Consider the following 277102-nt stretch of genomic DNA (forward strand, 5'->3'; position numbering starts at 1 on the left):
GTTGTATTGGACATGCCAACAGGGGTTAATACTCTGCGTCTATTTCTAAAATCAGCATGCCTCTCAACGTTCTAGCTTTTATAGTTCCTGAGATGTTGACAATCCTATAAAGGGGCTACTGAAATGGCAAGACTCGGTTATTGATCCTTCTACCTCTTACAAATTTTCAACGAACCTAATATACCCTTTTATTCTAAGAGTAATGGGTATAATAAATTATATTTAACTGTTGCTAAATCAAGGAAACTTCAGTTGTTTTTCTATTCTTTTAATTCTTTTAAAATAGCTTACCTTCCCTTCAATCAATATGATATATTATTATATTTTTATGAAAAAACTGATTCTACATGAATGAAATATTTTTTTTACTTTTAGTTTTCCTCAAGTAAAATTTTATTTACAATAAATAATTTCATGTATTAGACTTTTTACCTTATATTTTATTTTTGAACCGATTTTATTCGTACAGATAATCGTTTCTAACCCATTAAAGGGGAATTAGATTTATGTAATTGTGTATTGTTTGCATTAATCGTCATTGCCGTGACGTAGGTAGCACAATTTAAAGCAAAGAATCAAGCCTTAAAATTTTTATTTACATATGTATGTTATGTGTTGCCATGATTTTTAAACAGTAATGTACACAGCAATGCATTCGTTTCTATTTCTTATAATTCAAAATCCTAATAACAGAACAGCAGTCAAACTTAATTTTTTTTAAAAAGCCTGTGGTCGAAATTGCGGTATAAGGGTATATGAGGACAAGTGGTTGAAGATTTTAACGAAAAGTGGTGGATATAGTGCAAACCTAAGAGCATGTGGCCACCTTAATGGTAACAAAATGTATGGCTAAATAGGGTTGTTGCTGAGAACTTTTTGGATGTCGGAGAATTTGTGGCCGCATTTGTATCGAAAAAGTCGGCTGGGGCATGAAATCGACTAACTATATACTAAAACGAGACCGACTACATGAGTCCTTGACCACCCGAGCGACAACCACTTCGACCCTATAAGCCCGAGAGTGATTTCCTAACCTCAAACAATTATTTTTGTTGTAAAAATGAGGGTTGCTCCTAGACTACAGATACAGGTGCAACGGTAGAGAGTAGCCGTGCAGTACAATTCAAGCGGTTCATACGATACAGTTTAATTAAAAAGGCTAAGAGTAATATAAAAATAAAAACTAGTACAGCCAAATAAACAAGAAGTAATAAGTATACCTAAGAGAAAATAAAACGGAAACTTATTAATATAAACTAATTTTTCATCAAAATAGAAATATGCTATATACTATTCATATACATTTTTGATTTAGACTATTTTAGGAACATTGAAAATTAAATAAAAAAATAAAAACACTAATGTATTTACGTAACATATTTAAGTTTATCACAACCCGCATTAATGCGTAATTGTGTATACCGAATATTCAAAGAATTAAGAAAGGCATTTTTATTTTTTATTTTCTTACTTTTGTTATTTAAAGTACGTTTTTCTAAAGCATTCAATTGGCTTACATTACACAAATTTTGTTACTTTTATTGATTTAACACACATATTATTTTAATCACCCTGTCGCACGGATGAACATTCGAAAGAATATTTGTGAGTTTAGCACTAAGTAGGTGGTTTTTTTATTTCGATCGATTTAAAGTCGATTTAAAATGTTACTTAATACTTACTTACTTACTTAATATTGCCATCTACATAAACTTATAATGAAAGTTTTCGTGATTAATATATTTAACTGTATTTTTAAAAAATATTTATTTTCCGATTGTGTATAAAAAATAAATATAATGCATTTTGTGCAAGAGTGTGAAATTTGAATACCTTACCTAACAAGCGTTGCCATATTGAATTTTCAACTAGATTTGTTAAAAAAATTGATTGATAACCAGCCGCACCGATTTCGTCATGTCCGCCCGTCCGCACGATGGATCTTTTCAACTACTGATATATGTATACAAATATGAACAAAATTTTTAATAATTGAATCACTCTAAGATCCTTTTTGGGCTCTTGACTAATATATTCTTATAATAACTGACTGAACTACATTATTTTTGCATAGAAACGGGATATGTCATACCACATTACTTCTTCGGCAAAACGGAATGTTACATTACAATCATGTATGGAAGAGAATTCATTCTCACAAGAAGCAGAGGACTCCGACGAGGAACGCGAGCTAACCAACCTTAATTGGCTTTTGAGGAATCAAAATTTAACTTGGCCGAAAACCATTGATTACAACCCAACCGATATTTTAAATTCGAAAAGGAACGCAGAACCAACTCACAAGTCAAGAGACCATGATAAACATATCAAAATGTTTTATTCTACGCGTGAACGCACAGATAAAATATCCCATATAATTTTAGGGGCTAATGCGCAAAAATCTATAACAAAGAGACCAACTGCGTCAGAACGCTTTGAAACATTCGTCAATAAAGTTAAAAGGTTTGTAAAATAGAATTTTATCTTATAAAACATTCATATGAATTTATTTGTATTATTTTAGAGACTTAACAGAATATGAAAAGTTGGCTAGCAAGTATGAAACCGACGTGACCGAGAAACCGCCTTTTAATTATTCACATATAATAGGAATGGCTATGTTACAAAATGGGCGAATAACTTTACAACAATTATGTTCTTGGATAGAGGCCAAGTTTGCATTTTTTAGAGTTCGAAAGAAATGGAATGTGAGTGCTATTAATTGTGTTGACTGGAAATGAGCTAATTACTTTACAATTTCAAAATAGAATTCCATTAGGCATAATTTATCATTGCACCATTGCTTTCGTAACCGAAAAAGAGAAGAAAGGGGAAAAGGTGGTTACTGGGAGCTGGGGGTCGACCCAAAAAAATGTGACCGGAAACGAATTCGAAATAGAAAAATTTTTCATCCAACGGAAAATCAAACTGCTAAGTTCCAGTATGAACACTTAACAGAAATACAACAAGCAAACTCTGCTCGGCAAAATCATGCAAGATTCGTTCAAAAATCGAAGACAAGAAGTCTTCCAGAAAAATCTGAAGCAAATATCTTTAATATCGTGCCCCATGAAGAACCTAATATAGCTGATAAAAATGATGAGCAACGTCAGTTACGAAGAATAAATAAAGAGGACATTTTAAAAAAGAAGTCTGAGCTTGACACTATTATATCGAGTACTGAATCATTTTTAACAGAACCTCAAAACTTAAACTGTTTTTTTTCCAACAAGACGGATACTACCAACACGGTAAGAATAATATATATATATACTTATTTTTGGATTATTCTTTAAAAAAATATACATTGCAGCCCATTCCTGCAGAAAAGAATTTCTGCACATTCAATAATTTCTATTCCGAAATGACACCTGTGCTTGCTTCAAATTCAAATATCGTAGAAGACCAAAATGTATCAAATGATGTATCCTGTCCTAGCCATGCATGCAACATAACAATCAATTATGATTACACTAACTTTCAACCAATAGTAGATAGCATTGCCGAGCAGTTCCAATGCCTGCATGATAGCGCTGAGTATGATCGAAACGACGATATCTTAGAAAACCTTCTTGATGTTTGTGTTACGCACTATTAAAACAGAACTTATTGCAATACAAAAACCAAAAATGTTTGTTTACAAAGCTATTATACAATGATTCAATAAAGTGGCTTGTATTATCGACGATTTTATTTGTCCGGCTCCATTCCAAAAATATAAGGTTCGTTCGCTTTACTACTTCATTGGCCTACAAACATTTAATACATTTAACATATTATTAAAATTGAAACAAGAACAAATTCTTATTAATAAAATTTTGAAATATCGATTTTCAAATAATTTTTTTTTAAATTTATGTTTATATAATACATATGTACATAAATTAAAAAATACAGTTCGTTCAATTTGCTAAAATTGGTTCAAGAACTCCAACCTTTGCGTGTGTAACTATTTTCTGCCTGTGCGGCATAAATTATAAAATGACGACTATAACACAGAACCGCGTTTGTTTCTTCGTGTTCTAAATGTGGACTCGGAATTTAGAAAATCAAGAAAGTTAAGATTAAGAATGCTGTTTCAATGACGATTATGCATAAAAAGTTTGAAAATTTACTATATTAAATTTTGATTTCACCATATGCTTTGCCTGTTTTTACTGAAAACAGGGAAGGGTTTTAATTATTAAGTTCGGGAACGATCGGGAATGACAAACTTCTCCACGGTCCTTTAAGTGTGGTTGAATTTTTGTTTTCGAATCGCAAATTAAACTAATTTTTGGAAAAACAAACCAAATACTTTAAATAAAAAACAACGAATAAAATTTTTAAAATTAATGGCATTAATTACTTAAATCAAAATTTGACTGGACATATGTATTATATGTCCTTAATAAGAATTGTCACACAACCCGGACAGTATTACACAATTAGAAAAACCAGACAGAAAAGAGATTCAATGAGGATCGCACAATAAAAGAAGGATTCATAGATTTCATAAAGCAAGATGAGACTAATGAATTAATTACCTCTCAATAATTTAATCTTCATAATTGCGTTCTTTAGTCCAATAGTCAAACAAAAAAAATTTTGAATTGTTTTTGACGCGTCTGCAGTTTTGAAAAAATAACTAACAGGTCAACATTACTTGCCAATTAAAACTTGCCAGTCAAAATATTTGATTTTATGACTCATCCTTCAACTAGCTACTATCTTTTGGTGCTGCAAAATAGTAATAGTAACGAGAAAACTGCAGGAAGTTGGATTGACATCGGCAAAAAATAAAATAGATGCCATTTACCATGCGATTAAAAAATCGTCAGTTGCCGGTCGGATCTGATCATTATCCATAATGATTACAAGGTGGCTGGACTCTATGCTCAGTAGCATGCATCTCTCAGAGTAGCCATGGTCCTCCCACTTTGGGAGTTTATGTATCTAGGCTTCGTCGTGAAATGTAAGCTCCCCATGGAGAAGGAACTCCGAGGAAAGGATGCAGAAAGCACGCCTGTAAAACAAAACGCTTTTACCGCTTTTACTTTTTAGTCTGCCTATTTTTTGGAGTTATTGCCGTTTCCGCGGAGCTTAAGAATCATCAAAGATTTAGGCCAACCCCTCTGCGTGTCACGGCGCCCACAAACCAAAAACCAGTATCGCAATTAAATTTTAATCAATATGCCAAAAAAATGTGAAATTTCTGCCTTGCACTCAAACTTTCCCTTTTTTGAATATGTTATTACTCAGAACTTCACCAAATTTTTCGATGTATAAATCGGTGTTTAAATCGTTTTAATCACACAGGCACAGAAAATGTACATTTATTCTTTTGGTGCTCTTCGTTACAAACCATATCAGTTGTTTTGTACTACAGTACCGATTACATTTTGGCAGCATTTATATTTAACTTTTATAAAATAGAAGTAAATGTTCTTTCTGACTAAAGCAACAAATGTTTTTATTGTATTGACACACGTTTACATAATATATTGGTTTTCAATCACTCAACATTCTTTTTGTCATTATCCCTTCCGATCTCGGGGTATTCCAATTTAACACCGGGGTCACATGTAAAGATGGGGCAGCAAAAAGGAAACGATGCGGTTTTATTAGTCTTTTCTGTGTCCAATTTACATTTGTCATTCGCCAGTGGCAATGGCCCGCAGTCTTCAACGAGTTCCAATAGCCTATAAATAATGTATATTAGGCATTTGTTTATTTAAATATAAATTGTTCCGTTAAATACTTTGCATCATTTTCCTCATTTTGAACACAAGTAGATCGACCACAGAATGGAGTAAGGTCCCACGACTTTCCGGGCTCAACAGTGGCACATCGAGTTGAAGCAAAGCACATTGCCGGAAAATCTGAAGAATTATTAAAATATTTTGAAGGAAGAGCGAGGAAATATTCAAGGCAAAACCAGATAAAACGCGAGCTTTGAAACACTATTAAATCTACGTTAAAAATTTTAATACACTCAGACTAAACTATTTTTGGTACATTTACAATATATATAAATATGTTGCAATTAAAAACCCAAAAGGGAAGCCGAAGTTTATATACCCTTGCAGTAATTTTACATGTACAAGAACTGATGTATACCCAATAATAACAATATGTTCAAAAACAACCAAACTAAAAGAATGTCTTAACAATTTTAATTAATTTTCGGGCTGTTCCTGTGGTAACTATATGATACATCCATCATGTATACATTAAAAGCAAAAACACTTGATAAATGTTCACTATAGGCTGAATGATTGAGAAAGGAGAGGGATATTTAGTTTGTGTTTTTTCTTTTGGGTTACACTAGCACATAGCTTCTATGATACTTAAAATTATGGGCGTGTCACCGATCCTTTTATTTTTTATAGTTCATAACTCTATATTTAACAATAAACCGTTCTATCTATGCTTATATTGTACTTGAACCTTGTAATAAAGAAAAATTTATTAATCTGTTGATTGCCTTACTTACCTCGTAGAACATCGGCAGGAATAAGACGTTTGAAAATTCGTATTTCACCTCCGTCACCCTTTGAAATTTTTTGTTCAGCACACAAAGAGACTGTGAAGGCTGTTAAGATAAGGGTCAGTACGGCAAATTGAAAACTCATTTTTAAGATTCCAAAGATGATAGTTGTTTGTAAATTTTTAATAATCATAAACGATTAAAAAATTATCCCTTCGCGAAAATAATACAAAAAAACGAAGACAAATGGAATTAACCAACCACCTAACCAGTCTAAATGAAGCGAAAGTTCACAATAAATTAAACCAACTGGTCAGGCACACCTATACTTATGGGGATCTCATACATATATGCAGCGGCTACCTAAGATAAAGCTTTTGTGCTGGATTGAATACCGCTTTGAAAGTTGTTACTTAAAAAGACAGTACAAAGCTTTGTGCTTTGGCCCGGTTTTCACTAGCATTGTCGTATGACAACTTGAAATCCGAGAATTGTGCAGAGGTATGTACATACATACATATGTATGTATTTGAATGTTAATGCCACACATAAAATAATACATTTTGTTGTTTTTCAGAATTTACATATGTATATTCTGACCGTTTTCCGGCAAATAATAATTATTTTTATAAGACGAAAACATGGACGCGCTCCAATGTATAAATACTATTATTATTATAAGGTCATCCAAATATACCGATAGATATAACTTGGAGGAAAATAAAATTAAATGCAAATTGGAAAGACAAACAATAAAATTAGAAAAATTAATAACAAAATTTTTAAAAGACGGCAAGCATCAGGAATGTGTTCCCCCCAAAAAGGATATATATATATTTTATAGGGACTGAAACACTTTCTTCTACCGCTTTTATATTTTCAACGAGTCTAATATAATGTTTTACCAATCACAAGTCAATAAACCATCACACACAATTCAACACAGGTATGAAATGACACAGTATTAAGAAAGCCATGTGTACAATGCCCCAGTGTGAAGTTTGGAAACATGCAGAGGAAAAGAAGTATTACAGAGTGCTTCTAGAGGCATTGAATATGTAGAAAACATACTCTACGAAGCCTACTATAATTCATTTAAATGAATTCTTTGGCAAATAAATAAATTGCTCAAATTGCTTTATTTTTCAATCGTGCACATTCGGGTACAAGAAATACTATTGCTGTGTCCTCTTTTTAAAAATGTGAAAAACAATATAAATGTTCTAAAATTTATATGTACATACATATATGTAAAAAAGTCAAAACCATATATCATTAACATTTATTATATATAAGAAATGATTCCCCTAAAAGTGCGTTTATTATATTGCCGGACACTATATGTATGTATTTTTTATAACCAAGCACATTTTAAACAAGCTGTACTTACGAAAAGCAAATGACAAAGTATCACATAGTTAGTAATATTTATAAATATCTAATTTTAATTTAATAATGAGATTTTCTTTTCGTTTCGTTTCTTTCCCATTATACTTTCTTTTATTACATTATTTAAGTTTGACATAATTAAACAGGTATTTAAATATTTGTATTTTATATTTTCTAATACCAGTTGATTATTATTATTATTTAAACCGCTTCTCCTTATTATGATATAATTAAACAAAATAAATCAACACTTACTGAAGCTAAATAAGGTAAAACAATAAATAATTATTAAACATATACTCTGCTATATTCTACATCTTTCTGATAATTGATTCTGGAAATTATCCAGATGCAATCCTGAGTAATGTTTACGAATAATTGTTTTGGAAACCATCCAGAAGCCATTCAGGAAATGCATTCAGAAGCCTATCACGGAGTGCTTACAGATGCGTCCCACAGGAAGTTTAGGAGGGTCTCACGTCCGTAAAAATATTAGTCACGCTTTTGAACAGTTTTTTTTTTTTTTTCTTATTTTATTAAACAAGTTCCAACGATATGCGAGAATAATTATGAAATTTTTCATTCGGGGAACTCGACTCTAACATTCTTGTTTATTTGCTGTACTACATATACATATACATATATGTATACATATTCCTTCCACCTGTTACATACTTTTCAACGAATCTACGAGTGACGGATTCTCTTAAAACGTTACAATTGGTTATATTCGATAATTCGGAAGAGGTCCGAGCTGGTCCGTGAACTGGTGTTGCTGTCGATTCGGCGTTGGTTGTTATTTCGGTTAGACGCTGTTGTGATTTATGGATTAGCGGCTACACCGAACTTCTGCTGGCACAAAGTAGATGGCGTGAGTGAAGTAGTGGGAAGGGGGTGTTTGGTCGGTGTTAACTTATATATACATATATATATATACCACTCAAGAAAACCAAAAGAGAGAACGGATATTAAATAGTCGGGGTTACTCGACTATAGAGTTCCCTTTTCCTCTGTTTATGTATATTTTATTGGTGAACGCAAATATATAGTAATGCATAATGTGAAAAAATACATAAATTTTAAAAGTCTCCTTTTATATTGATCACGATGAAAGCGAAGTATGTGAAAGCGCCTTGTTTGTTAGGCACACCAGCGAGTCACAATTTGTAAAAATATCTTATTTACTAATCTGTTTATTATGTTATTATCTATTAAATTATTATATTAATTACAGACTATAAGTTATGAAGAACTCAACCGAGAAACGTCGTATGAAATCTGAAATAAGTTCAATTAATTTAAGTTTCTTAAATACTATCGGTTAGAACAGCATACCTTGTCGGTCTTATAAAGATGTGTATGTGGTAGCAAGAATGTAGAACCCAAATCTCTTTCATTCATTGTATTAGAGTCCTTTTATGAGAGGTTGACATCGTTATTCAAGAAAGTTTCACTCTATATACATATATTAAATAAATTACCTCATTTAATGCGCTCGAGGTATTGGAATAAGCCTTATTAATGAACACATTTTCATCTAATCTGAATAATATTGGAATAAAGCATTTATATAAAAAATAGGGTTTTATTAATTAACAATTAATGTACTTATCAAAAATTTTTTGGTTATGGTTTTTTATGAAATATTTTTAAAGAACCAGTAATTTTTTCATATTGCATGTGCCAAATTGTTTGATTTGTGGTATTAAGAAAAAATGCTTTTGGAAAGCAAAGATAACATTAGGAAATTAATTGCAAGGTGTACCACAGCGTTGAATTTTAAAAGAAATCGTTTCAGAACTCAGCAAGTACAGAGAGTATTCTTAAATGGCTATCAATTTATACAGTAATTTTAGGCACACTGATCAATAAAAATGTCTCTGCTTTATTACAAAAAATGGAAATTATAAAGGAAATCAACATATAATTTACATTAAAAACCACTGCACTTCTTGGTTGGAAACTTCCATAAAATAAAACTCTTTTGATTGAACTAAACCCAAAATAATAAGATAAGATGTCACTTACGTTGGAGATTCAATTTTATCAGTTATTAGGGAAGATACCTCATACACAGCAGGTACTAGATCAGCTTTTGCTAAGGTATTACCTCTGTAGAAAAGATTATCTGATAAAGTTAAATATTTTAAATGTTTCTCACAACTTGGACCAGAAGAACGATTGACAGTCATATAATCGTCATCTCTTTGCACTAATATTTTCTGTGTATTATTTAAATTTGATCTTTTACCATTGTGACATAAACAAGAGTTCTGAGAAATATCGGGAAATCGGAATTTCGCTCGTGGAATTCTGAGAGTAGAAGATCGATTAATTTGGTCTTCGTGTTGTGAGCCACGGTCAGTACTACCATATAAAAAGTCATTCTGTGTAAATGCTCCTTTTATATTTAAGTCTTCTACTTTTGTGGAAGCTATTGCGTTCGTGTAATTTTGAACCACAATTGTTTTTTTGTGTGTTTCTGGTGTTATGAAATGATTATTCACTTCATTATATTCCTGTAAGGTAAAACTGGAATTATTATTCAAATCCTATGAGAGTTTAACAATTACCTTCTTAGATATTAATGTCATGACTTTGCATAATTCACCGACATTTTCCATTTCGTGGACTGATGACCGACCACTTTTGGTTGAGGTTCTTAAACTTGGACTTAATGATGAAGCTGAAATGATTAATTGGCTTGTTTTCCAATCGACTTGTTTTTTCCGCTGGGTGATTATTAGTAAAAACAAAAATAGAACCAAAGAAGACAAAATTGCGCCACTTGTTAGAATAAATAATATTATAACTTTCAAGTTAACTTGGCACTTTGTTCCGATATACCAAGCATTGCACTTGCATATCACTATATCTTTATGGCTCTTTTCAGCCGAATCATTGACGCATTTGCCGTTATAATTACATTTATCGCAACCGATTATGTTATTTAGGCAATGGCGTCCGGGGTATAAGCTGTTGTCTGATTTATCTATGTAACCCTCCTTACAACTGCAAGTGTAACTTCCAATTAGGTTAAAACATTGCGCATTAGGGGAACAATCATAAAAATGTTCGTTGCGGCATTCATCAAAATCTAAAAGTTTAAAATGTATTACTTGTAAAAAGTAATTGACAAGGCGAAATAGTTACCCCTAATTGTTAGGAATTGGAGCCCTTCTCTTGAGGTGTACAATCCGGTGCCTCCAATACTAAAGTTGCTTCGCCGTAAATATTTTTGAAAAACAGTTGTAAGCTGATCTTCATTGCTATTCTCTGATAACTATATTTATTGAAAATATTATTACTTATATTAATATTAATATTAAATAAACGCTGACCTGTAGGAGGTAGGTGACCATTAAAGTGTCATTCGTCTTAGCAAACACACTTTGTAGTTTCACACCGTGAAATATATCCCTATAATCAGATTGCATAACCATGCGATCGGCGGCTTCCAATAATATTTTACTAGTATGTCGATATAAGGATAAGGAATTACTTTTTGTATTATTGCTGAATTTTAATAAATGGTTTTCCGCCCAGTTGGTTTGAATTCTCATTTCGTACGTATAAGTAGCTAAAATATTAGAAATAATTTTATACATATTCAAAACAGTCATATATAATTCATACGTTTGCAAGGGCGATCCGGAAACATACGTCCAAAACTGGGTCGACATTCACAAATACCTATAGATTCGGTACTATTACCATAGGTAACGCATATTTCATTTTTATTTAATCTGCATGTGGGATCGCAAGCAGTATTAGATTTTCGTTTTATTAAATCAATTCTCTGTGACATCGAATCTATTAGATCTGCTCTGAAGGGCATATTACTTAAGTCGCTGAAGGCATTCATAATCTGATCTGGGTTCGAGTTAGAGATTAATGAAGAGCTCGATTTATTTCTAAAATCGGGGTGACTAAAGATGGTTTGCATATTTTCCATTTCAAAATTATCTGCACTGCCAGAGGGCATGAGATAGTCTTTCACGTTATATGAATTCACTACATAGTCCGAGCTATTTAAAATACTAACATAAGGACTGTCTTGAGATATTAGTACTTTCTGTACACTAATGAAACCGGGCTTCATTACATTTATTTTCGAAGTATTCACAATTATATTTTTCAGGGGTATATATTTTTGTGCATCAATAATATCTGTTTTGGTGATTTGCAACGTATTTAAATTGTTGGTTGTCTTTTCTGCCAGTGAAACGAAAGCTGTTTCCATTGATTTTTGGGAAAGAGAATTTGTATCATCCTGCATAATTTCAGAGGGTTCAAGCATTTTAACATCGTTCTTTAGTTTATGTATCGAACTATTTTTGCAGTTTTTAACACTGCGTATTATACACAAGGTCACACTAAGTAAATCTTTGCCGGGTTTAAAATGTAGCTCTTGTATTGTGTTCAATGAACCTAAATTGTACAGAAGACTGTTTGAAAGTTCCATTTTGGATGCTTGCACTTTGATATCATTAATCGACGTTAACCCGCGAGAAATTGACTTTATTGATACTCTTGACCTTAACTGAGGGACCTCCCAAAGATTTTTGTTCTTAGTGGTATTAAACGCTGCTGTTTGATATGGTTCTGTAAAAGCTTTCACATTTTTATTAGGAGCCTCATTAATATGTTTTGTTAGTTCACCATTATGCGTGCTGTCTAGCCTAACAATTGGTTGGGAGGAAAAGTCATTTTGATAGACAGCGTTTATTTTATTTGGCGCCCTTATATTTCCAAAGGAATCACCGGTAAATTTAACTTTATTATAATATTTGTCGTGGTCTAACTTATCGTACTCCAGAGAAAATAGACTTTTGCGATTGGGTGTTATGTGCACATAAATTTTTTCGTCGCTTATAGGTATTTTTACATGTGATATAAAAAGAGTATCGGTATATCCTTTTACACTTGTCGCATACGGAATGCTCTCAGATTCCGTTTTAAAAGTCAGAGGACCAGCATGCATATTAATTGTATGGCTAATTACATTACCTTTTAAATTTATTTGTTGAACAGTTGATAGTTTAGATAAGATAACGGGCGTTACATTGGATAACGACGTTTCTACGGGTCTGTCCTGACTAAAAGAATACTCAGGAGAATTTGACATGGCAACATAACTTTTAGAAACTGACAGACTTGTAACAATTTTTTGTGGTGTCCGAAATATGTCTAAGATGTGATGGCTATAAAATGCAGCATCGAGGTGAACTATGGGATCAAAAGAAAAATAATATTTAAGACTGGGGTTTTTCTGTAAGAGTTTTATGGATGAAAACCCAGCTTCGCCTGGTCTGTGGCTTAATTGGGAATATTTGGTTGCACTCTTCAGTTGTTTTTGATGATTTATAGGTATTGGAGGTTTTAATATGCTGGCATAGTCTATACTAGCTCTTTTATTTTGCGAATTATCCAACATATTTGAATAAATTGGATTATTTAAGTGAAATGATTTTAGAGATATTTTATGACGATTGTTTACTGTGATTTTATGCTCGTTAAACAATGTGTGGAATACTCCAACATTTATATTTGGTCTTCCAAAAATAACATTAGCGCTGGCTGTTACGACCTCTCCGGGTCTAATAGGAATTCCCGTATTCATTAACTCGGTTTCATATATCCTTGACGTTTTCATATATCCTGCATACTCATGTTGAGGTAAAATTTTTTTTCTTGTGTTTCTTAAGGCGTCCATTCTCGGTGGATATATATGTAATATATTAATATTTGGTTTGCCTAGATGATCACTTTTCAAACGATTTTCTCTTAATTCTTCTGATATGTTTTGAGCCAAAGGTATATATGCTTGTTTTTCAATTACTGTTGATATAGTTTGGCTTTGAACTCTATTGGACTTTGGGCATCCTTCGTTAGATGCTTGGGTGTACGGATGATCTATTTGTAAATTAACGAACTGTTTTTTTAATAAGTGTGCCAAAACATTTAACACAGGACGAAAACTCTCCAAGTACTCCCTCTTTATAGTACTAGTCTTGGAAGTTGCAGAACTAAGCCTCGAATGTATTAATTTATTTTTAGTTCGTATGGATATGTCGCTATTTTCAGACGCCAATAATATTAAATCTGTATTATTGTAGGTGAAAGGGCTAGTGTAAAGGCTAGCATTATTCAATACCTTGCTAAAATTCCCATCAAAGTCAGCTTTCTTAGTAATTAAAGTTGGATTTGGTTCCCTACTTATTGATGTAGCGCTGAGTAAACTTATTGCCGTCTGTTTCTTCGACGCGGTGAAATTGTTTAAATTGGGTGTTTGGATTATATAGACACCCGTTACTCGTATTATTTCACCTGGCAGTAATGTGATCATTGTAACAATACTTTCCCGTTGGTGTTTATTTTTTTTAAGCAAAAGTTTAGATTTTAACGAAAGTAAAACACTTGAGTTTAACAGCGAACTACCCACGGTATCGGTTATTATGTGTTTTATTACTTGAGTTTGACGCTTTAATTGATGGTGGGGAACTCTTAAATCCCCTTCACATGCTTCCTTTGATATGGTCAAACTAGAATTATACATACTTGTGCAAAAAGTTTGTGTTTCTAAAATGGCTTTCGTTGAATATATTATAAGGTAGTCTTCATAATTCATTGCAGAAGAAGATGAATTATTAAAGTGCTCCTCACTCGAAACGATATCAGTTACTTCTGTATTTACATAAGTTGAAACAAGAAAGGGCTCTGTAAGAACTACTTCAGTGAGATTCTTTTTACTTGTGGCATGTATTGGTTTCCCTAGTTCATCATATACGGTCCTAGTAAATAATATATAACTGAAGTATGTTTTTGTGCTGGGCGAAACATCTTTCATTGAATGTGGAAGAGCCAAGGAGTACTCTGGTCTCCTAATTGTGCTTGTAACAGTAGCTGTTGATGTGAATATTATCGGAGTCGACTGTCCTCGATCAATTGTGTTAAAATAGTGATAAGTTGTTGGATACATAGCGACTAGTAGGTCTGGAGTCTGAGTATATTTTTAAATGTACTGCTATTATTTGACGGAATATATATAAAATAAGCTTTCTGGCTTACCTTTGAGAAAGTGACGTCTGGTATCATCGAGTTACTTGCATGAAGGTAATTTCGATCTTCTGTAAAACTCTTGGTAATAACCACTTTTTTGCTTACCAAATGAAAGCTTCCATTTTTAACATTGGTTGTGTTATATGTGTAAGTAGTTAGACAAATTTTTCTTACAAATACGTTTTTGGGAATACTGGGTGGGTCCTATGGAATGAGAATGAGACAAGACTTATTACATTTACAAAAACGTGTAAAAAACTCGTACCTGTCTAATTGGAGGCAATGTTAATATCATCTGTTTTTTTAATGTACTTGGGGCCAATGTCAAGGGCTTGTTGGATCGTATGGTTATTAAAATTGGATGACTATAATAGTCAGTACCGGTTACTTTTTGGGTTGTCATCGCAAAGTTTTCAATATATTTCTCTTTTTCGTTGGTAATTATTAGTTCCACTCCATTTGACATAACGTGAGTGGCAAGATTGTACCTGGCTTCGTCTAATACTTTTTCCGAGACAGAGCCATATAAAAAATTATTTTCATTATTCAGCTCGTAACTTGTATTAAGATTCTCGCTCTCCCTATGTTCTTTGAAACTATAACGTTCTAATTGATTGCGCTCTATATTAATTTCAAAAGAATATAATATTAAATTTGTGAGTTTGCCTGATTGCGGTCTTGTTGATATGAGAAGAAAGCATATTATATTATATTCTAAGCATATTAACCAGAATAATTATGAGCGAGAGTAAATATTAAAATGTGTTATTACATTTTATTCTTTGCATTTACATTTTACATTACATTCTATTTTTATAATTTTTTGAAAAAATATACGTAATAAAATGTTACACGGTTTAGTTGTTATTGATTTTTTAGGGTTTTAGGGCGTTAGAGTGGGCGTGGCAATATGGGTCAACAAAAATGCACTGCGTCTCTAGAATCTGTATGCTGAATCTTAACCCTTTAGCTTTTATAGTTCCTGAGATCTCCAGATCTACTCGGCTATTGATCTTGATCTAGAATATACAATAACTTGGTCGGAAATGCCTCCTTCTGCCCGTTACATACTTTTCAACGAATCTAGTATACCCTTTTACATCTCTATTATATGTTTTGCTTATCGATTACAATAATTTCAAATTTGGAAAACGAAGAACACTCATCATAAAGGATGAGCAATCGAAATTATTTATTAGGTTTAAGAGGTGGGAAAACGAAAATTTGTATTTTTAAGAGGTGGGTAAACAACATTTTCTATTCTTAAGGAAAAAAAACTAATTTTAAAGGGTTAGAAAACGAAATCGATATAATTTATTTTAAAGGGTGGGCAAACGTTTTTTATTGAACATTTTTATTTTAAAGGGGTGGGCTAACGGAATTGGTTATTTTTTAGGTGTGGGCAATCGAAAAAAAATATTTGTTAAAGGTTTTTCAAGGGTGGACAAAATAAAAACTAATAATAATGGTTGGGTTTTAGTTTTTTTAGTTTTAAGAGATGGTCAATCATTTTATTCTCTGAGTAGACCGAGATAAACTTGAATGTCTTATATTTTCGAAAGTAGACATTTTTTCAAAATTCTAAAAGGTGGGCAAACGATGTCATTGCGATTAAAACAAAAAAAAAAATGTTGAAAAAGTCAACTTTTTGATTTTTGAAAATTCATATTTCAAAACTGGACGTGGCCAAAAAAACTAATTGGTGGGCAAACATGATCAAAAAATGGGCAAACGATTTCATTTTTAAAATTTAAAAAATTCGATTTTTCCGAACCCAGCTTCTTTGAGCTCATTGATACATATACCATTTTATATATACAGTATATATATGTACATCGGGCGTGACGATTGCCAATTACACCTTATTTTCCTTGTTCCTTACAAAGCGGAAAGCATAATACTTACAGCATACCATATACTTAAAGTATTTTGGACTTTCGCAAGCATCGCACTTTCATTCTTTAGAAAACAAACAACAATACTCCCCAGTACATGTTCAAGAAGGCTGCGAGATTTTATACCAAATACCTTACTTACCATTGAGGGTGAAAAGCCGTAAATTGTTACAGATTATTCAAAATATCATCTATTCACGGTTACCTCATATTGCGATCAGCTTAATAATCGTATGGACAAGCCGAAATATAATGCACTGAGCACACCGACTTTCAAAGAAATTCGGTCGCGGTCCAGGCGACAAATCTTTACTGAGTGGGAGCGAGAACACTCGTCAGCAACATGTTGGACTCACAACCGCGAGGAACAGCTATCTTGACCTGATCTAAAGTTTATATATAATTGTATAATTTATGATTTACGTTATGAACATAAATATATATATATATCTAACAATATATATATGCAAGCAGAACAGCTACAGAACAGTTGACGGGGACGTAAATGGGCCTAACACTTTAATAATAGTTAAATATTTTTTAAACATCTTGATTTCACGATTACGCATTATGTTAAAATTTTCTCGTTTGCACTCCCAAGGGATGAGTGACGGGCACTTAACAGTCGAGGAATTCGACTTATGCGATCTGTCTTGTTAAATACTAGGATTTTTAAACTTTAAAAAATAGTACTCCAAGCAGTCAAATAATATTCTTATTAAAATTTTACCTTCAGGAAAGGGGTGAAGAAATTTATCTTTCAGCCCATAGCTTTCTTTGTAAATTTGGTACAGACTTTTTTAATTAAATCAAATGTCGCAAAATAACATAATTTCTTTTTATTTGCAGAATTTATATACATTTTTGGTTATAAAATATTAGTAGCCTTATTAAATAATCTCAATTTTTCATACATATATACATTTAGTTTGGTTTAAAGGTCAGTATATTTATTTTTGATTTACTTATATAAGCAACATAACCATAACTAAAGAAATAAGTCGTAAGTATCTACAATAAGCTACAAAGTTATTATATGTGTTTTTTTAAACAAATTTTATTTAAGCTACAAATTCTCGAAAAATATTTTTTAAAAAATTATCCTTGAAGAGCGTCCAGGGAACTCCAAAAATTTATAATTTTTCAGTAATAATATTGTAAACCTATTATTAGAATGTTATACTCAATCAATCGACTTATAAAATTTCAACTTGCTAATCTGATATTCAAAAATATCGTTTGTCTAATGCAATTAAACGATCTAGGTATTTATTTTCTACATTAATTAATTACTTTATTGCATCTCAATATATGCAATGCAAAATTTATATTTTTTGGAGATTGATGCGATTGTCAGAAAGAGCCGGTCGTATCCATTTATAGATTAAATATTATTAAGAACGACTTAAAATATTTAAAAAATCCCGTAAATTTGGATTGTAGCTGGTGGACTTTTCTATTATGAAAGAGTTGTTTAGGTTTTTGCGCATAGTTGGGTAAGAAGTTCCTATGATACTATATTTATCATTGACTAGTATTTGGACATCTTTCAAAGATTGGCAGGACTTATTTCGCTTACATTCTGGTTTGATTAATTTTTTTTGTAAAATAAAGGGGAAAAAGCATTTAACAACTTTAAAAAGTAACAAAGAAATTTAAAAGTTAAATAACTACAGATTTTATAAATGTTGCCACCGTTGAAGATTGTCTACTAGAATTCGCAAACCAAAGATGCACATCACCCACAATGCTTTCTAATGATGCAGTTTGATCGGTTAATTCGTTAAATCCAAGTTCAATCGTCAAAGAACTTCTTATATCTTTTAAAATGCCATTTTTTTCCATTGTATTATCGCTCTTTTCGATGCTAGAAATATACATCATCGAATTGGTTGGCTGGATTTCTATAATTGCGTGTCTTTTCTGCAATGAAACCGAGTGATCATGTTCGTTTTTCACAGTTGACAATACAGTACTGAATTCGCCGGGTCTGCGGCCCGATACATAAAGTGTTATTATACTCGGTTCCTGTTTACTTCTCTTGTTGCCACTGCTCGATTTTCTTGATTTTTTTCGATGACCTTTGGTATGTTGGGACTCATTACTGACCGACACCAAATCCGAATCATATTCTATGTCGATGGCATCCGACTTTATTGATGCCCGTGTCCCGTCGTCCAAAACTTGCAGGTTTTCACTTAACAATATTTGTGGCGGGGTTGGGTTGGATATAGCTTGGACGAGTGACTCATGCTGTTGCTGAATAAGTAACTGTTGTAATAATAAATTATTTACATGAGCAGCCGGTCCAACAGTATGTACACTTTGAACTGACGGTAGAGTGTTAATTATTGTATCCACACTATATTCTGTTGCTGTTATAGTCTGAGCGGTAGTGTCATAAACAGTAGTCAAAATCTTTTTCCCTTGAAATGTCACTGGAAGAATGGTAGACTTTCCATCGAATATTGTAGTAACATATGTAGAAGTGTGCGTGCGATACTCAGTGATAGGCTCAACAGATGTGGGAATTATAGTGGATGGGACGTTTTGCTGTCCGACAGCCCCAATCAAGGGGTGGGCAGGTAAGTTTAAGTTTCCTAAAAGCAACTGGGAAAGTAAAATGTTGGCAAGCGGTGCGTTTTCTGAAATTTGAGGCTGCATTGTAGTTACAATATACTCTACAGAATACGCTGTAGATGGAATTATATGTGAAAAGGATGTCTTTCTTCCGCGAATGGTGGTAGGTGTAAAAGTTACAGAGCTTGTAATAGATTCATGCAATAAATATTTTGTGTGTTCGGTGGCACCAGCAATATTTATAATAGATGTTTCTCGATTTAAGTATGTGGAACTCATCCCGTTTGCGCCCAATACTACTGCAAAGTCATTTGGACCTACGATCTCGGTGCTTGACTTAGCAGTAACAATGTTTTTGTACTCAGTTACATGTCCGCTTACTACAGGAACAGTGACCTCGGATGGCATATAATGTGTAACTGTGATAGTTTGAAAGTCATTTTCTACGGATTGTACATCAGAGGCGTATTCGACTCGATTTCGACCACGACTTCTTGCTCTATTTGATGTATTAGAGTTTGAATTTCGGGAACGGGGAGAACTGGATGGTCGACCCTTGTCTAAATTATTTTTGTTGTAGCTTACATAGCTTTTTAGTCTACGACTATTTGAATTTCCAGAATTTGCAACTGGACGCCTTGAAGAATTTCCGCTTGCTGGTTGGCGTCGAAAGTTTTTTGATGCAGTGCTTTTTAAATTAGCATCTTTCTCCCTTAACGTAAATTGTGGTCTCTTTGTTGTCGGTCTGCTTGGTCGAATCGATCTATGATTGGTTGCTGTTGGTGATTCTACGATTAATGCCTGCGTGTATAGCTGATGTACCTGGGGAGAATGAAATCTTGACCCAAATCTAGAACTTGACTTATCGCGAGGGGTTAAGATAGGCTCAGTATTATTGTCGGAATCCATAAGCTTTGACTCAACTTTGGCAGTTGCTGTTTGGTTTTGTCGACGAAATCTAAATCTGTTTCTCCGGATTGTATCCGCTTGCCGACGCACTCGCTTTCCAGTTGTAAAATGATCAGAATATTTGATAGAGCGCTTTCTACGATGAATATTTTCATCCAGATCTTGATCTTCGACACCTTCATATTCAAAATCATTGTTAGAAATACTATCGTTTGTCCTAGCTGCCTTTAGGTTTTCATTTTTATGCTGACTTTGAAAAAGGCCTCTGGGCGGAAAAAGTGTGTTTTGTGGTCTTGATCTTGGATGAGGACCTATTGGCCTCTGAAAACTCCGCGCCCTTGGTTTGGCAGTCGTTGTCGTTGTACTGCTTGTCGTAGTCGAAATTTTGGTTCTGGGTGATAGTGGGTTTCGTCTGAGCGAAACTACTGGCGAATTGCCAGCTTGTCGACTTGGAGGAGTAAATCCACTGGGTGCATTTATGGGTCGTCGAAAGCGCAGTAACGGGCTGTTATTGTTCTTGATTCCTTCTTCCACATCAGATACTTCATCGGTTGAGGTATCCTCTTCAACGCTATCTTCCGAGCTTGACTCCGTGGCAAACGTTGTGGACTGTGTTGGTCTATAGCTTGATTGTAGCCCTAAGCTAGTTGGTTTTATGCGTAACCTTGTGTTGGGTATAACTCCAGATCCACGAAACACAGGAAAACTTGATGATCGATATGAAATATTTGTATTTGGTCGCCTGGAACTAACGCCTGGGCGTAAAGCTGAAGTAAACCGGGTTTTCGAAGGTGAAAATGGGTTGCTCGACTGCAGAGTGCTATTCGCTTCGATTAAGTCATTCAATGAATTACTTGGTCTTCCAAACGAGCGCCTGGATGGCTGACTCTGTGATATGTTAGGCTCATTAAGATTAATTGGAACATTAGAAATAATACCACGACGAGATGCGGTATATCTACCTGCTGCTTTTAAAGCAGGTGTTGCCGTTATAGTCGGTGTGATGTCCGATCTTGTAATAATAGTAGCGCTACTGGGGACTAGTGTTTTTTGTTTTGGTGCGAATGTAGGCCTGTTTCTTGAGGCGAACGGCCGAATAACTGGTGCAAATGGTCTCTTTGCATTTTGTGGTGAATGATTAGACAACACGTCAGTGTTATCCGATTCTGGTTTCGTGTTTTTCTGGTCGATATAAGGAGCTCCTGTTGTATCGTTTTCACTTTTAGTAGATTCTGTTACGTCAATTAAATCAACATTTTTGGTAATCATACCCGAAATTTCGACGCTTGTCGGAAGCAGAATATGGTCAGACTTTGTTTTCTCAAAGAAAAAACTTGATGTACTTTCAATTATCTGCGCGTATCGATTGTCTATTAAAGTTCCTATAACTCTAGATTGGTATAAGGTAGTTGTACTGTTTTGTATGCGTTTTCCTTCAATGAGCCTTACCAAACCCGTTTTATACAAATTTATGCTGGATAAGCTGTCATCAGGAATCAGGATCGTAGACATTCTAGATTTTTTCGACTGGTCAACTTGTAACCTACTGGTACTACTGGTTAATTTGATAGCATGTCCCTCACTATTCATTGAAGATACAATTTCGGTTGTAAAGTACAAAGTACTTATATTTTCCGCATCAATTATTTGCTTATAATCGTACAAAACAACATTCGGCTTAATGGTTTCGATGGGATTTTCAAAATAAGCAATGGGCTGACTAGGTTTAATTAATAAAATTGTTGCATCTGTTACTGCTGTTGAATTTGACATCTCTCTGGATGTTATTATATTGGTAACTGTTTCGAGACGCGAATCAATAATTGTCGTATTAAAGTCATAAGAAGTAGTATAATATGTATAGGTGGTATAGAACGTGGTAATGTCAGATTGAAAAATTGGATTTTTCAAAGTGGAAATTAAGGAACTTTCGGACTTCGAATTCCGATCAATCTGGGTATCGCTATCAGTCGCGATCGACTGACTTGATACCTTATCAGCCGTTTTTAAATCGTTTACTACTGAAGTTGTACCGTTATTGTGTTGTATAACATTGGATAAAGTTTCCTCTCTGCTTAATGTTGTAATCTCACCATCTTTAGCCAACTTTGTCCAATAAGTAAATGTTGTAAAGTAAGTAATAGGCAAAGAATAATCTTCTACACTTACTAATTTAGTAGGGTGCACTGTTTCGGTAGCTACATTAGTGATAGTCTCATGTCGACTTATAATGCTTGTGTCATTTCCTACATACATAGTTGTATAGAAGGTAAATGTTGTAAAACTAGTTTGAAGCAGGAATGTTGCTGTCGGTATAATTTCCTCTGTGTTACTTTCCGAACTTACTTGGTCATCAAGGAGATTTTGGTTAATAAAACTAGCTGGACTTGAATCCCTTAATATGCTCGAGTTTACTCTCATTCCAAATGCTATATTTTCGACCTTGTCAATTTTTTTCTCGACTAAAGAATGCTGGGACTTTGAAAAATTTAAATTTTCAGTTTGGAAATTGCGTATAAAATTAGTTTCATTGTTCGACACATTGTCAGTAATATAATTGGTGACAATCTCTGTTCGAGATTGTACTTCAGTTTCGTTATTTGTAAAAATCGATGTATAATATGTATATGTTGTCAACAATGTCTTAGTATATATTGTATCGCCGCGTAAGGTGGTCATCATCTGTAAAGAACTCTCAGCAGTGTTTACTTCACTTTCTTGAATTAATAGACTAGCAATTTCGTCAGGTATAGAATATTTCTGCGAAAATTCAGCTGTTTTATGGTCAATCTGTCGAATTGTATTGTCAGAAATATCGTTCTCTCCAACATAATTCAAGGTGTTGGAATTTAATTTACCTTTAGGCAAAAGTGTTGAGGAAGCGATGTTTGTCAAAACCTCAGTGTGGCTAGATATGGTTGTTCTAGACCCTTCAAAGAATGTGGTCAAATATGTATAAGTTGTATAAAGAGTTTTGTATATTAGGTCAACTTCATCACTAACACTTTCATATTCTTCTTCTTCGCTTTCATATTCGTTTTCTGTGGTCCCTTCATATTCCTCTAAATCTTGAACCGTTGTTTCGTCTATATCATCATCTATTGAATTAGTGGACATGAATTCTCCACGTGATGTAGTAAACGTTTCGTGGGGCACAATTATATCTAATTCTGGGTTTTCTTTTGATTGTGAAGCTTGTATGCAATAATATTTGGTAGTTTCTACAATCTCATAAGCATGAAGTGGATTAGCATCAATATCCATGGTATCCACACCATTATTTTCTTTTTTAATGTTTGCCTTAGCCATTTGAGTAAGAAAAACTTGTGAAGTTGTATGGTTGCATAATTCTTTGAAGTTGTGATTGTCATTACTCGTTTCAAAAAGTGGGTTAATGTCCAAGCTGTTTTTCGTAACGTTGATATTTGTTTGATATGTCACGATCTCAATGATTTCATCACTCTTAGATGTTTCAAAAGGCTTAATAGATTTTATTTCGTCGGCGGTATTAAATTTTGGGCTAATTGAACCACTAAGCTCATGAAAACTAGTGAAGGGGTCATCATCAATAAATACAGTTGTAGCACCTTCCTGTTTTATAATGCTCGGTTCAATGTGCTGCGTTCCTTCTTTCAATCCAGTAAAATTAGAGGGTGATATAATGTCATCAAAAACATTGGAGATCAATGGAACTGTTTCTTTAGATAACACCGAACTGGCTTCCTGCTCTTCGTTAAATGAATTGTTGGCAAATGTAGGTGACGGGTTGATTGGTTTCAATACAATTTTCACTTCATTTTTATCAAACATTTTACTAGCACTAATATTTGACACCAATTCTTCATATTTTCCGGAACTCGTACCCATCTTTAAAGTACTCGGTGATATTTCATAAGTCTGAGCGATTTCTTCGGGAATTAAATCATGTTGTAAAGTGGGCTTGCCTTTTATTGATGTAACGTATCCGTAATGCAGACTGCTTTGTGTAGTACTGGGAGAAAAAACAATTACGCTATCACCGACAATGGTGGTAAAATCAGCGAAGCCGTAATACGTAACGGACGCTAAGACTTGCTTGTGGTCGGATCTACTTTTTTGTTTATGATCTTCGTTTTTTTTTTCAGTATGCAGTTGCATCAGGTGTTCATATTTTCTTTCTTTCCTTGGGTCGAAGGGGGATTGGTTAAGCGGTGAAGTGGTATAATTACCAAAAGGCATTTTAACTGTATATGTTTCCAAATGTTTAATTGAGGAAACCTCAATCAATCTATTCATTTCATCTTTCTTTTTTAAGTCAGTCTTAAACGTGACATTGCTGTCACTATCCATATATGATATTGTTTTTTTATCTTGCAAAGCGGGAACTCCTAAGACTTTGTTTTTTGTGTTTTGCTCGTTCACAAAATCTGTATTTCCCACGAACTCTCGCTGATGAGCACCTATACTGTCATCGATATCCTGCCAGTTAGAGTCATCAATGTTAAAAAGATCGTTGTGGCTTTGTAAGACGAGTGGTGTTTTGAGAGAATCTTCTTCACCTACCCAACTAGTCACCACAGACGGGGATATATTTTCGTTTTTATAAAGGACTCTGGAACTCTTTTTTAGGTATTGTGCGTAGAGGCGACCATTATTTAAAGTAGTCCCTACGATCTTGGTGGCAAATTCTGTTGTTATTCCGTCCTGAATAAATGTTCTGGCTGTTGATGTTAAAACACCTATTTCTGGTCGTACTGTTAAGAACCTTCCATGAAAATCGCCCATATGCCCTGATTCGTTATTTACCAAGAGTACAGTAGTAATATCTAGTCATATGAAGAGATTGACCAAAATCAAAGTAATTAGGTAGTAAATATAGTAAAAACAGAAGAAGAGTGAAAGTCACATAAAAGAAACGGGACAATATCATTTTGTGCAAGCGTAAGATAAAGGATAAAGTAAGTTAATGTTTCCAGAATGTACATTCCAAAAGTTGGTGAAATCATAGAAAGAGATAAAGAAAATGAATAAGAACATATTTTAATTTATAGAATACTATGTATTTCTAAAAAAAATTATTGTGAACCAATCCTTAATCCGATTACCGGTTAAAAATGCGTAAAATAAGAAAACAATTATAATATTTTAATAAAATATTAATCTGTAACTAATTCAAGAACAGCGCTTTGTTTTATTTTTCTTACCATCCCCGGATATTGCTGGCAACGTGGGTGTCGGACTCACATGATAAGACTGATCTGTAAGTATATTAAATTTTTTAAATTATTGAATTATTTATTCAACAAACTGCCGTTCTAGTCCATATCTTTGTCAGTTTTTTGCAAATAGTATAAAACGAACGGGCGGACAGACAGAAGGACGGGAAATATCGACTCGGCGGTTGATTCTGACTAAGAATCTATATTCATGGCTTAAAAAGTCTGTTCCACTGCGTTGCAGTCTGAAGTCTGCTGTTTCTATGTTTAAATTTATAATTGGAGATTTGAATTCGTGTTTTTATTGTTATGTATGTGTAATCAAAAAGTCCAAATACATATATTTGTACAGCAACGATGAGGCTTGGCTCAGCGCAATCTGAAATGTTTGCTTATTTCTTTTATGAGATTCCCTCTTATACCAAATTTGGCCACGGCTTCAGTTTAAAACAGGTTTTGCCTGTCAATATCTTAGGTGGAAAATTAAACGCAAATACACCCAACTTGCATACATATACGGTTTAGAAATTTCACAATAACTACAAGCAAATGTTTCCGTAAAGCTTTAAGTTTATATAATAATTTGTTAAATATATCGTTTACATAGCGACCAATAGTGCCATTGTCGCCATACTTACTAATTGCTTGGGGAGTTCCAATGTGCATCATGGTCAATAGGAGTGTGCAAAACAGAACACGGCTCAAGTTTAAATTGTAATAAGTAGAATACATCTTCCTTCTTGTGAAGGTTGAAGTGTCGTATTTTTTTTGGTAAATATCCGATATTTTGTTGTCTTCACGTGGCTGAAGCATTTTTGGTTTCTTTAAAATGTGAAAAAGAAAATCACAAATGTAAGAAATATTAACAATAATCTGCCTTATATATGTTAATTATAGCAATTCTCATTAATGGTAAGACGCCTATTCAATTTTTGAAATTGATTGAAAGTGTGAGAAACACGCACGTCTATCTGAAGAAACGAAAGCCAGAGAACTGATTTCACTGGCACAATAACAGACTCATCCGGTTGTTACTCTGCGGTTAAGCTACACAAAGGTGGTTAGGCTGGTTTCGACAACTTCAATAGTTCCCATTTAACAAATATTAGTTAATATTTCTCCTTATAAATTATTAAAATATTTTCAAAAATAAATTAGTGTGCGATTTTGGGATTGTAAGAATATTGGGGAATATTACCTGAAAATTCGGACTTATAGTCAAAACTTTTCTTCCCAGAGTGTGCCAAAAACTTATGGGAGAAATCGTATACATAGCTAGGGTGTTTGTTTTTACAACTAAACATATAAGCAAAAAACCTGTTAATATAAAAGGTATGGTGCAATTGGAAGACAGCCATTAATCGAATGGTTTCGACCGCTACCGCTGGTGTTCCATACAACCAATTGGTATACAGATGTCGAATCTACCAAATAGTGGACGGAATTGGAAGAGCAGGGGTATTCAGGGTTTTCCGATGACAAAGCTAAGGAAACTGAGGTCGGTAAGCCTCCTTATGAACCAATAAAGATTGTTAAAATTCGTCAATTCCGTTAAAGGCATTTTAATTTACTTTTTAGTAGACCAATAATTCCCTCAACAATTTTCCGCTCTTATATATACTTAGCTAAAATATAAAGAATGGTCCCTGACATCATTTCCACACAAAACGTTGAGTGTTCAAATCACAAATTGTACTGAGCAAGTTTTCATATTTTTTCGATTCGACCTTATTAATTCCTATTTCGGTGTATTTTCCTTCCAATACTTTTCATAAGTATTTCTGGATTTGAGTCAATATGGGGGTCGTGGATTGAAGGGGTTGCAACTGATAGTAATTACACTCACTACTGTTGGAAAATATGGTATCTATGATAGTTTTGGCCTATTGGCTTGTTTCACAGCAGAAATAGTATGATGTATGGTGCTTATGGGCGGTCTCCTTTATGAAAATAATAGAGCAATGTTGTCAATTCTTTACTTGTTTACTTATTTTTTAGCTGTTTTGACTAATTACTACTAATTACTTTTTGACGAGGTTACTATGCAACTATGCATAGTTTGCAATTGGTGCATACAATAAAGCCAATTTCAATATCGCACACATACATATGTATGTATACCTTTGGTTCTGCGTTTGGGTCTTTTAGTCCATCTGTCACTTTACTTTTGGACGTATATCAAACACAGGGGATCTCTTGTTGATGGTACCAAAATGCTTTTTAGAATAGTCCACAAAAAACTGTTGGCCAAATCGCGCGGTCGCAAAATAAGTGTTTTTAGTTATTTGGGCCATAATTCGAAAGCAACCGAGTGAAGAAAGTTGCTCTCGCTCAGCGAACATTTGACTTCCACGTTATGTAGATCTTTTTATAATGTTAAAAATTACTTTATCATATTTCAAATTTATTTTTTAATTGAAAAATATAGTTATCCCAATCACATTTTACCAATTCATCGCAAAATTTACGACGGATTTACGAACTACAACATTAATAGCTGCCAAAGGATCCAATAGGGGTTCCCGTATGCATTAATAAAATTAAAAAAAATCTTTGAGTAAGACTGTGCAAGCGTCACTCGCATAAAATAGCATCTAACGAACTGTTTAACTTAAAGCGCAGTAACCCAAAGCGAAAAAATACGAAACCTTATGACCGACCAGTAAATTGAAAAAGTTTAGTTATATTCTAATAAAACGTCAATTATTTGTTTTTTTTTTTATTTATTTAATTGTGCTAAAATGAGTAATTTGAAAACACTGACATAGACTTCCAAACTGTGTTCGATTATTTATGCTACAGATTTTTTTTATGTGACTTATTAATTTTCCGGCGTTTTAAAATCATATCATACAGGGCGTCCAAACCTTCTTGGAGACCCTCCCCAGTTATAGCACAGGTTGGCTGTATATACCACCCCCTAAATTGCACAGAATTTGATGAAGACCTGTTCATTTTTTTGTTATGAAAACCATTTTTAACATCTTGTGGACTTTTTCGATCCAATACAGCAGAATTGTTGTGAGATTGCGGATATATGAAAGCTGTCAAGGCTCCTCCGCTTAACGTGGAATTGTGGCTTTTACTTTCAAGCGCAGGTTTTATGTGAATCATAGAAGAATGCAGATGACTCTCTTTTTTCTCTTCTAAAGATGTATCTGTAATACTTTGGTTTGAAACAATTAAATTAATTGTGGGAGAAGAGTCGGAGGGCATTGATATATTCGGCACCGGGTTGTAAAGTTCGTTCAGTCCTAACAGTTTTTCCAATTCCATTGCGCCACAAGCGTTGGGCAGATCTTGTTTATTTGCTAGTATCAGCACGGGAACACCCTTAAAAATAAACGAAAATTATCGGTTTAAATTTCACATTTAATCTTAATTAGATATTAATAACATAGTATACGTACATAGTCAATACTTAAAAAAAGAAATCGCTGAAATTACGATGTAACCCACTGCATGTACCAACGAAGCACGTTAGGAAAGTGCGAAAACGACTGCCATGGATGTACATATTTACGAACTTAAGGTATTTAGGGTTGGCTCTTTGTTTTTTTGTTCATGTGAGTCAATGACAACGAAGTTATTACTAACTGGTGAGAACAGATGTTTTCTAATTTATTCCGATCTATGTATGTATGCATACATACATGCAGCAGACCTGCATATATCTTCAATTTTACAATTTAGACATTTTATTTATATTTATAGTACAATTTATTTATTTGCTGCTTAAAATGCTTAAAACTTTAAACTTTCATGAGGGGACCTACCGTTTAACATCGAATATACACTGCGCGTCACCAGTTTAGCGGCCCCTGAGAAAAAAATTTTTGATGTGGGATATTTAGAAAACTGTTTGAGCGAGAGGTTTGAAAATTTTGTTCCCTTAAATGTTGAAGAATTCTATAAATAAAAAGTATATATAGGATGCAGTTTGTTGTTTATAGATTTTTATTTTAATAAAAAAGAAAAACAAAAATGGGTAAGTCAAAATTGCGTCATCAGAATAGCGCCCACCAATGCAGTTTTACATATCTTCCATAATTTAAAAGGTAGGACAACAAAATTTTTTATGATGTTAAATTGAAAAGTTTGCTTTAATTTTGCAAAAAAAAAATGAGAAGAGGAACGCTGTTATCCTTGCAGTAAAATTCCGAAATCATAGCTTTCTATTAATGCGGTCTATCTCTTCAAAAAATTGCAGAAAAAACAGCAGACATCGCAAAACTATAGCCAATTTTATTAAAAACTTATGAAAAAACCTATAGGGGTGGCCATAACAGTGTCTTTAAAGCGGCAGATCGCAGGTCCTTACGTCGAATACCTTGCAATTCCCACGACTTCTCCGCCAAAATTCGAGAAAAAAGTGGTGAAAACCCGAGCAAATCGTTAATTTAAAGGTTGATTAAGAAAGGTAAACATTTAAAACACGAAAAACTGAAAAAAAAACACCTCTTAATAAGTTGCGAAAAAAGCAACACTGAGCTTTGTTCGAGCTCATATGACCTGCTCTAAGGAGTAGCATTATGTTGTATTTTCGGACGAGAAGAAATTTATCTGGAGGAACCAGACGACTATAGTCACTACTATCATGATTTGCGTAAAGAGGAGCACATTTTAGTTCGCTTCCACAGTCGGGTTGGAGGTGTCATGGTATGGGGAGCAGTATCCGATTATGGTCCCTGTGAATTGCAGTTATTAACAACAAAAATATTAAAAACGGCACTTCCCTACTTTAAAAACGTTTTTGGAAATCTAGAATGTCATTTTAAGCACGACAATGCCCCAATCTAAACTGCACGTTCGGTAAAAACATTGATTCAAAGCGAAAATGTAAAAGTTCTGGAATGGCCACCATACTCCCAGGACCTTAATACAATAGAAAACGTGTGAGGATGGTTGGATGGGAAGGTATATGAGGGTGGTAAACAATATGCCACTCAAGAGGGATCACCGGAATAAAAGTCGGTTGGTCTACGATTACTTTGGATTACCTACAAAAAATATATGATTCACTTCCCAGACGAATGTGTGAAGTCCTTGAACACAAAGAAGGATCAACTCATTATTATTTCCCCTTGAAAATATTCTAATTTAAATATTTAAGTGTTAATCATTTAATTTTTTTTTGAAATGAATCGAAAAAACTTAAATTTTCGTAGGGGGCGCTAATCTGATGACGCAATTTTGACTAACCCATTTATGAATTGTTTTTCTTTTTTATTGAAATAAAAATCCATGAACAACAAAATGCATCCTATATAAACTTTTTATTTATAGAATTGTTCAACTTTTAAGGAAAAAAAAAATTCCAAAGCTCTCGCTCAAACCGTTTTCCAAATATCTCACATCAAAAATGTTTGCTTATGGAGCGCTAACCTGGTGTATTTTATTACAGACAACAAATTACAAGTTTGATCGTTATTTTTATAAAATTCTTGCCTTTACAATTGTAGAAAATTTTTAAAGCATTTAACATACAAAAACTTCACGTGTTTATCTTAAAAACTACAACAAACATATATAACACGAATTATTGGCACCACCAAAGTCATGATACAGTTAACTTATCCGGCTTTAATCGCATCCCTTTGACTATTTTAACGGAACTTTTTCCCGTTTGCTTTAGGTAACATTTCATTGCATTGCTATGTACATATTTTTACAAATTTTTACAAATGATTACAAACTTTAACAAAAAGACGTTTACAAAAAAAGTGTTTAAATTTACATGTTAAAGAGAGGAAATCAACTGCCCTCCCTGCCCCACCCTGGCGACGGCCTTGATAATTAATAAAAATGCGTTCCAGAGCGCTGTTAAAATAAGTGGAGTCACTCTGGAGTGGAGTGCCACTCTTAACAAGGATGTCCACCCGAAAACTATCCGTAGAACGATAAAAGAATTCGCATTTGGTGCACATGTATAAAAAAAATCGACTTCTGTGCCTTGAGTTTGCAAAAAGGTACCAAAATCATACTGTTGAGTTCTGGCTCAATGTAATTTTGAGTTGAAATATAACATACAGATGCGTTTATTAAAATATCAGTGCATGAGAAACTAAGAAATATAGAGGTATTTCTCCATTTGTCTGTTATTTAAAATATTATTGTAAAAGGGACTGTATAGATTGGAAAAAGAGAAAGTCCGTCTGTTTTTTAAGTTACCCTTACTATCTTTACATTATTGAAAAAATTCGCAACTTTTTTGCAAGTCTGGACATCGCCAAAACCCTCCTAAGCTGGCCAGCCTTCAAGTGGCGTAATATTCTATAGACAGATGTGTTGAAAAGAATGCTTGCTAAAAATAAGCATGGTGGACCTAAAATCTTGGTATGTACATATAAACACTTGAGAAAGGCGTTGCCTATAAGCCAAAAAACACCATTAGGAGTTGTGGTTTAAGGCGTTTCGCTTCTGGGGGCGTCGGAAACCTGGAATTCATTTACGGCACTAGACCACAAAATGTACATTGACACCCTAAAGATAAATCTGAATCAGAGCGCAGATCGTTTTGGAATTGTTTCGTCATTTTACTCTTATCATGACAATGACCCAAAGAACACGGCTTTAATGATCACTTGTGGAATAAATTGGAGCATAACTTAAGGGGAAATGAAATAGGCAACATTTCAGATTTAAAAGCGGCCCTATGTAAGGAGTGGGTGGTATCCTATTTGGAAACTTTAGTTGCTTCCATGTCAAGACGACTTAATGAAGTCAACAAAATGAGGGGATGTCCCAGAAATATTAATTTTTTGTTATAACTAATTTAATACAGTTTAAATTAATGAACTATGAGGTGTATCATTACTTTTGTGGTGCCTAATTCGTGTTTAGTACGTATTCCTATGAAAACCATATGGAATTTTTTTTTTTTTTTTTTGTTTTTGTAATATTATTAAGCTCAAAATGTCCAACACACCTCTAATTTTTTTTACGTTTATTGATTTGATTTGATGTTTAAATCGTGTGGTGTTCCTAATAATGGCACACTAACATTTTGAGAATCTGATAAACTAACCTTACGCTATTTTTCTGATGTAATATACAATTGGAATCAGCGGTTTGTTCTTTAACGCACAGATAAATTACAAATTGTTCCAGTTATTTCTTACCTGGTTATCAGGACATTTAGCGGTGCGCATTAGTTCCATCTTAGCTTCTTCCATTCGTTCTGTGTCAACAGAATCAATAACAAACAAAATGCCATCAGTGCAACTAAAAGTGATTTAATAAACCTTTAACATCAATTTAAATAATTTGAAATATAATACCGTGTATAACTTCTCCAAAGTGGTCTCAATTTTTCCTGTCCTCCGACATCCCAAACCAAAAAATGAACTCCTTTTGCTTTGCCAAGTGTACATTGTACCTAATAATATGAATTTCGCTTAAAAACCCGAAGAAACTGAATCTTTAAAACTCATACCTTTTCACAATTAAATCCAATAGTTGGCACTGTGTTTAAGTATTGATCAAACTTAAGTCTGTATAAAGCCGTTGTTTTTCCCGCAGAATCCAAACCTAACATAACTACATGTAGAGTTGCCTTAAAAAAAATAATTTGTTTGTATATCCTTGAAATTTTTTATTATATTACCTGTGATGGCAGTGCATCCAAAATATTTCCATTTTTTACCAAAGGTTTTACCATTGTAGCCCCCATTCTTCAAAGAAATATTGTCGATTTCACATTACTTCTGCTGCATTTTATCTTCGTTTAATTCGATAACTCGATGTTACCGATAAAATAATGTGATGAAGCTTAAATTACACTTCGCTCACACTATGCTCCAATTATGGAGAGTAATTGTAAAGTATCTTGTATCGTTTACGTGCCTATATCAAAAACCCTCTTGCACTAGATGAGCATACATTTCCAAAGAAGTTGTGTCGTTGAATATTTGTTATTTTTAGATACATTTAAAGTGCTCCGCTGTTAATAAATAAAGCAAACATTTGGTTAAGAATATACATATTTTCTTTATCCAACATCTTAATTATCCTAAAAAATCTAATGAAGTCCCATAATCCAGATGTTATAGTAATCTGTACTATATTTGGTTAATTTCGAATACATCTGTTAATTAGGTGTATCTTCGATGTCTTATCGAAGGTGATTTGAAATTCGATTGTAATTGAATAGGCTGCTAGGGGAAAATAGGCATTACAAGATTTCTATCGTCAACGAACAAGCAAGGATCAATTGAAAATAGAGAGACCAATTTTAACATATGAACAACAGGACAACATGTTCTTAGTTTTTTAAGTTTTTGAATTGAATATGAAATGATTTAAAATTTCATAAATTTGTGTCAAAAAATGTATTATATACATGTACCAAACATTAATAATATAAAAACCATTGACGCATTTAGAATATGTGAAAATATGTGGTGTCTTAAAAGTTCTGCCACGGCTTTCAAATATTAGTTTGTATATATATAAATTTTTGATAAATTCTTATACCCCACATACCACATTAAAAAAGAAGCAACATGTATGCTTGTTCTTGAATGTAATTACTTTAAATAAGCTAGCCAAGAAAAAAATAAATATTAAATACAGCATTTACATATCTTTTCTTATTATTTAGTAAAAAGGCTTGGAATATAAGTATCTTAAGGTAACTTATATTGGATATTTTGACCAATTTTATATATTGTAGGTATTTTGTCAGTTGGATGAACCTGGTCGGAAAATCATGTAATTTTATTATACAAATCACACTAACATAACGTATACATATATAACAAGAGATAATGCTATAGTCGAGTTCCCCGACTATCAGATACCCGTTACCAAGCCAGTGCGAATGCGAACACGAAATTTAATCATTTTTCTATGGTATCTATATTAGGGATATTAAGGAATAAAATGAGAAAATTGTTAAATAAATTATCAAGATTACATACATACTTTTCAAAGAATCTAGTATACCTTTTTACTCTACGGAGTAACAATTAGAAACACTGTTACTTGGAATATAATTTTTTTGTAAATTAAATTTTTACCGTTAGTCATAGATTAAATGTGTATACTTGATTCGATTAAAAATATAAAGTGGATGTATTCTTATTTAAAAACACTAGCCGAGTAGATTTGGTCATGTCGGTCTGTCGCTTGGTACACTCTAACTTCCATTCGTTATGTTCGTAAATGTCCAATCATAAATGTAACCCCGCTAGGTAGAGCGTGTAGAATTAGTCCATTTATATCACGCTTTTTTACCTGAGTACCGAATATATGAGAGAAAAACTCGGCTTTAGTGTTCTCTCTTGTTTTTACCTCGTTGTTTTTAAAGTATGCTTACCATGGCCAGAATTCGTACATAATTAATATTACTTATTTATATTTTTATTTTTGGATATCGATTTTTTTGTTTTCTAACGAGCTAGCGAATTAATTAGAGCTATGGCAGCAGAGGCCTTCAGCTAATGTTTTATACCATATTTTACATCTAGATGGATGGAATAATCTTGTTAATGTTTCATTATATTTGGTAGTACAGATATACGATTTTAATGTATTTAAGGATATTTAATTTGTTTGACGGTGTGGAAGTTAAAAGGAGCCCTATTGGGTTGATATTGTTAAAAATGTTGCTTCTATGGTTTCTAAGATGGATACAGGTGGACAACAGGTGTTCCAGGTTGTCTGTTGGGTTTGGTCGTGGAAGTGCATGTTCGAGTCTCTTAAGAAGATTTTGGTTGGATGTTTGAAACCAAGTTGATGTTTTTGTGATTTTTGTTAGGTATTTCTTGTAGTATTCGTTTTTTAAATATTTACGAATGTACATATGTCCTGTGTGTTAAGGTTTTCAATAGTTGTAAGTGGTTGGTTTGTTGCTTGGCAATCACCGAGTTGATTTCCTGGTATTCCAACAAGTCCTAGTATCCAAAGGAGTTTAAATTTGGTATTGAATTTTTGTAGTATGTGGCGAGCCTAAGATGTGTAGTGATCGCTGTTGTTTAGATTTTTAATTGCTTCAAATGCGGAAAGTGAGTCTGAACATATGCAGAATTTTCCTCTTTTATTTTCGTGAGTTTCTACGGCCTCTATAATGGCTATAAGCTCTGCTCTGCTTTGCATTTTTCTATTATTCGGTCTTCTGCTTGTGCCTTTTAGAGGATGTTTTCGGTTGGAGTTGTTCTGAAAGCACCAAGAGAGATCCTGAAGGATGTGTTGATCATCATTTAGTTTTCTTAGTGTTGATTTTGCGAAAAACCATAGACAGTCGATAGATATAGATTTAATATTGCCACACTTTATCTTTGTGTGTTCAAATTAATATATATAAAAGTACACAGCTGTAAAAAACACGATTTTTCATAAACTATCGATCATTGTCATGGCCTAGTTCCATTATCAAATGGTTTTGCAACAGATGTGATACTGAAAGTTTTTAATCGTTTGTACATCTGTTCTTGGCAGCACTTATTGTTATAATAAAAACAATAATAGTATTCGAATAATATTCGGAATATCATTTCGTGCTCCTTCTTCCTTTTTCAATTATTTTTTTTATTTTGCAGAAACGAAAAATTATATGAAAAATTTTTGTTGTTAGGTTTGCCAATATTTGTGTCACCACTAGATGCTCAAAACTCAAATTTCAAAGAATGCAAATATATATATATATATATATATTGTAAAAATTGCATCAAAATTTATTAAATGTGTGAGGCAGATGCCAAACAAAATAGTTGTTATTTAGGATCTTTAGGTATTACTGATATCGACATGTTCTTCCAAATGTATAATATATACTGTTCCGAGAATCGATTTCTGTTCTGATGCTGATAAAATATATAATAACTAGATAAACTGAATCCTGGAATAAACGAAATCTTTCCTTCTCATCATTCTTAACGATCTAGGTTGCTTTATTGACACTTTTCGCTGTTCCATATTGGTATAACATAAGTGAAGGAAGCCATCCCTAAATGTGTACTGACACGACATTTCGTAGGATAATTTTAAGAAGAACTTGTGTCGCTCCCTCTTTTTGCTTTTAAAAATAATTAAAGGGGGCCCACGTATTAAAATTTCCACCGTTCCACAATTGTTACTAAGCATGCGACGCTATCTTCACGCACTTAGCCACACATAACAAAATGTTGGTTGGAAAAGTTCGTGACATTACTAAGTTACTTTTCTATATGTAAATATAATCCGAAGCTACGAAACCTGCCTTTCTCAACTAATGAGTAGTGCATCTATTACTTTATCTATATATATATTTTTCTAAAACATCGAAAACCGTCGTAAAATGTTATTGATTATATGGACGATTAATGCCAAAACGTACATGTTTGTATGTACCGATAAAAAACTACCGCTATTTTATTTTATAACAACGCTCAAAGCAGTCCATACTTCACACATACTACCTGTGCACGTAGATATGGCTATGTACATACTTTTACTGAAAACAATAAGCTTTAAGCTCTTGTGCAGTTCGGTCATAACATTAGATTTTTACTTGCCTGGCACTATCCTTCGGGGAAAACAGGTTATTCTAACAGTACAAATCGTCCATAAACATTGCCGTCAAGCAGTCATGCATAGTTTATTTTCCTGAAGCACAACGAAATCTTTCCAAAAAAATATGGTGCAAGTAGTAGTACGTTCCAAACCTGGACATCTAATATACATATGTATGTACATAAAAAATGTCGTATGCTTATACTTTCAACGAATATGTTTTGTAAAATTTAAGGATCGCTGCAGTATTATTCAAAGTAACATTGAAATGTCAACAAAGGGATTGAAATGTTATAAATTATATCCTCCATACGCTCGTAAGAGCGATAGCTGTCTTCAATCGTATGTCCTATAACATTTACATTTATGTACATATGTATATATGTATATCTCGACCGTTATATAGGTCGCTAACCATAGCAACTGCAATTTCATCAATTGTCGGCGAAATATATTACCCCGCATGCCTTCCAAATGGTAATATGATTGTGTAAAAACGGTACTCATACCCGAAATTTTTCGGTACTTCATCTGCTCGATGTGGTTATACTGCCAGTAAAACATACGTTTTTTTGCTGTTTTTATTATTATACATGTTGCTCGTAGAGTAAGAGGGTATACTGGATTCGTTGAAAAGAATGTAACAGCAGAAGAAAGCGTTTCCGACTGTATAAAGTATATATATCCCTGATCAGGATCAAAGCCGAATCGATCTAGCCATGTCTGCCTGTCCGTATGAACGTCGAGATCTAAGGAACTATAAAAGCAAGATGGTGGAGATTAAGCATACAGATTCCAGAGGCAAAGACGCAGCGCACGCCCTCTCTAACGCCCACAAACCGCACAAAATTGCCTCGCCCACAAGGGCGTCGCCTGGTCAGCAGCCAGGGGGGCAATTAGTAGACTTCATCTTCCAACACTGGAAACTCTTAGTAAATGTACCTATCAAACAGCTTATGTATGGGAAGCAGATTGATAGAATTTGAGGCAGATTGACTAAGAGAATAAGAACAGTACATAGTGTAGATAAACAACGGGAAGTTACGTGATAGGCAGCAAATTATGAAATTTCTTGAACATTCCTTTTAGGTCCAGGGGGTGGCAGCTGAGGCCAAGCAGGCCAAGCTGAGGCAAGCAGAATTTCAAGAAACGGTACTTACGAAACTCAAATGATGAAAAGGATAGAAACAGGTAGAGTAGGACGATGCGTTGTTGTTGGTTTTGTACGTTTCTATTCAGTTGCATTTTCAATTTTAAATCGTCAAGTTCGTCAGTGTGTTCTTAGAAATTTAGCGACGGCTTTGCGGTTTGTATCTTGCAAGTAAGTAGCACATAAATAATAATATTGAATTCGAATTTAATTATGCTTTTTTATGTTATGTTTCGTTTCTTTTCTATTTTTGTTTCTTTTTCTCCCTTATTTCATTTTAACAATATTAAACAGGTATGTATTTATTTATATATATATTTATATTTCCATCTTTGCATCTAATTATTATTTTTTTATGTTACTATTATTTAGTATTCCCAATACAGTTGTACAGCTTGTTGTCTTGCAGATGATGGTCTTTCGTCTATCAGGGTATACATAGATAAGCATAATAAATCAACACAGCTACTGATACTGAAATTTATGGACTTAAATTTAAGTAAAATAAAAAATGCAATATTTCTTAAACTGGGACTTTGGTTTATACTTTGGGAACACTTTAGGTACATATGACAACCAAAACCCTTTCAGGGAATTCTTACAAAGGCATTTCAGGGAATGCACCCAAACGGATTTTAGGGAATTACGAAGCATTAAGTAAAGTTACCATATCCTTAATGTTGCAGTACTTCCACTCGAGAAAGAATTATTTTGAAAGGACTTCCGGAGTACTTCCACTTCCGTCTGCGGCAGCTCTCTTATATGTATACATTGACAACTGCATGTGTGTACACACGTATGCTCATGCATTGTAAATTTGATATAAAATTCTTTTCACTTTGCAAGTTCTTATTTGAAACTTTTGATCAATTGGCACCATGTAAAATATTGCCTTAACATGATAATAAAAGAATATTGCATAGAAATAGAAATAGCGGAATCTACCCTGCAGTACCATCCACCGATGAGTCACCGCTCAAAAGCGATAAAGATCGCTTAATGACCGCACAATTTGTATGAAATCAGCGATGATTTTAACCTAGGCACTCACAGCTATGAAAAAATTCGCACAAACACAGCTGAAAGAGCGCAAAATTATCGTTTTTAATCCCCGTTTTTTAGGCGCTTTTTAAACGCATTCATCGGTGTATTCTTCGCTTTTTTACCGCTGTTTATTCAGTTAATCCCAACTCCTTCTAAAGTGATAAATTTGTTTTAATTTGGCTTATTATTTAAATAATTATACAAATAAATATAAAATACCACAGTCTGGGGCGTCTTGTTGTTCTTTGGAGTTAGGCCCACATTCTTTTTGGAAAAATGGGTCCACATGTCCGATTAACTTTAAAGTAAAATATGTTATTTATAGCATGTACAAAAATGTATTACGAAAAATTATATATTCTACGAGTAGTACGTGTTGTTGCTTGTAAAATGTATCCATTAATGGAATTGCCTGGATTAATGAATTAAATTCGAAAATACTTATCATTTTCTTAAACACTAGCACTCAATTAATATCGCGGTTGTTTCCCACAAAAATCTAGCATTTATTGTTATTTCCCTATTGCTCGTCCTCGTCCTTGTCCCTTTTACATACAACATACACATATACGCTCGGCGACGGAGAGCAGTTGACAAGAAATAAAATAGAAATTAATTTATTTGAACTATCATCGCTTATTCATCGCATTGAATTTTTATGAGAGATCGCGCACGAGAGTCGGAAGAGCGTTGGCTCTGCAGCCGAAACAGTTGTGGAACTGCAGGGTATGTACATAATATCAAATAAAACATTTCATATTATGGATTAATTTTCATTGCAGTATTTAGCCTTCGACGTTTGAAAAACCGTGCCTGAAGAAATCAATTTTTCAATAAACATTTCACATATTTGTATTTATTTTATAAATTTTAACTTTGTACTATGTGTTTTTATTATTTTAATGAAATATATTTTTTAGAATGGATTTTCTTTTTTTTTTAGAAATCTTATGTTTTAAATTACAAAAGTTATAATTTGAACTTTATTTAAATAATGATTAACTTAATTTTAATTCTGTAAATTGATTACACATTATTAATTATAAACATAAATATAAATATGTAAATTGTAGTTAATTAATTTAAATACTTCTTTCAAATTAAATAAAAAAATAAATACTTCTTTAGTCAAGGCATAAGTTTTTAAATGTTTTAGTAGATCAAAATTAATTTCGGCCGGAAAATCGTCTTCTAGCACAAATACGCACGCATACACAGTCGATTATTGACTTAACACTTACAAGCAAGTGCATTATATTTTTAGATTTTTACTCTCCCAATTTTATGGCCGTTATTATTACATTATTCTTATGTCTTTGGTTAGGTCAACTTCCATTTTGATTCTATCATGGATTTATATTATATAGTCGAAAACGCAGGGTATGTTTTCAGGTCCTCACTATGCGGAACACTCTTGGCAGTGGTAGTCGTAACCAACGATAAGTTAATACATATGGGACCTGCCATGTATACCCGAATCATTATCATACTACTTTAACTCGTCTGACTTTAGCTAAAATTAAAACGCATCGACACTAGCAATTTTATTTAAGTGTACCTTTTATTTCAATTTACTGCAATTAAAAATAAAGTTGGAATATCTGGTCAAATATAAATTAAAAGGGCAATGTTGAACAAAACAAAACTCGTTCAAATTAAAATTTTAAGTCTTTTTGATATTGCTCACACCTATGCATAAAAAATATTTTTAGTAATGTTTAAATAAATTTTGAACATAAAATATAAGCAGTTTAAATTATATATATATGATTTTAAAAGCCTGACGATTTGTGGAATTTGTATTTTTATGAACGCTAATAAATCGGAAGACTGTATTCTATTACTGTTGTGTACACGATCTTGATAAGTACTTTTATGTCAAAACTGCACGGGTATTAAAACTTCAGTTTCCCAAAACAAGTTTGTACTACGAAAGAAATTGTCCTTTTTGTTCTTCATCAGCATTCATTTTTCTAAACTGCCAGCTTCCTAGACCGTCAAACTCCAATATATGTGTGTGATATTTCCTAAAATGGTACGAATTTTAATAAGTTTAGTGAACCTTTTCTCCTATAGTGTAATCTTACCACAAAGTAGGCCTGTGTGTTATGGTTAACAAAGTAATTCCCATTCCTTTAGCAATTTCATAAATCGAGCTTTCAACATCTATAGATACAGCACTGGTGCATTCATCAAGAAGGGCATAGCGCGGTCTAACCGGAAGAATTAAGAGATATATAGAGGTCATTATATCTTATAACCATTAATATTAACTTAATAATATTTTATTATATTTTAATATATTATTATATTTTAAGAGATATTATTGGGCTTAATGGTATTCAAAATAAAAGAGAAAGACTTGTAAGATATTGGTAGAAACGGGCTACTACAACGTTGTTATAAAATTCATACCTATGATAAAACAATCGGGCTATCGCCATACGTTGTTTTTCACCTCCGGATAATATATCTTTCCAATCACGAACAACGTCAAAGCTATCCCTGAAAATAAGAATGGAATTTTACATTACTTATTCCTTAATATTAGCTAAAAATTATTTACCTTTGAGCGATGTGCTCAAGGCTGACCATTTTCAAAATGGATCTTAGCTCGTTTTCAGTTATATGCTTGCGTTTCATATCTTCCCTCGTGTCAGGGTATATAATTTGATCACACAGGCTCCCGATTGACATATATGGACGTTGGGGAATGTAAAACATACATGGGACGTCTTTCACAGGCCTTGGTATTTGCAACTCCCCTGCGTATATAGGCCAAAGTCCACTTAGTATTCTAAACAAGCTCGATTTTCCGCATCCATTTGGCCCAGTTATTAACAAGTGCACACCAGGCTCTATGCACAATGTAAGTTTTGGTACAACTATATCACAATTGGGTGTCACCACTGGCACTGAACGAAGGTTTATTGACATATTTTTCGGATCATCTGAATAGATTATGCGACCCTTTGCTATTGGTTTTCCATTACGAAACTTAATAATACCGTTCGACTGATTGGATTCCATTACACTTGTCTTGCAATAAACTCCCAGAGCAGTTTCCTCAAAGACATCCATCATACCAGCCACCCTAAATGTGTAGCCAGCAAGCGACACGATTTCCTTGTAAGAAGACATTAATCGCTCAATCGCGTCTGCTGCGGAAATTAGTAAATTTCTAGCAGTGGTTAGATATTGCGTGCGTTCGCTAACTCGGGATTCCGATATGGCCGTGTTGGCAACGGTTCCAAGTCCTACGTCACTGCCCGTCAAAATTGGAAGTGATACCATAATCATTCCAGTACCCGACCAAACGTATTTCATAAAAAATTGTTCAAGCATTATAAACCAAAGTTTTTGGTTAAAAATTGTAGTCATTTGGTTTACCAGGCGGTTGTATGCATGCCTTAGCTGCTGCATTTCCACCTAAAAGATTAAAAAAATTAATAACATATGTATGCTTGTGCATGTATATATACGCCACACAGAAAGTCCAACTGAAGTCTTTTGTTTCAAGGCAAAACTATAACAGCTAAAATAGCTAAATAGTTCACATCGAAACTTTTTAAAATATATTTATATATATTACTAGTAAAGAAGGTGTCACTTGTATATGGTTCACGTGCCAATCGATCCGACCATCCGTCTGTCTGTATGATCGCGGACATATCAGAGGTAGATGTTTCAGATTTAGTGACGCCATTTGTTTCAGAACCATATCACGACAATAAACCGCCAGGAACTGCCAATGCCATTACCGTTAAAAATAGTTTTTATACCCGTTACTCGTAGAGTAAATGGCTATACTAGAATCGTTGAAAAGTATGTAACACGCAGAAGGAAGCGTTTCCGACTGTATATATAAGTGAGTAAGTATATATATTCCTGATCAGGATCAATAGCCGAATCGATCTAGCTATCTGTCCGTCTGTCCGTATGAACGTCGAGATCTCAGGAACTATAAAAGCAAGAAGGTTGAGATTCAGCATCCAGATTCTAGAGACATAGACGCAGCGCAAGTTTGTTGACCCATGGTGTCGCTCTAACGCCCACAAGCCGCACAATACTGCCATGCCAACACTTTTAAAAAATGTGTTGATATTTTTTTTAAATTTTTATTAGTTTTGTAAATTTCTATCGATTTGCTAAAAAAAACTTTTTCGTCCCCAATATATATCGATATCCCAGAAAAATGATGTTATTTCGCGTTCACACTAGCTGAGTAACGGGATTCTGATAGTCAGGGAACTCGAATATAGCATTCTCTCTTGTTTTTATTGTAATAATTGTATTGCTAATTTTGTACAAAATAATTTTTGTGCTAAAATGTACAAAATGAAAGTACCCACTTTTGATTATATTCCTCTGAGTTTAAATGTTTCGTTTTAACATTATTTATAATATAATATTTTTAATATTTCGTACAATACCTCTTCCATTTCCGGTACATAAGTTTAAAAATGCTAAAGTTAAATTACGCGCGCATACCTAACTTCATTTACTATGGTAATCCAAAATATTTATTAAGCGCCTCTAGTGACGTAATTAAAAATTTATTAACTTTATACGGTCGTTAACGCTTCCATCTGTTGCTGTTCTGCCTTCCTGATACACCCTTTTAAAGGAATTAACATATTCCGTTATCAAGTATAGTTTATATGCAACTATATCAAAATCTGGCATAGGAAGGATATACGTTTTATTTAATGTAGGGGAAGTCCATTACTTTTAGGTTAAAATTAATGTATGCACACGAATAGTTGGCAAATAAATATGTTGAATTATTGAAAAGATGAACATTTTAAACTTTGTTTCAGGGTCTAGAGAAATTTAAACTCACCTTATGGCCTCCGTAAAAAGCAATTTCTTCCGCGTTTGTTATTATGCGGGAGTGTATATGTCTTAAATACCCATATCTATTTGCCTCTTCCGATACCAGCTGTCCAAACTTCGGGGAAACAATTCTCAATATATGGGCTGTAAGAGCAATAACACCGATTGATAAGGCTGGTCCTAAATATCGGAATAAAGTAGTTAGAAATGCATTTCAAATAAAAGAATAATTTAATTAACCAGTTATAATGTTAGCTTTCATTTTTCTAGAAGATCTCATTAGTGCCAAGCCGATAAGCATCAGATCGAAGCATGGTTTAGTCAGGCTACTATACAAATGAGCTACAGAATTTGCGAACACAGAAATATCTTCCGTAAGTCTATAAGAAAGATGACCTTATTAAATATTTTTTAACTTTTGAATCAATAACTTACCTATGATCCGCGTTTTCAATGCGTCCGTCCAAATTTGATACCCTGTAGTAATTTTGGTTTTTAAAATAGAGCCGATATGAGTGACGCACAAGCCGAGTTCTAAATCAAAAATGTAATCTTTATATTGTCTTAGTAGTGAAATTTTTTATTTACCGAAACGCCAGAGACAGTTTACTTTCGAGAAACCGTATCATAGAATTAACGAAAGTAGCAGGGATAGCAATTCCGAACCATTTGAGCAACACTAGGGCAAATTGCTTAATATCCTTTCGAACTATAAATTTAACAAGAGCTCCCTCCAATGCGGCAACATAAATACTAAGAAATGTTCGAGAAATCAAGCAAAAAGTATGAACGCTTAGTAATCCTGTTTCATAGCAGAACGCCTGAGGAATCATTATTTTGGCCAACATTTGCAAATGTTTTAAAAACTCCTTATTTAGACCAGGCTCAACTAAATTATTTGTAGTTTTTTTTTTAAGTTGCTGTGCAACCAATAACTTTTCGGCCTCTGCAAGCTTGAAATCCTCTTCTGAGCTATCTCTTTTCGATGGTGATAGTTGGTCATTGGTTTTTCCTTTTTGGGTCCGTACACTACACGTAGTATTTACGTTTCTTACGTAAGGGATAGTAACTTTAATGGTAAGTGCTAGTATAGCACTAGTTACTAGAGCATAGCTAAAAGCGTGTTTCGTAAACCCATTATGTTCACATTTTTCTGCAATCCGGTCAACATATTTTGATAAAACACTCATTGTTGACAGTATAATGGTACTTTGACGTTTGGATTTATCGTTGAGCAAAACAGTTTATGGAAAATCGAACTGAAAATTATAAATAATATATTAAATTAAATATTTTTCAAGCTTGTGGCGCAGTCTGCCATTTTGTTTTTTGCATATGCACAGAAATTGAGAAGTAATGAGCGTATTTAGTAGAAGAATATGAGCTACAAATTAAACAAAGCAAAATAGGTTGCCATGATCTGGTTAAAAAAATTATGAATACGTATAAAATATAATTAAGAGAAAGGTTTCAAACAAGTGGTTAAAAATGGCACAGCCTAGATAGTAAAAAAAACCTAAGCCGTAATACCTCCCTCTAAATTTAAAACGAAAAAATAACTTCAATTATTTTACAGGCCGCAGAACTAAAGTCCGTATTCGACGCGCTCTTATATTAAACTAGTTAATCGCACCTTAAAAATAATTTTCTCATTGGAAACAAGTAGAAATTGATAAGTTCCCAAAACCATTGATAAGAACCACTCTTTTTTGTCCCTATGGGTATCTAAAATAGTTTTGATAGCAAGACTTTAAGTTTATAATTCTTTTAAATATTTTAATTTAAAAAAAAAATTACAACAAAAAAACATAAATTCTTATCCCCGTACATATTTAAAAACAGCAAGGCAAACTTTTAAATAAAAACTCAATGACACGTAATAGACTTTTTAATCTAAATCGGTTTAAGCGGATTAGATTAGTAATACAGTTAAGCACAAGGCACCTTGTGACGACCCAAACGAATTGAGAATATAAATTAATTATTGACAGCAATAATTGACAAAAAAATGTAAATGTATATTTACCGCCTGTAGAGTACAGTAGCTAAACTGAATAACAGTTACTTGTGAAAGAAATAACAAGACTCAATTCTTTAGTAAAAAATTTTAAACATTACAAAATATATAATTGTCCAGGGAAGAAAAGAATATCATTACATATAACTTTACTGTAACTATCTACGAAATTCATCCATTAATTATATATTGCGAATATATCGATAAGTCCATTGAGAACGTTAAAAAAAATTAACATTAAAAAAAACTTACCCTCATAGAAGGGTACTGCCTAAAAACGCTCACTGTTGACTAAAGTTTGAGGTCATTTGATCTTGCCTAAAGGTTGCAGGATATACATACATGAATACCCTACCCTACCTATACATACATGAAAAAAATACCCTATGAACTAAAATTATGGCTAGACCCAATACGCTGTTGACTCAAGAAGGTAAGTCCCTTTGATGTTAGATATATTTTAGCGAGTTTGGTTCACGCAACTAAGAATATAATAAAAATTGGAGTTTATTAACACCTCCCATTTAAGATTTGCAAATGCAGGACGATGTTTCATCCACCCGTGCGTGTCAAAAAAAACAAACACACTTACAATAGTTCTTGTGTAAATATAAATAAGAGTCTAAGTCCTATTTAAATAAGTCTAAGCAGAAAATGTAATTTCGAGCCGTACCCATTACCGACACAGATTCAGTTATATCATGTGATATGTGCAAGCAATTAAATGGAAACTAAGAATTCGAAAAAAATTAAAAAAATTGGTACAATTATATTTAAATAAACGGGATTTTGCAGATTTTCTTTTCAAAGTTATAAAAAGATTATTTAAATAAATTCTTATCGAAGGATAAAAGCAAATGAAAATACCTAAAAACGGAAATAACTCTTCAAAAAGAAAGATAGCGAATAAATTTGATAAAATGTCTTTGAATAAGTGAAACATGAAAATAAAGCACCTTTGATAACTCTTACTGATTAACTCATACCAACACTGCCAAAATAAAACACCTAAAGTACATAGAATAATGATAAGTTAGCGGAAGAGGACTTTGAAACTACGTTATCGTTTTATTGACTGTAAATAAGGGATCGTTCCATAACAATTCATACTCTCAAGACAATACCACTGCGAACGGCAGTCCACGTAGTGATAAGTATGCAACAGGCAGATGGAACCGTTTCCACACGTTTGAAATTGTTGGATATTTTTTCATAATTTTATTAGTCTTATAAAATTTTTATCTATTTATCTATTTATTTGCCAAAAACGTCCAAGTCCACAATAATGCTATAAAACCTCCGAAAACTGCTACGCCCACACTTTTGAGAAATGATTTAATATTTTTTGGATTAACATTAATTTTTTCCCCAATTTCTACCGATATCCCTTAAAAATGTTGAAAATTGTCGGTCTCACTTGGACTAGATGATAGTCGGGGGGATAGTCGGAGTCGATAATAGCGATCTCTCTTGTTTTGATTTAAAAAAAAATATATCAGTACAAAACCACATACACAAATACCTTTTTAGATATATATGCCATGGAAACCAGCAGTGAAATAGGGGGATATCAAAAACAATTCGCTAGTGAGTTATATGTATTTTCAGCATTACCTTTTCGGACTGTTTCGGACTGCGTTTTCGACTGTATAGGGTATATATATTCCTCATGATCAGGATCTATAGCCGAATCGATCTAGGCATGTCCGTCTGTCCGTCTCGATCTCAGGAACTATAAAAGCAAGAAGGTTGAGATTCAGCATACAGATTCTAGAGATAAACACGCAGCGCAAGTTTATTGAATCATGTTGCCACGCCCACTCTAACTTCCCAAAAACCGCCCAAAATTGCGACGCCCAAATTTTTGAAAATTTTGTCATATTAGTCTTGTAAATTTTTATCGATTTTGAAAAAAACTTTTTGCCACGCCCACTCTAACGCCCTAAAGCCCCAACGTCCCCAATATCTATCGATACCCCATCGAATCTATTTATACAGCCTATAAGTAGCGTACACGGGACAAAAACGAGGGTTTTAGATTGGTAACCATACATCTCAATCTAAATTTTATTCGCCAAGTGTAACAATTCAACAAGAGGGAATGCTATAGTCGAGTATTCCGACTATGAGATACCCGTTACTCAGCTAATGTGAATGCGAAGGCTAAATATCATAATTTTTCTGGGACATTGATAAAATCAGAAAAAATTTGAAAATTGCTCAAAAGTGGGCGTGACCGGTTTGGCGGTTTAGAGCGTTAGTGTGGGCGTAGCAAAATGTTTTTTTGCCAAATCGATAGAAATTTACAAGACTAATATGACAAAATTTTCAAAAATGTGGGCGTCGCACCTTTGGGCCGTTTTTGGGAAGTTAGAGTGGGTGTGCAACATGATTCAATAAACTAGCGCTGCGTGTTTATCTCTAGAATCTGTACGCTGAATCTCAACCTTCTTGCTTTTATAGTTCCTGAGATCGAGACGGACAGACGGACATGGCTAGATCGATTCGGCTTTGATCCTGATCAAGGATATATATACTTTATACAGTCGGAAACGTTTTCTTCTGCTGTTACATTCTTTTCAACGAATACAGTATACCCTCTTACTCTACGAGCAACATGTATAATAATAAAAACAGCAAAAAACGTATGTTTTACTGGCAGTATAACCACATCGAGCAGATGAAGTACCGAAAAATTTCGGGTATGAGTACCGTTTTTACACAATCATATTACCATTTGGAAGGCATGCGGGGTAATATATTTCGCCGACAATTGATGAAATTGCAGTTGCTATGGTTAGCGATCTATATAACGGTCGAGATATACATATATACATATGTACATAAATGTAAATGTTATAGGACATACGATTGAAGACAGCTATCGCTCTTACGAGCGTATGGAGGATATAATTGATAACATTTCAATCCCTTTGTTGACATTTCAATGTTACTTTGAATAATACTGCAGCGATCCTTAAATTTTACAAAACATATTCGTTGAAAGTATAAGCATACGACATTTTTTATATACATACATATGTATATTAGATGTCCAGGTTTGTATGTGTACAGAAGAACAATACACAGTTGGATTTCGTGAATCATTGGTTTCCTAAAGATTGATAAAAATACATATGAACGTACTACTACTTGCACCATATTTTTTTGGAAAGATTCCGTTGTGCTTCAGGAAAATAAACTATGCATGACTGCTTGACGGCAATGTTTATGGACGATTTGTACTGTTAGAATAACCTGTTTTCCCCGAAGGATAGTGCCAGGCAAGTAAAAATCTAATGTTATGACCGAACTGCACAAGAGCTTAAAGCTTATTGTTTTCAGTAAAAGTATGTACATAGCCATATCTACGTGCACAGGTAGTATGTGTGAAGTATGGACTGCTTTGAGCGTTGTTATAAAATAAAATAGCGGTAGTTTTTTATCGGTACATACAAACATGTACGTTTTGGCATTAATCGTCCATATAATCAATAACATTTTACGACGGTTTTCGATGTTTTAGAAAAATATATATATAGATAAAGTAATAGATGCACTACTCATTAGTTGAGAAAGGCAGGTTTCGTAGCTTCGGATTATATTTACATATAGAAAAGTAACTTAGTAATGTCACGAACTTTTCCAACCAACATTTTGTTATGTGTGGCTAAGTGCGTGAAGATAGCGTCGCATGCTTAGTAACAATTGTGGAACGGTGGAAATTTTAATACGTGGGCCCCCTTTAATTATTTTTAAAAGCAAAAAGAGGGAGCGACACAAGTTCTTCTTAAAATTATCCTACGAAATGTCGTGTCAGTACACATTTAGGGATGGCTTCCTTCACTTATGTTATACCAATATGGAACAGCGAAAAGTGTCAATAAAGCAACCTAGATCGTTAAGAATGATGAGAAGGAAAGATTTCGTTTATTCCAGGATTCAGTTTATCTAGTTATTATATATTTTATCAGCATCAGAACAGAAATCGATTCTCGGAACAGTATATATTATACATTTGGAAGAACATGTCGATATCAGTAATACCTAAAGATCCTAAATAACAACTATTTTGTTTGGCATCTGCCTCACACATTTAATAAATTTTGATGCAATTTTTACAATATATATATATATATATATATTTGCATTCTTTGAAATTTGAGTTTTGAGCATCTAGTGGTGACACAAATATTGGCAAACCTAACAACGAAAATTTTTCATATAATTTTTCGTTTCTGCAAAATAAAAAAAATAATTGAAAAAGGAAGAAGGAGCACGAAATGATATTCCGAATATTATTCGAATACTATTATTGTTTTTATTATAACAATAAGTGCTGCCAAGAACAAATGTACAAACGATTAAAAACTTTCAGTATCACATCTGTTGCAAAACCATTTGATAATGGAACTAGGCCATGACAATGATCGATAGTTTATGAAAAATCGTGTTTTTTACAGCTGTGTACTTTTATATATATTAATTTGAACACACAAAGATAAAGTGTGGCAATATTAAATCTATATCTATCGACTGTCTATGGTTTTTCGCAAAATCAACACTAAGAAAACTAAATGATGATCAACACATCCTTCTCTCTTGGTGCTTTCAGAACAACTCCAATCGAAAACATCCTCTAAAAGGCACAAGCAGAAGACCGAATAATAGAAAAATGCAAAGCAGAGCAGAGCTTATAGCCATTATAGAGGCCGTAGAAACTCACGAAAATAAAAGAGGAAAATTCTGCATATGTTCAGACTCACTTTCCGCATTTGAAGCAATTAAAAATCTAAACAACAGCGATCACTACACATCTTAGGCTCGCCACATACTACAAAAATTCAATACCAAATTTAAACTCCTTTGGATACTAGGACTTGTTGGAATACCAGGAAATCAACTCGGTGATTGCCAAGCAACAAACCAACCACTTACAACTATTGAAAACCTTAACACACAGGACATATGTACATTCGTAAATATTTAAAAAACGAATACTACAAGAAATACCTAACAAAAATCACAAAAACATCAACTTGGTTTCAAACATCCAACCAAAATCTTCTTAAGAGACTCGAACATGCACTTCCACGACCAAACCCAACAGACAACCTGGAACACCTGTTGTCCACCTGTATCCATCTTAGAAACCATAGAAGCAACATTTTTAACAATATCAACCCAATAGGGCTCCTTTTAACTTCCACACCGTCAAACAAATTAAATATCCTTAAATACATTAAAATCGTATATCTGTACTACCAAATATAATGAAACATTAACAAGATTATTCCATCCATCTAGATGTAAAATATGGTATAAAACATTAGCTGAAGGCCTCTGCTGCCATAGCTCTAATTAATTCGCTAGCTCGTTAGAAAACAAAAAAATCGATATCCAAAAATAAAAATATAAATAAGTAATATTAATTATGTACGAATTCTGGCCATGGTAAGCATACTTTAAAAACAACGAGGTAAAAACAAGAGAGAACACTAAAGCCGAGTTTTTCTCTCATATATTCGGTACTCAGGTAAAAAAGCGTGATATAAATGGACTAATTCTACACGCTCTACCTAGCGGGGTTACATTTATGATTGGACATTTACGAACATAACGAATGGAAGTTAGAGTGTACCAAGCGACAGACCGACATGACCAAATCTACTCGGCTAGTGTTTTTAAATAAGAATACATCCACTTTATATTTTTAATCGAATCAAGTATACACATTTAATCTATGACTAACGGTAAAAATTTAATTTACAAAAAAATTATATTCCAAGTAACAGTGTTTCTAATTGTTACTCCGTAGAGTAAAAAGGTATACTAGATTCTTTGAAAAGTATGTATGTAATCTTGATAATTTATTTAACAATTTTCTCATTTTATTCCTTAATATCCCTAATATAGATACCATAGAAAAATGATTAAATTTCGTGTTCGCATTCGCACTGGCTTGGTAACGGGTATCTGATAGTCGGGGAACTCGACTATAGCATTATCTCTTGTTATATATGTATACGTTATATTAGTGTGATTTGTATAATAAAATTACATGATTTTCCGACCAGGTTCATCCAACTGACAAAATACCTACAATATATAAAATTGGTCAAAATATCCAATATAAGTTACCTTAAGATACTTATATTCAAAGCCTTTTTACTAAATAATGAGTAAAGATATGTAAATGCTGTATTTAATATTTATTTTTTCTTGGCTAGCTTATTTAAGGTAATTACATTCAAGAACATGCATACATGTTGCTTCTTTTTTAATGTGTACAAAGTTTATGAATAATTATAATTCAGAAATATTCTTTGTAAATACTTATCATTTTATTATTCAGAGAAATTAATATTCCATATAGATGTAAAAGTATGTACAGTGCATCTTTAATATTAATAATTTATGTATGGCTTCCTAATACGACAGTTTGACGATGCTGCCTAGAAAAAGTAAAATTATATTCTTACAAATGAATACCTTATTATAATTATTTATAAGGATCCGTATATTTTTGAAGATTTTAACAATAGAAAATGCAATAGCCTTAACTAATCAGTACTATGTAATTAACGTTTAATTGTAACAGGCTTTTTACTTATATTAAACGAATTTAGATTTTTGTATTCTTAAGAAAATCTTTTAGTTTTTATAAGCCGATAAATAAATAAGAAATACTTATTTTACATGAAAGCAATTATTTCTTTTATGAACTTTTCACTGACAAAATTATATGTTTTGTCTTTTTTTCCATACATATGCGAACAAAATAAATTATTTTTTACAAACAACTTTGCAAAATTCTTTTGAAATGATTGTACAAAATATTTTAAGATCATAATTAAAAATTAATTCAATTTCGTATCCTGCATTAATATTAACGGATACTTTTATATAATAAATTTAATCAGTATGCTACATTATAAATATGTTTTCATTGAGAAATACTGTGATCATATTTATTCATTATTTAATTAATATATACATATTTACTAGGTAAATAATAAATGGCTGGAGACGTAATGAACTAATATACACTTGTGAATGCATTAATTGTTTTATGAAATGGATTTCAACCAAAATGCAATGCGAAAATCAAATATGGAGTTACGCATTAAAACTTTTTTAAAATAAAATTTTAAATAAATATATATTTTTTAGAGTAAGCATTAGATAATTATATATTGAATGATAGGTATACTGAAAATACGCATATATAGATTTAATTTTGCTTTTCGCTAGTTTTGTTATATATTTATATATCACAAGTTTGAAGATAGTTGAAAGTGTCTATTTTACTACTTATTGACATAAAAGGACAATCAAAATCGCGTTTGATTGATAGTGAGTTATAAAACAAGATAGTTATCGTTATGACATGCAAAGCTATGAGTCTCGGAATTAAAAATCTTAGCAATCGATGCCATTTACAGTCGCACTGCAACTTTTAAGACGAAGGGATGAAACGGCAGTCCTTTCGGAATCTAAATTACTTCCGTTTTGAACAGAATTGGGATCGTCTATGGACCGAAATCGTAGAAAGCCTTGGTCTGCCACAAGCATACTATCAGAAGCACTGGATGTCGTGCATGAATTTGAAGATGCAGACGCCACGGAAGCCGATGAAGTCGTGCATAACTCCGACCTATGCTTTCCATTATTTGGCATATGTAATTGTGCGCGATAGTTTGAATTTTTAGTTGCCGCTGCTCCGACAAGTGATGATGTTTTTGCATTCATAGATATAGAATTTGGTGCAGTATCTTCAACAGGAATTACAGAACCATGATCGTTATTTATCAAGTTTGTACACTCTACATTATTTCCCGATATAGTGTCATCTTCTTCATCTTCTTCATCCTCGGAATTATGACCATAAGGTAACTGCTGTAGATGGTTCTCCCTTATGGGCATACTTTTAAACAGTTCAGTTTCACTCTCCAATGACCTTAAGTTCGAATGACGTCCATTTGCTCTCTGGTAATACCGAGGTCTGTCTTTATCTGGTATTCCTAACGTCTGCGCTCCATTGGCGACTATTCGTTGAGTTTCAGCAGACGCAACTGGTGACTCAAGGGTTCGCCCTAAAGCACCAGCATTGCCTACGCTGCTAATAGTACCACTTTTGCAAACGCCGTTGAAATATGCGCGTTCAAATGAATTGAAACTTGCAAATCGCCCACCACCTCCCCCATTTGACGAAGAGCACGAATTAGCTGAGTTGGAACTGCGGCGCTCATGAGTCTTGCTTTCAAAGACATGCCGTTCAAGTGCACCGTTAAACTTTTTTTCGCGCCCATTTGTTATTTTTTGTCGGTCTTGAATACACTCACTGTTTGGCTGAACATTGTGAACTGATTTTTCTTTGAACACAGGTCGCTCAAAGATGTTAAATTCATATCTCTTGTTTTCCTGCTCTAGTGGTTCAGAATAACAATTGTTTTCCAACAATTCTACTTGCTGCTGCAAAGCCCCAGAATTTGAGTTAAATGAAACTCCATTTTGATCGTAAATATCTCTTCGCTTTTGTTCAGTTGTTGCAATTGCAGTACTGTGCAAACTGAAATTTGGATTTTCGTAATGATCTGGTCCTGAATCTGTCATGTAGTCCGTACTCATATATGTCGGATGCTCTTGAAAACGCATTTGATTTAATTGATGTTGTTGATTTAAAGTACTTCCAATCGACCCCGTATCATATGGCCTTTGGTACATAGGCTCCTGTAGTTGATATTCACAAGGACGACCGCTTGAAGTTGTAGCGGTTGTTGGTCCCATCGAATTCAGGGCGTAACTGTCATCATAAATAAGTTTTCCTGTCCGCATTGTGTATGTATGAAGATTCGTATTTGCATTGCAAACAGCTGGGTAGTCAGTTTCAAAATGCTCCTGACTAGAGCTTGATGTGCATGGAAGAAAAAAATTTGTCACATTTGAGTTATGGGTGCCTGTGCCGTTTCCAACATGTTTTTCTCTGATTGCATTGTTAGGTGTACCACCATCTTGGCCATATGCACCCATACCAGAACCAATCATGCGAACATCGCCTGCAACGGCACTCAAAGAATCGTGCCCGACACTTGTCTTTAGTCCAGCTACCCAGGACATTAAAGTAATTATAGCTATCTCTATCAGACGCAGAGAGAACTGATATCCCCATTGCAGCCAGTCGACATCGACAATACTTGTATGACGACATGAAATATATATAGCACCGAATATCTGAAGGGCTGCCAATAGTACAAACAATAGAGCTGTGGCAATCGTAATGTGAATGGCGTAAGACAAATTTTGATAGCCATGTATGTAGTTTTGAGATTTGCTGCGAAGAATGCGTTTTAAAATGCGGTATATGTAAAGATATAGCAGCCCTAGGCTCAGGCATATAAAAATATAAATTATCTGACATATTAAAGTCAATACCCGGGGCGGTGGTGGCAAAATTGCCGATGGAGACATTGTAGCAGTAGGCTGGCCTTGGTTATAAAGTTGCTGCCGACGAAAGTACTGCTGTTGCTGCTGTTGTTGAAAATATAAGTGATGATTTTTCAAGGTATAAGATTCAACATAATGCAATGTAATGCAAAGTACAACGTGGACACCGCAACCCACAACAACAGTCAGCGGTCTTATCAGAGCAGAGTATCTATTATTTTTGTGGTTTAGAGACTTAAGGAAGAGAAACAATATAAGAACAGAGAAAGCAACTGTTAAAAATGTGGACGGTAGATTAAGAAAGAGCTCTGAAGTAAATAAATTAAAGCTACCATGAACATTGTATGCATCAAAGCAAAGGAAAAATATTCTCAATATGCAGATCACAATCAGTATCAGATTAATACACACAAAATAAGCCTGTGCGAACAAATGTGTAAGCTTGTTATAGGTGAGCAGTTTGTAAAGCGAATATACAGATAAAATAGTGAAAAGTACAACTGACAGATAGATGTGAATATTCCATGCCCATGCCCAAGTTGTGTGTACTGTCGCAGCTGCAGCTGCCCCAATAGCATTCTGGTCGGCTACGCCTGTACCAAGCTCCCTAATAGTGTTCGTTGTCTTTCCTGTATGTCCTGGCTGACCCGCATTTGTGGTGGCGTAGGAAAATGAAGTAGCTGATACATCTCCTATTGCAGCAGCTGCTGATGGCGTCGTTCCTGCAGTCGCATTCTCATAATATTCCAACTGCCCGGGGAGGTATTTGCTATGATTAATGTTAGGACTAACCACGGGTGGTGCATCAGCATCTATAATTTCCTCGTTTGATGTTGATTTTTCGATCAGTACAATTGGTGAAGAGGGAGGTTGCCGCAATGTAATTATGGGTCGCTGAGTAACCTGCTTCAATAAAACCGGTGGTATGTCACCATTTTTTGATCCCAGAATACGTCTAATATTAGGTAAAACTTCCTGTTTCTTGTTTGGACCAATGGTATCCAGTTCATAGGACCCCTGTCCTTTTGCGCTACTTGCCTTTTCGTTTAAATATTCCTCCCCGCTGGTACGTGCTGGTGTGTTCAAAGCTTTTTTTCGTTCTACTACGGATGTATCTGATACTGTTCCATGGGAAAACTTTTCTTCGGGACGATTCTTTGCATCCATGCCAGCCGGGGCGTAATTTAAGTCCGTCATTGAATTGAGAACGGCGTCGTTATTATTGCTTCCCAGGTCTGGTGGTCGAATTGGTATTCGGTCTTGGCTGGGCATCAAACTAGGCGGTGGGATAGGACGCCTATTCACTGCAATTAAACCCTCGTTATTGGTACCACGTAGAGTGGGCTTGTCTGCAAATGGGTTTTGGTATTCTGGTGGAAGTGGAGGTGTGAAAAAGGCCCGAGACGGTGGAGAATATGATGGAATGTCACCAGGATACATTGGTATTGTTGGCGGTTGGGCTCCATTCATTTTTTTTAAAAGGTTGGGAACTACAAAGATATCACATTAAAGAACATAATCTTTCGAAATATTTCCATCGTACTTACTTGATGGTATTGGCGTCGAACTATGCTGTCCGACGTTCCTGTGACGATCTCTATCATGTGAATGGTGGCGATTTGGATTCGGGTATGTCGGATTGTTATTACTTTTTAGTATGTCTGCGTTGGGCGCAGATGTTGGCAATGCATGGTCCCTCTCCAAGTCTAGTTCATAATTTTTCGGACGTCCACCGACACCATGTTGTTGATGTGACGAGTGATATCTGAAAATATATACAGAATACGCATTTAGGATACGATTATAAGTATTAAAATATTGTTTACTTATTAAGGACGTTAACAAAAACCGATTTTTTTTCTTTGCCACATCGTCTTAATAAGGCGCAATAAGTTTTGTTTCTATTCGGGAGAAGATTTCGCTATAAAGTCAATCAGTACAATAATAGGAAAATATATACATGCAAAACAAGAGATTTCCCCGACTACCATACCTGTTAGTCAGCGAGTGAATATGCAAACGGGAAATTACATAATTTTTCTGGGATATTGATAGATTTTGGGGAATAAAATGAGAATAAAATTTAAAAATGGTTCAAAAGTATGGGCTTAACCGTTCTTATGTGTAAGGAGGGGCGTGGCCACAGTGTTTTTTGTTATACCGATAAAAAAAAAAATTAAAACATTATTGAAAAGTGTGGGCAGTTTTGGGTGGTTTGTGGGGGTGCCTAAAATATTTTTGGCAAGTCAATAGAATTTTACAGATCCCCCTTACTCAGCTAGTGTGAATGCGAACGTGAAATTGAGGAATAAAATAAGAAAAATATTTAATAAATTGTTTAAAAGTGTGGCTGTGACCGTATTGGGCGTTTTGCCGGTGAAAGGATGGGCGAGACCACACTGTTCTTGGTATACAGATAAAAATTATCAAGACAAACATATAACAAAGAAAAATTTAAACATTTTTCAAAAGTGTGGGCGTGGCAGTTTTCGACGGCTTAAGAGCTTTAGTTGTTTGGCAAATCAATAGAAATTAATAAGACTAATAAAATTATGAAACATTTCCAGACAATTTTCGAAAATGTGGGCTTAACATTTTTGGGCGGTTTTAGGACGTTAGAGAGCGCGTGGCAAAGTTTTTGTTGCAAATCGTTCAAAATTTACAAGACTAAATGAAATGAATATGAAAAAATATCAACATACTTTTTCAAAAGTGTGGGCGTGGCAGTTTTGTGCGGTTTGTTGGCGTGGCAACATGGGTCAACAAACTTACGCTGCGTCTATGTCTCTAGAATCTGGATGCTAAATCTCAACCTTCTTGCTTTTATAGTTCCTGAGATCGAGACGTTCATACGGACAGACGGACATGGCTAGATCGATTCGGCTATTGATCCTGATCAGGAATATAAATACTTTACACAGTCGGAAACGCTTCCTTATGTCTGTTGCATAATCTTAAGCGAATCTAGAATACCCTCTTACTCTACGAGTAACGGGTATACAAATCACGCGCCTCTCCGATAGAAAAACTTGCCTGAAATTCTCCAACATTTGATTTGCTTATCAATCAATCAATTAAGTATTAAAGTAAACAAGAAATCCTGCAGTTTTGGGTTGTTACCAATTTTATTTAATTAAAAGGATTCTCGACTTGGCTTAATAAATAAAAAAATTAAATAAACTCATTCGATACGCTACAATATAATATAATCGGGAGGACAAGGAAATAATCGTTAAGGACGTTTTTATTTGTTTTTTACTTCAGTTTCGAGAACAACATTAACAATAAACAGATTATAAATGGAGACTTTTTACGCCTTTAAATACAACACATTTTTCGTTGTTTATGAATCAGAGCGAGACATTAATGTGATAGGGTTTAAGCAAAGACACTAGAATAACAAAATGCGTAACGGCCATACATTTGTTTTGCACTATGCAGCCACTTTTTTGGGGAAGGCCAAATTTGCTCTCTTTCCGCTCGCTTACGCTGAGAGCATAAGAAATCTAAAAATAGAACTTGCTTGCTTGTGTGAGTAAAAACAAGAGACGAGAACGCGTATATGTGTGCGTGTTGTGCTAGAAGACGATTTTCGGGCCGAAATCAATTCTGATCGAAAAAACGAATTTACATATTTGGAGTTGTGGCCAATTTCGTAGCAATATGATGAAACAAAATAAAAATTCACGGCCTGACTATTATAATTATAAATTTTTTTAAATTCGTTTGTTAAGATCGCCGCTCGAATTAGCTACCTTTTACATATTTATATTTATGTTGATAATTAATTATGTGTAATATATATACACTACTTTAATTTGTGCACTAATGCTCAACAATAAATTTTTGTATACACATTTGTTTTTTATTATTTTTAAAAATATTTCAAAAACTTTAATGTATATTTTACAAATATTAATAAAAAGATCAGATGGTGCCTTTAGTTTCCCGAAGTATTAAAAATTTAAGTAATAAAAATTAATAAAATAAATAAAAATATTAAAACTGTTTATTGCAAAAGTCATATCTGGAGGCACGAAGTGCGGACACAAGCACTCAACAATCATTGCCTTATTATTTTTTCTCACGTCGCAAGATGAATACTCTAATGACAAATATAATAATATAAAGCCATTTTCGAAATTTATTTTGTGATGTACATAGATTCGGCTATTACTATTTCTAAGCTTTATTTAAATAATAATAACGTTGAGGCAATGCAAAACAAGAATTTTTCGCATGGTGCCAATTGATAAAAAATAATATAGATTTAAAGTCAACGAACTTCTAAGGTGAAGGGCATATTTTGTCAAATTTACAATGCATGAGCATACGTGTGCACACATACAGTTGTCTGCTATCACTGTATGCGTAGAAAAGAGCTGTTTGCTGTAGCGCTCTCCGCTCTTTCTCTCTCGAACAAAAACTCGAGAGAGCCTGGAGCCACCTCTAGAGCCACGGCCAAAAAATCGCATGCCAAAAATTTGTATGGCGTTACGCATCTTGTTATTCTAGTGTCTTTGGTTTAAGAGATTTTTCAACGACTTACCTCTGCGTGGTTAAAAATGGTGTTGCAACAGTAGTTAGACCTAATGAATAACTTGTGTCTGGTATGCTTCGTTTGGTTGTTGAGGTTGTACCATATGCTACTTTTATGAGAACAGCTGCAACACTACGCTCAAAATTATTTAATTTTTCCAAATAATCCTTTTGCACTATAGATGATGTCCCGGAAATCATATTGATTCCAGTGCTGTTGCTGAAGTTATGATTTCCATTAAACTTTTCTTGTGAAATGGTTCTGTTGTTGCCCGTTGAATTTCCTTCCTCCAATAATAATGATTTCGACAAGGAAATATGGTGAATTGCAATTAATAGTATAAATAAAAAATTGACATAACGTTGACGTGAATTCATTTTACGGGACAAGATAGAGATAAAAATGGAGCCCAAATATCTAGGCTTTAACCTGCTGATTTTGCAATTACATTCAGTGAACGTTTTATGAGCACAAATTAGTATAGCAGCTGGTGCGCTCACATCGTTTTTTAATACTGATATAGCGCATGTATTGGGCTTTGTTATTTCAATACTATTGTTCTTTAAATTTTTACTAATTTCCTTGTTATAATCATTTTTGCTGCCTAAAAAAGGTAAAATTCTTTAAATGTTGTGGGCACAGTTAAATATTAGTATATCCTTACCTGTTGTGGAAAAACTCTTTTTTTTCACATTGATTCGTAAGCAACGGTACGTTTCAGGCATGATATCGTATTTTATAATGTGAGTGGGTGACTGTATCGATTGCTAAGTCCACTAGGCCTTTTGCTGTATCGTGGAAGCCGTTTCTCACACCCAATAAAACCGTTGCATTTTGTGACAACCTAATTAAATTTAAATATGTTATAGGTTGTCAGGTTTTATATTTATATATATATGTTATTTATTACAATTGTAGTTTTTAACAATCATAATTTTGCAGTGACTTTTTAAATCACAAAAATCAACATGCTTAGTTTTCAGCTTTTACATCTCCGGTTTATAAACACGCAATGGAATGACACACCGACATAGCCAGATCGCCTCGGCTTGTAATACTGAACAAAGAAACATACAAGAAACACAGAATAAAAAATATAATATACAGAAATAGTTTATATGAAAGAGGTTCCTTCTATATTTGTAAATTTTTAATCAATAAATAAAGTTGTTCTAAAACTAGGCAATTTCACTTCCAGGGGTCGCATAAAACAAGCACTCAACTCTACCTTTCCCCTTTCCGAAAGTTGTCTATGCAAAAAAAAAAAAAGAAAAAAAAAAAAAAAAAAAAAAAAGATTACAAACAAATTTTAAAACTGGGGCTGTTTTTTATACCGCTGCAAATTGGCCAAACTAATAATAATATTAAAATATTTTCCGATATTGTGGACGCGGCCGTTTTGGATAGGATGTGGTTGTGTCAAAAAATATTTGGCCTAACAAGACATATAATAAAGTTAAAAATAAGCAAAGCATTTTTCAAAGTTAAAGGCGTAACAACTTTGGGCGTGGCAACATCAGGAAACAAACTCGCTTTGCGTCTATTTCTCTTAAATTTGCATGCTTTATCTCAACATTCTAGATTTTATAGTTCCTAAGATCTCGATAAGATCTCAAAAGTTCAGGCAAAAGGGACCGAGGCGAAGGAATTGAACAGTGAGGGTTTTTCTTACTTAGTGTCAGTATTTAAAAAAGCGGTAAGTGCTTTTAACAAATCTAGAAAGAGCTTTAAAAAGGCAGCGCCAAACTCCACAGGACTAAAATTTCATAATAATGATAGTGGTAATTGATGATACAGCCCTGAAGGGTTAATGGAAATGCTATATGATAACCAGTGCAAAGGCTGTAAGAAGCGTATAAAAATTAAACTTTTTTTTGATAAAACCAAGTGAGAATTATCACTTGTGATGAATACTAGTTAGTGATATATCGCTGATAAGGCGGAAATGCACCTTCAGGGCTATTAATATATAAATAACTAGAGATATGTCTAATAAAGAGATCTGATCACGAAGGCGTTCGGTTTGTGAAAATACCCGTCTTCCATTTAATTAAATATTCATTTATAAATAGATCAAAAGGTGGCACATGCCTATTGTCTTCATTCCAAGATATCGCAATTAATTAATAGAAAGATGAAAAATAATAAAAAAAGGTTATTTAGTTTAAAATTAATCAATATATCTGTACAAATACAATTGGTTTTATTTCCGCTTAAAACAATTTTGGGTATCCAAACATTTAAAAATATGCCCTCGCAAATCTCATATAGTTTGAATAGGAAATACTCGAGAAAGCCTCAGAAATCTATGCTTTAAAACGAAACTATAATCAATCAATATCTCCAAAATAAATGGAAAACAGGGCATATCAAATTTACACTAGTAAAAATTCCACAAATATAGTTTGAATCCATTCTAGCTAAATTTATATATTCGACCGATTATGTGTAGCCATATACACACACGATGTAGTATAAAATATAACCACTTTAAACATTACTTTTTCAATACCAATATTTAAGATAATAAGCATTAGTGTACTAGTGCAAAGCAAGATATTCGCTTTTCCACTACAGATGAAATAGAATACGTACATGTATTCAGATGTCTACACATAAGCAAAATATGTTTATATATTAGGTTATACAATTGCATTTAATATCAGTTTATATTTGCCATTGGTATTAACACAAAAGTTTCCCCTATTAACACATTTATTTTACTATTATTATTGACAAAAACAATCCAGTTTATTGTGACGTCTCGACTTTTCACTAAATGAAACACACAACTACAAAATGGTGGATATTAATTCGATCAATAATCGGCAACAACGATATACATGCTTATATCTTGTCCCGTACTCCATATAATGTGATGTTTTCCCTTACAGGGTATACGCACTAATACGCATTAGTCATATATTTTAATATTAACACGCATATATCTACATTCTGAGAGTTAGATCAATGCCATGAGATAAAATAACATTATTTTTAATGAAGGTGTTACAGCTAAAAAAACAAAATGCGTGGCTAAATAAAATTTTATGCTTCGACTTAAAATTTTGTGATTTATGTTACTAGGTTTATTTTAAAATAGTATTTTTTTTTAAAACATACTACATAATTACTTTATTGACGCACCGGTCCTTGATGTATATTTTTGAATAGTTTAAAATACATATCAATAAACAATTGTGGTATATTCTGTATGGTTCTTAACATATCTTAATTTTTATTTTTTGCCATTCTTGAATCAATAGAATGTTGTGTGCCAACATATAATCCTAAAAGTTTAAACTGAAATGCAATTCCATAGTAAAACATTTTTTAGTATTATTCTTCCCATTATTGTTTTGATTTTTGTCGGTCGACCAGCTGCACAACGACTATATTAATGAAAATACAATCACGACGCAACTGACGGAAGGACATGGTAAACACCCAAAATCCCACCCTTTCAAGAAAATTTTTAAAGAAAATGTTTTGTGCAGTTGCTCGAAGGATTTCAATTCAATCGGATGTGGTCTGTGCAACTGCCGCATTACAGTTCAACGGTAAAATATTGACATAAAACATCTAACTGGAAATTGTCGATCTAACATTATCGATAGTGTTTCCAAAGTTTGGCCCAGCTAGATACACATATAAAAGGCAAATGTTTTAAGGGCAAAAATTCGAAAATGAAATTACTAAAGAATTCTGGTATATAATCGGCTGTATGCGATATTGGCAATTATATCACATAATTTCTATTTATTTAATCTGCACGGAATTTGTTGTACTTTGTGTAAGATAAACCTTAAACGGAAATGGATACATTTGACGTTTCTGATAGGAACAGGTAATTTAAGATCAATATTGAACCAAAGACTATCAATTTTTTAACATCCAAATGTGTTCTTAATAGCTGGTACTTTGGTCCCATGTCTAGACAGGATGCTACCGAAGTTTTGATGAACGAACGGGAGCGGGGAGTATTTTTGGTCCGTGATAGTAACTCGATAGCAGGGGATTATGTACTTTGTGTAAGGTAAGTAAACAAAATTAATACATTAAGACTTTTATTGCGTACTCATCGTTTGATTTCTGTTAGCTTATTCTTATTTTAAAAATTAAACTTAAAATTGTTAAACTGTAAAATTGAGAAATAATTAATGTCTGCCTTTCCTAATCGCAGTTTACCATGAAGGTTTATATAGAAATTCCTGTGTTTCCATTGCAAGCATGTATACGTGTTATATATATACATAAAATATTTATTTGTAATTTTCAAATATAAACAAATTTCTTACAATAAAAAAGGATATATTTTTTTTAATAGACCCGAGAGATAAAAGTAACATGAAAGAGAAATGTAAAATTTTTTATCAATTTTGGGTGTTAAGTTAAAATATGTGCTTAAAAAACAGGCGCTTCATAAAGTGACGGAAAGCTTAACTTTTTTTTTTGTCAAAAACAAGGTATACTGATTTATTAAAAAGTATGTAACAGGTAAAAGAAAGCATTTCCGATAAAGTATATGTATATACCGTCCGTATGGACGCCGAAATCTCAGAAACTATAAAAGATAGAAAAGTTAAGATCTAACGCCCTAAACCGACAAAAACTGTCACACTTTCTTACCCAGAAAATTTTTGAAATTTCTCTTTCGCACTTCCACTAGCTGACGGGTAACTCGACTATAGGGTTCTCTCTTTTTTTTTTGTTTGACATTCTGTCTTTAATTTTGTATTTCTTTAATTTAGTGTGGAATGTACCTTTAAGGCCGATGATAAAATGTCAATGATGATATCTCATAGCCATTGTAATTTCGTATGTATGTAATATGTGCGCCATGTATTGACGGGGTAAATAAATTGAAGAATTTAACGATGTAAACGAAAACAATTGCGAATTAAATGAACCTAATTTCTACTGTATGTCTCGCCATGTGGCATTTATTGAAGAACTAGATGAATTAACGTCTCAGAATATTCTTTTTGATTTTAAAAGTTCTTTATTTATATAAAATGTTTATACATTAGAAAAAAAAATAGATTTTCATATCTTTACTTGAAACGAATTTTTGATTAGTTTTTAAGGATTTTGCGCCTGTTATAAAATAATTGTTTACTTATAAAGATTTTTATTATTTAGAGAAGATACAAAAGTTAGCAACTACATCATTAACAAAGTTCAACAACAGGATCAAATCGTTTACCGCATTGGGGATCAGTCTTTTGACAATCTACCAAAACTCTTAACTTTTTACACTCTTCATTATTTGGATACAACCCCTTTAAAACGGCCTGCGTGTAGAAGGGTGGAAAAAGTAATAGGAAAGTTCGATTTCGTTGGCAGCGTGAGCATTTACACATTTATTAATTTTTGTAAGTAATTTAATTTTCTTATTTATCAAAGGATCAAGATGATTTACCTTTTCAAAGAGGTGAAGTTTTAACAATAGTTCGAAAAGACGAGGATCAATGGTGGACTGCGCGTAACTCCTCGGGGAAAATTGGGCAAATACCGGTTCCTTATATACAACAGGTGCGTAAAAGCAAATCCTCGGATTTTATATCCCTTTTTGTAACGGGTTTCCCGTTTTTAATTTGTTTGTTTTCTTATAAAGCTATTATGTTAAAACACTACAATTGAAAGCTATTTTCACGGGGCTATTATTTGTGAACTCGGTAAAACCATTGTTGCGGTGTCGGATATTAGATTCTTTAAAGTCTGATTACAATCTCAATACATTATTAAGCATACAAAAACCATTTGCAATGATAAAACTGACAATGGTCTAGCTCCATTGCCTTCAGCCTTCAATATATTCGTCCGCTCAAGTAGAGAAGGCAAAATTGCGATCGACCTTTGATAAATAAGTTAGTTAAAGGCATTGATTTTTGAAAAGTGACGAATCATTTTTAAATTTGTTCTTTTTAGTATGACGATTATATGGATGAAGATGCTATCGACAAAAACGAACCTTCCATTTCGGGATCTAGCAATGTATTTGAAAGTACTCTTAAAAGAACAGATTTAAATGTAAGTGTAGCAAAAAAGTATTTTTAAAAAAATAATGTCTTACATTTTAATTTATCGAAGCGAAAACTACCTGCATACGCCCGCGTAAAACAGTCAAGGGTCCCGAACGCATACGATAAGACTGCATTAAAATTGGAAATAGGTGATATTATTAAAGTCACTAAAACAAACATTAATGGACAATGGGAGGGAGAATTAAATGGAAAAAATGGTCATTTTCCGTTCACACACGTTGAATTTGTCGATGATTGTGATTTAAGCAAAAACTCTACAGAAATACGCTAAATAGGAAGGAATGGAATAAATATTCCTTTCGATAATTTTAATTTTAAAGCTAATTGTATGAATAATAAGTTGTGCATACCAATTGTTACCATAATCAGAAAATTAAAATCCTTATAAGTGAAATAAAAATAAACGGGTACGAAGAACAAAATGGAATTGTTACCGTTTTTTCTATAATTCCTATACAAATATTATGAATTTGAAAACCGATTTGATTTTTTTATGAAGTATGTAACTACACGGTAGGTGCTACACAAATCCCTTTATGCCTTTTATTTTTTATACCCGTTGCTCGTAGAGTAAAAGGGAATACTAGATTCATTGAAAAGTATGTAACATCTAAAAGAAAGAAAGTACTTCCGACCATATAAAACTATATATGAACTATCAGGAACTATAAAAGCAGATTGAGATTAGGCATACAGATTCTAGACACAAAGACGCAGCCGCTGAGCTTACAAGCTACGAGCCGCCGAAACGCTGACCAGTCAGTCGAATTTCGTCAGCGGAACGGAGCTAATATTCGAATCAAAAACTTTTATTTAATAGATCTAACTGAGAAGCAAGTCAAAGCTTTAATTTTTGATAAGATCGGAAGATAAAGAGTGCAGGGAGTTATTCCAAGGTTATTGTCAACTGCCATAACTTATATAATTTATATGGTCGGCAAAGCTTCCTTCTTCCTGTTACATACTTTTCAACAAATCTAGTTTACCCTTTTCCTTTATGAGTAACGGGTAGAAAAAGTGCGGAATCTGTGGCGGTGACCACAACGCATATAATAGAGGCTGCTTAACGCCCACATAACGCACACAGAATACACATATTTTCTAAAAATTACAGAAGTTCTTTTATCACCGGCAAAGAGGGCCTTATTGGGCCCTTCGACCACCTTCCTAATTCGAGGCTAACAGAACCTATCTCTAAGGCACCAACTCTACAAGCTGCCCAAACTAATTTGACGCCGAATCCTTCATCATCGACGCAACATCAACGCAGTGTTAAAACTATGATACATACCCTGCAGCATATGTTTTAATTCAGGCCAATCGTGTGGATTATCATGCAAGACCTATCATCCTGGAACGCTAAAATAATGTGTACCTTTTAGATCAATATTTAGTTAGTACTTCTTCTGCTAGCACAAACAAATTGGATGGTTTTATTTCCGAATTATGGCACATAGAGCAAAATTAAATGCATTTGAAAACTAAATTGGATAATGTAAAGTTTCGTCGGTATCACAAACAATATGGATAAAATTTATATGACAGCATAGTCTCAGTCGGTAACAATTGTACCCTTAATATTAATTAATGCATATTTTTACCTGCCAGAAACATTTAATTCAGCAAACAAACTGTCCCGTTAAATGTCTTCTTCTAAGAAGCCTATTGGAAGGCATGCAGTTTTATGTTCAATGGTCGAAACGTCTGCCTGCAGAATACGATTGACAAGGTCTTCGATAAGGAGATCGCGGCGAGGCTTGACGAACCAATAGGCTGCAGGGGAGACTTTCTCCAGTATGGTTTCCGGAAAGGATTGTCGACGATGAACGCGATCTCCACGGCCACTAACAGCCATTGCAGGCTCCAGGTGGAAGGGTGGTAGGAAGAAGTACTTCCTGGTGGTAGCTGACTGGACAAGGATGCTGGAGTCACTGAGGGCCTTTAAGGTCCCAAATTACTTGCTGCAGGCCGTAGGCAGCTACTTCAGCAATCGGGTGCTCGTCCTCGAATCGCCATTCGGCTCCAGAGTTCGAGGTCACGGCCAGAGTCCCACAAGGCTTTGTCCTGGGACCGCTGCACGCATCCAAGAGTGGGGTACCACAGTGAAATCGCAGCACTCGATAAAGTACCTTGGAATACGCTCGACACGCGCGAGAGTTCCGAGAGCACCAAGAGTACGCCCACAAAAAGGTTAGTGCTACTGCTGGTTATATGTCGAGAGAGGTCCTAAGCCACTCGGAAGTTGCTGACGGGCGACAAAAAAGTTTTGGGCGGCTTTAGAATAAAAAAAAATATAAAAAAATATCAACATACTTTTTCAAAAGTGTGGGTATGGCAGTTTTGTGCGGTTTGTGGGCGTGGCAACATGGGTCAACAAACTTGCGCTGCGTCTTCTTCTCTAGAATATGAATTCTGAACTCAAACTTCTAGTTTTTATTTTCATACGGGCAGACGGACATGGCTAGATCGACCGGCTATTGATCCTGATCACTTTATACTTTGTGAGGTCGGAAGCGTTTTTGCCTGTTACATACTTTTTAACTAATCTAGTATACCCTTTAATGGGTATAAAAATGGTCGAAACGTTGCCACGTTCACTCAATCCGCCAAAAACTGTCACGCCCACATGTTTAAAAAATGTTTAGATTTTTTGATTTATTTTCAATTAGCCTTGTAGTAGTCTTAAATACCGGGTATATGATAGGCGAAGAACTCGCAAAAAAGCGTTCTCTCTTGTTTTTAGTATTAAAATGTTTATATGATTTACCTTATTTTTATTTTACGAACACGTCCGCCAAAGTAGTAGTAGTGGTAGGTTTTTTTAACTGCATGAATGTATGAATATCACATGCATTTATATTCTCCAGGCACATAGCATTAAGAACAAAAAAGCACTGAAAGCACTGTTCTGCGGACATGTCCTCACAAGCAGTACAGATTCCGTGAGTTTTTTGGACATAAACATACTTTTACTTAAATGTATATTAATATATAAATTGATCACAAACTTGTTATATTCTAGTTCAAACATCGTGGTTCCTCGTCAGGACGGACAGATTCAACAATTTTGAACTTGAGCTATTATTTACGATGACTTTATTTATTTAAAATGATTTAAAAATGTAAATTTTATAAGCCGAACAGGTATGTATATATGTATTTCTTCTGCATAATTTTTATTTGTGCCTACTATATAGATTTGTAGGGAATCTAGAGGTATACAAGTTCGCCGCAAATGAAATATTATTGTTTTTAAAATGTATGTTGGGAAACAAACAGAAATAATTTTGCCACACTTTTTCCACGAGGCATTCCGTTTGTGTACACTGTCATACTTAACTCCAACTCGATGTCCTGGGGACCCTCCAATGATTTCTTTAATATCACATTAACTTGGTTGTTGTTTTGTAAAGTGCTGTTAACAATTTAATCACTTTATTGTAAAATCTAAGCTAAATATTTTTTTTTAAATACGTACTCAAAACTCCCATCGGTTGCCCTTTGAATATTGGTGTTTGATTGTATGCGAACAATTTTAAGATCAAATTCGATATTATCATACCAAAGTGGACCTCTCAATGTGAATATGGTACGACCCTCTGGAGGTATCATTAGCTTTGAAACGAATGTTATAAAATTATATGTGAAAGCTGACGGTTGGGTATAACATTCTTCTCCTTCGCAAAAGTTAAGATTCTGGCGGCAACGGCTGCAAGAAAAAACGATATAAAATCTTATATAACACTCTTCAGGCCTAAATAACAACAAAGTATTTCACAGAAATGATATTATGACCAAAGTCATATTCAAAGAATATAATGGGGAGACTTAAAAGAAACTAATCGAAAATAACAAATGTACAACCAAAGACACTAGAATAATAAGACGCGTAACGCCATACGATTTCTTGGCACACGATTTTTTCGGCGTGGCTCTAGAGGTGGGTCCTGGCTCTCTCGAATTTTCTTTTAGGAGCGAGAGAGCGGATAGCGCTACCGAGAACAGCTCTTTTTTACGCATACAGTCATAGCAGACAACTGTATGTGTGCACACGTTTTTATTATTTAAATATAGCTTTAAAATAGTTATAGTTATCTATGTAAATAATATGACAAAATAAATTTCAAAAATGACTTTATATTACAAACTTTGTCAGAGTATTCAGCTTGCGACGGGTGAAAAATTAATAAGGCAATGATTGCTGAGTCCGCACTTCGAGCCTAAGATTATTTTTATGAAATATTTTTTTTCTCAAAGTAATGACTTCTTTTTGGAAAATTTAAATTATTAAACACTGTTAAACGACAATTCGCTATAAAAGTCAAACAGTAAGGCCTACAAGGGCATTAAGGGTCCTTTGAGCATTGCATTCAAGCATATCCAAACCTCACTTTGTGTGCAATTTAAGTGCTCACATATGTCATATGAATTAAAAGCTGTGAATTAAATAACACAATTGAATTGTGTTATTCCGAAACTTTATACTCGTCGAAAACTGAGGCTGGTTTAATAGATACACAAAAGCCCGGTTTTGGAAATACCAGTAATATTTTGTCAGAAAATTAATGGGGTTATAAAAGAGCCGTTAAGTGTTAGTGGGCGTTGCTTTGTCGTCAACGTAGAATCATTTCACGAGTACGTTCATGAAACTGATACATAAAGTGTAAAGCTATGTCAGTGTTATTACATGCTTGTTACCAGCGATACACAGATTCTTAATTCACGGTAGTGAACATATTTGCAACGCTTTGTTTCCAATTTGCCAACTCTTAAAGGAATCTTTAAGCACGGATTTAAGAAAGCATAGAGATTGTTATTGAGAAAAATGTATAGGATAAAAAGTGAACACGATAACTATCCCTATATTTTCCGCCCCTGTTTCGCCGCGACAGTTCCGCCAGCGAAATCACGACGTTCTCTTACACGATTATTAGACATCGAAGACCGGCATGCTAACAGCCAGCTTAAGTCGTTCTCAGCCAGAGTGCCATATCGAACATTTAAAAATATTGTGGTGATAAATACTAAATTAACAAGTGAAAACCTCAACATTCCTCATCAAGTATGGACTTAAACTTTTTTAAGTTTAAAAAGTTTTTTATAAACATACGTAAAATTGTTCTTTTGTGACACATAAAAGGTGAAAGTACTTACTTTTTTTGTTCTGGGTCAATGCTGTATCCAAGTGGACAATTTACTGTAGTACACTTGTAGCTTCCTCTGATATTGGTGCAAATGTCATTCTACATAAAAATAAAAATACAAATAGTGTAAATATATACTGTTTCATTAAATAATACAAGCTCTCTTCGAAAAGCCAAAAACACTTTTTTTCTTGTAAAAATTGTGTATAAACATATCAGTAAGCAAACTAGCGCTGCGACTACGAGTATCTCTCTGAAATTATTCATAATTTGCGTTCTAGCTTATTTCGTTCTCGAGATCTCGACTTTCATACAGACGGACATGGCCAGATCGCATTGGCTGTGACCCTACTCTTTACCGGGTCGCCAACCGTTCCTTCATCTGTTACATATTTTTGAGCGAACCTTTTACTCTACGAGTAACGGGTATAATCGAGTAACGTGTATATGGCGCGTTACCCGATCCTGGAATAAATAAAAGACTCCTTGAAAAATTTTATGCAGACAGCGTTAGGTTGTGTATAAATGGGCAGACTGGCTATACCGACGATGTAGATATTGACCAAGAATATATATCACTGAGTTACATACTTTTAATTGAAAATAAAGTACCCTCTGCAAAGGGAGTTACAATAGTTAATACCGATTAAGACACATTTTTTATCAAAAGCATTGGAAACTATGCTATTTTTTTTTCCAGAGAAATAATAGTGTATGTATCATAAAGTGATCTTATTAGAAATATATTCGCTCAGTTTTTAAATATTTAATTACTGCAAAAAAATTAGCTTGCCGAATCTAACTTCCTTGTTTTAACTGAATTTTCTAGTAAGAAATTTGTTTATGTATTTGGCTTTCTCTCTATACATGAAATAACAATAAATACTTACCCGGCCAGTACAAACTTGATTAATGGAATCTGTTGCGCATTCGTCGACATCACGACACGTATTCATATCTGCAGCCAACATATATCCACGTGGACAGGAACATTGATACGATCCAGGAGTGTTAATGCATAATCTTAAATAATGTAAAATATTATGTTTTTAAAATAGTAATACCAAAAATGTATTATAAAAATGTTGGTAAATACAGACCCCATACATAGTTTGTAATCCTTATGTACTTCGCATTCATTTATATCATTGCATGTCCGGTTGTCCGGTCCTAGTTGGTATCCAGAGTTACAAGTGCATCGATATCCTCCCCAAAAGTTGAGACATTTTTGTTGACAAAGTCCCGGAATCACTTGACACTCATCGATATCAAAACATTGTGTGCTATTATTACCATCAGATTTCTTTTGAAAGCCAGCTTTGCACTCACAGTAGTAAGCCCCAATGGTGTTAAAGCATTGGGCGTTCAATGGACATACACGTTGTTCTAGCGCGCATTCGTTCGTGTCAACACATGTACTAGCACCACTAATGTGTCGTTTGAGCTCATGACCTATCGGGCAGGAGCACACAAAGCCACCGTTTCGATTACGGCAAATCTGTCCTTCGCCACAATTGTGTTCACCAGTATCGCACTCATCAATGTCTATTAAAAAATAGTTTACATACAATACAATAACAATAATATTAATATTGAATACCTTAAGAATTACGGAAATACTTAATTGAAAAATTATAATGTTAGAATTAGTAAATAAATTCGAACTTATATGCAGAAAAAATGTATTGCAGCTATTGCTGATATCCTGTAGCTTAATTTTACAAATTATTAATTACAGCGTACAATAATAATAATAGTAATTACATTACACGACGCAAATAACGCGTGAGATCGATACCCGGTATCTAGCTCTTGCTTTCGTCGAAAGTGGGCGTAACCATGATGTTTTTGCCATCTTCAATGCTGTGGTATTTTTCTTTGAGTTTCGAGATAACATTTATGACTGGTGGACTGTTCAAGACTCTTTGGGTGTTTTCATTTCGAACCTATTAAATTGCTGATTCTCAAAATCTTTCATTGTCCTGGCTGTACGATCTCAGTGTTGCCAGCATTCCCCCATAGCTCTGAGGTCCAGATTGGTTTCAGTAGCATATACTTATATATCATATATGATGCATATCATGATAGTGGTCCGCATAAACATCACAATGCTCTGTTGCAAAGCTTGCATCATGGCTTCAGTTTTTGTTCCTTGCTGTACTGATAGCCAATAATTTTGACCAGTTTTACGCTTAGCGCACTTGCTAATGTTACTTTGGTATTGCTGGGTATAGGACAGGATTTTTTTTCGATGGTGTCATGTAGGTATACATTGATATGGCCTCACACTGTTTATTCTTTGGTGAAGACGGATTTTCTAGAGTTTATAAATTGGCTGTTCGTTTTATAAGAGGCTTTTTATTGGTTCAAGTTCAAACTTAAAGAGTGGCTTCCGCTGGTTTGGTTTTTAGCGATGAAAACGCTGTTGGCGGAGAATGTGTTTTCCTGTAGCGTCTCAGTTATATAAGTTCATAAGTTCGCTCACACTTTTGAAAAATATTTTGATATATTTATTATTATTATTATTTATTTTTTATTTTCTTATTCGTTTTGTAAATTTCTATTTGTCAACTGCCACGCCCACACATTTAGATCCTTTAAACGATTACAATTTTCATGACATAACACATTTTTGAATGTTATGAATTTTTTATAAATAACGCGACGATAATTCAAAATGGCCACCTACCTATGCAAGATTTACCGTCCACTGTTGATTTGTAGCCGGGCGAGCACTGGAGCAGGCTTTCGCAGCGGAAATGTCCATTTGTGTTAATGCATCGTTCATGGTTTCCGCAGGGATTTTGTTCCATGCATTCATTTGTATCTTCCAAAAAAATGGTAATTAAAATCGATAATAACATTTATAATCGTTTTTTTTTCGAAAAGCATAGGTTACATTTGACATAAACTTATTTAACTTATTCAATATATTCCTGGAAAAGTATAAGCTACATATTTCTAAGAGAACATTTTCATATGCTAGGAAACATTTTCCTTGTAACCACAATAAAAAGCAGCGTCTCACAGACGTTCCAGTATGCTAATGTAAAGATCATTTAGCTTTATTTTTATGTATGCTAGTCGATGTTTTTTGAACCAACCAACTGTGTAATTGTTAAGATCTACGGCCCTAACGGTAACGACATTCATTTTTACCACTTACCTATGCATGCACCAAGAGTATTCCTATAAAATCCAGGGGAGCAGTCTGCACGCCGATTTGTAGAAAAAGAATCGTTGTTTTGCGAATATTCCGGATGTACAGCTAATGGGTATGGGTATCGGATAGTAAAACCTCTTCGTGCGTTCCCCAAAGATAAGGGCGGAACTGTAGTTAATGTCGTTCTTGTTGTTAACGTTGTTGTGATTTTTCTATAACATCGGAATGATCCCCTCGTGTTGTGACAATTATAGTTTGAAGGACAGTTATGTGTTCTAAGCGTGCATTCATCATCATCTTTAAAGAAAATTGGTGTCAGGAACAACAGGAATTCTAACTTCATCGCATTATCAATTAAAATATAGTGTAAAGAAAAACAGTATACGTAAGAACCAAACCAAAAACCGCTTGACGAGGCAAGGAACAAAACTTCCTGATATCAACAAAATTTAATTTGTACTTGACTGTTTACAATTACACTATAAATTACTTTTAAATTTACTCATTTGCCACACTATTATTCAAGTTTTTTAATCGCGGTAAAACAAAAATCGCTTGAAAAATACAAAGATAGCATTTGAAAATGTCTTTGTAACGACATATAGCATAAGTCTCTAGCCCCATGTAGATACTTAAAACATTTTTACAGCTAAAGTTTTTAAAAAAAAGGAGAGCTAGTAATACTAAGAAATACTAAGTTAGTGAATACAGAAGGAATTGGAGAAGAAGATAATATATTCCTGCCACATTTCTGTATTCAAAGTGAATTTATTTAAAACGTTGCAGAAACTAAAAAGCATACAAGTTCATTAAGATACATCAACAATATTCAATTTTTTGCGCATCATTTGCAGGTTGTAATTTCGATACTGAACCGTAAAAATAATATTAGTCAAAGAAAAGATTTTGGGATTATGAGGACTATACCCTCGTTATGTTGGATGGGTGAAAGGCTCCTAAATTGTTGCCTGTAGAACAGAAATCTTTCCAAGTAATTTTAAAGACCGGGAGCTTTAATATGCCTAAATTTTATTCAGCCAATGATAGGAATTATTAAAAATATTATGTTCTTAACACAAAATTGTTGTTTTAGCGGCTTTTGACCTTTTTTTTATATAGAAATGATATTTTTTATATATTTTGTCTCACCGTCACAATTCCCCGTTTCTGCATTTAAGGTATAGCCTGTTCCGCAGCTTTGTAGGCGCTATATAAAATACAGGATGTAACAAAAGCAACATGTTGTAAACAGATTAATATACCGTGCATATGTATGATCCGATCGTGTTATCACATCTCTGAGTTGGAAGGCAGTTGTGATTATTTATTGAACATTCATTTATATCTATGGAAGTCAAAATAAATAACAATACTTATTTTACTGAAAAAACGTACTTACCAACACACTTATTTAATGTACCATCCAAATTAAATCCAGGCAGGCAATTGCAGGAATAACTTCCCACTGTGTTAATACATTCCTGATTACTTATGCCATGACAGTTGTTTAATGATTTATGTGAGCACTCGTCAATATCGGAACAGGTACCGTTATGCAAGCTGAACCCTTTATCGCAAGTTTGAACTTTAACGCATTTACGATCTTTGCATTTGTAATCATCTAAGTGAATAGAACGCACTTCAAATTAAAAAAGCTAAAATAATAAAATTAAAGGAATGCTATATAGATAGGAATTTTAATTTTTAGATATCCGATTGTTAGCTTTATAATTACTATGACTCATCAAAAACTAAAATAATACAATGCTACATATAGGTTTTGTAAGCTTTCAGATACCCGACCCGATACATAGCTTATACCCGTACTCGCAGAGATAAAGGGTATACACGACATATTGAAAAATATGTAAAAGGTGTGTGCAACTTTATTTCACGCCCACAAACCGCCAAAACTGGCACTCCCGACACTTTTAGGAAAGGTTGTAATTTTTGTTGTTTAATTGTTAGTGTTTTAAATAAATATGATACAAAATTTTAGCCACGGACGCGTCCGAAAGCCGCCCACATGTGTGGGTGGAATGTGTTTATTTTATAAATTTTAATATTTCTCTACTACGGATATGTCGACAAAATTTTGAAATATCCCATTAGTCATCCTAGCATAGTAAAACTGATAGTCGAGTGACTATCTAGTTTAATCTGCATTTGAAACAGACTTTAAAATTACCTTTACATGCGTCGTAATCATGCTCATAATAAAATCCTGGTGGACAGTCTTTTGCTTTCACATTTAAGCAGTGGTATCCGCCATTCGTATTATGGCAATATTGGGATGATTTGCAGTCATGAAGATCTTCCCGGCATTCATCAATGTCAATGCATTTGTTATCCAGTTTATCTAAATTGTACCCGCTGGGACATATTTGGGTTTTCATCGGAGAGCATGTTACGTTGTTATTATCTAACATAAACCCGGGGTGGCACTTACATTGGTATGCGTCGAAAGTGTTTTCGCATATGTGAGCGCAAAGGTTTTCAATTTTTCCACATATGTCATCTGCCAATAAGTACAATTAATTATGACTTTAAATGATACACAAAGAATATTTACTTACCATCTCCGGTAAGAACAATAGTTACATTCATATCCTCTTCAGAAACAAACGGCAATTCACCTTCATCATTAATAGAATTAGCCTTATCGATTTTTTCGATAACGGGCTTGTCGTTAAAATCAGCAGATCCATAACAGCACGCTCGGTATGATTCAATTGAGAAAAGAAATGAAAATAATGGATCTTTGCAGTTGGCTTTACTCGCTTTAACTGCTAATCCGATTTGACAAGAACGACAACATGTTGCGTAGGAGCTAGATGTTACATTTCCTTCTCTGTCACAGCGAGTACCGTCTAAAGCAGCCAGTCGACCTAGCTCGCAATCTTGATGGTCCAGTTCTCGAGAACAGCACACTTCAAGTGTAGAGTGACAAAGTCCAAGCCAAAGCTGCGGGATTATTGTTGGGGCTATGTCGATATTTTTGCAAGAGGCGGTCGTACGAGCATGCCGAAGTCCATTTATACAGCATTTTCGGATATAACCCGATATGCTGTCTTAAAATAAAATAAAACTTTTACTTTGGCTTGATCATCGGATATTTTAAGCCATTTAAAGTATATATTGGTAAAAGTCAAAATGTATGTATTCTTATTCAGTATCAACACATGAGTCCATATGGTCATGTCCTTTTGACGGTCTTTCCGAAGCTCTATCATTCTTTTTCGTCACTTTTTGAATATCATTTATCAAGTTGATATTAGAAATCCAAATACCTCAATATGGTTATAACCTAAAAGCCTAACATTAATAACTTAATAACTTAATACATTAATAACTTATAAAATCACTAACTTAACTTAATATCTTAATAACTTAATAACTTAATAACTTAATAACTTAATAACTTAATAACTTAATAACTTAATAAAAAACTTAATAACTTAATAACTTAATAACTTAATAACTAATAACTTAATAACTTAATAACTTAATAACTTAATAACTTAATAACTTAATAACTTAATAACTTAATAACTTAATAATTAATAACTTAATAACTTAATAACTTAATAACTTAATAACTTAATAACTTAATAACTTAATAACTTAATAACTTAATAACTTAATAACTTAATAACTTAATAACTTAATAACTTAATAACTTAATAACTTAATAACTTAATAACTTAATAACTTAATAACTTAATAACTTAATAACTTAATAATTAATAACTTAATAACTTAATAACTTAATAACTTAATAACTTAATAACTTAATAACTTAATAACTTAATAACTTAATAACTTAATAACTTAATAACTTAATAACTTAATAACTTAATAACTTAATAACTTAATAACTTAATAACTTAATAACTTAATAACTTAATAACTTAATAACTTAATAACTAATAACTAATAACTTAATAACTAAAACTAATAACTTAATAATAAACTTAATAACTTAATAACTTAATAAACTTAATAACTTTAAATAACTTAATAAACTATAATAACTTAATAATTAATAACTAATAACTTAATAACTTAATAACTTAATAACTTAAATAAAACTTAATAACTTAATAACTTAATAACTTAATAACTTAATAACTTAATAACTTAATAACTTAATAACTTAATAACTTAATAACTTAATAACTTAATAACTTAATAAACTTAATAACTTAATAACTTAAATAACTTAATAACTTAATAACTTAATAACTTAATAACTTAATAACTTAATAACTTAATAACTTAATAACTTAATAACTTAATAACTTAATAACTTAATAACTTAATAACTTAATAACTTAAATAACTTAATAACTTAATAACTTAATAACTTAATAACTTAATAACTTAATAACTTAATAACTTAATAACTTAATAACTTAATAACTTAAATAACTTAATAACTTAATAACTTAATAACTTAATAACTTAATAACTTAATAACTTAATAACTTAATAACTTAATAACTTAATAACTTAATAACTTAATAACTTAATAACTTAATAAAATAACTTTAATAACTTAATAACTTAATAACTTAATAACTTAATAACTTAATAACTTAATAACTTAATAACTTAATAACTTAATAACTTAATAACTTAATAACTTAATAACTTAATAACTTAATAACTTAATAACTTAATAACTTAATAACTTAATAACTTAATAACTTAATAACTTAATAACTTAATAACTTAATAACTTAATAACTTAATAACTTAATAACTTAATAACTTAATAACTTAATAACTTAATAACTTAATAACTTAATAACTTAATAACTTAATAACTTAATAACTTAATAACTTAATAACTTAATAACTTAATAACTTAATAACTTAATAACTTAATAACTTAATAACTTAATAACTTAATAACTTAATAACTTAATAACTTAATAACTTAATAACTTAATAACTTAATAACTTAATAACTTAATAACTTAATAACTTAATAACTTAATAACTTAATAACTTAATAACTTAATAACTTAATAACTTAATAACTTAATAACTTAATAACTTAATAACTTAATAACTTAATAACTTAATAACTTAATAACTTAATAACTTAATAACTTAATAACTTAATAACTTAATAACTTAATAACTTAATAATAAAACTTAATAACTTAATAACTTAATAACTTAATAACTTAATAACTTAAAATTAATAACTTAATAACTTAATAACTTAATAACTTAATAACTTAATAACTTAATAACTTAATAACTTAATAACTTAATAACTTAATAACTTAATAACTTAATAACTTAATAACTTAATAACTTAATAACTTAATAACTTAATAACTTAATAACTTAATAACTTAATAACTTAATAACTTAATAACTTAATAACTTAATAACTTAATAACTTAATAACTTAATAACTTAATAACTTAATAACTTAATAACTTAATAACTTAATAACTTAATAACTTAATAACTTAATAACTTAATAACTTAATAACTTAATAACTTAATAACTTAATAACTTAATAACTTAATAACTTAATAACTTAATAACTTAATAACTTAATAACTTAATAACTTAATAACTTAATAACTTAATAACTTAATAACTTAATAACTTAATAACTTAATAACTTAATAACTTAATAACTTAATAACTTAATAACTTAATAACTTAATAACTTAATAACTTAATAACTTAATAACTTAATAACTTAATAAAAAAAAAAAAAAAAAAAAAAAAAAAAAAAAAAAATTAATAACTTAATAACTTAATAACTTAATAAAATAAAAAAAAAAAAAATAACTTAATAACTTAATAAACTTAATAACTTAATAACTTAATAACTTAATAACTTAATAACTTAATAACTTAATAACTTAATAACTTAATAACTTAATAACTTAATAACTTAATAACTTAATAATAACTTAATAACTTAATAACTTAATAACTTAATAACTTAATAACTTAATAACTTAATAACTTAATAACTTAATAACTTAATAACTTAATAACTTAATAACTTAATAACTTAATAACTTAATAACTTAATAACTTAATAACTTAATAACTTAATAACTTAATAACTTAATAACTTAATAACTTAATAACTTAATAACTTATAACTTAATAACTTAATAACTTAATAACTTAATAACTTAATAACTTAATAACTTAATAACTTAATAACTTAATAACTTAATAACTTAATAACTTAATAACTTAATAACTTAATAATTAATAATTAATATATATATAAATATATATATAATAACTTAATAACTTTATAACTAATTTAATACAATTTTAATGATTTGCCCAAAATATACAATGTGCGGGTTCTGTACTGAGGTATATAAATAATCTATTGACATAAACGCAAGTATACACATTACTTACCAGTGGCTATTGTGGTGGTGACATGACCTCCAACTATCAAAACACACATAAATGCACATACTTTATAAAACATATCGGGTTCAGATATCTAATCCGAGCAAAAAATAAAATTAATAAAAAGAAGGGAGCTTTAAATGAACAGGTCAGGCAATGAACGAGAAAATAAAGAACGCTCGTGTGCATACGCTATCTGGAATTATCTCAGTCTCCTAGCAGCGCACACATGCATGTTTGTATATGTTTGGTATGTACATATGTATACTTAAGAACAAATATACAATTTTAGAACGAAGAGGATTTAAGACTGAAACGCGTGTGGGGGTGCCATGGCAAGATGTTTCTCATATGTATGTACATATGTATGTATATAAGCCTACGCTATATGTTACATGTATGTACGTACATAAAAATAAATCTTTGTACGACGACCTGCTGTTATATTTTGTCATTAAACACACTTTTAATTGCTAATCCTAGGTTTTGTGAATTGGAGCAATGTGATTTATTGGAACTAGCTTAAGGTAGCAGAAAACGTTTAAGATATAATCAATTTACATAAGTATATATCTCGAACTTCCTTACCTACTTAACTATGGCCGTCGTTTTAAAATTGAAATTTTTTATTATATATTTATATTTCATATTTTTTAATACATAATTTAAAGTCAATTGTCGAATCGCTTGACTATAAGAATACCTGTTACACAGATAGAGGGAAAGAGGAAACAAAGAGCTTAGAATTGGCTTGCAATCTAGATCAACAACATACCTAATATTTACCCTGATTATCCATCAAACAAAACAAACTCTTGACGAGGTGAAAAAAGAGACGATCAACATGCAAGGATCTGATGCCAACCTTTAAATTCATTCAGCACGCTTTATAAAAATATCTATTTATTTATTTAAAGCTTATTAGAATATCTCGGAGTGAAGGAGATTAATTTAATTGTGGAATTCAATTTGGTAAAACGTTAATACAATCCAATATTTAGTGGACTCAATATAAATGCCGTCATGTAACAAGAGGTCCATCAAAATACCAAACGCCAATTATAAAAAGTAACATCAAAAATTTGTTTCCATATATAAATATTTTAACTTACATTAAAATTAAACAAATCTACTGAGCTCTTTATTTTGTAATTAATTATTTATTATCAATAATTTAATTTTGATTTATCTTGAAAAAACTTTTACTGTAATTGAAATGATAGCTGTTTTTCTAAATTTCCTTAGGCCAATGAAAACCATTTAGAAAAATTGATGAATGTTTAAATTTTTGTTAATACTGAGAGCTTATTGTTACAAATTCAAACGATTTCGGCTGGTGAAGATCAAGACAGCACATATATACATACCTACATAGTTTAATAAGCTTTTGCCAAAAACAAAGCTTAAGCATTGACTCCATACCTTAAAAAAAAAAGCTCTGACCTGCATAAACCTGTAAAAGAGATTTTATACATACATAAAATCAGTCTTTAAACGTTGCTCGATCTGGTCGATTGATTCCATAGAGTAAATTTTTGAGAATTATTTTACTTTTATGCAGTTATGATGCAGTTAAGGACTATCTTTAATATAATTACACAGTTAATTTTTTTATTGAAGACTTTAAATGGAAACTTAAGTGTTCAACCAGTTTTCCAAACACTTGATGGCTATGAATATACTCCACACTCGTTTTCGCAAAACTTACAGAGTGAAAGTAAACTGGAGATTGTTTATGAATGGAAATATTTGGATTTCCTATACTCAACTTTTGTGCAACGCCAACAATCTATTTTAAATGGGTAACAAAACACTTTGCTTATAACAGTTTCTTAAAAATCAAACGATAATTTGAAAAATGTATTAACATTAATATCAAATTGTAGTAGTATTAAAATCCATAGAAAATTACAACACTGATAAAAACATGAAAAAATATCAAAACTTTTTTCAAAATTGTGGTCGTGGCAGTTTTGGGCGGCTTGTGAGCGTTAGATTGGGCGTGGCAAAAAGTTTTTTTTATCAAATGCATACAAACTTACAAGACTAATAAAAACCACCACCATTAAAAATGCCAAAATTGCTATGTCTATCCGTCCTTTTTTGTGCAAACTAATATCATAGAGCTATCTGCATAAAAATTATGAGTACTGGCATAGGGCGAAGCTTTGTTAAAACATACCATTTCCGGTTTTAATTGATTAGAATGGGAGACAAGTAAGTACTTTTTTCCAGAAATTTTTTGTTCCATATTAATTTTGGCTTGTTATTTAGATTAACTTTTCTTTAAAAACAAGAGAGAATGCTATAGTCAGATCAGATACCCGTTACTTAGCTAGTGTGAATGCAAAGGCGAAATTTTATCATTTTTGCTGGATATCGATAGATATTGGGTAAAGTTTCTTTCTGCCGGTTACATACTTTTCAACAAATTTTTACTCTCCGAGTAAAGGGTATAGCAAGAGAGAATACTTTAGTCGAGTAGTCCGTTTCTTAGCTAGTGGAAGACCGAACGAGAGTCTTCATAATTTTTTGATATCAATAGGAATCAAAAATATAATTATATGGACTGGGAGGCTTCCTTCAACCTGTTACACACTTTTCAACGAATCCAGCATACCGATTTACTCCACGAGTAGCAGGCAAAATGATATGTTTGGCAGTGTACTGTCTAGGTACGATAAACCTTTCGAGAAGTTCCGTGACCTCTATGTTTATGTCGTTCGGTAGCATGACTATATCGGCACTAATACAGTCCAATCCCTCATATCAAATTTTTTATCAGAACGACCACAAATTGGCTAAAATGTCAGTCACTGTGACTTAAAACCACTTATGTTGGAAAAGATTAAACACACTATGTTTTAATGACGCATTATACACTGCTCTCATATGATGGATTTTTATGACAACAAGAGTGCGTGCTATGGTCGCATTCCTTGATACTAACCTAGTAGAACTGCGGAATCTATAGGAGACAAGTTCTTATAAATATTTTCTTATTATTCGAAACATACAGTGGGTCTCATCCATATCGTTAATATTAATGAATATATCCTAATGGAGACAATGCTAGTCGAGATCCCCGACTATCAGAATCCCGTTACTCAGCTAAGGAAAATGCTAACGCGAAAATCCAATATTTTTAGCTCAAAGAAGCTGGGCTCGGAAAAAACGAATTTTTGAAATTTAAAAGCTGGAATCGTTTGCTCATTTTCACATATGTATCTTAGGATCGGCGGACAGAAGCACTAATATATGATTATGATGAACACATTTATGTATGTACATAAATATATATATATACAAAAAACTATATATATATGTGTTCATAAAAACTTGCATGAAATTGATCAATGATTAAGAAAAATTGATAAATTGTAAGCGATTGACATTATATAAATATTAATGAAAAAAACCATGTAACGGGTCGCGATCTCCGTATGTATGTTCATCATAATCATATAAGTGCTTCTGTCCGCCGATACTAAGATACATATGTAAATTGGCGCAACTTGCAGTTATTACATACATATGTACAAATTTGGTTTTATAGGTATAAAATCGAAAAAACCATTTTTAAGGGGTGGGCAAACGTTTTTAACTGAAAATATTTATTTTAAAGAGGTGGGCTAACGAAAAAACTAAGTTTAAACGATGGGCAAACGTTAAAAACGAATTTTAAAGGATGGGCAAACGAAAAAAAGTAATTTTGAAGGATGGGCAATCGCAATTTTTTGAAGGATGGGCAACCGTTTTATAGTAAACATTTTTATTTTAAAGAGGTGGAAGCAAGCGGAATTGGATATTTTTTAAGTGTGGGCAATCGAAAAATCGTTTTAATAGATGGTCAAACCAAAGACACTAGAATTCTAGTGTCTTTGGTCAAACGCTTTATTCTCTCAGTAGACCGAGGTAAAATTGAATGTCTTCTATTTTCTGAAGTATACATTTTTTGAAAATTTTAAAGGGTGGGCAAACGTGGGCAAATGATGTTATTGCAATTTAAAAAAAAAAAAATTGAAAAAATTAAATTTTTGATTTTCGAAAATTTTTGAACTTTTTCGAAAATTCATATCTCAAAAACTGGACGTGGGCAAAACAAAAACTAGTTGGTGGGCAAACATTTTCAAAAAACGGGCAACTATTCCAGCTTTTAAATTTAATAAATTCGATTTTTCCGAAACAAGCTTCTTTGAGTTATTATTTTTCTGTGATAGCGATAGATATTGGGGAATAAAATAAGAAAAATGAATTCAAAATTGTTCATAATTGCAGTCATGACCGGCGGTGAGTTGGTGTTGGGAGGGGCGTAGCCAAAATTTTTTTTAGTACACCTATAGAAATTGGCGAGACAAACAATAGAACGAAGAAGAGTCAAAAAAAATTTCTAAAGTGTAGGCGTGGACTGGGTAGTTCTTGTGCGTTAGAATGGGCGTGGCAACAAGAGACATCAAACTTGCGATATATGCTTAATCTCAGCCTTCTAGATTTTTTTTAGTTCCTGAGATCTTGACGTTTATACAGACGGAAAGACCGGCGGACAGTTCGACTCGGCTATTGATCCTGATCAAGAATATAGTATATATGGCTATATAGAATATGTTCGGAAACGAATTTAGTATACCCTCTTATTCTACTATAAGGACTATCGGACTAAAGGATTATTATGGCTTAATGTGCTAGTGTACTGCGCTGAAGTTACTGACTAATTATTACAATATATTAATATTTACAGAGACTTTGTACCAAAAAATAATTTACCTTTAGGCATTGATGTCCATAATAACCGCCTGTTTGTGACAACTCCCCGTTGGAAGAATGGTGTGCCTGCCAGCTTAGGTACACTGCCGTTTCCTCCAAAAGAGTCAAGCCCGGCAATAAAGCCGTATCCGAACTGGGAGGCTCATGGAAATCCAAACAATCCTGACTGCTCAAAACTAATGTCAGTTTATCGAACAGCTGTAGATAGGTGTAATCGAATTTGGCTAATTGATTCTGGAATTGTCAATGCTACAATAAACTTAAATCAGATCTGCCCACCAAAAATTGTTGTGTATGATCTTAATAGTGACGAACTGATTGTTCGATACAATTTGGAAGCCTCTCATGTGAAACAAGATTCGTTGCACTCCAATATTGTTGTGGATATTGGAGAAGATTGCGATGATGCGCATGCTATCGTATCGGATGTATGGAGATTTGGTCTTGTTGTTTACAGCCTATCAAAAAACCGAAGCTGGCGCGTGACCAACTATAACTTTTATCCGGATCCCGTTGCTTCGGATTTTAATGTTTACGGATTAAATTTTCAATGGCTGGATGGTGTTTTTGGAATGAGTATATATTACAATAGGAAAATAATGGAACGCGTTCTTTATTTTCATCCAATGGCAAGTTTCAAGGTGAGTCTAAAGATAAGACAAGAAACTAAGGATCTCAATGCGTGCATTATAATCTTGCAGAAATTATAATTATTTCAGTCAGAAGCTTACATCACGGTTCGTTTCTACACAAATTAATTATTCAGTTTTAAAGATTTTAGCCGGTATTTATAAGTCGGAGTCGAACAAGATGTATTATAAATAAACCTTTATTAAAACACTTCTTACTGTCTTTATTGTCTAAATAAAAATCCCTCCTACAGCTCAACACTTGATCAGTCTTACTAAATTTTTACTAAATTGGTACTTAATAATTTAAATTGTTCTTAAGTAGGCTAATTATCTGCAGTTTGTAGGGTCCGAAAAGGCCTCCTTCTGTTTCATTTGTATTTACCAAACTAGCAATCCCTTATACTCTACGAGTAACTGATATAATAATAATAATTATGATTATAATACTTTCTCATTTAGGAGTTCATGGTGCCTATTAATCTCTTGCTCAACGAATCTGTGTGGCAAACGAATACTCAAGAGTACGCCAAGTACTTCATACCAATTGGAGACCGCGGATATAATTCTCAATCATCTACAACAGGAGTTACAAGGAATGGCATTATGTTTTTTACACAAGTTCATCAAGATGATATTGGATGCTGGGATACATCGAAACCATACACTCGAGCACATTTGGGAAAATTTCATAATTTGGAAAACTCAAATCTTATTCAATTTCCAAATGATTTAAAAGTAGACAAAGAAAAAGATCAAAATGTATGGCTTATAAGTAACCGACTACCAATTTTTCTATACAGCAATCTCGATTATGGAGAAGTAAATTTTCGAATTTTAAAGGCGAATGTAAATAAGATTATTCGCAATAGTGTTTGCAATCCGGATAATAATTATAATAATACATCAAAATCAGCTTTTGTGTTAATAGAAGAAGGACAATGTTATTGAGAACTATGGTAAATAAACAATTACACAACGAAATTTTGGAAATTATTGAATTTTACCAAAATTTTTGGTATTTGCATGCGCAGCAAATGATACTCTAGTCGGAGTGCGAATAAGATGGAGTTATGCAAAAAATAAATTACAAAAAGTTTCATTTGTAATATAAAGTCAAAACCAATCAAAACTTTTTTGAAGGTTTGGGCCTAACATCTTTTTGCGGCTTTTTGTGTCTGTGTGTAACTAAAAGAATAATAGTTTTCAAACGTGCGCGCGTTTAAGAACATGCGTGTCTAATATTAGCTTTTTTTCAGATCAACTTGGATTGCGATCCTGCTCGAAAATTCATATTCTTTTATGGGTCAGCAGTTCCTCCCTCCACCTTTCTAGTTTTCAACGAATCTTGTATATTTGAGCAATAAATATTGGGGTTCAAACTTAAACATGTATAATATTGTAATATATTTATATTTTTAGTCTTACAGTGAAAGGTTATATCCAATTGTAATAATAACATGTGGAAGGAAGCGTTTCCTTTCTTCTTTTGTATCTTCAAGTTCGTGTTATCGTCACTAGTTTCCTCGGAAAAAGGTGTTTTTTTGGTATACTTAATATAACATCTCTAAACAAGAATATTACTACCTATAAAGAAAGATCAAACATCAATGGACATATTTATATACCCATGTTACAGTATTACGAATTAACTTTTAATATAATCAAATTTGGACGATATTAATTTGAAGATGTTTCGCACTTTACTTATTTGTAAATTTCAGTTTAAAAAAAAGAAGTATGTATGTAAATGCATATAAGACACTGCGACTTATAATTATAAGAATAGTAAATAAAGTACTCCGTTACGATAAAAGGGGCTCTCATCGATGCGCTTGCTTGCTGAACAAATATGCATATATACATACATATAAATTAACGAGAAAATATTTTTGTATTTGTGAAAATATATGTACTTGTGTGTGACTTTTAAATATACATTTCCTAAATCGCTCTATGCGAACGAGCCGATAATCAAGTAAATAAGCATGTGGACAGTGTGGAAGCTATCTTTGATGTGCAATCATATTCTTAAAGGCGGGCGCATGAATTCATGTTCGTTCTATTGGCCTATACGGATTTTAGTTGTATTATTATCATTCAATAATTCGATACTACAGTATTGTTTGCAGTAAATATATTTTTAACAAATAAAATTGGGAAATAGGCAAGTAAAAGGATATATCTGATATATGTACGTGTAAATTATTATTGTGGATATTAAAAAAAGAAAAGTTAGTGTGGTTAAAGCGAAATTTACATTCATGTTGGATATGGTTCTCATTATGTATTACATAATAACAGCACCAACGAACTTTATTTGAGTGTCTGTATATGTATTTACATTCAGCATAAAATGCTATGTTTTATAACTGTGTGTGTGTTGCATATGCTTTATTAGAAATTACATACGTAAAACATTTATATTAATGTAGGACCGGCCTACCTGTTGATACGATACAAATATAAATTCCTTTCCCTACATTTCATTATTATTTTATAGATTTGTACAGATTTTAGAAATGGATTCTACTTTAAATATTGAGGTAAGTCAAAAAAGCAATATTTATTTAATTAATATAAGTTCAGTATTTACCTATAATCAAACAATTAAAACTTCTTAGATTTTTTACAAGACTTCATTTTTTTCTGAACTTGTTTCCCACATCTTAATACACTTACATTTGACAATTTTCTTAATGAGAAAATGGTAAAACATTTAGTTTAGCTTATTGTAATTTTTAATTATTAAAATATACAATTTATGTTTTTTTGTCATGATTTTTATTTTTATTTATTTTATTTTTTATCTATATTTATTTATTTTATTTTTATATTTATTTTTATTTATAAATAACCGTTTATCAAATAAATAGAAATAAACTTGACAAACACATATTTTCTACAATCTAAAGGAGAAAGAAATTGCTACAAAAATCGGAACCCAAATAGATTACGCTGATGAGACTAAAACTATTCCCCAAAATAATGATAACCTCAATGAAAATCAATTGGAATCTTATATTGACAGTGGTTTTGATAAACCCGTCACTTCAAGAGATAATGAAGATGATGACGATCTAAAAAATGAAGAAAGCGAATCTGAAGATTCAGAAATTTCAGAAGAAAAAAATACAACAAATTTGGAAGAAAACCCAGCTACACTAATTAATAAGCCGTCTATAGATATTACCTCATCGGATGTGGAGAGAACTGTTGACATAAAAGACTCCGAATCCAATAACCCTATTATTATAGATGCATCTATTAAAACGGACCCATCATTATCTGTGGAAAATTTGCCCACCGTTTCTGAGAATAATTTAGAGTTGGATTTGATAGATGGGAGTACTGTTGGTGAAAATTTATCGAATGCAGAAAACGAATCAGCCGCTCTAGACACGTCGAACATTCTAATTAAAGGAGAAGAAGACAAAGCTATCGAAGTTTGCAAATCACAGTACACTAAATCTTCGGAGGAAAAAGTATTTGTATTTTTAAGAATAACAGATTTAAATTATCGCCTTCAAGCTTTTAAAATGTTTCTTATTTAACATAATATTTATAAAGATAAAAGTAAAGCAAATGTTGCCCTAACTTACCAAATACCCTACATCGGCTAGATTTATTTATGACTTGTATATGTATACTTGTGACATAAAAAGGTAGTTTCGATCTAAGTCATTAATATTTAAAACATGATTTAGGTAAAGTAGATATTGTTGAAACATTTTCATATGTTTGAAGAAATTCAAAGAAGTTGTAGGACTTCATTTCCGGATTTCTCGATTATTTAAAATCAGATAAAAGGCGGAAGAGAACGTAGCCGAGATCAGGATCTCTTTTAGAATTGTTGTCGCCATTTTCGTCTGTCTGTCCATATAAACTTCAAGATCTTGTGGGCTATTGTACCAGTGACATTTCTGCAAGATGATTTTAAAAGATTAGCACTCATACTCCAACGTAAATCAACCGCGGAAACTGCCATCCCCACACTTTTGCATAATTTTAAATCGGTTACTCGTAGAGTTAAAGGGTATACTAGATTCTTTGAAAAATATGTCACAGTCAGAAGGAAGCGTTTCCTACTATAACGTAGCGTATATACATATATTCTTGATATGGATCGATAGCCGAGTCCATCTAGAAATGTCCGCCTGTCCGTATGAAAGTCGAGATCTCAGGAGCTATAAAAGCTAGAAGGTTGAGATTTAGCATACATAATCATGAAACTCTAACGCCCACAAGCCGTACATAAATGCCATGCTCACACTTTGGATAAATGTGTTGATATCTTTTCAAATTTTCAAATTATTACTCTTGTAAATTTCTATCGAATCACCAAAAACACTGTGGCCACGCCCATCTTCTTACCTACAAAACGCACAAAACGGCCCGCCCACACTTTTAAACAATTTTTAATTTTTTTTCTCATTTTATTTCCCAATATCTATCGATATCCCGGAAAAATTGTGAAATTTCGCCTTCGCATTCGCACTAGCTGAGTAACGGGTATCTCATAGTCGGGGAACTCGACTATAGCATTCTTTCTTGTTTTAAAGTGCGTTTTAAAAAATTATGTTGGAAATAGGAATATGTCAAGCTTTATAACTATGTGCTTTACAGAGCCGAATACGGATAGGGGAAATACGCAGATCTATGCGAAAAATCATTTTTTCTTAATAACGGTACTCAAACCTTATGTGATAAAATACGCAAGGCTGACTCTGCATGGATATCAATCTAGGTATAACGCGTATATTTGCGTACAAGCTAATAATATTTATTGATATTTGGCTTCTACAGAGTAAATTTCGTCAGACATAAGGCAAATGACTACAACTCCTTGTTTAACTGCATATGTTGAATATTATAATTGATTTATAAATTATTATAAAAATTGGTTTATTAGCTGCAATTCGTTATTTTAATACGCAGCTTTACTTACAGCTTCGTGCAAATCATACATTATCAATTTCGATTGGATCTTAAAAATTGACTTTATTTTTAGAATGTCAATGACCCAACATCCATTGCAAATGATTTGTCGACCGGAAACACTAAAGCAGACCTTGTTTTGCTAAATGAACCGGTAAGTAATATCTCATTTCAATAAAAATTGATTATATTATTAAAAAATATAAACACGTCTTTAAATTAACTTTTGTGACGTCAAAATAATTTTTGTGCATTTGGGAGGGCATAACCACAATTGTTTTGGCATACCTATAGAAATTGAAAAGGCATATTAGACCAAATTAAAAAATATTTGGGGGTGGCAACACCAGAAAATAATCTTGTGCTGGGTGCATTCTTGCTTTCTGACATTCAAGAAACAATTGAATGTTAATAAAGAATTATTTAAATAATTAGATCGGTTTTTGATAGAGTAAAACACTTGAATCACTGCTCTCAAGTTTTTATAACCGTTGCTCAGCGTTCGCATTCACACTAGCTGAGTAACGGGTATCTGATAGTCGGGGAACTGAACTATAGCATTCTCGTTTGTTTATATGAAAATGTATTATGACAGATTATTTCTGAATCAGTGATTTTGTAAAAACTACACTACAAGCTAATAAATAGGCTTATAAGCATAAAATTTTGTTGTACATTAAAAGACGGGTGTTGATCATTGAAATCGTCCTGTTATCAACCGGAATAATAATATATAATTTGATTTTTTTTTTTAAATTGAATAATATCAATTTGAAAATAAATGTTTCGCAGATGTTTACAAAGTTTATGTTTCTAAAGACCAAGCTCCTTTCACAGTGCTGTTTACTCGCGTGTGTTACATATTCTAATCAATTACTGGAATTCATTGAAAATATTGACCCTTTATTATTAGAATATGGAGCTTCCAAAAATTACTTAAAGCATCGTGCAAATCATCAATCAATTAATAATGATTAATTTTGATTGGACGTTCAAAAATTCCTTTTTTTAGAATGTCAATGACCAAACATCCAGTGCATCTGATTTGACGGCAGAAAACAATAAAGCAGACCTTATTTCGCCAAATAAACCTGTAAGTATCTTTGTACTTCAATGCACTACATCTCATTTTATTTTAAACGCAGATAAAATATATCAAAACATTTTCATATGTATTTCTGCCTATGCACCACTTCTTAATATTGTAGCTTTGAAAAGCAATTTTTCTTGTCAAATTGGCCATAGCTTAAAATAGAGAGACTAATCACGGATGAACTAAGCTAACTCGGCTGGCTGTTGATATTGATGAAGAAATGTGTAATTCTATATAAGGTCGGAAAACTTTTGGCTCTAATTAAGATACAAACATTCTCAACTTTCCAATTTCTCCAATTTTTTTGTTATCCGAATGAGCTAACAAGTGGTCGAGAATCATTCGCGCAGATTACCGTCCCTAACAAAAAACTTCAAAACACATTACAATAATAAATGTATTTATTCTTTTTCCATTGAGCTATTGTGTGTCTTCCGAATTTGTACATTGCAGGAAGATTTTAATAGCCAAATTCTGAACATTATATCGGATATAGATATAAATATAAAAGCGCAGGAAAAAATAACACAGCTAAAAGAACAAGAACTGAAGCTCATTCAGAAACAGAACGATCTGGCAAATGAAATCCATAAGCAGCAGATCCTAGCTAAGCAGCTTAGTGCACAAAATCAGCTTGAACATAATGATTGCCAAAGTGGAGAGCTCGACTCACACAGTCAATATCAAAATGAGCGCGGCGGACCCACATCGACACTGTATCAGAAGAATGTCGCCAGTAAAGTAAGTACAGTTCAAAACAATATTTTTACCGGCCTAGAACATTGACTTCTTTAAACATAATTTATTATTTAATCTAACTATGTGTTTGCCTTGTTGAAGAAACACCAAAATGTATTTTTTAGTCGAGTAACGGATATAACTCAATAACACAAGAACAATTCGATCGACCCCCCACAAGCCGGAAAAGATGTCACGCCAACAATTTAAATAATTTTTGGATTGATATCAACTTTAGGGACGAAAAGTGATTTTGCTTTTCTCTTTTTGATAGACTATATATTATTCACTAAATCTACCCTGTTCCAAACGTCTACAAGTGTCAGTGCTGATTAGATGGCATTTAGTTCAAAAATTCTTGTCCCTTGATGACCTTCATGCACCCGTTGGGCTCGACATCTTTGAGCGAAGGTATTGCGAAAGTTCCTACGGCTTCAAAACATTTTAAAGGTGGTGTTTCAGCTGTAATTGACTTGGGTTAATTGGGCCTTTCTTACTTCTTGCCTTATTGTTCGAGTTATAAATTGGTGAGATGCGAGTATTGGTTTCACGTTTTGTTTGGTGTCATACGTCCTGATTGTTATTGATAATTAATATGAGAGCTGAGAGTGAGTTGTCCAAGAGTTTGATGTCTTTAACGCGTTTTCGTTAACCGGTGTTGTTCGTTTGTTTCTTCTTCAACTGATTAGTCCGCCATAATATCCGGCCAAAAATCTCTTAAACATCTGGTATGGCTCGTTACATTTTAAGAAAAGCTAAATATTTCCATTTCCATGTTATCAGATTTTGTGTGGCCTTGCATATCAGAGGAATAAATCAGCTAATAATCAGGGCTTCCCTGCCTAGAAACATAAACTTGTTTCTTTACAGGAACCACCACAGGGATTTCGGCATTAATCGGTAGAGGTGGACTGGTTGCGCAGTGCAAGCTTCAACAAGCTTCAAAACAGATATAAAGACTCTTCAAAAGTGATTTGTAGGCGTTCACGTGGGCGTGACAATCTTTTCAAATACACTATCATAGCTTCTCAGCTTTAATATTTTACGAAATCCATACTTTTACGTGGATAGACAGGCCGGCGGGCATGTTCAAATCGATTCCTTACTGATCGTCGTCAAGAATAGATATACGTGTATATATATATATAGTATAGTATATAGTATATAGTATATATATAGTGACGGAATTATCCATTCCTGTTAACCTGTTAATATTTTTAACGAGTCTAGTATATAATTTTACTTAATGAGTAGCGAATGTAAAAGTGTGTGTTTAGAGGCGTTTTTGTTTGTTAAAAAAGTTTTTCTATATCGAAGACTTATACTGATCGACAAGCCGACAGACAAAATAAAGGCAGGGGCGAACGCTTTAATTTCGAGGAGCCCAGTAAACTCGAATTCGTATAGATAGATCTTTGAGCCCCCACTCTTGGTGTTCATATACGTTTGCGACTGCCGTCCACAGATGTGCATCGCATCAACCAGCTAGCCAATTCTAAATATGTATTCTACATACGCTGGTGCGACTGTCATGACTTGAATCCTCGTAATGCTTTTGTTGATAAACGATAAGTAATTAATATATTTCCGCGACATTCGAAAAGAGAACACCAAAGAAGTCCTTAGACACCCGAAGTCTATTAATTACACAGTAGCGAGCGTACTTAATTTTTATTAATATGGATAATAAAAACTAATCATATTATAGACTTATCAGGTTGGTTTTCTATTAAAATTTGTAAGCCAATCAAATCCTATTTAAATTATTTCTAAAAATGCTGATAATTACAGCATTTGTGGATTAGAGCACCAAGGAAATATATTTAAATTATTCGTTCTTACGACTCCGGTGTTATATTTAGGCAGTGTATATACAATATATGTATATATACGCTCTTTGACGCACATGCCCAAAGAGATTCTATATTTAGCATTTTATGAACTTTTCGAACGTTCACATTGCGCGCTATACAGAAAAGTATACACTCTGTTTGTATGCATATATAAATTTGAATTGGAGGAAGTGTTAATTTTTTGTAATTCTCTTTTTGCTTAAGAACACAGTCGTCAATACATTTCGTTACTATTAAATTCAAATAAATATTGATAGTTGTACACAATAATATGAATTGTACAGTAGAGAAAAAAAGGGGTTATCGTCCAAGTGATCTTATTGATCCTAGTAAACGTCAATATTTATTAAACCTCAGTAAGCAGCTTTGGCAGGAAAGGAAAGTACTGTAATTCCTTCCAAATATTACATTTTTATCTTTTGCTTCCATTTCCAAACTTATTGGTCAATAATTCCAAAAGAAATAGATTACATATGTACTATGTATCTGCATAATTAAGTAAAAGAAAGAAAAGAAATTATAAATACCCTTTGGAGAAATGGTCGCAAAATATGAGCATATTTCATGTTTAATTCTGTTTTATAATTTAGGAATACGCTAATGTGTCGAAAACTGTTGATTTGCGAAAAATATTTACACCTGCGACCGATGCTGCTGAAATATTACCGAAAAATCGTAAGTTCTATGATATGATTCTTATTATTAAGATAAGGTGATACGTAAGAGTCTTACTATAGTACCTTTACTTATGCTATCTAACAACATGAATAATTTGCGTTTACCTAAATTTTTAATTCTATTAGATTAAATGAGCGACATCGCATGCTACAAAAACGCTTAGGCAATTTATTTACGTATCGCCTTTAAAATAAAACTATAGTAGAAATATTTTAACAACAATAATAAACTTATTTAAAATAGGAAAGCTATATGCCTCGTCTGCATTTTATTCTCCAACACTACACCCTACAGTGGAAGACCAAGTCGAGCTAGCACGAAGAATTTCACATTCGTTAAGCGATATAAGTAATCAAACATCTAAGGGTCAGTCTATGTATGTCAATCGCAAAAAACGCTCAGACAAATGGGTTCATGAAGGTAGATCTCAAGGTAATGGTTGTGTTTTCAAACTTTTTTGTTGTCAGTCAGTTATTAATCACTTCCAGTTCCTACAATTGTATTATTATAACACTGATTCCAACTTTTAGTATAGTGGTCAAGAAAAATCTAATTACTCTAACTCTGCACCATAACAGGGATTCTCCATTTTATTTTTAGTTGGCGTTGTATGTAGATTTTTTGTCTAAAAAATCAAGTTTTTTAAATAAATGTGTATAATAAAACGATTATTTTTTAACTTGGTTTAACATAAACTTAAATTCATTTGTTTATACGGTAAATAAAATTAATGTATTAGTATGTTCCCTAGTAATAAATCACGTTCCGTGCAGTCTTGATAGTTGTAATGTTATGTAAACGCTCGCCTTGAAAAATATAACATAAAAGCAAATATTTTAAAAATATTAAAAAAAATACAAGTGACGATTGCTCCTCCAACATAGGTGCAAAAGTTTTAATACTAATAACTTTTCTGACTAAGAATGACTTACTTACACATTTGCTCTCTCGGCCATATATTTTTAATTCGTGGTATTTACACAAAATTTGTTAAGTAAGCATGCATAGCATTTAACAACGACATATATTGCGAGTCTTTTGAACGAATTTGAGTTATTTATAGTTTTTTTCAGCCAAACTGCGTTTTCAAAGTGGATAAGGTCAAATTTCTTATATGGAGCTAATAAATACAAAATAAGTTTAGGATTTTCCAAATAATGGTGGGAAAAAATAACTTTTACTGACCAGTAAAAATCGGCTAACTTTTGTTTGCTCTTTAAAAACTAGGCATTATTCGTCCTGCAGTAAATATATGTATTTATAATATATTTATTTATTATAAAAAAAAAGTTGTATACCGGGTTAAAACACTTATTGATAAAACAACGAACGTAATTTTTTTTAATATTTTCTGTTTTCTATGTTAAGAATGATATGATATAGCGGTCTAACTCGTCCCCTTTTGACTCATATACGATTTGTAATAGAAAGAAGACGTTTTGGACATTGTTGGAATATTTCATCTTCATTCAGATAAACTAAACTTAGAAACTAGTTTTCCTTGTAACGAACAGACGGATAGGAATTTTACTAAGAGATTCCAATCAGCAGAAAAAAATTTTACTTTCGTATTGATTTTTTTACCATTTAAAAAAGCGACTGGATGCATTTTCCATACACAATTTAGTTCATTATAAATATTATATTGAAAAGCTCATTGGAAAGTCTACAAATTAAATATGTTAACGGTTTCAAAGTAACGGTTTAAAATGTACACAATCACATATATATACATTTTGGATATACATTTTCTACCGTATTTCAATTTAACTTTCGCATTTTATTTTTTGCGAATTGTTAGAATATTTCCACCCTAATTACAATATTTATCAAAGTTTATTTTTTCTTTTTCGTGTAAGTTAAAAATACACGTTCCGTAGCTACTATCAAATTTTTATAGTTACAGCTTAGAAACGAATGTACTTCTACGGAAAGGATGAGTAGATACATATGAAAACCGGTTTAAAATGATAACATATATGTAGTTAACTTATTAAAACATACTTATAAAATACTATTTTTTCCAAATGTTTTTTCAAAATGTTTATATAATCATTTAAAATTTACATACAAGAATCTACAACGTCATAATTTTTAAGTATACAATAATTTACATATTCAGGGAATGATGCTATAAATCCATTTAAAGAAAATTCTGAAACAAAATCTACAATGGAGGTTGCGAAATTGGAAAAAATACCGCTAAAGCTTATAATGAACCCAAACGGAAAAGTTCGTGATTATAATTCGCTAAAAGATTTAATTAACGTTGAAGCTGGCCTTCTATCGCCTGACAATTGCGCTGAACTAATAACTGCACTTCAACTTCATCAAGGACGAGGTAATTTTCAAATTTAGATGTGATGAGATAAACTATTTATAGCCACAAAAGAAAACTATTTGACTTACAACTTTATTAAATTTTTAATTTTAAATTAAGTCGAATTAAATTTCTGACTTTCAATGTTACAATAAAACATGTAATTTATTAATCCAGTTTCTGGAATTTTGTATTAGACCATTTGACTTTAGTGTAAGCCGCTCGTACATAAGCTGTCGTTTATATCTTACGCTTTTTCAAAATTCCTTCTAATTCAAGTTCTAAAACTAATTATATCCAAGAAAATTATAACTTGTTTTACAAATATTATTTTGATATACAATTTTGTAAAACGGTACAGCTAAGTAAATAATATAAAATTCGTTTGCCATGCTTTATCACTTATGCTTCCCCTACCGCTGCCGCCGCTCCTGCTGCTCCTGCCGCCCTTCCGACGACTCCGCTGCCAACGCCTTCAACTTGAGTACAACCAAATTCATCAAATATGAAGGTGCAGAACTTTTTGCAAAGCGCCGCAGAAAGGCTGATAATTGGGTAGTCGATGAATCCCATTCAGGGACTCAATATCATCCATCTGGTATTCCAGATTTCCAGCAGTATCAACAAAGGCCTGTTCTAAGTCCAAACATTTTGCCGGCGTATTCTGATGCTGGGAAGCACCGCGTCCAATTGAATATTCATCAAAATCAGCTAATTGAGAAGTATTCAAAACCAGGACTTCAAGTCGTTCAGTCTCCTTGGAAAGCAGCATTGCAAACTGGATCAGCGAGCTCAGCGTTTCTAGAGGATACCAAGAGCTTTTCACCGCCTGCCTTAACAGCAATTCCGTCTTCCCAAACTGATAGTAAGGACTGGACGGACGCTAATGAGCCCATGCCTCATGGTTCTTCAAGACGCCATACAAATGTATGAATCTCCCAATTCATCTACTTTAATAAAAGAATGTTTTCGCAGGCTATTGCTTCCTCGCCACGATCAGTCATTGTACCATCGAATCCACAAAGGGATCTTGCATATACACCATGCGTTGCTCAGGGCTGGGGCGGTCGGAGTGTGGAACTTCCAAAAGGTAAGTAAAATCCTCTGATATTCTAATTATATTTCATAATTTTATAAATCCATGAATAGCTTCTTAGTTTCTGAAGGCATGCGTACTGAGGTGTATGTATGCATATTTGTGTTTCATAAGGCAAAAGGGAACATTGAAGTGGTCAAAAGAACGCGACTGATAAGTTTTCTTAAAAATAATTCGATTCTGCCGGACATCAAATAAAAAATTATGAGGTGCTTGAAATCAGAAAATGTAAAAACGTAATTGGCTATTGTTTTTATTAGCATAGCTCTATAACATAAATAAGAGCCGTTTTCGGAATATATCATAGCTGTTAAAGGACGCGTAGATTATGTTGAATGAATGGGTGTTATGTGCGTTGAATTTGACGTTACCAAATGTTATTTGCACATCGGTCGTGCCAATTCGCGAATGTTCAGCAGCATTTAAAATATTAACCTATTAAAAATTTCCGAGATCTCGTTTCTACAGGCAGATAGATGAGTAGTAATCGTGGTCAAGAATATATGTACTTTATAGAGTCGGTTCCTTCCACCCTTTCGATGCTTTGAAGGAAATCTAGCATCACCCTTTACCATACCTCGAAGACATTGATGTTTGGCGTCTAGAGAAACGTCAATCATTAAGAACCATGTGGACCTATTTTAGGAGTTCCTCGGTAAACAATGTGACGATTTACCCTACTTGAGGACAATTCATTCAAGAAATGTAAAAACGCAATGCTAGGGGCTAGTACCGGAGAAGTCCACAGGTCTGTTAGGTATTTGGTTGGTGTTGAGCCCTGGAACCATAGTCAAACCATAGAAACCACAGGATTCAAATACCTCCATATCAGAATATCAGAATTGTGTTTTGGTCTTTAGTACATATAAATGATTAATATTTAACAACGAGGCGGTTTCACGGTTTACAGTCAATGAAAAAACATGTTGTGAAGTCTAATGGCATTGCAGAGAGGGATCAAATACCGTGTAAAGAGTTTTTAACTAGCAAGATATATATGTACATGAATAAGGAAACTAAAAACTATTATATTGTATTAAGTTTTCTGAAATAATACATATGTCATCATGCCCACCCATTAATTATTAGATGTCAAGTCTTGAAAAGCTGAATATCGTCTGTGATTCCACTTGGTATTTTTTGGTATTTTCTGTAGTAATACTAATATTTCAGACTCTTTTCAATCTAACGAAAGTCAATCATCATGGCAGACTCAACCTCATATTGGGAGACCAGATGACAGCAATCCTAGCTTTACTAATTACATATTTGGAGAGAGGCTGACATCTAACTTTGCTTTCGATGTGCAGAATCGATTACATTCCCTCGAAAATTTTCAAAAATACTTCTTGGAGTACCAACGCCTTGAAATAGAAATTTTACGAAACAGGGAAAGTGCTCGTGGCTTACAACCCGATGCTTATGAAAGCCATGTCGATTTTACACCACAAAACGAATTTAAAGTAGTAGGTGGCGAAGACCTGAATGTCAATTGCGACTTAGATGAGAAGGTAAATGTGCGTGAATTAATTCAATCTTTTGAGAAACAAAATACAACGGATCTAAGAGATGTCGCAGCAACAATAGAAGGCAAGGCTAACGTGTTTGTGGTGTCATGTTATTGTGTACATGTATATGTAGAAGCATATGAAAAATGTTCAATAACAAATTGTTTACTCTTTAAGGAACTGCACGTTACTGATAGATAAATTGCTTGCTCAAAGGTATACACCTGTTTAAACGTACATATATTTAAATGTATTATTTGTAAAGGAACATTACGTTCTTACTATTCTATTTACGCACTACATCTATGAACTTACAAATATGAATTTAATTTTTTTTAAATAAATAAAGCTAATGTATGTGAACTTATCCATATGTATATATGTACATGTGTGTCAGTCGTGTTTTACATTTATTACACACAGCATCATAACCTTTAAATTCATTTAACAGTTCTTGATTCCCCTTTCTTCCGCAGGCTTATACGTTCCGAAAGAAATATCTCTCTCAAGCTACGCAGCACCTTCACAGCAGCGTGAAATTCACGGGAAACATTTTGAAAGGCCATACGAAGACACTTTATCGCGCTCGTTTCCAAGGAACAACTTGTCAGCTAATAATAATGTTCTTGGAAATGGTGGTATGGGTGAATTTCCTTCATCAATGCCAATGGCAACTGCATTGAACACTGGAACACTAAATCAACAGCCCTACTCACCGACTAGCTATAAAAAAACAGTACCTGGGCTCGAAAAAGTTGAGAGTTTTGCTAGATATGAACAGCCTGATAGGAAAAGATTGACGAGTGGAAGTCCACAGTACCTAAAAGCGCTACAAAACTCTCAAGTGCGCAACGCATCGCCAATACCTTTTGGAACTTCATTAAATGAACAGACTTCCTGGCCTCCAGGATCTGTGCTGCTACAGGGAGGCTCTCCCTCTCCGCTCCCAAACCACGTGCAAACCTTTAACAAATGTGCCAAGGGTTGGGGATCAATACCAGTCAAGCAACAGTCCTATTCAAGCCAATTCAACTTACCTGGAAATCTGCCGTACTCTGATTTTTAGGTGTTGCTTTAGCAAATAAGCGATTTACGACATATGCCAATTACTTACACGATTATAAAATGTATTTAATGTGTTTGTTTATTTGTCTTTGAACATTATAATAGTACTACATCGAAAAATATATGCAGTTGTTTCAGCTTTTTCAATTGCCCAGCTTTTTTTAAGATCGGAAAATTTTAATACTTTTCATGTAATAGTTATTTAATGATGCAAATACCTCTGGTGCTTTATTGGTAAATGAGGATTTTTGGATGACTTTTATTTTACGTTATATGAATTGCTTTCACGAAACGGAGCTGGAGGTTTTTTCCTCTACTCTCTTGTTGTTATTTGCGTTTCTTCATAGTATGTTACGGGTAAGCGACTAGTTTTAAATAAATGATTTATGTTTAAATGTTATAGGAAACATACCTTTATTAAAACCGTTTACAATATTTTTAAAGTTTTGGACGTAGTGATTAATATTGGCAAGTTAATAGAAAATGTTTATACAGTTTCAGAGAGTTTGTGGGTTGTTCAAGCTATATTTTATAAGTATAATCCGAATGCTTTCGAATATTTATAGATATTTTTTTTGAACCGATCCCAACCCTTTCTTTTACCTGCAACATACATGTTATACACGATAAGACCAAGCAGAAGGAACTGACACACAGTTGAAAAGGTTGACCACAGACAGCGACCAAATTATTTTTAACGCTCGGAACGCCTACCGCCAAACAGCATAAGTTCTGAAAGCAGACACCTCCGCTAAACAATATACAGTATGTCAAGAAACTGTTAACACACTGTGTAATAAGTTTTATATTTCACAGTGTGTAAACAGTTTCTTGACATACTGTATGTACATATGTACATACAAAAAATAAAAAGGCTTTTGCGGTGCTCGTCACAAATAGTTGATTTCTTTCAGACTTTCTTTCATTTAGCTGGCAACAACGTTATGCCAACACTTTAAACACTATTCAGCCATAAAAGTCTCAAAATAACAATTCATTGAAAAAATTTGTTTGATAAAATTATTTAAAAGTCCAAAAACCTAAAGCCGTAAACGTAATTAAAATAAAGTATTCTCCAATATCGTAAAACTGTATAAAACTCTAAATTGTTCAATGTTGTACAGCACCTAGGACTTGCGTTTTTTAGTTGAACACCAACGAACTTTATTCCGCAACATACGTTTTAATTCCGTTAAAATCGCCAAAGTTATTACATCAACCCCCTCTTAAACTAGTCGTTCAAAAGCAAATGTATAAATGAGAAACGATTATGCCGGCGTTAAATATAGTGATTTGAAATAGAAGGTTTCGAGTAAGACTTGTTGGACCTAGAATGCGTTATACTGCCAAAGGAATATGTATATATATATGTACATATATTTGGACATACGCGAGTGAAAAGGAATGGTCGTATCATAAGCGACACACGAAATGGAATTGGAAATAAAAATATATTTTAAATTCGTTGGTGCCAGGAATCTACGTCATTAAACAAAAAAATTGATTTATAATAATATATTAAAAAGATCACGATAAAGGAATTATCATTTTTGATTGTTATGTATTCACATATATGTATATTTATTTGTAAAATTTCAAATTAAACGAATTATTTGACTTTTAAGAAGTAGAAAGCATGTTGCTTTAATTCTTTTGATTTGGCTTTCGCAATAAATTCGCAGATAACAAGACGAGGTCTGAAAAGGAATATTAGTCGAGATAAGTAAGCAATACGATGCCTACAAGACAAGGTGCGCGTTCATGTATATGTGTGTAGATTTATGTGTACTTACTCTTCCAGGTCTATAACATTACTGAAGGATTTGATATTTATTATAGGTTTTTATTTCATAGTACTATAGGAATTACATGTAGTGTTCGTATTTGCATTAAACAGAGCGCGATTTTACAATGGTTCCTCCCCGAGCACGCTGCCATCTGAAAAAATATACTGTATTTAATTTATTATAATTTTAATAAATTAGCATTGCGACATGAACCACACTTTTTTTTCTTTAAAACATAGTTTAGTAAACTAAGAAATAGAGAGTGTATGAGTGTATGTATGCATAGGGGCGGGTAATTGACACGACTCGCGATATATCGGAAGGAATCAATGCATATTCTCAAGATCAGTGATCTGTAGCACGTTGAAAATTTGAATTTCTATTTCTAACTATATTATTAAAGCGTTTGATTTTCAAAAGCTTTTATTCAAATTCATTAGGAAACTTGTATCTGGTATTAGGTTTTTTTTTAATTTTTGTTATAAAAATAAATATAAAGAAAATATTAATCAAACTGGCATAATCAAAACCAGACGTGACTTTTCGTAGGTCAATTTCTTGTCTATTTTTGCGGACTAGTTATAGTTATATAGTTTCCTTCTTGCTATTCCTTGTATTGTATAGATTGTATAGAAGAAGTAGATGACGAAACGTAATACCTCGAGCTAACGATAAAGATAAAAGTATTTGGCGTTTTTTCTTTTTCTAGCAATGATTTCTTAAGGCTTAATTATTAACATTGCATTAATGCAGGGATGTGAGAACATCACTTTGGTCTTGATTAGGTTCAGGTCTTGATTTTTAATAAATTAAAATTATTACGATGAACGCAGTTTTAAATAGCTAAATCTAAATTATATTGCATGTCTTCTAAACCTAAAATGGGAAATAGTGGACCTTGAACCCCGGCACAGCGGAAACCGTGAACTAACAGTACCGCGCTGGACCTTGGACTCGAGCTAGAAAAATTTTTAATTGTTCAAAAGGGTGGGCGAAGAAGTTTTGGGCGGCTTATAGGCGTAAGAGGGGGCGTGGCCATGTCAAAAAATTTTTTTTGCAAATCAACAAAAATTTACAAGACTAATAAAAATATGAAAAAATATCAAAACATTTTGCAAAAGTGTGGGTGTGGCATTTTTGGGCGTTTAGAGTAGGCGTGGTCTGTTTATATTTAATCCTAAACCTTTCTTGTAAGCAAAGAACAGCTGACAAAACGCGAAACTAGAGTTTATTGGATTTATCTAGGGTTTATGAAAATCTATTAGCTTACCTTAATTTTTTATATATATTTTAATGGAAATTCTATTGGTTAGTTAGTCATCTTTCTCTTAGATACACATGCTCCATAAGACTTGAAATATATAACAACACTTTTGCTGATATGATAGTTATCATTGCAGTGAAAGCCCCACTCCGAATGGCAGAACTTGTTTGCATTGCTGCAGGCTGCTCACCTGTCCAAATTAAATTTTAAAAAAAATATATGAAATTGAAATATGTGTTTGTGTTTACCAGTTAAAACGTGAACCCTAACAGAAGCTGGAATGGCTCCATTTGGAACGCATGTATAGTTTCCAGAATCCCTTAATGAGGCTCGCGTTAGCATCAATCGACTCGTTGTTCCTATATCAGTTTTTTCCGTTTCTAAACTTATTCCTCCGCGAAGTGAATCAAAGTCAACAACTGATGAGCCATGATACCTTGGAGATAGTAAACTAATTCGTCAAAATCTCTTACAAAGATCATGGTTTCTTACCAAATCACAGATGGTGCATGTATATTAACAGAGCAAGCCAGGGCAATAGTGCTATCCCGTTTTACATGAATTTCCGTCGATCCCAGAATTTTTGCTCTAGCCGCTTTAAAAAATCACAGATAATTTTAATTTTAAGCAAGCCATAAAAAGCCTTACACTTTGTGTCGTAAAACCGCTTTTTAGTTTTAAGGTCTTGAAAGTCGTTGTCAGCTAAAATTTTATAGAAAAGTAAATTTAGTACGAGTTATTAAATTAATACATTTTCTGCGGGTAAGAAAATTTATAAATTCTTCTACGTGAAGACTCAAGTCGGACATAAATTAAAATTCGATATAAATTGGCAAACCAATTGATTTGTGGGAGTTAGAGTGGGCATGTCAGTATGTGTATGTGCTGCGCTGTGTCTGTAGAATCTGTATGCTTAATCTCAAACTTCTAGCTTTTAAAGTTCCTGAGATCTCGACGTTCATACGGACGGAAAGACATACGGACATGACCAGGTCGACTCTGCTATTGAAAATATATACTATATATGGTTGGAAACGAGACCTGTTACTCTAAAAGTAATGAGTATAAAAACTCCTCGACTTTCATTTACCAGTGCTCAACTGTTTTTCACACGATGATTACAGGTTTTAAAGTAATTATATGCTCACAATGGAGCTGATACAACTTTTGTGACAAAATCTTATTGTATATTCAACAAGGTAAATACCGCGCTTTATTAAAAAAATTTCTATTTAAGCATTGCAAACAAGTAAATTTAAGATATTGAAATATATTATTGAGTAAAAAAGTTTCCTTTTGCTGTGGTCCTTAACCTGTTGAATTTGAATGAAATAAGCTTAAACAGTATAGATAGCATTTGAATATGTATTTCGACCGATTCATTGCTCAATACTCTAGACTCAGGGCTTTACCAATTTGTGTTTATATTTAAACCATTTAATCGCCAAGACTAGTTTATGCGCTGCCTTTTGATTTCTATATTATTCGTTATGGTCGGTCAACGACCAAATTTTTTTTCTATATATAGTACTCGAGCGTCACAGTTATTATTATCTTTTTTTTTGGTTCATAAATGATCATATATACCTATTATTTGCAAACAAATTGCTAAATTTATTTTAGGCTCGGTATTCACTTGACACTCATATACGCCACTGTCTCTAGGCTGTGCATAATCAATTTTTAAGTCCCAATCTTCACTGCCTGGTGGATGTATTACAGAAAATCGTTGATCGCCGGTGTACGTATAAATGTTCGTTGTAAGAATGTGAAGGTCCCGTTTACGCATCCATGATACCTGAAATAATTTATAGTATTTATTAGGAATATTACATAGATAAGCAAATTTATGACAAGCAATAGATAAGTAATTATTAGCTATCTGATAACCCTTATTTGAATCAATACAAAATGAGTCTGAAGTTGACTATTTCAATATGTTGTTATCATGTATTCCTTATCCTATTTGTTTAGATATAGGCAAGCTTGCTAGAAAAACTTAAGACTTGAATGATTTTTTCACATTTTCATATGAGACCTGTGATCGTCTCAAAACAATCTTGATCGATGAAAATGGGAGGAGAGTTGAAATGGACTAGCGAAAAAAGAAGAAAGAAAGCTGCCTTTAAAAAATAAAACTTTCTTCTGGTGTGAACCCAAATATAGTTTGAAATTTAAGGTTACGTAAAGTCGGCTTTTTACCATGTAACCGAATGTGCTCTTCAAACGAATAAAAATGTTTCGATATAATCTTATGTGTAAGAATAAAAATAAATAGCCCATAATGACTTACCGTGCGATTTCCTTTGTTTTTAACCCGACATCTTAATATTGCGATTTCGTCGACTACGGCCGACACATTTCTCGGGCTGATATCATCAAAGAAAGGTCGCTCCGAATTGGTTAGGTCTAAAATGAATTTGTATTTTATGTTAAACGAAATCGGATGCTAAATTATTCAAGCCAAGGCGTATATACCCTTGCAGTTAAAAAATAAAAATAATTTTATATGTCTCTTATTTTGAAGCTAAATATTTTAATTTAAGCTTTCGATCTTTTCATGGACGGAAGTGTCGGTCAAGACAAAGAGCTTGCGACATCTATATATACATGCGCGATATCTTTTGCGATAGTTCGATCATAAAGAGTTTTACCATTGGTACATTTGTTGGTGAAAGGCGCAAACAAATTAAAAGCTGGAGCGAGCCATTGCAATGGCATTCAATGCATTGAAACTGTTGTCATCTTTTGGTAGCCGAAGCTCACCTCGAAGGATGTTTTACAAAGCAAGCTTTCAGGTGGTAAAAATACTATGGGTAAAAGCAATATTAAAATCTTTTTTTAAATTTAAATTTAGCATAAATTAAATACAATTGCTTTTTAAACATACTTTCACATTTGTATATTGTTAAGTACAATTCGTACATTAGATTCATGTATTATTTTTGTCATGGTATTCAAGTATTCATTACATTTTTTTATTGTACGCGTTACAGTAGGGAAAGGGTCCAACCAAAATTAAAAAAATTCCCGCAAGGCCAAAAACATATATATCATTCTAGTGGGAAACTTTTAATTAAAAATGTATCTTACCGTTCAGGCTTAAATATGAAGTTGCACTAATATATTGACACCATATATTTAAATTCAAGACTAATATAATGAATGGTTTGATTTTAATTGGCGAATTATTTAAGAATGTGGCATGTTTGCCACGCGACATGTTGCTTTAATTCATTTGTCTTTCAAAGATATGCATTACTTAGAGTGAAATTCCATATACCTATGTAGTTATAATAAATGTTAAGTATATATATAAGTTAGATATTAAGCACACACGAGAACACGTATTGGCGTAAGATTTTTATTAAGAACAACTTTGTATCGGCATCGATTTTTTAATCTTTTAATGGATTTTCAAATAACATTCTGTTTTTCGGTATTGTGATCTGTGTTTTTAATGCACATGCAATTATACGTGCTGGCTTCAATTTTTATAAACTCTTTCAGTCTTTACACTTATTTCGTTGGCATCGACAATTATTATTTCAACGGTAAGCTCAACAACCCATAAGCAGCACGTTTTAATGTTTCTGTGAGGACGACTTGTATATACAGATTTTTAATATTCTGCAACCCTGAAAATATTCGCGCATGCCCATTGTCACATATGTATGTGTTATCATACAATTTAGGATAGATTTTTTATATTTATAGATTGCGTAGGTTACAATTATTTTTATATATATTTTTTTTAATTTTAACAATTTGAAGTCATATACTAAGTACTCTAGTTTCCTTTTATTGGTAATACGGTAATACGGTTTATAGATATTAGCAATGGGCGGAATACAAATGGCATACATCAATTTGAGACTGAGATCAGATAAGCGTGACCATAGCACCTTTACCTCTTAAATTTCTAAAAAAAAATTACTACTGAAAGTTACATTCACAAAAACGGTAATAGTAGTGGTAAGCATTCATCCTAAAAAATACCAGTTACTCTTAAATTAAAGGGATATACTAGATTCACTGAGAAGTGTTTGATATCGAGAAGGAAACGTTTTCGACCATATATTCGTGATGTCTGTCCGACTATGTATGTGTAGTAGCCTTGGAACTGACCAATTCTATATCTATGCGAACAAAAAAAAAAAAAAACATTCCTATTAGTCTTGTAAATTTCTATCGATTTAGCGACGCCCACTCTAACGCCCTAAAGCCGGTCACTCCCACACATTTGAACTATTGTTAAATTTGTTCTTATTTTATTCCCCAATATCTATCGATATCTCAAAAAAATTATGAAATTCCGCGTTCGCATTCACACTAGGTGAGTAACGGGTATCTGATAGTCGGGGATCTCGACTATAGCATGTTTTCTGGTTTTTATTTGAAGTTGCCTTCTTTAAAGATTAGTGTAAGTTAGTTTAGGGCACATAAAATTCAGTTTCGCTCTCTTGCAAACTTTTCCCGTCCTTGTCAACATCTATGTGTTTCCATTTGAAAATCAATTTTTAATTTCCAAATGTAGCTTTACACAGGTAAAACGATAACTTATCAACTAGCAGCTTGCACAGAACTTGACACATATGTACATATGGCCAATTATACGCTTTCATTTCAGGTCGAGGTATTTACATTGACCTAACGAAATTTTTCATTAGCTCTTCCGCAATAGTAGTATTATTTTTAAATAACAGTACATTAATTGCAAATGAAAATAGCAATTCAAATTAAATTTAGATATTCACCAAAAATTAGGAAAACAAGGTATTAAATGAAATTGTATTCATATATTTTTGTACAAATCTTGTTTGTAAATATAAATTTAAAAAGTGTCCATGTTCTTGAGTTTGTTTTCAGAACGTGTATATGTACATAGTCGATCACAAGCGGGATGCTCGTGCACCATAAATACATTCAAAAATAATATCTCGTGAACTTCGAAATATTTTTATGTTTTTTTCTGAAAATAATGTTGCTTCTCTTATTATGTACACGCCATCTCACCAGGCATTTTGTGTTATTTTGCGAGGCTTAAGAGTGAAAATAATGGAAATTAATAATATTAATAATATGAAATATAAAATGAAATCAACAAATAAATAATCGTAAACCTCAAGGTGTCGAAGTTACTATCTGTTGAAAAATTTATACAGAAGTACTGATTATTCCAGAATTCCAATATAAATATTGTGTGCCTTGAAATATAAATAAAGTCACTCACATATGTAGATACAAATTCTATTGTATATATACGCAATCTCTCCTGAGAAAAGCAAATATGTGTACGCATTTATAAATAAATTTGTGTGTTTACCTAGTATATTACTTTGCAACTCTCCGTATAATTGTTAACCTGCCTTTTGAAAATATCGTTGTGAAAATATGACAATTGATATGTATCCAAATGAGTGTGAAACTTAAACATGTGTACTCCGAACACCTCTATTATAATTAAATCGCAATAAAAAAGTATAAAGACCTGTTGGAAGAAATCTATGCGCCACCAACTTTAATCTCTGTTTCAGCGTAAAAAATGGAATGTCCAAAACAAAACGAAGAATCTGTGAACTGCTTGAGAAGCCCCATCGCGGCCGTTAAAAAAAGGTCGGGGCCGTTAGATATGGCACTTGACGAGGTTAACGACGTATCGAAAATATGGTCGTTGCCATTAGAAGACCCACATTGTTTAGATGCCTCCAGCATGCGTAAGCCAATGATTTTTGCGAGTAAGCACTCCGAAGGAGTTGCTTCTCCAAATAAAGTGCATCGTCGCAGCACAAAAGACAAGGAAAAAAAGCGAGAGCGCTGGCTTCTAACTCGAAAAACCTGGAGATATATGACAGATGCAGGCCGTAAGCTAATTCCTGATGGATACCAAACAGGGTCAGGTAATCATGACCTAATTGAAGATCAATTTCAACGGGTGTGTTTATCTGAACCAAGTTTTATTTTATGGAGTCGAAGAACATCATACCCAGGAGCATTCAGCTGTTCTAAGCGGAGATTAAAGCCATTGTTGAGGCATGCAAGTGCTAGCCGCAGAAAACAAATAGTTGATGCAACCAAAGATTATCATATTGCCGATCGAGTCATTGAATTATTGCAGACTTATCTTAAACTTCGTGATGCATACAAAACCACAACTTTACTTGGAACTAAAACAGTTCGGCCAGACCAAACATCATCACCCAGTGCACAAAGGCCAAACTTCAAAAACAAGGGTGACAACCATCAAGTGATATCATCCGGTACATCGATTCAAACAGAACTCTTGTCCCTTCTTAAATTGTTATCTAATTGCCCTTTATTTACACATGAAGGAATTCAGTTTAAGTTTGGCGATGCTCCACTAAACATTCTGGAAGACAAAGTTCTTTTGAAAAAAATCTATAGCGCGCTTAAGAAACAACAGCTCCATAGGACGCTACATTCCAAAGATCCTTATAAAGCTAATATTTCGACTTCATTGTCTTGCTTAATAAAAAATGGAAAGGAAATATCTGGAGGTAACACTGATAGTAAAAGAAGCGATAAGTTACTACATGAAAATTTCTTTTCTCTAATGAAATGTGATACCAAACCAATTTTACCAAGCCCAAAAACAGAACTTTATTTAGACCTCAATAAGGCACCGCAAAACATTGAGCTTAAAAACAAACTTAATTCAAATGGACACAGCGTTGAAAGAATCCAGAAAACCTGTGGAACTCAAACTAATTTTATTCAACTAAGCGAGTTAAAAACTTTGGCGCAGCAGTACAACTTAATGGTTAAAAATTGCGATAATACCATAAAATTATTTGAAGAGCCCACTAAACAAGACTGTTCAAAATCTTCTCATTTAATATGTAGAAAAAGTTCACTTGACGAAGATATTTCACAGTCAGTTAGCGATACGATTAAACGGTATTTGAACATGGCAAGAAAAAAAAGTATGCAAGATTCTGATTCAAGCCGATTTAAATCAATTAACTATGATAAGAACCTGAGAAATATCAAAGCAAAGGGCGTAATAAATCCACCGGGAATAAGTGCCGGATTACACAAGGCTGTACAAACGTTAAGTGCTTGGCCTCTCATAGCTTTGGATTTTATACGGGGAAACGAATCTTTGAATCTTAAAAACGCTCACTTAGAATGGTTAAGATTAGAGGATGAGCGAAGTCAGATACAGTTAGAGAGGGAAAAAAATCCAACAGAAATAAGCAGTAAAGTGCATCCTTTACAAATCGCAAGTCCTGCAAACACCTCTTCATATTCCAAGTGCACTTCTGCACCTACTTCGCCGACTAGTCATTCAAAGTTAGAAAAGGCTATACGAACTTCCAGTGGACTACTCTCTTCAAGTTCTCAATTTATTTCAAATATTTTGCACGGACATATCAATGCTGGAAACCATTTTAACACATTACCAGATTCCAGTAAGTATAAGTGCATATTGTTTAATTCATTTATATACCGTTGCAGTCTTAATGCCTGAACTAAGCATTAGTGAAGACCTTAGTCTGCTGCTGTTGTTCCGGCTTGTACCCGAGCATACGCGATTGGAAGACTTTGGGCGAGCAATCGACTTGCTCGAATTTATCGTTTTCGTTAACTTCTCCAAAAGAATACAACTCAATGCACTAAAAGATGCTTTCTATTATTCAAAGCTTTTATCTAATTTATTTGTTGTTTAATTATAGTTTATTATTTTCCTTGTTATTTTCCTTGGAAAGAAGAACTTTAGATTAAGTCTTTTTTTAACACGTTCCCAAATTTCCGATGACATACAGGCAGCGCAGCGAGTGCAAGCAATACTTAAGAGACGGTTTCTAATTGACATTTAGTTATCTTTCAAAAGGTTTAAGATTTGTTTGATATTTTAACCATTTTTGTCACGTAGTTGGGTATGGTTGAGGTCAACAACATACTATACTTTACCACTTGTATCACTAGCGCCACTTATCTGCAAAAAATAATATATATATTAAAAAAATAAAAATAATAATAATATAATATAATATATTATGCAAGAAAATGCCTTTTAGATATTTTATGAGCAACGAGTGCAAAAATTATGATATAAAGATGTGGTATTAACGAACCATTTTTCCTTAAAAGTTGCTGTTCATATATATTTTTTCTTTTGATCTATACAACAATAAATTATTAAATTGTGTAGATAACCTTTTCCCTAAAATACTTAAAATATGTGTGTCCTTTTCGCTATTCAATGGCTGTTGGAAAAAGTCCCGTAATACTTTGGATTGATAATCTGAAAAAATGTTTTGTCACACACATCAAACTTATGATGCAAAATATGGTAGTTCTTGTAAAAAACGTGTGTTGTCGTTTTTCGAAATGCCAAATTCAATGGTTACAATGTAATAATCAATTCAAATTAGAAATTATATTAAGATTGCCAAAAAATATATCTGGTAGAGAATAACATTATCGCATCCTGCTAAATTAGCTTGACTTGCTACTATTTTCAGATCAGAGTCATGCAACGGCAAGTATGCAGAAGTCAAAGTCGTTATCAAATGTGGGTCAATTTGTAGCAAAACGAATGTGGCGGAGTCGATCCAAAAGCCACAATAAACGGAGTTACTCAAAGAGCTCTATACCAACTCTAAAATGGTATCCGTCGGTGAGAAAATTTAACTTGTATTTTAAATTAAATACTAAAACTTTTTAAATCAATTTCAGGAACATTTTTTATGGATATCAGAGTCTGGTGAATCTTTTCAAATAGTGGAGACAAGTTTGACAAGGCTGTCAAAAATAGAATCCGATATGGTAAAAAATTTTGCCTTAGAAAAAATTCAGGAACTAAATATTGGAAATAATGAAGGTTAGTTAAATTTAACTGATTAAAAGGATTTGGTTTTGTTTGTCATACAAACGTAGGGCAAAAGGTTTTAAATGATTTCTTAAAAAGTATGTAACAGCTGAAGAAACATACATAAGTATAAGATAATTTCTTTATCTAATCAATTATAACATATTCTAAAAATAAAGCCAATAACTATTACCATATTTTTTCCCATTTAAATAATAGATATGAAGATATCGCCACAAAAACGACGATCTGCGCCTAAAAAAAAATCCTTGACTACAAGCTTCTTTGATAATGGAAAGAAAGATGATCACAGTAAGTGAATTTATGGCATCAGCCTATTATTCTCAATAATCATTTTGAACATAATTAAAACGCATTACATTTCAAGATGCTCGCTCAGTATTGTTCGGAACCTCATTGGAATGTTGCTTAGCAAGAGACAGCAAACGGAACGTTATTATAGAAGACAGATCAAAGTATTCACTTATGTCAATGTTTCGTGGAAGTGGTAGTAGCCCAGGAAGTGTTTTGAAGCTTAATGATAATGTAAGTGCTATACTCTGACAATTTTTATAATCTTTACTAGTAGAGTAAAAAGCTATACTAGATTCGGTGAAAATTATGTAAGAGGTAGAAGGAATCTATATAGTCGTGATCAGGATCAATAGCCGAGCCAATATGGCCATCTCCGTCAGATCTGGTCATCTCCATCCGTCCGTATTAACGTAAAGATCTCTTTTTAATTTTTTTCAGATTTCTTGGGAATTTCAATAGATTTACCAAAAAATTCAGGCCCCCCTCTAAAGCCCACAAACCGCCCAAAAACTGCCACGCCCACATTTTCGAAAAAGGGTTTTGATATTTTTTCATGTTAAATTTTTTTTTGTATTTTATTATTTATTTTTTTTTTACAAACCTTTTCCGATATTTCAGAAAATGTTAAAATTTCTCCTTCCTTCCTTCTCCTTCCTTACTTCCATTAGCTAAGTTAGTCTGGGACTTGAATATAGCATTTTATCTTGATATTCCGGCATGATGGCATTTTGCCATGCACATACATATTTGCAAAAACATCACATCTTTTCTGATTCAATTAGCGCGAAAAGACATAGAGTTTTTGAGCCATCGCATTCGTCGACGTACAAGAAAATATAACGGAAAAGAAACAAATCGAAATGAAAAACGCATAAATTTATTTAAATTTAATATTTACAAATATTATTAGCTAATTGCTACTTACTTGTAAAATACAAACCTGAAAGTCGGTGTTAAATTTCTAAGAACACACTGACGATCCTGACGATTCAAAATTGAAAATGCAACTGAATAGAAACGGAAAAAGCCAACAACAACGCTTCGCCCTTCTCTACCTGTTTCTATCCTTTTCGTCATTTGCTTTTCGTAAGTACCGTTTCTTGAAATTCTGCTTGCTCTTCTTACTATGGCGATCAAAAATATTGCGTCTGGCATTGTAAGAAAATGTACATTAAGCATTGAGTATAGAAGAGGGGAGCGAAAGGTACATCTAGACAAGGGCGTCGCCAGGAACGCCCTAAAAGGAATGTTCAAGAAATTTCATAATTTGCTGCCTATCATGTAACTTCCCGTTGTTTATTTACTCTATGTAATGTTCTTATTCACTTCTATCGATCTTCTTCCCATACATAAGCTGTTTACTAGGTGCTTTCACTAAGAGTTTCCAGTGTTGGAAGATGAATTCTACTATCTTTATTTAATAGCTCCTTTGAAATTATTGAGGACCTAGGCGGTGACCGATATATGTAAGTTCAGGTGGTTAACAAGTAAGCCTCCATATCTGCACATGAAGATTTTCTATTGTTACCGACCACATGCTGAGATTGATGAACAATTGGATAAAAACAACAACACCCAAGGTGGACAACATGATATGAATGATAATTGCACAATGATCCTGTGCGGATGCTTTGCGGGAGTATATGTCTGACTGCATCATAGCTGTATAACTGTATGGGAGTCTAGAGGACGAGTAATTGTTGGAGATAAAAAAGATAATTTTATTATAAAATAGGAGTGTTTAATAATTTTATAAAGATTTCTGAAGTACTGCGAGCAATTTAAGTTGGAAATACATGTTCATAAAGAAGAAGAAAGTATTCATATAAATGCATTTTCAAATATCATTTAATATTTTTTAACAAAATGTTTAAATTTCTCTAAAGATTCCAAGATGAGTAATCAGTATCTTATAATCGACTTAACCGTTCTATCTTGCTTTGTATTGTACATAAAAAAAATATACACGTATATATACACGTATATATATATTTATATAAACAATAAAATAGTTTGTTGAATGTGCGTTGAAATGGATCTAAGGCTCCAAATCTAAAATACTTTTGTGATGCATGTTGCGAAATCGTTCATGCGCCAAACTAAAGGTGCCTTTTAAAGGGACTGATCTGCAGTTTTGGCGAGCTGATCAACAGTAATTTACCATTCATCGGCTGTCGATCGACTGAGCCCTCAAATGTTGCTAAGATCGGCCGATAAAAAGGATTCGATGCACTCCGATTAATCCGTGACGCATGTTGTGCAGCTGCAAGCCAGTAATTCCACCTGTACCGATTAGTTTACAACCACAAGGAGATATTAAAGTATAACTCCAAGTTGAACCTTAAGAAATACAATATAAGTGACCCTCTCTTGGTGGTCGCAGTAAAGAAACAACGTTTTGTTTCTAGTAAAAGATAAATTTCAACATTTTTCTGACAAATCAATAAATAATTAAATTTTTTTTTTTAAGTAACATTTTTATAACATTAGGGTAGTTTGTAAGCGTTAAATGGAAAGTGGTTATTATTTTTTTGGTAGTCCCATACAGTTTGGCAGGACCATTTTTAAAACGAAAACAAATCAAAATATTTTTTAAAGGTATGGGCGTGGCAGTTTTGGGAGGTTTGTGGGCGTTAGTGCAAAAATGCCATTGGCATATCGATAGAATATCGAAAAAATATCAAAATGTTTGAGTGTTATGTTATACTGGGCGTGGCAAACTAGAATCCAAAGCAAACATTCTTGACTATATGGAGATGTACATGGACTTGGCTATTGATACTACTAACTGAATAACGGGTATCTGATAGTTGTAATACTGGACTATAAAAATCCGACTTGCGATCCAGCTGGTCGATCTCTAAAACTAATTTTTGGTGCGAACCTGGGCTTATTTTTATTAATATACAACAATTCCATTTTCATTCTAAGCTGCAAAGGTAGTTATATTTATACGCGTTGCTCATAAGGTAAATGGGTATACTAGATTCGTTGAAAAGTATCCGACCGTATAAAATATATATTCTTGAGTAGGATCAATAGCCGAGTCCGTCCATATGAAGGCCGAAAACTATCATGTTCGGGACTTATAAAAGGTAGAAGGTTGAGATTAAGCAAACAGATTCTATAGACATATAGACACGCAGCGCCCAATGTCTATCGATATGCCTGAACAATGATAAAATTTTGTGTTCTAACTTCCACTAGCTGAGTAACTGGTATCTGATAGTCGAGGGACTCGACTAACCATTAGCTCTTATTTTTTATTAAGCCGATCCTGGTTCATTCTCGAAATAAATCAGCACTCCGGTTTATAATCCGCTGAACGGTTCAGCTCCCTTTAACGCCAGTTCAATATAGTTTTAGTTCATATAAAAATTGTAGGATGTTGGCATATTTTCTTGTTTTCAGGTAAGGTCATGTGAAAGCTTACCATCAAAATCCCTTGAATACGGAAACACGGAACTTTCTGCATATGTTAGAGGCTCCTTTTCAAATATATCAAAGCCTTTAGCATCGCTATCTCAGTCTGAAAATGAAGATACTGAACTTAATTTCGTTAAGCCCTATCAAGAGCATTCACAATTAATGGTACCAATATTCGTAAACAACTGTATTGATTATTTAGAAGAGAACGGATTGCAACAGGTTGGACTCTTCCGGGTGAGCACATCCAAAAAAAGAGTAAAGCAAGTAAGTGGTGGAAATTCACTTAAACCATTTTGTTATATTTCTATATCCGATTTATTTATTAGTTGCGGGAGGATTTCGATAAAGATATTTATTTTGGGATTTCTGTTGATACATGCCCACATGATGTTGCCACACTGCTTAAAGAATTTCTACGTGATCTTCCGGAACCACTACTTTGCAACACACTCTATTTAACGTTTTTAAAAACACAACGCATGTATTGTAAGCTTGCGTAAGCATTCAGAATTAACCAAACGAATTTCAGGTATTCGGAATCGACGCTTGCAACTAGAGGCTATATCACATTTGATAAGACTACTTCCCATCCCACACAGAGACACGTTGTACGTCTTACTAGTATTTCTAGCTAAAGTGGCAGCACACAGCGATGATATATGGTCTACAGAGGGATGTTGTTTAACGATTGGAAATAAAATGGATAGCAATAATCTAGCTACAGTATTTGCTCCAAATATTTTGCGAAGCACTCATTTGACATTTTCAAGGGACAAAGAGCAAGAAAATATGAGCGATGCCATTAATGTAGTAAGGTTTGTCAAGCAAAATACTTGTTTGCTTTTTTTGCCTCAATTTCTAATTACCTAATTTTCAAGACCTAATCTACTGTCTCGTTAATTGCTGTTTGTCAACATACGAATAGTTTCGTGTGCCTTAATGTTTTAAAAATGCAAACAAAGTATGGTCTTGTGACGCTTTTACCGCATGCGTCATCTTAAGAAATAGTCATATATTGCCATTGCGGCTCCGCCAGGAACTCAAATTGGAAGGAAAATAAGTTAGAGCGAAGGACATATATCTGCTGGAGGAATAATCGAAAAGGTTATACATATAAATAACAAAGAAAGCAAGAGAATGGTCTAGGATCTCAACCAGCAGATACCCGTCACTTGTCTAATCATTTTGTAATTAGGAAGTTTGCCTATAGATATCTACGACCTACTGATGTATGTAACTAAGTATTAATTTTTAGGTGCAATGACTGTATGAACACGCTGTGACTCTAATTTTTAACTCTTAAATTACAAATCTAAGCAAATAATGCAACATAAGTCTATATTTTTTTTAGTTTTTAACGCATGAATAACTGATTTACACTTTCAAAGAAAAGCTTAAAACTAGTTCAACTTCGTAACGATTTGATAATAATGTAAAATTTTGTAACTCTAACTACGTTCGTACCGCATTTGATAATAAAGATAGTTGTCTTTAACGAATTCTATTCAAATAATAAATACGTCGGGCCAAAAATACTAATATATATGTCATTAGGACAAGAATAAGAACATTGCTTTCAAGAACTCGACGTAATAAACAATAATAAATGTATGACAATTGCTTATGTGTTACTGTAAAAAATTTGTATGCTATGTAAATATTTTTCTCAGCTTCAAGAGGCTAAGAGTAGTTTAAGACAAAATAATTATATATGTTAATTTATTTCAATATATTTTATTCTTGTTAGAACCATGATAAATCACTATGAAGAAATTTTCAACATATCAGCAGAGTTACTGAATGTCATTTATACACAAGCACTGGAAGCTTGTCCGGAAAAGTTATATGAGCTGATTTCAACGAAAGTCTATGGAACTGAATGGTAAGGTCTGATTAGAATCCATTTGTGTTTCAAGAGGTTTTACTATTATTTCAATGAATTTGAATCTATGGAGCCGTTAACTGTTAAGTTCGTGATCTGTATACTGTGGATTCAAATAGGGACAGCATTAGCTTTTATTATTATTTCCATGGTGTAACTGCTCTAAAGTAATGCCACTTTACCACAATCTGCCACTACCCAGAGTAGGTCAATATTTAAATTAAAACCAATTTGAAACATCATTGTTACAGTTAATGCAAAGACACTAGAATAGTTATTCCACCGTTTTTTCCATCAGAGCTTTTTATTTGTAATGTGTTGTTATCTACACTTAAACAAAAAACTACAAAAATTAAAATATTGACAATCTTCTGGTCAAACTTAATATCTAACATATACTCGTTGAAAACGCGTTATTCAAATTTTTCTTTGCTCTCTCATTATACCCATTACTCGGGGTTACTAGTCTCGTTGAGAATTAAATATTTCTGACCCTATATCCGTCTGATATATCCGTCCGTGTGATCGCCTTGATCTCAGCTTGATCAAGATCAAGCATGCAGATTCCAGAGACAGTGACGCGGCGCAAGTTTGCTCGCAAATGTTGGCACTCTCACTCTGACGCCTACAAACTGCCCAAAAGTCTCACAATTTTGAAACTTTCAAACTGCGCTGAGTCCGTGAATCTCGAAAATGCATGCTCAATGTCAACCTTCTAGCTTTTTTGTTCCTTGAGATCTTGACGTTCACAAGGACATATCATATCATATGAATGTTGGTCTTAGCATATAAATGGCAAAAGCGTTAAGAGTAAAGGATTTAGAAATATTTCTATTTATGTATGTATGTTTCTAATGCACCTAACGCGTATATTTAGGGCCCAACAGCAAATAGAAGACCCTCAACCAGGCATTTTATCTGATGTTTCGCTCGAACCTCCGATCCAAGGAAAGCGGTTTGTATATTTTAATCTTTTTATAATAATATTTTGATACATTATAAATTTTAAGGTATGAAAATATCAATGATTTTAATACCATTAATTTAAAAAATTGGCAAGATAAACCAACAGATTATAGCGATTCTGACAAAAAGAAAAACCATAATGAAAATTTAGAGATCCTTACCGCTAGTCTCAAAATATCTGTTGCTGAACAAAGTCACATAAGTCTCAAGGAGCCTATAAAAAAACAAGGTAAATTTATAGTTATAGATCAAAATGCATCAAAATGCTTCACTGAATCTCTTTTTCTTATTTTTTTAACGCAGAGCCTATAACGGCATACCAACAGTTTTCCAGATCAAGCCTCCCAACCAGTACATCAGATGTTGGTCTCAAGACATTGAGAACAGATGCCGCCGAGCTTGAGAATAAAATGAAAATACTTACATCTAACATCCATAAACAGGATATACCCATAAAAACAACTTACAAACGACAGAACCTAATTTCGAGCTCAAGACGAATAAACCAAGAACCCTAAATAATATAATAAACCCTAAATAATTAAAAAATTTATAAAAATGTTTATCCATTATTCGTCTTTTAAAAAATACAATTTATCTCCTGCTGTCCTATTGGCCTTCGCTCAGTTTTAAATCCTTTTACTGGTAGGGGTTAAATAAGTTTTAAGGAGCTTTGTGTTGCAAACGTGTACAGTTTTTGAAGGGCCGCAACAGTCGAACAATTACCGCGTAATGAATGAAAAAACATAATAGCTTTGTTTGTTTTGATCATAAAGTGATAAAGTTTCTACTGTTTTAATATCAAAATGTATTATCAAAATCGTACGATTATATCATACAGCTGCCATAGGTACAGCTAAATTAAAAATAAAAAAAGAGAATGCTTTAGTCGACCTTCCCGACTATTACATACCCGTTACGAAGCTAGTGTAAATGAGAACGCAAAATTTCATAATTTTTCTGGTATAGCGATAGACATTGTTGAATAAAATGCGAAAAAATATTAAAAATTTTGCTAAATCTAGCTTTTATAGTTCCTGAGATCTCGACGTTCATACGGACGGACGGCCAGGGTCAAATCTACTCGGCTATTTACCCTGATCAAGAATATATAGTTTATATTGTCGGAAACACTTCCTTCTGCCTTGTACATAGTTTTCAACGAATCTAGTAAATCTCTAAGAGTAACTGGTATAATAATAAAAGAGAGCATAGGTATATATGTATGCTGAAGCTGCCTTATTTTCTAGTTGGCAATCATTTTAAATATTCTTTTCACCGTCAAGGTTGTATACAATCAAAGTTATAATTGGAAAACCACATATTTATATACATATAGCAGTCAAACTCTGGTTCGATTCGTCACTACATGGCACTGTGGTCCAGAATTCGATTTTTTTGGCATAAAGTCTAAAAATTGAGCTACAGACTTGAAACTTTGTACATTTTGTTGTTCAATCACAAATAGTTTGCACACCAAATTTGGAGTCTGTGCGACCACGCCCTCTCTTGCCTCCCATATTAACTACTGGTATGACTCAGGAGTCAACGAAATTTCATTTTTTTTTTTTTTTTTTTTTTTTAAAGTGTATATTGATTGATAGTGTATATCTTCTAGTTCTACATTATAAATTTCCGAATCTGAGCTCGAATCAGAATCAGAATGTGAATCCAATATTTTGTCTCATGGATCAGGTTTAAAATTAGACTGTATATCCAAAAGACTTATTACTGCCTTCGGAAGTGGTTTTTCCTATTTTTTATCTCTCTTTCTTTTAAACTAATTGTTGATAATAGTGGGTCCGAGTAAGCAATCGCTCTGTGGAAAATATCACTCATCCTATTGATCCGACTATTTTTCCTTGCATGTGATAGTCGGTCCCTTTTGTAAAGTTTATTCCAGGCTTCACTCGCATTTTCAGTTTCCTTTTTAATCTTTCTCCTGCATTTTGGTAGGATAAGTTTCGGCGTCCCATTTGCTGGGGTGTTTTGGTGTTTTCAAAATCACTAACAAGAATTCTTATCTTAGACGCCATCCACTTGGTATGTTTGGAAATAAATCGGTCTAGTTGTCTGTTACACTCGGGCAGTTTTCTTTTAATAAATAATTCAAAATTTACTATTTTTTTGTCAATCTCTTCTGTCTCGATTCCTGATTATTGTTGTTGATTGCGGAATAAACGTAATCTGAAACATAACTTATTTGCCTATTGTTACGCCTCCAAATGTCCAGGAGGTCGCTATGTCTGAACTCGAACTTGCCTATTTAAAGTCAAATTTTTAAGAAAACGAGCAAAAATGGGCAAAAGATATTACTTTACCGTCAAAGACAATAGTTAAAGGTACAAACTGACGTTTTTAACTTTTGTCAGAAATTGTCAGAAAATTAGTTATACTCCACGAAACACAGGGGACACGTTAGAATTTTCTGTTAAGATACACATAAATTGGATGTCACACAACATAAAAACAGTACAACTATACATATATTACCTACATACGTTAAAAACATCATACCTTGGCATTTATTTTCCATATTTTACTATAATTTTTGGATGCGTATTAACGATCGTACTACGTGCAAAAGTAAGCAAATAATTTGGCTGGAATTGCATTTTCTCAATCAGCTGTTTAACACTGCACCTTTCAAAGCTCATAAAAAGATTTAGTGAAGCTTTCGGTCAATTTTGTTTTTGGTTTTTATTTATATGATCAATTTTCTATTAGAAAATAATTGCTAAAGGACGATACATTGCCATAAAAATTTAGACTTTATGCAAAAAAAAACGAATTCTGGACCATAGTGCATGGGCAGCGATAATTATGATGTAATTAAAAGTCTGCGTTCAATCGTGATATGCCAATAAATGCGGCCTATTTTATATGTAAAAATTACTTTTAAATTTACGTTATGCATTTTTTTGTTACGTCAGGAAATTGGTGCCCTTGTCCTCCAAGAGGACTTGTGCCGAGGAAAATGTTCATACAACAGGTTGCCAACAAGAGCTCGCCTTATATCTAACCTCTCCACCATAACGAGATTAAATATCAGAAGTGCCTGAAAAATAATTAGATTCGTACCTTTCGTCAGCCATCACTCAACACAAGCTTAGCGTCGCTTGATCGAAAAACGATCGGGACACGTCAAATGGATCGTCACAGGGCGCGCAATACGACAATATGTCCGTCAAAAGTTAGTCATAATTTTTTACCTAGCTACCATAGCTGGGCATTACTGGATTTAAAGTTTGGATAAAGCATACATATATATATATACGTTCTCCAACAGATTATACACAAGAACGCTATGCATATAGAAATAGAGAGAAAGCTATAATCGACTTCCCCGGCTATCGGATACCCTTTACTCAGCAAGTGGAAATGCAAACTCAAAATTTCATAATTTTTCTGGGATATTCTGGGATTTGGGGAACAAAATGAAAAAATACCCAATGTGGGCGTGGCAGTTTTGGCCGGTTTTAGGGCGTTAGAGTGTTTTTTTGCAAATCTATAGAAATTTACTAGTAAAACTAATAAACTAATGACTAATAAAAATGTGATAAAATATCAACACATTTTTCAAAAGTTTGGGAGTGGCAATTTTGTGCGGCTTGTTAACGCCCACGAACCGCAGTGGGCGTGGCAACGTGGATCAACAAGCTTGAGCTTCGTCGATGTCTCTAGAATCTGTATCAGCATACAGATCAACCTTCTATATTTTTTAGTTCCTGATATCTCGACTAGTTACCACTAGTTACGCTTATAACAATAACACCAAAATCAAATGCAGTTATTATGTAATTTAGAATCAGATAGCGGCTGGAGCGTGCCGCAGTGAAAAATATTTACTTCTTACACTACACAAAAATAAGTTAAGGCAGTCAATTCTAATACCTTGGAATAACTTCCTGCATAAAAACATAAGGATAGCCCTGCCCTGAATATTAATTAAAATTTAACACGAATCATCACAAAATAATTATTATTTTTCTTCCTTTTCTTTTTATCTTATCTATTATATTTTGATAAGCCAACGCTCTGCCTAAATAATTCTCTCTTCTTAAACATGCTGAAATAAGTATTAAGTATAAGTAACGCTTGTAGGGAGAACAAATCTCAATATGCTGTTAGACTTAATTTATACTAAAAAATGTATGATTACGAAAACAGGTAATTCTTTCGCTTAAACTCGTAAGACGATTATGCGATTGTAAAGGTGTCACAAGGGATCAACCAATTTGGTTACGTCTCTCCACCCTGTTTCCGATATCTTTAATCACGTTTCCTTACTAGTTATTTAGTTGATTTATTAGGTGCCCCTGCTGATCTCCTGAATTGGATATTAAGTTATCTGAATGGCAGGACGCAACATGGGGAGCCACATTGGTCCGCTACTTTTTACATTATTTATCAACAACCTTCCCTTAGCAATAAATCGCAGACGAAGTTAAATTATGCCTCCAGTATAAGTACAGTTCTTGCCATTTGGCGTACAGTCCGATCTAGATAGCTTTTAAATATGGTGCCGAACTAAACTTAAACGGCTCCAAGTGTATAGTTATGACCTCTCTTCTGGACCCTAATTTTTAGACCATACTTTTGTTGGTGGTGATTATTCTTGGTGGTGGTGGTAAAATGGTGGTCAAAGTAATTTGATGATAATTGAACATGACCAAAATCATATTCATTTCGCTAGTCCGACCGAATTTTGAGTATGGACCACCTTTTTGGAGACCACAATACGTAGTTCACTCGGACTAAATCAGATTAAATCAGTTAAAAAAACTATTTACTGTTTGCCTAGCTGCGCCTAAACTGGGATGCAAACCTTATATTACCTCCATTTTGTAGTAGACTACTTTTAATTAATTTACCTTCCCTAGCTAACCGTGGTGAAGCTTATTCGTGGTGAAGTTGATAGCCCCGACTTGGTAGGTCGCCTGAACTTCTCTGTCCCAAGCATATTCACTAGAAACTACATACCCCTAACCCTAAATCATTGTAGATCTAACTATGAGTTGCATGACCCCTACAGAGTATTATGTTCTGACTATAATAGACTTCCTAATATCTGTAATCTTGACTCCCTATCGCTCTTAAAGCAATAAATTCTTACTTTTTTAAGTTATCAAACGGATCAATTATATTTTTATTTATTATAGTTTACCATTTTACTCTACGAGTAACGGGGATTCCAAGATACCGAATCGCTTGGAAACAAACCATCATTTTATAGCTGAACTAAGTGGCCTCTATGTGAAGCTCTGTGTTGTTCCAGATAAGTTTTCATCGTAATCGTTTAGTATGGTTCCGTCATTACTTCATCTATTTTGGAACATGGTCGGCATTGTCAGGAGTTGCAATGCTCTTCTTATATGAACCTAACCAATTGAAGGGCATAGTTTTTCGTGTTTTGGGAAAAGTTGCAATTATTTGGAATGATGTTGTGGTTATCACATGGTAAATGTTATCGCATAATGGACTGCGTCAATTTATAGTACGCTCATGTAAAATATCTAAAACAGTTTGGATTTGGTCGAGGCCAATAAAGTGAACTGTGAGGGCTTTCTTTATTAGTATATTATGTTCGAAAGATTGTTTAGTTTCCGGCGAGCTAGTAAGATGGTCTTTTGTTTTTTCTGTTGGTTAAAAAGTTTTGGGTATTTATATCTTTTTTAATAACCAGGAGCTAGTTTTTTCTTTAGTCTATAGAAATCGTAAAGTTCGAATAAATTATAGCAATTAATAAATTATATGTTAAATGTTTCTCAACCAACAGTTACAAGAATTTTAGAATTGAAACCTGCATGTGACTATCGAACTAAAAAGCTCTAGTGTTATGAATTATAAAAAACGATAGTTCAGCTGGAAAACAGCTTATTTGAATGACGAAATAGACTCGTCCAGTGAAACCGGTCAAGGATACATCGATCGGATCGCACAATCTTGACGCAATCCTAAAAAAAATTTAAAATTATTATCGTAAATTGTTATTTTAATCAATATTATATTTACTTATCCTTCTACTTCCTATGCTTTCATGCTCGACAACAATTTGTTAAGATTGGCTCAAAAAAGGAAAAACTAAAAATTTCCTTCTGTGCCCACCAATCAAAAATGTAATCCCAATACTTTTTGAAATTTATTCCCGTTGTTCAATAAAATATTTATTTATTATTGCCAAGTCTCCGTTTGGTTACAGTCTATTTAAGTTGGGTGTATATATTGATATTTTATTACAATATTATCTTTTTTCATAATAAGCACTTTCGTTTAACCCTAACTTACAAATAGCGGTAGCGTAATAATTATATTCACAGCCAAATCTTATAAATAATTGTATATATTTTATGTGTTTGCACATGCTCTTTGCCATCTACCTAATATTATTATTGTACTAACATTTTATATTTGTATTTGCTTTGTTCTGGAACTCACAATTACAATGCAGCGCACATTCGTAAATTTACATTTTTCTTATGGAGCTAAAATCGTTTGAGGGAAAACAAGTTAGCCGTGCTGAAACTTTTAGTTAAGAGGCTTAACTTTTTTGAAATAGATGTCCACTTATTTTGACCAATTGAGTGGAACCTTGCCAAAATCTATTTCAAAATAAAAATTATGTTGCCTTATAATTATTACTACGGCTTTTAATTTGAATATTTCAATAACATTTTAGGCACTTATTAGAACTGCTTTCTTACGTTCTCAATAATTTTAACTTCATAACAAAATCAAATTAAATAAATTTTGATGATTTGCGACCAGACCCAAAATGTTATTATCTAAAATTTGTCTTCTTCACTTAATATAGATTAATAAGCAGCGACTGGTATCCAGTTTAATTATGGTCATAATATTAGATTTCTTATATATTCTACTTTTTTCAAAAGTTAATTTAATTTAACCTCATCTAAAGCATTAGGTTACAATTAATTTTTTTTATAATAAAATTCCACAGTAACATATTGCTTAATGATACGATTTAATATTCCATTCATATTTGAAAATTTATAAGTATTCTTTGATAAATATGTAGCTTACATGCCTTAAAAATGATTACAACTTTGGTTGCTTTACGTTTAATTTATTTTTATTTGTATGGCAACACTGGTACTATTCTCATAAAGTGGTTGACAGGATTTTATCTTTATAAATCACAAAAGGATCCCTAAAAAAAATTCTAGACAAATCGAAAAAGCCACAGAGCATTAATATATTTAATACTGTTTCATAGTCTGACTGTGGTAGCCTGGGAATTTCAATACGTGTCTATTATTTTTTGTACTTGAATTGAATCATTATCTATTGTTCTAAAAGTACAAATAGGGAGGTAAGTAAAAGAATCTTTGATACAAATTGTGAAATGAGTGAAAAATTAAAAGCGATTTCGCGCCTGGTTTCATAAGTACAAAATTATTAGTAGCTTTCAGTAGCACTGTATGTTTCAAATAGCTCCATTTCGGCCTCTGGCTTCTAAAAGATTCCTTGTAAACTAACAACCCACTATCTGGAGATATTTCGCTCAGATCTTGATATTTTATTATATGTTATAACGTCTTAAAAATTAAATTAAGATCCAAGTCAAATATGACTTCTTGCCTTTAACTTATTTGTTGGTAAAAGGATATGAAATCCTAAATCATTTTGACGTAAGTATTTATGTTTGGATCTGTATTAAAGATTAGAAAAAAAATGGTGTAATCTTATCAAATCTAAAAAAAGTCTTTAGTATGCTGAGATATCAAAATACGTGGTAGGACACCACATTAGTAATGTTTACCCATATTCTCGATTAAGAAATAGTTTAATACTAATTTAAAGAAATCAATAAAGGACGCTATATTCGAGTTTATCAAGTTCCATGCACAAACAAAATATTTAAAATTTTTGGCAAGTCAATAGAAATTGGGGGAAAAAAAAAATTAAAGATATCCCAAGTGAGTGGACGTTGAACTGGGATAGACCAATAATAGTTTTGGGCGGTATTTCTGGGTTAAAATTTCTAGCCCCTATAGTTTTTCAGATCTCGATGTTCGGACGGACGGACATGGCCTATACGACTCGGCTATTGGTTCTATTGGTTAAGAATATATATACGTTATAGGGTATATAAAGCAACCGTCTCCTTGTTAAATTTTTTCAAACGAATCTAGTATACCCTTTTAATAAAGGATAAACTAGTATAAAAAAGAGATCCCGAAAATTTTTTTGACTTCTTATTTCGACATCTCCGACGCCTTAATAGTTCTTTATGGGCTTTAACATATTCTTTTTACCGAGCTTATTATACAGACATACCTAGAGTCCCTTCAAATACGATTAAATACATCGATTATTGTCAAACTTAAATTTATGTGCAAAAGGATTTTATATATTTGTTTAAGGTACTCTTATTAGTTACTGAGTCTCTAATCCATATTTTGGCATGCCCAAGCCGAAGAGTTTAATGACTTTTATCTTATTTAGTTTACATCATGACACATAGTCACGATTAGAATACTCATCTATATAACGACCAGTCGCTGAAATAAGTTCTTAAATAAATTAAACAGTAAACACTCCAAACGTAATAAAAAACTTACAGTCTTCCATTAATATAACTTGGGTATTATCCATGTTTGTACTAGATGCAGAATGTGGAATTATATTATGCTCCTCTTCGTTCCATCTAGTCCTGGTACTTGAACGCGATACAGCCATTGGAGCTGAATAAAGTGTTAGGTCTGTTGGACTTATAACTCCAGACATTGTAGAAATAGAGCCGGCATATCCCAAAAGCTTAAAATTCATGAAACATATTTGTCAATAGCATTCAATTATTGCCTACAATTGAACTAGTAGCTAGCCGTACTCAGTTGGTGGAACTGCGAAAGCAATATGAATGTATATTAATTGCTCAAAACTGTCTGTACAGGCCTTCAAATATTGATTCCTTAAAAACTTTCAAACAGGTAGTGTGGTTTAAAAAATATTAACGTTTTACAAAAGTGTGGGACTGTGTTTTAGCAAATCTAAAATTCCCTATCGCTTGCGTGGACATATGAAAAGACATCTTGTCTACCAATAGTACTTACCGATGTGGGCTGCGAATGAAAGTGATTAAAATATTCTCTATTATTTGATGAGGGATACATTTGTGTTGTAATTCTGCCAATGCTTGAGCCAGCTGATAAAAGCTTACATCGCCCAGGGTCCAGATAAGATTGGGGACTCGCTAAGGTCGGCGTGTGAGATTGCGGCTGAGGAGATGCAGTTCCTCTCATTTCGTGTTGTGAAACGACATCTGTGTTATTGGGGCTATTACTGTTGTCTAGGTTACTTGCAAGTCTATTATCCGTTTGCAAGCTCTGTTTCGCTATACAACTATTGTCGTTCAAACTTGTAGATTGGGCTGTCAGTGCCAAAGAAGGAGGTGGGGATTGAACTAAGGTTAGATCACTGCTACTGCGAATTATAGCTACAGGCCGAGCCATTGGTGGCAGCATCGGCGGAAGCATTGTACTGTGATAATGAGTTGATGGTGATGTCGTCAATTTTGCAGATCGCAGCTGTTGATGAATTTGAAAATGCGGTGAATGACCTTGTGGGAGTGTATGGGAGTGTTGAAATGAATGGTTTTCAGCTGATCCTGTTATAGTTGTCGTATGGCTGGTGTCTTGACAAACATAAGTGACAAAGTCCGAAATATCTTGAGGCTCCGTTGAATATTTATCGGAGCCAGCACGACTTTGTTCCTCAACGGAAGTTGTTTGAGATGGTCTTGTACCATTATGCTGGGGGTAGTATAAGGTATTAGTCGGACTAGTGGAAGACGAATGTAGCAAGGAGCAACTATGTTGTGGTAGAGCTATAATTAAATTAAATATTTTAAAATCTTATTTTACTTTCTTTACTTTTAAAATGCTTTTACGATACCTTGGGTCAGCATCCGACTATTTAAAGATGTATAGCGATGCAAAGAAATGGATGAGTCCGTGGAAGTTTTTGGATCTTCAATAGAGTTATCCGTAGCTCTCACGATCAAAGAAAAACTATTTGTGCCATTGTCTGACGCAGTGCTCGTAATTGGCGGTGGACTGCTTTGATCGATTTTGTTGGCATCATGGGAATCGCCGTTTGGGCCTTCTGTACGTGGCAATGGACTTTGCGATAATTGTGTAATCCTCTGATCTATAAAATCAACTATACGGAAATCTCGTGAAAATTTTACAAAAAACCAATCTGATAAGCATATCTACGTACTGCTATATCCAAGTGGAATCGGATTAGAGGCCATTGACCCAGATTGAACAAGACTCTGGGCAGCAGGAATTGAAGATTCAGAGTTTATTTGATATGTATTACACTCATAGGTAGCTCCAACGTTCTCCCTCTTTATAAGGCTAGAGTTTAGGTTTAAATCAATTGATTCATCTAAAATTAAATCTAATAATATTGAGAAAAAATAATTTCTGCCTTCCACTTTTTGTGCAGACTAAAATAATTAATTATAATAATGTAGAATGTAAAATAATTATTCCAACTACTTTCATTTTATTCCCAAATCAAGTTTTCATATGACATTTAAAACCAAGACGCACTTAACGCCAAAACTGTGTATTCCCATTAAAAAACTTGATAATTTTATTTTACCCGAGTTTTCCAGACCAGAATATGGCCAACGGTTTCAAAAATACCCAAAATAACAATCGACATATTTCCAAATTGTTTCACAAATTGTTCACGTTTTCCCTTTCTATCGATGTTCGCTTTTAAGGAAACTTTCATTTATCCGATGAAAACGACTTAAAAAATATTTAAAATATACATATGATATGACATGCTTCTGCAAAAAAACAAACCATTTGGAACTTACATTTAATTAAAAATTATTATTATCATGCTTCTATATAGACTGACAGACGGTCGGAAACCCTTCCTTCTACCTGTGACATACTTTTCACCGAACCTAGTATACTCTTGGGCTCTACGAGTTAAAGGGTTTTTGTAATACACGTACATACACACAAAAAATAATCAATACTACCATACCAAGTCATGCAAATTAGGAAAATAGTACCTTTAGATAATGTCCACAGTTCCTGAGAAGAAAACACGCCAGTTGCTAAAATAATATCATTACAAACAACACCATTATATGGGTTTTGTCTAACGACATCATTTTTCATGTCAGCGACCTCATCTTTCCTGCTTGGATCATTACTTCGATTATACATTGTTAAATGTGGCGATCTTGCGCCCGGAGTAGTTGAGAAAGTCGTATTTGTATTATTTACTGAATTATGAGTATTTATAAAGTTGGCCAAGTACAAGTCCAATTCCCGCACAGAAACGTTAATGTGGTACGGATTTACACATAATCCTGGATGTAAGCACTCTGGATTTTTTTCTAACCGCTCACCATCTGTGCTTTCTAATGGAATCGCCTTGAAGAGTATAACCATGACCAAATCAAGCCGCCATACTTTGTCAGCCTGTCTTAAGCAGTCAATTCGTCTCATTTTTCCCTTTTGATCGGGGTTTGAGAGAACACAAATTGATTTTCTTTTCCCGATTATAGATTGCACAAAATCCTCTCGACTTTCTTGTGTAATGTCTTTTCTGAGTTTTCCAAGAAGACGGGAAGCCCACTTTTGCTTCACCTCAGTCTTTTCATTCTAAAAAAATATAATTTTATACTTTGTAAAAATTGCTTGTATTAATACCTGGAGTTCATCTTTACAATGTCTTTCTTCTTCCAGCGACATACGTTTTTCATGTTTCTTATAATATTTTCGTTTGGCGGCTTGCAAATTAAACCAAGAGTAGGAAAATGATTTGACGTACGGTAAGAGTGCCTCAATAAAAGGGTGAAATTCATCCTATATGTAAAGAAGGCATTAAATTAGTTACTGATCTTAATTAATTTTACATGTCTAAGTGCATATAACTTAATGTACTTTGTGTTTTAACAATAAGCCTAATCCGGATTTATGAACCATAGAACAGAGACTTAAAAATCCCTAATTGCCTCTAACTGTAATAAGTTTTAAATACTTGACAAGACCAGAGAAATGTGAGGTATGTTATGTATGTAGTTGTAGTTAGAGTTCTAAAGTGCAAAACAAGGAATTGTTGAAAAAATCGACAAAAATTTACTATATAAAAAATAACTATAAAACAGCAAATAAAAGTAATTTACACCATCTTATGTACATATACATACATAAAAACAACGTATTCCATCATTCCTGATGGTACTAAAAATTTGTTTTAATATTCTCAACGAAAATTTATAAAAGTATATTTTTGTTAATAAATATATTTCGATTAAAAGAGGGAAATGTGAGCGAAAATAAGACCTAAGACCTAGTCAAGAATTTACAAATCTAATAAGCTCCAAAACCATTCTTTTTAACTATTATAGACTCTAGTATAACCTTTTACTCTAATCTGAATTAGTTTACTCTTTAAATAAATCATTTATAGGGAATAAAAACTTAATTCTAACATTTCCACAAAACATTAGTGTGCATGTTTCGTAAAATGAGTTCGTAATTATAGAATAATATTCGTGTTTTACACAAATTAACGTATCTAAATACACCTACATATACTCTACAAGTAACGGGTATAAATATGGGCAGTGATCTTAGTGTGATACTTGTTGCTTGAAGTTGTTTGCTTAAGTTGTTTAAATTTACACCCATAAAAATTGTGAGAGCAAATCGAAGTCTTCCGTTCTATCCGCTTTCAAGCGACATAGCCCACAAGAAACGTTGCTGACAAACATTTATTAAAATTTTGGAGGTACAAGTGATAGAAAGCTCAGTTGTCACAGGAATGGATCTGTGCATTTTAGCTTTAATTCCATTAAAGCGATATTTACATTGTTATCAAGAAAAACTCAGAATGACTTAATGAGAGGTATGGAGTCTTGTCAGCTGTTTTTTGCAACGTAGATACTGATGACACACAATTCATATATTATACATAAGATTATAGAAAAAAAAAATATATATATATATACTGCGTATTCAATAAGGTACATTTTGAATCGTCAAGACAGTGTTTTCTGGTGCCTTAGAAATTAAGCGACGGTTTGCTTAATTAAGTTTGTATTTTGAAAGTGCGTATGACCTTAGTAGAATATTCAAATATTTATAATTTTAATTTAATTGCATTTTTCTTTTCCATTATATTTTATTTTTTAATTTAATTTTAGTTTAACATGAGGGAATTGCAACTTCGTATTTTATTAATTATGTGCGACTTACTTGTCAAATGCAACACTTTAATCCGTCCTTATATTTCTAAAAAAAACGTTTCAAAATTGAAAGAGCAACTGAATAGAATAGCAATAAAACAACACAAATGCTGTGACCTTCTTTGTAAACTTCTATCCCTTTTTGTCATTTGCTTTGTCGAAATTAAAGTTTCTTTAAAATGTGCGATGATATGGCGATAGAAAATATAGCGTCAGGAAATGTATGCTAACACAAGCGTACACATTCTTTTGAGAAAAAAGTTCATATATACAATAAATGTATATATATGGTTTTGATCATTTTAAAAAATTTCTTGGATGTACGTGCGTACACATACATATGTACATATGTATGTTGGAAAATTTATATTATTATTCATCGTTTTAAAAAGTGTACATTCTAATATTAAAATATAACTGAAAGGGTGAAAAGGTTCTACAGAGTTTGTGTATAAAAAAAGCCCTCCATTCAATGCTTCAAGCAAGATTCATATCTGTGGGAAAAAATGTTTCGTTGTGTTTGGAAAATAAGGCACTCTAAACCACAATACTGCCTTTCCTGGACATGTTAACGAACTTCCGACTGCGTGTGATGTCACACGAATTAGAAAACAAGTATACTGTATAGATATATATATACGTACGTATATGTACAAATAAATGTAAATACTATTCTGTGAATAATTTCCTTATATTTTCACATTTGTATATTTCGTTCTTATGTTGACAAAATCAATGTTTCGAATTTAACCAAAATATGATGGGATTAATTTTTAATGTACATACACTGCACTCTGTCCGGCTTCAACCCTTTTAGGCCCCGTTTTTGTTATTTATATGTGAGATATCCATTACTATTTAAAAGACAAACTAAGTATTATATTTTAACTCCAGAAGAAGGTCTAAAGAAGGTCTGATATTGAATAAATATTTCCGATTAATCTATATTGATACCCATCGTGATGAATTTGGTCTTGTAAAATTTAAAATATACGTACATATTTGAAAGCATAAGTTAGTTCTCTTAAAATTATCTCACTGTTAATCGCATCTATCTTACTAAATAACTTACAGACTTTTTGGTTTAAGCATCACTATTTTTCGTAAAAACTTAAAAAAGGTAATGACTGCGCTTTACCTGTCCCGATGATGATGTTTGCAAATAAGAAGAAACGTCCGTCTCGATCATACAGCCTCTTAAAGTTTCTGGTATAAACATACCTCAGGTATTGTTATTTTCATTGAATCGTTTTTCTACATTGAACGCAGTCTAAAGTGAATCAAAAAATGTATTAAGTTTCGGTTGTAATACTGTGTATGTAGTTATATAAATATAATTAATATTCCTAGCAACATTTTTAACGCCCGTCTAACGCCCACAAATTCAAAAAAACTTGAAAAGATCCGGCGAGTAACGACCAAGCAATTAATTGAATCGCTGGTGCGGATCCCACCCAACTTACATGTCTTGATCTCCGTTAGAGGCCCTTCAGCTGAGTAACGGATATCTGATGGTCGAGGTACTCGATTATTACTGTCGGGCAATCACCAAAAAGTTACCGAGAATCACATAAAAGAACACTTTCTCATGTTTACGCACAATAATGTATATACAAGAAAGTCGTTCGCTCGTCTTTAAAGTTATTTAACTACAACCTGTAATACTTTCTAAAAATGCAACGTTATTTTTCTCTTTAAGTAAACTTGTAATGAATGGTATTCTACCATAATATTTTAATAAAGTCTTTGAGTTCACTAGTATAGCTAAAGCAGTTGTAAGTTCATATTTTTTTGTTAACACTTACATGTATATAAAGGCAATTTCTAGCACACGGAACAATAACTGAGTAGCTGTGTTATGCAAAACTTGTGCTTATAGACTAAATTTAAAATGGGCAAATCACAGATGACTTCTTGGATTTTTGTTCTCGTCAACTGTTATTCTCTTTGAGAGACATACATATGTGCATGAATCCAAATTAATCAACAAATACATAAGCGACCCAAAGGGCCCGAGCGAACCAAACGTTCTAAAAATGGATACTAGTGCTCTGAGAAACTGAACTAAATGAGAGAGCTCATTGAAATTCGAAATGCGCATGTGACACGCAACTACAGTAAAAATCCAGCGTGTCAGAATTATCTACCAAGCCCAATAACTTGATGACAATATTAATTCGCCTAACTTAACACACATTTTATGACAAAAACTATAGATAGATCCAGGTGTGAATGCACCAAATACTAGATTAGTTTAAAATTAAGTAACAGGTAGAATGAACAGGTCCTGACCTAATATTCTTGATCAGGATAAAAAGCTGAATAACTGGCCGTATCCGTATATGATCTAGAAGTTTGATTTTAAGTACGTAGTATTTTAGAATGCCGAATTTGTTCAAGTTCGTTTCGGAAGATTTCACTCCTACTCTTAAGAACACAAAACCCCAAAAAGGTTTTTAGTTTGTTGAATTTTGTCAATAAGCCAAAAAGAATTTGGTCACCGAGGAATATCAATAGAAATTGGGGAATAAAATGAAACAAACTTTTAAAAGTGTGGGCGTGACAGTGTTGGGCGGTTTGTGGGTCTTAGAGTGCCCGTTGAAATCGATGGACGATGTTGCATAGCAACATTTCGAATCTTCCTTTCTAAGCCCACGGACTGCGGACAGACAGACTTCGCCAGATCAACTCGACTATTGATCCTGAACAGAAATATATGTATATAGTATTATGGTAAAAACGCGTTCTTCAACATGTTACATACATTTCAAAGAACTTATTATAACTCGTGACCATAAAGGGCTTGGTTATTGGATGAAATGAATGTCAACTTCTTGTAAAAAGACCGATTTAACCCTATAAAATACACCCAGTTGTGTAGCCATTTCACTCAGATCGCGATCAAAGCGTTCTTGGTTTGCGAATGACAACAGATAGGCTTTTATTGATTTGGAAAAAAGTTTTTCTCGATTTTGAGATGAAGATATTTTGCTTCGAAATAATTGGATTTCGGAAACCCCAAATACATTTGGGATAGGATAGTTGACTTCCGCGTCTATCAGATACCGCTTACTGAGGAAAGATAGATAGAGGGTTACAGATGGCGAGAGCCGTACAGCGAGACGGCACGATTGAGGACAGGGCAGCAGGAAAACGAAGAACGTGTTTGTGCCCAATTCAAGAAAGCAATGGTACAAAGATAGACATTGACCTGCACAAACGGTAAAACCGGTAAATCTGGAGATTGGAGACGCCGAGGATTAACTGTTAAAGGGATATAGTATGTAAGCATTTCGAGGCAGCTATCATTCCGCTCACTTGAAATGCAGAACGCGGATGTGTACAATCGAGACCAAACCGTGGCATTGACCCAGCGAGTCCAATCCTAATATAAACCAGTGCGCGTGCCAGGATTGTGCAGAATGGACAGATTTTGTACTTACACCATTTCAAGAAAGAGAATTTCGAATTTGTCGTACAGAGACAGCGCATATCGCAGCCGGCTAAATTAGAAACCATGCAAATGACATTATCTGAATACTATACTGTGGCGGTAAATAATAAAAAGCTCGCAGATATCTGGGCAGATATCGGAAAACCGATTACGCAGAAATATTACCCTAAGAATCCAAAAATTAAAGGGAAACTTGTCTGATTCAATTTTCTGTTCAGGACGGAGCTACCATATAAAGTGCATACCATAGTTGCATCTGACCTTTTCAGTCCGAGTTCATAATCAACCTTCCCATTTTAGATGATTCAGCAACAGCTGTCCCGAATTGGGTATTTTCTTGAAACAAACAAATTCAAGAGACATGATGCAGCGCAAGTTTGTTGACCCATGTTGCCACGCCCACTCTAACGTCCACAAACCACACAAAGCTGCCACGCCCACACTTTAAAAACATTTGTTGATATTTTCTCATATTTTTATTAGTCTTGTTAATTTCTATTGATTTGGGTATCTTTTCATAACGGGTATCTGATAGTCGGGGAACTCGACTATAGCATTTTCTCTTGTTTTCTTTACCCAGCTCACTAGTTCAAGTGCCAACGCGAAATGTCATAATTTTTGTAGCTAATCGATAAATATTGGGAAAAAAAATGAAAAAAAAATTAAAAAGAAAATTTTTAACGTGGGCGTGGGAGTTTTGAGTGGCTTGTGGGCGTGGACAAAATTTTAAAAATATTTAAAAAACCTTCAAAAGTTGGGGTGCAGGAGTTTTTGACGGGTTGTGGGCGTAGCAAACATTTTAAAATGCTTCATGATTATAGATAGAATTTGACAAGATGAATAATAAAGTGAAACAATATCAAAAGTGTAGGTATAACAGCTTGGGGCGGCTTGTCGGAGTTAGAGTGGGGGTGACCAAAATATTTTTGACAGAAATTCCAAGAAAACCAATAAAATGAACAAAAAGTCTTAGCAATTTTCATAAATGCGGGTATGATATTTTTGTCAGTAAATGGGTGCCGCTTACAGAAGCCGCTTTACAAAAATCTGCATGCTTACTCACAAATTATTTTTTTGTTGTCAAATTCACAGAGTTCATACAGACAGACAGAACCTCTGAAAGGAGTTTTTAAATGGTATTCTTCCACGACTTACCTTATTTAATAAAGAACCATTTAGAATTCTTATTAACGCATCTCAACTGTTCGATTATTTATAATAGCACCGCTTTGGATATAGAAGGCTAAGTGATTTTAGACTCAGTAAATAGTAGTATATAATAATTATAATTTGTATAATAGTTTTGAGAAAATTGGAGAAACTACGTCCACTTCAAATGCATTTTAAAGTAAATATGCTATTGACTGTTTTTAATGCTTTATTTGCTGCTATGATTAAATTATTTTAATAATATTTTAACAGGTATATAACAAATATGTAATTTCAAGGTGGGTTGTATTTTCGATTTTTCGTTTTTTAAACTCAGTTTAAGTTATCAATTATGTGTATACTTTTTTAATTCTTTCTTCTCTCTTACTTTCTCATTATTTGTGTTCTCGCAGTTGACGCTTATTCCGGCAATGGTTGGCTAATTTTTTATAGTTACTTTTAAAAATGGTTTATTTTCTGGTTTATTGTGCTAATGCAATCTTTCTCTATTCAAATAACCTACATGTCTATTATACGGCACCGTATGCGAGTAAAGAATATTAATTTAATAATATTAATTATTATATTGAACTTTTTTCTGCATTTTTTTAAATTTAAAAACAGCGTAACAATCATTTTTCTTGATTTTTGTTTAACTATTTAATGTTACCATTTAACAATTCGATCGTATTATATACATTTTCATAAATTAAATGATTTTCTTTATATTTCTTTATATATTCTTGCGAATATATTTCGATAGCCATATCCAACTTTCTTATCGCATAACATGTATAACTCAACACCGGTACCGTTTCCGATTTCCTTTTAGGATACCAAGATCTCATTCAAAAACAAAACTTTTTACGATTTATTAAATACTTTTTTATTAAAAAATAAAATTTTTGCCGAAATCGAATATCAAAATCAATAATTTCAATAAGGCATTACAACTTATAATAGTTAATTAAACATTTGATAAAAATAATCTACCACGTAACTCTTTTTAAACTCATTTATAAAATTTTAACTGTATTAGGACTAAAATATGAGAGATTGTTTTCTCAAGATTTTAAGCAAATGATACTCCGGAAAATACATGTAAAATCATTCCAAAGAAAGTACTTGAAAATTACACTTGGTCATGTTTTTTAATGGTTTGTTCTTATCACCCTTTATGCTTCAATAAAATAAAGTGATGGAAAAGAAAAAATGTACTTTTTAACTTTAAGGACTTTTCCATCAAAAAGAGGTACTCCTTTGTGCAACAATGTTTTTAACAGGATTTTTTGAACAAATGTACAATCGTTTATAATATTTTGTATAATAATAATGTCTTTACAAAAAATATATATATTATATATATGCTATAAGTATTATATATATATAATATATATGTATTAAGCACGTACAAAACTATTGCTCTTATCAGAACAAATACTTCATTATAGTTTTATGGCTGTTTCGAAAGTTAAAATTTTTGTAAACAATATAACATTAATTTGTGCAGATTTAAATTATTTTCGTTTTTACATTATTCTGGCATGACATTGCTATAAAAGCAACTATAAATAAACTAATGTATGTATGTATCTACATCCATCAATGTACGGTGTTCTCCGGTATATCTACTGGTGTTAATTAAACGTTATTAAGGAATTCGTATTGAATTTACTCAGGTTTTAAGCGATGCCATTGTACTACAGTTTGTCTGGGCTTTGAGATCATATCCTGCCAATGTTTTGTTTCTGATGCTCCAGAACCGTTTTTTCCTTTGATTGCATTAAAACAAAAAAATCATTTTATTAAAGGTAAGCTTATATTGAACTGTAGAGATGTTATTTTTATTTTTACCAGCTAATAATATTCGTCCTATTAACTCGTTCCTTCCAATGTTATCAAAATCCATCACCATAACATCCAAAGAACATTCTCTTATTTTTTCCCATGGTACGTTAAAACTAAACGATTCATTAAATACTGGATTTAATGTACACGTAAATATAGGCGTTTTTCTTTTTTCTACCCTTTTATCGCCAAACTGTAGCCAAACCTTTACGTAGGGATCTACAAGAAAAAAGATATTAAATTTTAATTTACTGGTGGAAAGTCTTTTATGTCAAAAACACATTGAAATTGTTTTTAAAACCCTAAGTCTTGTATTGTCGGAACAATTGCGACTATAATATAATCAAAACAAAGGGAATGAAAAATATAATGTGATTTTCCTATCATAACAAATCAAACTGTAATACAAAAAAAAATTTAAGTTGTAAAAATGAACATTTAAGAGAACCACAAAGTGGTGACGCTTTTCCGTCCTTTTGAATTAAATGACACCTTATCTTATGATCTAAAGTCTTTGAATTCGGTATATAAGATTCGGCAATCGCCCAATACTTATGTATGTAAATCTTGACAAATATGTATAAAAATAAAATAAAAATATAATGCGACGGAAATAAGTTTGTGAAAAACCACCAAAAAGTATATATTTTTATTAAAACTGAGCCCAGTCAAGTATTGTGAATAAGTGCTGGACTACAGCTTCCCAATCCTTATATCATTCAGAATGTTTATTATAGTCAGCATTTTGTGTTCTTATCAACGTTTTTATGATTCTGTGTAAACGGCCTTGACAAAACTGATTTCCATCTATATACCCTTGCAGGACATTCAGACGATAATTTTAAGTAAGAAGGAAAAATTTTAAAACATAGGGCCGATGATGTCAAGATTTTTGAAAATTTTTCAAAATGAAAAATTTTGTTTTTTGCAACAAAAAGTTACTATAAAATCATAAATGTTTTTGTTAAGTTTGCATTAACTTTTATGATAATAAATGATATTGAACCATATAAATATAAAATATAAAAGGTTTTGATAGAAAATAGCCCGGCTATTATATGAATAGGAAATATTTTTTAAGCCGTGTCGAATGATTTTATAGAACAGGTGGAGCCACTTTGTGTTTATTATATGTGTGTCTTGCTGTAGCTTGCTGATTTATATCGATTAACATGCTGATTTTTAGCTTCGTTTTTGATTCAGATAAATAGCCGAGATTGGAAGATTTTTTTAAGATGGGAGTAAAAATAACTCAATGAATGAATGAAATGAAAAAATTCAAAACATTTTTTAACCGCTAGGCAGTTTTAGACGCTTTGTTGCGTCTCCGGAATAATATGGTTAAGCTCAACTTTCTAGTTCCAGAGTTCTTGACGTCCATGAGCAATGAGAGGCAGACTGACATAGCCAAATCGACTCAATTGCGATCCTGATCCTCCAACCTGCTACATACATTTCAACGAATCTAGTTACTATTTCTATAGGAGCTACAGGGTTAAATTAAATCCTGATTGAAATATTAAAAAATTATTTTCTGTTATACACTTGTGTTCCTGCTTACCAGATTTTCCGTTGATATCTTTGGCTTTTAAATTTCTCGCTTTAATTAGTGTTAAAGTCAAAATTGAGTTCGACGGGTGATAGCAAAGGGAAGAGAGAAGTTCTCCGCATTTATCCTTTGCAGGGGGCTTTAAAGCCTTCCAAAAAGATTGTTTTCCAGCAAAGTCAACCTTATTAAATAAACAATTAAATAAACAATATAAATTTTAAGAAATACGTCTTAAATTAATTATTTACCTGACATAAAGGAAGAAATACTTCCCCTATGGAGTCATCTCTTGAAAACCGATCGTAATCAAAAACATGTAAGTGTAAAACCTTCAATTGTCCATATAAAAATACAATAAAATTTAAATTGTAATTTAAATTTAATTTAAAACCTTATAAATATAACTGTATCTTTGTTTATAACTGTCAAGTACACAAAAAGAATCGGAATGACGCTACCGAACGAAACTATATAATCATCGTCGGTCGCTAGACGAAACAAAATAGGTCCGTGCTTAAAATCACCAAGTACTCGATTGAAAAAAGTTATCGATAATTCATAAAGAATGAAGAATTCTTATACCCCTTAACAACTACATATAGCTTTTCGACCCAAATTGTCCCCTTTCAAACACTGCTTACAATAGAAAGATTTTTAAGCTAAAATACTATTTTATTTCGGATCGGAGCGACAGACACTAATACATACGTATATAGGAAAAGATTCTGACTCTTATTAACACTCTTTAATTATTTCAATTTAATTAAATTGTGTATTATAATATTATAAATAATTATTTTGCAGTATTCTTAACATTATTATAGTTGTTATGATTATTCGTAAAAAATCACTATATTTTTCAGAGTTTTAAAAACACGCACTTGCAAATATAAGAATTGGTGAAAGAAAATTTGTAATTTAGCTTTAATAAACTTTTGCAGTCTAAGACTCCACGAAATTTTTTTACCACACTTTTACTCCAAGATGTGTTTGTAAAAGTAACTCATTACTTACACGTGATTGAAGTTTTTGAATTGGAAAACCTTCAAAATAAAATGTTTCATTCCATCGTGGATTTAGGGTTCGCCGTTTTATTTTGGTTTCCAATCTATGCTTTTTATCTGGTAACAGCGTTACACGAACATATGGATCGGAAGTACCACTCAAATCTTTTGCTGGAAGCTCTTTTCCTTGCAGAACTTTTAAAATTAATGTTGTGTTTTGGAAATCATACTCCAAGGAGAAATGTATTTGCCCAACATTTTCACTTGGATCGGTGCTATCCAAATACATGTCTGTCATTGAGATACTTTTGTTCTAGAAAATTAAAAGAAATTAGGAAACAATTAATACATGGAAATAAACTAAATTATTATAAAAGTTAACCACTACCACTCCAAAATGCTTGCGGATTTACTACATTACAATACTCTCGAAGACATATATATATTGATTGAGTCAGAAGTTTGATCAGTGTTAACAGACGAGTAATTTAGCCATGTCCGTCCGTCCGCCCATCTCTCTATGTGTCCTTCCGTATGAACGAGATCTCAGGAACTATAAAAGCTTAAAGATTCCAGAGACGCAGCTCAAGCGTGTTGCTACGCCTCCTTTAACACCTACAAGCCGCACACACTTTTAAAATTTTGTTTGATTTTTCTTCATCGTCTTGTAAATTTCTATCGGTATGCCAAAAACACTTTGTCCACCGTTTGTGAACGTTAGAGTGGGCAACATCAGGAAACAAATTTTAGCAGCGTTTTTGCACATTAAAATTAATTAATTTTAATGTTCATTGTGCACTTTGCTCGGCAAAACTTGGAATGTTTAGTTTCTTAGTTTAGACAGACCTCGTCAAAAACTATCATGCCGATCGCAAACACTGCAAATCGACAGGAATAAAGTACTAGAATAGTTAACGGGAGTGAACAAGGAAAGTCCAGCCGAGGATAAAAGTCAATAATGCAAGTTACGAGGAAATCTACAAGACTATGATAAGAACAGCTGGGCACCTAACGAGTGTTCAGCGAATATGTGGTTTTTTGGGAAATTTCATGCCGACCCCGAACGCAAACCTCTGCATAATAAAGTTTTCATAGAAAAGCTCTAAGGCCAGACTCTGTGCTCTGCTAATAAATAAGGTACTGAAATTAAAAAGTACAGAGGAAACCATATAACAAAGCCAGCAACTGGGACTGCTACTGCAGCGAAAACTAACAAACCCATTTACCATTTACAAAACCAAACACCGGAAGTTTATTTTGCAAAACCATCCAGATCATCATTCGGGCTTTAATTTTACACAAGAAAAACTATAATCGTATGACAGATTAGTTCTGCAGTCAATTTGACATCCACAGAGTCATGTTAAAACTATGATAATCACTTTGCAAAAACAAATTTAGGGTAAACTCAAGCTCAAGCTATTACAAATCAAATTTTATGGTCGAAATCTTGGTGGCAGAAACGCACGTCAACACCAAATATAGCTTTAAAATACGGCCATCCAGATTGTTGAGCCCATAATACCCAATCCGCTTGACAATCTCAGTAGACCAATCCGTGGACTTCTACATTTAACAGTGCAGCGGGCGACATGTAAAATCCTTTTGGACCAATCACTCACTTCTGCTGGTACTGTTCTTCAAACATTGAGGAGACCATCAATTGTTATGCCAACTGCACTGAAGAATTTCGTTCCAAGAGAAGACCGAAGTTGACGTCAAGGCCAGTGACGACCGTTACTGGATGTTTTTCTGTTACCGGCTTGCTGGGAGTAGAGGTCCGTAAAGGATTACTTTTATAAAAGAATAAATTAACAACCTTCAAGTTAGAGCTGTTTATGGATGAATAGACGCTTGCTGAGTACATCAAATTGGTCACAAGAAGGCGACAACCCAATAATATGCCTTTTGTGATTGGTATCCCGCCGACGTGTCACGGATGATTATCAAACGTGTGGTTTGTTGATGCAACTGGGTTAGAGTTTTTTGTTCACTTTTTCTATTCGTTAACTGAAGCTGTAGACGGCTCAGGGAAGGCTATTTTAAACAATTGTAAAAAAAAATAATAATTGGCAGTTGCTCTACAAATTATTATACCACACTCACACACTAATAACCAGGATATTACCGCAAATTTAAAACGAGTATGCGATGGTGGTAATTTTTAACGCCAAAGAGCCTACGGAATATTGTCTAACCTTCTCACCCCAGTATGAGAAGCTAATGTCTGTTTTAGTATAATAATTATCATTTAAAAACCGAAGCTTCATTTTTGAAAATATCAGAGCAATTGTAGTGTGTTCATATGCTTTAACTTAATTTAACATAAAATTTTAGTTTATTTTAAAACATATATGCTAATGCATTGAAGCTGATAAAACAAAATTGTATATTACTACGCACAAATTGCGAATCTGGTAACAACAAAATACCTAGAAATATGACATCGAATTTGCATAAATACTGCTTGTTAGTCGTTCTTGAATAAATAAATTCTTGGTAAAATTTAACGGGTAAAATTGTTCATGGAAATACAACATCGAAACTCGCTGGGATCTCCTAGAGGAGAACTCCCATCCAAAAGTGAACGCCATGGTGCGTGCTCAATCAATGGGCGGAATGTTGTAGATAAATAAAATATCTCAGTTTAACACCCAACACAAGATCACCCACCTGTCGATTTTAATTATGATCAATACAGTTTGAAATTTAAGTAAAATGGAAATTTTATTGTTTTCTCTTTATAGGTTAAAGAAAAAACGCTAATATACTTACTGCAGAATCTTTCGTAGTCCCATCTCCAGGATTTCCAAGCGAAGAAATGATTTGCGGTTTCGTTTGAGAGGCCCCCGACCCGCTTTTAACGTTATAAAAGTATATACATATTAATTTGCCTCACTTTCTTAAATACTTACCCAATCAAAGGAGTTCTAAGGCTTAAAAATCCATTTAATTTCCTGTTAATATTATTTTGAAGAGGAGTCGTGATAGCATGTGTCACTGGCACTTGCGGTTTTGTAGGTGGATTACCGGAGTCCACAATATCCTGAGCAGCCCTAAAAAATTTATAATAATTAATTAATAATAATTAATAATAAAAAATTCGATTATAACAAAAAACAGCTGTGTATATGTATGTATTAGTTCCTTTTGCACATTCTCCTACTAAATGAATGCAATAACGTACAATCATTTTTGATACCAACTTTTGTGACAAAAAAAAATTCGGTAGCTTGCGTTTCGATTGGTCGATAACTCTTTAAAAATCGATATTTTACTTTCGTCGTTATCACGTGGTAGTCTTGTGGGCTTTAGAGTGGACGTGTCATAAAGTTTTTTGGCAAATCGATAGAAATTTATAAAACTCATAAAAGTTTTAAAATACGACACATTTTTCAAAAGTGTCGGCAGTTTCGGACAGCTTCTGGGCGGTAGAGTGGGCGTGGAAACATTCCGAAACCTTGGCTGCGTCTATGTCTCTTAATCTTATCTTAACATTCTAGCTTTTATAGTTCCTGAGATTGAGGTCGGACAGATGGAATATATATACTTTATATGGTCGGAAACGCTTCCTTCTACCTGTTACTTAATTCTTAACGAATCTAGTATACCCTTTTAATCTACAAATAACGGGTATAATTACCAATTTCTATGGATTGGCCAATCAAATACTAGTGTAAGTTCATCCGGTAATAAGCTATAAATTATGAAGTTTCATGAAACTGCATAAAACTCAAAAATGTTCATTGTTGTAAAGCACGTTGGATTTTTTTAGCTGAATTATAATTTTGTTTTATTATATATTACAGAGCACCCATGATATATAAATATTCTAAATATACTGAAGGTAATACTAATGTATTTATTAAAATGTTTAATAAATAGGACAATTTAAAAATACTGCATACTCAAAATCGTTGAAAATATACAATCAATCGCTTGTTAATAGTCGGATCTTCATATGTATGTCCCCATGAACATATATAAAGTCACATATTAAACAGGAAATGCAAATACTTACCGAAGACTATAACTACTAGATTCCTCATCTTCATTGGGTTCAATAAACTGTAACTGTGATCTTTTATGCCTCCACCACAAGTATCCTCCAGCCAGAAAAAGAGCGATTGCAATAATTAATCCCAATATAGCCAGGCAAGCTATAAGTACTATGCTTGCCATGTCTGTCAGAGTAAGAAGTAAGGGTAATTTTTTACGACAATTCGAATGTTAATTCAAGTAAAAAACAAAGAAATCGATTATGTAAGATATAATATATTCAGGCATACATATTTATTCCATGCATATAACAAGGTAATTTTCTGTAACTAAGGCGTATAATAAGAGATAATAACAACACCCAACTTTTATATTTAATATTTTTTTTTTACCACAGTCTAAGTCGTACTCTAAAATGTAAAGCATATAATATTGTTATTTAATGGTTTTCTATTTAAAGGAGTAGTACACATTGTTTTATGTTTAACATATGTAAATCTCATAAAACTTGGTCCATAACGTTATTTTTTGTTAAGTTTGATGTCACAAAGGTTGCAGGTGCCGGAGATCCCAATTAAGGAATAAGCAGACCAAACTAATACAACATTCAGTATAATAGTTAAAGTACTCTCTGTTTATACACTGTCTTGTTAGGTTGCGTGTTGTTATTACAAATTAGAGTCTTTGAATTTAATAACTTTATTTTACTTCAAAACTATTTTATTCTTAAAACAATATGTCGCTTAAGTTAATATCGAGCTACTTATGCCAATGAAAACACGTCGAATACATTTTTTTATAAGAGCTCGTCTGCATGAAAAGCTCGACTCTGTGCGCATGTCATTGAAAATACTAGTATATGTATGCATATACATAGGTACGAGGTATAATGCGGAGTACTTTGAAACATTAATCGTTTACCAAAATATAATTGTGGCTAAGTGCAGTTAATGGAGTTGTGCCAGTCATTAGGAATTTCCAAAAACGGCACATAGGGGGATAATAACTGACGAAATGTTCTAAATGCAGCCATATTATCTCTACCTTGACAAGTGCATCGTTTTCTTGGCAATTCACGATATGTCACGCGAAAAAGAAAGCTATGACCAGGATAGGCCAGGAAGACACGAAAATCTGATGCTAACACAAGAATAGAAAATTAATTCACACTAACAGACTTATTATACTAAGTGGATTGCTTAGTGGAAAAGGAATGAGTTCGTGTATTCTTTTATTATTCGTTACAAAATTATTTAGAATTAACATATTTGTCATGTTTGACAAAAAATTCTCGATACTTACTTCTTTTAAAAACCCCGTTGATGATGAAGCAATAGTTATCTTAATTTCGAATTATTTGTGAATCTCATATTAACTCAAACGGAAAGGATTATAATAATCTCATTGCTGTATATCTTTTGAATTACGATGTTAGTCATTCAACGCCTATGTTGGACTAAAATATTTATAAGGAAATACCGAAAATATTAAAAATTACTACAATAGGATAGAAGTTTATTTGTAACGTTCATTATGACTCTTATTACAAATCTTTACATCTTTATCTTATTGTGTGAACGTGTTATAAGGCTTATGCTGCGATTTGGTGTCTTTTAAACGAGAAGGTATTATTTGCCAGTCGATGTGCGGTCACCCTGATGACAAATCGTTTTTATCAAGCGATTTTGGGAACTAACTTTGAGTTTGCATATGCGTATGCATAGTATATTTAATTAAGTTTGGTTTTGTCTAATACACAAGATGATTATTACAATTAAAAATCTTCAACAGCAAACTTTTACTATAGAGTTTGCCCCGGAAAAAACGGTATGTGTATAAATTGGCATATACAAGTATAATCACATATATGTGTATACAATTATTGCAAATGCATATGTGTGCTTATACAGGTATTTCTTACAATTAATTTCTGATACCATAATAAGCAGTGCTTCTTTATTACAAAAGGTTTTGGAACTGAAGAAGAAAATATTTGACGAACGCGGTCCAGAGTACGTCGCCGAAAAACAAAAACTGATTTACGCTGGAGTCATATTGACGGATGACCGCACTGTTGGTTCATACAACGTTGATGAAAAAAAGTTCATTGTGGTAATGTTGACACGCGATTCGTCTAGTTCAAATCGTAATCAACTAAGTGTAAAAGAAAGTGATAAATTGACTAGCACCGACGATTCTAGGCATTCTATGCCTTGCGAAGAAGCCAACCATAGCAATTCGCCTAGTTGCAGAAATACAGATGATTCAGTTTTATCACGTGAAACCAGACCTTTACCTAGTGACGAATTGATCGGAGAGTTGGCCCAGGCCTCCTTACAATCGCGCGCTGAATCTAATTTGCTTATGGGTGACGAATACAACCAAACAGTCCTATCAATGGTGGAAATGGGTTACCCAAGAGAGCAGGTTGAACGTGCGATGGCTGCTAGCTATAACAACCCGGAAAGAGCCGTTGAATATCTCATTAATGGCATACCTGCAGAGGAAGGTACTTTTTACAATGGGCTGAATGAATCAACGAATCCTAGTCTAATCCCCTCCGTACCGCAAACTGCATCCGCAACCTCTACCGAGCGTCCAGCAGATTCAAATTCAGGTAACTTGAGGGGTTTTCAATTAGCAGTCAATTTATGTATTGTTGTAAGAAACGAAAAATACCTTTCCCAGGCAAAAGTACTAAATTTGCACGCTTCAAAACACAGTGAAATAAATGACACTATTTTGATCTCGCTCTTTATTAAAATATTCGGCCTTAACATGATTGTGTTAGTTTTCCTGGTTAAGAAATATTCTTGATCAAAACTTATGTTGCACCTTCGTTAGAAAGTTAATAAATAATAAGAGTTTTCTTAGTACTGGAAATATATGCAGCTGTTAAGGATTCACTAAAATGTTGGAGATCTCGCTGCCCCGCAATATCATTTGCATATATATAGATATATATATCAACAGCCACTAAAGGAGCGATAATCCACGAATTTTTGTCCACGAATGTTGTCTTCAAGGACAGGGCTTTATGTTTTTAGTTAATTAATTATATATATAATACTTTAAATTATTTATATTTACGTTTCAGACCCCTTTGAATTTTTACGTAGCCAGCCACAGTTTCTTCAAATGCGTTCTTTAATATATCAAAACCCTCACCTTTTACATGCGGTATTGCAGCAGGTTAAGTACACTAATAATAATAATTACATGACACGTATAGAATAACTTTTTTTTTACGTATAGATTGGTCAAACAAATCCAGCCCTTTTACAACTTATTTCGGAGAACCAAGATGCGTTTCTGAATATGCTTAATCAACCGATTGAACGCGAATCGGAGTCAGGCGCCACTGTTCCTCACGTTTCGAATGCGCGGACTCCTTCAACTCTGGACAATGTTAGCCTCTTTTCTCCAGATTTGGAAGGAGCTACTTCAGCCCAAAGATCAACCGCTGGTACAAGTGCAGCACAGCAAATCGGTAGCGCAGCGGATAACGAAGATTTGGAACAACCTTTAGGAATATCAACCATTCGTTTAAATCGCCAAGATAAGGACGCAATAGAACGGGTATATAATACTGAATAATTATATATTAAATGTCGAGTTACTTAATATATTGTTCTATAGCTAAAAGCTCTTGGATTCCCAGAAGCCCTTGTACTGCAAGCGTACTTCGCTTGTGAAAAGAACGAGGAACAAGCAGCTAATTTTTTGCTATCTTCTAGCTTCGATGATTAGAATGACCAAATGTAAGAAGTTATGCATACAACACCGGAAGCGTTACAACTAAAGTTAGATGTTCTTAAATTAAATGTAAAATGTCGATCATAAAAATGGTTTTATATTCTTTAAATATCGTTGGCGTATATGTATACTTCTTATTTGTTAAAGATTGCAGCCATGGGTAAAATAGAGGCACGATAGCGTTTCTTCTAAATATTACACCACGACATTGTCTTCAGCATAAGACTGCAAATGTCTACAAATTCATCTGTGCCAATCCAAGGTTGGGAGGGCTAGGTGTGCTCTAAATTACATGTTGGGGAACTTCACCTAATGGATAGCAAACTATATTTCTAAGACATAGGCGTCTCGGATATGCGATACAGACAATTATTTTTCGGAAGGTCGTATTAAACGAAGGAACTCTTATGATTTATCCTTTCCTTATCTTGTGGAATGATTTTTAACATATATTTTTGATTAGTGGGAGTCCACAATTAAGCCACTTAATACTTAAAGTACTTTTTGTCGTCCCGGATGTTGGCTTTATGACTATCAGATACCCGTTACTCACGAAAAAATGAATTAAAATTTTTATAAATCTTTTTTAATGTTAATTTTGACTGACTGTTTTGCAGTTTTACAGTACTTAGATAATATTGTCATTAATTTACAAATATACAAAACTGGAGAACATTTTTGATACAAAATAGGTAAATTGCGTTCGCTTCTGCTTGCCAATTAATGCGAAAAATAAAACTCGATACTTTATAAATACAAAGAATTCTATACTTAAATATTAATAAATCCTTATAGTTTCATGTATGGCTATGGTCCCCTTTATAGTGTTGCTAAATTTGTAAATCTTTCCTGACTCAAAGTAGAATGCAGGTAATTTTCCATAAGTTTTAATTTAGAAAAGAACTTTTCCGCGCTGTCTACTGTAACCGGCATATGTAATTATCATAATTCGCAATGCTTTAATAATATTAGGGCATACATATAGCTGTCAAATTGTTTAAAAATATAAATCCATGAATTTTCACAATAATTAATTTTTTGAAAAATGCCTGACATTACATATCTACTTCTCGATTCCCGAAAAAAATAACTCAAAATTTATGAGCAATCGGCAAGCTTCGGGATTGTATTTTTCTTAACATATTCAAGAGAGTACATCTTAATGCATTGTAGTTGAGAACTTCTTCCATTGAATGCTTCTTAATTGTGGAAATTGTTACGTTGCTCTGTGGAAAGAGAAACACTCTGTAATACTTCTTTCCTCGACACGGCCCCGAACTTCAGACTGGGTACGGTCGAATTACCTTTACAAACACTGTTGTATACCCACAGGACCACAATGACGTTTGACCAAAGACACTAGAATAACAAGATGCGTAACGCCATACAATTTTTTGGCACACGATTTTTTCGGCGTGGCTCTAGAGGTGGCTGCAGGCTCTCTCGAATTTTTGTTCGAGAGCGAAGGGCGCTACAGCGAACAGCTCTTTTCTACGCATATAGTGATAGCAGACAACTGCAGGTGTGCACATGTATGCTCATGCATTGTAAATTTGACAAAATATGCCCTGCACCGTAGAAGTTCTTAGACTTTAAATCTATGTTACTTTTGATCAATTGGCACCATGCGAAAAAAGTCTTGTTTTGCATTGCCTTAACGTTATTATTATCTAAATAAAGCTTAGAAATAGTAATAGCCGAATCATAATATCACGAAAAAAATTTCAAAAATGACTTTATATTGGAATATTGGTCATTAAGAGTATTCAGCTTGCGATGTGAGAAAAATTAATAAGGCAATGATTGTTGAGTGCTTGTGTCCGCAGTTCGTGCCTCAAGATATGACTTTTGAAATAAACAGTTTTCATATTTTTATTTATTTTATAAATTTTTATTTTCCACTATTCTAGTGTCTTTGGTTTGACTGTGTTTATGACAAATCTTTAAGCTCAAATGGTAGCATAAACACTCGTTGGTCTCTATTGAAACGAATAGGACTGCCGACCACTGACATTTATGTGGAAACGGACAAATCCAAATGGTAGAACGCGAAAAGCAGAGTTATCTGTCGACCATTAATCAATACTCTAGTCAAAATATTAAGCTATAAGCACTGAAAAAACACGATATTACAAGGCTGGACTTTAAATAACGTTATCAAAATTCAGTCTTTTATAAAAAAAACTAAAGAGAAACTGGCGAAAAAAACATTTAAAATTCTTATTAAATACTTGTAAATGCAGAGCCTATTACCAAGATAACAATTTCAGCCGGATAGAGTGGTATTTACACACAAGCTCGCGATTCATGTACACTTTCGAATATTGATACGATGCAGCCTAGTGACTTTTTAAGTATTAGTAAGATGCTACGGGGTGAAAAGATACAAAACATCTGAACAAGACCATGCTATAAGTAATTGAACATTTTACCATATTCTGTCGATTGTGACCAAGGAGAAAATGATACTATTTAATCTCTTTCTATACTCTATGGTTGAAAGCGAAGCGAATCGAGATCATGGTTTCGGAATGGTCGTCAAAAAATAGTCAAAAAAAAATGGTGTAACTTAACGCCTTGGTTTTAAAAAACTGCTTAACCGTACCGCTGATATATCGGTATATGATATTATCGAAAAACTGCAGGCAGCAAAGCTATTTGTCGTGGATTTCACGTTCTGGTAGAAGAGAAGTGCCGATAATACACAGCATTTATAGCGAAGGAAGTCGTTTTGGAATTCATAAACTCGCCAGCTACGTTTATATGATTTACAAACGCCGTTTTCCAAGATCTTGTTGGCTGAGATATGATACATATTTATATCGATGACATTATCATATACGACATGTCGGTAGATATTAATATAATCTAATCTTGGAAAAGCTTTAAATAGTCCTGGAGGTAGCCGCTTGTCTTTGATTGATTATAAATTGAAAAAAATCCGGATTCTGGGAAAAAAAAATTTCCTCGGTAATGCAGTTTAAAACGGTAGGATTTGACCTGCATCTAAATAAACTCGAGCGGTAAAACATTTTCCTATCCCGAAGAATATTAAAGCATTAAAGTCGTTTTAGGGTTGACTGGCTTTTATCGCAGGTTTATAAGAGGATACGCACGCATAGCTCGGCCATTACAAACTTGCTAAACTTTGTATTAGTAACTGATTGAGCAGCGTCTGCACACACTGTAAGGAAGAAGGATGTTTCACGCAAGGTTGCTCCATGGATTTTGTTCCTGCAGGATTATTTGTTTGCAGGCATAATAACTCTAAGCAATCAACTCACATGTTCATTCGACCACACAAAAAGAACCATTCGAGTTTGGTACCAAGGTGTTGACTAGAAAAGCTAACTACGAACAAGAATTGAGATGGATTTTGAGACAGAGAGACAAGCAGTTTGAAGTCGGTCGAGAGACAGCGGAAAAAAAGAGCGCGAGAAAAAGATTCCGCAAAGAAGTTGAGCAGAATTAAAGTATAAAAGCCGCCGAAATGTATCGAGAAATGTAGAAAGTCATGTCATAAATAGTTATAGAAATCCGTAATCTAAGCCCGTAAAAGAAGTCGTTATCCAGTGAACCAAATGTGACGTTGCCTAGTTGCCTATAAGCCGTCTTTTACTTTTTATAACTATTCTGAGAACGTAAGCTAATGGAAATAAATACACATTTTTCTAAATTTGATTGGTTTACTTACATTCTCGTATAAGGCCTCTTAAGTAACTAAACTTTACAGAAAACTGACAAAGGTTGACGTCGGTGCCAAATTTGACTTTTATGCGACAATTCATTAAAAAATCATTTTGCAAAGCACTTAATGTGAATATATATCCGAGAAATAAAACCCAACATATGTATGTATATTGCATAATATCCCTTAACTTTTAATTCATCTTATTTAAGAAAAATGTGTGTGTGCATTACTGGTGATTATGTCCAAATGTTATAATTAGGGGAAGCAGTGCGCCGCAAATCAGAATTACCAATTCACTATATTTTAATGCTTGAATACTATTACTTCCATTCAAATCATTCGTAGCAACACCTCGAGATTCCTCTAGCAAACAATAATCATGCTGATCGCTCTTCGTTAATCCCCCTTGGGTAAGCTCTGGTAAAACATGAACAGTTGCTACGTACAAAAATGTTCCAGCGGAGAATAGCATAGCTATACCAGTGGCATTTACGGAATTTAACGTGTCCTTCTGCTCCTGTCCGATTCCAAAATACGTTAAAATAGTCATAAGGGGAGCCGACAGGGAAAATAAGACTAGGTGTCTGCGAATTTGATGTCTGTCTACTTTTTCGTGCAGTAGGAATGTCACTAATCCGAATGCTGCTGGTGCCTTATGAAGCATTATAGCTAAAAATACAATTATCTCAACATCTTGATGGCTAGTGGTGGCAGCTGCTCCCAATGCAACTCCATCAGCTGCAAAAGTACGCCAATTTTAAGATATGGTGGGTACACCAATATAAGCTTATTTACCTGCAGCATGCACAACCAATCCAAGAGTTAGTGTGGCATTGTTTTTTTTATTACTTCCAACATTAGTCTTCCGCTGAGAAATATCCACCAACATCATGAAGACAAATCCAAGCACAAGAGAAAGTCCAATGGTCTGTGAGTAATCTGGTTGCTCCGGAACCGATGTCCGTTTTTGGGATTGGCCAAACCCAACATACAATGATCGAATGCCCTCCGGAATAATAACAACGAGAGCAGTTCCCACTAACAATCCAGCTCCCAGCACAGTGACACATTTTAGCTTTTCCTTTAATGACATTTATTAAGTAGATCAAATTAATGCACTAGTGGTGCTCCAAATACCTCACATTTAATTTTTTTTGTATTTTAAAATGCCATTGTTTAGTACCGACCTCGCTTAATTTCATCAACATCGGTATGCTCCCTGCCAAATAAGACCCCACAAGCATAACCAACACTAATAAAATGAGAATTATTGTCTCTTCAGCCATGATTGCCCAACTTAATTTTAATGAGCATAATATCATCAAAGTTACATGTTTTTGCCAACTCAATCGCTAGAGATGAGCGTTATTAAGATTTTAAAAACGCATATTGCAGCAACCAACTGTGGAACTTATACCATATTCTACAAAAACACTTCAACCAAATAAACATCTCAACCTATACAATTTTTACAGACGTACGAAATGTTCCAAGACTATGAACAGTGCCTTTAAGTTATTATATTTCATGTTTTACCCCCTAAATTTTTATTCAAACTCATTGCAAACAGTTTAGATGGTCCGATATAAATTGATACCTTTAATAATTTTTATATATATTCTATGTACTTTAGAAATGGTACAAAGCATTTTCAACCGACTTCGTACAGACGAAAGTAATGCACTCTCCGATGTTGAGTAATAGTTTTTAAACATTTTTTCTTTCCTTGTCTGTGGATAGAACTTTTGTAACCTATTTTTTATTTGCTATCATGTGAAATTTAAAAACTAGAAAAATACCCTAAAATGTTTTTAAGAATAATTGTTCGAATGGAGAGCAAGGGACGCGAATTTTCTTTAAGCTACTGTTCTTCTGAAAATTTAATATGATCGGACACCGGTTAATTTTAATATGGTAAAGTCTGTAAATATATTCTGGCGTTCTGCATATAGTATTTTCCTGGTGTCACCGTGTGTTATCCTACTATAATTCCTCTTTTGGCATATATATAGATATCGCTAGAAATTATATGACATAAGCAATTCAAGTTCGTTATATAATATTTATTATATAACTACTTTTAAAAAGTTATTTAGGAATACATCACTGGCGCGTACTGCAAATTCAATGGAGGGCTGTATTACGTATTATGATTGTATGGCGCACCGTGAGAATGTAATTTATCTCAGTGCACAACGTGTATTAGACCATTCACATAAACAGTTTGGTAACCTAAGGTCATACTATTAATAGCACTGTTGATTTTGGTTTATTTATTGTCAAATAGGTAAATAATCTACGAATATGCAATGAATCAGGCTTTATTAAGTCGAACGCAGTCTAATTTACAGAAAGTCACATCTTATAAGTTTTGTAAATCAACTAACTAAGTTGCTTGTTCGAATATTAAGTCTGTTTATTATGAATGTTGTGTATACATCTGAGCATTTTATACACATACATACGTACCGACTTATTCATTTCCGAATTTTTAGGGAATGAATAGTTTTCTTCCATTTTTCTTCTTTAAGAAACAACAATTTTTTTAAGTAAAGGTGTTTAAATATTAAACCATAACAGTTCTTAGATTTTTTATCATTATACGTGGTACTCGTAAAGTAAAAGAGCTTACTACATATTACGAAAAGTAACAGGTAAGTTTAAGCCATTAAAGTTTCTGATTCCGTAAACTTTATATTACGAAGATTTACAACTTATGTACAGTAACCGCGGAAAACAGTCGTGCCCACAATAAAGAGTATTTTCTATTGTATATTTTTATGTCTTGGCCATTTCTATCGATAAACCGCACATCGCGATTTTGCATATGTGTGTTACCCATCAAACTACAGTGCAAAATATTTACTACTCTATTTACTATACCATTGAAATAGTGGTTTTTCTCGTTCGCTAAAAGTTTCTATCGGCTCTGATTAGAGCGCGACTGGTATTCTAGATACCCGTTTCCTTGACTTCATTTTGCTCCTTCCGTTCACCGTCTTCTGCCTCTGGATAGTAATTAGCCAGAGCAATTCCCATAAGCAAACTTATTTATATATCTTTGGTGAAGGGACGACAACCCGGCTGCGTTGTTTATCGGGGGTAATTCCTTATCTGTCCTTTGCCATCTCGCTTCCTACCCATATCAGCACATTCTTTCTATTTACCCCGTTTTTTTAAAAATTCTCTTTTTCAACGCACTGCCGTCTACGATCTATTTCATCGCGTAAGTGGCAAAGGGGAATACATTCTTCCTAAGTTGATTTCTGCATTTCAGCCAATCTATTAATTTTATCTTTCTTTTTACTTTGTGTTTGTTATGTACAACTTTTAAGACAAGATTACATTGCATTAAAATCTAAAGTTTTACAACTGAACTAAAATACAAGATAAAACCAGTCTTTATAAATTTTCTTAACGTGTGCATATATTTCAGATAAATCTTCGTAAAACGCATGAAATGGGTAATTGCTTAAAAATTAGCACTTCAGATGACATTTCACTTTTACGCGGCAATGACAGTCAACTCAGCGGGACACAGCCAATGTATCATGTAAGTACCAATCTACTGGTGCGAGTTTTAACGATAATAGTCGACTTAAGCTCTTAAAAGAATATTTACTAATTATTATTTTACTAAATTAAAAATGAATTACTCAATCTTCAACACTTACATTAAAAATGGGTTTAATTAGTTGGCGAAAGATTCTCAGTCAGTAATTATTTTTAAAACAAAGGGTTTGTATAAAACAGCCTTCAAAATCAATATTTTAGATTATTTTTTTTTGTATTATTCTTAACGAAGATATTTGCAAAATTATGTAGATTTTATACTCAAAAAACATACACCCAGGAGTTTCACGCGTGAAAATTTCCAAAAACGAAAACGTTTCCAGCAAATAAGAGTGTTTAGAAGAGAATATTTTTAAACTTGTAAGATACTATTGATAAATTGATGGATTACGGATTACTTGGCAATCAAAAACAATTGCTAGGAAATTATTGGACATTTTAAAGATTTCTTAAGGATTGGTACTGATCGGTATTGTATTGTTTTAAAGGTTTCATTATTTTGCTTAATTCCGATAAATTTATAAAAAAAAACTGTTTTTAAAAAAAGATTGACCACGAATACTTATACCTTCTACTGACGTTCAGAATTGACAAAAACAAGATTCTTCCAACGTTGAGTTCCGAATCGTAATCAACCAAATACATCCATATAATTTAATAAATGTCTCGTTTAGTAACAATACGTTATTTTTTAGTTACTACAATTTGTTAAGTAAAGGTAATAAATAAATGACCAAACGTTGTGTGCTGTATCAGTGTTTATCGCAAAGTTTGAAACGAGCCAAATCGCGTAAGAAATAGTATAATACATCTTTTAGCGATAATATACTTGCAGTATGACGCTTAGCTATGTATTGGTACAAGCGTGTATATAAATATCCTTAGAAGTAAAGTCCAATGTCAATGTACTGCAAAACATACACGGGAAGGATATTCAACAGACTGCAAGTATCTGGACGTCCATCTATAGAAATTTAAAAGACTAATAAAAATATAACATAAGATCACACATTGTTTTTAAAAGAGTGCGCGTGTCAGTTTTGGTAGGTATGTTGTGATCGAAGCAAAATGTTTTTGCCAAATCAAAAAAAAATTGTAGACGTTTTGCTTGCTTTGAGGCAAGCCAACATTTGAAAACAATCTGGCTATAATCTTCATGCTTTATCTCAACTTTCTAGTTACTGAGATCAGGACGTTCAAATGCACAGATCGGTATGGCCAGATCCACACGGCTATTAATTCTGATAAAGAATTAATATACATTATTGGGTCGAAAACGCTTTCTTCTGCCTGTTACAACTATTAGCTTTCTGTTAAAAAGAAAACTGGCATCCACCTCCTTAACTGCAATAGAAATGAAAAAGGCGAATTCAATAATTTATATAATGGCTTACGAAACCACTTAGAAATGTTCTTTAACTATGCGCAGATGTCTATTTCATAAACGTTAATGAAAGCACAGAATACAACATAAAAATCGTACGCTCTGAGCGAGTTGAAGCAATAAAGCAGGTTGCAAACTGCTCTTTCGCTTTGCTCTCGCTATATCGCTTGAGCTCGCAACTCGCTTCGCTCACTCTGACATTTTTCGAGCGATTGCACTTAAAAATACATAGAGTTCTTTATCGCTCGTTCTTGGTCAATATTATCATTTTGCTTCTCGCGCGCACTCTGCCGTCAGCCTAAATGCGTACTTTGTGATTGCCTGAATTGGGTTCCCCCAAATATTCGCTGTTTTCTTCTAGTTTGGTATTCAATGGCCGACTACTGATCTTTACTAATTACTGGAGGAATCACAGACAAGCCAGCAGAAGGTGTGTTCCTCGTCGTTCCTCATTACATCAACAAAGAACGCCACAAAATCCATTTTGTGAACACAATTTCACTTAAAAATAGAATTTATAATTTGGTATTAACTTAAATATCTAAAAGTTATTTTTTGTGTCTCAACGTTATATTCACAATAATTATAATATAAAAATAATCTAAATTCTGCTATTCACGAATTAGACATAAAGTACATATCCCTCGGATTTAATAAAACTTTAATTTCAGCAGGGAGAGCATTATCAACGAGAATTGTACTCTTCCACGTCGGCTTCGACAACGCGAACACCATCTTCTAATAATCGTCAACTTTCCGATGAAAATCAAGTGAAAATTGCAAAGCGTATTGGATTAATGCAGTACTTGCCAATAGGAACATACGACGGGAGCTCAAAGAAAGCACGAGAATGTGTTATCTGCATGGCTGAATTTTGTGTTAATGAAGCCGTACGTTATCTACCTTGCATGCATATTTATCATGTTAATTGTATAGATGATTGGTTGTTGAGAAGTCTAACTTGTCCCAGTTGTTTAGAGCCTGTTGATGCTGCTTTACTGACGAGTTATGATTCGACATAGCGTTATAAAAACATTAGCTTATAGTTTTTCTGCTGTAATGTGTTTTGGGTTAAAAAAAAACTTTTGCTTACCAAGTATAACTTATTATTTTATATATTTCAATTAATTCTTTATTATACAAATTTGTTATTGTTTTATTATCGAAACATGTTATAATATTTAATTCATTTTAGCGATAACCAAAATCATAATTGCAATACTAAGGAGCTCAAGAATTTGAAATCCAAATTAGTTTGTGTATATATATAAATTGTTTTACCAACATTAATAAAATGTGAGATCTATTTAATTCCGGCATTCATTTCATTTCTGTTTAAGTATGGGTCTTGTATGAATCTGGGTAGCCCTTTTGGCTCTCTTCTATGTGAATGTGATCATTCCATATATGGTGAATTTTCAGAATAATTCTAATAATTTTAAGGTTTACGAAGACAAATACTTTAGTTTTTGACTATATCATGTATTTAAATTAAAAAAAAAATGAAATAAAATAAGTTAAGTAAAACAGGATAAAGTGTTTTTATCTATTTCTTATGATCGATTTTTACTAACATACGTAATGTTTGCAGCTTGGCTCATAACTCAATTCGTTCGGGCTTAAAATTAACTTCAACGGAGTCGGATTGTTTCTTTATAATCTCAATTACGAAACAATACTCATACACGATGTCAACGACTATATAAATAGCTATTAACTCTAAGCTCGCGTAGATTTTGAGGAATGAACTCGGGCTTTCGATTCACGACAGAGTACCTAAGCATTTTTGCCGAAGTAGCACGAACATTTAAATTAAAAAAATCTTTTGGTCCTCGGTATAGAACCGTGCTTTTGCTGTATCTTTTGCACTGTTTGGTCGATTTATTTTGCTAATGCTAACCTCTTCCACGTGTAAGTAAATAAAAACATGTTTATTCATTTAATCATTTATTACATTAAATACGATAAAATATTAATTAATGGCTTCAGTGTGCGAGACAAAACCGATCCGCTTACATTTCGAGTTAAAGGTGGTTATAATCAATGTATGTATGCCCTTGCATTACAGTTATATTTATATTAAGTACTTTTTGTATTTTGTTAGCACACATACTAACAAAAGATATCGGAAATTTACGTTTTCGTTACGGATTTTTTTTGCTGAATTACAAAATGCTCTTTAACCAATTCACAGCTACATTTGCTGTTATCTTGAACAAAACCTTTTTATAAAAATTCTAAAGCACTTAAGCTGTACTAGGGATTTCTTAGAATTGTTATTTCTTAGAATGTGTGCGGTTTGTTTTCATATGGATATGGATTCCACTGAACTTTAAACTGCAGTTTCAGTATGACTGTGGGATGATAGACGTTCGACATCAATTTCGGGTATGGTCAGCTCATCAGGTATATTATCGGCATACTCAATGGAAGACGTTTCCGAAAGGCGTTTGCTCAACGAAGTCTGCTTACGCAATACCTCTGCCAGGGATGTGTTGGTGTGATCACCGTAACGGGCGTCCAGACCCTGGCGGAATGCGTTTACCACTCGTATCTAAGCGTATATTTAGCAAAAAGAAAAGAACAAAACCGAGAACAGTGACAAAAGGGACATAAACAATAGTATAAGAAGAACATCTTTAATCAGTCAAGCTAAAGATCCAATTATGCACATTTGAACATACTTTCATTTATGTATATGTGTAGTTCAAACTAAATACAAATATTATTTTGACAATTCTTACTACGAGCAGATGCGACACATGAATGATAAGTTAGATATTAAGCTAATAATGGGATATCCAAATACCAATTAATTCAGACGGACAATTTTTTTCTTTTTAATATTTCGCTTATGTTGTTGATAATTCGGACGGCAGTATCTCGGCAATTTACCAACTATTCATGCATTATGCGACAACCTTTTTTTGATTTTATTTAAGTGGTGACGAACAAACACATTAAACAACTAAGTAGATCGTTGTTCTACATGATAGAAGTTTAAAGCAAAAACCAGTGGGCAAGAAAAACCAACTAAATCATAATTAAAAACAAAATACAACCATATATATGTTGGATATATATTGGGATTCTGAACTTTTACTTTTATTATCATTAATATGGTATCAGTTCCATTAGGTGGGTTAAAAATTCGGCATATTTAATTAAGCCTGTGCCTTGCCTTTCATTATCTTATTATTACGGACAAACAGACGATTTAAAAAAATTAAAATTGTGTTCGTAGTGAATAGACAAACGTACTACAAGTATATTATGGTTAATTCTTATAGTTACGCTTTAGTCGAGATTGAACTTAATAAAGCGTCTTATTTTAAAACTGTAAAAATAACATAAAACAAAATTGTTAAGGCTTACAGCTTGATCAGTGTTGCTCTTGCTATATGGGACCGGTATCAAGCGTTCTTGCAATTCGCCGCCTATTACCTTTAAGAATGAAGAGAAAGAGAGGGAGATAGAAAGTAATACACAAAAAATAAGTGGGAAAGAGTAAAATAGTCATAAAAAGGTTGAAATTTATATTAATCTTGTCGCTATAAAATGGATCACTACAAACACTTTGGCTTTACTGTACTATTTTTCAATTCTTTACAAGCAAATAAATATATGTTAAACTAATTAGGATCTTGGTGTTTAAAAGAAAACAAAAATATGTAATTATCATAACAATGTACGTTTTCGTAAAATTTTCAAAATACAATTATTTATGTAATAGTGGTAGTAAAAGTGAAGGATGTGATTCAGATTTTTACCTAATAATAATTCTGGAAAGGACACACCAGGTCGGTTACGGGAAATTATGACAATTGTTTTATATATGCTGAAGAAAGTAATTATTATATAAAACATTTTCTGATGCACTAACATCCCGTTACCCATTTATTACGTATGCTCACGTACGTAAACGAGCGATTAGAATATCAATAGAAATACAGCATTTTTTATTAATTTGTATGTTCTCATTTGTGAAAACAAGATTTTCCCTAGTAGATGGACCAACATATTTGAATATTTAATTATATAAATTTGATTGCATCGTACGATAAATCGCGTTTACAGACATTTTCAGTATAAATGTACAAATGTGTAAATATATTAGATATAGAAAAAAACGGCATTGGAATTTTGTGATGTTAATTTGAAAGCGTAGGTTAATGTACTGAACAACGAAGTTCATATGATTAAAACTTCGGTAATACAGAGAAAATACACATAAGATCTGAAATTGTGTTAGTAATAATACAAATGAGGTAATACATTTTTTTTGCAAAACAAGTTAGTTTTGTAAAATGCATGCTTGCTCACGTTTTTTATATTGAATAGTTAGGCATTATAGTTAGAGAACTATTGGTTAACTTTCTATAGGGTGTTCTTATAAGGTTTTGGAAAAAAACTAATTTATATAAATAATGTTACATTTTCGAAATCGCTTACTACTATACATGCACATTTGAATTTATGAGCTTAATAAATTTAAGTTTGCCTCTTTAGAGTTAAAAGTTTAATCAAAAAAATATGGCGCATTCACCTTTGTTTTAACATACTGTTTCGATAAAAGCAAATATTTTAATAGCCATGTTGAGCTGGGCCATTCATTTGGGATTGCGCTTTAAGAAGCATAACCAGTCTAATTTGGAATTGTTATAGGCTTAACCATATTTGGTGCAAAAACCCACTAAAACCATTTAAATTCGAGTCTCATTCTGTCCATTGGAATGTTTAGTTTCGTTGTTATCACGTATTTTTTGTTGTAAGGTTTGTGCGATTTTAGAGAAGCTTTGACTGGAGGAAGGGGCGTTTGAGTTTGAGGGCATTGATGAGCGCTGGGAAGTTAGTCCGTTGTGTAAAGTACGCTGTTGCTGTTGCGGGTCTTCGTCAATATAAGATATGTCCGGCGACAGCATGCCACTTGACACGTTGTGTTGAGTCTGCGGGGGTAGTTTTGGTTCCTGTTGTTGCTGGTGCTTGATGTAATTGGGGTTCAGTAGATTAAAATTGTACAACGGGTGACCACCGCTCACTGCAACTGGGATACCCGTACGGGGACTGCGTAAGCTATGTAAGCTGTGCATCGATCGGCGCTCACTTAGGTCTTCCAATGTCGAGCGGAAAGCACGAATCACACGCAACTGAAACAAACAAAATTAGACAAAAAACGAACAAAAACGGAAACATAAGCATAAAGAAAACAACGAACGAAACAACATTACAGTTACAACATATACATATGTATTTTTGCATATATTGTATGTAAATTCCTATAAAAAAAAGCAATTTTAAATGATAAATAAAAAATAAAGCACAAAACAAATTATTTTTGTCGGGTGTCAGTAAAGCGCTTTGTATACAACTATATAGTCTTAAACTAAGCAATATAAATTCTTTGCATTGCCGGTTAGGTAGTTGTTTTATACATACGTGTACTGTAGATATTAAAATACCAAATTCTTAGCATGCGTATATAATATTTTATTACATGAGACAGATTCGAATTTAAACAAGGGAGGATGCTATAGTCGAGTTCCCCGACTATCAGATACCCGTTACTCAGCTAGTGTGAATGCGAACGCGAAATTTCATCATTTTTCTCGGATATCGTAGATATTGGGGAATAAAATGATAAAAAATTTAAAAATTGTTCCAAAGTGTGGGCGTCACCGGTTCGGCGGCTTTAGGACGTTAGAGTGAACGTGGCAAAAAGTATTTGGAAAATTGAAAATAATTAACAAGACTAATAAAATTATGAAAAATGGTGGTTTGTGGGCGTGGCAACATGGGTCAACAAACTTGCGCTGCGTCTTTGTCTCTAGAATCTGTTTGCGAATCTCAACTTTCAAGTTTTTATAGTTCCTGAGATCTCGACGTTCATACGGACAGACGGACATGGCTATATCGACTCTGTTGTTATTGATCCTGATCAATATATAGTCGGAAACGCTTCCTCTTACTTACTTCTCGACGAATCTAGTACACCCTTTTACTCTACAAGAAACGGGTATAAAACCTATCCAACTAACCGAAGAATAATTTTTCTAGAATTTTTTTTTGTTTGTATTTATAACTTTTTAGGCACATATCCTATTGCATGCTGTTGTAATTAAGTCGTTAGACGTAAAATTTCTACATCTTAGTACATGGAAATTTTTTTTCATTTTGGGAACAGGTATCTGAGAAATTAAAAAAGGACGGACGGACGGAAATGGTGTGATGGAGAAGAGGTATGCCAGCTGGAAAGCAACGGATTTTCAGATTTCTCACGATCGCTCGAGCGATATATATGTATATATATATATATATATATATACCATAGGTATGGATTGATTTAGACGTCTAAATCCGTGCCGTGCTCACTTATAGAATTTAAACTAACAAAAAAAGTATTTACCATCTATCGGAAAAATAAAATAAAAAAACGAGAGAATAGTCATGTTCTCCCACTATCAGATACCCGTTACTCAGTTAGTGGAAACGCGAAATTGCTAAATTTTTCTCAAATATCGATGTATATTGGGAGACTTAAAGGCAAAAGACAAACAATAAAACAAAGAAAAATGAAAACATTTTGCAAAAGAGTATGACTAATAAAAAGGTGAAAATATATCAACACATTTATCAAAAGTGTGGGCTTTGCAGTTTTGGGCGGTTTGTGTGGCAACATGGGTCAACAACCTTGCGCTGTATGTAGAATCTGTATGCTTAATCTCAACTTTATAGCTTTTATAGTTCCATAGATCTCGACGTTTATATGAACGTACCGACGCCGCTGGCTTTTCATTTTTTTATTTTTTTTTAGCATATTTTCATCTTTCTCGCACGCCTCTAGTTGCGTAACGGTTCCTTTAATACATCAGGAGTATTTGTAAATAGTACAGAAACTGGCAAATAGTATCCGGCAATATACATAGTAAAAAAACAAATATGAATACATATATACAATTAACCTTGTAAATAGAAATAGTAAATATAATTAGTGTCTGCTGACTATTACAACATATGATAATTTAAATAAACAAAAAAAATTTAAAGCTAAGTACCAAAAGACGGATGTTATAACAAAGATTTATGTAGAAACCAAAGGGTAACACATACCAATTTTTAGTAATAATAAAAGAGAATTTTAAATGATCTGTTCCGATTAAATATTTTTAAAGAAATATAACCCGTTTCAATATCCTGAAATATAAATATCACACTATTTCGATTTTCATGTAAAATCGTCACGTAGGCAAGTCTATTGTCTTACTTAAGAAAAATTGTGATTATTACACAAATATTTTAAAAATCCCACAAAAATATTGTCCACTTTTTTTAACATGCCCTTTAAAAGGGTATTCAATCTTTTTCTTGTAATTCCAGCATTACTTTATACATTTACATTTACTTTATAATAATAACGTTAAGAACAAATTAAAACATTCTGGGCTTAAGGGCGAAGTTCGAACAGCATTTGTTATTAGTTCTGTGCTGGTATAGTTGGGCGTAAGGTTCCGCAAACATCAAAGGAAAGCTTAGGTATATATTAGGCGAGCTTTACACTTAGCGGCATATGCACTCATTCATTATTTAACGATTTTTATTGCTAAAGTTTTTATTTTTATCGACGTGCATGGTGAACTTTTTAACAATGTTTTAATTAAAGTAAATTAAATATGAATATTTTAATTACGTACGTTTGAATGCCCATTTAGAAGTTTCGAGTTGGATTAGCTTTTGTTTTGAATATATTGTAGTTGTAGAAAAAAGTTTAGTAGAAATCAGAGAAAAGGTAGTAAGCATACAGAACTTGATGCAGAGCAGAAGACACTTTTAGCCCGATGTTGCTGTTGTAGTTGAATTTTGTAGTTTAAATTAGTAACTGAAGCATCTATTGGAGGTGATCGATTGATTAATTTTTGTTGCAATTATAGTTGTTTTAGCATTTGATACGTTTCAGTAATATTAAGTATTTATGTTTTTTATTAATTGAAGTTGCCGTAAATTATTTGATTTTTTGTTTGAATACAATTATTTTATTCCAATCATTGATTATACTTACACGCAGTTTCAGAGAACAAACATTTAAGAAATTTATATGTAACTAAATATAAAGTTACACATTCTATCTGCGAGACTATTTTATCGGTGCAAGAGTTTAAGGTCCTATACAATTTTACTATTGCGTTATTTATCATTACGTTCTACTTTGTTGTTGTCTAAATTTAAACATAAAATGAACATAAGAAAATGTAATCAATTTACTTTTTAAAAAGGTAAAGTAAAACAGATATTTCATAACACTTAGATCAGTGTTCGACCTTGCGAGGATAATTGCTGATTAGTTTTAATGTTACATTTATGCAGAGCTTGTTGATATTTTATTGCAACTGTCAATTACACCTCAGTCTCTCGTATTGGTTCCGCCAGCTTTAAATTACAAAAATTAATAACAAATATCTCATAATTACTTTTGAAACAAACGATAATCAAAATTTAAAACGGATCAATCAATAATTGTATAATAATAAAAAATGATCAAGTAAAATGTATAGACTGGTATATATGTATATACATAAATATGAATGTATGATGCGTAGAAAAAGAAGATTTGTGTAAAAGATCATAGATTTATTATCTCTATGCCTATTCATAAAACATTTTACTGTTTATTTGTCATATGGTTAAGAGATACACTAATTTATAAGACCATTTATATACTCATACACATAGAACTCTTAACAGCGGTAGAATATAACAACGCCTTGTGAAAAATATATGGCAACTGGATACTTTGATTTTCATGTACTTTTTAAGTTAACGCATTTTTTCAAATATAATGCCTATCCTTTAACTATATTTTAAGGATTGTAGTCAATTTTAATATAACTATACATTTTGGTGCTACCTGTAAACCGTTGTTATTGTTCATTAATATAATTTTATTAGCTTATTTCAGAGTTATTTTTATTAAGTTTATAGTAACAATACCATTATATAAAAAAAGAAATACTGTACATTTGTACTTTGTGAATAAGTAGAGAAGTAGAAACTTGAGTAAGTGTAAGTTGGGATACTCCGTTTGCATGCAAAACTGCATAGTGCACTTAATACAAAAATGATATCAGGAACGAAATGGCAGAAATAAAACTTGTAATCGATATAATTCGATTAGCCACATCTTTTAATGACTAATAAAACCTTACAGCCCGTATATAATATGCAAATAGTCGTGTATTTGTCGATCTGTTGGGATGAATAAATTATTTTTTTTGGTATAACCAAAAATTTTGAAACTGCTAAACTAGCCAAAATTTATATAACTGTTCCAAAAATAACGATAACCAAACAAATTTTACACGATTTAAGAAATTACTTTTAATATGTGTGTTTTTTCAATCTGTGCACGAGGACAGTTAAAAAATATCTTAGAGGCATTTTTATTATCGTATTTCATAGTATTACAATGAATAATAGTAAAATCAAGATACAAGATACAAATAAAAAGCTTTAACTTTTTCTTTGTAAAAAGCTTTAACTTTTTCTTTGTATTCCTTCATACTTCCTATAACATAAACCCAGTCAGAAATAAAATTTTCATTTTACATAGTTGATATGTTCATAAATTCCCTTGGATTCTCTATAGACTATACTAACTAATCGATTACAAAAAAATAATAGAGAATTCTAACACTGTTAAAAGGGGACATTCACAAAACCAAGGACTAGATTTTTAAGTCTTCTGAAATAAGTGGGTGTATTAAAAAAATGAGTACCATATCGGACAACATTTTTTGTTGGGTTGGCTTGACGTCAGAAAAAGCAACCTTACTAACACTTTGATCTTTAATAGTTTAAGATGTAAAAAATATATTATATATATTGGTATTAGCATATTTTAAAAAGGAAAGATTGTTAGACATGAGATCGAAATCACACGCTCGACTTCTTCGGTTTGGAGTGGTTCTAATTTTTTATAAAACAAACCAGACCATTAAACAGAGCACCGACTGATTTTGTAAACGAATCGGGTCCCTTTTTTTAAACCGGGTTGGTTGCAGAAAAAATTAAATACTTTATTACGGTGACAATGGTTTAATACTTGGGGTGTACGAGTTTGTAAAAACAATAAGCCCATTTCTACATAAAAACGGTCTGAACAAGAAGACGACGGCGAAAATATAAACAAATGTAAAAGAATAATTATAAAAGAAGCTAAATTTAATTTTCTAAATTAATTCGGTCCTGATTCGGACCGAAACATCGTTTCGGCTTTGCAAACCCACCGTAAGCCTATCATAAATCGTTAACATTCGAGCAACAAACCGAACCAAAGCCAAACTAATATGGGTTTACAGCCTTGGCAATACCAATATACCAAATACCAATTTGCGAAAATACAAACTATTTTAGATAGCACCTCGGTATATCTCATTATTTGTTAGTAACTTTTGCTTTAAGGGGTCAAAAATATTTCGAATTTCATTAAATAGGCAAACGAAATATATGAGAATAAAAATTAAAAAAAAAAAAACAGCAAGTCAATCTGGTCATTATGATCTTTTAGCTCTTATGATCTGATAGCCTCGAAACTATACAGTAAGCTTTGCCCACTTTGAAACTGTGTCCTTTCCAGAATGGTAGATACATGTATATACATCTTTCTTTTCATACTGAGAAAAACAAATTGTGAAAATCCGTTAAAATAAAATTATATAGCACATAAATATGTATTTACAGTAAGAAAAAAATTTAAGAGCCCACAGTTTTCTTTAAGTATATATAAAATCCATGTTTTCAGTGACATGGATGACAATAAATACATATTAACATAATAAGCTCTCATTGATGTCAGGGTGCAATCAAAATAAAAAACAATTTTAAACAAAACTATAATATTTAGAGATGATTTTTGTTTTTAATATAACAAAACACTGTCTAGCTGCCAATACATAAAATCATAGACAATTCTTACCGGTACTGAAATCTGGTCGTTAGTTGAGTTTGCACGTGAGTTTTCAATTGCAATTAATGATGGGAGTGACGATAGTCATACGTACAAAGAAAATAAGTTAATTTTTGCAGGTTTATTAATTTTTTTGTTTTTATGTTTAATATAGTTTTCCAATTATTTTTTTTATAATAATTTATGTTGTAGGTTGAATCAATCGGGAATGGATAAGCAATAATTATATTAAAGGGACGAAAAATATTGAAATTATATTAGATGGTTTAGTAACATTTTTTGCATGATGTTTATGGTGATTGTGGTTCTTGTTTTGCAAATATATATGCGCTCATAAACTCTTACATTCGGTATTACAAATACTAACGTTGTGAGGTTGAGTATTCCGATAGACATCAATCATTATATGATTAATAGCGATTAGCGATGAATAATTATTTCCAAGTATTTAGCCACAGTTAAAAAAATTTATCAACACATGAAACCAACAACATACGCCCCGGACGATTAAGTAATATTTAAGCAATTAGCATTAAAGAAATTGTTTTCCACCGTGAGTGAATAAAATAGCAAAGAGGACTATGGAATAAGACTTTTCCACCATGTTCCAATTTCCCCTTCCAAAAGGTTTTCACGAAATTGAATTGGCCTTTGTTTTTTATTATTTTTTTCACTTTTTATAATGTTTAATTTGTCTTTAATAAAAAATATTTTTTTTAAATAAAATATAGCATTTAATATATAGGTATGTTCGCACGTGACCGGAGTCATGGACATTCTTTTTCGACATCGACTGCGATTTAAAACTGTGAAACAAGTATTATATTATATTATAGCAAAAATTGAAAATAAATTCGCAAATAGTTATCTCCAAGTGAATATTGGAACAGGCACCAGTATTTTGCATTTAATTTAAAGTAAAAATCATTGATTTAACGTTTTATTGAACACGCGAAATATCAATAACACGTAGCAGTTAAAGTGATAAACATGGTAAACCAGTTTCCTTAGGGAAACTGTCGGACTGCTTCACGCCTTGATATTATTTTAAATCATATGTTTAAAATGAGGACTTAAAAATTTTTAAACGAAAGAACTGTTGCTAAGTGCTATTATGTCAGCTTTTTATGAAACAAGCAAGAGAGAACGCTTGCCTTTCAACTTTCACGACTATCAGGTACCAATTAATCATTTGTGGGAGTGCGAATTAGAAATTTCAAAATCTGTTGGGTATATTAATAGAATTGGTCGTCTTGTCTACTATTAAACATCATAACATAATAACATAATAATCTAATCAAACAAAATCAAAACAGTTTTCAAAAGTGTGGGCATGACAGTTGAGGTGTGTGCCAACTTTCTGAAGCAAGCTTGGACACTGTAGGCGTCACTAGAATCTCCATGCGTAACTTTTGTAGTTCCTAAGATCACAGCGTTCATACGGAAGAACGGACAGACCAGATCGACTTGGGTTGTGTTTGAGATCAAGATAATAAAAACCTTATATGGTTGGGAACCCATTCTTCTAAAGGGACCCAGTAAGATGTGCAAATTTATCTGCCGCGGGTGCATAAATAAGCAACTTAGCTTCCTACCCATATCACTTTTGGCTTAGCGTTCTGCTGTTTAATAATATGTCCTTAAAATACTTTACATTCTAAAACCGTCACATATTTAATAGGCGTTTTACTTAAAAAGCAGCTAAGAAAAAAGGACACTGATAAGGAACTGGAATTTGGTAATAATGTCATAGTCATAGTCCACAGATAGTATACACCCGTTACCTAACAAAAGAGAGTGCGAGTGAGATCTAGATATGCAAGCAGAAAAGCGACTGTTTTCCACCCTTATGGCTTTTCACTCTCTTTTACTTTATAGACTGTGACACGCAATAAAATTTAAATTTGTCAAAAACTTAAAGTGGACGAGGACAAAATAGTTTTAAATAAGGAGGGAAGATAATATTTCGGAAAGACAGTTTTGAATAGTCTGTGGGGGTGGCGATTTGTTTGAATAAAACCAAAAAATAAGGCGTTACTGATATGATATATATTTGGTATAAAACCGATATATCGACGTTCACACGTACGGCTAGTTACCTTTATTACAAATATATGTTCTGACCAAGAATCTGTTCAATAGCCGTTGGCGATATATTTATATAAATTTATTTAATTTTAATTTAAATTTAACTATGCCAAATTAAAAATAATTTTCCACCGACCTATAGAACGAAGTCGTTCATAATAATGTGGACGCGTAAAAACTTCTTTATACGCATATATACTTTTATGCAACTATTTTGATTTCCTAATCAATATCCATATCCATCTGCATGTGAAAATATTCGAGTCGGACAATTTATTATATCCATCCCCTTCACACCTCATTTAGCTGAGTAATGGTGTAGATCAAAATGTTATTCTGGATTCGTTTAAAAATATTTAACAGGTAGCAAGAAGCGTTATAAAGTATACACATTCCAAGATCACTCCAAGTTGATCCGGCCATGCCCGTTATTCACTGTGAACTTGGAAACTAAAAACGATTCATCAAGAGAAACCCTGCAGATTTTAGAGGCCAGACGCAGGACAATTAAGTTTCAGAAGACACTCTAAGGTTTGCAAAAACGCTAGTGCAGCACATTTGAAAAAATATTTATATTATTATTTTTTTGTCAATTTCTATCGATATGCCACGCTGAGTAACTGACATGGAAACTGTAGCGTTATTTTACGTCATATACTTTTAAATACTAAATTTACTAAAAAACAAGACGACAGCTTCGGCAAGCCGAAAGTTATACTTATAGGGTATCGTTAATTAAACAAAAAAAAAAACTGGGTTATACCGAATAAGTGAAATGTATAATTATTAACAACAAAACCATGGGTTCTTTTCTAATTATCTGATTTAATTCCTATGGCAGCTACATACATATGATATAGTTTAGATAAAATTTAAACCGAAAATATAAGCTTGTGTAAAACGAATGCATTAGGATCGAAAACAAAGATAGGATTTCTTCTAGAAATTTAATTTTTTCTGACTGTCTACGGCATTTTTATAGGGCGCCGATCCAGGCTGATCCTACTAATATACTGCCCGCAATATATAGAAGAATATATAAAGCTAAGACTATTTTGTGATTTAAGAAACGCATTAAAAAAACGGACATGGCATTGACTCGGCTGTTGATATTGATCAAGAATATATATACTTTATATGTCTCCAACGTCTCCATCACTGCCTTGCAAACTTCAAATTAAAATCAATATATTCTCTAAAAGATTTAAAAAAAATGTATAATCATTCCATTGAACCTAATATTAAAATATATAATCCGAATTATTTAATGTCGTAGTTCTCTAATTGGAAGCGATCAGCAGAACCTTTAAATAAGTATGCAAGAGACTTATAGATTTGGGAATATAGTCCCATGAAAGAGAATAGTATTATAAGGAAAGAAAAGAAAGAAACCCATGGCAAAAGTATTCCAAATACGGAAAACTAAAGTTAATTTAGAATTCAGTTAATGAGATACTACTTTTTTTTTCTAAAATTACATGATTGCTTTTAAGAAACTCAAGAAAATCCAGAACTAAAAATGAAAGGAAATACCAAGTGTTAATAATAAGTATATTTACACAAACATTTAATAGGTCATAGGATATAAAAGGAATTGAAAAGTATTTCATTGTATGGGGGAGCACATCTGGACACATATAAGTTACTTTAAATTTAAATTAAGGTAAATATGTAGAATATATATATATATATATATATATATATATGCATATATGCATATATATATATATATATGCAAGTATTAACTAATATACAGTGTATAAAACCAGAAATAGTTTGCTGAAGTAAATATAGTAATGATCAATAAGAAAACATTACAAAACACTAAAACAGGAGAAAAAGTCGACTGATTACAGGGACGCTGTATTCTGGGCTTTTCTGTTTCTTATCCATTTAAAAATCGGAATCAGTTTAAAATGTTCTGAGCATTAATATGGCAGTAAAAAAGCTAATTTACGTAAAAAATATTAAAAGTCGGTAGACGAAAACTAGAAGGACAGATAGAGAGCTAGAAAAATGTGAGGAGCCAAGATAGAGGCATCATTGTAGTCTGTATCTTACACCAACGTTGTTATTATTTTTTAAAATCAGTACGCAACAGTTATCAATCTACAAAAGTTATGTAGGCAGAAGTTTTAAAGAGCCTTTTACTTTGCCTACCTACCTTTTAAAACGATAAATGGGAGCTCGGCTTGCCGAGTATTTTAATTTGTTTAAGGTGTGTGAATCTATACTCCAACGCTTTAAATTTCCTAGTTTTCGTGAATGTATGTCAAGTTCGAAAAATATATACATATTGACACGAATACAATGTTACAAGTAAATTATACTATCAAATGACTCATTTATAAAATATATAATTGTTTAGGCCGAAAACTGAATTTTAAGCCCCCATACATGCGATCGAGTTCGAGAAATTGGAAAATGTCCGAAATTATTATAAGTCGCACGTATTTTTAATATAAAATAAAATGATTGGTATGAAATCGTTTTATAAGCACATATATTATTATATACGTGAATATATCTTATGTTCTATGTCATACTGAGCTATTTTTTTCATCGTCTAAATAAAACTGTATTATGTATATTTAAAAAAAATCTTTATAAATATATATATATTAATATAAAAACTATATATAATACATATACCTATTTACATATACATATATAAAATTAATAATATATAATATATAAAATATAATATATATAATATGTAATAAAAAATAAAAAATATAATATAATATAATATATATAATATATAATAAAAAATATAAAATATATAATAAAATATAAAATATAATATATACTATACAGTATATAATATCTAATATATATAATATATACAATATAAATGTATATATTTTTTTATTTATTTATTTATATATATTTAATTGTATATATGTACATATATGTATTATATATAGTATAATATAACGTAATATATATATATATATATATATATATATGTAGGTAGGTATATATTTTATTATATTTATATATATTTAATTGTATATTATATATATATATATAAATAGATATATTTTAATTATCGATTTTATTATAAATATATATGTATTAGGTAGGTATATATATATAATATATTATATATTGAATATATATATTTATTATAATTAAATATTTAAATATATATCTTAGATATCATCATATATCAATGAAATAAATGTGATTAATGAATAGAAATATGAATTTATGAAAAGATATCACAACATAAAAATGTCATTACTTAAACAAATATGATACATAATTTTTGATCCTTTTAGGTAATTATTGTTTAGTTCTAGTTTTTTAAGACAAGTTAATGTTTTTATTGAATTGACACTTACTTGTGTTTGCAAGCGAGTTAGACCACGAATCCATAGAATTTGACCAGCCCTAGGCTTTTTATCAGAATCAATTGAATCAAAGCGTTCCTCACCCAGATTCATACCATCTGTGTACTCCTCTGGATGTCCGCGACCCCACCTATAATATAAGGATATAAATAAATAAAGAGATTATTTTGAGAAGAGAACGAAGAGAGAATGCTATAGTCGAGTTCCTTGACTATCAGATTCCTTATGGCCAGAAAATAATATATTCAAGCGTGTTGGCATGACAGTTTTGAGCGGCTTGTGGGCTTAGGAAGTAGCGCGGCTAAAATGTTTTGGTATACCGATAGATAGGCAAGACAAATAATAAAACGAAAACTATCAAAACATTTTAAGAAGTGTGGGCGTGGCGGCGATATAGGTGGCAACATGGTAACGTTCTGATACATTCAAAATTAAACCGTTTGTTTTTGAAAAGCTAACGGTACTTTCTAAAAATATAACTAAAGTTGCGAGCTTGTGTTCACAGCAGACAAATTCAAACTTTAAAGGAGTGAATCTCCGGTTATTATTGTTCAAATTGTAAAATTTAAAGTGGTTTCGAAAGTTGTAGGTATTTACTTTAATCAATTATTTTTGTATTATATTTTCTATTAATGAAACATTTATGATAATACATATATATTGTACATTATGTGAATGTCTTTTTTGTTTTGTTAAGGTTTTTGTATTTTGTATTATTTGTGTTCCCATATAAGTAACCGAAATACTAGAAATTTAACACTTTATGGCAGACCGATCGCTTTATGGCAGCTATATGATATAGTAGTCCGATCTGACAAATTATACACGTTACGTTACTTTACTCGATTTGTTGAAAAGTATTTAACAGGCAGAAAAAAGCGTTTCCGACCATATAAAGTATGTATATTTTTGATCAGTAGCAATAGCCGAGTCGATCTGGCCATGTCCGTCTGTCCGTATGAACGAATGACTATCATCAGATCAGGACCATCATTTTAGATCAGAAACCACTCTTCAGAAACGAGAACTGCACGCATTCAACAGTCAATTGGACAGCCACAGAGCCATATTAAAATAAAGAAGTGTTTTTAATGTTTAAGTGTTTTTTTTTACAGATAGATATTGGCAAGACAAGTGGGGCTGTGGCAGTTTTGTTCAGAAATATATATGCATTATAGTGTCGGAAACGCTTACTTCTACAAGTTACATACTTTTCAACGAATCTAGTTCTTTTACTCTACGTGTAGGTATAATTATAAGGTATAATTATCCTATCTGATAAACCTACAGGTTAGTAAACCTTTTACTATTCATAGAAGTACGAATACTTAATAGATACATACTTCTGGGAATAGAAGGACACATATCCAACCATATAAAGTAAATTATATCTTATTGATACCGATCACTAGCCATGTCGATATTTCCATCGCCAAGATGGAAGTGTGTCCGTCCGTCTACTGGTCCCTCAGTTAATAATAATAAGTCGGAACTTCGCACCTCAAAAAATATATATATATATATAGCTGGCTTAGTTATCATTTTGTTATCATACAATTTTCTAATTCCAAACAAATCAGTTGTTTTTCATATATATATATAAAATTTTGGGAGATCGTGCACGTCATTTTCTAAAAAAAAACACATGAGGTTAGTAAGACCGAAGGATTGTCAAAATTGATTGTTTTTTGTTTTTTTGGACTTTCAGGTCAAGTCTGCATCCAAATATTTATTTTGCGGTGATCAAAGATACTCCTATAGAATTAAATATCTGCTATAGTGCAATAGTACATACATAGTATACATAGTACAGGTACCGTGGGACCCGTGCGAAAAAATAAATAAATATCTTTCTTTAAGGGTACTTTGATGACCTTTAATCTCTGCCGTACGGTTATTATCGACCACAGTAGTAAATTCAAAAGAACTGCAACGCATTTTTCAATATGGTGACCGCCACATAGTGGCAGATAGACATTTTGTTGCACATAGATAGAAATTTGGCAAAAAAAAAAGAGGGTTAAAACTTGCTTATACGGTATCCACACTACACTTGTGGACCGCATATCCTTCTACATGATTCAGCACCTTTAATCTCAAAATCCTGGGACACTTCAAAAAATCTTAAATTCCCACACCCACAAGCCGACAAGTAAAGCCGAAAGCCATGTCAAGCGACAATGCAACTTTCTCAAAGCATTTTCATAATGCCATTGGCTTTTCCAAAGATTATTATAAAATAGCCTTACACTTCCTTATTCACCAGCTTAAAAATGGAAACTGGAAATAATAGACATATGTAATAAACTTAATATTAGCGCTTACTAGTAAAATCTAGCGTAATAAAAAACCCACAATTAGAAAATTATTCATTAAGCACCAACACCAACGATCAAAATACAATATATTCTATATTCTCTCTATCTCTACTGTCAAAATAAACGTCAAATAAATCCGCATAAACTAATATTTACTTAACAAAATAAACATTTTTTAAATTACGTACTTAAGAACTTTTTTAAAATACGTAACATCACTTCCACTTGTAGATTAACTTAAAGGTAACTTATTGTATCTTACCCTTTAACAATTTCAAATTGTTTTTTTTATATATTTAAGGGATAATATGCATATATTTGTAAATTCAAAAAAGGAAAACTTATAAACGTTGATTTATTTAACTGAAAGGTATATTTTTAAAAAATACATGCATTTTTTATAAAAGTTGATAATAAGTGTTAAGTCTATAGCAATCGAAAGTAATTAAAGAATACAATAAACATATTTAAATTTAACTTAGCCAGGCACTAGCTTTTAATGTGGAAAATCATTAATTAGTTATTAATTTTACAAATACTAATGTCAAAAAACTTATGCAATCAAACTTGAAAGATCTTAAGCCAATGAACATATATAAGATGGTATATATACATAATTGTAATAACGTTAAACATTTACTCACGATAATATCTTAGGTAATTTTCTTGTAGGTACTGAGGTTATCAGTTGTCCCCAGACAAGTGTACCAATTCCAAAAAATACACACCATAGCCACTGATCTAATGTTAAAGCCTTTGTCGAGAAAGCCATTTTACCATATTGGATGATTAGCACCTTAAATGTTGATAAAATAATTTAAATGTATATATATATTTATATATATATATGTATATGAATAACATTATATAGCATACCTGTGATATCATAGTGAATATCCATATGGTGTAAAATATGGGATTTGTAAGTAGGCCTTCAATGACATTGCGCTGCCCATGAATTTTTCTAGCGTTTATTTCATTAAACAAAGTCATCATGACAAAGGTATTAAAGATAATAGTAAAGTGCTGTGTTGGTCCCGCGTTTAGTTCTTGTCCACGTCCAGATTCAATATCGAGTATAACATCGCCTTTAAGCATAACCATTTTTTATTACAAAGAAAGCATTGATTATGAATATAACTTACCAACAAATAACAGTCCGAATATTATTATTAACTGATACAGCGCCTGACCCAATATGTTCTTCATCATTGTGCGGGAGATTAATGGTTTTGTACGGCCATAGGGTTTACGGAGCAATAGATCTGGTGTAGGAAACTCAGTTGCTAATGCAAGTGATGCCAATGTATCCATTATTAAGTTCACCCACAACATTTGCACTGCCTGAAATTTTTCTGTTTTTAGATTTATCCTTTTTTCTTTCAGTAACTTACTTTAAGCGGTGAATCTTGCACAGCACACGCACCAATAAATGCAACAATTACAGCGACTACATTTACTGTTAACTGAAACTGCAAAAACTTAGCTATAGAGTCATATACGTTGCGTCCCCACATTACAGCTTTAACAATGCTGCTAAAATTATCGTCAGTTAATATTATATCGGAGGCTTCTTTGGCAACATCTGTTCCGGCTATACCCATAGCAAATCCTACATCGGCTTTTTTTAAAGCTGGACCATCATTTGTACCGTCTCCAGTTACAGCAACAACTTCTCGGTTTTCACTTACAGTGCTGTCAATTATACCTATAAATACGTAAATTTTGTATTAAAATTAAAGTAACCGTTTCAGATCGATTAGCGCTGTTCACTAAATTAAAGAAAGACTTTTACAAAACCTTTACTTCTCCCAGTCCCATTTTCATACCCGTTACTTGTAGTGTATCAGTAGATATCTATCGATATCGCAGAAATATGACGAAATTTCGCGTTCGAATTTCCATAATCCGAGTAACGGGTATCTGATAGTTAATCAAACACTCTGATAGAACTTTAAAAAATCACATAGCTTTCACATTGAAGTCCATCTTTCAAATTTTAAACGCACGAAAAGTTCCTATGTTTTATTCAATAGTTTTTAAAGGTTACCAATTAATTAAAATTACTATTTATTTGTTGCAAATGAGTTTGTTCTCTTTTTTACGGTTCACTAAACGAATTTTTTTCCCACATACACATTCAAAATATCCTGATTTCTTTTATATGTTAATGCGGAATAGCAAGTTCTATTAAAAGGAAATTATTACAAACCTTTTACTAAAGTATACTTGTCCGTTGGGGATGAGCGTGCTAAAACCCGCAGTTTGGGCCATACTTTATCAATAAGGTGTTGTTGAATCTGTTCATAAATACAAAATGATAAGATACAGAATGTAAGGATATGTGTCATATTTGTATTCTTAAAACATACATCTCCATTGCTATCACGAATACGCCTATTAAACTCTTTGCCTTCCAGAATAAGAAAGTCATCATTGGGACGCAAAATGCCGCATTTGCTGGCAATTGAACGTGCTGTATTAATATTGTCTCCGGTGACCATCCGAACGGTTATACCAGCGCGTTGACACTTTCGAATTGCGTCTGGTACTTCGGGACGAACAGGATCTTCTATACCAACCACACAGAGGCATGTAAGATTTGTCATAATGTTTTCCTCATCATCCCAGTTAGGTTCGCCATCAATATGCACTTCGTTAATTGCGGCTTTACCAGGCACAAAATCGCGGTATGCTACAGATATGGTCCGCAAACCGTCACATGCCATTGGTTCAATAACTTCACGTATTAAACGCTCCTGCATCTCTCTCGTAAACTTCTCCAATGTGCCCTCATGTCCATAGATAAAAGCACACCTGCAATGATTTCAAAGCATTGCAATTGTTGGCTTTGTGAGTACACTGCAGGATTTTTAGGAAACTAAAAAGTATGCCCAATTTAGTCTTCAGGGGCGGAAAACATTCATCGAATCTAATTGAAACCCATTTGAGTTTCGATTACTTAGCTCGCGTTTAGCTGCAGTCAGAAAAAAACGACCTTCATCAAAAGCGTCCTTGATGAAGCTTTTTAAAAACGTAGTTGGCATATACAATGACTTCATTACTGCTAAAGAGGCGAAATGAAAATTTAAATTGGTTCACGGGCTGGAGCTAAGTGAACGAAAGGCAAATGGGTTGTTATACCTTCCGTAGCTTAAGTCTTTGTTCCACTGTCTAATAATACGAACTTTTTCATAATAATTTCAGAAGCTCCTTTAGTATACAGTCGATATCCTCCGTTAGGACGGGGTATCACAGTACCCATGCTCTTGCGAACTGAATTAAATGTATATACGCGTGTAAATTTATCCTCTGTAATTTCATCTCGAATAGATTGATACTTCACACCTAACCCTTGGACAAATCCCAAAAGAGCACACTCCGTTTTATTGCCAACTTGAATTGGTAAGTCTCCTGGGTTGTGTCCAGCCTTAAAAAGGAGAAATATTTGTAGCTAAATAGGCTTGATATGAAATGTAATTTACCATTATATTTGAGGTGTAAGCCGAGTTGACAGATATTCCCATTGTAATTAAATTTCCAACATGTTGTGGTATATCGCTAAGGGTTGGCAAAACCTTGCACAATTTTTCACATATGTAGGATTGTACAACAGTCATACGATTGGTCGTAAGAGTGCCAGTCTTATCAGAGCATATGGCAGTGGCATTACCCATGGTTTCACATGCATCCAAATGACGAACCAAGTTATTGTCCTTCATCATTTTCTATTAAACAAACGGAATTAATCACATGGTTCCGTTTACATAAATTTAACTAACCTTGACAGAGTATGCTAGGGAAAGGGTTACTGCCAATGGAAGTCCCTCAGGTACGGCCACTACTAATACTGTAACACCAATTATCAAATGCTTCACCAAGTTATTGGCATACGTGTTTTTCCATGGCTTCTCGTCAATAACGAACGTTTTAATACAAAACTGAATGATCAGAATTATAACTGTAAGTACGGCAATAGTCGACCCAGCATATCCAATCTGTATAGCTAATTTTGTTAGTTTAGCTTGAAGCACAGATTTTTCTTTTTTATGCCCTGTCTCAGCCGCTCCTGATGACGATGATTGCGGCAAATGATTTCCTTCAGACTCAGATTTGGTTATCTCACTTGTGACTGTTTCGCGTTGAGATGGCGCTTGGGACCCCTTTATTTGCGATCGACCATCGTTTTCACCTACGTACGACAAGAAATATTTAAAACAATAAACACATACAAGATTACTGGCTGTATTTATTTAAACAAGTTAATCAAATAAAATGAGATACCTTGTGTTTGAGTACCTTATTTAGATTTGCCGATATTTCAGGCAAAAGTTTTCAAAACTAAATGTATTTGAAATATTGTTATGTCCGTTCGTTCGAATGTCCATTTGTCCCTATGATACAAGATTCATAAAAAAAAAAAGAAAAGAAATACATTCCTGTCTGCTCAAGTCGTTTTTAGAACAATGGCACGCCCTTTCTAATGCCGACAACCCGACAAAAACTGTTACTCCCACACTATTGAACCCTTATTTTATTTTGTTTTTTTCATGCCTATTCTATATATTTGCCAAAAAATAAGTGGCATCTAGCTGAGAAGCGCGTCTATCTTTCAGATGATAGTCAAAAAACCCATTCATTCTTGTTTTAAGTTTATTTTTGCAAGGGTATATGAGGTTTGACTTTCCTAAGCCGGCGTTCTTTCTTTTTAATGTTAATTTTGTTAAATAAGCAACCCAACATTATAATTTTAATTCCCCCTCCGATATTATGACACGACATTGAAACATTTCCCACCATGTGATAAATAAAATATAATAATTCTAGGTCAACTAATTAAAATAATATAGAAATAATAATAATTTAAATAGGAAAAAAGCCAATGCAAATTCTAGTTGTTGAAGATTTGATAGCTTTCAACCACACGTTCCAAGAGGGAGGACGTGGCAACACTTGTTGGTTTGTGGGCGTGTCAATGTTTTAAAACAAACTTGCACAACTTATTTAACCGTCATTAGATGCGGAAATCTCGATGTTCATGTAGACATCACAAGATCTAGTTGAGATCAAAAAGATTTTTAAGAAGATCGAAGAATTCATAAAATTTTAGTCAAAAAAGTCATTATAATAACTTTGTATTACAGACAGACAAAGTCTGAAAAAAATGTATTTTAAAAGACCTTAAAAATCTTGTTTGGCAAGACTTGGAATTTAACCAAGTGAGTTACAATTTATATTCTGATGGGACTCTGAATTTTATTATTATCTGTAATAAGGTTATTTATTTTTGTCAATGAAATAAATATTTAAATTTAAAGGCAACTTTATTTGAAGATAGTTTTGTCCTTAGTTTAGCTAAGCTGAAAATTAATCTTTTGAGAATTATTCCTATTATGACTGAGAAGTTGTTATCACTATTTGAGAAAAGACATTCCTACTACAAAATGATACGGAATTTTAAGAAGAAATGATAGTCATAGTTTTTATTTGGGGCCAACGACAATTTGTACAAAGGATCATTTAAAACCAGTTACTAAAGTCACTTCGGAGATAATATTGAAATAGACTGCATTGATTAAGCTGATCGTGATGATTTCGAAAAAACAGCAAAAACTGGTTTCTATTATAATACTGTTATAAAAGTAATAATTGTAATTATTTTTGAAAGAACATCGAAAAAAGATACAAAGCCCTTATATATCAAAATGGAAACATCATCATAGTCCTCTTAAACCTCCTTATTAATAACAAAACGTCGTGAGTATAAGTGTCTATTGTGTTTTCGCCAGTATACTATTATTTGCGAAAAATATGTGTTTGTTGGTTTGCAAATAATAAAAACAAGTATTACGCAAAAATTCACCTGTCAGATTCTTTTGCTTGTTGGCCCTTTTCGCTTCTGGGATCGACAAAATTTTAAAACCATATATTAATGGTTTTATTTGTTGAAGACATTTGTTGGTTGTGTTGTGGTTGGTTGCAGGTTATATTTGGTAGGTTGGTTGACAGATTGGTTGATTGATTGGGTTGATGGAAGATGATGGGGCAATCGATTCACATCATGGAATTCACATATGGAATATGTGAACAATTGGAATATGAAAAAATAGCAACAAAAAAGAAAATAAAAAATAAATATATAATATACATCCTAACGACAAATATATGTATCAAAACAACATTGGTAGGATCTTATTTATGTCCTTTACGTGGTTAAAAATCATACAAACTATTATTTTACATTATTTTAATTGTACTAACCCTTTTTCATCTTTTTAATTTCCGCTTCCTGTTCGTCAACTGCCGCACCAAGGAGCGTAAAAATTATACCAGCTTGTGAGTTTACCCCTACGGCTGTAACAACCATTTTGCCGCTTCCTTCCATAACATGCGTGCCGGATAGAACCATGGGATCGACATCTGGCCCCTTTTTGACATGATCAGACTCGCCAGTCAGCGAAGATTCGTCCACCTACAGAATGAAAAATTACCACCAATACTTTACTGATAAAATAGTCTTTATCTAAGTTTTCACCTAACTAACCTTTAAGTCGTTACTTTGAATAAGACACCCATCAGCCGGCAATAAGTCTCCATATTTAACTTGAGCAATATCGCCAACAAGAATATCACCAACTGATATTTGGCACACCTCTCCTCCTCTAATAACTGAAAACTTGTGCTCACCCTCTATACGATTTTGCAGACCTCGAAACTGTCTTTCTTTAGAGTAATCATTAAATGCTGTCACTATAACTACGACAATAACAGAAATAAGAATGGCCAATCCTTCAATCCAACCATGGTGTTCTTCCTCCTCCTGCAACACAGCTTTAAAATAAAACAATATTAAAATACAATATTGTATTACGGACCACAAAACTAAACCACTTACGCGCATCCTCGTCGGCGGGTTTATAAAATGATAGACCAAGCGATACCAATGCAGCTACCTCTAAAATAATAAGGGTCACATCTTGAAGAGCCTCCCAGACTAGAGTCAAAAAGGTCTTTGGTGGCTTCGGTGGTATAACATTGGAACCGAATGTTTCACGTCTATGCTCTTCGTCAGCCTTCGATCCACTTAGGCCTTATGGTAATTCAATTAAAGTATTGTAAAATTAAACTCAATATAAATTAAATATATTAATATTGTACATAGAGAACAACTTACCTTCATTGGGAGATGTGTATAACTTTTTACATAATTCGTGAATGCCACCATTTTCAGCTATCTTCATTACACCCTCACGACCACGATGCTCCATGAGCTCACGCAGCTGTTTAAGTGAAATACCATATTGCGCCGGTCTTCCATCTATAGTGGCCATTTGTTATGGTCTTATCTGTATTTAAAAATGTATAAATTCAACAGTAGCCTAACATCTTAATAGGCCAAATAATTTATCAATTTTTTAAAGTACTTCTCACGGAATATTTTCGTTAGTTTACGCGCAAGGGTGTGAGAGGGAGATATGCAAATGGACCATTTATGTTCGTAAGTATATATTTTTTCTTTCGAGTCTCTGAAATCTGAATTTATTAAAATCGTCGAGAGCACTACACCGCCAGACAACCAAGCCAAATGTAAAACGCTCTGCCGAGACACCGACTCTACTCTATAAGCGATCGTGTGACTTCGGTAGGCGCCGAATGGTAAATATACCATTTACCATGCCATTTTTGTGTGTGCTAAAGGGTAATGAAAATAATGTGTATTTAGTAGAACACGAAGACAAAAGAAAGTAGAACTGTGTTCCCATTGCAGGGAATCTTTGCTTCAGTGAATTTGTTTGTGACCATGCTCACAATATGAGTACAATATGAATCGCACTGATCTTAAATTGCGTACTAAATGGAAAGTTATTTTATTTATCTACCGACAATTAATCCGTTGACCATAAAATTCATTTGAACCGTAACTGTATATGTACCTAAGTACGTAACAATTTGAAGGACCTTCGGGAGCAAATTCCAGCCGCAGATAGGGTATAAAACATATAAATTTCGGTCGTTTTTTTTTTAAATGTAGATCAGTTGTCTAAATATAAAAGAATGTCGTGCAATTTTCTGTGAATAGCTTTTCAGATCTGCGCATAGACTGATGTTGATTATTATGATTAGCTGATTATGTAATCTTTATTCAAATTGACTTATTTTAGAAGCCGGACATGAAAATTTTTGACATGTAATTCTTGGTACTAAAAGTGCACGTAGTTATTGATCATTTACAAATAATAATTATAGATTTCGTTTTTAAAGAGGTTTAGGCTAGTCATACAAACAAGGAACGTGTGTGACGCTTTGCCGTGTTCAAGATAATGCAATAAATATCTAGCTAAAAGTGGATCGATCCGATTCCTTTTTTGCCAGGAAATTGTTATTAAATAATCTTTTTTGTCAACGATAAGCTTGCAATCTGATTAAGACAATGACCTAATACTATTAAAAATCAATTTTTACCGAATTCTGTAAAAGCTTTTGCAGAGCATAGTTGTGCTCACACAGATATCCTAAGAAATTGTTGTATCTATGATTCATATTTGTATATCATACTCTACCCAGAAATGTACACATTGGTTTGATTTAGTAGTCAACCCTGACTACACAGTCAAGCTATGTAGACCAACCAAACTAGATCTGTGCGTTTCCAACCATTTAAACTATATATTTTCTTGATCAGGATTAATAGCAGAGAAACTGGCAGAAACTGGCCATGGCCGTCTGTCTGTCCGTCCGTATGAACGTCGTGATCTCAGGAACTTTAAAAGTAGAAGGTTGACAGAGACATACATATATACAGCGCAAGTTTGTTGACCCATGTTGGCACGCCTACTCTAACGCCCAGAAAAACTGCCACGCGCACTCTTTTGCAAAATGTTTTGCTAATTTTTCATATTATTATTAGACTTGTTAATTTCTATCGATTTAAAAAAAAAATTTTTACTTTTGAGAAATGAAAATTTACCAAGAACATAAACGAATGCTTGTTTCATACGTTATCTTATTTTATTAATATGCGTAAGTTTAAGCTTTCAATTCTTAATCCGATACTCGGTTCAAAAGATTGCGGTGTTTTGAGAGTTCTTTAGTGGAACAAGTTTATCTGATTCGGAGATTTCACCTTCACGTAACAAACCCATTTTAAAGTTCCTAATATCCTTGCAAGTAAAATTCCGAAGGGATTTATCTTAACAAATTTGTATAATCCTTTAAATTTCCGATTCACTTCTTAAAAAAGACAGAATCCTATACTCAGCTAGCGAAAATGCGAGCCCTAAATTTGGTGTCGATAGATAGTGTGAAATAAAATAATAAAAAATTAAAAATATAAACATGAGTCAACCAACTTGCTCTGCGTCTTTAGAATCTGTATACTTAACCTCAACCATCTAGCTTTTATAGTTCCTGAGATCTGGACGATCATACGGACGGACAGGGCCAGATCGACTCGGCTATTGATGCTGATCAAGAATCAATATACTTTATATGGTCGGATGTGCTTTCTTCTGCCTGTTACATACCTTCAATGAATCCCTTTTACTTTACGAGTAAAAAGGGAGTACTAGTAGTACTAATAGTACTAATAGTACTACTAGTACTAGTACTAAACTAAAATTTTTAATATTGAAGAGGTGTGAACGTTTTCCATAAATAGAATAGAATCACGCATATGTGTGTACGTCAGGAAAATCATTTTACATGTATCTATTTTAGTTCTATTTGACAAATATTCCGAGCCATTGGCCAAAATTCTTGCAACAAATACAAGCTAGTCGGTAACTGGGCCTCACTCTATTTTTTGCACATGTTAAAATTACATATATAGTACATGCATTGTACGTACACATGAATTATTTGATATAATCACACAGGAAATTAACAGGTGCACAGGAAATGTATCCTAAACCATTGGATTCTATATTTCCTTATAGAAACATAAACATACTTAGTGTATGGATAAGGATAATGAACACATCAATTCAAATTCATTGAAATATTCGTGACTTGTTTAAACGAAGTGCACCCCACCCACTCTTCGCCAACAGGAATCTTACGTCATATGTCACGACAAGAACTACATACATATATACATATGTATGTATGGTGTTGTTGGCCATATTGGCCATGGAGTAAAATATGCATACACACGTACTTGTGATGAACCTTCAAGCAAATGAAAATTGTACACATTAGTACTATATGGATTTGACTCTGGGTCAGTAATTTTCAGCTTTAATTTCATTTCGAAGACTGTGTATGTTCGGAAAACATACAATATAATATGATATCATGTTTTTTTTCTTGGCCACAAAACATTCTTTTGCGTACCCATTGCTTTAACTCTTAAAAAACTGTATATTTTGGAATACGTACACAATTAGGAGGCGAATTAATTGTACACGACTCAAGTTAATCGCCGCAATATATAATGAAATATTTAATATAAATTACTGACACTGTGACGCCTTTCTTTTCAGCAGTATTTATTTCTCCACAGGGAAATATATATCGATATATCAAACTTTTACCATCGAAGTATTCACAAAACTGTAAGACTCTATATCGATGTATTTTCACATGTAGTCTCTCAATAAATTATTTGATTACGCGGCGCTAGCAAAAATGTTCGTGTGTTTTCGTAGTAAATTCTCTTTACCTTTAATTTTAGTTAAAAAGGTAGAAAATCCGTAATGCCTGCATATAACTTTACACTGAACTGCGGCAAAAACTCAGTGCCACAGTTATTTAAAGAAAAGTATTTGAAAGATAGCTGTCCAGCTGTTTGTCTTGATTGTCGCATCAGCTTATCTTTTGCTTGCCTATCTTACGTTAGTACTGCGGCGATCACCTACCTGTGAGATAAGAACATAAGCGTTTTCTTACACTCGGAGAATATATATGTAATTGTGTTAAAAAGATATTGATTGTCACTACCACAAAAACAAAACCATTTTAAAAGTCAATATATAATATATACATTTTTAAAAAAGTCCATACTTCTGAAACTAAGATCGTTTCGATCTAATAAATTAGAACGAGTTCACACACATTTCATAGGGATATTGTTTAAGCGCTTACATATGTACATTTAACATTTTAAACCTATTGTGAAACACACAAACATTATGCATAATGCATAAAACGTTAATATAGCAGGTATAATAATAACTACTGAAATCCTGTTGTTAGATAATAGTAGTTAGTGGTTAGTCCTAAAGAGAAAAACCCACTCACTATACCCCTATGTCGTGACTACTCGTTGAGAAGTATGTAACCTTTTACTTGTGGGGTAAAAGGGTGCACAAGATTCTTTGAAAAGTATAAAACCTTCTATATACTTTTGAATACTCTACGAGCATAATTTTTTTCTGCAGTGGGAACGCTTAGCTATTTTGTAAAATGATCTTATATACTGTTTCCGCTGTTTAGTTAAAGTAAGTGGGCAATATTCAGATTTTATCCTAAGCAATCGATGTATCGATATTTTTCTTGTGTAAGTTCACCCCTAATAAGTACTTGCGTGTGTAGGTCTCAGTTCGGCTTTTAATTTTGTTAATTTTTAATAGTGTCTGTCTTTTTGAACATTAAAACGGAAACTTGTTGTATAGCATTTAAATATGAACTTCATATGAAAAAAATCACAAATACCAAACATTTGGATGATCTGTTAAAGTTTTGCGCGTAGACCTATAGGGAAGCGTCTAGTTCCAGCATTGCCAGGCCAAAACAAATTGTGAATTATATAGAGAATGCCTTTGGGTTTTTAGTATTTTACAATTAAAGGAAACACATAAGCACAAAACCGTTCGGTATATTAATACTTCTTCAAGTGTCAGCATACCAGCTTTTTTATTTATTCTTATTTAGTATATGGTATTCATTTTTAGACATATTTCCTCAAACTTTATTAATTCGACTCAAACTGTATTTTGAGGACATTCAGTGCTTTGATCGCAGAAGTTAAACTACAAGTTATAGTTGTTGGTTTTAAAATCATGTCTGGATGCTTTGTTATTGTTTTGAAAGGTTTTGCATTTAAGAAGCTAAGTACTAAATAAGTGTTTTTAAATCGTAATAATATATTTAAATTTTTATTTTCCAGATGGACTACACTCCGTGAAAGGAAATGCAAACCTAATTTGTAACTGTCTACAATATCCAAGTTATATATATTATCAAAACAATAAATTTCTGGCCATAATATGGAAGGCTCAGACTTTGTGGGTCCAGCATTTTCTTCAGGAGAACGAATATCGGCATCTGATTTAAATTCGGAGCATATTATTCAGGCCGAGAATCACAGTTTTGCAAATCGAACTTCTATGGATATAGATGTCCCTGATGGGCACCAGCTGGACAGCAATTTAACCGGATTTCGATGGAAGCGAGTTCTTAACCCAACCGGACCGCAGCCCCGCCCGAGACATGGACACCGTGCGATAAACATCAAAGAGCTCATGGTCGTTTTCGGCGGCGGAAACGAAGGGATTGTTGACGAGTTGCACGTTTATAATACTGGTAATTATATTGGGACTGTAGCTGTCTTGCCATATAACGGTATTCGGTTAACCGAAGAAGAACAAAAAAGGATATCAACAAAGTTTGCATTGTAAGAATAGGATGTGAGGATGCACTCGCTCGATCGACTCGAATTAAAACATCGGTTTATCAAATAGTTGTGTTAATAGAAATTTAAAGTGATAATGATGACGATTAAAGTGAAAATTTTTCAATAAATGAACATAATTAAGAAAAATGAAACGACATAAAAGTAATAACATTTCTAAATAAAACGTCACCTTTATTTTAATATAAAACCTACACCTTATTTTCTATAGAAGTTTTTGCATTATAATTTAATGACAAGCGATTGCCCGACAGAAAAAAATGTAATAGAAAAGTTATGGTGTTTAAATTGGTAATGAAATTTTGGTAGCTAGCATAGAAAATCTCCAATTTAACAAGAGAGAATGCTACAGTCGAGTTCCCCGACTATCAGATACCAGTTACTCAGCTCACTAGCTGAGTGCGAACGCGAAATTTCGTAATTTTCAAATTGTTTAAATTTTTAAAAGTATGGGCGTGACCGGCTTTAGGGCGTTAGAGTGACAAAAAGTTTTTTGACCAATTAAATTATGAAAAAACATCGAAAAAATGCTCAAAAATTTAGTGTTGGGCTGGTTTAGAGTAGGCGTGGTAAATTTTCTTTTTTGCAAATCGATAAAAATTTACATAACTAATAAAAATGTGAAAAAATATGAACACATTTTTTTAAAAGTGCGGCTATTGATCCTGATCAAAAATATATATACTTTATGTGGTCGGAAACACTTTCTTCTGCCTGTTACATACTTTTTACGAATCCATTCCACACTTTTACTCTACGAGTAACAGGTATAAAAAGACATGTAAAAGTGGTTATTATCAATCTGGCTGTCACAACTGTGCATTCAAAAATCTGATCTGACCAATACGGCCAGTCCGTCAGTATAAACGTCCAGTTCTTTCTATTCTTAAGAAATTAGACATATTAGGCATTTTTAAATGCCTATTAAATATATTTGTTCATATATTTCCGTTTTTAATTTCAGTTACTAATCAGTGGTACGTCCCAGTACTAAAAGGAGATGTACCGAACGGATGCGCTGCTTATGGATTTGTTGTGGAGGGTACACGTATGTTTGTTTTTGGGGGAATGATCGAATACGGAAAATATTCAAACGAGCTCTATGAGCTACAGGCAACTAAATGGGAATGGAGAAAAATGTATCCAGAGTCACCAGACAGTGGGGTGTCACCGTGTCCTCGCTTGGGTCACAGCTTTACAATGGTTGGTGAAAAAATATTTCTTTTTGGCGGACTAGCAAATGAATCGGACGACCCAAAAAATAATATTCCTAAGTAAGTTACATGTTTTCGAAAGAAGAATTGTAATGACTGTTTAATAATGTTCCCTAGATACTTAAACGACTTGTACATACTGGATACACGAGGAGTTCACAGTCATAACGGAAAGTGGATAGTACCTAAAACATATGGGGATAGTCCTCCACCACGAGAGTCACACACAGGCATTTCGTTTGCTACTAAAAGCAACGGAAATTTAAATCTTTTGATTTATGGTGGAATGAGCGGCTGCCGCTTGGGAGATTTGTGGTTGCTAGAAACAGGTAACTCGATATCTCGATTTCTTTTTTAATATTTTTTATAGTATGGACTTACATTATTTAAAGACTCAATGACTTGGTTGAAGCCCAAAACTTCAGGGGAGGCGCCTTTACCACGCTCGTTGCACAGTTCTACAATGATTGGGAACAAAATGTATGTCTTTGGTGGCTGGGTTCCCTTAGTGATCAATGATTCTAAATCGACAACAGAGCGTGAATGGAAATGTACAAACACTCTTGCTGTCCTTGACCTAGGTAAGAATATTTGTTATACCATAACCATTTACTTGCGAAGTAGTAAAAATAGAGGTATTTGACTAAGTGCCCCCTATAAAGTTTTTGGTTCTGACCCAAAGTATCTATATTTCCCTATTCTATGGCCATGCTCGACAAATTTTGTCTCATTTTATTGACGATCGAAAGTGCATAAACTAAAATAGGTGGCAGATGATGTTTGATTAAGGAAGGTTTTCCTTAATTACTGTAATAATTGTAAGCGTTTTGATTAGCTGAATCGTGAGTAGTTTTCTGATAGGGCGGGATGACAAATCAGACACTTGCATGTAAGCTTATGCATTCAATTCAATTATTTTAAACTGAACTAACTAATCTGAATGATTATTTTCAGAAACAATGACATGGGACAATGTCACATTGGACACTGTAGAGGAAAATGTTCCACGCGCTCGTGCTGGCCACTGTGCAGTTGGTATTCAAAGTCGTCTTTATGTGTGGTCAGGTCGTGATGGTTACCGCAAAGCATGGAACAACCAGGTTAGGGTGAGCCATTTTATTTATGAACACACTTTTACCCATAGTTATTACATAAGAAATTTTCGATTATTTATCAAAATATTGTCTCTTCCCACAACTTAAATTAAAAATTGTATTTTTGTATTTCTAACTTAGAAATAGCCTTTAAGCCTTCTTTCTATTCTACAAGTAGTTCTTCCACATAACCTGTACGCGTTTTTATCGTATACATTATATACAATATAAATATAATACCTTCCCAGGTTTGCTGCAAAGACCTGTGGTACTTAGAGGTCTCCAAGCCCCTGTATGCAGTAAAAGTTGCGCTAGTTCGCGCTTCTACTCACGCCTTGGAGCTCTCGTGGACGGCGACCACTTTTGCAACAGCCTACGTTTTGCAAATACAAAAAATTGAGCAGGCACTAAATACAAGCTCGAAACCGTTAAGCAACAACATTGTTCAACAAGGAACCACGACATCTGCTGAAACTTCTGGAATTAATGTTTCAACAAATAGATCTGGGAGTGCTTTGGGTCTTGGTGTCGAAGCCACATCTACAGTCTTAAAACTAGAAAAGGAATCTTTGCAACTGACTGGATGTCAACCGGAAACAAATGCTCAACCATCTGTAAATGACTTGTTGCAATCAATGTCGCCGCCTTCTTCCCCAGCGTCTCGTGCTGATAAAGACCTACTTTCGTCAGGGGGTGGAACTACCTTTAACTTATCAACATCCGTCGCTTCAGTGCATCCTCAAATATCTGTAATCAGTAGTACCGCCGTAGTAACGGGCAACGACACAGCGTCCACAAGTGGCGCCATTAATAGTATATTGCAAAAGTTTCGACCAGTTGTTACCGCTGTAAGAACGTCCACAACTACTGCAGTATCTATTGCTACCAGCACGGCTGATCCTTTGTCTGTGCGAGTACCGAGTACGATGTCGGCAAACGTTGTTCTTAGCTCTTCAAGTAGTACATTGCGTATTGTCCCAAGCGTAACTACATCGCAATCACTACGTATAGCTTCTTCTCAAGCGAGTGGCAACAACTGCCGGAGTAGTTCTGCAATAAATATATTAAAAACAGCTCTTCCAAACGTCGCCGTGCAATCTCAGCCTACATCATCGGTCACCACCTCCATTGGTGGAAAACAGTACTTCATTCAAAAGCCACTTACCCTTGCTCCAAATGTTCAGCTTCAATTTGTTAAGACCAGTGGTGGGATGACTGTTCAAACTCTTCCAAAGGTCAACTTTACGGCTTCAAAAGGAACGCCCCCACATGGCATTTCAATTGCAAACCCACATTTGGCGTCTGGTATTACTCAAATTCAGGTAAGCATGATAAGTAACCACATAAATAAAAACGGAACTACATATAAAATTCAATGGATTATTTAAAGGCTGTGTAATCGAGTGAGATACACTTTAATTATATGTAAATCCTTGAATAACGAACTAACAGACAAGTTTGGCTAAATCAGATCCGGTATGACTACAAAATAAAAGCTCGCGATCCTCGACTACAACTCATCTATTAGGAGTGCGAGAGAAAAATGTAAACATGCAATTTGTACCTCGATATCGATTCAGCAATATATGTTCATCCGGTTTAGAGCCTTAACGCAAATAAGGAGTTATTAAATGCGTATTTTTGAAAAAGTATTTGTTTCTTCGGTCCCAGCGCTCCCAGTGTTTCATGGCTGCTCGAGTCAATTTTCTGTAATATGTCCGAATGATACTCTATCTTCTTATATTCTCCCGAAGATTGGTTCAGTGCTTCATTTAGCACGCGAATCTTGTTTTATCTCGCAAGTCGATGGTGTACCAATACTTATAGACAATTCTTTCAAGAACGTCTTATCTTCGGTGCTTAGTCGAAATGTTAAAAAAAATGCTATTTGTGTTCAAGCGATAATTTTCGAAGTATAGTTTTTCTTTGATTTCACTGTAATTTGATTGCCTATAAAACAACGAAGAATAATATTTACCAAGTTTAAATTTCTAAATTTCTAGGGATCGACATTGCCCGGAAGTCAGCTCCAAAAGCCCATTGTGTCTGGCAACGTTTTAAAGCTTGTATCGCCGCATACGATGGCCGGTGGAAAATTGATTATGAAGAATTCAAACATCTTACAGATGGGCAAGGTAACTCCAAACGTAATGGGTGGAAAACCAGCTTTTGTCATAACTAATAAACAGGGTACGCCATTGGGAAATCAGCAGATCATTATTGTAACCACTGGTGGCAATGTGCGATCTGTGCCAACTAGCACAGTTATGACAAGTGCTGGTGGCTCTGCATCAGGGACAAATATTGTAAGTATAGTGAGCTCAACGTCGACCACGCCTAGCCCGCTCCAGGCATTAAGTGGACAAAAAACTTTAATATCCAACCAAAGTGGAGTTAAGATGCTGCGAAATATATCATCAGTACAAGCATCATCTTCAATGGCATTTGGGCAAAAACAAAGTGGCACTCCCATTCATCAAAAAACGGCATTGTATATAGGAGGCAAAGCTGTTACAGTTATGAGCACCAATACAAGTATGGCTGCATCCGGAAATAAAGTTATGGTACTACCAGGAACAAGCTCAAATAGTTCTCCTGCTACTACAACGGCGCTGAGTGCCAGAAAAAGCTTTGTTTTCAATTCCGGAGGTAGCCCTCGTGCCGTCACTTTAGCGACCAAAAACATTAATGCAAAATCTATAACACAAGCGCAATCAGTGACGGAAACTAATAATCATTCAGTCGCTACTATTAAAGACACAGATCCAATAGATGATATTATAGAGCAGTTGGATGGAGCCGGAGATCTGCTAAAGCTTTCTGAAAGTGAAGCTCAGCGTGGATCGGAGGAGAATGAAGATAATGTTGAAAATGCAACGTCTTCATCTGCCTCTTCCCTGTATACCGGAGGTGATACGGCAGGGCCATCGAGAGCTCAAAACCCTATAGTAACGGAACATCCGGTTGATATAATTGAAGATGTCTCCGGCGTGAGCAGCACAACTGACGTTAACGAAACTGCAATTGTAGGTGGGGATACAATAGACTCGCTTAAGATATCGGTGAAGGAAAACGATGATGTGAAATCTATGGTAAGTGCATATGTATTTTTAACACGAGAGATTATTCATTGTTGGTTTGATTCGCTGATAAACCTTTATTCTTAAACTTTAAATTAATTAGAAGCGTTTCCGACCATATAAAATATATATATTCTTATTCTAATTCGTTTGAACGCCGAGATCTTAGAAACAATAAAAGCTAGAAGGTTGAGATTAGGCATGCCGATTCTAGAAACATATGTGCAGCCATGCTGCCACGACCACACTAACGCCCAAAACTGACACGCCCACACTTTTGAAAAATGTTTTGAAATTTTTTGATTTTTGTATTAGTTTTGTAAACTATATAAGAACAAAATATATCTATAAGCTGAATCGTTATAAAATTCCACTAGCACTCTAGCATTCTAGCGTACTTTTTTTTTTACTCCAACAGTCCCTTACCTACCATAGAAAAAATATTTATTTTTGACAAAATTGCTGAAGTTGGTAAACTGGAATAAGCTTTCCACATTGAGTTTTACTGGTTGATGTAGCTAACTAGCAACTGGTCTATATTGCCTCGTCGGTCGTTTATGTCTTAACATTGTTTCCTCGGTCGTTCTTTCTAATAGATTTGGTGTTAGGTTTCAGCTCGACTTTGAAGAGTGATTGTGGTTGTCTGTTTATGCTTAGGATGCTAAAAACTGTTTTGGTCTCTAAACTCGTATTATTTATCGCCTGCGTAATCTCACTAGGTGTTAATTCAGACTCCATACCCTTAAAAACGACTTGGGGCCCTTGCTACTTTTCAGTTGGTAGTAATATTTGTTATTTTTATTTAAATATTTATCAAGAGTCTCTTTGGTTTTTACTTGGACCTTAGCTTGGCTTTTTTGTCCCGTTTGTCAGTGCTGTTGTGCCCATTGCCTCATAGTTATCTGCCAATATTGGAACTCTGTTCTTATACTCTTCGCTGGCATAGATAGTTCCAGTTGATCTTTGCTTTGTTCCTGGGGCAGCCATAGAGCGGATAACTCTAGAGCAGCAGCTCCCCTTCAATACTAAAATTCCTCGACCGGAGTTTTCCTCGCGAGTGTTCGAAAAATTAAAAACAAATCTCAAATGCTTATAGCAAAGTAGCAAAGTTTTGTACACAGAAGTCAAGTCGACTTCTGTCGTGGATCTGCCGCGGCCTATGCTCGCAGTTCCTATTTGTTGTTATTTTAAAGTAGTTCAGAGCAGTGCACTATGGGAAATTTGACCGTTTTTTGTGGCCTAAATTAATAAATTAATTAATTATTATTTTTATAATTAATTTTTTGCATTGGGTTACACTAGCCCGTATCTTTTAAGATACCACCGTGGGTGGTCGTGGCACCGCCCCTTATATATTTCATTGTTGGTAACTCCGGAACGGATAAAAATATTAAGAATATTTTTTTGGTATTTACAAAATCAGAGTCAAGTAAAATAAGCTAGGTATAGACTTCCGAATACAGCTCTAAAAATCGGGGCGATATTTATATATTATTAGATGTATATTTAATTAAAATTTGTTGATTTAATTATTTTACATTATGTAAAAAATCTCAATTGATTTATTTTAATCGCTATTGAGGTATATTGATATAAAAATGAAAACAATTTGATTTTATTCGGTTCACTTGAGGGTAATGTGAGAAAACCAGTTGGAAATGCTGTATGCTGGTAGTGGGCTCTACGGACATCTTCAAAAATAACTAAAAATATCATAAAATATTCATTAAAAATAATAATCATAACAATTTAATAATGCGAAACACTACTTACTGGTTTTGTATATTCCGCTTTAACGAAATTAGCATAGCAATAGTAAAAGCCGAATCTATGTACATAAAATCACTTAAAAAATTTCATAAATAACTTTTTAATGGATTAATTTTCATAAGAGTCAGCTTTCGACGTGTAAAAAATTAGAGAAGAAAACGTACATGGGTGCTCATGTCCTCACGTCGTGACCCCAAAAAATCAATATTGCAGTAAACAGGTCTCACATTTTTATTTATTTTTTGGGGTTTTTTGAATTTATTAGTTATGGTACCGCTGCACTAATTGTTGTTGTTGCGAATGCAACTCATGTTGCTCTTTTTGACTTTGAGCGCGAATTTTGTTTAACTAAAAATATTACAATTAAAAAGAAAAACATTTTTTTTCAAAGTCCTTCATATATTATTGACCGTCTGCTATAACTAGTTGTTGTTATAAGTAACAGGTGTATGGAATCGTTTTCAAATGTATAAAGTGTTCACCTTCATCTGCTACATTATCGGCAAATCGTAGTAAACCGTTAAAATTGTTTTTGAAATAATTATTTATCTTTTAAATATATTTTTCTATAGGGTGAAAAATCAATAGTATCCGATGATTGTCATCAGCCGACAACTTCCGAGACGGAAGCGGCCACCATCCTAACCACAATTAAGTCTGCTGAGGCTTTAGTTTTGGAAACTACAGAAATAAGGAAAGATCATAGAGGATGTGCTATAGACAGTTCCAAAGAAAATCAAGATGAAAATAAAAAGTTTAAACAACGGCAAGAATCTTCACCATCTCAAAATATTCACCAATTCCAAAATGGTTTGTTAATTTTTGGAAATCGCTTCATAAGTTTAGAAAATTGTATATATTTTATATATTCATATAGTAGATGGCTCACAATTAGAGGCTCTTGCTTCCGCTGCATTACTACAAGCTGCAACATCAGACGCCACAGCATTGGCGTTGAAAGAATTGATAGAACGACCGGAAAGTGAAACAAATACCAGAAGTAGCAACATTGCCGAGATTCCACAAAATAATGTATGTTCAAGTATATACATATTACCAAAGACACTAGAATAACAAGATGCGTAACTTTATACGATTTTTGTTCACAAATTTGACAAATTAAGCCCTTTACCTTATAAGTTCTTGGACTTTAAATCTATTTTATTTGTTATAAATTAAAATAGTTTTCCAATCATTTGTTTTACATTTTTTAACATTGTTTAACGTTAAGGTTATAATTATTTCAATATTGTATAGAAATAGTAAAAGCCGAATCCTATGTACATAATATTCCAAAGTTAATTTCAAAAATGACTATATTAGGATAATTTCCATTGGAATATTCAGTTATTCAGTTTGCCACGTGTGAAAAGTTAGAGTAGACACTTTCTAGTAAACATCGATTCTTAAGTGCTTATGATCGCACGTCGTCCCTCAAGAAATCAAATTTCCATTTGCATGTTTGTATTATTTTTATGAAATATATTTTTTAAAATGTATTTCCTTTTTTTGGAAAATTTAAGTTATAACTTACAAAAGCTATAATAACTATTCCAGATCGCAACTTTAACAAAAAAGTGGCTGAAAAGTGCAAAACCAATTTATGGCCGTTACGCATCTTGTTTTCCTAATGTCTTTGATTAGCAGAGATAAGCTTTGCTTTGTACAAAAACAGTTTTTTTTAAGTTACACTTTGTTTTTTTTTATATGTTACAGGTTCAATCCACCTTAGCGGTCGTAGTATCAAACACCTCCCAGAACGAAAACCAAAAATGGCACACAGTAGGTGTGTTTAAGGATCTTTCGCACACAGTCACTAGCTACATTGATTCGAATTGTATTAGTGATTCCCTTTTTGACGATATAGATGTGGATAATCTTCCAGATTTCAGCAAGTTTCCACGCACCAATTTGGATCCTGGAACGGCTTACCGTTTTCGGCTGAGTGCTATCAATTCTTGCGGACGAGGAGAATGGGGAGAGGTTTGTGATGCACTTATTTTATTCAAGATATTTAAAACATATACTTATTTTTATTGCTTTATACATCTAATAGTTACATCCATTACTGGTGGTGTATATTAAAGTAACTTAAATGTATGTAAAATGTTTAAGGAATTTTCTATCATATGAAGGAAATGTCTGGCCATACTCCAAAAAACATCTTAAAATTTTTCGGGAACTCAAATACACCGTTCTGTCTAATCCCTTTTTAGCCACGACACAGTAAATTTAAACGTAGAATCCGTATCCTGGGCAGGCCCGCTTGTTTGCAAAAACTTTGTAGTTTTGGAAATTGTACAGTGAATTATTAAAAGATTGTTAACGTCCACAACCTGAAACAAGATGTCACTCGGCTCTGTGATTCGGATGCGTTTTCACTTCTCGCTCACAAGCGTTCTTCTCGCACTTTTGGTTGTCCATTTTTTGACTCATATGGACAGGTTCTTCTTCACTGGTAGGCTTCGCTGACTGCCAGACGCTTGATTCTCCTTGTGCACTTATTTCCATTATAACCCTTAATTTACATTCACCGCTTCTACGTCAGTGGCAAGACACTTAATAAAATGTTAGAAAGTACAGGGGTGATGCAGTGTAGTGAAAAAGTTTTAAAAAGTCAAAAGAAACTTGTAAGAAAAATAATTAAATCAAAAAGCGTGGGCGTAACGCCCACTATTTTGTAAGGTTTGCGGATGGACAGCGACCTTGCTAGAGACTTCAGAAGATATATATACTTTATAGAGTTGGAGTCTTAATTCTACCTGTCTCATACTTTTCAACTAATCTGGTGTATACAAGATTAAATCTACGAGTAACTAGTATAAAAGTGTTCTATATATTGCATATGTTTCCAGATATCCAGTTTTAAAACCTGTTTACCAGGCTTTCCGGGTGCCCCCTCAGCTATTAAAATTTCCAAGGATGTCAAGGAGGGCGCTCACTTAACATGGGAACCACCACCAGCTCAAAAAACTAAGGAGATAATTGAATATTCAGTATACCTTGCAGTTAAGCCTACTGCCAAGGATAAGGCGTTGTCCACTCCACAATTAGCTTTTGTGCGGGTTTATGTCGGTGCGGCAAATCAATGCACAGTGCCAAATGCTTCACTATCTAATGCACATGTGGATTGCTCAAATAAACCAGCTATTATATTCCGGATTGCTGCTCGCAATCAAAAGGGCTATGGACCTGCCACTCAAGTTAGATGGCTGCAGGGTAGGCTTTTGAATTGCTTTAATGAAATTTAATTGTTTAGTTTGTTAATGATTTTCGAAATCGATTTTGCAGATCCCGCGGCAGCGAAACAGCATACACCCACAGTTACGCCAAATCTAAAACGTGGACAAGAAAAATCAACTATTGGAAGCAGCAACATAGCAAACACCTTTTGTTCACCACACAAGCGTGGACGCAACGGATTGCATGATTGACATACCGAATAGTAGCATAATCACTCATATGTAGGCATATAAATGATGGGTTAAATGTAAAGTATGCTATTAGCTTTGCCGTTTTTACAGCTTCCAATAGACTATACGCTGAATTCAAAATGATTACAACGAAACTTGAATATAATTGCTATTAATGCAGTTTTCTAAGAGACTGCTAATTATGATGCATGTACATTAAGCCAGTTTGGTTTGCTTTAATGCTGAAAATAATAAATTGACATCGACAATTTTTAGCAAACATTTTACTTCAAAACATTTATAAATTATGTTGTAGCAGTGTAAAATATGATGTAATCTACCATGTGGAAAACGCCACTGCATTCTAGTAAATAATAATATATAATATTTTCCTTATCATGAACTTTACGACACCCATTTTTTAAAATACCACTCTACTGTATATGTATGCTAATCATGCTAATCTTCGGTAAAATGAAAGTAAATTTAAAAAATGTAAAATTATTTACAATAGTAATACTTTTGAAATAAAAATAAGAGTGAATCTTGAGAGATCATACGTTTGTTCGGACGAGCAATGTTTGACGACTCGACTGATTCAGATCAAGTATATATTTGCAATTTGTATGACTTGTATGACATGAAAATGTCTTATTGAAAAGCATAGATAGCGTTTGGAAATTTCCTTTCTACAACATACATACGAGTATCTAGCTTCAGGTATTCAGAAGTTATTGGAGTCTGAAAGTCAGCTATTTACATCTGTTTTTGCGCAAGACTACCTGGTCTTTCAAAAAGAAAAATGATTATGATTTTAAAATATCGTTTTGTTGCAGATAGGCAAACCGACAAAAATTTTAGTTTTAAAAATTTTTTTTGCACAAATAAGGTTGTCATTCGACAAGATTTTCTTAAATATATTTGTGGTTGATTTTACACTTCATCAGACTTAATTATTAAAATCTTTACTGCTATAATTTCCCTGCCTTATCTCCTACCTTATAACTTTCACATAGTTTGTTTGAATTGTTTTCGTTTGATGTAATGACATGATCGGGCAGCTAAAGCAGATTTTAATTTCTTCGTGTATATATACTCACTCGCATAAGTCTGCATACACCCCCAAATTAATTTGAAAATCCAATTAATTTGAAACATAACAAAAATGGGTGCATAACTCACAAAACCATTTGAGTTTAAAATTCATTTTTAAATTTTTGTGCGAGTAAGTGTATAGTAGTGTATATTCTTGATCTGTCCGTCCGTATGAAACTATAAAAGCTGTATGGCTGAAAGCATACAGATTTTGATAATATAGACGCAGTGCATCTGTTGACAGATGTTGTCACGCCCACAAGCCGCTCAAAACAAAATGTTTAGATTTTTCTTCGTTTTATTGTTCATCTTGCCAATTTATATCGGTATACCAAAAACACTTTGGTCACGCCCCTTCTTACACCTAGAAAACGGTCACGCCCACACTTGAAAAATTTTCAAATGTTTCCCATTTAATTCCCCAATATCTATCAATATCCCAAAAAAATAATGAAATTTCGCGTTCGCATTTCCACAAGCTGTGTAACGGGTACCTGTAGTCGGATAATTCGCCTATAGCATTCGCTCGTGTTTATGTATAGATTCAAATGTGTCATTGTTCTATAATAACAAAATATATTTCTTAAAGTAAAAGAAAACGGATCCTTGTACAATAACAAAATTAAAATTGATGAATTTGAATATAATTTGGCTGCTGATACCTACCGATATGCCTAAAATATTAAATGCTTATAAACTGATATTCCAAAACCGGAAAACCAAAATTTTGCATTATTTTATCGAATCCTAGTTTGAAATATGCAAAATTCTTGTTTATAATTTTAAGATCTGCATAACATGAAAATCCATATCAAAAGCAAATGACAATGTTAACACACAAGCTTTGACGCAACGGAGTGCATGATTGTCATACCATAGCATAGCATACCATAGCATAGCATATTCACTCATGTATTCATATAGATTGTGGGTTAAATGTAAAGTATGCTATCAGCTTTGCCGTTTTACAGCTTCTAATAGACTCTAATACTAAAATCCATGTCAAAATCAAATGACAATGTCATTTATATAATCTCAAAAACTAGTGTTACTGTAAACACCCTTTTTTGTTGAATTTTCCAGTCAAACTACTACGTAAAGCGACCACAAGAAAAGCTCATGATATTTTCGTCTTTTGTCTCGAACGGAGTAAAGAAAAGAAACGGTAAACAGCTGTTTCCGATGTTTTTTCAGATAATTTTGTTTGACAACATAAATAAACCGATCCCATTTCGTTTTTTTCATATAATTCATATTTAAACACCAAATGATATGACTATCACATATCCGGTAATAACATTAAGAGTGCAAGAGAGAGATCCCGCTATCTCGCTCATATGGACAGATGGACGGACAAAACGAAACGACTGGTAATGCTGATACAAAATATACTTTAAAGACTTTGGAAATGCTTCCTTCTAATTGTTGCATATTTTATAACCAAGTACGCTTTTAAGGTTTCATAATGTTTGTAGGTTTTTTTTTATTGGTTGGATATGCTTGCTCTAGAACCCTTTGATGTTCCAAAGTCCAAATAAAATTGCGTTTGATAATTTTCGAGCATTTATCTCTAAACGTAAACATAACACAAAAGTTTTTACATTTATTTTTCTGCCGAAATTGACGGTAGATGATATTGCACAATGAATGGGGGGGTCGTTTTCTAACTTAGGGCATGACTGCCTATTTAAACTTAGATACATAATCTCATTTACATTAATTACCATAAATGTATTAATATATGAAGCTTTACTCATTCACATGCATTGAATCCTATTGTATCAATTGCAATCGACGCAATAGAAAGATCGTTGTACTTGATTCTGTATCTGTATCAATCCTCAGTCCACATCCCTAGAGGAATGAATCGCCGAGCTTCATGAGTCCGATGGTCGTTGATTCTCTTGTTGATTCGAATTCGCATGGAATCGATGATGTTGGCTGCTGCCTCCACTATTGCCACCTGCATTGCCGTTACTATTCAGCTGGTTCTGATCAGCCTCGCATTTTACTCCGGTGTCAGGACCAGATCCAGTTGCCAGTCGGAACGCTGCTTCGGTATGCGAGCGTAAGATCGCTTCAGCCTGGTGCATTCGGAGCGCCGTTTCTGGACTCGTATGGTGGTGGGCGGTTTGGTGTGTTTGGGGGTGTGGGTGAGTATGTTGGTTGGTAGGAGTTACGGCGTGTTGCGGAAAGTTTGACGTGTGGTGGTGATGATGGTGGTGGTGCTGCTGCTGGTGCTGGTGGAGAACTTCGATTCCATGCATTCCTCCTAAACTCGGGTCCGGCTCGAGGGAACCGCGCATCATATGCACGTTCATGTTCATAGCGATCGAGGCGGCAGTAGATTCGTTCTGTAAGCTTGGCACATTTATGTTTGGTGAACTTTGAGAACGGGAGTTGCTATTGCTGGGGTGAGTATGGACTAGCAAATGGGACAACTGTTGCTGTTGGTGCTGCGGAGCCTGCTGCTGTTGATGGTGATGTGGGTGTGCATGTTGAAGGATGTGTGTCTGGTGTGCCTGTGTGTGATCGGCGTGCTGAAACATGCAACGCATTTAAATTATTGATCAAATTTTTATAACGAAAGTAAGTTAAAGACTGCTATACCAATAAAGAAAAATTGGTTTTTCTTACGAAATTTAAAACGTAAGCTTAATACAAGACCAGTTGGACATTTATAAAAACTTTAAGTTTTGTCTGTTTTTATGTTTCGCGATAGATGATAGATGGGCTAGAAACCAATTGCAAATCGTGCTTAATTTCACTTGTTACATATTTTTAACGAGTTCTGAATACCATTTACTCTACCAGTAAACAAATAATAGAACCAACCGGAATAATCGAATTACATAAATATGGCTTCGGATATAAAACCATCGCTGCGTTGCAATCTTTTGACCACATGTACATAGAATCTAACTGGGCGCCTTGTAAGAAGTGTTATTTTCAAATTTTGTTTAATTTAATATAATTAGGTACATTTTGCATTCGTTAAAATAATGTAAGAATTGGAACAACAGCGGTTTGAATATGTCCGGCAGTTTAACAGCTTTTTTCAAGCAAAGAAGTGAGATTGCCAATTATGTATTTCTCCTCCGCCCTTTCTATCTTCTTTCCAAAATGGTTTTCTCGGCTTAGTCTGGTATATTATTCTTACATGTTGTTGGTAGGGGGAAGCACCGTTGCTGGAATTGTTCATTCGCATTGCAGCTGCCAGATTGACCACAGCGGCCTGAACCGCCGCGCTCGGGACTGCTGAAGTGTCCACTCCATCTGGTGGTCGTGACGCAGCAACTGCTGCAGCAGCAGCCGCCATTAGTGACATCCGGTTGGCGACATGCAGTTCCGCGTCCATGGTATATTGGCCGGATCCCGGAAGTCGAATCTCAGCCATTTTGTGAGAGCTAGTGTTGTTGTTACTCGTGCAATTATTGTTGTTATTCGTGGAACTGCCTATGTTGTTCTGGTTGCTGTTCTCATTTTCACTTAAGCCGTGGTCAATGTCTTGGTCTTGATCTGATGTTGTCGATGACGATAGGCGTCCGTTTGAAGAGCATTCTGAGTTAACCGAAGGGGAAGGGCATTTCGAGTTGGATCCTTCCGAGTTGTGAGCTCCGGTAGGCAAAACTTTTCCGGCATCCGCAATTCCGATTCTTGTACCAGTGCCACTGCTGGCGGCTAAGGTTACCGCTAGAATAGATTCTCGTTCTCGCTGCTCTGCAGCTGCCCGGGACTAGAAGTAAATAATAATTATTATTTCTTTGTTAATATCAAGGGTTATATGTGGTTTTATTTTTATTTTTATTTTTGTGAAATACTAACTAGTACGTATTGAGCCGCGAACTGATGTTTCGGATCCATGCGCATTGACTCCATATGGGTAAGAAGGCCTGGATAACAAAATGAATAAAGTCAATTACTTGTTAGGATCAATTTTATTGAGAAGTACCGTTTTCATGTGTGAAGACGGCCTGGCAAACGCTACATGGCCACATTCGCAGGCTGTTTGTAAGTTGGGAGGTCTCAGCGTGGCAAGCCAGATGTTTCCTTAGGGAACCCTCGTTGACATAATGTTTACCGCAAACTGGGCAAGGATGGTTGGCAGTTCTTCGCTTGCCCAAAAAACTGTCGATTAAGCTAGAGCCAACAGTGGCCTGATGCGAGTTCGATTCAGTTGTGCATTGGGTAGCAATATTTTCATTGGTAGATCCAGTTCCGTTTCCGTTCCCATTGCCCGTAACTATCTGATTGAGCTCGCTGAACTGGGATGAGGCTGAGCAGAAAAGGAGAAGACAAAACGAAATGGTTGGATAATTATGAGAGTATGATGTCTATTGATATATCTATTGAATGATAGCGTAAAAGCTAACGCGGTAAAAGACTGCTACTACATTTGTACATGACAAAATTTAAATATTCTTTAAGTTCAGTTCAGTTAAATACGTTGAAATCAGCAGGAATTTTCTTACCTGAGGCACCAGGTGGGGGACTCTTTTCCTTATGAACATGTTTCATGTGGTCCACAAGGGCCTCAGTGCCAAGGAAAAGTTTATGACACACCGGACAGGACGTAGCGTTTGGACCACCTATTAGTGCGGCATGCTGCTGCAAGACACCAAGATGCAGCTGTAGCTCCTGTTCGCAATGTGCGGTGTTTTACGGTTGCGAGAAAATTTTTTATAGGTGGAGAAGGCAAATGGGATAGATACAAAGATCAGGTTCGAGGTTCAGGGCGATATCAATGGAAGTTATATAGAAGGCAACGAAAAAAGCATGATGGGAAGCTTGTAACGCGTACTAACCTTCGATGTATGTGTACGCAGGCTAGATTCAGTGGCGAAACCCTTTCCACATATGTTGCAGTGAAAGGGTCGATTCTTAGCACGTTCCACTTGAGCGTCATGGTTTCGTAGATGCTGTTGTAGATTTGAAAGCTGTATAAAGGCTCGACCGCAGTCTGGCAGATGACATTTATAGGGTCGTTCTCCTAAAAATTCAAAAGGAGTAAAAAAATAAAATGAGAATAAATTTAAAAAAGTTTTTGGCACATCGATAGAAATTTACAAGACTAACAAAATTATGAAAAACTATCAATAGGTTTTTCAAATGTGTAAGCGTGGAAGTTTTGGGTGGCTTGTGGGCGTAAGAGTGGGCGTGGCAACATTGGTCAACAAACTTGAGTTGCGTCTTTGTGTCTACTTTATATGGTCGGAAACGCTTCTTTCTGCCTGTTACATACTTTTCAATGAATCTAGTATGCCTTTTATGGGTTTGTTTTTAAATAGATTCTTAATAACGAAATTAATTGACCCCTCAGAAATTTCAAGAGATATTAAAAACAAGATTTTCGAATCGACCTTTATTTACTTATTGACTACTAAGGGTACGTCAAAAACGAAAATCATCCTGAAGAATTGGAACAGATCTATTTTAAGGCTAAAAAACCGAAATTAGGAAAAACAGACCCCAAAGCTGCTGCTTACGACATGGGTAAATAGTCACAGCGCCTAATTGACTGACTACATCACTTTAAAAGACTACCAGCAAGGGCTCAAAAATATTACAGACGATTACTTTGAGACACTTTTGATTCAAGTTGATGCAACAGCAAATTCAAGAGAAGTGCAAAAGAGACAGCGGCGAGTTTCAGCTTTAAAGGCAAATTAATTTCATTTAATCGCGCAATTAATTAAAATGTGGAAGGTCAGCAACAACATCGAAGGCAAAAGGATCTGGCGACTAAAACGTTTAGGCTACTTAGTGTCACTTCGTCTTTGAGTAAAACTAAATACAAATAAATATTCGCAAAGTGCAGTCGTGTATACGAAACTGCGGTCGAGTCTTACCCTTGGGCCAGAGAAAAGACCACGTCCGCGGCCCAAGAGCAACCCTTCGCCAAGTCGTCGGCTAAGAAATCCGAAATAAGTGCGGGCTTACACCTCAAAGGCACGTAGTCGATGTCTAAACGACACTTCATTTGATCTGTCGCTTTAAGCACCTTTAAGACTGCACTGATTGGACTGCAGCTCCTAAGTGCCCAGCCCTTCCCCGTCTAATGGTCTTTGCTATCCATTATCTATCTACCCGCAACGCGCCGTCAGCGTTTAAGAAACCGGCCGGGCCAGTACACTGTATGGTATAATTACCCAATTCTGCTTCGCGGCGACGGGAAACCCGTCCGTAAAAAAAGGTAGAATTCCGTCGCTGCCAAAGGTACTATATTAAGGGGGAAGGGACCAAACTGGTTTTCAATTAAAGCGTTTTTGATTTCTTTCTGACGGTGTCTCAAGCAGTGGAAAGGCGCCGAAGTCATAAATGGCAATTGTAAGGTTGCAATCAGGTGTGAACAAGAAATGGTTAAGGTAAGCGGAAAGGAATTGGGACTGCGCGCAAAGAAACATGAAATGACATTGAATGCAGCTAATGACGTCGAATATTTTCTTATGGCGCCAGATATTCATCCCCTCCAGCTGTCCTGATTCAACAAACTTTGTGAATCCCAGCTACGAGGGTGAAACGGGAACGGCTACTGGCTCAAAAAGCTCTTGAAGTTTATTTAATTATCTTTGTCATTTCCATTTGCAATGCCGACCCAGCTGCAAAGATGTGTTGAATGTGCAAAAAGACAAGCCCTTATTATAATACGGGCGTACATGAGATTTGTAGAAAGAAGACGAAGTCCAAGGTCAGTCAAGGCACTTTTTTAACCCAATACAGCCGTGAAAGTAGTGCTGGACTGAGGACAGTGTCCATTTTTAATTATTTAAGGACAAGCTCTCGGCTTTTTTAATCATCTTGGTAATTAAATCTAATACAATTAGTAATAACATAAAATTTGTCAAGTCGGGACCAAAAATATCCAAAAATTTTTCAGTTCGGCCACTTATTAAAATCGAGTATATCGTATATATACGGTATACAGATAGAAATTGGCAAGACAAACAATAAAGCTAAGAAATTCAAAACATTTTACAAACGTGTGGGCGTGGCAGTTATAGGCGGTTTGAGGGCGTCAGAGTGAGCGTGAAAAAATCAGAAATCTGGAATGTGCGTGCCTAATCTCAGCTTTTTATGTCCAGACAGACAGATAGAAATGGCTAGATCGACTAGGCAAGTAATCCTAATCAAAAATTTGTATACATATGTATAAGGTGTACATATAAGGTTGGAAACGCTTCCTTTTACCTATTACTTACAGTTCAACAAGTCTAGTATAGTTGTACTAGTACCCTTTTAATCTACGAGTAATGAATATAATTATAATTAAAATATCGATAGCTTGGGGATTTTTTTAATGAAATTATGTATGTATATTATGTTAGGTTGTGACAAGATTGTAAGTTAAAAAGTTACACATCGTTTCTAGGTAATGTATTTAACATATATATTTAATAGGGCTATAACTTATAACCTTAGAGCCCTTTTGGAATTTTTTCACGTCGCTCTCTGTCTGGAGCTTAAGTTTAACTCATTTGAAAATATAAGCACTGTGAGATTTAAAATTTAAAATCTCAAATTGTTACAAAAAAAGGGACGGCTATGCTGGGTTATACTACCAAGCCAATAATGAATCTTACGTATGAAAACGAATTGCAAAACGGAAAGCATTCAAGTGGGCTTTGCAATCTTCTGAAGCTCTGCGGTTCTAAAATCTGCTTAACGTGTGGTTCTGTTAAAGTTCTTGAGAGATATCGACGTTCATACGGACAGATGGATTATTATGTTGGAAAATTCACTCCAAAATTGTTATACCCATTACTTGCAGAGTAAAAGAGTATACTAGATTCATTAAAAAGTGTGCAACAGGCAGAATAAAGAGTTTTCGACTATATATGTATATATTCTTAATCAGGTTCAATAGCCGAGTCGATCTGACCATGTCCCTCTGCCCGTATGAAAGTCCCGATCTAAGGAACTATAAGAGCTAGAAGGTTGAGATTATGCATACCCTAATACCCACAAAAAAGTTCTCATTTTATTCACCAATATCTATGGATTTCCCAGAAAAATTATGTAATTTGTCGTTCGCATTTCCACTAGACGAGTAAAGGGTATCAGATAGTAGGGGAAGCAACTGTAGCATTCATTTTCCCTTGATACGATCCGAAAATAAATCAACGTAAAATAATTTGTATGGTAAGCCAATGTTGTAAATTCTTCGCTTGACCAAACAGTACAGGGTCTTGTTCCGCCTAATATGTGTACTATTTTTATATGGTAAAAAGTACATTTTCAACTCTTGGGCTCTGTGGCTCTTATTTGTGCAGTTCGATTACTTACCTGTGTGCAGGCGCGTGTGCTGCTGGACGTGCGACAACTGCTTAAATCTACGATCACAGTAGGAACACTTGTATGGCTTCTCTCCAGTGTGTACCCTGATGTGTTGCACGAGCTGGTGGTTACTGGAAAAGCTCTTCATACATTGCTGGCACTGATGCGGCTTGGTATCCGAGCTAGGCGTAATACTGCCACCTAAGTTGGCCGAGCCGGTCACGCCGTGGGTGCCCAGGCCAACGCGGGGAATCTGCTGCTGTATTTGCTGCATCGCGCTTTTGTGCATAAATAGCTGCAAGTGCAAACAACACATTCAAAAGATGCCGATTAGTTAAACAAACAAATTTCCAATATGGTCTTGGCAGAAGGCGGTGTACACCTCAACCTCAAGACCGAAGTATATCTTTCAGTACCGAGCTTACTGTCAGCGTGTCTGTCATAACCAGGTATATTTATAGACTTCTCTTCTTGCCGGTTTTATGTGTTGTTTCGATAAAAATGTGTACCGTCGCATGTCGGACATGTGAAAAACATGTCAGCAAAATCTTAAACTCTTGTGGAAAGTCGAAATCAAAATTATGAATTGTAAATAAACATATATGATTATGGTAAGGTAACGGTTTTGGTTTCACATTGTGAGGTCATCATGCGTTTTGCTGATTTTTAATATTTTATCATTGGGGCCAATAACAAGCCAATAAGTACACTTAAAAACCAAACAATGCTCGTTCTTGATTAATAAATAATATGACAACAATACGATTATTTCAGTGAAGACTAATTAGTCATTAAAAAATAAAAAATATAAAGAAAATCACGTTACTCGCTCAGGTAAAGGGTTTACTAGATTTGTTGAACAGTATTTAACAGGTGGAAAGAAGCGTTTCTGATCAGGATATACAGCCGAGTCGATTTGGCCATTCGTCCCTCTGTCCGTATAAACGCTATTATTTCAGGAACTACAAAGGCTAAAGAGTTGAGATTGAACATGCAGCTTCCAGAGACCTAGACGCAGAGCAAGTTTGTTTCCAAACGTTACCACGCCCCCTCTAACGGTCGCAAACCGCCCAAAACTATCACGCCCACACCTTTGGAAAATGTTTTGATATTGTTTTTATATTTTTATTAGTCTTGTAAATCGATATGTAAAACAATTTTTAGTCACTCCCAATTGTCACTACGCTTTATATTTTTGTCTTGCCAATTTCTACAGGTATACCAAAAACACTTTGGCCACGCCACTTCTAACTCCTTCAAACTTCGAATTTCTATTTTCTTAATGATTCTGATTTATTATGTCGGACCGATAAATGAACCATCTAGTTCACCACAGTCTATCGAAAATCAGTTTTTTGAAAGATTTGGCTATCATACTAGCCCTCTTCAGTCTCTTTATTTCTGCAAATTTCACACGAGCCGCTCGACCACATTTAAAAGACGAGAGAACGCTATAGTCGAGATTCTCGATCACCTACGCTCATGATAAGAGAATATATACTTTCTAGACCTTCTACCTAACATATATCTTTTGCTCTACACCAATGCACCAAAAGTGGGACAAGCCCATTTTAATGCCGGCAATTGCACATCATTGTAGATATATTCTAATACCTTGGAGAAGGTAGTTTCGAGTCTATAAAAGTGTGGACATTTTGTCATTATTAATATGGAGAGAACCGTGTTATATTATTTATATTATTATTTTATATTAATTTCTTAAACAGCTAAGCTATATAGCTTAGAAAGCCAAAAAGTGTGTTACCCATTAAGTATACTTGGAATTAATGTTCTTATACAAATGCCTAATTATTTAGTTTAATCGATTATATATATAGTACTTATGTTCTGGAAGCTACTATTTATGATCTTAACATTTTATTGTACTTATTTTCTTTTTTGACGCATTGGCCTTCTGTTCAAATTTTTGTGTTCCTTAAAATTTAGAATAAAACGTGCATAGTGCAAGACAATTAACAGCTTGATACATTTTTATCTGTATTTTTTGTGCGGTAAAATGAAAAAAGAAAATAGATCGTTATGATATAAAAAAGAAATGGCATGTCGTCACTTTCCTATGACGCATATTTTTTCCAAGAAGTAGTTCGGGAGTAAAGCATTATAATCAGCACTCACAAAGGAGAATAGAATTAGGTGCAGTGTGGTGACGAGAAAAAAGGAGAGGCTGATTTCGTGTGGCTCTCTGGTTGGTTGGCGGCCAAGCGGTGGTTTGTTTCCACTGGTAGCGGCATTAGCAACCTTCCATCGTATCACGGCTACTCGGGTTTGGTTCGAAACAGAGTGCACTTTTTATACACTTAATTTTGGTGGGTATATGGATGGTAGAGGCAAGCACGACTAAGGCGGTCTGTCTTCGTTTTTCTTCACAAGTGTTATGACCAACAGTAATTGCGCATTGTCGGCAAACGGAATTTCTATAAAATATCAGGACCAGGACAGACAATTTAGGGTCAGTACAAGGTAGTTCCGTACCTATGGCGATATTTTAGCAGTGCGGCGCATATAAAAATACCTACATTTATAGCCAACTTGTTTTAAAGAAAGCTACTCTATTCATTTAGGCCAAGAGATGGTGTGTTTTAATCACAAAAAGCTATGCATAGGGGATACGTTTTAAAGTGGGCCAAATGGTACCAATTCTATAAGTACTGAAGCTTGGAATTTAAAAAGAAAATACAGAATCGTAACAAGAGAGGCAGCTAAGGAAAAGAGGAGAAAGGGAAAGAGAGCGCATTTATTTCCATGCATGCATTTTCCCTACTCTGGTTCCCCCTCGCTCGATTGCTTTTTATTTTCAACTCCTTCACCCCTCCACTCTCTTCCGCAAGCACTCGACCCCTCCGTGCCAGTGGCAGGGACGCAAACTCAAAGAGGGATGGACTTATGTCCGCCGGACCTCTTTCGCTCTATCTTAGGGGTAGCAGGAGGCGGTAACCATCGCTTCTTTTCGCTTCGCTCGCCGTGTGGTCGAGGTGAGTGAAATAAAAATGGTTGAAAAAACGTGAGGGGTGGACAAATGAGTTCGAACGGGTGTGAGTTCGTTTGTTCATGTGTGAGCGGCACACATACATGCAAAGTATATATTCATGCACACAGAGACAGACCACGCAAAAGTGTTTACGTCTGCTCCTCCTAAGTCGCAGAAGACAAAACATTTGAGGGAAGGTCAAACGATTGGGTTGGGGTGTCCTTAAATGTACGGAAAAGCCGTTGATGCTCTGATTACTGTACAATTTTGTTCTGCTAAATATGTACGCAGAGCCGTGTCCAAGACGTGATGCCGAAGAACTAACTAACTTAAAAAAAAAATGTGAGATCTATTAGTTTGTCCTACAAATAAAGTATTGATAAATTTAATCTTTTCGCCAAACTGTTCTATTTGTACAGGCTAGCCTGAGTTTGTACATTCACACTTATTCTATCCGAGCCAATCAGATTGCGCTATATTTCAAATGTAATGCAAACTAAATTTAAAAAAATATATGTCTTAGCCGAACGATTAAAGTCTGATAGTCAATTTTGTTTACCGGTTTTATATCGTACGGTTACATTTCCCGCAAAAATATTGCAAAATAACTTAAATAAAATAAAACAGTGAATTATTTGAGCTATGTATATTTAATTAGTAAGTCCTTGTAGTTATTTACAGTTAAAATAAATTAAAATAACAATTATTTGTAAATGTGAAATACACAATATACGTGATAGATTCAGGAACGGGCTTTAATTCGTCAAATTATAAATGAAGATGGAAGAATTCGGCATTTAATTTTTTTTATGTATGTTGATAAGTTTTTAAGACTGTCGCTGACTAAAAAATTAAAGGTAAAAAGAATAAAACTAAAGTTCAGTTAACTTGAAATAACCCAGCCGAAAAATAGTTTAAATCTTTAAAGCGGTTTTAAATATACGTAAATATAAAGTTGTGCGTTAGTGTTCGGTGAGGAGCTGTGCTGCAGCTGTGTACATGTGTCTTTGACGAGGAAGAGTACTATACACAACGGAACAGATGCCAACTCACTCGTTGTAGGGTTGACCAACATTCTTCGAGGGTGCGTTCACTGATCGCCGCTGCGCTGCTCGACCGGGATAGCTGAAGCTGAAAAGCAAACAAAAAATACATCATTTTCTTTCATGCGGGGAGAATAGTAGCGGTGCTCAGGCTCACACATCTATTCACCCAAGGAGTGAAAAGCTATCCCATATCTATCTGCCTTTTGACCACTATTAGGTGAAGCTGAGAAGAATTTTAAAATGCAAATAACGGCTGCAAGACTTATACCTGTTCCCTTGCTGAAAATGGTTTCTCCTCTCCAAACTTCGTTTTTGCCATTTTTTTGTAACACTATGATATAGTCAATTGATTTCTACAGCGTGAAGCCCTCATTTAATCAAGTTTTAATTTATATATGTAGAAATAGTTATATTTTTTATACTAAATTCGTCTATCTACCTGAAGAAGTAATTCACTCAATCTGGATAACTAGTCGGAAACTTAAAGCTTGAAGATTACGATAAGCCTGAAGATTCTATTAACGCCCGAAATTTTCACGCCTTTCGTTTTCATTACTTGTTTTGCCAATTTCAATCGATACACTATTCTAACGCCCACAAGATGCAAAATGCTGTTACGCCCAATAATTTCTATCGCCATGCTATTTCGCACATATGTACGTATGCTTCTGATACAATGTATTTCTGGGATCAAACTGACTTAAAGTAAAGTACAAAAAGTTCAATAGAAACTATTTGTATTGTATTATAATACAATATTTGGCCCCTGTTATAATGGTTATGGCAAATTGAGTCACGTTAATGAATATTTAATGAGTAAAGAACAATTACATCGTGCTCCTTTTCACAGTCAAGGGTCATTGTATATATGATAACGATCTGGATAGCCGATCTTGAATCGAAGCAAAATGGAACGAATACAACACAGTTCCCTTCCAGTGAGTATATTTTTAATTTTATTTGAAGATTTATTTTGGTGAACTGTTTTTTCCGAGTTATAGACTTGCGAAATCTGCGGCACTTTTTATAATTTACATCATGTCAGGCGAATTTGAACATCCGTTAGTTGCACGGGCCACGAAATAACCTCAGCTCCAACAGCACAAAACCATTTTTTGGGAAGGGTAGGATTCTCTTGGAAAAACTTATTTGATGGACAGGCTTTTGACCACGGCTGCACGATTAGTAAAATAACAGCAAATGCAACAAAATTACTTGTGCCCGCGACCTCGGAAAGTGCTAGCGCCCGAACGAACTTGCTTTAGATATGTTGGGATATTTAGCTACGCGAAGCAGACCGGAGCACACAACCTTACGGTCTGATGTCCTTTGAACTTCTGCCGGCTCGGCGAATTATCATCACCAAACGGGACACTGCGTGACTGCCAGGGGGTTCTTCTTAAACTATCCTGTTGTTGCGTCGTTCCTCTGCCGCTGCCGTAGCCGAGCTTCTAATTCGGCATCTCTTTCTCTATGCGTTAATATTATTTTCTTTAAGAAATAAGCACGGACGGCGCTATAAAAAAAGACGGAAAGGAAAAGCTCCCGAAAGAATGTCATCTTGCGCTCTCATTTATCTCTCCCCACGCACGGAGTGGGCGAAAGGGAGACAAGTGGAGGGAAATAAAAATTATGGCAGCGGCAGAGTAAACGTCTCGACTAGAAAAAGTGAACTGACTTCTATATCCTTTTATATAAGTGTGCGCGTGTGTGTGGGTGAGTTCCATTAAGCTGAGCCCGAACTTGCATCCCCGTTTTGGCCCCCGTAACTTATTGAACAAGTACACGAAGGTGAAGACTCAGACTTTCCCACACATAGGAGGAACAACAAGCTACTGTTCGACAACGGGGGTTACTTCAGTGCTTTAAGAAAAGGTACATGAATACTAAGCAGGACTGCTCTCTGTCCTTCTTCCTTATTCTCTCTTATCCTCTCTGTCTCTCGGTCATCGCTCTCCATCGCTTTCACTCCCTAATAATAGTTTCCAACACTTCCAACACCCCATTTTCACTACCCCTTACTAATAACGGTAGATGATAGGAGAAGAGAAACGACAAAGCTACCTCAGCACCTAAGAAAACCTTTGCACAGATGGCTCCCAAGACTGCGACGAAGGAAAAGTTGAAGGAAATATACCCCTTTTTAGATGCTTTCCAGGGAGCTTTTAAAATTTCCCTCGACAGGGGTGTTTTGATCTACTCTTATAACATAAGTTTAATAGATTAGGGGCGGTAAAAGAGAAGCCGTGAATCAAGAGAAAAATTATTTAATAAAGGGAAAATTCTTTGAATGGTGGAGACGTACGAAACAGGAAATAACGCACACTCTTACTCAAAAATAGCAGTGGTCAAAAACGAGTTCACTTAAAACTTTTGTGAAATGATGAACATCACTAAACTTTCAAGGTCGTTAGTTTTAATACATACAAACCCTTAAATCACTTTAGGTGCAGCAGTACGAATAGATATCATTCAATTATTACTTTAAATGTGATTATAAAAATTGTTTTTTGTTATGCCCGTTATGCATACAGTAAAAGGGTGTACTACAGCCGAGTCAATCCGGCAATGTCCGTCTTTCCGTCCGTTTGTCAATCTAAATAAGCGCTGTGATCTCGGGAACTGTAAAATCTAGAATGTGAAGATGCGGCATTTAAATGTTAGATGTTTATACATTTCGCCAATTTGTATTGTCAATTAATATTGATATGCCGGAAAGATATTGTCACGCCCCCCAAATCGCTCAAAATCTTACACGCTCACACGCACAAATGTTTTTTATTTGGTTGTAAATTTGTATTCCCCATCAAACACAAAAAACTATCACGCCTTCAACTTTCCAAAATGTGTTGATGCGTTTTGATTTTATTCTATTTTTATACTTCTTACTCGTAGAGTGAAAAGGTATACTAGAGTCTTTTAAAAGTATGTAACAGGTAGAATGAATCGTTTTCGACCATATAAACATATAAATAATTCCGTCTGTCTGTCTGTCTGTATGAACGTCGAGATTTAAGGAACTATAAAAGCTAGAAAGTTGAGATTAAGCATACAGATTCTAGAGACATAGTCGCAGCGCAAGTTGGTTGCCACTCATACTCTAACGCCCATAAGCCGTCCAGAACTACCATAATATTATTAGTCTTTTTGCAACGCCCATAACCCGCCCAAAACTCCAAAACTTTTGATTTTTCTTCGTTGTACGTTTTGTCTTGCCAATTTCTATCGACATCCAAAACAGTCACACAATTTAGAAATTTCATTGTTCCACTCCTAAAAGCTAAATATCGGGTGTGTGATAGTCTGGAAGCTCGAATAGCGTTCTCTGTTGTTTTTTTACTACTCTTGTTTAAACTGCATTGAATATTCGATTAATAGGTTCCCTAAAAATATATAGATCTCAATATTCTCATCCAGAAAAATATGGGGAAGCAGAAAAAATCTTCAAATAATACCTGAATTTCATTGGCCATTTTGTCGTTATTGTATTTGATGTCGGGCGTCGTGCTGCCGCCGGATGGCGTTGTAGAGTGCTGAGGGGACTGCTGACCCTGCGAAAAGGTCTTGCTTATTGTTGTGGGTGCGGATCTTCGCCCTGCGCCCGAATTAGAGCTACCAACTGTTCCGGGGGACATTGGCTTGCACTGATGAGTCTGCAATGCTCGGCCACTCCCCGCCAGCTGATGAGACGGCAAACTGGACTGTGCATCGTCGGTGGACACCGTACTGGGTGCTCCGAGTCCGATGATCAGTGCTCGACCTTCCGAGACTTCTCTAGGCTGTGGGTCTGCCACGTCGTAGAAGTCTCCGCCGTACTGGGTCTGGGCCTGCGCCTGAACTAGAGGATGCGGACACTCGTCCAGCGGCTGTAGGTGCGTCTTCGCATCCATCTCCTGCTTGGGCTTGATCCCACATAAGGCGTTTAAGGATCCTTGTCCGTAGTTGCGAAGGTTATTTTGCGCCTGATCGCCTATTGGCGAGAGGTTATTCTGCATCGCCGTGGATTTGAGGTGGACCGCCGCAGCAGCGGCTGCAGCGGCGTTAAACAACAGGTGGTGGCTACTCAGCTGGGGCGACTGCGTGCCTCGGAAGGAGTCGCTTCCATATGACTGCTGCTCTGAGTGCTGCTGCAGAATGTGACTGGACTCGGCCTTGCTGCCCACAGTTGAATTGGTGCCGGAAATTGCCATGGAACTGTTGTTTCCCACTACGCCCGATCCTGCTGCTGGACCTTCTGGGTGGGCTTCGGCTAACTGCTCGTTCTCCTGCGGAAGGGAGTGGTGCAGGGCGTGGTGGGATATTGGCTGTTGATTCGGGGGGGAAGAGTATTGGTGAAGCGCAGTTTGCAGACCAAACGGAGCACGCGCCTGCTGCCAGAAGTCTGCGGAGTCCATTTTAAACATTCGAAGATAATTTGTTAGGAGATGGCCAATACAGATTTGCCAGCTCGCTGGGCTTGGCCGTTTTTTTCGATCGGGAGGACAACTGCTTACGACCCTGAACACGGATCTGGGGTGCCAACTGTGCGAAGTTTGGGCCTGGTTAAAGCATCGTAATTTCATATCATTTTATTGCCTGAAAATAAAAAAAAATTGTTAAATGTAAAAGGGCTCATGTAACTGGTTTTTTTTAATTTTCCCCGAACGTACTCAGAAACATAGTTTCAGAAAGTGGGATAGATTTGGGCGGTTTTTAGGGGTCAGAGTGGGCGTGGCCAAATTGTTTTCGGTATATAGATTGAAATAGGCAAAACAACAAAATTGAATCATTTCTCAAAAGTGTGGGTGTGGCAGTTTGTGGCGGTTTGTGGTCGTTATACTGGGCGTGCTAAAAGTTGTTTAGCAATTCGATAGAAAATTACAAGACTAATAAAAATATAAAGAGATATCAAAACATTTTTCAAAAATGTAGGCAGTTTTTGGCGGATTTCGGTTCGTTAGAGTGGGCAAAAAACTTTTGGCAAATCGATAGAAATTTACAAGACAAGACAATTAAAAATATGAAGAATAACAAAAATAACAAAAATTCAAAAGGGCAGGTGGCAGGTTAAGGCTGTGAGTCAACTGTGCTGTGTGGCAACATGAGTCAACAAACTGGCGATGCGTCTATGTGTCCAGAATCTGAATTCTTATCCCCAACCTTCAAGAATATATATGTTATATATATAACATGAGTAAAAATTTAAATTTTATTCTAAATTCAACAAACAAAACCTTTTCTTACTCGGGTTTTTTATTGTCGATGAGCTGAAATGTTTGCAAAATTCGAAAAGTAACCCTGTCGATTCGATTACTGCCAACAAAATTTTTGTTTAAAATCTTTAGTCCATATAGAACCATTTTTATGCTAGATGATGAAAATTGGTTCACTAGTTTGTTTATTATAACTTATACAATTTCGAAAATCATGGTTTCGAGAAAATGAAAAGGAAAGTCTGCTTTGGCGGCAGTCACTTCCGGAAGGCATTCTTCCACAATTTCTTTAGCTTTTTTGAAACTTTGAGACGATATTACCAATAAACCTATTTATTAAATCAATAACAAATAACCAAATTTTTCTAGTGTCTCCGGGTAGTTCCCTAAAGTAATGGATATAAAATGGGAGTGCTTGTTTTTTAAGGTAAATCATGAAAGTAAAACCATGAAGTAAAAAAGAGTTTTTCACCCCTTTTTTACACATATCCTTTGTATTGGGACTGGTTCTCTTCTTTTAAAATAACAATTATTAAATACCTTCCTTATTTTGTATATATCAAAAAAGGCAAATAAGTAAGATACGCATACGTCTCTTAAAATATATACATATATAAACACCATAGCCAAATATATCGGTCATTCTGTTAAAAAAATCTGCCTACCAAAATTTATGTTCTCCCAGATGTTAGCGTTTCAGATTCAATTCATAGACAATTGGATTCAAAAGCAATCAAAGGTAGAGCCTTAATATCTAAAAACACGGTTTCTTGTATATTTTTGTATGCGAATGCATTAACCGCTTAACTCAAAAAAAGCGCAGCTGGTGGGGAAGTAAGCCAGTTTCTGGACTGGCACCAACATGCCACATATATGTTGGCATCGGTTAGAAAATATATCATATAAAAAACAAAAATTGCTCATCGGTACTATTATTTCCTCGAAGGCGTAGTTGCGGGAAATTAATAAAACACACAGTTCAATTAGGAAACTTATTCTTCAATATCCTAGCTTCGCACTACTTTCTTAAATACACGGACACTTATAAATTGTTTGTTATTATTGGGGACATAGTCACCAAACTGTTTTAATCACAATTTGTTTATGGAATCGTTCGTTGTTAAATAAAAAGAAATTCTTGTAAAAAAACAAGACTTCAAAATCATAAATAAATCAAAATGTGTGAATAAAACCAATAATAAGCAATGTGTCGCGTATACAATAGTTCAAAAAGTAGCGAAATGTTATCTTGCTTCCATTTGAATAATTGGTGATTTGGTGCGTTTTTCGGTTGCCTTTACCTCTTTACGAGGTTTTTTTGTTGGAAAAATACAGTGACTGTCTGTATGCACGGCCTCGATTACGGTTAAGATTACGGTTGAGACTTGGAAGTCGCTCCCAGCAAACAACTACAGATAACCTGGCGGCCCGCGAGTCATAGAAAAACTAATTTGGCCGCCGCCTCGGCCAAGTATAAATATGACTGTTGCTGGGGGTTCAGACACGTCTCGTTTAGAAATAGAACTTGCATGCAAAGTGGAGTCGGCCTGAAGTCGAGTCATCGCTGTCGCCATCGTCGCTGGCGCAAAGTAAGCCAAACGTCTTCGTTTCAGGACTCAGCTCTAAGGCCTTCGGCAAAATATCTTCGTCCCGTCTTCGGGTTTACCAAGAACAGCATCTTTGCTCAGCGGATAATAATGCTCTCTTTGGAATGGCTCTTAGTTGCCAAATCGTGCCACCTCGGAATAACGGTCAAGCCGGAAAACCGAAACCTTGTTCTTGTTACACGTACATATATACATATATGGATGCATATGTTTATACATGTGTATATATAAGGTATGATCGCCATTGTGCCTGTGTGGATTCGATATTAACATAGAATTTAGAATCAATAATTACCTTGAAAACAAACATATTCTCAGGCGATTACAGCACGATGACGGTGACGTCGCAGGTGATGGGCGGCATACCAATCAGGTGGCTAATGGTCCTATATCAGAAAATTCTATATCCTATTGACTTTTTACGTACGACGGTTTTGCAGTTAGAATGTCCGTGAGCTTAATATATACTTGAATTAGGTTTTTGATGTATTATTAAAAGTCATTTAAACTTAAGGCCGGAATAAGGCACACGTTACGGTGTCGCGATATATTGGTTATAAAATTCATTGATCGCCTATTTATCCCCAAACATGGAGTTAGATTGATGCAGTTTATATTTGAATTTATTTACATATAAATTTTAAAATTTTGTAAACGTTTGAATCACAATTTGTTACCCGATACGAACTACTATTTTGATGCCCAGATTTGTATTGTTCGAAAATACCTACATATATACGCATTGTGACGTCTCATTATTTAATATATATAAAAATATAATATGATATATTCAAATTTTAAAAAATATCGAGGTTCACATTTGTAACTTAAACAAATATTTAGTTTAAAACATCGTCCATTATATTACCGAAGAATGATATTAATGTGGTGTTTTGATTATTTATAGTAGCAATATCTTTAATTTTATATACTATTTTACTTACTATTTACTACAATAACCACTATCTCTTCACGCTTGATCATACATCTATACTATTATTTTTTTAATATTGCTCTTATCATTAATATATAATAAGCGACTTGGTGTATAGTTACGTATGGTTATGCTAGGGCTAGCTGTAGGGTATGTGATAGTTCAAACTGTCTGTTCCGGTGTCAGTGTGTCTTCGGTAATCATTCAGGGAGTGTATTTTGTAGCTGTAGAAAATCTAAATGTATTATTATATACTGTTTAAATAAGTATTAAGAGACTATATATGCAATTTAAATGACTATATGGTTATATACACAAATAAATCATATTTTCGATCGGTAGCCTATCAAATCTTCACGTAATCGTTACTCAAACATACAGTTTTATATTGTATTAAATTTATAATTCTTTTGCGCATTCATTTATGTCGTTTTGTACTTTTGATTTCAATTTTGTTGTAAATTATATTTTTCATTTGTCTAAGAACAAATTTTTAAATGGGTTTTCTCGTTGGTTTGTTTTTATGTTGGGTTATATTGGTTTGGATGTTATTTTTCGGATTGGTGATGAAGGTAATGTTGATACTGTTCTTCTGTTTTGGTAATAGGTGTAGAAAACTTAGATAATTAATGCATCTGTTCTATTGCGTTTAAAACTGAAAGATGGCTGGATTGAATTAAGTTTGTCGATTTGATCGTTTAGTTACGGATTCTTCTTTATTGTTAAAAACGATTTTTGGTCTATTGTGTTTGTTAAAATTATGATGATCTGAAATTAAATTAAAAGAAATTTTTTTCATATTTTCATCTGAATTCAGTAAAACACAAATGCAATTGTCTAAGTAAGCATTGCGAAGCAATTCATTTGTGCTTTTTTTTTATCAAACAACTCTATTATTTGGTTCGTTTTTTTAGCACAGTCCACAATCATTTTATATCTTTTTTATGCACATTTGATAAAATAAAAATGCTCCGCGAGGTCAGGACGATCCGCAGTCGGTTGTTCTACTCCATGGAATATTGCGTTTCTGAATGCCGCATCCAAAATAATTGAGAATAAAAATCATCGCCTCGGCATACGTTTGCTTCGCAAGCTGGAGACTGGGATGGAGACAGCCGGGTGCCGAATTGGGGAAATAGCTTGCAGCAGCGGTGTGCTTATTATAAGATAAAAATTGTGTGTTAAACAAAAAGTGACAGCAGCGGCAGCGACAACAACAACGAAAGCGGCGGATGTGGATTCAGATCCTTGCACTCGGGCAGGGAACCTGAGCCAGCGCCGGCGCTGTTGGTAACTGCAGTTGCAGTGGCAGTTGTTTCAGCATTTGCAGTTGCAGCTCTACACTCAGAAAAATTGAATTGATGAAGCTAGATAATCCCACTTTCAAGAAAGCACCAATTCCTGAATTGCAATTTCCCTATATATATGTAAATAGTCGTAAGATTTTCGATTTCTGATATGCTCTCCGAGGGCTTATTGCTATTCTTATTGCTCCTCGATTACGCCTTGTATGGATGACCTGATGAGGCTTCCAGTCCATGTCTATCCCTGCCCGTTCCCTTCTCCGTCTAAGGCGCGAGATATGGCTTTCTGGTCTTTTTTTCAAGTGCATTAAGCTGCATGCTATTGATGCCCAGCGCCCATTCACACCACGTGAGTGTGTGTGCGTACAGTGTACAACATATATGTATGTCTGGCCCATGCCGCCTTTCATATGCGTTTTCGTTGCATCATCCCTTACGCCGCCCTCTCCAACTGATAACTCTCAAACAAACATGCGGAGGGGGGCTGTTGCACTCGTCGTTGGTCGTCGGCTCCCGTCAGCGCTGCACTTCCGCAGTAACATCCCTTATGGCGGCGTTGCAGCGTGATGACCACTGCAACCACCCAGCGAACCGCCCTCCTCCCTGCTGTCTTGCTGCAACCACAGCACAGTCCGTTCTGGTCGGTGGAATGCAAATTTGTGCATGATTTAATGTCTACTTCAAGGCCTCTCTGGCACCTCCTGGCCCTGCTACTGCCCCTGCCCAGCTCCTGTTCCTGTCCACGTTCAGCCATCTCCCTTTCGCCGCCGGACTGCCAACTGTTTCTGTCTAGCTCGAGTTGTGCGCTGCACTTGTGCATGTATGTGCGATATGGCTGCATTTCTGGTCTTCGTCACGGTGCGGCAGTATGCATTTTAATGCTTATGTGAAGTTCCTATATACAAACACGTACACAATCAAGTGGGCGGCTCGCAAAGCACATAGGCATCCGGAAAACACTATTGAACCCTACCTTTTCAAAATGAATGTACAGCCGTGTATGCTGCAGCATATATGTACATATTTAGGTAATGTTAGCCGCCACCTCTGCTGCGCAATCGATTTTGGTCTGAGCTTTGGTCTGTGGGAATCGACCTCTATCGATTTTCTTTAATATTATACGTATTTATGTACCCACATGAAATCTTAACAATCCGAACAATCCGCGTTGAAAAAAAGCGGATACCAATGGTAATAATAATATCATAATGCAAAAAAATAAATAACGGGAAAACCACTACTTTTTTTTGTTGAAAATTATGGTCTATTCCCATGCATATATGTATTAACAGGATTACAGCAGTCGTACATTATTGATAAAGACTTTATAGTATAGTATACAAATATATTTTGGAATATTATTATTATCAAAACCCGAAATTCTATCAGTCCGGTCTAAATACAACTAGTCAATGCGCATACATATCTACATAATCTAAAGTTCAATCAGTCGACAGCTACGCATGGCTTGTCACTTCAGGCCCAAACTAGGGTTCCGCGGTCTTACAAATGGGCGCCCAGTGTAAAGCTAAATACGAGGACAGACCGAGCATACCAAATGTTCAAACTCACTTGACTAAATTGGTTATACTGAGAACTTGTGCTCAGAAAACGTGTTGTTAGGTTGGTTCAAATACGCGCGTCAAGCCCGGCAAGCATAACTCAAACTGTCCTTATAGTGCGGAAACACTTTTAGCTTTCTCTTTCTCACTCTCAAGCAAATATAAAAATGATGGCTAGTTTGTCCAGATGTCCAGCAGTGCAATGAAAAGATATAAGCCCGACGATCCGACCACTAATACTTTTCTTTCTTGGCTTATAATTGTCATAGTCTAACTTAGTACAGTCAATCTTAATAAAAGAAGCGGTCTCGAGCCGACAGTTTTTGGGGCTAACATAATGCAGGACTATGTAAAACAATACAAAGCCATTCATATTTCGATTCCAACTTCTAATTATGTACACAAAAAAGCCCATCGCTTTACTTTGGAAACTGTATACGATGTGTACCAAATGCACTTTAGCATATGCATGTGTTGCATGTTGAGTGTGTTTTTGTTGCACATGCCTGGTAAATATAATAATTGGTGGGGGTTCGGTATTTGTGTGCGAACGGTCATAAGGCAGCACTCCATGAGTATGGCGAGCCTGCACGAATTAATACTTATAAATTAATAAGCATATTCACATTGCGCGCATCCTTCTCATCTCTATGCTTGCCTATGTACCTGTGCCTATTAGGGCTTACATGTGTATAGGGTACAAATATAGATGCGAATGGTCTTAAACTTAGGATTTGGACAAGAGTAGGCAAACAAATTATAGATTATAAAATTTCTTCTCAAATCTCCTGCAATCTTTTAAACGAAATATCGAAGGGTAAGAGCTAGCAGCACCATTCCCATCGATAGGAGTCACTTTGGTGTTTGTGGTTGTGAAGCAGAAAAATTGGCGGTTGGTCAATTCGAAATTTTTAAGAAGATAATATAAAAATGTAACATATTATATAAACATGGTTATAACCTATTCGTTAAAAAGAAATCCCCTTCACCGGACGGTAAGTACTCATTACTTATTAACAATTACTGTTTACTCATTAAGTGAAGTCCCCCCACATAGCATTTTAAACCATGGCAAAGAAAATTCCAATACACCACTTTCTCGTTGAAAGTACAAGCATATGTAATCAAATCGGATAATATCACGCAATTGGACGGTGCAGCGCTGCCAGCAGCCGTGCAATACGTAAATGATATTTGTTTTGTCATAAATAATTGCTAAGTACAAAGAATGCAGCCCGCATCTGTTTTTGGTGTGCATATACTCATGCGCCTACTTATGTGTATACATTAAATAAGTTATACGAATATTGTACTCACGTACATTATGTATGGCGGCTATATATGGCCCCACATTCCCAACTGCAGAACGGTTTTTTGTTTGCTATGTGACAAGAGTAGCGATTATTTATGTACATGTGCATCAGCTTCGGCTGCTTTTATTTTTGAGGAAAGTAATTTAAAGTAGGTTTTAAAATAATATAAATCTATTAGTGTAATTTAATGATTTTATTATATACAATCAATCAGTTCTTATGGCTCAAGATGTAATTTTTTTACTTCAATTATGACTTTTAAGATAAATCATAAATTTATTTTTCTTTGAATTTATTTTTAATTAACATAGTACATATATACATCTTTTTATGGAAGTCTTGAAAACTCGGACTGTCCAAAACCTTTTGAACTGTTTACGGTAGTTTACGTAGCGACGGTGAGTGCTGTGATATATGTATATATGTATGTACAACGCGTAGATTTGAGATTTTCTGTAATAGTCGAAATCGATGGAAATATCAAAAATAGGCTATTTTGAAAACTACACTTTTGCAGACCACGGTGTGAAGGAGACGTAGAATTGAAGATCTGTCACGATATTTTGATCAGATTCTTTTACATCGTTGTCTGCAACTGCATACTAAAATTGTTCCAAAATATTAAAAAAAAAAACAAGACTTTACCGGCGTTTTCGATATGCATATGTTGGTCTGTGCATGAAGCCTACGTTTTAGTGTCCTGGGCATGATTTTATTAAGCTGCTCTGCTAAACGTTAAAAATATTTTTTTAGAGCAGTAATAATCTAAGACAAAAAATCGATTTGAAATCGAATAAGGACATCGCGTTGCTATAAGAAAACTTCAAATTTATAAGTTATTAAGTTCTTATTTTTTTTATATAATATATATTATATATTTTTTTTTATATTATATATTATATATATATTGGTGGCGCACGCAAAATGATGTGTCCAGAAAGAATGGCATTCTTGGGAACGTGTACATACGAATACATTACCGTATGTATACAGGTATTTGTATTTGAGGGCTGACAGTTCAGACATAGTAAATATATGTACCTTATATGTATGTAAATGCATACCTATACATACATACATTCCGTGGGCATATTTTAAATAGAATGCTTTGGTAATAGTTGTGCATGCTGCAAGCGTATTATTATATAAATTCAATCATACTATTGCATTTAAATTGAATTGTGTATATGTTCCATGATTAAAACATGTTTGTAGTGAAATTAATTGAAAATTAAGCACTACTGCAAATTTAAACTTAAAATTATATTTATAATTGCAGAACACATTATTTTATTATAAAAACAGCGTAAAATATGCTATTTACATAGTTCAATGGTTATTACGTTAAGTTTTACTCCCTATAACCACGGGGCAAGTAAAAGGCCAACGGGAATGTTTTTTGCATATTTGGACACTGTTTAATAACTATAAAAACTGTATGGCGGCATTGAAGTCAGCAATCGCGATCACGATTTGCGGTCAAAAGCAGATGGTGGTATACTGACCCACGAAGAGGATCACATGAATAAAAGAAAAATGAGTGGAGCAGGGTACATGGCAAAGTGACCTGTATCAATAAATTGCGTTTGTATATGTATGTACGTGCATCTGCAAATACACAGCTGTTTCCGCGGCATTAATGTAACCAAAAAATGTTATGGGAAAAAATGGGATACATGTTCATAAAATATTTTTAAGTGTTTCGGACTCAAATGCCAAAGAATCTTTTTATATTGTTATATTTATACCCATTATGTATGTATATTCGTCTGTCCTTGTCAAGGCGGTTTCTGTACCAAACCACACCGTAACCTTTCTTCATTCCGACTATAAGTTCTTCACCGGTGGTTTGCGTTTGGCTATCATCACCCGAGCCCTAGTGGTATAGGGGCAGATGCAATCAGGCGACCACCACAGGTATAGCAATGAGGAATAGTTTCTGATATGGCACATTCATCATTTGCATACACTGTAGAAAAACTTAAGGCCCTTGAATATTGAATTTCAAAGGCCCCTTGGCGGTAAATATTTTTGATCGTCTTGATCGTTTGCGGACACAAACACTTACTATCTGGTATGAATATTGCGAAGAGTTATGGAAAGGAACTTTAGAAATGGATATATTCCGGCAAGAACATAACTTGCAGATCGAATCAGTCTGGATTTCCTACGGCTGGGAACGATTTTTCTGCGTGTAGGCGCTGCTAGGTACACGCATGTGTAGGGCCACGCAGGCGCAAGCGCAGCCAATTGGCAGCAGTACCAACCCCTGAAGGGTCAGGTCACCCAGCCCCAATCTAGTCCAGTCCCTCGTTCAAGTTTCAAGGGGACAAAGAACCAGATGGCACCGGCGCCGTTGTGAACGCGGCTCCAGTGCGTAACGGTACCTTCAGCGGTATCGGTACCAGTACCGGTATCAGCGATCAGTGTCAGTGGTGTCCCGTTTGCGCCTAGGGTCGCTGCTACTCAGTAATTTATGCATAATGCGGACAGTTAAATGCAAAAGGGTCAGAGCGCGTTATTCAGGACAAAGGAAAAGTAATCACTCTGACAGACATATGTAGGTAGATGGGTCAGGCAAACGCAAGACCTCGACGTGTTAAAGGGTTGATACTCGGACACTGATTTGCACACAGCTTTGCATCCCTTGGACTTGTATCATTTACATATTCTACGTTTAAATTCATTTTGAGTTTTGTACCTTTCGAACAAACCCGGAGCTCAAAACTCATCGTAAGCATAAATATACCTTTCCTTTGTGGAATTGAACGCTGATGTCGCGTTGTCGGATTTCCGCTCTAATTGCGCAGTACCGACAGTTAAGACTAGCTTTTGTAGATCGGCTGTTTCCTTAACCCCAAAATCTACTTTATAAAATAAAAAATACTTTGACAATAATCTAAAAGTTGTGCTCCAAAAAAAACTATAAATATTCCTATTCCAGCCATATCCGTTCGACAGGGACTACTAAAAATATATACTTATAACAGTTATCCGGGCATCGCGATGTATTAAAATCCAGCTAAAAAACAGATTTTTGGTAAAATATAAAAAAATGTTTGCTCAGACTTAATGGAAATAATAAAAACTTGGCACTGACACACTGCCATTTTGTTTTCCTGGTATAGTAGAAGCAGCCCCTTGACACGACCTTTCAACTGCCCACCACCCACCCGCGTCCGCAGAACGTACCATCCAAAAATCTATACGCACCCACCCACCGTCCGGTGAACCGACCGCCAGGCCCGTCGACTACCCTTTTTGTTCACGAGATCCAAGTCATCGTTAGTTGTAGTTGCCCTTTTTGTTGTTTCTCTTTTATATTCTTTCTTTTTCTTTATTTTTTATACTTTAGGTTGTGAATAAATGTTGGCATGGCGCGCTTCCACCCACAAGGAAAGCAGCGAGCGCTGCAAAGGCCGGCTTGATGGATGACGATAGCAATGCCATGGCAATGGAGCCCCCTTGCCTCAAGTTCAAGTTGAGTTGAGTTCAGCAAAGTGATGCGGAGTTTGAACGGGGTAGGGAGACAGCTTCGCGCAAATAAAATGTAATTGAGGGGAGAATAAGCCTAAGACGATGCTGCCACTGACAAAACTTGTGATTGTCGACCGGCCTTTTACTGGGATAGGAGGGTAGGGTTACTTGGGCTGCCGCATTCGTCCTGGGGAATGGGGTTGGTAACACTCTGATAATATTAAACCGGACGCGGCCCAGTTCTAGGCCTGCTAAAAACAATTTAAAATTTAATTTCAGCGAAGAACAGAAAAATCAACAGAAAAATGAATGTGGGAAAAGAAAGAGGAATAAGAATGTTCTGAATTCGCCCCACTTTCATTTTTGTAGGAAACCCTACACCATGGAAGGTGTATTTTAGTTCCAACCAAGAAAGAACGCCATAATCGATTTTATCAACTAGATTTTTGGTTTTTCGGCGTTAAAGTAAGGGTGACTACATTTTTAGCGGCAAATAGATAGAATTTCGTACTTAAATAATAAAATGAAAACACATTAAAACGTTTTTCAAAAGTGTGGCAACAGCACAGCGAAGTCGTTCATAGAATATTTCTGGCGTTTTTAGTTTGTGAGACTACACACGGACTGGTATGATCGACTCGACTCATTTAGCGATGCTAAGCAAAAATATATATACTTTATAGGGTCTATCTTATGTTAGTAACATACTTTTGAACGAATACAGTATACACATTTACTTTAGGAGTTACGAGTAACTCATAACAAGAGAGAATGCTAAATTCGAGTTCTCCGATTATCAGATACCCGTTACTCAGTTAGTGTGAATGCGAACGCTAAATTTCATCATAGATATTGGGGAATAAAATGATATAAAATTTTTAAATTGTTCATTACTCGTAAAGTGAAAGTATGTAACAGGTACAAAGTATACATAATATTGATCAGGATCAATAGACAAATGCCAGGGCTGGCACACCCCGTCAAACGCTCACAAAACGCACAAAACTGTCCCCCCCCCCCCCCCCCCACACTTTTCAAAAATGATTTAAGCTTGTTTGATTTTATTATTTGCTTTTTAAAAATCGTTAACCACTACACCTACTGTAACGCACAAGCCGATGTACTGTAACTACAAGCCGATCTAGTTTCGGGCGACACTTTTTATTTCTCTTGCCAATTCCTATCGTTCGTACTCCCACTAGTATCTGATAGCCGAGAAAATCGACTATAGCGTTCTGTCTTGTTTCTGTGCCGGCTTATAGCTATTTGTTCTTTTTAGCATTTTAATTTATACAGAAGTCTATATATGTATAACAAGTCCCAGATCTAAATTTACCTGAAGATCATATATCAGATACTAAAACAACTATTTCCCAGATTGCATTCGATCTCGGGCAGCGGGGAGGCTTAGCCATGCCTTTAAAGCTGGTTTATTTAGACAATTTAAGTTGGGGTAGCCTGCCAAAAAAATTTAAAAAGCCTTTGAAACACAAATATAGCTTAAGTTGCTTGGCAACTGCGGATGTGCAGCAAGCTAAATTTTGCAATAATCGTTGGTTGGTTTCCAGGACCTGGGAACTGGAAGAAATACCCGCAAATTTGGTTGAATGAACTATAAAACATTAAAGTTTAAATCAAACTCTCAACATATTTGTGGAGCCAAAATATATTGTTATCTCCTAGCTGGTGTTGCACTGGCTATGATCGGACTACCACAGCATATATACATAAACATAACGTCGTCACTACGCGTGTACCAGCAAAAGTAAGAGCGCTGCCTCTTATACAAAAACTAAAGAGTCCGCAGTTCCTCAATAAAAAAGAAAAGACAGAGACACCTAGCGGTTGGTAGGTATACTCAATTTCATTCTGACCCTTCACTACATACTGAGTAAGTAACGGGCACTTTTGAGTTTTAACTAATGCTTTAAATTTTATATATATTTATTTTATTTTAAGGTCATTTAAAATAATTTAATTTATTAAAAGTAGGCACAATTATGCCAAATCGTATCTTCCCCTGTACAGGTGAAAAGGCAAAATGCTTTAGCATAGCTTTTTCAAACTTACCTCATACGAAACAGTTTGTATGTACATACTTTTATTTGTATGTTAGCATGTATATAAATACGTATTAGCGCACTTACGCCAACGCCATTGTCATTTTGTAGCCTGAGTGTTTGTAGTTCGGCCCGTTCCACGCAATCTTGGTTCTCAGTTTAAAGTTCATCACGTAAATGTTTTAACAGTATATTTTAGGTTTCAGGTAGTAAATACGAATGAGCTGGCGACGAAATGGCAGTAATCGCATTTTTTCGATATGTCTACTGCATAGGGAGCAGCTTTGTTTTTCTATTCCTGACTGTTTCACGATTATATGGTTGACTTTTTATCCTTAAAACTAATTACATGAATTATTTCCTACTACTCAGTAGCATTACTGTTTCAGCATTCTTTTCAGCAGCTTCGTTTTCTTTGACAGCCTCGAGGAGAATGTAAAGATGCGGCAGATTTAGTTAGTTTAGCCGCTTGAGCTTGGAAAACGACAGTTGACTACTCCGCAGGCCGTTTGCCACTGACGCTAATGGTCCGAATATGGGAGTACATATTCCTGTGAACTCTTTACAGCTTACCAAGTTAGTCCGCGAACCTCCATTTAAAAATTAACATAAGTCGACGACATCACTGAACTGATAGACACTTATGATTCACGCTTTCAGATACTCTGGCCTAGGACCATTATCAATTGGCGTGCACGACATTTCATCAGCTTTTTACGTGTACGACTTTCCCATGGAGGTGCCCCAACCTAGAATCAGATCCAAAGTGCAAACGTTCTGACCAGGGGGGTGAATCAACAGGCGGCTGGCTCAATAAAGACCCTTCCAGAGAAACGCAGATACTGGAGATGGGGTACTTTTTTATTCATTGCTGTTTTTTCAATACTGTTTTGCCGTTTTTATGTTCATTCCCTTCTCATATATTTCGTATAAATTTTTTTTCGGTGTCCGATTTTTTTTATGTATGGGCTGTCCAGTATTAACACGTCTAAAACAGAGTACAATTCTGACCCCAATTATGGTATAATAAACTTACAGATTTGGGGTGCGTTAAGAGTCGAAATTCGTGGTAAAAATCGAACGCAATAATGGAATTTTTTATATAATTTTTATTAATATTATATTATATTTAATGCGGACGATTTTAGTTTATTTCTCTTTTTGGTTTAACATCAAAACCTCCCTAAATGCTTTTACTAAATGGAAATAAACATAAAATATATGTGTGGAACAATTTTTGACTAAGCACGGGATTGTGTTTAAATTTTTTTCAGGAAATGATAATTTGTGATATTTTTAGTTACGCGAAAACTAAACGTGGTAACGAGGAAGTTATATTGCAGTTACTTTATTCAGAAGTTTCCAGACAGGAATAGTCTAATAAAATCTTTTTCAGCACAAATTGAATAACAGGCACTTATATAATGCGCTTCGCACAAATGACCAAAACCGCGTTCAATTATTCGATGTGCTGAAAAAACTCGAAACAAGGTCCGTCGCAATTGTAGTTGGGGCAGAGGTGGGTTACTTGCTCGACAGTAAAACGCGATGCAGTGGTTTGTCTATGGGGTCCAACGAGTTTTTTGTGCCAAAACATTTTCACACTTGCGATTTTAAGTGGCAGCTGAAGCAACAGGAGATCCCTATTCACAGCAGCATTTTTTCGAATCCCTTCACTCTGTTTTGTTTGGACCGACCTTTCGCTTACCCTTACCTGCGGACTGCCTCCGTCTCATCTCCATTTTCACTGGCCTTGGCCGCATGTTAATTAACGTGAATTGCGGCACTCCTGAGGCACTGGCCAGTCCGGAGGTCGTGGCTGGTGCGGCGCACAATATTTGTCCAACAACATAATGTGTTTGTTTAACTGGCACAGTAAGGGTATAGGTAGTGGTCCACTCGGTCGGTCTCAGGTCAGTAATTGTCCAATGGGTGTGCATTAAAAAAGTGCTGAAAAAGTCAACCATACATTAAAAGGCGGAAAATCGCGGCAATTACTTCTCTTGAACCCCGCGAATTGCGTGTCGAATTCCGTCCACTAATTTCCCTTATTACTCATTTCCCGAATCGTTTTTTAGGCACAGCTCTCTGAAAGTAAATTGGATTCATTTAACACACTCTAACAGGTCAGAGGTAAATGAATTGTTTTGCGACTCTGCCACATTTTAATCAATTCGGCGATTGCGCTGAAAAAATGTTATCAACTTTAGAAAAATTGCTTCAGTAGATTACAGAAAATATAAAAACAAATCACAGATGTCGCTTTGATATTGGGGCATGTGCATTTTCTAAAATTGTTTTCATTTCCCATAGAGGGCGCCTGTAGTGGTTTAATTTATAAAAATAATACTAAAAGATTAGTCAACTTTTAGGCTGCAGACAATTTATTCTTCATTTTTCTTTTTCTTTCCTTCTTTAAAAAACTGCGACGATCGCTTTTTTTAAAATGTGTTCAATATACGCGTTACTTGTAGAGTAAACAGGTATACTAGATTCGTTGAAAAGTGTGTTAAATTCAGAAGAAAACATTGCCGTTACCCTACATTACAATATATTCTTGATCAGGATATCTATGTGTATAGCGTTCTCTCTGGTTTCTTAAATTTTAAAATTAAATCTTGTTTATTTTTATCTCTACCCACTCTAAAACGCAAACAAGCCGGAAAAAGCTATAACGCTAACAGTTTACATTTTTGTTAATCTTTCTTGTCAATTTATTTTGATATGTCAAAAACGGAGTATTTGATAACCGAGGAACTCTCTTTTATTTTTTACCTCATCAAGAGGTGTTTTTGTTTAATATACTTTTAATGGTCGCAAACGTCTCCTTAAGCCTGTTGCTAACTTTTGACTGAAATCTTAGCATGGGTATGAACTTTGAACACTCTTGTAGCTCGATAGATAGTATTTTGAGTTTTATCAAACAACAAGAATATCCATATATACCCATGTATATGAAACAAGAGAGAATGCTATAGTCCGGTTTCCTGACTATCAGGTACCCGTTACTCAGCTAGTAGAAGTGCGAACGAGAAATTTTAATAATTTTTCTGACATATCAATTAGAGAATGAAATTTAAAATTAAAAAACTTTTGAAGTGTGGGGGTAGCAGTTTTGGGCGTATTGTTAGGCGTTAGAAAGGACGTGAAAAAATCAAAAAATGTTCTAGAATTGTGGCCGTTAGAGTGCTCGTGGCGTCTATGTCTCTGGAATCTGCATGCCTAATCTCAATTTTCCAACTTTTCTGTTTCCTGAGATCTCGACTCTACGAGTAACGGATATAAAACTGTTTTTTGTAAAAGATGTATTATAGGCTGAAATACAACAATGTGACTGTGATTGTTGTCGACATCAAAAGTTCTTTTTATTATTAGGGGTTGAAGGATAAAGAATATCTCGTAAGATATGTTTAGAAAGGACACGGAGCTGAATTACTTGACCAGTTGACCACCACCGTTATGAAACCAAGCTGGAATACAAGAAAAATCGAATTGATATGTAATTCTTGTGCCTAAAACCAACTGGTTTTCAATTTTCCACTGCTGGGAAATTAAACCCGTTTTTGGACATTGCCAGCTGGACTTGCCAAAATACAAAGCAAAATCTCAATTCTGACACAACCAGAAATTAATTTGCAGCCGGCTCCGAGAGCTCGACAAAATTTTAAAAGCTGCTGCCCCTTTTTCTGTGTTTTTCAACCCTTTCTCATTATATTAAAATAGTGGGTTTTATAGATTTTATGGACTCCTTTTGAAGGTATCACCTTATTAGCATAAATTTTTTCAATAGAACGAAACTGGACACCAGCTTGACCCGTTCCTCGATTCAGGCGACATCTGCCAGTACCGAACTCACAATTTAATGCTAAGCCGAGCGATTTGTGAATTTTCTTTTGGGGTGGGCAGAAAGTACACTGATTCTTTTAAAAGTGGCACAGGTAGATCGTAGTGTTTCCGACCCTATAAAGTATATATATTCTTGATCAGGATCAGTAGCCTAATCGATCTGGCCATACCCGATTGTCCGTATGTCCATGAGAACTATACAATCAAGAAAGTTTTGACTAAGCGTGTAGATTTCAGAGGAGAAGTTTCGTTATGTTTGCTTTCTAACGTTGACACGCCCAATCTAACACACGCAAAGCGCCAAATATTGCCACATCTAAACTTTTGCAAAATGTTTCAATATATTTTTATGTTTTATTATACAAATTAGTCTTGTAAATTTTTATCGATTTGCCAATAAACTTTTTGCAACGCCCATTCCCTCCCACAAGCCGCCCAAAGGTGCCACGCTGAAACTTTTGAAAAAGGTGCTAAAATGTGTATTGTCTCTCCAATAAGCCAAAACGCATTTGAACTTTCTCGTGTGCACTCGCATTAGATGAGTAACCGGTATCTGAAAGCCGGGAAGATGAACTATAAGTTTAAATGTATGTTTTTTTGTTGATGGTAAGCGAAATCAACTGTTTGGCCAAAACCCGAATTCTAAATATGAGGACCTATGCCCAGTGGTTTAACTTTACGCATCATTTATACACTTGCAGATGGTATACTGATTCAGTCAGATGTTTGCACGTTATAATTTTCTGAATCAACATGCTTCTAATACAATGGTCGGCCAAACAAATATTTTAGAACATAGATTTTTTTATAGATTTTTGATTCCTTGCAAGGTATGCAACAAATAAAACAGCGTTTCCGACCTAATAAAGTATTTTGCTGTTTATCAAAATCAAACACCCCACTAATTTTTTGATTATTCTTATGTAGTGGTCTGATTCGGCCAGTTCCGACTTACATATGTATATAATACCTGAAATAAGAAGATTACCTTTTATGTATTAAAAATGACCAAATTTTTAGCGTAGAAACGGAACGACTTTTGACACTGAGGATGAATATATCTTCTGACTTAAATCGATTTACCCTCTGCAAAGGTAGCAAATCAGAATGCCGTTTGAATGGTATATAATTTTCATACGCGTTGCTCGCAAAGTAAAAGGGTATACTAGATTCGTTGAAAAGTATGTGACAGGCAAAATGCGTTTCCGACTATATAAAGTATATATATTCTTGATCAGGATCAATAGCCACGTCGATCTAGCCATGTCCGTCTGTCCGTATGGACGTCGAGATTTTAGGAACTATACAAGCTAGATTCTAGAGACAATGACGAAGCGCAAGTTTGTTGTTTTATGTTGTCACGCCGACGCTAGCGCCCTAAAACCAACCAAAACTCCCACGACCACATTTTTGAAAAACTTTTCGAAATTTTTTTATAGTTTTATTGTAAATTTCTATACTAACTTTTTGCCACACCCGCTCTAACGCTCTAAAGACGCCAAGCCGGTCCCGCCCACACTTTTGAACACTTTTTAACTGCTTTCTCATTTTATTCACCAATATCTATCGATATCCCAGAAAATTTGAAATTTCCCGTTCGCAGTTACACTAGCTGATAGTCGGGGAACTCGACTCTGGTTTCTATTGTTTAGGTTGCCGTGTTTCGGTAAAATTTGTCACTATTTGTACTACCGCCCACAGAGAAATTGCATTAAATATTATGCTTTGGTTTAATAATTGTCGTCTAATATATTTTTATTAAATTTTATTATAATTGAAATGAATATAGTTTAATAGTTATCAGTGTTGATAAAATTAGATCAATTTTCATCAAATACTTACCCAGTAAGGGGTGAAAGATACAAACTTTAATTCCATTGTGATTTCCTTATCTGCTTAACGGTACTAAATAAAACTACCCTATGTATAGTTCTCTTTCATAGCGAAGGTCGCCATTTTTAACTTATAAAAAGCATACCTACCAACCAAACCCATTCACCACCTTTCTGATAATCGGAAAAAAATCAAATTTGCTTTATTAAATAATATTTTTTACTTAATAAAGCATTTAACAAAAAATAAATTTGTCACTGTTTGAATCCTTAAATGTAACTTCTCCTTAAGGAAGGACGCTTCTATAAGCTAAGTATTACAAAGTGTTAGGTCTTTATCTTACATAAAAACATATATTTAAAATGTGAAAGAAATTCTCCTCAAAACGTTGCACTTATCTTATGCAATATTAGAAACAAAAAATTTAGCAACCAATAAGGTAAGATACAGGCATACATATATAGACTGCAACCTGTCAACCAGACAAATAGCTGAACAAATCATATAAGCTCAGACAGCTGAGTGGCAATTCTTATTCATTTTAATACCCGTTACTCTTAGAGTGAAGGGGTATACTAGATTCGTTGAAGAGTACGTAACAGGTAAAAGGAAGTGTTTCCGACCATATAAAGTATATATATTATTAATCAGGAACAATATCCAAGTCGTTCTGGCCATTTCCGTCTGTCTGTATGAACATCTCACATCTCAGGAACTATAAAAGCTAGAATGTTGAGATTAAGATTGCAATTTTCGGAGCCAAAGGCGCAGCGCAAGTTTATTTCCAAATGTTCCCACGTCTATCTAACGTCCACAAACCGACTAAAACTAGCTTCCGGTTATTTTTTCATATTTTTATTAAATTGTAAATTTCAATCAATTTGCCACGCCCACTGTTTATTGTTTGGCTTGCCTACAAAACAGACAAGCCCACACTTTTGAAAATTTTTAATTTATTCTCATTTTATTCTTTAGATGTGGAGTCTTTAAAAATGCCATTAAGCATGCCTCAAGCATCCCTTATCAAACCATTTAAAGTCCCCTCGCGATTCCTTGCCCGACCTTATATTAGCGATACAAAAATGTAAAATTCCAATCTATCCAATTGACTGATAAAAATATGTACTTTAGTATGGCTAACTCATTAACTGATTTCAAATACGCCTGTTACACAATTTTACAAATGTAAAATTCCAATCTATCCAATTGACTGATAAAAATATGTACTTTAGTATGGCTAACTCATTAACTGATTTCAAATACGCCTGTTACACACTTTTCAACGAAATACGGAGAATTGCGTAAATACACATATATTTACAGATCACTAATAAAATAGGTACATATCTAGTAACAGTACTGTAAAATGAAAAGGATTTTATTTTGTAACCATGTGCCTGCAACTATTATTGCATTGGAAATAAAAACTCATAGTTGAGGGTGTTCACTAAGTATCTTAAAATGGGTTTTCAATGTATTTAATAGGAGTTTACTGATCTGAGAAAATAATATCAAATTCTACCGAGTTAACAATACTATTTCATTAAAAAAAGATACAGGAGAGTCTTAGATAATACGATTTATAAATACACTATTGAGTCCATAATCCCACAGGTTAAGCAATATAAAAGCTCTTATTTTTGGATTGAAAAAGCGTTTATTAATTCACCGAACTTCCACCCTTTTTTTTTAAATAAATAAGGTAGAATGGAAGTCCGTGTATCTTTATGTACAAGCAAGCACTGTAAGTTCTCTTCTGTTCTAAGATAAAATGAAAAGAAACACATGGGTACATGTACATACATACATACTTAAAGGCGCGACGTTGCAAATATCTTAATGCCTGATTGGAAATTTGCTGGAACGGTCGAAGTATTTGTGGGCATGACAAAACGTATCTTTTTATTGGTAGAACAGTGAACAAACTTGTATAAATTATATAATAATTATTATTTAATAATAAACTATACACCGATGTGTTTATTTCGCCATTAAACCTATATAATTTTCGTCCCTATTATTTTCTCTTTCACTTCTTAGTGGCGATTTAATAGTCGAGACACTTGCCGCAACCGCGGTCTGTTATTTTATTTTTAGAATTTCAAAAATGAAACCCAGCATATTAACTTATTATGCTCCTGAAAAGCACATGCCATATTTTTTGTTCACTTTATTTTCTACTGGGGACCCATTTACATCCGCACAGCAACCACAATTTCGCGTACAGAACGAGGTGTATGGGATAATGGTTTGCTGCTTTACATACAGGCATCTGCGCACAGATATACATTGCACACACACATGCTGCCTCCATTTTTGTTACCGCCAAATGCCATAGCTACTTTTTTGTTGAATATTTTCAAGCAACTTTCTTCAATTCCTCCACCAGCGGAGGATTTTTTCGTCCATTCCCTTTGTTTCCTCTTTTTCTCTATTCCTCCTTTAGTACATGGAGACTTATACTTATGCTGCGGAGACCGAGAACGCTTGCTAGTGCTGTTTTTTAATGAAACACAACCCACTCAAGTGGCGGCTTAAGTTTCCAAATGCCAAAAGGAAGGCGGCGATACAACTGTGGTGGGGGTTAGGGTGAGGAGGGGATGATTTTCTAAGGTTTGGCGTAGCTTGGGGTTGGGACGAGAGAATGGCGCTAGATCTGGAGAGTGAGATTGGGGAATGCGCAATCGGGCTGTAGACTGGGACTCGGGGTGCACAGACGCTTGTATCCGCTGAGAGGTTATGCCCATTCTCATACCATTGTCCCCACGTTTTATATTTATGCTGAGAGAAAGGGAGCAACTTTTTGCGAGATTAAAACCAAGAATAAGGGCAGAAACGTACAATTTGGTAAAAATGAACACAAGCCTTGTGGATAAGATAAACGATAATTTTCTATATATGTATGTATTATGCGTTTATGTACACATAAATACCCACATTTATAAGGACACACATCCATTTTTTCTCATTTACAGGTCGTATTATGATAAAGTATGCACACTCGCATTATTTCATAGGCGTGCCTGAACAGTCTTATATAATTTGTATTAGTATTTTAAAATCGATCATAATTTATGAAATACTTTAATGAACGCAAATAGTTACATGGCTGTAAAGCTCCAATCTCATACAAGAACATGATCATGATGATCAATATGTGTAGGTACATTCAAACTAGATGACTGAGCCCGACAGCTCAGATATTCATAACTTTTTTTGTATTTTTTAATGCTATTTTTATTAGGGCATACGGGAAAGTCCCCTTTGGGTTCTTGGCAGCTATTAATTCAGTTATCTGTGTCTAAATATATAAAAAACAACAACATAAAAGGGGACAATGACAGATATTAAACAAGAGAGACTATCCCCGACTATCAGATACCCGTTAGTCAGCTGGTCCAAGTGAGTCCGATAATTTTCAACATTCTTAAGGAATAACGGTAAAAATTTGGGAAAAAATTAATTTAAATGCTCTTAGGTGTGGTGGGGTGGGAGCGATAGATTTGGACGGTTCATAGGGGCTAGAGTAGGAGTGTACAAAATGTTTTCGGCATATTGATAGATGTGGGCGTTAGAGTGGGCGTGGCATGAATCAATAAACTTGCGCTGCGTCTATGTCTCTAAAATCTGTGTGCTTAATCTCTCGACCATCATACGGACAGACAGACGGGCGGACAGACAAAAGGATCAGGTCGACTCAGCTTTTGATCCTGATCAAGAAGATCGGTAACGCTGCCTTCTGCCTGTTACATACTTTTTAGCGAATCTAGTATACCAAATTCATTTTGCGACTGGAGTAGCCAATAGTGCTTTGCTATCTTAGGGCGTATGCGCGTTTTTATGTCCGCAATGTGTTTAGCAAATGCAAGTCTGCAAGTCTGTTGCAAAATACTTTGCAACACCTATGACACCAATGTAATCTGTCGTCGGGTGTTAAAAGCGTGGAAAGCGTAAAAATGGTCTGACGGACACGCAAACTCGGCTAGTCATATCCATCCTTCTAACTGTTCTAACATACTTATCCTCGAATCTGGTGATCGCTTTTACTTAACGATTAACGGGTATATTCACTGAATTTTCTTTAAGCCCGCTTATGTTGAGAATAAAATCGGAGAATGAGGGCTCTTGGTTGTCTTCTGTTAAGCCTCATTGGTGGGCTCAGGTCAGTTGCCTGCCGATTCCTATCAATTTTTCTATATTATCAATTTGAAACATTTCCTTTAAAATGCATATTTAAATGCTCCAATTATACAGGTGTGCCACATTGCCACACATGTCTGGAGTTGCCATACCAATTTGTTGTGAAATATGAATATTGCAATGCAGTCTTTATCGATATACAGCAAGCATTCGATAGGATCTGGCATGCTGGACTTTTATCCAAAATAAAAAGTCTCTTACCAGCCTTACTCAGGCCTTCTGCGGTCATATCTGGATGGACGGAAGTTTATGGTCAGGTACAGGGATACCTACTCTGCTCCCTGCCAAATGTTAGCTGGAGTTCCGAAGGGCAGAGTCCTTGGCCCGCTGCTCTATTCTTTATATACTGCTGACCTAACTAGACGTACCTACGAGAATATGCAATACCCCTCTAAGGCTATCATTGCGACTTACGCCGATGATATTGCGGTTCTTTACAGATCCGAATGCCGTATCGAAGCTGCAAATGGGTTGCAAGGATACCTTCAAACTTAATCAGCGTAGAGTAGAAGGTGGAACATGAAGGTCAATCCTTTAAAAACATTGAATCCATGATTAACACTTAAAAGGCTTGCTACACCAGCAATACAATTTGAAGGTGTGACATTGGAACAGCCATTTCAAGCGAAATACCTAGGCATAACATTGGATAAGCGCCTTACTTTTGAGCCTCACATAAAAACAATAATCAAAAGATGTGGCTAAAGAATGGAACAACTAAGATGGTTGATAAATAAAAGGAGCATTATGTCGCTAAGAGCCAAAAGAGCAGTTTACGTGCATTGGCTGTAGTGCAGATCTGGGGGATTGCTGCCAAATCCAACTATAACCGGCTACAAGTAATGCAGAACCGGACCCTACGGCAGATAACTAACTGTCCTTGGTACGTGCGTGGCTCCACACTTCACCGTGATCTCAATCTACACACTGTGGAAAAACAGATTTGTAGACATTCCAGCAGATACAACGATCGACTTGTTAGACACCGCAGTATACTTGCAAGGAGACTGATACCAGCTAGGCCGTTAAGGATACTTAAAAAACTGGGATTCAGCAAGACGATTCGTTAATCGTCCAGCCCTCCCACAACCTGCTAGTAATCCTCATGAAAGGTTTGGTTCTTTAAGATTTGTCTTTATATGTGTTGTTAAGATTCTATTTAGAATGTATGGTTTCAACTCTTAATAAAATAATCAGTTATGAAAAAAAAATTAATAGTAACATTTATTTATTATTTATTATATCAACAATATAATAAATTTTTCTTGATAAACACACTGTTATCTATGCGGCTACTAAATTTGACCTGCCCAAATAATTTCAGTGTTCATTGCGGGCTTGTTACTTAATACTAGCAGAAGTTTTATCCTAATAGTACTAGGAATAATTATGATAGATTATGATTGTAAATTATAGATTCCGAATTTGTAACATTTTAACTTTGTAATTTTAGTTTCTCCTATGTAATCTTAATATGTCAAAAGTCCGAGGGTCAGCATTGACTGCATCTGCGGTTCCTAGCTTTCTGGCCACGGTTTTTGGATGCGCATTAAGTCGTTCCATATATGTATTTTTCAGCGATGTTCTGGAGCTTTTCTCCGAGCTTGGGGACCTTAAGATCGCGTTCGATGTCCCTGGTTCTAATGTAACAAGAAGACCCGGAAATCCTTCTTCGTGTCATATTCAGGTGACTTTTTACAATAATGCCGCATACCTGTAGACCGTAGACTAGGCTGGGGCCAATATGGACTTGTAAATCTTCACCTCGGTTCAGATATCCGATTGAAGGACAATGGTTGCGAGTAGTATGTGAGAAATACCACCCTGCACAAGGATTTGAAACTGAACACGGTCTTTGAATAAACCATCTCACAAATCACTACCATGAAAGGCTTAGGTGCCACAGGAATCGGCTGGGAAACGACATGAGCAATACTCGCCCACCAATCTGGCAAACAGAAGACAACCGAGGGACCTCATTCTCCGATCTCCGAGGAGAGTTAGAAGGCACTGATGTCATTATATGTCATTTATTATCTGTGATTGTCCCCTTTAATGTTGTTCTTGTTTATAAATTTTGATACACAAATGGGCTGAATTAATAGATACCAAGGACCCAAATGGGTAGATGGAATTTCCCGTATGCCTTAATAAAAATAAAGATAAAAAAAGCCAATTATTGCCTACTCATAGGCTTAGACTTTTAAAACCCGCACCATCTGCTTTCTCATCCCGCGCCCGAAAATAGGCAACACTCTTCAGATCTCAACACATCCGCCATCATTTTTGATGCATACTTTTTGGCGACTGTACCACCCTGTCAATTGGACTTTCCAATTTTCTTTTTCGTTTCCCCTCTCCATCAGTCCTTGTTCGCAGGAGAGAAGGAAGGCATTGTCTAAGAAAGCAAACGAAAGCCCAACGAAAAGTAACACGACAGCAAGATGGGCCGCGATTGAGAAGGAGTTGCGGCAGCGGCAGCGAAAAAAAACGTGGGTCCCAAGAAAACGGACGAGAACGAAAGGCAGAAACAGCTGGGCGGAGCTACGTTTCAAGTATCAAGCCAATCCCCGGACCGAGAGCAGGCGACGTTTTTCCTCTGCCTTCCGCCTCTGCGCGAGTTTTAATTTTACGGAGCCAAAAGCTGAACTTGTTTTTATTTTTGAAGTTCCTTTTCCGTTCGCAACTCACCAGAAAAAGAACGCGCCGACGTGTTACTTGGTTTAAAAAATGGCTGGGGCACTCAAAAATGTATTTTTTATGTTGAAGAACAACTCGTCATTACTATGTGAAATTTTGGCAATGCTTTAAGCAACTTGTTATAATTTTACTTAGTTGGAAATCGCTAATGTCATGTTTTTTGTAAATATTCTTTAAATCTTGCCCAGCTTTAATGTTTCTAATTCGCCTATGCTCGCTCGAATTCGCTTTGGAAAAGCTTTTGGAAAAGCTCGATATGTTAAGCTTTTTCAAGACTAATAAAAAATTTCGCACAACCCTTTCTTGAATTTGGTTAGTAGAGGTAGCAGTGGAGCCCAAACACCCCATAATTTCTTTACATAAGCTAAAAGCTGAAAATAAAATTACAAATTTAAGAAACTTATAAATAGGGAAATCAAAAACACGATACAGGAATCTCGACCCGTTGCTAAAACAATCAGCTTAAAAATAAAGATGGCATCAGATATAGATGTCGCCAACATTATTTGACATACGTATCTACAAATGTTTTTATTTACTGGCAATGACTTCACCGAGCATTACTAACCTTTTTATTGCTGCCGAATTTATGCAGAATTTATATACATATACACAAAAACACTAGTGATTAGAGAATTAGAGAGAACTAGAGATAAAAAAAAAAGATGATACATCTTATATATTAAACATTTTTTCCAATTATTCCTATGACAGCTGTATTGGTAGTGCCCAGATCCTATCCATTCCGTCCATATCTGCAATAGAAATAAGACTCCTGGGAGCATTTCCTGTGAAAAGCTTTAAAACTGACAAATAGGCATGGCAGATCAATTTATACATACACTAGTGGGTATAAGTATTTGGACAAGAAATATATTCAATATATTTGTTTGTAACTCATTGTTTACCTAAAGCAAAATTGTTTAATAATTTTAGTAAATAGGTAGACTATCGTAGTTAAATTAGGTAACATAAACAAATGGATAACTTCATTGTTGATTTAACAAAAATTACTTTTTTACAAATTAGCAGTGGCATAAGTAATTGGACAAATTATTTAAATGTTATAAATTGAAAAAAAAAGTCAACTAAAAATGTATGACAAATTAATAAAAAATATACCCTCCCTTAGCGTCTATCACCTTTTGAAGACGTTTTGGTACAGACTGTACCAAGCTGTGGATATAATCTATTGAAATATCCTTCCATAAGGTTTGAATTTCCAAAATCATTTTTTCGGGACCTCTAGATAAGTTTGGACGCCTTTTTCTTTTTAAATATGACCAGAGGTTTTCTATTATGTCGTGGTCTGGACTTTGAGGTGGCCAATCCAATGTGTTTACGTCAACATCTTTTAGAAACTTCGTAATCAGTTTGGCCTTATGACAGGAAGCATTATCCTGCTGGAGTATGAAGGACTCTCCAATCAATTTATCACCAGAGGGGAATGCATGATTATTAAGGACATCTAAATATTTTCTTTGATTCATGGTTCCATCAACAGGAACCAAATCTCCCAAGCCAGTGAAGGCTACGCATCCCCAAAACATAGCAGACCCTCCTGAATGACTCTCTGACATACTGGTGCCACTTTTTTCCGATATTGCTTCGGTAATCTAACAAAATTTTTTTTTTGAGCAGTGAAACTCAAAAGAATTTTCATCGCTCCACAAAACATTGTTCCAGAATGATGCAGGCTGACCAACATATTTTTTGGCAAAGTCGAGGCGCTTTAACTCATTTCGTGGAGTTATTAGTGGTATAACTTTGCTAAAATATGTTCCAAAATCGGCTTCCTTAAGAAGTCTGCGAACTTTTCTTTCAGTGATATCGATTTCTGCTCCTTCTTTTAGTCCTTTGGCAACCGATCGGGGAGTTTGTAGAACATTCTGCTTAAACATCAGTGAAATATACCCATCGTCCTTTTGAGTTGTTTTACGGGGTCGGCCACTTTTGGTTGTGTGATTTTTTTTATATTTATTTATTTGGTAATACACCGTTGCCCGTGGAGTTTTGTATAAATCAATGATATTTTGTACCGAAATACCAGACTTATACTTAATTATTATTTCATTTTTTATAAATTCGCTCAGTTCCTTTAGGGAAACTATGTTTAACAAATTTATGAATAAAATAAAAATAAAAAAAAATAAAATAAAAAAAAAATAAAAAAGGTAGTAACACGTTATCAAGAACAAATGTTCAAATGATCTAAAAAAAAGTAAAAAATTTGATATTCTTCAAACAACAGATCAATGCGAACTAATTAAATGTGATGTCTAAATACTTTTGCCACCTCCCAAATCGTTGTCTGTCTAGCTTTTTTATCAGCAGAAGGAAAATTAAAAACGTAAAAAGCAAAACATACCTCTCGCGTGTAACTGTAATGGCACTCTTTGTTTTATCATCAATAGTTTACTTATTTATCTGACTGTACTATGAAAAGCATATCCCGGCAGTTGCAAGCTAATGGTGTCTAAATACTTATGCCCACTAGTGTATATGTATGTATGTACATATGTACATATACACATTCCCTACCCCTTCTAATAGTTTCATACTTTTTAGCGAATTTAATTTAGCCTTTTACTCTGAAAACAATTGATATAAAAAGGTCACATTTATATTATAGAGCAAAACGTTATTTTTAATGTTATTTTTATTAAGGCATACGGGAAATACCATCTACCCATTTGGGTCCTTGGTATCTATTAATTCAGCCCATTTGTGTATCAAAATTTATAAACAAAAACAACATAAAAGGGGACAATCACAGATAATAAATGACATATAATGACATCAGTGCCTTCTAACTCTCCTCGGAGATCGGAGAATGAGGTCCCTCGGTTGTCTTCTGTTTGCCAGATTGGTGGGCGAGTATTGCTCATGTCGTTTCCCAGCCGATTCCTGTGGCACCTAAGCCTTTCATGGTAGCGACTTGTGAGTTGGTTTATTTCTTCAAAGACCATGGTCAGCTTCAAATCGCAACCAATGATCAGTCTTGCAGCCCTGTTCTGGATAACTCAGATGCTTTTGATTTGGCTTTCACAAGCCAAGCCCCAGATTTGAAAACCGTATTTCCAAATAGGAGCTGTAATCTTTGTAGATTGTAGATCCTTTGTAGATTGTCACCTAAACGAATTATATTATTTTTCCCATTTTCTATAGATACGTCAGAAAAATGTTTAAATTTTTCCTTCACTCTTCCCCTTCTTTGATGACCTTCAAGGAGGTTAGTAGACACTGACAATGATACAACTTGTTATCTGTTTTTATAAATTTTATAAATTTAGAAACAGCTAGTTAGCCGGAGCGCATAAAAAGGCTGCCAAGGTCACTAAGGGGAGTCGGAATTCCCCGCATGCCTTTCGAAAATAAAGATTAAAAAAACAAGAGAGAATGCTGCAATCAAGTTCCCCGACTATCAGATACCCGTTACTCAGCTAGTGTGAATGCTAACGCGAAAGTTCATCATATTGGTGATGGTATTTAGATATTGGAGAATAAAATGAGAAAAAATTTAAAAAGTGTCAAAAATGTGGGCGTGGCAGTTTTGGCCAGTTTAAGGACGTTAGAGTGGGCGTAACTGGTATCTGATTGCCGCGGAACTAAACAGCGTTCTTTCTAGTTTTTTATATAGATATTTTCTGGAAGGTTGGTTATGTAAGCTTTTGCCGCAGAAGCTAGCCTCCTGTCTTTTTTTTCAATTAAACCGTTTTAGCCAAGTCCAATCTTAAGCTCATAATTCGGTTAAGACTGTCAGTCCCCCAATTTTCAAAAATGGGAAACGATTAAATAAATTAAATTTACTTGATACATAAATACGTATACCGTGTGTACAAACACACAAAATTATAATTTCTCTGTATCTACTGTATCTACCTGAATAACGCATCGTATAACTCTGACCGAGACAGGGATTAGTTGATGTATGTATACCACGCCCGTCTTGTAATTTTTACGCGAGAACAATGACTTGAGAAACCTCAACCAATGCCAAACCAGGGGCTGCCTTTCAGCCTCTTTCCCAAAAGCGCTTGTCCATCGGCTGTTCCATTCTGTTCTCCATCGACTGCGCGTTTTCCAGACATTTCCCTTTCTTCGCCTTCTTTTTCTTCGAAGTAAGCAAAGCCGCAAGTTTCTAGCTGCGCTGCTTAACATAATGAGGGTGTTTTTGTATGTACAACCTCTGGCACATACTCCGAATTTTATGTAGAAACCTATGTGTGTACTGCGTTGTGGATTGAGGAAGCATACATGTACATGCCCGGGTTTGATATGCAGTCTACATGGGAGCTAAGTGCTCACGAAAAAGTCCCAAACTTTCTTCGACCCTAAAACCTTTTCCACCGATGATTTTGCGTCGCGGCGGTATCAGTTGTTTGTGTATGCGTCAAAATTCTTTAAACCTCTCCGCCATTACAATTTTAACTTTGCAGTTTTGGGCTTATGCAAGGAAAACTCACCCCTATCCCAAAAACTTGCCCCACCCAACCAACTTGTTCTTCCTTAAATGGCGTGCGCGACAAGCTGCGAGACCACGCCCCTTGAACAGCCAGCGAGAATTTTCGTTGGCGTTGGGAAAAATATCCGCTCAACCTAAGCTGTACATAGTGTGGAAACGCCTTTTCTTAGGGACGGAAATAGAATAGATATACATACTTAAAGATAACTACCTTTCATAATTACATGGATTTTTTACCTTAAAGATTTTGGCTTAGGTAAAAAATTTAAAAGGCATTTTGTAACAATGTGTAAATTACTTCGAAAAGTTTTAACAAACAAGTGAGTGAATATCAGATACCCGTTTCTCAGCTAGTGATAGTTCCCGATCGACGTTCAGACGGACACGGCAGACGGACATATCGACTCGACTAGTGATCATGATTAAGAATATTTAAAGTTTATAGTGTCGGAAGGATGCGTCCGTACACCAGTGATTCAAAAGAAGATATTGTAACCCGCTAAATAACGAATTTTCTGCTCGTATTCTTGTTTATTACTCTACTATTATCGCCTTCTACGAATTACTTTTTAAATCTTTAAATAGTTAAATCTGCTTTTCATTAATGTTAATTTATATAAGTTATAGTGGTATTTAAAACTATTTTAGTCCTAACCATCGGTAGTTCTTTTATCATCTGCGGAAACTATTCCAAGCACCGGCGTGTACACATTATGCTTCTTATATCCAAGCTGAATTAAACTAGTGAACTGACTGACTGGAATCGACTCAACAGGGACTCATACTAAAGTATACCTCCCAAGCTGCAGTCAAGGCTCTTTTACTGCAATAAGAGCTGACATATGCTCTTCGGCACTGACCACTGACCAAATGCAAATGGGCTCTGCAACTGTGCGCATGCTTCAACAACAGCGTCCGGTTGCCCGGACCGCATGCCAGCTAGATTGAACGTTCACGGAACACTCGGTCGCTCTTCCGATAGCCAAAGAAGCTCTTACGGCTGGACTCTCGGTTCCCTCGTCCTTGAACGTATAGTGGATAGTGGGGAAATTGGATTTTGAAAAATGTTGTAGGTGTAGCACCTACATACATATGTACATATATCAAGCAAGAGAGAATGATATAGTCGACTTCCACGATTATCAGCTACCCGTTACTCAGCTAGTGGAGATGCTAACGCGAAAAGTCATCATTTTTCTGGGATATCGATATTGGTGAGGGTATTTATATTTACAAATTTTTTTTGCAGAAGTTTGGGCGTGTCAGTTTTCGGCAGTTTGTAGGCGTAAGAGTTGTCGTAGCAGCATGGGTCAACAAACGTGCGCTGCGTCTTTGTCTCTGGAAACCGTATGTTTCAACTCAACTCTCTAACTTCTATAGGTTCTGAACTGTCGACATTCATGCGGACATGCCAGATCAATTTGGTTCCTGAACTTCAAATATACTTTATATGGTCGGAAACGCTTCCTTCTACCTGGTACATACTTTTGAACGAATCTAGTATACCGCTTTACTCTACAAGTAACGGGTATAAAAAGTTTTTAATCAGAAAAATCAGGTTCACTTCGATGTTCTTGCTCTTGGTGTTGTCCGAGCCGCTTTCGTGAGAATTAAGTCGCTGCCGAAAGGGGTGGAATCGGCCAGGCGTCTTGACTACTGACAACGGTCAAGTAACTTTTTGGGTTTAATTGTCTTTTTGTACCCAAGAAAAGAATATTAAACTATGAGAAAATTTACTGGAGTAACTGGTTTGGTTAAGTTATCTTTTCTGAAATGAAAATTAATTCTAAAACTGGCTTTCTCCCCTTTTTTTAAATTGCGCATTAGTCAACTCATAGTAAAGTACACACATATATATTTCTTAGGAACTGGTAAACCTGAAAATAAAGTCATCGCTGTGTAAATGAAACCGACGGTTAATAATAAAACGCGAAATTTTCGCGTAAACTTAATAAAAATGCATGGGCGTGGATGGAAAAGGTGTGCAATGAGCAGAGCATAGAAAGACATCCAAGCCAATAGGAACCAACCGTGTTGCTACTCATCTCCCAAACGAATGCATGCCATTGGTGAACACTGTTGCCGCGTTATTCTTAGCGTGCCTTTTTTAACTTATTTTTTAGCTAAACTTCTATGTATTGCAGATAGCGAAAATAAACTCTGGTTCGATGAACACCGAAATTCGCGAAAGATCTGTTAGTTCGATCATTTATACATAAACATACATAGCGGTCGGATATTATATTTAGCATAATAACATATTGTTTTGGTAAATATATTTTTATACTAACCATTATATTTTTATACTAACGAAACGAAAAACAGGATTTAAAATGAAGAAGAAATATAGCTAGCTTTTTTTTAATTTTCGAAAATTTCTAAGTCGCCTATACCACCTTGATCAAAAAGTTCCCGGAATCACCACCGTGTGGCGCTTTCAGTCACCCGATTTAGTTCTCTTTTTTTTTTAGGTTGGCACAACCCTCATTGACATTCTATAAAATTTTCAGCTTGATAGTGTGTTTTTGATCAAGGTAGTATGATACATTAATAGCATCCACTCGGACTATATACTGCAACAGAACAAGAGAGAATGATATACTCAACTTCTCCGACTATCAGATACCCGTTAGTAAGCTGGTCCAAGTGAGACCCAAAAATTTTCCACATTTTTAAGGAATAACGGTAGCAATTAAGGATAAAAAATAATTTTAATGATCTAAGGTGTGGACTAAGAAAGGACTTAGTCTAATAAAAACACGAAAAAAAATAGAAAAATTAGTCAAAAGCGTGGGCGTGGCAACATGGATCAACAAACTTGGGCGTCAATGTCTCTAGAATCGGAATGCTTAATCTCAACCTTATAGCTTGTATAGTTCCTGAGATCTAAACGTTTATACGGACGGACGGACATACGGCAATGGTTAGATCGACTCGTCTATTGCGTCTATTGCTATCCTGATCACGAATATACATACACTTTTATATGGTCGGAACGCCTACTTTTTAACGAATCTAGTATAACCCCTCACTACGAGTAACGTGTATAAAAAGACCTATGGGAATGATTTATGCAGATTGGTGTAAAACTAAGATTGGTGTTCATTGTTTGTACAATACTTGAAATGACCATCTGAGTAGGCATAAGGTGCCATTCGATATGGATTTACTTCAAATGACGAAAAACTTATGAACAACAACACCCAGGGACCCAATTACAAAACTGTAAATAACTTCAATATATTTTCATCACACTTTGAAGTACAGTCGAGTCACAAAAGCTATGATACAGTTCCTCTGTGGCTTAACTTAATTTTACGCGCTTGAAAAATGTTTACAAAACTTTAATGCCGAACTCTTTGAACCACGTATAAATACGTACATATATAACCACAGCTCGCGAGATTTTCCTAATTATGGTGCCGCAGTACATATTTAATTTGGCACATACATATACATATATGTTGTTTCACCCCTATGTATACACACTCGCTTGAGAGAAACAACACCTAACTCAAAGAAAATCATTAGACTTGCTCTACGACGTAGGCGGCAGCGCTATTTGATTGGTCGGCAGAGTTCGCGCTGCCTCCATACTTGAGACAAGACGTTTGGCTCAGACCTCCACCTCCAGAGGCGTTACACGCGAGAACTAGAAGAAATTTATGAGTTTGGACCGCGTCTGTGAGGAAACGGTGGTTCAACCCATGCCACTGTTTAAATTTATAAACTAGTATACATATTCAAATGTAAATGTTGGTGTTTTCAACTGGAATTGTCCTGAGTGCCAAATTTTATCGGTTCGAAAAGTAAACTATATTTATAAACTTTATTCAAAAGTCATACCCAGATTTTACATCATTTTGTCTTCAGCCCCAAAAGCGCTAATACAGAATACTACACGAAATTTTAAAGCCACCAAACACCCAATTACCATGTTTCCCCATTCCCCGTTAACCCAATTCCCCAATGTAAGCTCCCATTTATTGAAATAATTTTTAAGAATATATACTTGAACGACGCCTACCCAACAAATGCGTCGCAGATAGCCGAAAAAAATATGTCGTTTTGAACCGATATAATTTAAAAACGTAATAACCTGCCGCCAAAACTAAATGGAGATCCTGATCATGAACATAAATACTTAAAATAGTCGGGTATAAAGAGTACGTATATAGTTTAAAAACTGGTTAAGAATTAGAACGTTTTATGATAATAAACAGAGGACGTACTTTTTACAGGCATTCCTATGACAGCGAAATGATGAAGAGTTACGATCAATTATAAATTCTGATAATAATCGTCTCAAAATATAATATCTGTTATTGTTAGTATTATTTTATTATTGTTGGTTGAATGCTTATACCTGAAGGCGATATTCGACACACATATATATTCTATATATTATTTGGCATTGAAGTTAATGAGACGACTTTCATGGTCGAGTTTAAAAACATGTAGACTTGCTGTCTATTCTGAAGTATACGACGAAAAATTTGGAGTAAAAATCGACTAAATCGAGAATTGACAGAAAGTGGTACTTTTTTTTAAGTAAGTCCAAAACTAGAACTTAAATAAGAGCCTAATATCCGAGCTGCATTATCGAAAAATAATATTTCATAGATATACGAAGAATTTGAACGAATTAAGCTGGGCTTTTAAACTTTACGTTTGTATTATGTCTTCAGTAGACAAAAACAGGTAATGTCAAAATGCGTCGTGTGTGTGGTGTAAATTATGAAAACTATACATCTAAATGGAAGCAAGCACCATCTGGTGGTTGAACGCAATATCCCATCTACTTGACACAAGATGTCGCTTTCTGTAGAAAGACAGTTGAGAGTGATAACTAAGTAAATAAAAATGAGAAGAGCAAAAATCGTGCTTAAAAATTCTCTGTATTTTAAAAGCGTAGTCTTCAATAATATAAACATGCTGTTAACATGCAGCTAAATGTACATTTACTTTTCACAAATAGGTGCCACCTTAACCCAATTGGAGATTATCTGTCCAATTGGAATATTAATTAGAGTCAATACACAATTTACGAAACAAGTTAGGAAACGAAAATCTATCTAATGACTGAATAACGCTTTGAATTTTGTATGTATTGTAACATCATGATATTACTCAAGTTTGCATGAATAACTGTGATTTTTGGAAAAAACGTTAGAAAGGTAAAATAATATAATATCATTTTTGGTAGATGGTAAACAGACTTCATCATGATTTTCTACGACATAAATATTTAATATATAATTTTATTTATAAATTTTACTCACATTTAAGCCCGATATCTTTTAAAGAAAAATTTGACGACTGGGCCTTATCAACGTTAACTGCAATGGTGCTATGACTTCCTACCATTGGGCAAATTACTTCCTTTTCCTAAATTTCCTTTATCTCTCTTAAAGAAGAAGAACAAAAACACATTTCTCCTTAATTTTTCCCCTTTTAATTTCCATGATTTTCGTGTCTAAATTTCCCTCATCTCTCTTAAGGGAAAAGAACAAAAGCTTTCCCCTAGTTCTTATAATTTCTTCGCTCATTCTCTCTCCAATATATATATAATATTTTAATATATATTTTAACTTGAATATTTGAAAATAATAATTATTATCTATTTATTAACTAATTAAAATAAAAATTTCAAGGGACTGTCTGTTTTAAAACTTTGTATTTGACACCAAAATACCATTAATAAGTCGCGAGTCTAACCGCATCAGTTATATTAATATTAAAAATATAGTCTCTATCATTATCTGATCATTTATTAAATTGATGAAAACATCGCCCTAAACCAATGTTGTCGAATTTCTAAAATTTGCACTCTGAGTTACGAAAATCATTTAAAATTGGATATGTAAAAAATAAATATTTCGTGTTTTAATACTGCTTTGTTGACTTGAATAAAAATAGGAAAAAAAATCGTAAAGTTGAATTATAATATGTTTTCTAGGCGCGAATTCCAAATACTATTGCTACCAGAGTGTTCTACGATCAAACATCATTCGTGTTTAACCACAAGTATGTTATACTGCTATAAAATATCTTTAACTGGGGTTAAGTTGTAAAAATTCGTCCACGTTTGGCTTTGTATCCCATTGGGCGTGTTTAAGAAATCTAGAGAAAATAATTTAAATATCACGAAAAGCAACCACCATTCAAGAGTTGCGTCGTGAACCTTTTAAGACCCAGACCCCAGAAGCTATACTCCTACACTCGCAATCCTCCATCTATTAGAATCAGAATCCTTGCAAAAACCCCCTTCGAGGGCAGCACTGCCTCTACCAAAGAAAATCGGTTTCCATCGCATTACGATAGCGCTGAGCTATACTTCCACGCCATTATCATCAATATTTGAATTTAAAATTTGTTTTTTTTTTTTTGCAAACACGCGCCATGTTTATTTCTTTTCTTTTGATTTTTCTCGCCTCCAATACCGGCGCTTTCCCGCGTCCCATTTTCTATCAGCCCGGCCCATTTGGACAACCGAACAGCGAACACCCACACCCACCAACATCACCACCACCGCCCACCATCGCTACTCAATTCTAAGGTCCATTTCCACCCCCATGCCGACTTGGCCCAGAATTGCGTTTTGTTTTATTACGCGAGCATTTTCTTTCATTAATAGCCGCGAGGCATTAAATTTTTAAATCATCGTCTTGCGCAAGGAGAGGAATGGATGGAAAGCAAGGCCAAGGAAGAAGAAAGTGCTGGGGACGGAAAATGGGATGGATGGTTATTCGATAGCGGGCAGGAGTAAATACCGAAAGAAGACTTCACTAATGATGTTCTTGGTACAGTCGCGTATAATTTTGTACAGTGGTCCTGGAAAGGGCGATTTTCCTCCTCTGTTGAATAAACATTATTGACTAGATAACAAGTGACTCTGTTTAAAAAAAAACAAACAAGGGGTAGGGACACTCTGAAACTGCTTCGCCCAAAGCTTGGCTCGTACAAGGCGCTGACAACTCTCAGTAGGGATCGTTTGTTGTTCTTGTTGGCACGATACCTTCATATGCAAATGACGAGATCTTGAACTGGAAATAACCAACCCCACTGACTCTTATGTGCGTCAGTGAGTCAATGTCGTTCATGAAGAACTCCGGCTTGCAGCTGCGCTCCGGTCTTCCTATGACTGTGTCGTTTTCCTGCTCCTAGTCTTCATTCTGGACGTTAGGTTACCGGACACTTGATGGTCTGACCAAGGGGACGGAACACATCGAGGAAACTGGTTTTCTCACGCTAAGCCAAATCAGTTCGGAGCAGCAAACGGGGTTGGGTTAGCTGGGTAGTCGGGTTGGGCAAGGCCGAGCCAGATGGCCATGCGAGTTGGGGTTGGGTCAGTTGGTTTAAATTTGCATAAGCGTCCGACCTTCGGCAACTGGAATCAGGACCGCTATAAACTGGTCAGACTGGTTCTGTTGGGTCTCAAATCAGACATATGCAACAATCGAGCCTTTCTAAATGTCCTGCGCTGCTCTTCTCCTTTACCCCTTGGCCCGAGCATGGTTTTCCGTAGCGCAACTCACCACACATCCGCTCTCACATGTGAATATGAAGTCTCAGTTGCTTTTGGCAAACAGTTTTCCCTTACATTGTCTCACTTAGTGTTTCGCTTCGTACCGCCGCAGTTGAGTTTCAAAGGAGCTATCGCAAACATGTGTGGAGGAGGATGAATGACGTGCCTTATCAACATACGCTTGTGTTGCAGAATATTGATACCTATTGGAAGCTGGAATATAACTCTAATACTCGTAGTGAATTCTAATTCGTGTAAAACCGATCTGAGACCCGGGTTATTATATTCATAAAAAATGGGAATTAGTGCTATGGTCGTATTATAACAAGAATGTACTAGAATGGATACAAAGTACACAAATAAACTTGGATTCCGATTGCTATCAGTTATTAAAAAGTTATATTCCAGTGAAGTCAAGGGAGAACGCTTTTAGTCGATGGCCGAGACTATTATATACTAATTAATCAGCTTAAGGAAGTGGGAAATATATAGGGACATGCAAGCAGCACGCAGTGCTGAAAATTTTAACAGATTAACTTTTAACAGATTCCAAAAGATCAGATTTCAATAATTTTGAACGTGGGTTTGGTAATTCTAATTTACAAATTTCAAATACTTTTATAAATTTACTTCTTTAAGACTTTATAGATTTGCTCAAAAATTTAAATAGCAGCTCGCATTACCCCTAAAATAGGTGCGCACAGGTATTACTTCCATAGGAATAGTCAGCAAAATCATGTAAACTATAATTGCATTTAATTAGACATTTGCCTATATGTTTCGCATTATTGGCACCTAATCATAAAAATGTAATACTACGAAACAGGAATTGAAAAATTATAAAAATCAGCATGTTTAAAGGACGTCCCAGTTAACTTAGCCAGTTAGCTCTATAAAGATGGTAACAATTTATCTTCAAAACCAAAAATTGGTCTATAAAGCCAATGTGAATATCATTCAAATATCTTTCATATATAATTATATATTATACTATTATACATACAAATGGGGTGTTCAGGATCAAGAGTTAAGAAAATAATTTTTCTTCTACAACATGCAAGTTTTCTGGTTTTATGTAAATTTCAAAGTCAGATTTTGTTCAATATACTTATTTACACACAAAGCGTCCTTTATAATACTTATGTATGTAAATAATACACATTTTAGGAATTGGCATTTCCAAACAAGTGTTCCTTCAACAATTTATTTACATATTTATCATTTCTCTACACCATTTTGTTTAGTTTGCAGAAATAGGAGTGTCCCATTTGTCAGCTTTCTTCTTTTTCTTATTTTTGTTTTTGTAAGTGCAAAACTCTTCCGCAAAATGAGGGTGGATTTGTATTTGTACTGTGGATGGTTCCGACGAATGTTCGTTCGGCCAACCATTTTGTTTTCTTTCATTTCCAGAATACTCACCCCCATCAAGAACGTAATCAGATTCGGCAACTCAATAACGTTGCAATCGCTGTTTCTTTATTTCGTATACATATTTTGTAACAGTTATTTAAGAGTATTACTTTAGAGTAATGACTTTAATTCATAAAGGTACAGTTGCGGTTAAAATAACAGTAAGGTCGGTTTATTGCTTGGAATATGTATTTAATTAATTTTTTCTCTTAAGTAACTATTAAGAGGTGCTCTTTAAGGATGTTATCGCCATGCAAACGTTATATAATATATACATAAATGACACATGAGGAATTGAAACATATTACCAAAATAATAAGAATTTTTTATTTAAAAAAAATAAGTCTATTTATACCCGTTGCTGGTAGAGTTAAAGTAAATAAATATAAATATAAATATTAAAAAACGTGGTGTGGCAGACTTGGGCGGTTTGTGGGTGTGGCAATATACTGAAACAAGCTTGCATAGCTTCGGCGTCACTAGAATCTGAATATCTAATCTTAACTTTCTGGCTTTTATAGATCCCGAGCGTTAATGATCATGATCAAGAATGTATATATGTACATATATATGTATACATTTTATAGTGTCGGAAACGCTTCCTTCTGCTGTTACTTACTTTTCATCGAAAAGACTACACCCTTATTCTACAAGTGTCACACTACAATTGAGCTATAAAGACTTCTCCCGATTATTTCTAGAACATGTACTGCGAATGAATACAACAGACGCTGTCCTTATTATTATTTAAGAAACCATAACAGTTTTGGAATTTTCAAAAACAAATAATAAATATTGCTAAAAAACAATACTAATAGAAAATGTTTTTATTGCCATCCAAATACATAGGGCCTTCATTAAGCATTGGTCACATCCATGAGTGCACCGCGGAAGACCGTACACATATGTCAACAAGTTTATTAAAGATTGGTCAATAAACAAATGCAATAGAGATAATTCTCCGAGAGAAGTATAGTTGTTCAATGCGAGTATATAAATTAAAAAGCCAACTCCTGGCTAACTACAAGGCATGAGATTGTCAATAAGATAAGGACCGTCGAAGAGATGTAAAGCAAAACGTAGTCAGATGATTCACGGAGATTAAAACATTTGCATGGAAGTCAAAGGTTGGCGGATAGGATAAGTGATTCTTTATATTGTTTGGAACTACAGAAAACCCTGAATGACCGCGAGACAAAGGGTCAAGGAAGCACCAAACGCCGCCAAAACAGTCAAGGAACTTTACACTCCTCGTCTCGGGAAGCACTTTTACACACTATGTAACATGAAAAAGAGCTAAGAATTTCAAGTGAGGCTCACCTGCCTAAGCTGGCCGGGAAAATATGGTACATTTAACATTAGTGATTATTTGCGTGTACATGAAGGTGAATCATTTGTCTGTGTAGTACCAAAGACAATAGAATTCTAGAGTCATTGGTAGTACCTATGCATTAATAATGTACGTTAAGGAACAACTATGAAGTCATCAATCATTGTCCCAAATAATACTGTATTAATCCGTGGGTTTTTTAATATACACCGAACAGTTCAGAAGAAAACAAACTGGTATCGGCTTAGTATATTTGTACCTTATAAAATACAGTATTAGCAGCTGCTATCATACTTTCAATGATAGTACAAAAGCATTTATAGCCGATATTTAAGCAAATTAAAGAAGATAGAGGGGTCACATCTGAGATCCATGGTCATATCTGATATAGCATGAAGAGCGTGATGGACACCGTGTCCGTCATAATAAGAGCTCGAGATCTCCGAACGCAAGATGAAGAACTGTACTGGTGGACGAATTAAACGTTCTGAGACAGTCCACTTCGACATTGACTAACAAGACATGAAGAAGCTGAGGTCGAGAAGGTTGCTGTTCGGTCTTCATAAGCTAAGGACCGTGAATCCCGACAACTCCATTCGTTATCATCAGTTCTGCGAACAGCTGCATAGTGCAAAACCAGTACTGGCGTGGTCACTATTTTGGTGGTGGCTAAAATGGCCCTCTCTCCGCTCGTGTAAAATTGAGAGCTTAAAAAATGTAAAAATAGAATTGGCTTACTTGCGATGGTAGACGATTTTCGGGCCGAAATCCATTTTGATCCAAGAAACGAATTTACATATGTATATGGAGTTTTGCCCAATTTTGTTGCAAAACTTCAACAGGGTACTTTTACACCATTAATATTAAGTTCATCAATATTTCAACTTATAAAAGAATAAAGTTGCGATCTGGAATTGTTATTATAGCTTTTGTAATTTATAATATACTTTCCAAAAAAAGGAAATACTTAAAAATAAATATATTTCATAAAAATAATACACACCTATGCAAATGCAAATTTGATATCTTGAGGGCCGACGTGCGATCATAAGCACTTAAGAATCGATGTTTACTAAAAAATGTATACTCTAATTTACACACGTCCAATGAAAATTAGTCTAATATAAAGTAATTTTTGAAATATATACTTTGTGATATTATGTACATAGGATTCGGCTATTACTAATTAATTACTAAATGATTGAAAAACAAAATTTATCATGAATAAAATAGATTTCAAGTCTAAGAACTAATAAGGTTAGGGGATATTTTATCATATGTCACTGTATGCGTGGAAGAAAGCTGCTGGCTGTAGAGCTCTCCGCTCTCTCGCTCGTTAACAAAAATCTAGAGCCAGCCCGAAAAAATCGTGTGAAAAAAATCGTATGACCTTACGAATCTTGTTATTCTAGTGTCTTTGGTAAAAATGTATACTAGATTCGTTGAAAAGTATTTAAAAGGCAGAAGGAAGCGTTTCCGACCATATAAAGTATATATACTCTTGTTCAGGATTAATAGCCGAATCGATCTAACCATGTGCGTCTGTCCGTATGAACGTCGAGATCTCAGGAACTATAAAAGCTAGAAAGTTGAGATTCAGCATACAGATTCTAGAGACAAAGACGCAGCGTAAGTTTGTTGACCACGCCCACTCTAACATCCACACCCACAAACCGTCATCTATTTTTCTCATTTGTATTAGTCTTTTAAATTTCTATCGATTTGCAAAAAAGCCTTTTTGCCCCACCCACTCTAATGTCCTAAAACCACCAAAAACTGCCACGCCCACATTTTTTATAATGTTTTGGATACTTCTTCATAATTTTATTTATTATGAAATTTCGTGTTCGCATTCACACTAGCTGAGTAACGGGTATCTGATAATCGGGGAACTCGACTATTGCATTCTCTCTCGGCTGTTGCCGGATTTCCTTGGTGGTTTTGGTGGTAGATAGCTTAAAAACTGGCAGTCTATTAAGCTTATAAACGGGTGGATGGACAGACAGTTGGACATACGGACCTATCTATAGCGACTGGGCTGGATATGTAAATTTAATTAATTCTTTCCTTTTTATACAACAAAACTTTTAAATGAATTTTAATTTGTTCTCTTTCATCTTACAGTTCAAGGACAACAGACGTTTGTTGACATCACTGGTTCCCATTTGGGTTTCTCACTGTATAAATTAATTAGTCATATTGGAAATTCCTTTAATCTCAACGTACACTTGCCATTTAAAAAGTTTATTGGGCAGAAACAGGCGTCTTGTGAAACAAGTCAATATCAAAACCTACATATAAGACGCAGGCGATATCAGTGCTCAGCAGTTCTACGCAAAAATCTATAAATAAGACATAGAAGACACTGACGCCAGATAAAAGTGCAGGTATTGATTTAGTATCGATCAAATAAAACACTTAAGCGTACAGTATATTAGGATTTTTCTCAAAGAAATGTTAACAAAATCGACAAAAACAATAGATATCGCTATAGTCGAGTTCCCTGCCAAGCCAATAGAAAATGGGACAAAAATAATGAGTTGAATAAAGACTTACAATTTTTTTAAATATGTTGGCTTCTTTGTCTCTGTGATCTTTCTCAAATCTCAATCTTCTGACGTTTATAGTTTCGTAGATCTCCACGTTCTACGTGTTACATACTTTTCAAACAACCAAGTATACGCTTTAAATCTACAAGTTATTACGAAGTTTCGCCTTCGCGTTGAAGTACAGAATTTAGATTTTCCAACGAATGCTATTTCTAGGCCTCATTCTACCTGTTGCATATTTTTGAACGAATCTAGTACACTCTTTAACTCTACGAGTAAGGTATGAAACTGTAATACACTCACATTTCTGGAAAAACAATTTTTTTCTAGTCAGTATGATCAATTCAATTGAATCCGTTAAGCGTTACTTCAGCGCAAACCACTTTTTTCAAACGAGGGTTTCGCCATTTCCTGTAAATACTTCTGTTTGAAATTTATAATAATGTATAATAACAGCGGAGACTCTCAATTTTGCAGCGAAAGATGGTTATCATCGCAGCGAACAAGGACTGTTTCCATTCTTTAAAAATAAGCATAAAAGTAAACACAGTGCTTTTTTTAATACCTTTATATGGAAGAATTTACAGTTCTCTTAATATTGATTACAATACAGTTGAGAGCAATATATATCAATAGCGTTTTACATTTATATATATATTTTAATTTCATTTAACACAGAGAGAGCAGCACACATATTAAATCATAACAGAAAATAGCTGCTGGTAACTAAAATTTCGATGTTTAATTATTTGTACAGATGACCTATTATGTTAAACTACAGATTCTACATTTAACTTCGACATTACTTCTAAAAGTTGCAAGTAAATTATGTTGTTTCCAACGTTATCATTTGCATATCCAAGCGTTTATTTTCTCCGTTGTAAAAACACCTACGTAAATAAGCTTCAAAAATCTTATCTAGAGATGCATGTCTTAATTTGGAGACTAGTAAACAATACATGGCGAGGGCGGCAAAAATTTAGACGTTTATTTGTTGACAAAGAACGTTGGATTTGGTGATAAATTCGGCGGCATTGTTATCATGTTGCTCTGGTGCTGCTGGTGCATATGCTGTTGTTGTTGACTTCTGGTGTTGGTAGCATATAACTGCTGCTGAAAACTATGATATTGCTGGGCATACTTCAGGTCCGTAGAAGAGGGACCTACGAAATTGATGCCAGAAACGCCGTTGGTAGCACTAACACTTCCTGCATTTGACATTAAATTAGTAGGTCCAATTAAAGACTGACCCTGCGCCTGTCCTTGCCCCTGTAGTTGGATCTGCCCTTGTGCCACTGCCAGTCCCGGTTGGTTTTGACACATACCACTAGGTATGTTCTTCAGGTGTTGTGTTTTAGGCTGATTGGCCTGTTGTGATGATGCAAACATATGTGGTCCAGCGCTGTTGCAGGAAGCGTTGTTGAAAAATGATGATGGATCCCCTACACAGTCAAGACCATCCGATGACTGTGCAAACTGAATTTGCCTGTTAACGGGTTGCATCCGCGCACCCATTACATTTGGCCGCATGGCATGTGGACGCATGCCCCTTATCATAGATGGTTGACCAATATTCATTGATCCGTCATGGCCGGGTAATCCACCCTCTTCGTCAACAATAGACATTTGATTGCAATTCTGAAAGAAGTTAATGCCATTGCTTGCCCCAGGATTGTTTGTGATCTTGTTCTGGTGTTGCTCTCCGGAAGAATTCATTAGCATCGCTCCTGCTCCTGGTCCCACCATCATTCCGGGCATTCCAGGAGTACCGTCGCAGGCTGATGGTGGGCATATTTGCGACCCATTGCCTACAGGACCCATTTGAGGGTTTGCGTACCTCTGCAAAAATTCCAGACTAGGTGGCATTCGCACATTATTAGCTCCATTGTTGTTATTGTTATTGGTGTTCTGTGCCCTTACTGGCATGTATTGTATGGTGTTTGGGGTACTCGCCTTTACCTGAATATTCGGATTGAAATTCGAACCAAAATTGACTGGCATTCGACCCATCATTCGGGCACCAGGTGGCACAACCCCTTGAAAGTTTGGAGAGTTTGCTGACCCACAGCCAGGTATTGAAGCAGACCCTATGGAATTCTCTCTTAATCCACCATTGGGGGAATTAGGATTAAAGCCGGGAGGTCCATTTGGACCGCCTGGGACGCACATCTTAGGATTCAGCATTCGGGGACCCATTGAGTTCATTACGACATTCATTGAATGACAGTTATTTTGATTTATGGCATCTATTCCTGATCCATCTAGTCCCGAAATCATTCCATGCTCAATATTGATGTCGGACGGTCCCGGACCCCCCATCATCGTCATACCACCAGTTCCGGCTGGACTACCCATGCTGGACACGCAACTTGTTAGTTGTTGGGACATTTGTGCCAAAGAAGAGATTGGATCGAAGTTTTGAGTCATCTTGTTTGGCGGCGGCCGATTGCCGCTATTGGGATTTAGCGGAATATTATCGGAGCGCCGAGTAAATTGTACGGATCCACCTTGTGCTGATGTTTGACGCTGAAAAAGAAGATAAATTAAAACACAAAATCATTAAATAAAATATTTAAATATTACCTCCATCTGTATATTGGTAGAGCCTATTTTATAGGCGTTTAATGCTGAATTTGAATTGCTTTGCATATGTGGATGTGGGTTAAAAATTACACCAGGACTGGAGGCAGCAAATCTTACATCTTTATTTGCTTCTATTAGACTATTTGTTGGTGACCGCTGACCCTGTGGGCTTGGTCGCCTACTTTTTATATTATCACCTGTAGAAATATTATAATTAACATATTTTTAGTTTCTTATTAAATAATAGCGATTTTGAATTAACGCGATATGAATTTTCATGTTTAATAGTAATAGTAATAGAAGATTATCTCTAAACCATCACTGTAGAAATTGGATTCAAAAAATGTATGGGCGGTCCAGAAAATCATTTATTTCCAGATAATAATTATACACTTATAAGCCCTTAATATTTTTTTTATCAAATGTCCGGATTATGTAATGTATAATCTTATTTTAAACGTAATTCATATTTGATTTGTCTTAAAAAAATTCAACAAATATAACATACCAGCAGAGGACTGACCGAAAGACTCAAATTCCTTTGGGGATAGATGAGATAAGGGGGTACTTGGGTTGCTGTTTAAGTTATGCGTAAGAACGCTTGACGATCCGGTATTTCTACTACGATTTTGATTTGACGGCGATGGGGTGTCTGCCTGAAAACAGTTCTTGTTTGCTGAGAGCACTGTTGTTGTGCCTGCCTGGACCGCCGAAGTATTAGCTTGTGGAGCAGATCCAGATAATGATCCTGTTCCATCCATACTAGGAGAGTTGGTCGGCAAGCCCATGACTGCTGCGGTTGTACGCGGTGACGGGAGAGATAGGTTGTTTGGACTCGAGGGATTGGGCGATTGGGTGGCTATTGGTACTGACGCAGATCGCTGGGTGGAGTGATAAGGAGGTGGAGGACCTTGCAGGGGTCGCACCTGGCTGTTTGACGAGTTACCACCAGTTCCAGAAGGGGTTTGCTGTTGTGTTACTACAGTTCCAGTAACTTGTCTGGGCTTGCCCCCCTTGAGGCGTTCTTCGAAAAATTGGTGTTGAATCTTTGACCACTCCATTTGAGCAACTCCCCCTTGATGTGAATGGGTTCGGCTATCTTGATTTAGAACATCCTTAGACATATCTGGTGCTGTTCCGATGGCGTTGCAGCTTGTGTTGCCAAACGAAGCTAGCATATCCGTAGAGTTTCCCATCATATTGCCATTCGGGGCGCCGGAGCTTGAGCAATGCATATTGACATTTATTCCAGCTACAGTTGTTCCAGTGACAACTCCTACTCCAGATCCACATTGCACGCTTGTTTTTTGATTATTATTACATCCTATTACGGCACCCATATCTGATATAACATCCCCTGGATGCATTACATCTTCCGAAAGTCCTGAACTTGTCGCCGATAAGAGCTCAGATTTTGCGTTACCTGGCATATGCTGTTGTCGCATCGTCGTATTGATAATAGATCCGCTTCCGCCACCCGACATGCCCATTAAATCTCCTGGAATTTTTGTTATCTGTGAGCTTACATTAGCTCCTACTGAATTCTCATTTTCAGGAAAAAGAAATTGATTCATTTTTTTTATTTTTGCCAACTGTTCTTCCCGATGTTGCCGCTGCTGTGGTGTAAGGTTTTCGTCTGGAACCTTAACTCCTTGCAGTGATACAATGTTGTTTTCAGTCGTCAGACCTGGATCGCTTCCTTTTGTGACCTGTCCCAAATCAACGCCAGCTGCTTCTAGTATCTTTATTGCCTGTGACTCGCTGGATGTACTGATACTGTCTACATGATTTCGTGAGTTATGTCCAGACCTATTGGTGTTTGAGGATCCGCCATCCCAGCACATCAAATCAGTTTCATTGCCCATAGGATCAGACTGGTCGACAAAAGTGTTGCTAGGCGCGCTTACAGTACTACGTTTGCTGTTTTCATGTTGATTGAATTGGGGTTTCAATAGGCCTACGGTCTTTGAATGAGGCTGCTGTTGTGTTATCTTTGCTACAGAATTAGGAGGAGTCAGTCCAACCTGCCCCATGCCTATCCATGGCATTCCAACGGCATTGTGCCGCTGTAACTTGTTAATCTTTAGAGGGTTTTTCATAAAAAAGTCTTCCAGGAAGCTTTTTGTCGCAGGCTGAGTACAGTGATAAGCAATAATAGTTTGAAATTGACCGCTTAAAACTGATTCGGCCCCTTTGTTGGCCAGCTGAGTTGAAAACACGAAGATGTGATTTTGCTGTTGCATGTAATCCAAGCAATTACTGCTACCCGAGGAGATTCCATTGGCGTTGGCAGTCAATAAATTCCCCGCCCCGGTTCCAACTCCGATTCCGGGTACTGGTCCTACTCCACTTACTAATATGCTCGAAATTGGAGGATTATTTAAAGATTCATTGATAAAATCGGGATTCAACGGATTGCAGCCTTCCATGCTCATTTCGTCATTATTTATTATCAAGGACGATCCTTTTTTTTCCGTGGTACTGTCGCTTGTAATTCTTTCTATTTTAACTAAGTAAAATAAATAAATAAGATATTTATTAAAATACACCATATAAAATTAATATAACTCGGAAATAATCTATACAAAAATTACTATGTGCGGAACTCCACGTAGTGGTGAAGTGCTCCAAAAGATTGTGTGAAGGCGTCTTCTATATATATGCGCAGAAATGAAAATCTGCTGTGGTTGTCTGAACTTAATGGAATGAAACATTTTAACATTAAAACAATCAAAAACCTGGTTTAGTATTTGAAACCGTGGAATTCTGTTTTAAACCATCTAAACCATTTGTTTTTCCAAAAAGTCGTCGAACAAATGTGGTCCCGATTAAAGGGGTTTAATAAAATAATCACATATCCTTTAAAACGAATACTTCCTGCAAAACGACACCCATTTTTCTAAACTAATCATTTTTGGTAGCATGCAGTAGCACACTCTCGTTTACAATGATTTCTGATGTGTGGAAGGATATGCCCTAATTCAGAAGATATTTCAATTCCGGTTAATCAATAAATTTTATTTCTTAATTAAAATAAAATTAAAAGGCAGGAGATAACGCTATAATAGTTCTTTGACTATCAATTACCCAGTTAAAAGGAGAAAATTAGAAAGAGCGCACAAAAGCCAAAGCTTTATACGGATCTCTTAAAACTTACCCGGCGTTGCGGAGTTGTCCTGTGCATTACCAATTGAACCGAAACCAACAGGGGACATCGTTGGCGAATGATTTTCTCTTTCTTCTTTTTTCAAATTTACCAAACTGCCTAAGACATCGGTGGGTTCTTCCTTGACAGTCAAACTGGATGTAGAACCTGTTTCGCAGCCGCCACCAGCTGCTTGACCTTTTGCCTTATTAGAACCTATTTCTGAAATGGGACATTAATGGTTACTTTTATTTATCTTGTAAAAACAACACGTCTAGTAGCATCTGCGTAGCACTGCTATTCAAAATGCTTTAGCGTTTTAACTAGAAAACTATTGTGACTGTCATATCATTCTACTCAGAAAGTTTTTAAATTAATATTTTCTAGAAAGTATAGCCATTATTTCCCAAACTGATCATTAGTTGATCCAATTTGATGTCTTTCTTGAGATGTTTAAATATATCCATGATATGTGTTCCATGAAGATGTTTTAATAATTTTATGGCCTTAAATACGGATCCTAGTCTGTTTTGATCCGAGATTCGCAAGTTTTAGTCAAGATTACAAGTATAAAACTAAAATTGTACGCATTGCGAGGAAAAAACAATTAAATGATTAACAAAGGTAAACGCCAATTCATTTCAATTTTTTTTAACAATTTGTAAGGCAGTCTTACCAGCTTCCTCGTCCTTCACACTACATTTGTTTTTCTTCGATTGCTCGTCACAATCTACCATCTGAGTAAGGCCCACTGTAGCAGACACATTGCTGCTATTCGAGTGTTCACTGGAGTTTTGTGGTGAAGCGACTAGGCACGAGTTGATGGTGCTCGTTGAGTTCTGCCTTAGCATAGTTTGTCCCTCAGGCAGATTATTTCCACCGCCTGGGAGTCCTCCAGTTGCAGCTTTATCAGTAGTTGATAGTCCGTTTTTCTCTGTACCTTCGTCTGGCGTCACTTTTATTTGATCTGGAAACACGGAGAGTTGTTATAATTCCTCACAAAGAAAAATCAATACATGTCTCACCCGGCGACAGAGTAGAAAAGGGTTCGCTTTTAAGGGTCTTTGGAGAACTTCTGCTCCCCGCCGAATCCCCATTTCCGATCGCTACTCCAGGATTTGATCCAGATGCACTTGTTGAGGAGGCATCGGAGTTTGGTTGCGGACTGCGGGGCATTGTTGTCGAGAGCATCGTAGAAATCGAATTCCTTCAAATCGACCTTCCTAAGATCCCTTGTGTGTCTAATTGCTCGAGTCGTAATTAAAATCCATCGTTTTACTGCTTTCACGCACGCACTCAACCACTCACATGCATTCGCTTATATCATTTTAAATTTTACTGGAGGACTTTATATTGTTTTATTTTATTTCTGTATGTGGAATTCTCCTATCCTATGCCACAATTTTATGTATATGTGCAAATGCAATAACACTTGCGAGCATCGTATAAAGCTAAAGTAATTGTGGGCGTGGAGACCCAAGTGTTACTACTTTAACCGTGCGTTATGTTAGCAGGAGTCGAAAATTGCCAACATTCTTTGGAATAAACATATTAGCTCGCATAATAAGAGAAACAATCTAATATATATAAAAAATGTAATTACTACTCTTATATGTGACCAGACCGCGATAATTCGAACAAACCAAAGTTGGTCCAATTATTTCAATCATACTAGAATTATAGATCTGGTAGCTTTAAGTCATAAATAATCAGGGTATTCCATACAACATCCACTACTCAAATAAGATAAATATATATAAGATATAAGCAAGACCCACTGAACTTCATTAAGCTCAGTCAGCAATCCCATATTTATTTTATTTTGAATTAATTCGACGCATTTGCATGTGTGGGTCCCCGTTGTTCCGCAAAATAACATATCTAATTTGAGCTAATATATTTATTCATATTGGTTGGAAAAGTTTCGTTTTAGTTTCGTTTATTTCTTTTTATTATCTATATTTGCTCGATAACAGGGACATCGCGCAACTCTTATAAATATCTTAACAACCGGCGTTGTTGTCTTCTTCTCACAGTTAATAAGGCCCATTACACGTTGAGTAAAATATATATATACTTGAGCAGGATAGTTATAGACTAGTCGATATGGCTAGTCCGTCTAACCGTATGTTTTTGACTCAAAACTGCCACGTCCACACTTGTCGAAAGTAGTTTGATTTTTTCCCATTTCATATTAACAAAAACCGGCTGAGTAATAGCCAGTTAAGAATTATGTTTTGCCTCAAAAAGGTTTTCTAAAAATCGATTATAATTTTAATTAACTTGAAAATTTTTAATTCAAACATGGGACGGATATATTGGTATCTGTGTGAAATTGCTATTATCTAATGTCACAGTCACTTATCTAAAAAAAAAAACAAATTTGAATGTACTCCATCATTAGCTATTTATTCATCAAAATTTTGCAGAAAATGAAAATTGTATAATACATTAAGCTTAAGCATTTTTTTCTTAAGGCGCAGACTAATGGTAGTTGTTTAAATTAGAACATCAGAGCGTTTTCATTTCCCAACTGTTTCTTTGGAATGATCTCTAGTAAGTTGAAATATCGCGCCCTGTTCCAGTCCATTAACGATTCGCAAGAATTATAATTTCCATGATTGGTTCCAAGATTTAGTTCCAAGATATCAACAGGGAATCAATAGAGTACAAATATAAATTTGCTTAAATATTTTTAATCACCTAGTAATGTTTGTTACATTGTTACATTTATTCAGGTTTAATGTAAGCCGGCACATTAGACCCAGGTCAAGTGTCACAATTTTGAGAATCAATGCTAATTTTTCAAAATAAGTTTGTCACGCTTAAAGTTCCACTTAGATTTGGAAACAATAGAACAGTGTTTCCACGGTAAGCAAATATGTGAAAATCGTACTGGCCATTTTTTTATATCAGTAACTCCAACTTTATATTTTTCGAGTATGTCATTTATTTCTCGGAACACCATTGGCTGACATTATTTTTGATTTATCGCGTAAAATATAAGTAACTAAACTTAAACTTAAATTATTTTAGGAATTCAATTTATTTAAATATATTTTCTATTCATTAAAATGTACATCGGCACACAATTTTGGTCAACAAAATTTAGTTAAGGCAAACACTTATTCTTTAACGTTTGTATGGAAATCATTTGTTTTTTTGGGAATAAGAAAAATAAGTAGTTTTATTTAGGGGAGCCGAATCGTCTGAATATTATGAATTATTTATACAAATATTGATGGTTAATTGATGGCTTTCTCAGCCGTCAGCGATGTAACGTCATAAGCTGACCTGACCATGCTGTGGTGCGTTGCCATCAGACAGCAGAAAGAAAAATACACAAGCAAAATCATTTATTCAATAAAAAGTATACAACATCAACTGTGGTTTTTGGAAAACAAAAATATATGCATGTTAAACACTTAGTACTATAGCATACATATGGAGCTAACTTTGTTTAAAGTGTTTTTAGAAAGGTGATTGCAACAGCAGTGAAGAAGCTCATAAGAGTGTGCATTCTTAAAAAGCATCACTTACTGTCGGTTTCGGTTGAAAGTTACTTTAGCAAAAGATTTTGACTGTATAAATGTATAGTATTCAGTATTATGTATAAAAAATATCAAAAAACAACTTGAAAAATTTGCTTTGCTAATAAAAATCCCAAATGTATAATCACTAACTTACTATGCTATATGTTACAATATAGCTTTTGGGAACAACTACATATACATAGTTTATTAGTACACAGTTTTTAGGAAAAAAAAGCTGACTGGTCAACACTGCCACAATGGTTGCGCCAGCGCCTGAATAAAATCAATAAATCAATAATAAAAGTAATTGTAATTTCTAGCGTGCGTACTCCTTCAAAACAGACATTACGCTGCTACGCACAAGTATTTATAGATTCGGAGAATACTGAATAAATATTTGTGTAAACAAAAGGACCTGTAAACAGTCTCTAGATACATTTGATGAATTTTTTTAAATAGAAACGTGTTGACTTGCAACAAAGTCTGCAATATGGAGAACGTTTTAAAAATTCGTCTTTAATTGTTTTCAGTTTTCAAGTGAAACCACCGGGATCCTGCGCTTGTTTTTTGGTTAATTCGTTAAGATATTCGGCAAGATTAAAATTATACTTCTTAAACATATATTTAACATATATACATATATATGTAAATAAAACCATAATATAACAATATATTATAATAATATATAAAATATAATATATAATATATAAATATATGATATATATATATATATATGTGTGATATGTAAATATGATATGTATATATATATATAATATATGTGTGATATGCGAGTGTCTGTTTTCGACTACAGATGTACGCAATATAAGGTAATCAGCTAAAATTTAACCTTTGGCAGCTGAGCTCATTACTGAGCGGAATAATTGAGCTCCCAACAGAAAACAACTGCATTGCTTTGTGTCTAGCGATGTATGTATGTACATGCTTTTGTGAATATATATGATCGTCTTCGCTGATAGGGTTTGTCGTTATAACTTTTAGAACCCTGTGAGAAGTCTGGCTTAAACTGTTGACGAGTAATAACGATGCGAATTTCGGCAGTCTAAAATACAAACTACTTCGAAATCAACTTGCTTAGAAATGCCTTTGTTTGGCAAAAAGGATTCGGGCAAGAAAGCCAAGGCGAAGGACATAAAGGAGCTCAATAAGCAAGTGTCGATTGAAGAGAAGTACAATCTTCACGGACTCCTGGGGACGTACGTGCTAAGCAAAAAGATGTTTAAGTATTTTAATGACTAACCTTCTTTTACCGCTTAAGTGGAGCCTTTTCAGAAGTACGCCTAGCGGAAAGCAAAGATTCGCCAGGCGAACATTTTGCAGTGAAAATTATCGATAAGAAAGCTTTAAAGGGAAAGGAAGAATCTCTGGAGAATGAAATTCGCGTTTTGAGAAGGTAAGGAAGTTAATTTAGAGTTCACGTTAAAAGGAAAATAGGAGCCGATACAACTTGGAATAAATAAAATAATAAGTTTGTGCCTGTAAACCGAAAGAAAATATGAAATTTGAAAACTGACAATTCTTAACTTTGCATTTGATCATTAAATGTTGAACGAAATCATTTGTTATTATATTTACATATAAAAATTTAGATTTTGAAATGAAGTCCACAATATTTAAACAATTATTTTTTATTCGTGGTATGTGATCATAAACCAATTAAAAACAACAAAGTCAATATGCATATTTAAGTCGCGTCTACAGAATAGTGTTTGGTAATCGGCATAGTGAAATCCTTAGTTCAAATTTGTACTGGCTAATTTATGTTTAATATTCACTTCTTTTTCTTGATCTTACATTTTCCATTACTAAGAAATATAAAAGTATATGTTAATATCAGAGATTTTAATTTTTATTTATTAAAATTTTTAATAACATACCGATTAAGATATTACAATTGTGAAAATAGTAGTAATAGTATGAGTAAAATAGTTAACATAACTTGAGTAATGAATGCTCAACCATAACATACGTTTATGTAAATGACCGCATTTGCTTATAAACAAAACTTTCAGATAATTTTAACAAAAAGTTAGGATAACACTATATCGTTGCAATGCGCGTCTGTTAAAAATCAAGGGATTTTTTACAATCCAACAATTAGGTGAAATTAAAGTATTTTGTCCAGGGTATATTGGTTTTATCCTTCTTAAAGTATTAAAAAAAGTATTTTTTAAATATTTTATTACTGCCAGCTATTATAATCTTTGGTTTGCCGAAGGTAGCTTCCTTTCTTGTTTTAACCTAAAAAAAATACCTAAAATTTTGTTCAAACTTTAAGAATAGAGTATTGCTAGTCTAAAATATGTTTTAAAATTTTTGGAAACCATTTCTGCTAAAAGTAGTGTAGTTTGAAATGTATGTTTTTAAACAATCCACATCAAAGTTAACTATCGCTGTAATACCTAGCCAAACGTTTGATCTTAATTATACCCGTTACTCGTAGAATAAAGGGGCATACTAGTTTGGCTGTAAAATACGCAACGGGTAAGAAAACGTATTCGACCCTATATAACCCCCTATAGAATCTTAAACAGGATTGGAGTCGATCTGTCCAAAGCTATAGTGTTGCAGTGCAAGTTTGTTCATATGGTTGTCACTCTAACGGCCACAAAACCTTTTCTGTTAATCATTGGACTTGTCAATTTCTATCGATATACCAAAAAAGTTTTTGCCACTCCCACTGTAACGCACAAAACTTCACGCCCACTCCAACGCCCAACATTTGAAAATATACCGAGATCAATTCCCATTGCGAATACAAAAAAAATTCATTTAAAAAAGGCATTTTATTTGACATATGTAAAATTTTACTTAACAAAAAAAATTCACATCAGAAATACATATACAGTGCTCTTAACGATTAAATAATCGTTATTGTGTAGATACACAATACTATATACTCTGCAAAGGAAGAAACACATATCGCTTAAAATTAAATTAAGTTTAATAAATTAAAAACAAACCACGCTAGGAAAATACCAATACGCTTGCTTGTTAAACTAAATAAAATGAAAAAATATTGTTAGTACACATACACATAGAGTTATATGTGCATAATACTTACTTACAGGTCTTTGGTCTTCCGCTATGTATCTTTTCTTAAATCTAAAAACCGGGACTGCTTACGCCTGAAATTATCGACTTAGAGATCGTTTCGTCTCGATATCAAGAAATATCTTCTGAGAATGGTTGAGGCCACTGAGTGCGCTGGTTACAATCGATCTCGGTTTTTTCGTTCTCAATTTTTTGTGGGTGGCCAATTTTATTAATATTTAATTAATATCAAAAATTTTTTTATAATACATTATTTAGAGCAATTGAAAATATTTATGACCGTTACTCGTAGAGTAAAAGGCTATACAAAATTCGTTGAATCAGGCAGAAGGAAGCGTTTCCGACCATATAAAGTACATATATTCTTGATCAGGATCAATAGCCGAGTCGATCTGATCAAAGACACTAGAATATTATTGACCCTGTCCGCCCGTCTGCCTTTCCGTCCGTATAAACGTCGAGATCTCAAGAACTATAAAAGCTATAAGGTCGGGAATAAGCATACAGATTGTAGAGGCAAAGACGCAGCGCAAGTTTGCTGACCCATGTTGCCACGCCCACTGTAACGCCCCCAAACCGGCAAAAACTGCCTCGCCCACGACAGAAAATTTTTTTGATATATTTTCATAATTTTATTAGTCTTGTAAATTTCTATCAAATTGCCAAAAAACTAAAACCACCCAAAACTGAAACGCTCACATTTTTGACAGTTTTTTTTAATCAAATGGATAGAAATTCACAAGACTACTGAAAAAAACGGAAAAATATTAAAGCATCAAAAGGTTTGGTCGTGGCAGTTGTGGGTGGTTTGTGGGCGTTAGAATGGGAGTGGCAACAAGGTTTTTAGAAAAAAGGAAATAAAAAAGTGAAGTTTCTTAATATTTTTAGAAATGAAAATATGAAAACATTCAAAACATTCTGCAAAAGTGTGGGTGTGTCAGTTTTCGGGCGGTTTGTAAGCGTTAGAGTGGACGTGGCAATATGGGTCAACAAACTTCAGCTGCGTCTATGTCTTTAGAGTCGGTATGCCTGATCTCAACCTTTTAGCTTTTATAGTTTCTGAGATCTCGACGTTTATACGGACAGACAGACGGACATGGCTATTTCGACTTGGCTATTGTCCCTGATCAAGAATATATATATTTTATATGGTCGGAAAGTCTTCCTTCTACCTGTTACATATTTTTCAACGAATCCAGTATACCCTTTACTCTACGAGTAACGCGTATAAAAACTTATTAGGAAAGCGTTAACAGAGTGTTTGCGCAAGCATCTTTATTTTCTTGGCTTTTTATATTGATTTTCTTGTTTTATAAACTCGTTCTTGTTGTTTCCTTAATTTACTTTCTTTTCACGTTTAGGTTCAGTGCAAATCATTTCGATGGCAAATGTCTAAATGGAACGCGGTGAGTTCATATCCCAATCCCATTTTGAACTTACTGTGCACTCGCATATGAGTCAGTCTTCGAACAGCGATTCGAGGCTTCTGTCACATAACGTCAGATTGATTATAATTCAAAATGGCTTCTCAAGACTAAACTTTAGGTATTGCGTTAAAGGTGTATTTAAAATATTTTGCGATTTCCTACATCTCACGAGGTCAAACATTTATTGCTTATATTCTTTTAATTCCGGCTGATACCCACAAAAAATAAATTGATTACAATTTTACTTCCAGGTTAACTCATCCAAATATAGTGCAACTCTTGGAAACGTATGAGGACAAGTCAAAGGTGTATCTCGTTATGGAGTTGTACGTTAATGCAACCTGTACCTAGTTGTTTTACTTCCTTTTTTGGTACTTCCAGGGTTACTGGTGGCGAACTCTTTGATCGCATTGTCGAAAAGGGGTCCTACACTGAAAAGGACGCTTCTCACCTTATAAGACAGATACTAGAAGCGGTTGATTATATGCATGAACAAGGAGTCGTCCATCGTGATCTTAAGGTAAGACATTTTTATCTGATTTGTATCTTGTATGATCATTTGGCACTTATGAAAAGGAAATAGGAAAAAGAAATGTATAGGCAATGGATCTTTGAAATCTATATGGGTTAACGAAAGGTAATACATATTAGCCTCGCCTGTTTTTTTTTTTTTTTTTTTTTTTTTTTTTTTTAAATTTGGTTACTATTTATTAAGGTTTCAAAAGGAATCGTTCAGTAATTCCTCTGAACTTAACCTAATGTGTGATAAATATAAATGAGACCAAGTGGTTTCTTAATTATAAAGTACAAAAGAAAGGAAAATCTAGACTAGTTATCAATTACTTAAAATGTAATATGTTATGTTATCCTCCGGGTAAGGAGATCGCTGGGGTGTACCCTCTTCAGTCTTCGGAGGGAGATGGGATCAGCTAGGATAGTTGCTAGTCGGTTCGGGTGGGCCATAAGCCTGTCGGCATAACGGCTGCTGTGGAAATTAATCTGATCCCCAAGAAGGGTAACTTTCAGATCTCTTTCGATGACCATGTTCGTCACGTACCAGGGGAGCCCAGATGCGTGACGTGCAGCTCTCGACTGGACCACACGGAGCCTATTAAGCTGGGATTTGGCGGCAGTTCCCCACACCTGGATGGCATAACTCCACGTTGGAGCGAGAATGGCTTTGATTAAAAGAGCCTTAGAGCTCATTTGAAGTTTGCTGGAGTGGAAGAGCCAGTCGAGCTTTTTTAGCTTCGCCAGTGACTTAGATTTGACCGACGTGATGTGGGCCCTCCAGGTCAGTCTCCGATCTAGATGAACTCCTAGGTAGCAGTGCGAACTAGCATTGGTGATAGGGCTTCCATCGAAGGTCAGATCTGTGCAGGTTCCGGGTCGCAGGGAAAAAGTTACACAGGCTGACTTTGAGGAGTTAATGGCCACATTCCATTTGGCAGTCCATTTTTCGATTGCGTGCAGCCATTCCTGGACTGCGTTGGAGGCAGTTTGCAGTGAAGGATGAGACGCCAGCATGGCAGTGTCATCGGCGTAAGTGGCCAGGAGCAGCTGAGCCGGGGGGACTTAAGCGTTGTTTGCGGGAGATGGCATGTCAGCAGTGTACAGGGTGTATAGGAAGGGCCCAAGAACACTTCCCTGTGGAACTCCTGCGTGAATCTCTTCCAGGCTGGATCGAGCATCACGCACTGCAACGTCGAACGTCCGATTAGAGATGAACGATCTCAGGATGGCATAGTAGGGAGCAGGAAGGAGAGCTTTCATCTTGTATAGAAGGCCCTCATGCCACACCTTGTCAAACGCTTGCTTCACGTCTAGAAAGACGCCGACCGTGTAGAGTTTGTGCTCGAAGCCATGCGTCACCTGGTTTACCAGTCGATGTATTTGTTCAGGGCAGCCGTGGGACTTCCTGAAACCAAATTGGTGTGGAGGTATGTGGTTCACTACTTGCGGCAGTTCCATCAGGCGGGCTAAGAGTATTCTCTCAAAAATCTTTGAGAATGTTGATAGCAGGCTGATTGGGCGATATGCATCGATCTGCGTTGGCGGCTTTCCGGCTTTAGGTATCGTGATGATACGTGCTCGTTTC

The 277102-nt window shown here is 34.3% G+C and overlaps 22 protein-coding genes and 6 long non-coding RNA genes across 144 annotated transcripts in view; 14 read left to right on the forward strand and 14 right to left on the reverse strand.

Moving 5' to 3' along the window:
- Nucleotides 1–1070: 1070 nt before the first annotated feature.
- On the forward strand, nucleotides 1071–3685 carry LOC27207119 (forkhead transcription factor HCM1). The gene is made up of 5 exons (XM_016182858.3): nucleotides 1071–1207; nucleotides 2075–2463; nucleotides 2525–2708; nucleotides 2769–3251; nucleotides 3314–3685. Exons 2-5 carry the CDS (start codon nucleotides 2084–2086, stop codon nucleotides 3596–3598), a joined length of 1332 nt encoding a protein of 443 aa, XP_016037206.1. The 5' UTR covers nucleotides 1071–1207; nucleotides 2075–2083; the 3' UTR covers nucleotides 3599–3685.
- Nucleotides 3686–5424: 1739 nt separating this feature from the next.
- LOC6724688 lies at nucleotides 5425–7461 on the reverse strand. 3 transcript variants are annotated; one of them, XM_039296176.1, is made up of 4 exons: nucleotides 7404–7461; nucleotides 6476–6574; nucleotides 5741–5861; nucleotides 5425–5681 (listed from the first exon to the last, which is right to left on the reverse strand). In XM_039296176.1, exons 1-4 carry the CDS (start codon nucleotides 7444–7446, stop codon nucleotides 5495–5497), a joined length of 450 nt encoding a protein of 149 aa, XP_039152110.1. In that variant the 5' UTR covers nucleotides 7447–7461; the 3' UTR covers nucleotides 5425–5494. The 3 variants fall into 3 exon arrangements, with proteins under 3 accessions (XP_039152110.1, XP_016037207.1, XP_002105737.2); XM_016180614.2 differs by lacking the exon at nucleotides 7404–7461 and adding an exon at nucleotides 6793–6832; XM_002105701.4 differs by lacking the exon at nucleotides 7404–7461 and having other exon boundaries at nucleotides 6476–6779.
- Nucleotides 7462–8824: 1363 nt separating this feature from the next.
- Nucleotides 8825–28072, reverse strand: LOC27207956. 5 transcript variants are annotated; one of them, XM_039296144.2, is made up of 13 exons: nucleotides 26698–28072; nucleotides 26138–26321; nucleotides 25488–25541; nucleotides 15186–15541; nucleotides 14930–15124; nucleotides 11495–14861; nucleotides 11200–11438; nucleotides 11012–11141; nucleotides 10432–10955; nucleotides 9887–10377; nucleotides 9340–9400; nucleotides 9194–9271; nucleotides 8825–9136 (listed from the first exon to the last, which is right to left on the reverse strand). In XM_039296144.2, the coding sequence occupies exons 1-13, from the start codon at nucleotides 26770–26772 to the stop codon at nucleotides 9101–9103; spliced, it is 5790 nt and encodes a 1929-aa protein (XP_039152078.1). In that variant the 5' UTR covers nucleotides 26773–28072; the 3' UTR covers nucleotides 8825–9100. The 5 variants fall into 5 exon arrangements, 4 of the variants coding, with proteins under 4 accessions (XP_039152078.1, XP_039152080.1, XP_039152076.1 ...); XR_005544446.2 differs by lacking the exon at nucleotides 8825–9136 and having other exon boundaries at nucleotides 9340–9395; XM_039296146.2 differs by lacking the exons at nucleotides 25488–25541; nucleotides 26138–26321; nucleotides 26698–28072 and adding an exon at nucleotides 16958–17577 and having other exon boundaries at nucleotides 15186–15424.
- Nucleotides 28073–28205: 133 nt separating this feature from the next.
- Nucleotides 28206–33264, reverse strand: LOC6724689 (ADP-ribosylation factor-like protein 4A). Of its 7 annotated transcripts, none has more exons than XM_016180612.3 (6): nucleotides 33106–33263; nucleotides 32935–33054; nucleotides 32780–32877; nucleotides 32621–32723; nucleotides 29276–29320; nucleotides 28627–28832 (listed from the first exon to the last, which is right to left on the reverse strand). In XM_016180612.3, exons 1-5 carry the CDS (start codon nucleotides 33169–33171, stop codon nucleotides 29303–29305), a joined length of 405 nt encoding a protein of 134 aa, XP_016037211.1. In that variant the 5' UTR covers nucleotides 33172–33263; the 3' UTR covers nucleotides 28627–28832; nucleotides 29276–29302. The 7 variants fall into 7 exon arrangements, 6 of the variants coding, with proteins under 6 accessions (XP_016037210.1, XP_016037212.1, XP_016037211.1 ...); XR_006541999.1 differs by having other exon boundaries at nucleotides 28767–28832; nucleotides 32621–32679; XM_016180611.3 differs by lacking the exon at nucleotides 29276–29320 and having other exon boundaries at nucleotides 28206–28832; nucleotides 33106–33264.
- A 136-nt stretch (nucleotides 33265–33400) lies between these two features.
- On the forward strand, nucleotides 33401–40118 carry LOC27206684. 6 transcript variants are annotated; one of them, XR_005544449.2, is made up of 3 exons: nucleotides 35953–38313; nucleotides 38437–39912; nucleotides 39969–40118. It is a non-coding gene; the product is annotated as an uncharacterized LOC27206684 (long non-coding RNA). The 6 variants fall into 6 exon arrangements; XR_005544452.2 differs by lacking the exon at nucleotides 39969–40118 and having other exon boundaries at nucleotides 35965–37334; nucleotides 37399–38313; nucleotides 38437–38670; XR_001600095.3 differs by lacking the exon at nucleotides 39969–40118 and having other exon boundaries at nucleotides 35965–37165; nucleotides 37228–38313; nucleotides 38437–38670.
- A 723-nt stretch (nucleotides 40119–40841) lies between these two features.
- LOC6724690 (ATP-binding cassette sub-family D member) lies at nucleotides 40842–49757 on the reverse strand. Of its 8 annotated transcripts, none has more exons than XM_039296132.2 (9): nucleotides 49649–49757; nucleotides 44611–45281; nucleotides 44458–44556; nucleotides 44263–44402; nucleotides 44030–44202; nucleotides 41753–42615; nucleotides 41602–41691; nucleotides 41274–41399; nucleotides 40842–41213 (listed from the first exon to the last, which is right to left on the reverse strand). In XM_039296132.2, the coding sequence occupies exons 2-9, from the start codon at nucleotides 45210–45212 to the stop codon at nucleotides 41114–41116; spliced, it is 2193 nt and encodes a 730-aa protein (XP_039152066.1). In that variant the 5' UTR covers nucleotides 45213–45281; nucleotides 49649–49757; the 3' UTR covers nucleotides 40842–41113. The 8 variants fall into 8 exon arrangements, with proteins under 8 accessions (XP_039152066.1, XP_039152068.1, XP_016037214.1 ...); XM_039296134.2 differs by having other exon boundaries at nucleotides 49681–49700; XM_016180609.3 differs by having other exon boundaries at nucleotides 49496–49658.
- LOC120285210 lies at nucleotides 48906–49218 on the reverse strand. Its single transcript, XR_005544444.2, has 2 exons — nucleotides 49078–49218; nucleotides 48906–49015 (listed from the first exon to the last, which is right to left on the reverse strand). It is a non-coding gene; the product is annotated as an uncharacterized LOC120285210 (long non-coding RNA).
- On the forward strand, nucleotides 49577–51332 carry LOC120285211. Of its 2 annotated transcripts, none has more exons than XR_006542013.1 (2): nucleotides 49577–49713; nucleotides 50655–51332. It is a non-coding gene; the product is annotated as an uncharacterized LOC120285211 (long non-coding RNA). The 2 variants fall into 2 exon arrangements; XR_006542014.1 differs by having other exon boundaries at nucleotides 49663–49773.
- A 1029-nt stretch (nucleotides 51333–52361) lies between these two features.
- Nucleotides 52362–62873, reverse strand: LOC6740394. Of its 3 annotated transcripts, XM_016178278.3 has the most exons (6): nucleotides 62622–62873; nucleotides 60937–61083; nucleotides 60691–60870; nucleotides 60036–60630; nucleotides 57034–57251; nucleotides 52362–56976 (listed from the first exon to the last, which is right to left on the reverse strand). In XM_016178278.3, exons 3-6 carry the CDS (start codon nucleotides 60749–60751, stop codon nucleotides 53462–53464), a joined length of 4389 nt encoding a protein of 1462 aa, XP_016037216.1. In that variant the 5' UTR covers nucleotides 60752–60870; nucleotides 60937–61083; nucleotides 62622–62873; the 3' UTR covers nucleotides 52362–53461. The 3 variants fall into 3 exon arrangements, with proteins under 3 accessions (XP_016037216.1, XP_016037217.1, XP_039152053.1); XM_016178279.3 differs by lacking the exon at nucleotides 60937–61083; XM_039296119.2 differs by lacking the exons at nucleotides 60937–61083; nucleotides 62622–62873 and having other exon boundaries at nucleotides 60691–60918.
- A 572-nt stretch (nucleotides 62874–63445) lies between these two features.
- Nucleotides 63446–66500, forward strand: LOC6740647 (adapter molecule Crk). 7 transcript variants are annotated; one of them, XM_039296140.2, is made up of 8 exons: nucleotides 63446–63465; nucleotides 63524–63586; nucleotides 63868–63873; nucleotides 63940–64062; nucleotides 65154–65373; nucleotides 65433–65561; nucleotides 65958–66059; nucleotides 66120–66500. In XM_039296140.2, the coding sequence occupies exons 4-8, from the start codon at nucleotides 63956–63958 to the stop codon at nucleotides 66342–66344; spliced, it is 783 nt and encodes a 260-aa protein (XP_039152074.1). In that variant the 5' UTR covers nucleotides 63446–63465; nucleotides 63524–63586; nucleotides 63868–63873; nucleotides 63940–63955; the 3' UTR covers nucleotides 66345–66500. The 7 variants fall into 7 exon arrangements, 6 of the variants coding, with proteins under 6 accessions (XP_039152074.1, XP_016037221.1, XP_016037220.1 ...); XM_016171216.3 differs by lacking the exons at nucleotides 63446–63465; nucleotides 63524–63586 and having other exon boundaries at nucleotides 63610–63873; XM_016171219.3 differs by lacking the exons at nucleotides 63446–63465; nucleotides 63524–63586 and having other exon boundaries at nucleotides 63610–63873; nucleotides 63940–64057; nucleotides 65218–65373.
- Nucleotides 66501–69222: 2722 nt separating this feature from the next.
- Nucleotides 69223–81026, reverse strand: LOC27208655 (fibulin-1). 4 transcript variants are annotated; one of them, XM_016184219.3, is made up of 13 exons: nucleotides 80799–81026; nucleotides 76957–77451; nucleotides 76569–76898; nucleotides 75780–76001; nucleotides 75643–75725; nucleotides 75530–75587; nucleotides 74384–74677; nucleotides 73907–74044; nucleotides 72318–72762; nucleotides 72108–72240; nucleotides 71228–71316; nucleotides 69552–69782; nucleotides 69223–69488 (listed from the first exon to the last, which is right to left on the reverse strand). In XM_016184219.3, the coding sequence occupies exons 1-13, from the start codon at nucleotides 80869–80871 to the stop codon at nucleotides 69326–69328; spliced, it is 2754 nt and encodes a 917-aa protein (XP_016037224.2). In that variant the 5' UTR covers nucleotides 80872–81026; the 3' UTR covers nucleotides 69223–69325. The 4 variants fall into 4 exon arrangements, with proteins under 4 accessions (XP_016037224.2, XP_039152064.1, XP_039152063.1 ...); XM_039296130.2 differs by having other exon boundaries at nucleotides 75780–76019; nucleotides 76957–77447; nucleotides 80799–81024; XM_039296129.2 differs by having other exon boundaries at nucleotides 75780–76019; nucleotides 80799–81024.
- A 1238-nt stretch (nucleotides 81027–82264) lies between these two features.
- Nucleotides 82265–87169, forward strand: LOC6724692 (protein yellow). 3 transcript variants are annotated; one of them, XM_039296137.2, is made up of 3 exons: nucleotides 82265–82594; nucleotides 85531–86197; nucleotides 86648–87169. In XM_039296137.2, exons 1-3 carry the CDS (start codon nucleotides 82356–82358, stop codon nucleotides 87134–87136), a joined length of 1395 nt encoding a protein of 464 aa, XP_039152071.1. In that variant the 5' UTR covers nucleotides 82265–82355; the 3' UTR covers nucleotides 87137–87169. The 3 variants fall into 3 exon arrangements, with proteins under 3 accessions (XP_039152071.1, XP_039152073.1, XP_039152072.1); XM_039296139.2 differs by having other exon boundaries at nucleotides 82344–82363; XM_039296138.2 differs by lacking the exon at nucleotides 82265–82594 and adding an exon at nucleotides 82984–83009.
- Nucleotides 87170–88146: 977 nt separating this feature from the next.
- On the forward strand, nucleotides 88147–101621 carry LOC6724693. 17 transcript variants are annotated; one of them, XM_039296125.2, is made up of 13 exons: nucleotides 88147–88379; nucleotides 88689–88731; nucleotides 89101–89670; nucleotides 91197–91277; nucleotides 92136–92216; nucleotides 92670–92957; nucleotides 95398–95482; nucleotides 95729–95917; nucleotides 97608–97826; nucleotides 98317–98732; nucleotides 98781–98895; nucleotides 100075–100491; nucleotides 100886–101621. In XM_039296125.2, exons 2-13 carry the CDS (start codon nucleotides 88708–88710, stop codon nucleotides 101473–101475), a joined length of 3075 nt encoding a protein of 1024 aa, XP_039152059.1. In that variant the 5' UTR covers nucleotides 88147–88379; nucleotides 88689–88707; the 3' UTR covers nucleotides 101476–101621. The 17 variants fall into 17 exon arrangements, with proteins under 17 accessions (XP_039152059.1, XP_016037230.1, XP_016037231.1 ...); XM_016180622.3 differs by having other exon boundaries at nucleotides 88147–88352; XM_016180623.3 differs by lacking the exon at nucleotides 89101–89670 and having other exon boundaries at nucleotides 88148–88379.
- A 1675-nt stretch (nucleotides 101622–103296) lies between these two features.
- On the reverse strand, nucleotides 103297–108168 carry LOC6724694 (zwei Ig domain protein zig-8). 3 transcript variants are annotated; one of them, XM_016180606.2, is made up of 9 exons: nucleotides 108043–108168; nucleotides 107619–107808; nucleotides 106819–106934; nucleotides 106113–106323; nucleotides 105174–105227; nucleotides 105018–105120; nucleotides 104774–104961; nucleotides 104532–104715; nucleotides 103297–103412 (listed from the first exon to the last, which is right to left on the reverse strand). In XM_016180606.2, the coding sequence occupies exons 2-8, from the start codon at nucleotides 107746–107748 to the stop codon at nucleotides 104579–104581; spliced, it is 939 nt and encodes a 312-aa protein (XP_016037249.1). In that variant the 5' UTR covers nucleotides 107749–107808; nucleotides 108043–108168; the 3' UTR covers nucleotides 103297–103412; nucleotides 104532–104578. The 3 variants fall into 3 exon arrangements, with proteins under 3 accessions (XP_016037249.1, XP_016037248.1, XP_016037250.1); XM_016180605.2 differs by having other exon boundaries at nucleotides 107619–108149; XM_016180607.2 differs by lacking the exons at nucleotides 107619–107808; nucleotides 108043–108168 and adding an exon at nucleotides 107180–107261.
- Nucleotides 108169–108347: 179 nt separating this feature from the next.
- LOC6739828 (rho GTPase-activating protein 6) lies at nucleotides 108348–120579 on the forward strand. 9 transcript variants are annotated; one of them, XM_016172255.3, is made up of 12 exons: nucleotides 108348–108500; nucleotides 113015–113169; nucleotides 113229–113373; nucleotides 113581–113673; nucleotides 113750–113907; nucleotides 117088–117369; nucleotides 117432–117582; nucleotides 117635–117920; nucleotides 118853–118987; nucleotides 119865–119942; nucleotides 119998–120182; nucleotides 120257–120506. In XM_016172255.3, the coding sequence occupies exons 2-12, from the start codon at nucleotides 113038–113040 to the stop codon at nucleotides 120469–120471; spliced, it is 1860 nt and encodes a 619-aa protein (XP_016037256.1). In that variant the 5' UTR covers nucleotides 108348–108500; nucleotides 113015–113037; the 3' UTR covers nucleotides 120472–120506. The 9 variants fall into 9 exon arrangements, with proteins under 9 accessions (XP_016037256.1, XP_039152057.1, XP_039152056.1 ...); XM_039296123.2 differs by having other exon boundaries at nucleotides 108351–108488; XM_039296122.2 differs by lacking the exon at nucleotides 108348–108500 and adding an exon at nucleotides 108706–108861.
- A 5519-nt stretch (nucleotides 120580–126098) lies between these two features.
- LOC6724698 (nuclear factor 1 A-type) lies at nucleotides 126099–135152 on the reverse strand. Of its 7 annotated transcripts, none has more exons than XM_016180602.3 (10): nucleotides 135008–135151; nucleotides 134666–134736; nucleotides 134341–134472; nucleotides 131662–131817; nucleotides 131016–131613; nucleotides 130199–130381; nucleotides 129872–130138; nucleotides 129031–129803; nucleotides 128539–128734; nucleotides 126099–128478 (listed from the first exon to the last, which is right to left on the reverse strand). In XM_016180602.3, the coding sequence occupies exons 3-10, from the start codon at nucleotides 134419–134421 to the stop codon at nucleotides 128429–128431; spliced, it is 2304 nt and encodes a 767-aa protein (XP_016037262.1). In that variant the 5' UTR covers nucleotides 134422–134472; nucleotides 134666–134736; nucleotides 135008–135151; the 3' UTR covers nucleotides 126099–128428. The 7 variants fall into 7 exon arrangements, with proteins under 7 accessions (XP_016037262.1, XP_039152188.1, XP_016037260.1 ...); XM_039296254.2 differs by having other exon boundaries at nucleotides 134666–134783; nucleotides 135008–135150; XM_016180600.3 differs by lacking the exon at nucleotides 134666–134736 and having other exon boundaries at nucleotides 135008–135150.
- Nucleotides 135153–135293: 141 nt separating this feature from the next.
- LOC120285224 lies at nucleotides 135294–141705 on the forward strand. Its single transcript, XR_005544490.2, has 2 exons — nucleotides 135294–136755; nucleotides 137749–141705. It is a non-coding gene; the product is annotated as an uncharacterized LOC120285224 (long non-coding RNA).
- On the reverse strand, nucleotides 138017–147056 carry LOC6724699 (synaptotagmin-7). Of its 4 annotated transcripts, none has more exons than XM_016180597.3 (9): nucleotides 146914–147056; nucleotides 146228–146390; nucleotides 145122–145262; nucleotides 144982–145063; nucleotides 142217–142519; nucleotides 141451–141531; nucleotides 141215–141383; nucleotides 139660–139872; nucleotides 138017–139577 (listed from the first exon to the last, which is right to left on the reverse strand). In XM_016180597.3, exons 2-9 carry the CDS (start codon nucleotides 146386–146388, stop codon nucleotides 139477–139479), a joined length of 1251 nt encoding a protein of 416 aa, XP_016037267.1. In that variant the 5' UTR covers nucleotides 146389–146390; nucleotides 146914–147056; the 3' UTR covers nucleotides 138017–139476. The 4 variants fall into 4 exon arrangements, 3 of the variants coding, with proteins under 3 accessions (XP_016037267.1, XP_039152189.1, XP_039152190.1); XM_039296255.2 differs by lacking the exon at nucleotides 146914–147056 and adding an exon at nucleotides 146847–146863; XR_005544489.2 differs by lacking the exons at nucleotides 138017–139577; nucleotides 139660–139872; nucleotides 141215–141383; nucleotides 141451–141531; nucleotides 142217–142519 and adding exons at nucleotides 143458–143972; nucleotides 144026–144243 and having other exon boundaries at nucleotides 146969–147027.
- Nucleotides 147057–147819: 763 nt separating this feature from the next.
- On the forward strand, nucleotides 147820–150070 carry LOC6724700 (UV excision repair protein RAD23 homolog A). The gene is made up of 5 exons (XM_016180640.3): nucleotides 147820–148032; nucleotides 148174–148822; nucleotides 149303–149397; nucleotides 149461–149784; nucleotides 149845–150070. Exons 1-5 carry the CDS (start codon nucleotides 147967–147969, stop codon nucleotides 149953–149955), a joined length of 1245 nt encoding a protein of 414 aa, XP_016037268.1. The 5' UTR covers nucleotides 147820–147966; the 3' UTR covers nucleotides 149956–150070.
- Nucleotides 150071–153817: 3747 nt separating this feature from the next.
- Nucleotides 153818–155033, reverse strand: LOC6724701 (zinc transporter ZIP9). Of its 2 annotated transcripts, none has more exons than XM_002105711.4 (3): nucleotides 154840–155033; nucleotides 154448–154733; nucleotides 153818–154390 (listed from the first exon to the last, which is right to left on the reverse strand). In XM_002105711.4, exons 1-3 carry the CDS (start codon nucleotides 154972–154974, stop codon nucleotides 153879–153881), a joined length of 933 nt encoding a protein of 310 aa, XP_002105747.1. In that variant the 5' UTR covers nucleotides 154975–155033; the 3' UTR covers nucleotides 153818–153878. The 2 variants fall into 2 exon arrangements, with proteins under 2 accessions (XP_002105747.1, XP_016037269.1); XM_016180594.3 differs by having other exon boundaries at nucleotides 154790–154984.
- An 808-nt stretch (nucleotides 155034–155841) lies between these two features.
- LOC6724702 (RING finger protein 11) lies at nucleotides 155842–159920 on the forward strand. 5 transcript variants are annotated; one of them, XM_016180644.3, is made up of 4 exons: nucleotides 155842–155939; nucleotides 156233–156306; nucleotides 157089–157205; nucleotides 159281–159920. In XM_016180644.3, the coding sequence occupies exons 3-4, from the start codon at nucleotides 157113–157115 to the stop codon at nucleotides 159629–159631; spliced, it is 444 nt and encodes a 147-aa protein (XP_016037273.1). In that variant the 5' UTR covers nucleotides 155842–155939; nucleotides 156233–156306; nucleotides 157089–157112; the 3' UTR covers nucleotides 159632–159920. The 5 variants fall into 5 exon arrangements, with proteins under 5 accessions (XP_016037273.1, XP_039152167.1, XP_016037272.1 ...); XM_039296233.2 differs by lacking the exon at nucleotides 156233–156306 and having other exon boundaries at nucleotides 155849–155939; nucleotides 159284–159920; XM_016180643.3 differs by lacking the exon at nucleotides 156233–156306 and having other exon boundaries at nucleotides 155856–155939.
- Nucleotides 159921–160539: 619 nt separating this feature from the next.
- LOC6724703 (plasma membrane calcium-transporting ATPase 2) lies at nucleotides 160540–188132 on the reverse strand. Of its 16 annotated transcripts, none has more exons than XR_005544475.2 (20): nucleotides 187706–187865; nucleotides 184503–184674; nucleotides 184224–184418; nucleotides 183873–184159; nucleotides 183590–183800; nucleotides 183192–183227; nucleotides 181111–181520; nucleotides 180814–181056; nucleotides 180517–180758; nucleotides 179701–180145; nucleotides 179541–179628; nucleotides 178723–179036; nucleotides 178474–178672; nucleotides 178205–178416; nucleotides 177973–178124; nucleotides 175002–175140; nucleotides 169576–169587; nucleotides 163156–163756; nucleotides 161985–162053; nucleotides 161070–161163 (listed from the first exon to the last, which is right to left on the reverse strand). XR_005544475.2 is itself a non-coding variant. In XM_039296213.2 (19 exons), the coding sequence occupies exons 2-19, from the start codon at nucleotides 184657–184659 to the stop codon at nucleotides 160942–160944; spliced, it is 3633 nt and encodes a 1210-aa protein (XP_039152147.1). In that variant the 5' UTR covers nucleotides 184660–184674; nucleotides 187706–187864; the 3' UTR covers nucleotides 160540–160941. The 16 variants fall into 16 exon arrangements, 10 of the variants coding, with proteins under 10 accessions (XP_039152147.1, XP_039152150.1, XP_039152148.1 ...); XR_006542001.1 differs by lacking the exon at nucleotides 163156–163756 and adding an exon at nucleotides 166298–167030; XM_039296213.2 differs by lacking the exon at nucleotides 163156–163756 and having other exon boundaries at nucleotides 160540–161163; nucleotides 187706–187864.
- Nucleotides 188133–188807: 675 nt separating this feature from the next.
- On the forward strand, nucleotides 188808–201151 carry LOC6724704 (host cell factor). Of its 8 annotated transcripts, none has more exons than XM_039296204.2 (13): nucleotides 188808–188825; nucleotides 189435–189850; nucleotides 190924–191233; nucleotides 191291–191502; nucleotides 191566–191754; nucleotides 192128–192279; nucleotides 192516–193589; nucleotides 194271–195359; nucleotides 197690–197927; nucleotides 197995–198149; nucleotides 198834–199100; nucleotides 199973–200336; nucleotides 200409–201151. In XM_039296204.2, the coding sequence occupies exons 2-13, from the start codon at nucleotides 189535–189537 to the stop codon at nucleotides 200549–200551; spliced, it is 4509 nt and encodes a 1502-aa protein (XP_039152138.1). In that variant the 5' UTR covers nucleotides 188808–188825; nucleotides 189435–189534; the 3' UTR covers nucleotides 200552–201151. The 8 variants fall into 8 exon arrangements, with proteins under 8 accessions (XP_039152138.1, XP_039152135.1, XP_016022637.1 ...); XM_039296201.2 differs by having other exon boundaries at nucleotides 188816–188856; XM_016180648.2 differs by having other exon boundaries at nucleotides 188819–188860.
- A 2064-nt stretch (nucleotides 201152–203215) lies between these two features.
- On the reverse strand, nucleotides 203216–222886 carry LOC6724706 (probable serine/threonine-protein kinase DDB_G0282963). Of its 11 annotated transcripts, none has more exons than XM_039296220.2 (11): nucleotides 222747–222886; nucleotides 221029–222435; nucleotides 217390–218509; nucleotides 213918–214019; nucleotides 209909–210194; nucleotides 206431–206615; nucleotides 206098–206263; nucleotides 205578–205901; nucleotides 205451–205518; nucleotides 204786–205361; nucleotides 203216–204165 (listed from the first exon to the last, which is right to left on the reverse strand). In XM_039296220.2, exons 3-11 carry the CDS (start codon nucleotides 218494–218496, stop codon nucleotides 203503–203505), a joined length of 3477 nt encoding a protein of 1158 aa, XP_039152154.1. In that variant the 5' UTR covers nucleotides 218497–218509; nucleotides 221029–222435; nucleotides 222747–222886; the 3' UTR covers nucleotides 203216–203502. The 11 variants fall into 11 exon arrangements, with proteins under 11 accessions (XP_039152154.1, XP_016022632.1, XP_016022624.1 ...); XM_016180591.3 differs by having other exon boundaries at nucleotides 206098–206233; nucleotides 213942–214019; nucleotides 222618–222760; XM_016180583.3 differs by having other exon boundaries at nucleotides 206098–206230; nucleotides 222618–222760.
- Nucleotides 222887–230331: 7445 nt separating this feature from the next.
- On the forward strand, nucleotides 230332–232605 carry LOC120285220. Its single transcript, XR_005544484.1, has 2 exons — nucleotides 230332–231959; nucleotides 232044–232605. It is a non-coding gene; the product is annotated as an uncharacterized LOC120285220 (long non-coding RNA).
- A 22477-nt stretch (nucleotides 232606–255082) lies between these two features.
- LOC120285218 lies at nucleotides 255083–261265 on the forward strand. Its single transcript, XR_005544477.2, has 2 exons — nucleotides 255083–256856; nucleotides 258215–261265. It is a non-coding gene; the product is annotated as an uncharacterized LOC120285218 (long non-coding RNA).
- A 520-nt stretch (nucleotides 261266–261785) lies between these two features.
- Nucleotides 261786–268645, reverse strand: LOC6724708 (protein BCL9 homolog). Its single transcript, XM_016180582.3, has 6 exons — nucleotides 267998–268645; nucleotides 267649–267939; nucleotides 266985–267194; nucleotides 264336–266336; nucleotides 263828–264024; nucleotides 261786–263770 (listed from the first exon to the last, which is right to left on the reverse strand). The coding sequence occupies exons 1-6, from the start codon at nucleotides 268161–268163 to the stop codon at nucleotides 262232–262234; spliced, it is 4404 nt and encodes a 1467-aa protein (XP_016022623.1). The 5' UTR covers nucleotides 268164–268645; the 3' UTR covers nucleotides 261786–262231.
- A 2052-nt stretch (nucleotides 268646–270697) lies between these two features.
- Nucleotides 270698–277102, forward strand: part of LOC6740338 (calcium/calmodulin-dependent protein kinase type 1) — a 12759-nt gene continuing 6354 nt past the window's right edge. Inside the window, exons 1-6 of one of the 7 annotated variants that reach the window (XM_039296226.2) lie at nucleotides 270698–270808; nucleotides 271505–271719; nucleotides 271782–271916; nucleotides 274939–274983; nucleotides 275256–275330; nucleotides 275386–275524. In XM_039296226.2, coding sequence (XP_039152160.1) covers nucleotides 271604–271719; nucleotides 271782–271916; nucleotides 274939–274983; nucleotides 275256–275330; nucleotides 275386–275524 — 510 coding nt within the window. In that variant the 5' untranslated portion in view covers nucleotides 270698–270808; nucleotides 271505–271603. Of the gene's footprint in view, nucleotides 270827–271218; nucleotides 271437–271504; nucleotides 271720–271781; nucleotides 271917–274938; nucleotides 274984–275255; nucleotides 275331–275385; nucleotides 275525–277102 lie in introns of those variants that run through there. The other 6 variants (XM_039296227.1, XM_039296225.2, XM_039296223.1 and 3 more) reach the window with 6 other exon arrangements.

The sequence above is a fragment of the Drosophila simulans genome, chromosome 4 (assembly GCF_016746395.2).
Source record: "Drosophila simulans strain w501 chromosome 4, Prin_Dsim_3.1, whole genome shotgun sequence".
NCBI lineage: Eukaryota > Metazoa > Arthropoda > Insecta > Diptera > Drosophilidae > Drosophila > Drosophila simulans.

What these genes read in the sequence shown, in the direction of transcription:
- LOC27207119 (XM_016182858.3), top strand. Translation starts at nt 2,084, where the DNA reads ATGTCATACCACATTACTTCTTCGGCAAAACGGAATGTTACATTACAA. An exon ending in TTCGTCAATAAAGTTAAAAG is followed by an intron (nt 2,464 to 2,524) that starts GTTTGTAAAATA and finishes GTATTATTTTAG; the next exon opens with AGACTTAACAGAATATGAAA. An exon ending in AGACGGATACTACCAACACG is followed by an intron (nt 3,252 to 3,313) that starts GTAAGAATAATA and finishes TATACATTGCAG; the next exon opens with CCCATTCCTGCAGAAAAGAA.
- LOC6724688 (XM_002105701.4), bottom strand. Translation starts at nt 6,662, where the DNA reads ATGATTATTAAAAATTTACAAACAACTATCATCTTTGGAATCTTAAAA. An exon ending in TCCTGCCGATGTTCTACGAG is followed by an intron (nt 5,862 to 6,475) that starts GTAAGTAAGGCA and finishes ATAATTCTTCAG; the next exon opens with ATTTTCCGGCAATGTGCTTT. An exon ending in AATGAGGAAAATGATGCAAA is followed by an intron (nt 5,682 to 5,740) that starts GTATTTAACGGA and finishes CATTATTTATAG; the next exon opens with GCTATTGGAACTCGTTGAAG.
- LOC27207956 (XM_039296142.2), bottom strand. Translation starts at nt 26,772, where the DNA reads ATGTATACGATTTCTCCCATAAGTTTTTGGCACACTCTGGGAAGAAAA. An exon ending in CTATAAGTCCGAATTTTCAG is followed by an intron (nt 26,322 to 26,697) that starts GTAATATTCCCC and finishes CACATTTTAAAG; the next exon opens with AAACCAAAAATGCTTCAGCC. An exon ending in TGGAACTCCCCAAGCAATTA is followed by an intron (nt 25,542 to 26,137) that starts GTAAGTATGGCG and finishes ATATACTTACAG; the next exon opens with ATCAGTCTTATCATGTGAGT.
- LOC6724689 (XM_016180611.3), bottom strand. Translation starts at nt 33,171, where the DNA reads ATGGGGGCTACAATGGTAAAACCTTTGGTAAAAAATGGAAATATTTTG. An exon ending in TTGGATTTAATTGTGAAAAG is followed by an intron (nt 32,878 to 32,934) that starts GTATGAGTTTTA and finishes TCATATTATTAG; the next exon opens with GTACAATGTACACTTGGCAA. An exon ending in CTAAATGTCCTGATAACCAG is followed by an intron (nt 28,833 to 32,620) that starts GTAAGAAATAAC and finishes TTTATTTTTAAG; the next exon opens with GGTGTTCCCGTGCTGATACT.
- LOC6724690 (XM_039296132.2), bottom strand. Translation starts at nt 45,212, where the DNA reads ATGAGTGTTTTATCAAAATATGTTGACCGGATTGCAGAAAAATGTGAA. An exon ending in CTTGAGCACATCGCTCAAAG is followed by an intron (nt 41,692 to 41,752) that starts GTAAATAATTTT and finishes TCTTATTTTCAG; the next exon opens with GGATAGCTTTGACGTTGTTC. An exon ending in GCCCGATTGTTTTATCATAG is followed by an intron (nt 41,400 to 41,601) that starts GTATGAATTTTA and finishes TCTTCCGGTTAG; the next exon opens with ACCGCGCTATGCCCTTCTTG.
- LOC6740394 (XM_016178279.3), bottom strand. Translation starts at nt 60,751, where the DNA reads ATGCCTGAAACGTACCGTTGCTTACGAATCAATGTGAAAAAAAAGAGT. An exon ending in CCATTTTTAACCACGCAGAG is followed by an intron (nt 57,252 to 60,035) that starts GTAAGTCGTTGA and finishes ATATATTTTCAG; the next exon opens with ATATCACTCGTCACATCAAC. An exon ending in TTCGACGCCAATACCATCAA is followed by an intron (nt 56,977 to 57,033) that starts GTAAGTACGATG and finishes ATATCTTTGTAG; the next exon opens with TTCCCAACCTTTTAAAAAAA.
- LOC6740647 (XM_016171216.3), top strand. Translation starts at nt 63,842, where the DNA reads ATGGATACATTTGACGTTTCTGATAGGAACAG. An exon ending in GATTATGTACTTTGTGTAAG is followed by an intron (nt 64,063 to 65,153) that starts GTAAGTAAACAA and finishes TTACTTATAAAG; the next exon opens with ATTTTTATTATTTAGAGAAG. An exon ending in AGTTCGATTTCGTTGGCAGC is followed by an intron (nt 65,374 to 65,432) that starts GTGAGCATTTAC and finishes TATTTATCAAAG; the next exon opens with GATCAAGATGATTTACCTTT.
- LOC27208655 (XM_039296129.2), bottom strand. Translation starts at nt 80,871, where the DNA reads ATGTTTTATAAAGTATGTGCATTTATGTGTGTTTTGATAGTTGGAGGT. An exon ending in TATTGTTCTTACCGGAGATG is followed by an intron (nt 76,899 to 76,956) that starts GTAAGTAAATAT and finishes ACTTATTGGCAG; the next exon opens with ATGACATATGTGGAAAAATT. An exon ending in TCGGATCATACATATGCACG is followed by an intron (nt 75,588 to 75,642) that starts GTATATTAATCT and finishes TATTTTATATAG; the next exon opens with CGCCTACAAAGCTGCGGAAC.
- LOC6724692 (XM_039296137.2), top strand. Translation starts at nt 82,356, where the DNA reads ATGATGCAGTTAAGGACTATCTTTAATATAATTACACAGTTAATTTTT. An exon ending in CAACAATCTATTTTAAATGG is followed by an intron (nt 82,595 to 85,530) that starts GTAACAAAACAC and finishes TAATATTTACAG; the next exon opens with AGACTTTGTACCAAAAAATA. An exon ending in ATCCAATGGCAAGTTTCAAG is followed by an intron (nt 86,198 to 86,647) that starts GTGAGTCTAAAG and finishes TTTCTCATTTAG; the next exon opens with GAGTTCATGGTGCCTATTAA.
- LOC6724693 (XM_039296125.2), top strand. Translation starts at nt 88,708, where the DNA reads ATGGATTCTACTTTAAATATTGAG. An exon ending in TTGTTTTGCTAAATGAACCG is followed by an intron (nt 91,278 to 92,135) that starts GTAAGTAATATC and finishes TCCTTTTTTTAG; the next exon opens with AATGTCAATGACCAAACATC. An exon ending in TGAAATATTACCGAAAAATC is followed by an intron (nt 95,483 to 95,728) that starts GTAAGTTCTATG and finishes TATTTAAAATAG; the next exon opens with GAAAGCTATATGCCTCGTCT.
- LOC6724694 (XM_016180606.2), bottom strand. Translation starts at nt 107,748, where the DNA reads ATGTCGCGTGGCAAACATGCCACATTCTTAAATAATTCGCCAATTAAA. An exon ending in TTCATATTTAAGCCTGAACG is followed by an intron (nt 106,935 to 107,618) that starts GTAAGATACATT and finishes AATTCATTTTAG; the next exon opens with ACCTAACCAATTCGGAGCGA. An exon ending in AATTTGTTTGCAAATAATAG is followed by an intron (nt 105,228 to 106,112) that starts GTATATATGATC and finishes ATAAAATTTTAG; the next exon opens with CTGACAACGACTTTCAAGAC.
- LOC6739828 (XM_016172251.3), top strand. Translation starts at nt 110,071, where the DNA reads ATGGAATGTCCAAAACAAAACGAAGAATCTGTGAACTGCTTGAGAAGC. An exon ending in TAACACATTACCAGATTCCA is followed by an intron (nt 111,959 to 113,014) that starts GTAAGTATAAGT and finishes TACTATTTTCAG; the next exon opens with ATCAGAGTCATGCAACGGCA. An exon ending in TGGAAAGAAAGATGATCACA is followed by an intron (nt 113,674 to 113,749) that starts GTAAGTGAATTT and finishes TTACATTTCAAG; the next exon opens with ATGCTCGCTCAGTATTGTTC.
- LOC6724698 (XM_016180602.3), bottom strand. Translation starts at nt 134,421, where the DNA reads ATGTTTATACCAGAAACTTTAAGAGGCTGTATGATCGAGACGGACGTT. An exon ending in AAACATCATCATCGGGACAG is followed by an intron (nt 131,818 to 134,340) that starts GTAAAGCGCAGT and finishes CTTTACATATAG; the next exon opens with GATGAATTTCACCCTTTTAT. An exon ending in ATTGTAAAGATGAACTCCAG is followed by an intron (nt 131,614 to 131,661) that starts GTATTAATACAA and finishes ATATTTTTTTAG; the next exon opens with AATGAAAAGACTGAGGTGAA.
- LOC6724699 (XM_016180597.3), bottom strand. Translation starts at nt 146,388, where the DNA reads ATGGCAAGCATAGTACTTATAGCTTGCCTGGCTATATTGGGATTAATT. An exon ending in TCTAGTAGTTATAGTCTTCG is followed by an intron (nt 145,263 to 146,227) that starts GTAAGTATTTGC and finishes TAAATTTTTTAG; the next exon opens with GGCTGCTCAGGATATTGTGG. An exon ending in TTCAAAAACTTCAATCACGT is followed by an intron (nt 141,532 to 142,216) that starts GTAAGTAATGAG and finishes GGACAATTGAAG; the next exon opens with GTTTTACACTTACATGTTTT.
- LOC6724700 (XM_016180640.3), top strand. Translation starts at nt 147,967, where the DNA reads ATGATTATTACAATTAAAAATCTTCAACAGCAAACTTTTACTATAGAG. An exon ending in TCCAGCAGATTCAAATTCAG is followed by an intron (nt 148,823 to 149,302) that starts GTAACTTGAGGG and finishes TTTACGTTTCAG; the next exon opens with ACCCCTTTGAATTTTTACGT. An exon ending in ATAAGGACGCAATAGAACGG is followed by an intron (nt 149,785 to 149,844) that starts GTATATAATACT and finishes ATTGTTCTATAG; the next exon opens with CTAAAAGCTCTTGGATTCCC.
- LOC6724701 (XM_002105711.4), bottom strand. Translation starts at nt 154,974, where the DNA reads ATGATATTATGCTCATTAAAATTAAGTTGGGCAATCATGGCTGAAGAG. An exon ending in TGTTGATGAAATTAAGCGAG is followed by an intron (nt 154,734 to 154,839) that starts GTCGGTACTAAA and finishes ATGTCATTAAAG; the next exon opens with GAAAAGCTAAAATGTGTCAC. An exon ending in ATTGGTTGTGCATGCTGCAG is followed by an intron (nt 154,391 to 154,447) that starts GTAAATAAGCTT and finishes GTACTTTTGCAG; the next exon opens with CTGATGGAGTTGCATTGGGA.
- LOC6724702 (XM_016180644.3), top strand. Translation starts at nt 157,113, where the DNA reads ATGGGTAATTGCTTAAAAATTAGCACTTCAGATGACATTTCACTTTTA. An exon ending in GGACACAGCCAATGTATCAT is followed by an intron (nt 157,206 to 159,280) that starts GTAAGTACCAAT and finishes CTTTAATTTCAG; the next exon opens with CAGGGAGAGCATTATCAACG.
- LOC6724703 (XM_039296209.2), bottom strand. Translation starts at nt 184,659, where the DNA reads ATGGCCACTATAGATGGAAGACCGGCGCAATATGGTATTTCACTTAAA. An exon ending in CAAGCAAAAGAATCTGACAG is followed by an intron (nt 181,521 to 183,191) that starts GTGAATTTTTGC and finishes TGTCGTACGTAG; the next exon opens with GTGAAAACGATGGTCGATCG. An exon ending in CTTACACCTCAAATATAATG is followed by an intron (nt 180,759 to 180,813) that starts GTAAATTACATT and finishes CTCCTTTTTAAG; the next exon opens with GCTGGACACAACCCAGGAGA.
- LOC6724704 (XM_039296204.2), top strand. Translation starts at nt 189,535, where the DNA reads ATGGAAGGCTCAGACTTTGTGGGTCCAGCATTTTCTTCAGGAGAACGA. An exon ending in CCAAAAAATAATATTCCTAA is followed by an intron (nt 191,234 to 191,290) that starts GTAAGTTACATG and finishes AATGTTCCCTAG; the next exon opens with ATACTTAAACGACTTGTACA. An exon ending in TTTGTGGTTGCTAGAAACAG is followed by an intron (nt 191,503 to 191,565) that starts GTAACTCGATAT and finishes CATTATTTAAAG; the next exon opens with ACTCAATGACTTGGTTGAAG.
- LOC6724706 (XM_039296220.2), bottom strand. Translation starts at nt 218,496, where the DNA reads ATGAAATTACGATGCTTTAACCAGGCCCAAACTTCGCACAGTTGGCAC. An exon ending in GTTGGCATCTGTTCCGTTGT is followed by an intron (nt 210,195 to 213,917) that starts GTATAGTACTCT and finishes TTGCACTTGCAG; the next exon opens with CTATTTATGCACAAAAGCGC. An exon ending in TGCGTACACATACATCGAAG is followed by an intron (nt 206,264 to 206,430) that starts GTTAGTACGCGT and finishes CATTGCGAACAG; the next exon opens with GAGCTACAGCTGCATCTTGG.
- LOC6724708 (XM_016180582.3), bottom strand. Translation starts at nt 268,163, where the DNA reads ATGCTCTCGACAACAATGCCCCGCAGTCCGCAACCAAACTCCGATGCC. An exon ending in CTTTTCTACTCTGTCGCCGG is followed by an intron (nt 267,940 to 267,997) that starts GTGAGACATGTA and finishes CCGTGTTTCCAG; the next exon opens with ATCAAATAAAAGTGACGCCA. An exon ending in GGACAACTCCGCAACGCCGG is followed by an intron (nt 266,337 to 266,984) that starts GTAAGTTTTAAG and finishes TATTTTACTTAG; the next exon opens with TTAAAATAGAAAGAATTACA.